Raw genomic sequence first — 288,358 nt, 5'->3', positions numbered from 1 at the left:
CTCGATCTTACGTGAGATATGTTGCAGAAAACTCTTTGTATATTACAAGCATTGTTTATATTCTGTTGCACTGAATCATAGATCAACTTTCAGGCCATGCATTTAGGCTGCGGCTGCATGATGCACGATTTAAAGAAGAAAAAATAAAAGTTTTAGCAATTCAGGGCAAGATTGGGCTCTTTAGAGCAAACTCCCGTATATTTTATACAATGAAAATATGAATTAAAAAACTTACATGCACAATCGATAAGAATCCATATCATTTAATCGACATTATAGCAGAAAAGATTTGTTCAAAACAGGCATTAAATCGAATCCAAATAACGTCTGGGTTAAACGTGACAGTAAATCTATACGAAACGAAACCCTAGTAGAAACAACGGAAGTTCAAAGGTTTGATCTTCATCAAATTTGAGAAAAACTTCAGAACTGAAACATAACATGTGCCGTTTGAAGGTCTAATGCTTACCATTTTGACGCAGTCGCGAGCTTCTGGATCAAAGGAAAAAGAACAGGACGAACAGGAACTATACGCCCTGTATTCTCACACACTCCAGCAGCAAAATGGCTTCTCTATAAGAAGAGTATTCGCTTAAAAAAACGCAACCATTGTGTTCCGCGGGTTCCAAACAAAACCCTAGAAACCCTACTTTTCAGGTCATGGTCACATGGGGTGAGTTGAGAGCTTCATTGACTTGGATAGCGATGGAATTGAAGTCCACTTGCCTAGTAGTGTGAACGAAATCTCAATGTCCAATAATTTATCTCTTAATTTAATAAATTTAATAAAGCGATAGGAAATTATTAATATAAACTTATTTTAAACCTAAATTTAATATTTTTTCTTAAATGAGTTAAAATTAAAGTAAAAACATTTTTTGATTATGTTGATTTTGATAGGTGTAAATTTAAAATTGAAGGATGAAAAGTTTTTGAACTAGATTAAAGGAGATAGGTTACCATTGTATAGTTTAAGTAATATGTGATTATTTTTGTTGGGAGATTTCCACACTTAATTATGTTGATAATATTTTATTTTTTTTTTAATTTTTTTTTGGAAGAGAATGGTGTATAATAGTTAATCATGTTGACAATATTTTTTTTTTTTCTAAAACGAATGGTATATAATAGTTCGTCTATAAAATAATTAGTTTGTCTAACATTTTAGGTAGAACTACATTAATTATTAGGAATTAGAAAGTTATTTGATGTATGATACACATTATTCTTCCATAGAAGAAAACTATTGTTAATATATGATTATTTAAAAGATTAAATGTATTGGAAAGTTATTATTCTTTTAACTTTAAAGAAAAAATGAATTATAAAGTTAATTAGAGAGGTGTTTATTGTATTGGTTGCAGGTATCTATCAAAGTGGTTAGATTACAACTTGTGGTAGGTTGGGTGGAGCATGGAATAACAATTTATGAATAAAAATGAATTATAAAATTAATAGCATAGGTGTTTATCATGTTGGTGGCATTATAGTTTGTGGTGAGTTTAATGGAGCGTGGGATTATAATTTGTGGCAAGTTGGGCAAAGTATGGGATTTGGAGTGGTGAGGTGATGTTAGAGGCAATGATAAACAAGATTAATAGTGACATGGTCATTCATTTTTTTAAGTTTATGGAAGAGAACAATAGTGAAAGAGGGTGTCATTCATTTGGCGTTAAATTCCCTCTTCAACTAACTCTTTTTTGTCTACTTAAAGAAAAAAATAGTGAATTGTTAACACCTTTAATCAAGAGAAGTGGCAATGGAGCAATGAACGGAAACTAGAGTGGTTAGAATTTACAAGTATTGTGGTTGCAATAGATAAGAATTTCTAAATGGCCTTACCATGTTGGAAACAAATTGTGTCGATGTCTTAATTTTCTTGAATCCCTCCCCATTTTGGTTATTGTGTTAAAATAGGGAATCTACAAGTATGTGGTTGCAGTAGATCAGAATGTTTAAATAGTCTTAACATGTTTGAAACCGCTTGTGTCATTAACATAATTTTATTGAAAACCCTTCCTATTTTTGGTTCCTTTATGTTAAATGATGGAAATCTTTGATTTGAATCCCCTTTCCTTATTGAGTTTTTGTATGATAAAATAAGGAAATAAGTACACTACCTACTAGGAGCAATATTACAAGTTCATCTAATAGTTGTTTTTGGGAGTGGTCCTCTACATACTCGATAGCGTAGAATTGGAATTTTATGAGGGTTTTAAAATCCTCCCACTTAGTGACTGAAGGATCCCTCTCCAACCTAAGGGTTTATGTGTGGCTTTCCCATTAAGTCAGGGCACGACCCTCTAATTTCAAATGTGTAAATGAAATGTTTTGTTCCTTATCTATGTGATGAACACTAAGATAAGCCTCTAACTATTGCAACCAATGATTTAATTTGAAAGCATTTATATCACCTTGATATGACTTGATATCAACATTTGCTTCCATCTTGAAGAGATTCTGCGAGTGGTTCACGTCACTCAAACTTAGTTATTATTTTTTGGGTTTCCTAGACTCCCAATTTAGTTATTCTTGATTCCTCTGATTTTCCCTTTGATTTGACCTATGATTGAACCCCCACCTTCTCCAATCAACATGGGCTTACTAGTTAGGGTCACTATGAGGAAGTTAACATTATGATTATATCTATGACTTGCACTTCTAACTACATAAACCTCTCCTTTTTCGTACATCAAGGGTTATCATAAACCAGTTCATCACCCATGATCGAGGTTTTATGACTTTCAGCTTAAATCAATATAATCCCCTACGGCGTCCCATAAAATACCTAAAGAAACCTACTCTAATACCAATATGATCTATAAGATACCCTAGATATTCCACTGAACAATTTGTGATCTGATTTAGAATATTAGATTTATGTGCTAAGATCCTCCTTAGATTAGAAACAAAATGCTTTCATTGTGGTTAAGGATTCATGAATTTTTGCAAGTGAAATGATGAGTTTTTATGTTAATTTTATGAGCAATTTAACATAAATAAGAGACTGAAAAACAGCATAAACATGTATAGAACATCATCAAAAACACATTACAGCAGGAACATGATAAAGGAGTTCACCCCTCCTAGGCTATGTCTCCTTGGTCTAGCTTCCAATGGCTTAGGCCTCTCTATTATGCTCAAAAGTGTAAAAATATGTGTTTCTAATGCGCAAATGCTTCTGCAACCTACTCCAATGAGTCCAGAATGTTCAAAAATGGTACCCTAGCCTCTTTTTCCTTCTCATTTGGTCAAAAACTGCCATAGTTATGACTTAAGGTAGTCTTTCCACAACTTCCTCCTCCAAATCTGGCTCACTGCTAGTTAAATGCATTATATGGTGTTAATTTTGGCAGTTTCGTCGAAATTGGCAGTCCTGCCAACTTCCCCGCTTATCTCGTGGTTAAGGCTGAGTGGTCACATGCAAGGTGGTTAGGTCTGGGGGTTAAGGCGGTGATTTGGGTAGCTCCATCGCAAATCGCAATAGGCAAGAACCGACGGGTCTTAGGGTTTGTGAACGCAGTGTGGGCGATGTGCGATTGCGATAAGTGGCGGACCCGATAGAACTATGAACTGCAGTATAATCTATATCGCATCCGGGATATATCGCAACCCGCGGAGCCAAGGTAATTCATATAACGGATCTTGCATTACACGATAAGCGATTGCGATATCACAAATGCAACCTGATCCTTTCAAGGTTGATTTTGTAACCTTTCCCAGTTGCAATGTGCGATTGCAATTGTCGCATTACACCCTGGCTTTGCTCTAGGGCCGATTCTTTAATCGTCGACTTGCCTGCAATATGTTAGTTAAGAAACAATGCGTAGGCGAAGTGGTTAGTCCTTTGGTTTGTTGTGTGGGAGGTCGCGGGGTCGAGCCCAACCTCCAACCTGTCTTGCCAATAAAATTTTGATTAACCATTAGGAGGACACGTGGCAGCCTCTGGCTTAGCCACGTGTCGCCTCCTTATTGGTCCAAACTCAAAACATGCGTACCAATGAAATTCTAACACTTGTCACATTCCAATTCGCCAGTTGTAAGGAATATTTTGAGGATATTCCAAGGAATATTATTTTTGTTAACTGGACTGTACGGATGCCCAGTCAGCATCCCTATCAGCTCCTACACCAAATTTGCTTGTTTGGGAAAACTAACAGTTCACGTTTCTTAGAGCATACAATGTCTGTTTCGCGCAAAACGAGTTGCGCCGATTCAGGATGACAAGCACTACATGGTCATTCAGGTTCCACACCATTCTGACAACTTTGATTTTTGAGCACCTGATCAATTTGTCAAAATAGATCTATAAAAATAAACTAAAATCTATGCTATGAATGGTTAATTCCCTTTAGTTCCCAAATTTGTTATTATTATTTTGTTGTTTATGCATGAAATAGATAATGTGCAAAATAGAGAGTAGGTAAACAAAATCACTCGCAAACCACAATCAACACCAAGATATGCTCTAGGAAAACCTTTTAGGAGAAAACCTAGTCAGAAGGTGAGATTGTTATCCTCTTTCTTTTCTGGAATGGAAATGATACAAGTACAACGGAGAAGGCACTCTCTATGCAGTTACCTGAGACATGTGGCAAGTAGGCTACTAAAAAACACAAACTCTCTCTCTCTCTCTTTCAACTACTTTGCTATACTATGGAACAACATGCATTCCAATAGAATGGAACCCCTTTTCCTCCTAGTGCAATGGGAAAGTAAATGTTGAAAAGTTGGATAATTAGGTTCGTCAAATTGAAGTCTATTGCAGGATTCAAAAGATGAATGGTGATGTTACCCATATCCAGCTTACTTCTCTTCATTTGGAAAGTGCAACCATCATCTGGTGGGAAGCTAGAACTCAAGAAGTTTTGAAGAAAAGTGGTAAAATTATCTCTTCTTGGAATGATTTTATAAGTGCATTAAGAAGACAATTTTATCCATTAGCTTATATGCAAAAAAAAATTATGGATTAGCAAAATTTTAGACAAGATAAAGGCCAGAGTGTCCAAAGTTACACAGAAGAATCTAGAAGAAGAGCTTTAATCTTAGGTGTTTATTTGTCTTCACAAGAAACTCTCCTTAAATACATAGGTGGATTATATAGTTATTTGAGACATACTCTACTTATGTTTAATCCCGCCAATCTAGATGAAGTATGTGTTCAGGCAACTCGTTTAGAACCAAGAGGCAAGAATGGTCCTCAAGAGACTAGCAAGAAGCCGTCCAAATCTAGAGACAAAGGAAAGGGGAAGTTTAAAGGCAAAGGAAAAAAGAATGATATAGTCAAGAAAGAGGGAGAGAAACTTACTGGTAAGCATTGTTCAAAAGAAGGCCATGATGAAGACCTTTATTGGAAAATACATCCAAAAATGAGACCAAAGAAGTTCAATAACAAGGGAAAACAAAACACTATTGCAACAACTCAACAAGATCCAGGATCTAATTCGGGCGATGAAACCAAAATCATAGCCATGGGAATGAAAGGTAAAGATTGTAATGCAAGTACTAATTCTTCTAGTAAGCTTATTGAGTCACAAAATGATAAAGAAACAAGTGAGCTTTTTCATATTAGGGTCATTACAAAACATACAATAGTTGATACATTGTTTGATAATGGATCCCAAGTCACTCTTATCTCTGAAGCAATTATCAAGAAACTAAATCTAGAAACCACACCTCATACTAAACCTTACCCCTTGGGTTGGGTATGTGATGATGCCAAAGTACAAGTGACAAGAAAGTGTAAACTCAAATTTGCCATCATTGCAAATTTTATAGATGAGGTAGAGCTTAATGTTGTACCACTTGACATATGTGGAATTGTTTTAGGGAGTCCATACTTGTATGACCGAAATCCATATTCTATCGTCATGAGAAAAAATATCATCTTTTTAAATATGGAGTAGAATATATTGTTAGAGAACATCGAAAGAAAATGAACTTATCTCTTGTATGTGTTGGCCAGATGAAAAGGTTTGTAAACGCTAGTAAGAATTTTGTGTTGTTGATGATTAAAGCTAAAGATATTGTTGAATATGAAGCTTTCAAAGGATGTGATTCTAAACTCAAGCATGAATTCATTGAATTTGTCAACACTTATGGCAAGATGTTTCATGAACTTAAAGGGTTTCCTCCTAAAAGAGGAATCCAACATGAGATTCGTTTCCAGCAGGATGCACCACTTCCAAATATTGGCATGTATAGAATGTCAGTTTTGGAGAATGCAAAAATCAAGAAGAAAAATCAAGAGATGCTTGACAAAGGGGTTATCAGGTGTAACACATCTCCTTGTGAGTCTCCTATTGTCTTGGTTACAAAGAAGGATGGTACACGACGGATGTGTGTGGATTTTAGAGCTTTGAACAAAATCACAATAAAGAATCGTTATCCTCTTCCTTGCATTGATGATTTGCTAGACCAATTAAAGGATGTTGTTTACTTTACTAAGTTATATTTGAGAAGTGGTTAACATCAAATAAGGATTGTTGAAGGTGATATTTGGAAATCTTCTTTTGAGAAGGTTTGTTTGAATGGTTAGTTATGTCATATGGGCTTTGCAATGCACTTGCAACATTCATGAGAGTTATTAATGATGTGTGGAACCATTCCTTAATCATTTTGTCTTAGGATACTTAGATGATATTCTGATTTTGAGCAGACTCGTGAAGAGCATGTCAAACAAGTTTTAGATGTCTTGAAAAAATAGAAGTTGTATTTGAAGATATCTAAGTGTGAATTTGGGAAAACCTCTTTGGTTTATATGGGTCATATTATAGGAGGGGGTGAATTAAAGATTGATCCCTCAAAAGTTGATGTCATTGTGAATTGGCCTAAACCCAACAATGTAATAGAAGTTAGGAGCATTTTGGGAGAAACCCAATACTAGAGAAAATTTATAGCTAACTTCTCACTCATTGCAGCACCATTACATGATTTGACAAGTGTGAAATAGGTCTTTCAGTGGGGAGGCAAGCAACATAAAGCTTTTGAAACTTTGAAAGAGAAAATCAGTACAACACTAGATCTAACACTTGTAGATCTCAAGAAGCCATTTGAGATTCAAACTAATGCAAGCAATTATGCTATGGGAGCAATTTTGATGTAGCATGGTAAGCCCATTTGTTATCCATTCTGAAACCTTTACCAATGCAGTAATTAACTATCCAACTTATGATCAAAAGTTGTCTTCTTTGGTACAACATGTGAAGAAATGGAAGCATTACTTGATGGTTAAAGAAATAATTATTCATATTGCCCATCAACCTTTGCAATATTTACAATCACAAACCAAGCTAGTCATTTCATTTGGTAACCAGGTACAAGAAAGGTATATACAACAAAGTTGTTGACATGTTATCAAGGCCTATTGTTAATGCATCTGTCATACTTAAGCATAACTCAATCATGCATGAAAGCTACATTGAACAACATGCTCAAGATGAAGAATTTATAGATGTTTATGCAACTTTGAGTCAAGACAATCATGTTGAAGAGTTGGATTATCATGTTCATAACAAGTTTTTGTATTATCTTGGAAAATTATGTGTTCCACAGGGTGAAAGGGAAGCCCACACTTCTCTTATTACTGGTCACTTTGGTGTAGACAAAACAATTGCTCAAATTCAGAGATATTGTTAATGGCCTTGCATGAATGAAATTGCTTCAGGATATGTAAAGGGGCATTCCATTTGTGCTACTAGCAAGCCTCGCAATAGGAAATTGGGTTTGTACACTCCTCTTCTTATTCCTTCTTATCTATGGGAAATTATTTTTATGGATTTTGTACAGGGAATACCAATGTCTAGAAAAGGTCATGATTATCTATATGTTGTTGTGGATCGTTTCAACAAAATGTGTGTGTTGATGCTGCCATGTAAGAAATAGGTTATAGTTGAAGAGACTACAAATATGTTCTTCTAAAATGTATGGGTTCACTTTGGGTTGCGCACTTCTATTATTTCTGATCGAGATTCTCGATTTGTCAGGAAGCTTTGGTCAAGTTTGTGGGAACTCATGGACACCAAGTTGAAGAAGAGCACCACATTTTGTCCACAAGCTAACAGCCAGACAGACGTAGTGAACAAAACAATAGTGCATCTCCTTCGTGGATATTGTGGTAAGCATCCTAAACTTTGGGATGAGCATTTGCATTTCATCTAACATGCCTACAATCATGCCAAGCACTCATCTATGCAATTACACTCATTTAAAGATTGTTTTGGTTATTTTCCAAAGTCTCCTTTAGATTTCATCTTTGATAAATATATTGCATTAGATGGAGATAGTGACGTGGACAGAGCCAAGCATTTCATTGAACAAATTCAGCTAGTGCATCAAAGAGTACAAGAGAAGCTAGAGAAAAGTAAAGACAAGTACAAAACAAGACATGATAAGTATTGGATTGATCATGATTTCCAAGAGGGAGATCAAGTTTGGTTGTATATTAGGAAGGAAAGACTTCAAGGTGAAGGTAAAAAGCTCAAGCCAATCAGACATGGTCCTTTCAATATATTGGAGAAGATTGGTAACAATGCTTTCCGATTAGATTTTCCACCTTACATGCAAATTTATTATGTGGTGAATGTGGAAAACTTAAGATTGTATGAGCCTACAATTATTGATGATCATGAATAGAATATTTAGATTCAATCTATAGAATATTTTTCTCCTGAATACTTAAATGAGTTGTAGGAAGACTCAATTCTTAACAGTAGAATCAGGACTTCACGCAAAGGCAATGTCGAGTATCTTTGAGTTGGGCTCAAAGGTACCAACCAAAGTAAATCAAGGTGGATTGAGATGATGAAATTGAGGGAGTTGTACCCTCACTTACTTGTTGACTAAAAACAGACTTTTGGTGGTCCAAAAGCTTCTAGTGGGGAGGAATGATCCAAAGGATTAAAAATATGCTCAAAAATAAAAATGCTCAAAATATTTCGAAACTAGTGGCAAATCGTAGATCTCGTCATTTTGATTCCAACGATGCTTGAATCGCCTCAATCTGACACCGTATGTGAAAGCTATCACGTTTTGAAGTTTTTGGTAAATAATAAAAGAGTCAACTTGCAGGATTGACTGGAATACTGACTGGGCAGGCCGTACAGTGATGTGGCGTTGGCATCAACAGGATGACTAGGTAGTATAGATGGTCGGATTTTTCAATCCCATGCTGACACGTGGTAGGACTGTACAGGTTAGGTTGGTGGATTTTGATTGGTTCGTGAAGATTAGTTAGACCAATTGAGAGGCACCATCTGGCCCAATGGGAGGGTGCCACTTGACCCTCAAAGTTTGTGAAAATTTTTGTTAGGGACTAACTGACCCCGAAGGGGTTCAACCCTGAGACCTCTGATGAGCAAACCGTTCAACTTAGCATTATACCACAACATGTCGCTTGTTATATGAAGTGGGATATTTATATTTATTGTTATGATGTTTGACGGTTTGGGGTGGTGCATGGGTGGGGTTTGGGGGGTGGGGGGGTTTCAAGTCTGCGGGCTCACTTGACCGGCCCTGGCCTAGGGTTATATGTTATACCACATGTCTGTCGCGGAAGCGGAGCGGGGTGCAAGGCCCTAGCCCCAGTCCCATTAACTTTCACGTAACCATCAGCAGGGCTTGCGGAGGAGAGCTGGCGCATGGCGCCGAGCCCACGGCCACATGGCACATCACATGCCCAAGAGTGTAGAGTCGACGGGTGTGTGGCCTCCGGCCCGTGCCCCTTGCCACATTACATGCCATATGATTGTTAAAAGGGGCGAAAGTTTAGGGTGCAGGAGTCAAGTTAACAACTCGACATTTTGCACCAATTTTGGCGGAATTTCCATCATTCCCGCGCCAAATTGTCGCTTGGTTGTTCCGCTAAAAGGAGATTCGTTGCCAGTTTTGCTAGTTTTGTCATTTTGTAAGACATATAACAAGGAAATGAACAAGGAGGCCTGCTTTGGCCATTTTTCAACATTTTTTACCCTAAGAAGAGCCTACACAAGGGTTTTTGGGTGTTCTGGACACAATGGCAACATTATTTTTGTGATTTGGGCATTGTGTGTAGATATAATTGACATTTTGAGCATATAATTTAAATGACCAACAACTGAAACTGGACCCATAGATGTAGCCCAGGAGGGGTGAACTCCGTCATCAAATTGTTGCTTTGTGATGCTGCATGTTGTCTCTTTTTCTTTGTTTAAATCCGCAAAACTTAACTAAATTTACTAAGTTTATGTGCTTTTACAATTCTGATCCATTTCCCACAAGACATAAACTAGCTTGCAAACTTTTTCAAGAAACCTTCAATTTTCAAATTTAGATCAATGGCATCCTTGGTAATGTCGTATTCCCTGAGGAGCTTCTGATTTTGAAGTTGTCGACCTTCATGAATGAGTCGAAAGCATTCATGAGGAATGTGCATCTTCTCTTGTAACTTTTTCACAAGTGAGAAAACAAGATCTGAGTATGAAACCTACAAGCAAAAAGATTTCCCTAAAATTAATTTCACCATAATCGAGAAACTCTCCATCTCTGAGCTCTTCATAACTACAAACCCCATATTTCCAAACTCTTTAACACCAACTATTCTTGAAACCCTAATAAAAATATTTATTTGAAAATAAAAATTAATTAATTAACAAATTATTTGTATTTTAATATTATATATATATTAAATTTAAAAACTAATACAACCTTATTTAAATATAAATTTAATTAATTATAAAATTACAATCCTTATACAATGTAATTTACTATATATTTTTGAAATAGTATTATTAATTTAAATAATTATAAAATTATCATCCTTATACAACTTAATATACTATATATTTTTGAAATAGGATAAATTTTAACAATACTATTTTACTATAATTGCATAATTCATAAATTGCATAGATATTTTACTTTTCTAGATAGTTACATGATTCATAACTGTGAAAAGATATATTTTGTGTTTGGTAGATATTCATTTTTTTAACATGTTTTCAAAATAAAATAAAATCATTTATTTTTTTAAAAGGTAAAAAATATATATATTTTTAAATAAAATTAATTAATTATATTTTTTTAATCTTAAAAAAAATCTTCAATAATTATCATAACTTTGTTTTAATATTTAATCTATTAATTATAACTTTCTCACATTTTTCTATAAATGTAAGAAAAAAAATTTGCGTACTTTATAGCTTTGCAATCGAATAGAGTTAGGAAGATTATTTTACTTTGCATCGCTGTAATGTTTTAATGGTTCTCATGCATTGCTTTAAAAGTTTATTTAAACACTTGTGATATTATGTATTAGTAAGTTACATTACAAATAACATATAAATTTTACAGAGTAGTCGTTGCGGGAAAAAGACACGGTAACTAAGTAATTGCATACATCAAAGTGATTATATATATATATATATATATATATTTTTAAGCAAGAGAGAGTAAGGTAAGATAGTACATACCAGTTGTGTAACATTTGAAACACAAACATAATGGAAGTAATGACAGAAAGCATAGTCAATGCACTAAAAATAATTGATGGATATGTTTATCGATATGATTAAAAGCAACATCATGATAGGTAGAGAAGCTAAAGTTTTTAGGAAAGGTAGGTGAGATGAATTGAAATAAAAAGATAGTATTTTTTATCACATTATAATTTTAGTTGGTATTATAAAGATATATGTTTTCTTTTTAATTGATGGTTAAATATTATGGTTAGTTTAGTGTTTAATGTCAATTTTTTTTTATGTCTATTTAATTTTAAAACAAAAGGGTTAAGATAAGTCATTTTTTATCATTTAACAATAGGAGGAGGGATCTTGAATGATTTAAAGGAGAGTTTTATTTTGATGCTTGAAAGCCCAACATTGTGAAAACCTTCTAGTCTTATGTTGCTCTTATATTTTTGCCCTTCCTGCTTTGGAAAATCAAATAAATTAATGCATATCTTGTTTCAACCCTTCCCCAAACACAACTCTTCATATGGAACACTAAAACGACCATCATTGAAACTTTTATTAACCAAACTCACATCTATGAGATTAAAATTCACCATTTGAGATTTTCAACCTTCTATATAATTGTGAAAACCCATAATCACTCTCATCTTGGCTAGTTGGTTGGTAAGTTAGCTCTCCCCCTCCTCGACCTTAACCTCAACCCAAGTCAACTCATCATCTACCAATATTTCTCACTATCCCAGCGAATAAAACATGATTCATGCTCATAGCTTTGTTCTCTTGTGTTATTTATATAAACTTCAAACATAACAGAGATGGAAATTTGTTAATTGGGTTTATCTTGGGCGGTTGGAAAGAATGATTGTTATCCTCCATACATAGGTTCAATTCCCATAAGTGGCATGTTGGGCTCATATTAAGTATATTATTATAATGGATTCGAGTCTTGTTATTGAATGGCCTTGAGCCTTGAAGAATATATTACCCTTGCCTATGAGTTGGAGAGTGAAATATTTGGTTACATGGAAAAAAATACTAGAAATACAAAATTGCAAATACATGCATGAATCTTCTCTCTTTCTTTTACATTAACCAATCATATGCAAGCACACATTTATTAGCTCAACAATTTGTACCTCCATTCAATCGACTTATTAAATATAAATCACTTTTTAGTCATAAAATCATATACCTTTAATGTAACAAAATCATTTTGCTTTTCATTCAAATAATATTAACCATATTCAAAACTTAATAAATTATGTACAATCTATTGTCTTCATAAATTTTATTTCACAATATCAAGAATATTTTAATATAAATTAAATAAACTTTATACTATAATATTAAAAATAATAATATAAACGGGACAGTGACGATATGCTTCACTATTTTCAGAAAAGAGAGCTTAGATGAAAATAAATCTTTTGTTATCAGGGCGATAGGGTTTCTGGCCCTGCTTCCGTCATTTGGGTTGTGGCGGCCGGGCCGCCCCTGGTCTGGCGACCCTTCCTTCGCTCTCGTTTTGACATCGTCGCCATACCCTTCTGCAGGTGCTGCTATCTGTTGGGGTTTTTGCGCGTTGAATCGTCTGTGGCGGCGCTTCAATCGGTACCTGCTCCCTCCTTTCGACTCTGTGGTACCTGTCTCGGCGGCCCACTGTCTTGTGCTCTGATCAGCTGTGATCCGGGGCCCTCCATCGCACCTATCGGGTGGCTGCGAAGCACCTTATAGGTTTCGGCGGTCCTTTTTTCCGGGCGGCTCTTCTGGGCGGATTTGCTCTGTTTCCTTTGGGCTCTTGACAGCGCGGCGGATCGGGGAAGATTTTTGGACTTGGGCGTTTCTTGAGCTGAGCCGCGGCGCGGGTGCGAGGGTTTTGTTGGGTTTTTCGATACTCTTCGTGGGGGCGAGGTGGCTGCCCTAGCCGCCTCTGCCCCCGGAATCGATCCGTCTCTGCTTTGTTGGGACCTGATGGGTTCCCTTGCTGAGGCTTTGGGTCCTTTTTTGGCAGCTTGCTGGTTTTCCTCTGCAGTTTATATGGAGCGTTGAGGGATCTGAGGTGTGGAGTCTGTCTCTGCATCGATTCGTGCCGCTTTCATCATGGCTGTACCTGGATGTTTTCTTCTGGTTTCTGAGGATGTATGGGTGGTATCTTCCCTTGGTTTCTTCGGTTTCAGGAGCAGAGTTTGAGGGGGTGGAGGAGGTCTCCTCCATTTCGTGCCTCTCCTCCTTATCATGGCGGCCATTTCGAATTTTCTGCTCATTACTCAGGAGCTTTTTTTTTTGGGATGGGTTGGGGTATCCTCCTGTTGGGGTTTACACACCCATTTACTTGCTGCCCTCTCTGAGGGCTCTTCTGCATACTTCTCTTGAAGTATTGCTTTTGTAAGTGGTTTACCCACACTACAGCATATGCGTTCAGCATCTACAACATGTAATTTTCTGATTTAATGAAAATTACGAATTCTCTTCTTCGGAAAAAAAAAAAAATAATATAAACGGGACAAATTTTATGCTACATTATTAAGAATATCCCATTGTAAATAAGAAAAAACTTAAACCTACACCATTAAGAGTATCTTAATGTAGGTAAGATAAACTTCATTAAAAATATTTTAATTATTAAAAATAAATATCTTAATTATTAAAAATATTTACTTTATTAAAATAAATATTTTAGTTATTAAAAATATTTTAGTTATTAAAAATAAATATCTTAGTTATTAAAAATATTTTGTATTCCTATTTAAAATACATTATTAAAACAAATAAACAAATGATTAAGTAGATTTGCCATGATTAATTAATCCAACCGCCATGGCACCACCAAACTTGGCCTCAAGTCTTGGTAAGTGTTTCACACTAGTAATTGTGTTAGTTATGCAAAAATTTCAAGGCTTCAATGTTAGACCTTAACTATAAATTAGTAAAAGAAGCGAAGGCTCTGGTTTTATAAGGTTCACAAGATGTTATATGAAATGATTTAGTCATAAGAAATTTGTCCATTGGATTGTGTTGATTATGTATATATTATAAGTTTTAATATTAGGGATAATATAAAATTTAGAATAAGAAATTTGTCCATTGGATTGTGTTGATTATGTATATATTATAAGTTTTAATATTAGGGATAAAAATAAAATTTAGAATAAAAAGTGTAATAGTTATTATTGTAAAAAATAAGAATATAAAATATTTTTGAAATTAAATATAATAATTTAGAAAACCTATTTTTATTCAAATATTTGGTTTATAGTAATAATAATAATTATTATTATTAATTTTTTTAAATAAAGGAAAATTAATGTGTTTTTGTTAAAAATTTAATGAAAATTATTTTTAATATTTATGGTATAATTTGTCTTTGTTGATGACCGTTTTTCAAAGAAATATTTCCCCATCTTGTTAATCAGAAATGTCATCACATGATAAGAAGCACAATGGACTACACTATACATAAGTCTGTCAACATTCATTACACCATTAAAGACAAAGAAGACTTTTGATGATTTAAAATTGTTACTCAAATCCACATAATAGGTAAAACATTGGAACCATTTGAAAATATGTTATATTACGGATACATTTAAATAAAACAATTGAAAGTGTTCGATTAACACTTCCACCAAGCAATATCAAATAGGTGTAATGCACCATGTCAATAACATACATAAATTTCAATAATTTTTAGCTTATATGCTTAAAATGCAATTTAGCAATAGAATATTTTGGATCAATACAAGGAACAATGCTATGTTTTGCCAAATGTCAAGCTAAACCCCCCTTCAAATATTCACATCGGTTAAGTGCAACATAACTAACACACAAAAGACAAAAGTACCTTGTTCACAATGGTTAAAGTGCAACATAACTAACACACAAGAGCCAAAAGTATCTTGTTCTATTAGAGATAAGCATCTTAAGAAAACTATTGTGAAATTGACGACCTTATCATATCAAAGATTACCTAAAAGACAAATTTGTTGTAATCTACTTTCTATGTAACTTTGTCATTCATGGAAAATTTATCCTTAATTAGGATATTATAATTGTTGATGTAGAGGGAAATGGCACTAATGAGATTTCCTTATTTAATTTTTACAGAAAAGAACTTCAACTAAAAAGTGTATGTTTCAAAACATCGTTGTATTAAATTCCTTCACAACTTCAATTTTGTAATTTGTTTTTGTTTTTGTTTTTGTGTTTTTTTGTTTTTTGTTTTTGTAAGTTATGCATACTTTCTATTACTTAGTAAGAGAAAACATTACATATCTATGGCCACTAGATTGCCCTCACGGAAATTAGACCAATAGCATAGGAATAAGTATGAAGTCATAAAAAATAACTTCATATGTTTGATAATATTGTTCTAGATAACTGAGTTTATACCTCTCTAGATAACTAAAGCAATAAACATGACATAGACTAATTGTGATCCGAATTTATGGAGGAACAAAATGAAATACAAAACTAAAAACAGAAACACAGAGATACAACGAAATTGTGCTTCAATTAATAAACAAAAATGTTGAAATTGTTTACATGCAGAAAGAAAGCACTAGCTCGAACGGTGGTAGCTTATCTCTAAGAAGAGATGTGATAGATACATGCCTTCTGAATTGTGTTACAATGAGGCTCTAAGGCCCTTTTATCATGAAGAAACAGTGAGAAGCCATAAACATCCAAAATCCTAACCTAGGAGATGATGGAACAAAATCTTATGGGCCTTAATGGGGTTAGTTGGAATGTCAACTTCCCAGGGCATAACTTTGGCATACGATCTCTGTTTGGTGCACATGATAGCTTGTTAGAAATGTCCATATGGGGACAAAAACTTTCAACTTAAAGTGTATCCTCTGATACACATTTTCTCATTTCCCCAAAAACACTATTTAGGGCCTCAAGGCAATTCCAAAAGTTTGGGACTCAAAAACTTCCAAAAATAGAAAACGTCTGAAATAGGAAACTGTGTTGAAAAATAGGAAACTAACAGGAAACAGTGTTGGTGGTCCAAGTGGAATAGGTAGGTGGCCACCAATATCTAACTAGATCAGACCTCTCCCCTTATAAGAAATGGTTCCCATTGCATTAGGTGCCTCCACGAGATGGGGAAACATTCGTTGAACTTGATCCAAGTTAACAACTTGCCTTGGTGCAGGAGTTGGATGAATTTCACAACATCATATAACTGGATCCTTCGTTGGAAAGTGTTCTTAATTTGTTTATCCATGATCCGATCAATTCTATTTTTTTCAATGCAATCTAGGTTGAGCTCGAGATGGTTTCAATTGATCGACAATGTCTGATGTGTCCAACAATGGTGGAAAGTATGGCCAAAGGCGGTCGAAATTGAATACTAGGTGGAATCCAAGAAATGGGGAGATATTTAGCTTGAAATCATTGTCACCCACAACCTTGGTGATAGTGTAAGGTCCATATTGGAGTAGTTAAAGATTTTGATGGCCTCCTATAAGGCGTTCCTTCTACAACTGTAACCAAACCTTATCGCCCACTTGAAACCTATGTGGCACCTGGTGCTAATCATGACATTGTTTGTACTTAGTATTGACCTTGTGCAGGATGTCATGAACCCATTGTTTGGTCTGCTGAATTTGTTCAATAAACTTGGTGGCTTTATCGACGTCTGATTGAACATGTGTAGATTCTGCTTAGGTAGTTGCAATGGGCAATGCAAGATCAATGGGACATAATGGTTGAAATCCCAAGCCCACCTAAAAGGGGTTGTGTCCAATTGAGCCATGTAGAGATCTTTTGTAGCTGTGTTGGACATAGGGGAGACTCTAATTCCATTTCATGGATGTTTGGAGGTGTACATCCATAATACGCACATGATCATCCTGTTGATGACCTTTGTTTGGTCATCAGTCTGGGGGTGGAAGGTAGTTGACTTGGTGAGCCTGGTGTCCAACAACAACTAGAGGCTCGAATAAAATACACTTAGGAATCTGTTACCATATATGATATTATTGTCTATGGAATCCCAAAATGTAACCACACTCGTTCAGAGAAGATATTCGCAGTGGCTTCTGTTGTGATACTCTTCTTATAGATAACCAAAATGGCTATCTTATAAAATATATCAACGACCACAAATACACAATAATTACCATGCTTGGTAGAAGGAAGGCCAAAGATATAGTTCATTGAAATGGATTCCAAAGGTCAGCCAGGAATAGGAAGAGGGGTGTACATACCTTGTTTCTTAGTGGTTGGTTAGACGATTGCATAGACAGTGCAGGATCTAATATACTTATCAACATCCTTTCGAATTTTTTGCCAATAAAAATACTTCTTCAATATTTCCATGATATTCTCCACACCAAAGTGTCCTACGACCCAACTATAATTCACCTCCTAAATCAACTTGGCATGCTCACTTGAAGGAACACAAATGTGTCCCATGTAACAAAATAAACGATCATTAAAGTGGAAGTCTGGAACTGGATTTATAGTCATCAACATCTTATAGGTGGTAGCAAATATCGAGTCATTCTCATATAGTCGTGACCATCCAGAGGTCTTGTGCCCACAAGATTCGAGAATTGTGTTTAGTGCCACAACCGGGGGTCGACTAAGGTAGTTTGTGACATGATTTGTCTTTCCTTTCTTGTATTTAATGTTCAAATGAAATCGTTGCAAGTATTTGGACCATTTCTAATGGTGATCATTTTTCAACTTCCCTTGCATCTACATAAATTGAAGAGATCGGTGATCCATGTGGATGATCATCTTCTTCCCCAGAATATAATGTTTCCATTGTCGGTAGGCCTAAATGATATACTACATCTCCTTATCATAGGTGGGATACTACAATATCAAAGAGTGTCTCACTGTGATAGACCACTAGATGCCCTTGTTACGTGAGGATTGCACCAATAACATAGTCGGAGGCATTTGTCTCAATATTAAATGGAAGTTGTGGGTCTGGCAAGGAGAGGACTAGTGCATAGCAAAGGTGTTGTTTCAATTCAATGAATGCCTTCTATTGTGACTTGGACAAAAAAAAATGGTGCTTTTTCTCTAGTCTTGGTAACTTCACCTAGGGGCCAAGTGATATGAGAGAACCCCAACATGAATCTTTAATATAAATTAGCAAGGCCCTAGAAGTTGCGAAGCTATATTAAAGTCATTGGGTCCAACCAATCCTGAATGACTTGGATGTTAGATAGATCCACTTGCACACCTTGTTCATCAATTATGTAGCCTAGATATTGGACCTGGTCCATGCCAAAGGAGCATTTCTCCAAGTTAAAACATAGCTTATGCTATCGTAAGGTGTGAAGGACTTGTTGAATATGTTCCGTGTGCTCTTCCTAACTCTTATTGAAGACGAGGATATCATCCATATATACAACCATGAACGAGTTGGTGAAAGGCTGCAAGATTTCATCCACCAACATCATAAAAGTTGTAAAGGAATTTTTCAAACCAAAGGGCATGACCAACCACTAAATGATACCCTCCTTAGACTTGAAGGCAGTCTTCCATACATCCATGGGTTCTATTGGAACTTGGTGATAGTCGAACTTTAAATTAATCGTGCTTAAGTACTTAGACCCCTTGAGTTGGTCGAGAAGGTCATCAATATATGGAATTAGGTATATGTTCCTGACTATGATTTTGTTTAGCACCCAATAATCAATGCAAAGTCTTTAGGTTCCATCCTTATTCTGTATGAGTACAATTTGTCTCCCATAGGGTGAGGACCTTGGTCAGATGTACCATTTCTGTAGCAACTCCTAGATCTTCCGATTGATTTATTTATTTCGCATAATAGAGTGGCAATAGATTGGCCCATTAGGTAGAGGAGTTATGGGTTCTAATCAATCGAATGCTTGACCTGACAGTACAAAGGTACCCCTGTGGGTGAGGAGAAGATGTCCGTGTACTCTTCCATGACCTCATCCAATTTCTTCTGTTGCGCTAAGGGGCCCTTTCTAAAGGCCATGGTTGTGGCCATGATCTTCCCCTTACTTTGAGAGTGACTAAGGAAGAAAACAAATTTCTCAGTCTGGGATATGATCTTACTGCATTGCTTAGAAAATATCAAAGAAATGGTGGTAGGCAGGGCTACCTCTTGTGTCCTATATATTTTTCTACCCAAAGTAATTATAATAGTACGATATTTGGAATCATACACAACAATGACGGTTCCATAAGTATGATTCACCTAATAAAACATTACAAACTTCAAGGGGAGAAATATCATACAATACCTCTTATGTGAAAGGCTTAATGTTGTAGGGCAGGAGACACTGTTGATTGATATACATATATTTCCCTCAGTAGAGCCACTCGATGGTGTATGGCTACATGTGTAGTGTTGTTGGCAAGCCCAACTGCTTAAGGACCTATATTGAGATAAGGTTATTTTGAATCCGACCATTTACGATGAACTGCAGCAGAACACCCTTCACCCACATTTGTGACTAGAAGAGACGCTTACCCTCCTCTGGATCTTCAAGCTCTCTTTGCTTAACCTTGGTGGTGGCAACGATGGCATTGGGTTCTACATCAATGATTTATCTCCCCTTTTCAGATTTTGGCTCAAATTCGGAACCTATATTTGACTCTAAAGCTTTCATCTCAGACATCACTGACTGCACAGCGCTACATTCATATTTCTTGTAGGTGGGGTTCTTGTGGAACTCACACCACTTTCTTATGTCTTTCATTGTATTTCTATTACTATTATTTTCCTGCGGCTTTGACGAGTTATCTTGGGGTGCTCCACCGGGCTCTGTCCTTTCTTCTGTAGTTTGGGGGGGGTGTGGGGGGGTTTGCCCTACTTTAGATTCACAGATCCAAAGTCTTGATTCTTTTGTTTAATTTGTTGCTCGATTTTGATAGCATATCAGTACATTATGCCAAATGATATGTCCAACAACTCCATTTTTTCTTGGATGTATTTGTACAAATAACCACGATACTTGAGCACCATATTTCACTCAGATTCCTTGATACCAAGATTCGTGCGTAGGGTATAAAGGATATTCATGAACTCTAGCACTTCTTGGTCCCTTTTCCGTCGTGGTGTGGTCAGTTTAATATACTTGTCTTCATATCTTCCAACAGGCTAATATTGTTCCTTAACAACATCTCAGAAATAGTCCCAAGAGAGTGCCACTAAAAATAGTGGGGATTCCTCCCTTACCCTTTGCTCTCAGTGGGTTTCCAACCAATCCTTGACATGGGGGGCGACCTTAACGAGTGCGAAAGTAACATTTTCCCTATAAGAAAAATTATGGACCGAAAAATATCATTCCAACAAATTTAACCATTTATATAGGGCATTTGCATATATATGGCCTTCAAATGTAGGAATGTCAAAGTTAACCTATACCTTATAGGGGGTGACACCTTCGAATTTACTGTTGAATGAAGATGTGTTTCCCATTAGTATTTGCTGCAAGATATTGGAAAAATTATCCATCATCTCGTTCCTTTATTGCTCAAGGGATTCTTTGAGCAATAATTTGATAAGATATCTTGCTCCATCGTCTTTCTTTTCTTCCACCATGGGACGCTGTCGAGGTCGACGAGGTCGGTCTTGCAAGGGCTCAAGTAGTTCGAGTCCCAACTCCTTATACCCCGAGCTCATTAGACAAGTGCAAAAAAACAAAGAAAGAACATATCACTTTGGTAGCACTTATTCGAATTTAAGCATGAATGAAATGAAATACAAATTTAAAAATATAAACACATAGATACAATGAAACTGTACTTCAATTAATAAATAGAAATGTTGAAATTGTGCTTCAATAAATTAGAGTAGAAATGTTGAAACTATTTACATGTAGAAAGAAAGCAAAGTAGCTCGAATGATGGTAGTTTATCTTTGAGAAGAAATGTGATGACTATATGTCTTCTGAACTGTGTTACAATGACGCTCTTAGGCATTTTTATCATGAAGAAATATTGAGAAACCCTAAACATCCAAAATCCTAACCATATGATATGAGGCACCAAAATATATGGGCCCTAATGGGGTTAGTTGGAATGTTAACTTCCAAAAGTCATAAATTTGGCATATGATCTCCATTTGGCATGCACAATAACCTGTTAGAAAGGTCTATTCGAGGAAAACAATGTTTGACTAAAAATGTAGTTTTTGACTAACATTTTCTTGTTTCCCTAAAAACCGTTATTTAGGGCCTCAAAACAACTCCAAAAGTTCAAGAACTGAAAATTATTGAAATAGGAAACTATGCTAAAAAATAGGAAACTGAAAGGAAATAGTGTTGGTCATCCAAATGGAATAGGTGGTGACCAAAAATATTCACATGGATCATATTGAGAATGAGGGAACCTACAAAAAAATTTAGAACATGAAGAAATTTAAAGTGAACCATCATTAGCCGCTTGGACCTAGTGTTTCCTGTGTCAGGGGTCCACTATCTGATGTTGACCACCACTTCTATTTCAGATAAGTTACAATGTAAACTATCAAACGAGAATTATACTAAGTACTCGTTTTTTTGAGGTAGCAGAAAATCATCCGATTTTGAAAATTGTTGATTCAGTATACACCTTCTTTTTGGAGCATATTTTTTACACTTTAAATTTTCTTATTTATCAAGTATGAATATATTTTTTTTAAATGTTAATGGTTTTCATGTTGATTTTGAAAACTGTTGATGCAACATCAACCCCTTCTTTTAGAGGGCTTATTTTTGACACTCTAAAATTTCTAATGTATTAAGTGTGGATAATTTTTTTTTAAATGTTGGTGATTTTCATGCGGATTTTGAAAAGCATCAACATTTTTTTAAGACAAATTTTGATACTTTAAATTTTCTTATGTCCTAAGTATGCACAATTTTTTTTTTAAATTTTGATTATTTAACTATTTTTCAAGTTGTCTTATTCATCTTCTTGTTTTTTGTCCTAACTTGTTTGTTTTTTAAGGGTTTTCCAAACGTGTTTTTTTTTTTCTTTGCAATGTTTTTTTAATAATGAATTTTATAATTTTTTTTCCAAAATTTAAACATAAAATAAAAGAATAACATTAATATTTTGAAGTTAGGATTTTTTTTTTTTTTTTTTTTTTAATATCATAAATCAATACTTCAATACATATAAAATAATTGTCTCTAAAAAATAATAATTTTAAACAATGGACAAAAAAATACATTTTGCATATAAATATAGTTAAAAAATGTGTATTTCACTAATCAGATCTCCCCATCGGGGGTCCAGTGGACCATAGTTTTTAATTTTAATTTTTTAATTTAAATGTTTTTTAAATTTAAATTTTTTAAGTTTAATTATTTTTTAAATGTTTTATTATAATTTTTTAACGGTTTTTTTTTTGTTTTTTTTGTTTTGTGTTTTTTTTTTTTTTTTTTTTCAGATTTTATATATATATATATATATATTTTATTTTGATTAATCTTTTAATTTCTTTTCTTAAAATTAATTTTTTTGGGATATATATATCTTATCTTTTATAAGTTAATTTTATTATTATTTTTGTCTTTTTTTTTTAATATTATTTTTGCCATGTTTTTTAATTTCTTTTTATGTTCTAATATATATTTTTATTTACTTCTTATTATTTTTTAGACTTTTGGTGTTTTTGTTTTCTTTTGTATTTTGTATTTGTTAGATGATCCAAAAATACAATCTTATCATAGGTTATAAAAATAATAATAAAATAATTATTAATTTAAGATATTAAATTAATAATTATTATTATTCTAGAATGTTTTAGAATTAGCATATTGTTGTAACTAGATATGACTCTCCAAATGTGTCGTATCTTAGGCTCTATTTTAGGAGATTTGTTAGCTAGTTGGTTTGAATAACATTTATTGTAAATGGACACTTGTTATTTAATAGGTGATCCATAATTAGAGGTAGTTAGGACATGAAGCTTATAAATAGCTCATTGCAAGAGTGTTTGGTTGTTCGGATGTAAACTCTTGCAAAATCAAGTTATGTAATTATTTTTTCTAATTAATAAAATTACATGTCTTAGGACACTTCTGCCATTATTGTGGTATCAGAGCTCCAGTAATGCTGTAGTGGATGTGAGGAGGAGATTCCAACTCTACAAGTTTTTGGAAACCTCCATTGAAGTGATCAACAAAATATTGAGACAAACTGTGACAGCGTGTTGTGCAGAGGCAGATGCAGATGAATGGAGTTAGAGCTAGGTTTATTGAAGCAGTGATTGATAAAGTCGATTTTGCAACGTTCAACAAGACCCGAATCAACGTTGAAGTAGTGGACCGATTTCATAAGGCTGAAAAGTACGATGACAATCATCGATTCCAATTTGTGTTAGTTCTGGAGTGTACGCAGGAATAAACTGTGTGTCAATGATTCTTACCGGTGCGTGTCTCATAAGAAAACTGTAAGTGTTTTCCCTGCGTGGAATCACTGATTGGTGTGAGTATGTTCAATGATTATACATTCGACATTTGGTGCGTATTTGAAAATAACACTGGTTAAAAAAAAATAAAAAAATCTGTGACCAATTTTGTTATAAGCTGAGTAGAATCGTTGTGCAAAAAGAAATTGATGTGAATGTGATGGCCATCGATTTTTTTTCCTGTGATAATCGATTGAAGTTTGGGTTCTTTTCTGTGCTAATCGATATGAATGTTAGAACATTGATTAATTGCCGTGATGGTTGATATAAATGTTGGGTGTTTGCTGTGATGGTCAATTGTTATAGCCATCAATTCTTAAATTCCAATGCAAGTATAAATTGCTGCGTATTTTTCATAATTCATTGCATTTTCAGTCTTTATCTGAACCAGCGTTTTAAAGGTGTTAAGAAGAGCGTTTTGAAATCTGCAAGATCGATTTTGAATAATCGATTATGAACCAGCGTTTTGAAATCTGCAAGATCGATTTTGAACGGATGTGGTGATAACAGCCTCAGCATTGAACGGATATGAACCAACTTTCCAGCGTTGAACGGATGTGGCATCAGATTTGATTGATTCCAGCGTTCCAGCTTTGAACGATTTGAGCCAGCATTCTGCACTTTGAACCAGTGTACTATGAACCTTGAAAGCGTTGAACCAATTTGAAATGAGATCCTTCATTGCACGGTGGTCATTGGTGCGTTTTAGTTAAAGACTGTTAGGCTCTCTGCTAAACTGAACCTTGGCACTACTATTCGATTTTATAAATTACATTGCGATTGGCTAAAGATAGCAAGAAAGAGGATCACGATGGAAGCGGCTGCCAACCTCCCGAAGGGCCTCTTTTGTGGGCGAACAATTGTGGATTTTTCAGTATAACTACAACGAATTTTTGCTCCAATAATTTTATGTAAAGTTTTATTATTGGAGTAATAAGGATTTTTGTAATATTTGTAGAGTAATAAGGTGATTTGTTCTTTTTGGAGCATTCAAGAGTTTTATTTGTAATTTTTATTTGGAGAGATAAGTGTGGCATTGTAATTCAAAGTAATTTTACTTTGAGGGGGGGTAACTTTTTTTTACCAAGTTTTGCAAGAGCATCATTGTAAAAGTAAAATTTTGAAAGTTACCCTGTAATTTTTGAGAAATTGACTAGAGCCAAGTGCAAAGCTCAGTCATTTTTCTCCTGCTTCAACGACTATACGAGGGTCAAGGCCAAGCCCCGATAGTTCTTTTTTTGCAAAGTGTGTTGCTGTTGTGTTGTGCATCTTGATTTTTTTGGAGCTTGATTCGTGGTGTGAAGTCTTAACACTACAATGTCTAAGTTGATTAATTTGTTTTCTGATTCCGACAAACTTGAATGCACAAAATCTTATAAAACATGACATCGTCTCATCGAAAGCACTCTCATTTACAATGAATTATGGCAGGGTATATGTGATGGAGATATTAAGCCGAATAAACCCACAAATGTAGCTGCACTAACAAAATGGGAAGTTAAGAATGCCAAAGCTTTAGCTCTTATTAAATCTTCTGTGAAAGATGAAATGTATGTCCATATAGAAAATGCTACAGATGCATGGTCTGCTTTGAAAACTTTTAAAGACCTCTTTGATACTCAGCCTGAATAAAAAAAAGTTGATCTACAATTAAAATTGTTACAACAAAAATTCATTGAAGGAGGTGATGTTCTTGAATATATCTCAAGACTTCAGAATATTAGGCAGGAAATCATTAATGCTGGTTTTCCTGCAATAGATTATAGTTTTATGGTAACAATTGTAATTGCTGGACTTCCTTCTTCCTACACGCATTTTTTGGACGATTTGAGCAAGCATTCTTGAAGTAAAAAAAGTTCTGTATGTTCCTTAAGAGCCTCTTCTAGAAGGGCTTTCGCTTCTTCTGTAAATGTACCAGTAGAACGTATAATTTCTCCGAACTGAGGTTTATTTTTTATCAAATAAAAACGTAACCCAAGGAGAAATTTTCTCACCTGTGCTATTTCGAATATATCCAGGTATCCGTTTGTTCCGGTATAAATAGTAGCTATTTGTTCTTCTACAGTCAAAGGAGCCGACTGAGATTGTTTGAGCAACTCACGTAATCGTTGACCCCTCGCCAATTGATCTTGAGTAGCTTTATCAAGATCGGAAGCAAATTGTGCAAAAGCTTCCAACTCTGCAAATTGAGCTAACTCTAATTTCAACTTTCCAGCTACCTTTTTCATAGCTTTTATCTGAGCCGCAGATCCTACTCTAGAGACGGAAATACCCACATTAATAGCAGGTCGGATCCCGGCATTGAATAGATCGGCCGATGAAAATATTTGTCCATCGGTAATGGAAATTGCATTAGTGGGAATATAAGCTGAAACATCTCCAGCTTGAGTCTCAACTATTGGTAGAGCAGTAACACTCCCCTCACCTAACTGGGAACTTAATTTAGCTGCTCTTTCCAAGAGACGGGAATGCAAATAGAAAACATCTCCCGGATAAGCTTCTCGGCCAGGTGGTCTTCTTAATAGAAGAGACATTTGTCGATAAGCTTGTGCCTGTTTGGAGAGATCATCATAAATGATTGATGTGTGTTGTTTTTTATACATGAAGTATTCAGCCAAAGTTGCTCCTGTATAAGGGGCGAGATATTGTAATGTAGCGGGAGAATCCGCAGTTTCCGCTACCACAATGGTATATGCCATTGCGCCACGTTCTCGGAATGTATTAACTACCTGAGCCACGGAAGAAGCTCTTTGACCAATTGCTACATAGACACAGATTACATTTTGACTCTTTTGATTAAGAATAGTATCTGTAGCTACTGCTGTCTTGCCGGTCTGTCTGTCCCCAATAATTAATTCTCGCTGACCACGCCCTATAGGAATCATAGAATCAATAGCAATAAGCCCCGTTTGAAGGGGTTCATATACGGAACGTCTTGATATAATACCTGGAGCGGGAGATTCAATCAGTCGAAATTCGGAAGCTGAAATTTTACCCTTACCATCAATGGGTTGGGCTAGAGCATTTACAACACGACCCAAATACGCATCACTTACTGGTATCTGAGCAATTTTTCCTGTTGCTCTCACGGAACTACCTTCTTGTATCATCAAGCCATCGCCCATTAATACAGCTCCAACATTATCCGATCCCAAATTTAGGGCAATGCCTACTGTACCATCTCCAAATTCCACTAATTCCCCTGCCATTACTTCATCAAGACCATGAATACGAGCAATGCCATCTCCTACTTGAAGTACGGTGCCAAGATTACCAACTCTTACTTCGTTGTTATATTGTTCGATCTGTTTCCGTATAATACTACTAATTTCGTCGAGTCTAATACTTCCCATTAGCACTTATTAATTATCTGTTCAGAAATAGGTCCTTAACCTTTTTAATTATCTATTGAGAAATAGGACCTATAACAACTAATCATTTGTGTTCATCATGGTTCTAAGCAGGCCAATATTGTGATCGATCGTACGTAAATGTAACTCAGTATTCAAACGACTATTCAAAGTTCCTATAGCTCTTCGTAAAGCTTGGCGAGAAACTTGTTGTCGGATCTGGTCAAATGCTCTTTGCTGTTCGGAGTAAATCGTCTCATTCTTGGGATCCTCTAATTGTTCCAAATTATCAGAAGCAGTATTGAGGAGATCCTCTTTCTCTCGTTCTATTTGGGAGTTTCCATTTACCTGGATTTCGTCCGCTATCATTTCCACGTTCCTTAAGCAAGCCCGAGCTTTCTCGAGCTGATCGATAGCTCCTTTACATAGTTCTTCCGAATTCCGAATAGTCTCCAATATTTTCTGTTTACGGTTATCTAATAGATTACTTAATGAAAGTAGATTATCTATTCACAAATTTCACGAATTCATAATCTCTTCCCAAACCGAACACGAATCTTTCGATTCATTCGGCTCTCCTGCTCAGTTCTTTTTTATTCCCCAGGAACGTATACGTTCCCTTCACACCAAGCTTGCCCTTTCCGTTCCGTTTACGGAAGATTAGAATCAATTTATAAAAGACCGAGATCTCCGAAGGGCTCTTCCAGCAAAAGGGATTTGCAATTATCAAGAAAGTTTTATGTTGTTTTTGTTTCCCCTTTTCTCTCCTCTTCTTCCCTCATGAAAATTGAATCGTTCCATTCAATCAATTAATTTGTGCCTCCTCCTTTTTGTTCTATCGAATAAATTCCCTTCTGTTTAGGTCGTCAGTTCAGCATTGGAACTAAAATTGGATGGGAGATTGGGACTATTTTTCAGTAAATAGATCAAATTATTCCATTGATATGAATGTTATATATCGGATCAATCTCCAACTATGCCTTTGAATCCATCTCATCTTGACACAGCGGTGGAAAGAATACCCAGTTAGTTGTGCTTAGACTTCAAACAGTTCAGCTTTAACCATTCTAGTGGTCCTCCCTCATTGGTTGTTATAAACTAAGAGTTCATTTCCCAATCAATTACGAAATGCTATAGTTCTTCGCTATTCCCCATTCGGAAGTAATTCGTTGAGATTATGCACTTTTCTATCTCCAAAGTGCAGCTGGTTGGGCCCAGCCATATTATTCGAATATACAACTCGCACACACTCCCTTTCCAAAATAGATCAGTACACTAAGCACCACACTTGAATTTATTATATTTGTTTCTAAAATATTGGTATTTGATCCGAAACCCCCAGCGGAAGGCCAATAACTCAAGGAAATGAAAGGATCAATTACATTTTTCATACGCTCTCCCCTCATAGATAAGGATATGTTCTACAGAATTTTGTTATTTTCTTATTTGATCCTATCTAGTTCTGGATAATAATATTTGGGATACTTAACTTAGTCCCAGGTCTTTTATAAGGATAAAAAGAATTTGCTTGCCCTATCCACTCCCTTCCCTGCCGCACGCGTCATGAATCTTTCCGACCGAAGTATAGTTATAGGAAGAATAATTCATTTGCTAATTATTCAGATCAGCCTCTCCTGCAGTTTAACAAGTAAATTATTGGAGAAATACTAATGTAATGACGAGGTGTAGGGATCTTTTTTTTCAGGATTAAACAAAGGGATTCGCAAATAGAAGCGCTAGGGCCACAACTAGTCCATAAATAGTTAAAGCTTCCATAAAAGCTAAACTTAGCAGTAAGGTACCTCGTATTTTACCTTCTGCTTCTGGTTGTCTCGCAATACCTTCTACAGCTTGGCCCGCAGCAGTGCCCTGGCCAACGCCAGGTCCAATGGAAGCAAGCCCTACAGATAATCCAGCAGCAATAACGGAAGCAGCAGAAATTAAGGGATCCATGGTAATCTCCTCTTACTAAGGTTGGGAAATAGTTGATAATACGACAGTTTCATCTATTGAGTGTTCACCAATGGTAAAATTATGGAACGATTTCTTCCGAACAACTAAGAACAAAAATATTTATTGATGATATCAAAGTGATAATATCAACGAATAGGGTATCCCTTATGCAAATATTTCATCATAAAAAGATTTATTCTTCATAATATTCAAAATAAAGATTCCATTTTATTGGGCATATGAATTCTTATAACGGAGAGAGAATAGACTGCGTAAGAGCCTATAAGTCATTATATATCACATCTATAGATGTGATATTAATCCATATAATCTATAAGGCTTATAATCAATATAAATGGATTAATATATGAAACGAACTATATACAAAGTAAACACGTTCGAAAAAATCCTCCCCTTAATGGGAACAAAAATTTAATCGTTCTACGCCGGTACATTCTTTACTCAAACAACTCCGATTAGTGAACCTGTTCGATCCTATTATCATATTTCTATACAAATGGACCAATCGGATCCACTCTATCTGGAGATCTAATGGACAGAAGTAGTTAACTGATCTTAAATCTTGTTACCAAGCTCTTTTTACTAAGAAATCTGATTTGCTTCTACCATACATATCAAGTCATGCGTTGGTACGATACTTAGAAAATATTCTGTCTGATTGGACAGTGATTTAATGATGACCCTCCATGGATTCACCTATATAAGCTGCAGCTAGAGTTGCAAAGATCAGAGCTTGAATACCGCTCGTAAATAATCCCAGGAACATTACAGGTATAGGAACTATTAAAGGTACCGGAGAAACAAGAACAGCAACTACCAATTCGTCAGCTAATATATTTCCAAAAAGTCGAAAACTAAGTGATAAAGGTTTTGTAAAATCTTCTAAGATGTTAATTGGTAAAAGTATTGGGGTTGGTTGAATATATTTACCAAAATAACCTAACCCCTTCTTTGTAAGACCTGCATAGAAATATGCTACTGACGTAAGTAAAGCTAGAGCAACCGTAGTATTAATATCATTTGTAGGTGCGGCTAACTCCCCCTGAGGTAATTTTAGAATTCCCCAAGGAAGAAGAGCACCTGACCAGTTAGAAACAAAGATAAATAGAAACATAGTTCCAATAAAGGGAACCCAGGGACCATATTCTTCCTCCCCAATCTGAGTTCTGGTCAAGTCCCGAAAAAATTCGAGAATATATTCAACAAAATTTTGACCACCGGTAGGAATGGTTTGTGGATCTCGAACAGCTATGGTAGCTGAACCTAATAAGACAGCAATTACAACCCAAGAAGTTAGAAGTACCTGTCCATGAACTTGAAACCCCCCTATTTGCCAATAAAAATGTTGACCCACCTCCACACCGGATATCTCATAGATATGATTCAGTGTGCTAATAGGAGATCGTACGATATCCATATCCATATTACCCCCTTGTAAAGATGAACTTAAAGAAGAAAATAAATTATTTTTGTCAAATGAGAGATTCCTCAATTATTTCACTCTCATCAGAATTTTTGATGTCACGAGATAATAAAAAGGGTATTCCATTAAGAATATTTTTCAATTTGGAGCAGCCAACCAAATCAATAAATGAAATTCCCTCTTACGAGATCTTGGATGGAATAGCAGCCAACTCAGTAAATCCTCAGGTCCTCCCCCCCCCCTTTTTTTTATTACTTTCTATTAGCCCTTCATATAGCTATAATGACCTTAATGCCCTTCCTTCGCAAATTGCTGACGTTAATCTGTTCAGGATCAATTGGATTGAAGCTATACCATCATCATTGGCTGGAATTGGGATATCCACGAGATCTGGATCACAATCTGTATCAACCAAGCAAATTGTCGGAATACCCAAAGTTCTACATTCCCCAAGAGCAATGGATTCTTCTCGTTGATTGGTAATTATAGCAATATCGGGTAAGCTTGTCATATATCTAATCCCACCTAGATATTTCTGCAATTGGTCTAATTGTCTCTTGAGCATAGCTGCTTCTTTTTTTGGAAGTTGATTGAATCGTCCCGTATCTTGTTCTTTTTTTAAATCCTTGAACTTCTGAAGTCTCGTCTCTGTAGTAGACCAATTAGTTAACATACCACCAAGCCATTTTCTATTTACATAATGACATCGAGCTTCTGTAGCAGCTGATGCTACTAAATCAGTTGCTTGATATTTCGTACCGACTATCAGGAATTGTTTTCCTCTACCTGCTATATCAAACAGCAAATCACAAGCTTCTGATAAAGAACGAGCAGTTTTAGCCAGATTTATAATATGAGTATCTTTACGCTCTGTAAAAATGTAAGGTGCCATCTTAGGGTTCCATTTCCTAGTTTTATGCCCTAAATGAACTCTTGCTTCCATCATCTCTTCCAAATCAATGTTCCAATATCTTCTGCTCATTCTCGTTCGCTTTCCTCCCCAAAATAGCGAAATAAAATGTATCGTAATATCTAATTATTCCAACGGAATCAATTACATCTCAAAGATTGCCTGTCTGTCTAGTACGTGATAGAAACGTTCTCACTCATAGAATATTTGATATTCTTCCTATTATAGAAGAGATATTCATGAACATAACAAGAAATCTATTTCTCAAGACTATTTTAATTGCTGTTTTAATATATTGTGATATTTGTAAGAATTGTCTTGAAAGGAAAAAAAATCTACTTTGTCATGATGAAATAAAATGTCCTTCACTTTGTTGCTAAATAGATTCCTATTCCCTATTCTTGGATCTATTCCGTTTCGTTTCCCTGAACGGTGAATATGTTGCCCAGTACCGGCAGGTATCATCCCCCCGAGAATAACATTTTCCTTCAAGCCTTTCAACCAATCGATGCGACCTTGTAGAGCAGCTTTAGCTAAGACCCGAGCAGTTTCTTGGAAACTCGCTTCGGATATAAAACTTTGAGTATTCAGAGATGCCCTTGTTATTCCTAATAACATGGTTTGATAGTAGATTGCCTCTTCCAGAGCACGATCCATTCTCTGTGCTCGTGATAATACAATGAGTTCCCCCGGTGAAAAAACATTAGCCGTTCCATCTTCTGAAATTAAGACTTTCGATGTCATTTGGCGTACAATAACCTCTATATGCTTATCACCAATTCGTACCCCTTGGGATCGGTAAACTTTTTGAATCTGATTGACCAAATGAATCTGACTTTGTTCCATAGTTATCCTAGCGCTTATGAATAACCCCCAAAGACTTCCAAGAAATCTTGTCATATCTTGACGAGTTATCTTGGGGTGCTCCACCGGGCTCTGTCCTTTCTTCTGTAGTTTGGGGGGGGGGGGTGTGGGGGGGTTTGCCCTACTTTAGATTCACAGATCCAAAGTCTTGCTTCTTTTGTTTAATTTGTTGCTCGATTTTGATAGCATATCAGTACATTATGCCAAATGATATGTCCAACAACTCCATTTTTTCTTGGATGTATTTGTACAAATAACCACGATACTTGAGCACCATATTTCACTCAGATTCCTTGATACCAAGATTCGTGCGTAGGGTATAAAGGATATTCATGAACTCTAGCACTTCTTGGTCCCTTTCCCGTCGTGGTGTGGTCAGTTTAATATACTTGTCTTCATATCTTCCAACAGGCTAATATTGTTCCTTAACAACATCTCAGAAATAGTCCCAAGAGAGTGCCACTAAAAATAGTGGGGATTCCTCCCTTACCCTTTGCTCTCAGTGGGTTTCCAACCAATCCTTGACATGGGGGGCGACCTTAACGAGTGCGAAAGTAACATTTTCCCTATAAGAAAAATTATGGACCGAAAAATATCATTCCAACAAATTTAACCATTTATATAGGGCATTTGCATATATATGGCCTTCAAATGTAGGAATGTCAAAGTTAACCTATACCTTATAGGGGGTGACACCTTCAAATTTACTGTTGAATGAAGATGTGTTTCCCATTAGTATTTGCTGCAAGATATTGGAAAAATTATCCATCATCTCGTTCCTTTATTGCTCAAGGGATTCTTTGAGCAATAATTTGATAAGATATCTTGCTCCATCGTCTTTCTTTTCTTCCACCATGGGAGGTTGTCGAGGTCGACGACGTCGGTCTTGCAAGGGCTCAAGTAGTTCGAGTCCCAACTCCTTATACCCCGAGCTCATTAGACACGTGCAAAAAAACAAAGAAAGAACATATCACTTTGGTAGCACTTATCCAAATTTAAGCATGAATGAAATGAAATACAAATTTAAAAATATAAACACATAGATACAATGAAACTGTACTTCAATTAATAAATAGAAATGTTGAAATTGTGCTTCAATAAATTAGAGTAGAAATGTTGAAACTATTTACATGTAGAAAGAAAGCAAAGTAGCTCGAATGATGGTAGTTTATCTTTGAGAAGAAATGTGATGACTATATGTCTTCTGAACTGTGTTACAATGACGCTCTTAGGCATTTTTATCATGAAGAAATATTGAGAAACCCTAAACATCCAAAATCCTAACCATATGATATGAGGCACCAAAATATATGGGCCCTGATGGAGTTAGTTGGAATGTTAACTTCCAAAAGTCATAAATTTGGCATATGATCTCCATTTGGCATGCACAATAACCTGTTAGAAAGGTCTATTCAAGGAAAACAATGTTTGACTAAATTTTTGACTAACATTTTCTTGTTTCCCTAAAAACCGTTATTTAGGGCCTCAAAACAACTCCAAAAGTTCAAGAACTGAAAATTATCGAAATAGGAAACTATGCTAAAAAATAGGAAACTGAAAGGAAATAGTGTTGGTCATCCAAATGTAATAGGTGGTGACCAAAAATATTCACATGGATCATATTGAGAATGAGGGAACCTACAAAAAAATTTAGAACATGAAGAAATTTAAAGTGAACCATCATTAGTCGCTTGGACCTAGTGTTTCTTGTGTCAGGGGTCCACTATCTGATGTTGACCACCACTTCTATTTCAGATAAGTAACAATGTAAACTATCAAACGAGAATTATACTAAGTACTCGTTTTTTTGAGGTAGCAGAAAATCATCCGATTTTGAAAATTGTTGATTCAGTATACACCTTCTTTTTGGAGCATATTTTTTACACTTTAAATTTTCTTATTTATCAAGTATGAATATATTTTTTTTAAATGTTAATGGTTTTCATGTTGATTTTGAAAAGTGTTGATGCAACATCAACCCTTTCTTTTAGAGGGCTTATTTTTGACACTCTAAAATTTCTAATGTATTAAGTGTGGATAATTTTTTTTTAAATGTTGGTGATTTTCATGCGGATTTTGAAAAGCATCAACATTTTTTTAAGACAAATTTTGATACTTTAAATTTTCTTATGTCCTAAGTATGCACAATTTTTTTTTAAATTTTGATTATTTAACTATTTTTCAAGTTGTCTTATTCATCTTCTTGTTTTTTGTCCTAACTTGTTTGTATGCACAATTTTTTTTTAAATTTTGATTATTTAACTATTTTTCAAGTTGTCTTATTCATCTTCTTGTTTTTTGTCCTAACTTGTTTGTTTTTTAAGGGTTTTCCAAACGTGTTTTTTTTTTTCTTTGCAATGTTTTTTTAATAATGAATTTTATAATTTTTTTTCCAAAATTTAAACATAAAATAAAAGAATAACATTAATATTTTGAAGTTAGGAATTTATTTATTTTATTTATTTTTTATTTTTATTTTTTTTTATATCATAAATCAATACTTCAATACATATAAAATAATTGTCTCTAAAAAATAATAATTTTAAACAATGGACAAAAAAATACATTTTGCATATAAATATAGTTAAAAAATGTGTATTTCACTAATCAGATCTCCCCATCGGGGGTCCAGTGGACCATAGTTTTTAATTTTAATTTTGTAATTTAAATGTTTTTTAAATTTAAATTTTTTAAGTTTAATTATTTTTTAAATGTTTTATTATAATTTTTTAACGGTTTTTTTTTTTTTTTTTTTTTTTTTTTTTTTTATATATATATATATATAAATTTTATTTTGATTAATCTTTTAATTTCTTTTCTTAAAATTAATTTTTTTGGGATATATATATATATATATATATTATCTTTTATAAGTTAATTTTATTATTATTTTTGTCTTTTTTTTTAATATTATTTTTGCCATGTTTTTTAATTTCTTTTTATGTTTTAATATATATTTTTATTTATTTCTTATTATTTTTTAGACTTTTGGTGTTTTTGTTTTCTTTTGTATTTTGTATTTGTTAGATGATCCAAAAATACAATCTTATCATAGGTTATAAAAATAATAATAAAATAATTATTAATTTAAGATATTAAATTAATAATTATTATTATTCTAGAATGTTTTAGAATTAGCATATTGTTGTAACTAGATATGACTCTCCAAATGTGTCGTATCTTAGGCTCTATTTTAGGAGATTTGTTAGCTAGTTGGTTTGAATAACATTTATTGTAAATGGACACTTGTTATTTAATAGGTGATCCATAATTAGAGGTAGTTAGGACATGAAGCTTATAAATAGCTCATTGCAAGAGTGTTTGGTTGTTCGGATGTAAACTCTTGCAAAATCAAGTTATGTAATTATTTTTTCTAATTAATAAAATTACGTGTCTGAGGACACTTCTGCCATTATTGTGGTATCAGAGCTCCAGTAATGCTGTAGTGGATGTGAGGAGGAGATTCCAGCTCTACAAGTTTTTGGAAACCTCCATTGAAGTGATCAACAAAATATTGAGACAAACTGTGACAGCGTGTTGTGCAGAGGCAGATGCGGATGAATGGAGTTAGAGCTAGGTTATTGAAGCAGTGATTGATAAAGTCGATTTTGCAACGTTCAGCAAGACCCGAATCAACGTTGAAGTAGTGGACCGATTTCATAAGGCTGAAAAGTACGATGACAGTCATCGATTCCAAGTTGCATTAGTTCTGGAGTGTATGCAGGAATAAACTGTGTGTCAACGATTCTTACCGGTGCGTGTCTCATAAGAAAACTGTAAGTGTTTTCCCTGCGTGGAATCACTGATTGGTGTGAGTATGTTCAATGATTATACATTCGACATTTGGCGCGTATCTGAAAATAACACTGGTTAAAAAAAAATAAAAAAATCTGTGACCAATTTTGTTATAAGCTGAGTAGAATCGTTGTGCAAAAATAAATTGATGTGAATGTGATGGCCATCGATTTTTTTTCCTGTGATAATCGATTGAAGTTTGGGTTCTTTTCTGTGCTAATCGATATGAATGTTAGAACATTGATTAATTGCCGTGATGGTTGATATAAATGTTGGGTGTTTGCTGTGATGGTCAATTGTTATAGCCATCAATTCTTAAATTCCAATGCAAGTATAAATTGCTGCGTATTTTTCATAATTCATTGCATTTTCAGTCTTTATCTGAACTAGCGTTTTAAAGGTGTTAAGAAGAGCGTTTTGAAATCTGCAAGATCGATTTTGAATAATCGATTATGAATCAGCGTTTTGAAATCTGCAAGATCGATTTTGAACGGATGTGGTGATAACAGCCTCAGCATTGAACGGATATGAACCAACTTTCCAGCGTTGAACGGATGTGGCATCAGATTTGATTGATTCCAGCGTTCCAGCGTTGAACGATTTGAGCCAGCATTCTGCACTTTGAACCAGCGTACTATGAACCTTGAAAGCGTTGAACCAATTTGAAATGAGATCCTTCATTGCACGGTAGTCACTGGTGCGTTTTAGTTAAAGACTGTTAGGCTCTCTGCTAAACTGAACCTTGGCACTACTATTCGATTTTATAAATTACATTGCGATTGGCTAAAGATAGCAAGAAAGAGGATCACGATGGAAGCGGCTGCCAACCTCCCGAAGGGCCTCTTTTGTGGGCGAACAACTGTGGATTTTTCAGTACAACTACAACGAATTTTTGCTCCAATAATTTTATGTAAAGTTTTATTATTGGAGTAATAAGGGTTTTTGTAATATTTGTAGAGTAATAAGGTGATTTGTTCTTTTTGGAGCATTCAGGAGTTTTATTTGTAATTTTTATTTGGAGAGATAAGTGTGGCATTGTAATTCAAAGTAATTTTACTTTGAGGGGGGGTAACTTTTTTTTACCAAGTTTTGCAAGAGCATCATTGTAAAAGTAAAATTTTGAAAGTTACCCTGTAATTTTTGAGAAATTGACTAGAGCCAAGTGCAAAGCTCAGTCATTTTTCTCCTGCTTCAACGACTATACGAGGGTCAAGGCCAAGCCCCGATAGTTCTTTTTTTGCAAAGTGTGTTGCTGTTGTGTTGTGCATCTTGATTTTTTTGGAGCTTGATTCGTGGTGTGAAGTCTTAACACTACAATGTCTAAGTTGATTAATTTGTTTTCTGATTCCGACAAACTTGAATGCACAAAATCTTATAAAACATGACATTGTCTCATCGAAAGCACTCTCATTTACAATGAATTATGGCAGGGTATATGTGATGGAGATATTAAGCCGAATAAACCCACAGATGTAGCTGCACTAACAAAATGGGAAGTTAAGAATGCCAAAGCTTTAGCTCTTATTAAATCTTCTGTGAAAGATGAAATGTATGTCCATATAGAAAATGCTACAGATGCATGGTCTGCTTTGAAAACTTTTAAAGACCTCTTTGATACTCAGCCTGAGTCAAAGAAAGTTGATCTACAATTAAAATTGTTACAACAAAAATTCATTGAAGGAGGTGATGTTCTTGAATATATCTCAAGACTTAAGAATATTAGGCAAGAAATCATTAATGCTGGTTTTCCTGCAATAGATTATAGTTTTATGGTAACAATTGTAATTGCTGGACTTCCTTCTTCCTACACGCATTTTTTGGATACTCTACAATTAACTGGGAAATTAGATAAACTAAAGTTTGATGAGCTTTGTAAAATGTTGACACAACATGATAAAACCTTTGGGAAGAAGACAATAGTTGGTGAAGATGTTTTTCTCACAGAGGCCAGCACTAGTAAATCATCAGCAGACAGTTCTCGAGGCAGAGGCAGAGGCAATCAAAATCAAGCAACACATAATGTACAAAGTCAAGGTCGAAGCCAGAGGAAACAACTTTAACATAGGCAACATCTCAGGAAGGAGTAATTTTCAAGGTAGATGAAACAACCAAGGAAGAGGTAATTTTCAAGGACAAGGAAATAATAATCAAGGTAGAGGACAATCTCAGCATAGAAGTCAAAGAAGAGGCAGAGGACAATCTTCAGGAAGAGGAAGAGACTTAAGTCAAATTGTGTGTCGAAGATGTAACAAAGTTGGCCATTATGCTGAAGATTGGTGAACTTCACTTAATAAAGTTCCCAAGTTTCAGCAGCATTCAGCGCAATTTGCAAATGATCAAGATGAAGATAACTCAGAATATGTTTTTACCTCCTCGCCAGCATCACAACTTTCATCCCACCTTAGAAGTGACTATGAAGATGCCTGGATCTTGGATTCAGGGGCAACTCAGCACATGACTTGTCGACGTGAATTTTTTTGGAACTTTCAAGATTGCCAACTTAATTCCATTTTTCTTGCTAATGATACAAAACATACTCCTTATGGAAAAGGAGCAGTTAAAGTTTTTCTCCCTGGCATTGGAGAAAAAATGATTTCTAATGTATGGTATGTACCAAGTTTTAAGAAAAATTTGCTCTCTTTAGTCATGATTCGACAAGCAGGACATCAGGTGATTATGGAAGATGGTTTAGTCAAGATTAATTCAGTCAAACAGAACTTGAAAATAGTCATGATAGGTTATGAAGATGGAAAACTGTTACGGATGAAAGGGACAATTATTCCAAGGCATTCTGATTTTGCAGGGGCAATGAGTACAGGTATTTCACTTGTAAGACTATGGCATGTAAGATATGGACATTTAAATTTTTAGAGTCTTTCTCAATTACAGAAACAAGGAATGGTTAAAGGACTTCCCACTTTCAAAAAGGAAAATGCAAAATGTGAAGCTTGGATTTATGGCAAACAAAGTCGAGAAAGTTTTCCAACAAGTTCATGGCGTGCAAATAGGCGGCTACAACTAGTTCACAGTGATGTTTGTGGTCCACTACAAAATTCATTTGGTGGTTGCAAATATTTCTTACTATTCATTGATGATTTCAGTAGAATGACTTGGTTTACTTTTTGAAGAACAAGTCAGAAGCATTTGAGAAGTTTAAAATTTTTCACCAACTTGTTGAAAATGAAGTCAAAGAAAAGATAGGTACTCTCAAGACAGATAATGGGGGAGAATTCACTTCAAATGAATTCAAAACTTATTGCAGTGAAAATGGCATAAGACAACATCTTACTAATGTTTACACTCCACAGCAAAATCGAGTAGTTGAAAGAATGAATCGCATTTTGTTAGGAATGGCGAGATCCATGTTAACTTTCAAGAGGTTAAGTCCAACATATTGGGCAGAAGCAATTCATACAACTATCTACTTAAGAAACAGACCTCCAACTGCTTCTTTAGACAGAATCACACCTTATGAAGCTTGGTTTGGTTTCAAACCTCGAGTTAAACATCTTAGAGTTTTTGGATCAGTATGTTATGCCTTAGTTCCGAAAGAAAAACGAACTAAGCTTGACTCAAGAAGTTTAAAATGCACAATGATTGGCTATTCTGATGAGAAGAAAGGGTATCGTCTATTGACCAATGGAAAATTTATTGTGAGCAGGGATGTCATTTTTGATGAAACTGAGAGTAAGAGTGCTGAAGAAATTGAAAATCTTCTTCACAAACTAGAAACTAAAGGAAGTAAAAGAAATGGAAAAATGCAAAGTCAACCAACTTCACCAAATTGGTATGAACTTGATTTTCCTTCCTCTGAAGATGAGTCATCCAATCCATCTATATCAACAACATCAACTAGGTCTACTAGTAGTTCATCCGCACCTCCAAGCAGCAGCAGTTCTTCTGACAGTGATTCTCCACACTCTTCACCTGAACAAACAACATCAGTTTATATTAATCCTCTTTACAATGATGGAGATTTTATAGAAGCACAAACAAGTGAGCACCAACTACCGAAATGGGCAGTTCAACTTTTGAAAGATGTAAAGCCTGATGAGCAGAATAAAACAGGCACCAGAAGGGCACATAGAAGTGAAGGCAATTTTGCCTTGATAGCAAATGATTTTACTGAACCTTCCACATACAAAGAAGCAGTAAAACATAAAGAATGGCAACAGGCTATGGTTGAAGAATATCAAGCAGTAATTGATAACAACACTTGGAAACTTGTTGATTGTCCAGCAAATGTTAAACCCATAGGATGCAAATGGGTTTACAGAATTAAGTATAATCAAAAGGGAGAACTTGAAAAGTATAAAGCACGACTTGTCGCAAAAGGTTTTGCGCAGCAGGAAGGCATTGATTATGAGGAAACTTTTGCTCCTACAGCTAAATGGAACACCATCCGATTAACACTTGCATTGGTCGCTCAGAAAGGATGGAAAGTTCATCAAATGGATGTGAAAAGTGCTTTTCTCAACGGGGATTTATAGGAGGAAGTGTATATGACCCAACCGCCCAATTTTGAAATTGAAGGACAAAAACATAAAGTCTGCAAATTGATCAAGGCTTTATATGGATTAAAACAAGCTCCCCGAGCTTGGTATGCAAAGATGGATGAATACCTTAAGAAAGTTGGTTTTCAATGAAGTGAATCTGATGATACTTTGTATGTGCAACAACAGGGAAAATATCTGGTAATTCTTGTTATGTATGTAGATGATTTGATCATTACTAGCAACCATGATGATCATATCGCACAGGTGAAAAAGGAGTTACATGCAGGTTTTAAGATGACAGATTTGGGATTACTTCACTACTATCTTGGAGTTGAAGTCTTCCAACGTCCACATCATATTTTCATTTCTCAGAGTAAGTATGCAACAAAGGTTCTTCAGCGATTTGGCATGTAGGATTGCAAGCTCGTTCTCACCCCCATGGAGCAAAACTTGAAACTTTCAAAATTTGAAGGGGGGGAAAGGTGGATAGTACAACTTACAGACATTTGATTGGCAGCTTGGTTTATTTGACAAATACTCATCCTGATCTATCTTATGCAGTCAGTATTCTTTCACGTTTTATGCAGGAACCACAAGACAGCCATTGGAATGCAGCCAAAAGAGTTCTTCGATATATCCAAGGAACAAAAGATTTTGGTCTTCTTTACACAAAAACTAAAAATTTTGTACTTGGTGGATATTCCGATGCCGACTTTGCTGGGAGTATTGATGATCGAGCATCAACATCAGGTTATTTAATGAACATGGGGTCAGCAACAATATCTTGGAGTTGTAAGAAACAAGCTACAGTGGCCACTTCTTCAGCAGAAGCAGAGTACATTTCAGCATGGGAAGCAGCATGTGAAATTGTTTGGTTGCGCTGAATTTTGCAGGACTTGGGCATTTCTCAGACAGAAGCTACATCATTATTCATTGACAGCCAGTTAGCCATCAAACTTGCTAAGAATCTATTTTTTCATTCAAAGACAAAGCATGTGAACACCAAGTATCATCATATTAGATCTCTCATTGCCAAAGATGTTCTCAAGCCAGTTTATTGTCCTTTCGAAGATCAGATCTCTGACATTTTCACGAAACCGCTTGGCAAAATAAAATTTACTAAGTTCAGGGATGAACTTGGTATCTGTTGTAATGTATCTTTGGATCATAGGGGGAATGTTAGATGATCCAAAAATACAATCTTATCATATGTTATAAAAATAAGAATAAAATAATTATTAATTTAAGATATTAAATTAATAATTATTATTCTAGAATGTTTTAGAATTAGCATATTGTTGTAACTAGATATGACTCTCCAAATGTGTCGTATCTTAGGCTCTATTTAAGGAGATTTGTTAGCTAGTTGGTTTGAATAACATTTATTGTAAATGGACACTTTTTATTTAATAAGTGATCCATAATTAGAGGTAGTTAGGACATGGAGCTTATAAATAGCTCATTGCAAGAGTGTTTGGTTGTTCGGGTGTAAACTCTTGCAAAATCAAATTATGTAATTTTTTTTTTTTCTGATTAATAAAATTACGTGTCTGAGGACACTTTTGCCATTAGTATTTTATCTATTTATTATTTTGTTTTATTTTATTTATTTTTCTTTGCAGGGTCCACGTTGATCCTCGACTAGCAACCCGATCGCGTTATGTGTCAATTTGATAGTTGATTTTAAAGTTTTTGTTATAATGGATCAAGTTTGCCCTGAGAATCTTTCAATTTCATGGTTGTCTTTAAGTTTCCATTACAATGGGTCGAATTCGCCTACACTCCGTGTCAATTTGATGGTTGATTTCTAATTTTTTGTTGCAATCTGTCAGGTTGTCTTAGGCTAAGATTTTAAAGTCGTTATAGTTTTAACATTTAAAAAATAAATTACTCTTGGTATAATGACTCTTTGATTCACGTGTTCATTTTAAAAGTTTTTTTAGTCATAAAATTTTTCCATAATGCCATGATTGAAATATGTTGAAAACTTGAAGTTTTTTTATAGTCGCGATCTTTGGTTTAAATTCCATGGTTGAAAATTTGTCAAAATTTTAAGGTTTTTCTGATCCATGATATTTTATCTTTAATGTTATGATTGAAAACAATTATAAGTATTTTATTTTTAACACCATAGTTGAGAATTGTTGGAATTTTAAGACTTTTGAGAGACGTGATATTTTTATCCTTAATGTCATGCCTAAAAATTGTTGGAATTTTAAGGTTTTTTGGAGTCATGATATTTTATCCTTAACGCCATTGCTAAAAAATGTTGAAAATTTACCTCGGAAAAATACGTTATTCCAACATTAACACTTTTTGTTTCGAGGGTATTTTTTGCACAAAAATCAATTTTTATTGCCATTTTTAAAAAATGTTGAAAATTTACCCCGAATATATATATATATATATATATATATATATATATATATATTAGCATCAACACTTTTCATTTTCAGGCTATTTTTCATATTTTTTTGGGGTTTTTTGGCTAGAGTTCTCTTTTTGAGTTTATAATTCCTGTTTGATAGTTTACATTAGTAAGTATTGATGCTTAACTTGAGTTTCACATTCCTACCAACTTAATTTCTTTTCAAGTAAATTGTTAAGTGAAACCCTAATAGTTGTAGGCAGAGGCTTCATCATTGGCCTAGGCCCTAATGCGAGATGTTTGGTCTCTACTAGAAGAGCATGTGGAAGATGGAGAGGATGAGAGCGGGAAGGGGAGGTAATGATAAGCTAACCAACAACGACGAACTACCTCAAAGTAGAGGGACATAGGAGCATTTCAGTGGTGTCAAGGAGCGAGACAACACCAAGAGGAGGGGAAACCAAGGCACTAAAGGAAAAGAGAAAAAGTGATAGGTACTTTGAAAAACAAAGGGAAAAAGTAAAGAGAAGAATGGAAATATCAAACCCAAACCAATAGAGAACCATAAATATAATTGGAAACACACCAAAATCATGCTCCTGGAGAAATGATTGCCTTTACTCGCACAATACCCACCACATGCATCACCATAATTGTTTAGTGGTCCACCTCTCTAGTGCTAAACTACACCTCCAACTGGCGAAATGATGTTGTATTACAATGATATCCATTACATAGAGTGGATAGAAGGTGAAATGATAGGCCTATACATTCCCCAACAACCAAGTAACAAACACCATTAACTATCCCTCTTTGTTTGATCATTGACACCTTGAATGGAGGATGGCACATGGTGTGAGGATTTGTCCAATATGTCATGCCTGATGGATACTCCTTGTGGGGATCAATATTGCAATTTGTTGGTTATGTTATGACACTCAATTTCACTGTAAATTACAACGATACCAAAAGTGGCATATGGATATAGAGTCACAAAAAAAGACAATATGTGACTATATTTTAGTAGCATATTTCTTATAAAACATTTAATACCAACACAAGAACATTAAAATATTGATATTTTCCCAATAAAATTATTTAGTCTACTTTTATTTAAAATTGTCTTTTGTACTTGAATTTTAATAGATGGTTAAATTTAACTTGACAACTCTACATATAGAACAACCTGTTGTGCAAGTTTTTCCTACTCTCATTTCTTACTTGTAGCTCAAATTCAAATGTAGAACTCTAGTGCTTAAAATGTTTAAGGTTCAATACCAACCTTATCAATATTTTCTGCTATCATTTTTTTTAGCTCCATGTCAATTTCTTCACTTTTTTAATATACGGAATGCATTCATTTACATCTCTTAAAGTTTCATTTAGTATTCTTTTACCTAAACTTGTCAAAATAAAGACATAGTTAGTAGTGAACATGTAGTATACCTAGGGGGGATATTATGGGGTACAAAGTGAGGTACCCAAAGTAATAATGAGATGTAAGGATAATAAAGAAGTGGGCCATAGTTAATAAATAAAGTGGTTCCCCTACATCATTTAAGAGATCACAAGTAGTTAGGAATAATGAGATAAGCACACTGTATTAGATGTATGATATTGAGAGACCCATGCTATTGTATGTATGAAACCTATATAGAGGCTAGAGACTCCCCATTGAGAGAGGTCAAAGATTATTGTATTGGCAAGCATATGGCTTGTGAAGTGTCCTCCTTCCTTAAGGAGTGATTGTATGGTGTTACCCTACCTCCAGGGTTTGATATTAGTAGAGATATGAAGTTTATCTATTTTGCTTTTGTATTGGATCTTGGGTTTAATTGCAGTATTGGGTATATTTTGCATTGTTATATATTTTCAGGTCAGATCTATTACAAGTGGTATCAGAGCACTTTCTTGGGCAAAGTGGAGAGATTTGTTTTTTTTGTTTTTTTTTGTAGGAATTTTTGGGGCGGCGAGTTTATAGATCAAGTCTGAAACTTCTGGTGTAAAATTTGCAAAAACGAATTGCGTATTTGGATTCTTTGCAAAAAAATACCCAAATTCAAAAAACAAATCAGCCGAATTAGAGTCCGGATGAGGGAGATATCGCTAATTTAAAAATCAACGGTGTTACATAAATTTTTCTAACAACAATTCGTGGACGACGGATCTCCAGTGAATTTTCGCAGTTTTTGTGGGGAATTTTGACAAAAAAATTGCAGATCTGAGATCCTCTTGAAAAATTACCCAACTTGAAAAAAAATTGGTCGAATTAGAGTCCAGATGAGGGAGATATTGCTGATTTAAATTTATTTATTTATTTATTTATTTTAACGGCGGGACAGTTGCAAAGCAAATCTGAATTTCCAAAGTGCCTAGATAAATATTTCTATCACATGGGAAGATGTAGAATGGTCATTCCATTTCTAAAAACATGTTATAATAAGGATTCTGAGCCATATTGACTGAGTTGTGTCCATTTTAAATTTTTGCCAAAGTAAGTGATTTTTTCAAAACCCTCTTCATGGCTTCTAGCAAGATGTTTTTTTACAGGAAAAGATGATGGGCCGACTATTGAAAAATTTATACAATCTCGTAAGAGTGATCGCCCATGGTGTTGGAAGGACTCCATAGGGTATTATTTGAAAGGCGAGGCTGTTATATGGTGGAAATCACTTGACAGTGAGATTCTGAAGTTATGTTGTCCTGAAGAAATTGGAAAACTCATTTTGACAAATGGTCTCATATTAGAAAGAAAGAAAACAATAAACCTAAAGGGTTATTTTCTGCTGGTATCGCCTTATTAGATGTTGATGGATGTATTCAAAAGGAGAAGATCATTGTGTCTATCAATCCTAGTTGCAAGTATAATTTAATCAATGTTAATATGGCAAAAAAAATACAAGTTTCATTTGTAGAAATTTTGAATAATATGACACTTATTCACAAAGATTATCCCGATTATACACTATTGTGAAATACATGCATAATACATAACCTCATCTACGTTGATCATCAATTTAGCAGTATTAAAATCAATGAAACATCAATCGCATGCACACATTAACACAGTATGTAACCCGGGGAAAGCTTACAGCTGAAAACCCCACACTATCTGTATATTAATGATTGAGAACATGTAACAATACATAGTACAATACTCCTCACAAGTACTCAACACTATCTCCACCTGTTACACACAATGCAACTCAGATCTGATCTCCAAATCTCCCTCGCTACTTTGTCTGCCTCCACTGCACAATCCTGTAAGAGAATGAATGAATCCAAACTCGTTCCAAGTTCTATTTACCTTGGAGAATCACTCACACTGGAAATCATGTGAGCACAGGCTATATCACTGGGCATATGCAATTCTCATGGGCATACTCAATCCTTTGATTGTGCAAAGTCTCATGCAAAACTATAGTCACAACTGATAGCAATCTCAACCTCTAACACCTTTCTCCACTGAACTGTACATGCATTGAGTTAACTGATGTATTCTTCAGTTGCATTATGAGTTAATAATTAGTGAATTAATTAATAACTAATTCACACAACTCATCACTTAGTCTATTGGCCAGTTAGACTAAATACAACTAGTTCAACTAAGTCAAACTGAACACAACTCCATTAACTGCTCATCCAACTCCACAGAACTCAACCACATGAGTTCTAACTGATGTCCTGCATGCAATAGCTCAACTGACTCATAAAGAAAGCGTATTTCCTTCTGACAGCTGCATGTGCCACATCTGTAGCTCAAACTGAAGTGCTCCAAAAGGATAAGATAAAATTTATAGTCTAAATATTATTATGAGACAATAATATTTGACTTTTCTATTTTTGACGAGCAGTCTAAAAATAGACTCTGATCACTCCTGCTGTGATCCAAAAATAGAAGTCCATCTATTTTTCCCAACATGACCAATCATCCATAAACAACAAACTGCAACTCATAGACCATGATCCATATGTCTAAAAATAGACATTGCACCAAAACTTGCCTGCGGGACCACTTAGTGAAGGCGACTCCTTTCCACTAAGCTCTATCATCTTGTTGCATTCTCAACAAGCATTTCTTGTTGCACACTTTTCAACATCATCAAAACATATTGCAAAGTCACAGGTTGATAATTAGGATGTTCAAATTTATAAATATTTGAACTTTCTATGGATAAGTATGTCTTGCATTGTGATTTTTATACTTTAGATATGGATAATATGGATGTTGTTTTGGGATATCCTTGGATGGAATCTATGGGTACTGTCAATATTAATGTGTAGAAGAAATTCATGAAGCTCTAGTATAAAAAGAAGAAAATTACATTGCAAGAGATTTCCATTAAGACCCAGGCAGAGATTATGGGGGCAGAAGCACAAAGCTCTAACGACACTGACACATCAGATGATGAGCCTATGATGGTCAACAACCAAACACAAACATCAAACCAGGTACTAGAAAAAGCACCAGACACCACTCAGGCACCAATAATAGAGAAATTAACGAAAGATATTCCATCAGTTGAAGCTTCAGCATATCACCACCCACATCACCCAGCGAGACAACAACCAACAAGGTGGCAACAAATTAGCAACAAGGACAACAACCCCAGGACGACTGATAGAGTGGTGCAACGATCCACCCACAACACATCAACACAGAGGAGCCGCCAGGTTCAACTTCCATCTCAAGCGAGCGAGGCACTAGCTAGATCGAGGGTTCACCTTTCTCTTGGATGGATAGATGCACGTGCATGGTACCAGTGGACTACTCTTTTGAGTAGATCATATTATATGTGTTCTTCTTATGTTTCGGGGACGAAACCTATTTAAAGGGGGTGAAATGTAGTATACCTAGGGGGATATTATGGGGTACAAAGGGAGGTACCCAAGGTAATAATGAGATGTAAGGATAATAAATAAATGGGTCATAGTTAATAAATAAAGTGGTTAACCCACATCATGTAAGGGACCACAAGTAGTTAGGAATAATGTGATAAGCCCATTATATTAGATATATGGTATTGAGAGACCCATGGTATTGTATGTATGAAGCCTATATAGAAGCTAGAGACTCCCCATTGAGAGAGGTCAAGGATTACTGTATTGATAAGCATATGGCTTGTGGAGCGTTCTCCTTTCTTAAGGAGTGATTGTATGGTGTTACCCTACCTCAAGGGTTTGATATCAGTAGAAATCTGAAGTTTATCTATTTTTCTCTTGTATCGGCTCTTGGGTTTAATTGCAGTATTGAGTATATTTTGCATTGTTATATATTTTCAGGTCAGATCTATTACAGAACAAGTTGATAAAATTGCAAATTTCTTTGAGTTTTTTCATGAGTTGTCTAGTTTTGTTCAAATTTTAACTTGCTTTTATTAAGATGTGTAAAACGATATTCCTATGCAAAATTTGAAACAATATTTTCTTCGTGTTTGCTTCTTTGTGAAGACTTTCCCAATTTATGTTTTAATGGGTTATAGCATTTTGGTTGTTGGTAATTAAGGATATAGGGATTTTACACAAAAATAGTTGAAATCCATTGAGTTCCTTGCACAATAGTTCATTGCTAAGTTTGACCACTATTGAGACACATTAAATTCCCTCGTAGACTATGCTATGCACAAAATTCATTTATGAGGAATCTTTTGATACATTAATAAGTTTATCTGGTTTTAGGTTATATACTGCATAAATATTCCAATTTTCATTTGCTTGTATTTCCATATTACCACTTGCTTGCAATTGCATAATTGAAAACAAAAATGCTTTCTATAGAAGCTTCAATTGAATTAGACAAAACCAATAAAATTTCTAGATACTAAAAAGTTGCAATAGATGGAATGACATGATTGGTTTCCAAGGAGAAAATAGACTAAGCTCAACTTGGAGTATTAATAAACCTCATATCATGATTAATTGGTAAAATGTTAATGTGCGATTATTTTTTTAAGCATGCAATAGCTAGAGAATGACATTATTACTTGATCAAATTCAAATAATTGTATCCAAGCTTATAGTAGTAGCACTAGAGAATTGCAATTTTTATTTTTAAGCACAAATTGTTCATAAAAAACACATTGGAAATTGTTGTAAATTGTAACTACAATCAAATGCATCCTTTTCAATGGATATCACACGCACAATAAGCCTGGAAGAGAAATTTCCTTTCATGACCTCTTCATGCATACCCACATCTATGAATGATGATGTTTATGCAAGATTTCATTTTGAAAATATTTAGAAATTGCATCTACTTAGAGTGTTGTTCTTTTCTCTAATTAATTATGTGCATTCACTCATATTAACTAACATATCATTTCTCTAGACATTTGGGAAATATTATTTTATTTAGCTCTAATAGGGTTTTTGAGTGAATGAGCTAGGGTTTTTTGTAGGGCCTAAATCTGTTGTTGTGAAAAATTAATTTCCTTCGCATTTTTGCCACGTTAGTCTAGTGCTTAACCCATCTAGTGAGGCATGAGAGAAACCATGGCAAGCGCCACTGGGTGAGGTGGGGGGGTGGTTGGTAGTGCAAACCTCTCCTTCAAGAATGTGGTCATAGGAGATAGAGGTTATCATTCAAGCCATCAAATGCAAGCACCCTATTAATTGGCTTTGGGCCCAAGTTGTGTGGAAAGAAACAAAGATGATCCTCACTGGGGTGAATTGGAAAAATCATATGCAAGAAATATGTCTCCCTAAGACAGCCAAGGATCCAAAATACAAATTAAAATCAGACAAAATTGAGAACTTATCTAGCATGGAAAGATAACTCCTTAATATGCAAGTTAATCATCTTTTGGCCAACAAAGATAACATTGGTTGGACGGTTCCAACAAAAATGGAAGCGGAAGGCACACATTGATCTTAAGCTAGGAGAAAAGGGTGCCTTTACAATGATTTTTGCAAATAGTGGCAAACAAGAATAGGGTATTGAAGAAAGATTCATATTTTTTCAATAATGGGGTTTATTCATGAAATTCTGGTAAGAAAGGCACAACCATAAAAGGAAAAATTTATGGTTGCCGCAATTTGGGTTCGCCTATTGTCTCTACCAAAAGAATTTTGGTAGGATAAAATCTTAGAAGGTATTGTAAACGTGATAAGAGATATTGTGAAAATATCTAAACTAACCAAGGGAGGACATTACACCTCATATATGAGGATATGTGTGTATATGAATATCTCCCAACCATTGTCGAAAGTAATCAAAATCTCCTACCATAATGAAGTTTGGAAACAACCTTTGGATTAAGAGCACATAACATTCAAATGTCCCAGGTGCCGTGAATACGACCATCTCTTCAAATATTGTCCCCCGAATCTCACGGAAGCAAAACTAGAAAATCAACAAAAACTAGATCATGAGGGTTTATAGAAATCCCAACCCTATCAGAAAAACCCTCGAGCACATATTGCAACAACACCAAATGGGCCTCGTTAGTCCAAAACCCATTATGAGGCATTAGCAAGAGAAGAGCAAGAAATGATAGATTAGGTATACCCTTAAGAAATAGATCAAGAGAAGGGAAACAAAAAAAACTAGAGGCAAAAGCTAATAAGAGAAAAGTGTTGAAGGAATCCACAAAGAAAACACAAATAGAGGAAATTGATATGCCAAACATACATGGAACACAGAATTTTGATGGGCCAGTGGACATGGATATGGATGAAATCAAACACTCAAACCTCATTGAAGAAAGGACAACTAAGGACTTAAGAAAGATACCATATTAGAAAATAATGGTGTTTAGACAAACATATTTATGACTAGAAAATAAAAAGAATACAACTTCGAAGGGAGCAAGCTCGTGGCCAACAAGTCTCTACATTCAAACATAAAACTTTAAAGATACTCCCAGGCATGCAAAGGAAGACAAAAGGAGAGGAAGGAAAAGTGAAAAAGAGTTAATACAGGAGATGGGGGATGCACTTGTCAATTATGGACAAGTGGATCTCTTAACAAAGTTGTTTTCCTTTGCGCAACATCCTTCACAATGAATTTACTTTCATGGAATATAAAAGGCCTTTCATGTGGAACTCCCTTCAATAATAATGTTACAGGAGACTAAATGTGATAGTGATAAAGTCAACTCAATAGCCTGTCATTGTCTAAGAGGATGTCAAACCATAGCGCTAGATATTGCAGGGAAATCAAGGGGACTAGCTATCCTATGGTATCCAAATAAAGTGAAATTTATAGATTGGATGACCACCCAAAGCATATTCTATAGTAGATTTCACTACTTAGGATCAAAAGAAACAAGATGCAGAACAATAGTTTATGGGCCAAATGAGGTGAAGAAAAGGTACTTTAGAAATGTGGCTAGAATAAGAGAGCTTCATCAAGATAAGCTATGGATTCTAGGTGGAAACTTCAACATGGTGACATCACTAGAGGATTTTTCGCTTGGACATAGATTCCCAACAATTCAAACAATAGACGCAACAATGAAGCTACTTGACGTGGAAGAAATTAATGGAGTATTCACCTTGAACAATTGTCATGATGAGAAAAACCAAATAGCCTTGTGCTTTGAAAGATTTTTAGCGTCAAAATCTCTCATAGAAGTGGATGTCTTCCTAGAAGAGTCTATTCTTCTTTGTACAAGTTCGGATCACTGGCCAATCTGTTGGAAATAGATATCAAAGTTGCCCCTAAAAATAATTCTTTCATATTTGAGTGTTTATAGCTTAAGGATCCATGCTTCCTTGAGAAGTCGAAGGTGTGGTGGGAAGATATTCAAGAATAGGGTACCTCCAATGTGACCAATTTTCAACAAAATCTCAAAATTCTCAAGTCAAAAATAAAAAAATGGAACAAAGATGATTTTGAAAATATATTCCAAGAAAAACAAGAGTTGGAGGTACATATGCAAGAGGTTCAAAAAAATATAATTCTAGAGGGAAGAAATGAGGATAGAGCTACAAAAGAAGGAGATATGCTCACAAAAATAGAGGACAAAAGACAACAGGAGGAAATATTATGGAGGAAAAAGTCAAGATTCCACTGGTTTCGAGAAGGGGGGAAGAATACAAATTGTTTTCATAAATCGATGATCAAACACCAACATCATGATTCATAATAGGATCTTTTCGCCCAAAGATGAAGTAGAAAAACAACTCACAAATCACAAAGAGATGGAGCAAGACTTGGTTAGATATTATGGATTGATTTTAGTTGAACCAAATCAAATTCGACATAGAATAATTCATAAGATCACAAAAATATCCCAACACTAATTCAACTATATCATAATGTTACCTTAATCCAAGATATATCCTATATCAAAGTCAAAGAGGAAGTAATTTCCATGCCAAAAAACAAAGCACTAAGTCTGGATGAGTTCACCAGAGATTTTTTCCAAGCTTGTTGGCACTTCCTTGATGAAGTAATCCATGACTTGGTGGAGGATTCTTGTAGTATGTGCTCTTTATTTCTAGCCTTGAATGCCACACTATTAACACTATCACCCAAGTTTAACAAGGCCCAAGATCTAGTAACTTTAGACCAATAACTTTATGTAATGTGATGTATAATATTATTTCGAAATTTGTTGCAAATCTAATCTCAATGGAGAACATTGAATATGTGGAGGGAAAAAGGCCTTGGATGGAATAATAATATCCCATGAGCTCCTCCATTCATTGAAATCTAAAAAGTTGGGAATGCTAATAAATATTGATCTATTTAAGGACATCGATAAAGTCAGTTTGTCTTATCTCTTTAATGCTCTCATAACCTTTGGATTGTCAAATAGTTGGATTAACTGGGTAGGAGCTCTGATTGCAACCCCTTTCTTCTTGGTGATTCTTAATGAATCTCTTTACTCAACATTCAGCAAGGAAACCCTCTCTCACCATTCTTATTTATTCTTGTTGTAGAAGGGTTGGGATGCATCATAAAGACAACAATATTTTTATTTTTTTTGTTGTTGGGGGTGGTTCACGGACACTGGGTGGCCGTTACATCCACGGAAATATTTGGGCTGATCAACCCTGAAGAGAATCAAGCCCCACAGCCAATAGCTAGGCCTAACCCCAAGGGTGTCGAGGAGAATTGATCCTCTGACCTCCCGATCGACGAGGTACTTAACAATGGGGATTCGACCGGTTGAGCTAACCCTTGGGGCTTATAAAGGCAACAATAATACAAGGAAAGATAAAAGTATTAATACTTCATGGCTATGATCTTCTCATCTCTAATTAGTAGTTATTTGATGATATGATTCTAATGAGAGTTCCTACAGTAAGAAAAGGTAGAGCTTTAAAAACAATCTTGGAGGACTTCATGGAGTCCTCAAGTACATTCGTTAACATAGGTAAATCTCAAATTCATTTATTTAATACTAAATTAGCGGTGCAAGGGAACCTAGCCATATTGTTTGGTTTTTAGAGTAACTCTTTCTCTACTAAATATTTAGGGGTGCCTTTGGTAGTCATTTCCTTTAGAATTATCCACTATAAGTAATTAGTCTAGAAAATATTCAAAAAACTAGATTGTTGGACCTTCATATCTCTAAATTTTGCTCGTAGATTAGTCTTATTAAAATTAGTATTGCAAGCCCTTCCGCTGAGTCTTCTCTTTGAATTGGTAGTGGCCAAAGGAATCCTCTCCATTAAAATCATATACATATCCTTTCTCTAGGGATTGGCTATGCGAGAAGGAAATTGGGCTCTTGTAGCTTGGGATAAATTACGTCTTCCCATAATGGCAAGAGGTCTTGATCTTCATGATCTAGATTTTCTAGATAATGTTTTGGGGGAAAAATTATAGTGGAGGTGGATCCAAGGTGGCCAGGAGTTATGAAGGAAACTTTGGAGTAGGAAATACAACCCCTCTCAATCATGGTAAAACCAATTGAGAGCTTAAAACCTTGTTCAAGGATCTTCAGTATGGAACTTAGCCAACACTAATATATTTATCGTACAATGACATTGTTTTTGGGAAGTACGAGAGGGAAAGGATGCTTTGTTTTGGGCGAACTCATGGCAACAATATCCAAAGCTTGGTAGGGCATAATTTCTTGCTATAAAAAAACTTATGAAATCTAGAGGTCTCTTGACAGTAGAATATTATTGGCACTAAACAACGGAGTGCATCTCATGGAGAGAATGGTAAAATAAGGAAACATGACCTCCAACTCTTAATCAAGTCAATCTGGACACATTAATGGAAGAACTTCACAAACAAAAGATACCACTCTTTGAGGGATAGGACAAACTCCAATGTGGCTATAACCAAAAGGGTATGTTCACAATCAAAGATGAATCTCAACTAGTTTCAAGTCACACTAATCTTCCTCATTAGACAATCTGGAAATAGGTTTGGCATTAGAACTTATGGTCCATACTTGCCTCTTTAGTTTTTAGTTCATAAATATACCTTTCATGGAATAAAATCGTTCACATAGGATTTGAAGGCCCTTCCCTTTGTTTCATGTGTAGATTGGATGTAGAGGAAATAGAGCACTTGATCAAAACATGTGATTTTTCTAAAACTTTATGGTCTCAACTCTTGATCTTATTTTACCAATCAAATATGAATAAAAGTGACATTATAGAAATGAGTGAAGGTTGGAGATCCTCCATAAACAATCCTATTGTAAATTGATCTTGGGCCCTCATTCTAGGGTTTTTGCTATGGAACACATGGAAGGACAGGAACAATCACATATTTAATAACCGATCACCAGAATTGGAAGTAATATGGGAAAAAGCATTCCAAAGTGTCCATGAAACAATACTACTCCACCCTTGGTCATTGTTAGATTGAGAATTTGAAGGTTTGGATGCCACAATTTTGTGGAATCTCTAGTTGTTTCTGCCTCCTTATATCGATCATTTGATTCCAAAAATCCTATCTCCTAATTCTTTAGCATCTTATAGCGCTCCTCCCCCTAGACTCCTTAAACTTAATTTAGACAAGGCATCTAAAGGAAATCCATGATCTATTGGTCTTGAAGGAATATTTTGTGAAAACTATGAACAACCAATGTTTCTATTAAAAAATAATATGGGACATTCAAGTAACAACGTAGCCGAATTTGTAGATATAGAGACTAGGCTTGTTATTGCATCATTGAAAGGCTTCTCCAGAATTTCATTTTTGCCACAGTTGAATGTTGGAAAAATATATCACACATATTAACCATCTAATCCATATGATTCTAGTCATAAATCCCTCTCATTTTAGGAGAATACGCAATAAGGTAGTGGATATTCAAGCCAACTTAGGATGTAATGAAATTCACCTTCATCTTTTCACAAGATGTAACAATTAGTTATGGGATTATCGCTCTCATAAACAGAGATCTAGAAACCTTGCCAGTGGTGGAAGAACATGAAGAACTATCTATCATTGAGGACTAGCTCTACAACAAACTGAATCCTACACTTCTAATCAATCCAACCATTCCAGACACTATTAATGGCAGAAGTGTCCTCAGACACACAATTTTATTAATCAGAAAAGAAATTACATAATAATTTTGCAAGAGTTTACGCACACACTCCAACTCAATTGCAATCAGGAGAATGAGCTATATATAAGATTAATTTCCTAACCTATTCTAGTTATGGACTACTTATTAAATTAACAAGTGTCCATTTACAATAAATGCAATTCTAACCAATTTACTAACTCTACTCCTAAATTGGAGCCTAAGATACGATATTATTCTAGAAGTCATACCTTTTACAACAATATTTTATATCTAAGTGTCTCCAATATTTAATTAAATATTCTAAATAAATAAATATTCTATCCTAACTTTGTGAACTATGAATTTTGAATTTTGGATCATCTAACATTCCCCCGTATGATCTAAAGATAGATTACAATAGATACTAAGTTCATCTCTGAACTTAGTAAATTTGATCATGCTAAGTGGTTTTGTGAAAATATTGGAGACCCGATCTTCTAAAGGACAATAAATTGGCTTGATGACGTCCTTGGCAATGAGCGACTTAATGTGATGATACTTGGTGTCCACATGTTTTGTTTTGGAATGAAAAACTGGATTCTTGGCAAGATTTATGGCTGACTGGCTGTCGATGAATAATGATGTAGCTTCTGTTTGAGGAATTCCCAAATCCTACAAAACTCTGCGCAACCAAACAATTTCACATGACGCTTCCCATGCTGATATGTATTCTTCTTCGGCTGAAGAACTGGCCACTGTAGCTTGTTTCTTGCAACTCCAAGATACTGCAGCTGACCCCATGTTCATTAAATAACCAGAGGTTGATGCTCGATCATCAATACTGCAGGCAAAGTCAGCATTGAAAATCCCCCAAGTACAAAGTTTTTTGTCTTTTTGTAAAGAAGACCAAAACCTTTTGTTCCTTGGATATATCGTAGAACCCTTTTGGCTGCATTCCAGTGGCTGTCTCATGGTTCTTTCATAAAACGTGAAGGAATACTAACTGCATAAGATAGATCTGGTCAAGTCATTGTAAGATAAATCAGGCTGCCAATCAAGTGTCTATAAGTAGTGCTGTCCACCTTCCCCCCCCCTTCAAATTTTGAAAGTTTCAAGTTTTGTTCCATGGGGGTAAGAACGGGCTTGCAATCCTGCATTCCAAATCACTGAAGAACTTCTGCTGCATACTTACTCTGAGAAATGAAAATATGATGTGGACGTTGGAATACTTCAACTCCAATATAATAGTGAAGTAGTCCCAAATCTGTCATCTTAAATCCTGCATGTAAATCCTTTTTCACATGTACAATATGATCATCATTGTTTCCAGTAATGATCAAATCATCTACATACATAACAAGAATCACCATATGTTCACCCTGTTGACGTACATACAAAGTATCATCAGATTCACTTCATTGAAATCCAACTTTCTGAAGGTATTCATCCATTTTGGCATACCAAGCTCGTGGAGGTTGTTTTAACCCATATAAAGCCTTAATCAATTTACAAACTTTATGTTCTTTCCCTTCAATTTCAAAACCTGGCGATTGTGTCATATATACATCTCCTTGTAAATCTCCATTGAGGAAGGCACTCTCTACATCCATTTGATGAACTTTCCATCCTTTTTGTGCTGCTAATTCAAGTGTTAAACGGATGGTGTTCCATTTTGTTGTAGGAGCAAAAGTCTCCTCATAATCAATGCCTTCATGTCGTGAAAAACCTTTAGCCACAAGTCTAGCTTTGTGCTTGTCGATTTCTCCATTTTGGTTGTACTTAATTCTGTAAATCCATTTGCATCTGATGGGTTTAACACTTTGAGGACAATCAACAAGTTTCCAAGTGTTGTTGTCTTGAACTGCCTTGCATTCTTCAACCATAGCTTGTTGCCATTCTTTATATTTTACTACTTCTTTGTACGTGGAGGGTTCAATAAAAGCATTCATGATTAAGGCAAAATTTCCTTCATTCCTGGTGGACCCCCTTGTTCCTGTTTTATTTGTCTCATCGGGCCTTACATCTTTCAAAAGTTGAACAACCCATTTTGGCAATCGATGTTCACTTGTTTGAGATTATGAAAAGTCACCATCATTATAAAGAGGATTAATGTAAATAGAGGTACGTTGATCAACTGCATATTCTGGGGGCGGAGAATCATTGTCAGAAGAACTACTGCTACTAGGAGATTCTGATGAACTGCCAGATGACCCAAACTGTGAAGTAGATGGACCAAATGAATCACCTTCAGAGGAAGGAAAATCAAGTTGATACCAATTTTGTGAATTTGGTTGACTTTTAATGTTTCCTTTCCTTTTATCTCCTTTTGTTTCCAATTTTTGAAGAAGATGTTCTATTTCTTCAGCACTCTTACTCTCAGTTTCATCAAAAAATTACATCTTTGCTGATAATAAATTTCACACTTGACAGAAGCCTGTACCCTTTCTTCTCATCCGAATATCCAATCATTGTGCATTTCAAACTTCGTGACTCAAGCTTGGTTCATTTTTCTTTTGGAACTAAGGAATAACACACGGAACCAAAAACTCTAAGGTGTTTAACTTTAGGTGTAAAACCAAACCATGCTTCATAAGGTGTGATTCCATCCAAAGAAGCAGTGGACAACCTGTTCCTTAAATAAACAGCTGTATGGATTGCTTCTGCCCAATAAATAGGACTTAACTTTTTAAAAGTTAACATAGATCTCGTCATTTCTAACAAAGTGCGATTCATTCTTTCTACTACTCAATTTTGCTATGGAGTGTAGGCATTTGTAAGATGTCGTTTGATCCCAGTGTCTCTGCAATAACTTTGAAATTCATTCGAAGTGAAATCTCCTCCATTGTCAATTCTAAGAGTGCCAATCTTTTCTTTGACTTCATTTTCAACAAGTTGACGAAAAGTTTTAAACTTTTCAAATGCATGTTTGCTCGTCATGAGCTTGTCGAGAAAGGTTCTCGACTTTGTTTTCCATAAATGCAAGCTTCACATCTTGCATTTTCTTTCTTGAAGGTAGGAAGTCTCTTAACCATTCCTTGTTTTTGCAGTTGAGAGAGAGTACCAAAGTTTAGATGTACATATCTCACATGCCATAATCTAATAGGTGAAATGTTTGTGCTAGCTGCCCCTACAAAGTCAGAATTCCTTGGAATAATTGTTCCTTTCATTCGTAGTAGTTTTCCATCTTCATATCCTGTTATCACTGTTTCCATGTTCTGTTTGATTGAATTAATTTTAACTAGGCCATCCTCCAAAACCGCCTGATGTCTAGCTTGTCGAATCGAGACTAAAGACAACAAATTCTTTTTAAAGGTGGGTACATACCATATATTTGAAATCAATCTTTCTCCAATGTTAGGAAGATAAACTTTAACGACACCTTTTCCATAAAGAGTATGATTTGTATCATCAGCAAGAAAGATTGAACTAAGGTGGCATGGTTGGTAGTTCCAAAAGAAGTCTTGTCAAAAGGTCATGTGTTGAGTTGCTCCTGTATCTAAAATCCATGCATCTTCATAATCACTTTGAAAAAAAGGTGGAAACTAACACTACTGATTTTGATCTTTGACTTGATGTGAAGACATATTTTGAACCATCATTATCTTGATCAGTGGCAAATTAAGCTGTGTTTTGTTGGAGCTTTAGAATTTTATCAATGGAAGTTCTACAATCTTCTGCAAAATGGCCCACTTTGTTACATCTTTTGTAGACAATTTTATTCAAGTCTCCGCCTCTTCCTTGATATTGTCCTTTGCCTCTGCTTTGACCTCTGTTTTGAGTTGGCCCTCTGCCTTGACTTTGACCTCTTCCTTGACTATTTCCTCTGTCTTGAAAGTTGCCTCTATTTTGAAAGTTTCCTCTGCCTTGACTATTTCCTCTTCCTTGAAAGTTTCCTCTATTTTGGCTTCTTCCACAACCTTGTCTACTATGTGTTGCTGGATGTGGATTGAAATGTCCTCTTCCTCTAGAATTGTCAGTTGATGATTTACTTGTGCTGGCTTCTGTGAAGAAGACATCTTCCCCTTGTTTCCTCTTCCCAAAAGTTTTGTCGTGTTGAGCTAACATCTCACTTAGCTCATCAAACTTTAATTTATCTAACTTTCCAGTCACTTGTAGACTTTCCAAAAAATGCGTGTAAGAAGAAGGCAGTCCAGCAATTAGAATTGTGGTCATGAAACTGTCATCTACTGGTGGAAGTCTGGCTTTTACTCTTTATTGCTTAATATTTTTAAGCCTGGAGATATACTTAAGGACATCTCCTCCTTCAATTAGTTTTTGTTGAAGCAACTTAAGTTGTAGATCAACCTTTTTTTATTCAGGTTGTGTATCAAATAGATCTTTGAAAGTATGCAAAGCAGACCATGCATCTGAGGCGTTTTCAATATGAATATACATCTCATCATTAACTGAAGACTTTATAAGAGCTAGTGCCTTGACATTTTTAACTTCCCATTTTGCAAGTGAAGCTACATCTGTGGGTTTATTTGGCTTAATGTCTCCATCACATATGTCTTGCCACAATTCATTATATATTAGAGTGCTTTCAATGAGACGTTTCCATGTTTTGTATGATTTTACCCCTTCAAGCTTATCAGAATCAGAGAACATATTAATTAACTTCAACATTGTAGTTTTGAAGCTTTGCACCAAAAAGAATCAAGCACAAGAAAAAGATGAGCAACATGTCACACAAAACACACCACGCAAAAACGATCTATCGGGGCTTGGCCTTGACCCTCGTATAGTCGTTGAAGGAGAAAAATGACTAAGCTTTGCACTTGGCTCTAGTTAATTTCTCTTAAGAATTTACAATGAAAACTTTCAAAAGTTTGACTGATTTACAATCCCCTTGCAAAATTGTGTGCAAGAAATATTTTAACCCCCCCTCAAAGTAAAAAATTACTTTGAGTTACAATGTTACTCTTATCTCTCCAAAATAAAAAATGAAAATTTACCAAAGATAGAATCTCCTTATTACTCCAAGAATTACAAAATTTTACCACTTCACAAAACTTACAAATGATCTTTTCACACCTTATCACAATACGTTCCTCCAACCATGGTACCATAGCAAAAATTACCATTACATGCGAGTTCAATTTGAATCAAATTGTAGATATGCCAGAAACAAGATATATAAAAAAAAATGCATTTAATGTAAAAAGGCCACGCTATCCAAGTATTGCGTTTCGCTCAGCACTGCATCCTTCTCCTAGAAATGTGTGTTGCCTCTCACAAAAAATTCCCTTTTTCTGGTTACGCAATGCTACCAAGCTCCCACTCCCCCAGAAATAATGCCATTGCTTCATGCTAGCTTCTGTTGCGTGCTTCACGCTGGCTTCTGCTGCGTGTATCATGCTAGCTTCTGCTGCGTGCTTCACGCTGGCTTTTGTTGTGTGCTTTACGCTGGCTATGGATAGCTCGACAGGCGCCTATTGCTTCTGCTCCTTGACTTCTCTGATCTATCTACGTTGCTCCTAGTCTTCTCTCACTGATCGGTGCTTCTCCTCGAGGGTTCAGAACAATCTAGATGAAATACTATTGCAGTGGCAACACAACACTTCAATCGTCGAGCATCCCTTCAAATCAAGATTGAAGTGCTTATACAAGCCTGCGTCTGGTGATTTACAGTCGGAGAAGAAGTGAACAAAATTTACAAGTTTGTTGTTGATTCCTTGGAGAACGTGATGCATGGAGAATAGGGAGAAGTCTTGTAGCGTGAATTAGCAGCAGCCATCATTAAGCACTTTCGTCTTCTACCTACAACAATATAGCACTAATCCTCTGATCCCCAAGTGTAGTCCAGAGATCTTGCGATGCCTTTAGAGCTATTATATATCAGATGCCATTGATGCCAAGAGTTGTCTAGGTGGAAGCCGATCCAAACGGATCCTCTTCAGCAACGATGGAGACTACCAGTGGCACCAATGAATTCCTTTGCATGCCTTCAACAACCATTCATTGAGGCCGCAGTGTAGAAGTTTGGCAGAAGTTGAAGCAGAGCAAATAACAAAAATTCAAGACGCACAACAAATTTTGATAATAGAAATTCAAGACACACATAAATTTTTGATAATAATACAAAAATTATTTTCAGATTTAAAAATCTAAAATCAATAAGATAATAAAATTTCTTTTCTTTTTTATTTTTTTTCTTTTTGAACAAAAATTGGACAATTTTCATACCAATCATCTGCTGATCAATTCAATGGAGTTTTCCAAAAACTTGTAGAGATGGAATCTCCTCCTCACATCAGTTGCATTATTGAAGCTCTAATACCAAAATAATGGCAAAAGTGTCCTCAGGCACACAATGCTATTAATCAGAAAAGAAATTACATAATAATTTTGCAAGACTTTACACACACACTCCAACTCAATTGCAATCAGGAGAATGAACTACATATAAGCTTAATTTCCTAACCTATTCTAGTTATGGACTACTTATTAAATTAACAAGTGTCCATTTACAATAAATGCAATTCTAACCAATCTACTAACTCTACTCCTAAATTAGAGCCTAAGATACGATATTATTCTAGAAGTCATATGTTTTACAACAATATTCTATTTCTAAGTGTCTCCAATATTTAATTAAATATTCTATCCTAACTTTGTGAACTATGAATTTTGTATTTTGGATCATCTAACAACTATTGATATTTCCACGTCATCTTGGTGGTTTCAGTTAACTTGTGGTTTCTCTACTTCACTTGGAATTTACTAGTATTATGGCATAATATATTGCATAATGAAGTCATGGTCAACAAATCTTTTTGTATGTGTGTGATTAGTATATGGACATTTGGGATAAAAGACTTAAACTTTTGTCTTCGGTTTGGTTTCTAATCTAGCAAACCAAAACGAAATGATTTTGATATTATGTAATCTAGTGTTAGTTTAATAGAGAAAATCTTATTTACAACAACAAAAAAACACATCATTTCACGAGTTGACTGTAAATTTTTCCATGAAGCATATCCCAATAATTCCCAATAATAAGTAGACATCACCTCATTAAATATGTTCTTAGGTGGATGACCCTAATGTGATGACATTATATATTTGAGCTTCATGCTTTAATGTATTAATTCTATGGTTGGCTAGATGACATCAATTTTGATGATATCATATCTTTGAGATGTATGTCTCAAAGTCTAACTAAAGATGTTGCTATCTTTATGAAACAAAACTTTTCTGACCTTCCAAACTATGAAGTATGGGTCAATTTGTATTATGATAATACGCAAGCCCTTTTACAAAGTTTGTAACTTATTCTTAATGATTTTGTTTAATATACATTTTTCTATAATAGTCTCCCAAATAAACTACATTTCATTGCACATTAGATTTCCTCTATGCAACTTATGATATAATAAATAAATTAATAATAATAATCTAGTTTTTTTTTTCCTATGTGGTTCACGAACCTTAGAAATATGATCTGTAAGCTTCCATGGATATTCCACTTGACAGTTTGTCAAAAGAAATTTGATAAAATTATATTCAAAATCTAATATTCTACATTATTGCAGTTCTATTTCTTTTTAAATTTCTAGATTTGTATAATATTGTTAATAGTGTGTGCATGTGAATTAAAAAATTATGTAGGAAATAGAGAACAATGACATAGTATCTCACACACACATTTGACATGAGATATGACCTGGGAAACCCTTTTGAGAGAAAATCCCAATTGGAAGGCGAGGTCGCTCTATTCTCTTTATTTGAATGGAAATATGGTTGTGAGTACAAAGAAGTATGGTTTGTGTCTCCTGGGCTACTACAATGCACAAATCCTCTCTGTGTGCCCTATCTTCTATCCCTCTTCGCTATATTTACTCATCTATGGAACCAATGCACTCGAAAGAATGGAACCCCTTTTCCTCTTAGTGGCTTGGTTATAACACAACCTGATAGCCTACTGATTGTTAGGTTTGAATACCTCAACTCTTAATCAAAGTTATAACATAGACTCTTTTAGATTCTTCTACATCATAATCACATGGCTAGCCCCCTTTTCATGAATAATTGGGACTGACATGACATCCTCTCGAATTATGGTGGGGAAAACAGGAAGGTCAACTTCTGAGTGGCATAACTTTTGCATATGAACTTTGTGATTGTTGTGCCATTGCAAAGGTCTATGTGTGTAGAATAGAAAAAAAGGTGTTGCAGTAAAGTGACAAAGTCTTGCCCCTAAAAAACGTCATTTGATGCCTCAAAATGCTCTCGGAAAGTTTCAGACTCTAATTTTCCAAACTGGGTCCTACCATAAAAATGGTCATGAGAGTTGATTCCTCCACCTTTTCACTCTGAAAGTATCGAGATGGATGACAAACAATATAATGATCCAATCTGGATTGCACCTCCCCATTTTGGGAGGCTTTTGGTCCCCAAAAGCTTCTTCTGAATGAAGTAAGGAAATCTTTCCTCCACCTTATGTTTGATGTGCCATTTAGCTTTGCCTGCAAGGTGTACTTTCAACCCAATCTACCAAAGGCCATATTTCCCTTGTATATAGTTCTAGACCTCTTCTACAAAAATATATCTTCTGTCATCTCTGCTTGAGCATCTGGTGCCAAATCCTCTTCCTCATCTAGCATGGATGGCTCATAGGGTTTCATATTCTCTACATTCACAACTGAGTAAATGCACGTATATGGTGGAAAACTAAGTCGATAGGCATTATCACCCACTTTTCCCAATATCTCAAAGGGACCATGCCTCAAATCCTTGATTTTCTTACTAGGCCCCTATAGCCTCTCCTTGTTCAACTGTAGCCATACTCTATCTCCCACCTTGAACGATTTTTTTTCTATGTTGATCATGCATGGCCCTATATTTCTCCTGTGACTTCTACAATGTCTCTTGTACCTGTGTATGGATCTACTTGATCTTCTCTATAATTTTTTCAACCCTTAAGGCTTCTCCTGTAAGATCTTCCCTCACTCTTCCTTGCTGCCCATATGCAATGTCCAAAGGTGAAGGCAAAAAATATCCAAATCAAGTTTCAAAATGGGACTTTCATGTAGAAGTGTGGACTGCTCTATTGTAAGAATGTTGTATATATACTTGATTTTCATCTCATGTCTTCAGATGCTTCTGGTTGTATCCCCTTAGAAGTTGCACCAAAGTCTTGTTGACTACTTATGTCTACCCATCTGTCTTTGGATGGAAAGTTGTAGATCTCTTCAACTTTGTGTCCATCATCTCCCACAATGTAGTCCAAAATTCACTGAGAAATATTGTGTCCTTGTATGATACGACGCTCCTTGGTATCCCAAAGTGCACCCAAATCTGTACAAAGAAAACAAATATTGTTGAACCTGTCAACTACAGCAAACAAGTAGTCATGTCCCTTCATGTTTGTTAGTAAACCTCCCACAAAGTCCATGGAAATGTTTTCCTAAGGAAAAGTGCGTATAGGTGAGGGATGATATAGACACTATTTCCTACTGCTAGGCTTACTGGTACAACAAAGCATTAATCATCTTCTAAACTTAGCTACCTGCTCTTTCATCTTGGGCCAATACACATACCTTTGCAAGTTGGCTACAATCTTCCCTACACTAAAGTGCCTTGCAACCTTGGAGGTGTGAGCCTCTTTAATTAGCCGCAATCACTCACCTTTGAGAACACTTAAGTTATCCAGCCTATAGAGTAACCCATCCTAGAGATGGTAGTCAACAATGATGTTTCCATCATGCACATGACTCTAACTCTACTACTATTGAAACACCTCCTTGAAGTCCTCATCCTTTGAATTTCCCTCTCTATATGCATCATGGGTGAATGGCTCCATATGCATAAGAGTCCCCAAAGTTTTGATCTTTGATGTGGGTGGCCTTTAGAGAATTTTTGGCCAACTTGTTTGTGTTTCCCTTCTTTTACTTGGTCACCAAAAAAACTTTTTAGAAACCCCATCCACTTGTAATATATGGTTTGTTGTAGCTTATTTTGGGTCTGTAGGTACTATAGTGGTTGATGATCTATGTGAATCACTATCTCCTTTCCCATCATATAGTGCTTCCACTTCTTCATAGTTTGCACCAGAGCATAGAGCTCCTTATTGTAGGTAGGGTAGTTAAGACCTTCCCCATGAAATAATTTAGAATGGTAGCATACATGCCTTCCTCCTTGCATCGACACCACTCCCATAACATATCCATTAACATACGTTTCCACTTCAAAGGGTTGTTGCAAGTTTGGTAATGCCAAAAATGGTGCTTGATTGGTCTTCTTCTTTAGTGATCCAGGTGGATATTAATGGCTGCCCATTCCACTTAGACCCCCACAATTGTACCATTATTTCTTTCAGTTTCCGTAATTGTAGCATAATTTACTATTTTTGGCAGTTTTTTGGGTCCTGAACTTCTGAAGCCATTTTGAGGCCCTAAAAGACGTTTTTTTTGGAAAACGGGCAAACATGAGTATTCAACTTATGTTTGTAGTCGAAAGTTATAGTCCTCAGATAGATTTTTCTAACAAGATATCGTGTGCGTCAAACGAAGATCGTATGCCAAAGTTACAACCCAAGGAAGTTGATGTACCAATTTACCCCAATGGGGTCCATAGTTTTGGCACTTCATCTCCTAGGGTTAGGTTTTTGGATGTTTAGGGTTTTCCATTATTTCTCAATAATAAATAGGCCCTTGAGCCTCATTGTAACACAGTTCAGATGCATGTAGCTTCCACATCTCTTCTCAGAGATAAGCTATCATCGCCCGAGCTAGTTTATTTCCATTTTGTATGTAAGCATATTTCATTTCTTTGGTATTAATGAAATGAAGTTTTATTTATGTTTCATATTTGTGTTTATGTTTATATATGTATTCTATTGCGTTCCTGCATAAGTCTAGATCATTGGTATCAGAGCAGGTATTCTCTTTCTTTGTTTTTATTTGCATGTCCACAACGAAGTCAAGGTATAAGGAGTTAGGGCTCGAACTAGTTTAGTCTTTACAAGACCAGCCTCACAAACCCCAACGACCTCCATGGCAGAAGAAAAGAAAGACGAGGGAATAAGAGATCCCTTCAAAATATTGCTCGAGGAAGCCCTCGAGCGATAAAGGAATGAGATGATGGATAACTTTGCCCAGATCCTTCGGTAGAGACCTATAGGCGACACATCTTCATCTGACATCCACTCTGGAGGCACCACTCCCTTCAAGGTATGAGTCGACTTTGACATTCCCATATTTGAAGACCAGATAGATGCAGACGCCATCGATAGATGGTTAAATCTGTTGGAAGTGTATTTTTCGGTTCATGATTTTTCCAATAGGGAAAAGATTACTTTTTCACTCCTCAAATCCGCCCCCCACGTCAAGGACTGGTGGAAACCTACTGTGTGCAGAAGGATGAGAGGGAACCCTCAATGTTTTTAGTTGCACCCACTAGGAACTCTTTCTGAGACACCACCAAGAAGCATTATTACCCTGTCAGGAGCTATGAAGATAAGTACATAAATTGGACCACACTACGCCAGGGAAGGGGACCAAGACGTGTCGTAGTTCACAAGTATTTTTCATACCCTTTGCACAAATTTGGGTATCAAGGATTTTGAGCAGCATTTAGTACTCAAGTATTGTGGTTGTCTACACAAATACATCTAGGACGAGATGGAGTTCCTAGACATCTCGCTTGGTGCTAGCTACCAATACGTTGTCAAGATCGAGCAAAAGTTTAAACAGAAGAAGTGAGACTTTGTATCTGCGAATCTAAAGCAAGGGAAAGGTTCCCCCAAACCGCAAAACAAAGGACAAAGCCAAGAGGAGGTGGTCCAGGAAAACCCATCAAAGCCACAACCAAAGAACAACACCATGAAGATAAAGGACACATGAAAGTGGTGTGAGTTCCATAAGATCCCCACTCACAACACAAGTGAGTGTCGAGCCAAGCAGTCACTAGTGCCTAAGATGAAGGCTTTAGAATCAGATGCATGTTCTGACTTTGAGTCAGAACCAGACAAGGGGAATGACAAAGGGAAACAAATTATTGATGCAGAGCCCAACGCCATTGTTGCCACAACCAAGATCCATAAGATTGAGCCCGAAGATCCAAAGGAGGGGGAGTGTCTCTTCCACTCACATATGTGGGTGAAGGGTTCGCCACTGCAATTTATTATCGACAGCGAGATCCAAACGAACATCATTTTAGTAGAGGTCGTGAAGCGGTTGGGCCTACCAACCACACCACACCCACAATATTACACCATCGGGTGGCTTCACCGAGGACAAGATCTCTGCGTCATCCAACAGTGTCGTCTTCCATACATCATCAAGCCCTTCACAGATGAGGTATTGTGTGATGTTGCTCCTCTTGAAGTGTGGGATGTATTATTAGGCCAACCATAGTTGTGGAAGCGTCATGTTGTGTATGAGTCGAGGCCTCGCATTGTTATTATTTATTTGGGTAATAAGTTATACAGGATACCGAAGGTAGCCTCGCCTACCACCATATCTTTGATCTCTACTAAAAAATGTAGTAAGATCATCTCCCAGATTGGGAATTTTTTTCATTCTGATTCGTTCTCAAAGTAAGGGGAAGATCGTGGCCACATCCATGTCCCCTGGGAAGGGTTCCTCCACGTAGTAGAAGCGGGTGGATAAGGTTATGGAAGAATACAGGGACATTTTCTCCTCACCCACAAAGGTACCCTTTCATTGTGAGGTCAAGCATTCAATTGATCTGACTCCCGGACCACCTCTACTCAACGGTCCAATATATCGCCGCTCCATTCTAGAAAATGAAGAGATCAAGTGGAAAATCCAGGAGTTGCTGCAAAAAGGGCAAATCTAACCAAGTTCCTCGCCTTGGGGGAGCCTAATTGTACTTGTACAAAAGAAGGATGGGACCTGGAGGCTTTACATTGATTATCAGACATTAAAAAAAATCATTGTCAGGAACAGGTATCCAATCCCACAGATTGATGACCTTCTAGACCAACTCAAGGGAGCCAAGTATTTCAACAAGATTGATCTGAAGTTTGGCTATCACCAGGTTCCAATAAAGCCCACAGATCTATGGAGGTCCACTTTCAAATCCAAGGAAGGCGTTTTTGAATGGTTGGTTATTCCCTTCGGGTTAACAAATGCCCCTGCTACTTTTATGAGACTAATGGATGACATCTTGCGGCCCTTCACCAACTCATTCATAGATGTTTATCTGGACGACATCCTCATCTTCAGCAAGAGTTGGGAAGAACATTTGCAACATATGTTGGACATTGGATAAACCAATGCTCCTTGTGTGTTTTGTGACATGGACTAACCGCCTCTCGTGGGTCCTTATCTATGGCGATACAATCATTGACTAACACGTGCGGGTTTTGGTCTAATGATAATCGTGATTCCCAACGAGTGGTATCAGAGCGTAGGTCATGAGTTTGATACACAACCAACGCTCCTTGTGTGTTTTGTGACATGGATTAACCGCCTCTCGTGGATCCTTATCTCTGGCAATGTGATCTTTGACTAACACCTGTGGGTTTTGGTTTAACGAAAATTGTGATTCCAACAACATATTCGGCAGGTCCTACAAACCCCATGGAAACACAAACTATGTTCCAACTTGGAGAAATGCACCTTTCGCATGAGCCAAGTCCAATATCTGGGTTACATCATAGATGAGCGAGGTGAGCAAGTGGATTCGACTGAGATCCAAGTCATTCAAGATTGGCCAGCCCCAACCACTCTAACAGAGCTTCACATATTTTTAAGCCTTGCAAATTTGTATCGAAGGTTAGTGTTAGGATTCTCTCATATCACTTGGCCTTTGAGTCAAATTACCAAGGGCAAAGCAAAAGAAATTTTGCCTGGTCCGAGTCCCAACAGAGTGCATTCATTGAGTTGAAGCGTCGCCTCTGCTCTGCACCAATACTCACATTGCCATACCTGCAACAGCCATTTGAAATTGAGACAAACTCCTCTCACTATGCCATTGGTGTAGTCCTCACCCAACACGAGCATCCAGTTACCTATCATAGTGAGACACTTTCCGCTACAATTCAGAAGTACCCCACCTATGATAAAGAGATGTATTCCATCGTGTAGGTTTCTCGACAATGGAAGCAATACATTCTTTGGAAGGAGACAATCATTCACACCAATCACCAACCTCTTCAGTTTATACATACATAAGGGAAGTTGAAAAACAATTGCCATCAGAAGTGGTCTACATATCTGCAACAATTCCACAAACATTAAATACAAAAGGGGCAGCACCAATCATGTTACAGATTGCCTCAGCCGACCCCCAGTTGCAGTGCTAACTACTATTCTCAACTCTTGTGACCACGAGACCTCTGGATGGTATACAAAATTGATCTAGATTTCTCCTCCACATACCAGATGCTAGTAAATGGAAAGCAAGTTCCTTATTTCCACCTTTAGGATGCATTATTATGCTACCTGGGCCACCTTTTTGTTCCTTCAAGTGAGCGTGCCAAGATGATTTGGGAGGCACACTACAGTCGAGTCGCATAACACTTTGGTGTGGATAAAATTGTGGTTGTACTATTATTAGCCAAAACTCTGACAGGATGTTGGGAAATATATTAGATCTTGCACTGCCTACGCCATCGCCAAGCCAATCATCAAGAAGCAAGGCATGTATACTCCTCTGCCTACTCCCAGCCAACCTTGGGAATCCATCTCCATGGAATATCTGTATGGCCTCCCTTCTACAAGACATGGTAATGACTGTGTATTTGTGGTCGTGGACAGATTTTCTAATATGGCTATATTAATGGCTTGCATGAAGAGTATCACAGTAGAGGACACTACCAAACTCTTCTTTGAACGAGTGTGGGTACATTTTGGGATCTCGTGGACCATTATATCAAATCGGGATAGCAGGTTCCTGAGCACATTCTGGTCAAGCCTCTAGACACTATTGGACACCAAGCTCACCAAGTCAACTACATTCCATCCCCATACTGATGGTCAGACAGAGGTCGTCAACAAGATGATAGTGCACATGCTCTGAATGTACAACTCCAAGCATCCATGAACCTGGGATGAGAGCCTTCCCTATGTGCAACATAGTTATAACAGAGCTCTTCATAGCTCTATTAGTCGCAACCCCTTTCAAGTGGGTCTAGGATTTCAACCGTTGTGTCTGATTGATGTTGTCATGCCTCATGTGACTGCATAGACAGAATCCACACATGTATTGTCTAAGGCCGATAAAGCAACCAGATTTATTGAACGCATCCATCACATTTGCCAACAAGTTCACGACATCTTAGAGAAGTCCAATGCCAAGTACAAGCAACAACATGATCAACATCGAGTGCCACACAAGTTTTAGGTGGGTGACAAAGTTTGGTTTAATTTGTAGAAAGAACGCCTTACCGGAGCCCATCGGAAACTTAGCCCACCCTGATATGGGCCTTGCACCATTACCAAGGTTGTGGGAGACGATTATTTTGAGCTCAACATTCCCCCATTCCTTGGTCTGCACCTAGTGTTCAATGTGGACCACATTCGACCATGCTTTCCTCCATTACTAGACACACCAGACATTGCAGAACAACTCACACCAATAGAGCTAAACCCTGACTGCATGGAGCAGGCCGCAACTAATAGGATCATGGATATGCAAATCAAGAACACTCGGCAACAGAAGATCCAACTGTATCGGGTTGTCAAAGTTGGCCATCCCCTGCACCAAGGCAAGTGGCTCACCAGGGACCAAGTTTTCCCATCTCATGGAGGCACTCTATGCAATCGGGCCCATTGCTTCCTAAGGGGGGAGGACTGATCCGGATGGATATTGATGGCCACACATTCCACTTGGACCCCCACTATTGTATCATTATTTCTTTTAGTTTCTGTAATCGTAGCACAACTAATTTTGGAAGTTTTTTCGGGTCTTGAAGTTCCTGAGTCGTTTTGAGGCCCTAAACGATGTTTTTTTGGAAAACGGGTAAAAGTGATTCACTTGCTAATGATTACATTCGAAATTTATATTCCTCGGATAGATATTTCTAACGAGGTATCATGCGCATCAAACGAAGACCGTATGCCAAAGTTACGACCCCGGGAAGTTGATGTACAAATTTACCCTAACGAGGCCCATAGTTTCAGCGCTTCATCTCCTAGGGTAGGTTTCTGGATCTGGATGTTTAGGGTTTTTCATTGTTTCTTAATAATAAATAGGCCCCCGAGTCTCATTATAACATAGTTCAGATGCATGTAGCCGCATCTCTTTTCAGATAAGCTACCATCGCTCGAGCTATTTTATTTCCATTTTGTATGTAAGCATATTTCAGTTCTTTGATATTAATGAAATGCAGTTTTATCTGTGTTGCATCTTTGTGTTTATGTTTATATCTATATTTTGTTTCATTCATGGATAAGTCAGGATCATTTAACTCCTCAAAGCCCTCTGCTGACCCTTTCCCCACTAGAAACTCTTGCCACTTTTTGTTATGGCATGGAGTGGTGCTACTACCGCTAAAAATGAGGTTATGAAATTCCTTAGGTACTGTGTTGTCCCAATGAAACTCCTGACTTTAGAAACACTGGTAGGCACCCAACATTTCATGATGGCCTCCATCTTAGCAAAATCTATCTTCAGTTCTCATCCACCTATCACATACCCTAAATACACCAAAGGTTGTTGTGCAAACTCACACTTCTTGAGATTTGCTACAAACTAGTGCTTCTTTCATGTCTCCAACACTTGCGTCAAATGTGAGATGTGCTCCTCCTAGGTAGCACTATATACCAGTATATCATCCAAATAGACAATAACAAATGAATCTATAAAAAGCTGAAGTACATCATTCATTAATCTCATGAACGTAACTAGTGCATTACATACGCAAAATGGCATGACTAACCACTCATACAAACCTTATCTGGTTTTGAAGGCGTGCTTCTAGGTATTTTCTTCTTTAACAAGAACCTAGTGATATCCAGACCTTAAGTCTATCTCGGTAAAGTACTTTGATTGTTGCAACTGATTCAATAGATCATCTATCTTGGGTAGGGGGTACTTGTTCTTGAGCATGATTTTGTTCAACACCCTATACTCTTAAACATATGCCAAGTCTCATCCTTCTCTGGCACAATGATGGTGGGTGACCCACATGGTGATGTACTTGTTCGAATGACACCCTATTCCAATAGTTGTTGCAACTGTTTCTTCACCTCACTTGCTTTTATAATAGACTGCCTGTACAACACAATGTTTATTTATGAGGAGTCCAACAATAGCTAGAACTTGTGTTCCATTTCCCTCTTAGGCGGTAACCCTTTAGGCTTCTAGAACACATTCCTATATGCCTGTAGCAACCGTTTTAGTTGTTGTTTCTATTTATTAGTACGCCACTATAGGGATGTCTTGCCTCTTACTGACTCTTCTAGAGATTAATTTTCTCTTAAAACAATAAAACATACTTCTTGCTAGAACTAATTAATATCTTGGCTTGGTTGGCACTTACCAACGAATTTTTTTACTTTTCTTTATGCACATTGATGGCGAACGATTTTCAATGACAAGATGATACTGGTTGGCTCTTTGCATGAATATTGCATCTTGCATGTACATGTAGGGACTGCCAAACACGACTCCACATACATCAAGGGGAACCACATCTAGTTTTACTTCATCAATAATCAACACTTGGAATGGAAAATCTAATTTTGCACAATTTTGTTACCTTCAATTCTGCAGCCTTATTTACCCATCCTAGTGGATATGACCTTGGATGATCACAAACTTCGAATCCCAATTTCTTGACCAGCTCTGCTGCAATGAGATTTGTTTGCAATCATGAGTCGAACAAAGCATCAATCTTGATCTTCTTGACATGTATCTTTATATGGAATAGTTTAGTCATTTCTTTCTCTTCCTATTGTTGAAGGCTACTCAGATTGGCCTCCTTTTGCACTGACATACAAACAATCTTCTCATCCATGTCCAAGCTAATTTCAACTTCGTTACTTGAATCAATGGCCATGAGATTTTTCTTCTTATTGTCTTTCTTCTTGTTCTTTGGGTTAAGCTCTGGATGCAATTTCCAACACTTCTCCTCTGTATGGTCATCAATGTTGTACTGGTTGTTGGGATCTTTGCATTGGTGTGTTTTGGTTGTTGTCTTTTTATCTTTTCCCCCTTTTGTTTCTTCTTCCTTTCCTTATAAGCGTCTTGTTGCTCCTTCTGCTTCAATCCACTTAATTGTGATTTCTTCAAGCCTATGTTCTCTAGGTATTATGCTTGTACACAAGCCTCCTCCATTGATTTAGGTTTAAACAACATCACTTGCTCCCGCAGATGGTTATGTAGACCCCCTAGATGCCTAGCATTATGGCCATCTTTATGAACTCTATAGTATACTCTTACAAGCTTTGCCCTGGCTTTTTTCTGAATTAGTGCCATCGGATCCATTAGTTCTCTACATGTCCAATAGGGTAAAACTGTGAATTTATGAGGGTTTTAAAGTCCTCCCCTTAATCACTAGAGGTTCTCCCCCCAACCTTAAGGTTTCCACGTGGCTTTCCCACCAAGTTAGGGCATGGCTTTATAATTTCCGTTGTGCAAATGAAATCTTTTGTTCTTCCTCAATTTGATGGAGTCCACTGAAATACACTTCTAGTTGTTGTAACTAGTGATTTAGCTTGAAAGCATCGATCTCACCATGGTACAGATTGATATGACCTTTACTTCCCTTTTAAACAGGGGTTGTGATTGATTTACAACACTCTAATTGGGTTGATCTTTTTTAGGTTATTTCTTTGCTTGGTTCTCCATTTCTTTCTGATCTCCTGATCCCCCTTCTGACTTGTCCTCTGCATTTGAACTCCCATCTTCTCTGAATTTTTTGAGCTTATTGCTTAGGGTTGTCATAAGGAGATTTACATTATGATTTATATTTGTGACTTGTTCCATCCGCGAAAACCTCTCCTCTATAAGATCACAAGGGTTATTCACAGATCCGTTGACCATGATTAGGGTTTGACAACTTTTGGCCCAGACAATCTAGATCTCATGTGAATCTCCACAATATACCCAATGAAACCTACTTTGATACAATATGATCCATAAACTACCATGGATATTCCACTGGACAGTTCCTCTCAACAAATCTAATTAAATTATATTCAAAATATGAAATTCTACACTATTACAATTCTATTTCTTTTTAGATTTCTAGATTTGTAGAATACTTTGATAGTGTATGCATATGAATTAAAAAATTATGCAAAAAATAGAGAAAAATGAAATAAAATCTCATGCACACATTTGGCACAAGATATGACCCAGGAAACCCTTCTGAGAGAAAAACCCAATTGGAAGGTGAGGTCGCTCCACTCTCTTTCTTTGAATGGAAATATGGCAGCGAGTACAAAGAAGTATGGCCTATGGTTCATGGGCTACTACAATGCACAAATCCTCTGTGTGCCCTATCTCTTATCTCTCTTGGTTATTTTTGCTTAGTTATGGAAAAAATGCACTCGAAAGAATCGAACCCCTTTTCCTCCTAGTGGCCCGATTATATAACACCCTGATAGCCTTCTAATGGTTAGGTTTGAATACCTCAACTATTAACTAGAGTTACAAGATAGAATCTTCTACATCATAATCATGTGGCTAGCCCCTTTTCATGAATAATAAGGGTTGATGTGGCATCCCCTTAAATTATAGTGGTGAAAACAAGAAGGCCAAATTCTGAGTAGCATAACTTTCACATATGGACTCTAATTGACGTGACTCGTGTCATTGGAAAAGTCTTTGTGTGTAGAATAAGAAAAAAAGTGTCGCTGAAGGTGCAAAGTTTTACCCCCAAAAAACATTGCTTGATGTCTTAAAACACTCCTGGAAGGTTTCAGACCCCAATTTGCCAAATTAGATCACACCAGCAAAAATGGTCTTGAGAGCTGATTCCTCCACTTTTTCCACTTTGAAAGCATCAAGATGTATGACAAATAATATAATGATCCAATCTGGATCAAAATCGATGATCGCTACATCCACAAAATATGTGTACCCACCTGAAGGGATCACTTCCTACTCAACCATGAAGCTTGACCTTGAGGGTATCGAAAGAATTGAACCCATGACCTCTCAATAGCAAAGGTGCTTTAACGACGAGGACTCGACCAATTAAGTTAAACCCTTAGGACTAATAAAATCTAGTTTTAGGGTTACGACCAAGCCAAACACCAAATTGGTGTAAGAGACCTCATTGTTTATGGAACGAGGGATCCTACTTCTGCATAAGGATTTGACTGCTAAAGTCTACAAAGGTTTACATACTCTAATCCCCTTTGGATTTGAAATTGTGACATATTAGGAGGAAACAAATGCTCTTAATCATTATTCCCTAGGCTCTGAGAATATTTAAGACCATTGTCGTTAACAATAGGGTGTGCAATTATGTTTCAAAAAATATCGTCATAGCACATTGATCATTGTATTAAAAGGTTAACTAAAAGCATTTTCTGGTTGATGCATATTTAAAGAATATTCTTCAACAATAATTACAATTATTTTTTCCACCTTCCAGCTAATCTATCTTTAATTGTTTAGTTAGAAATTAATAACCTATAAAATCTTAATTTGAATTGCCATTTCTAGCATTTAATTCATCTTTAAAACTAAGTTGCATATGAAAATAATACTTTAATAATTTACTTTTCATATATCATTACCATTTTTATTTCTATTTACAATGATTTAAACTTTGATTTTTTAACTAGTCATTCCTAAGCTTTTTCTTACATTTATGCTAAGAAAATGTTACAAACAAGAAAAGTTCTTTCAAAATTTCTCTCATCATTTTAGAGCCTCCAGAGACTAGTGGTCTAAATGTAACTTTTGTGATTAATTTTTATATTAATTTGAAATTACTTTTACTAAGAAAATACACTTTATATTAACCAGACCATTAACGTTATTTATAATTCCAAATTATCTTAAATTTTTATTTAATTAAATAATTCCTAAATTATCTTAATTTTTTATTTAAGAAAAATCGCTCTAGTGTCTTAGAGCTTAGCCAAATTAGATACCAAGTAGGAACAAGATCTTGGGAACAATATCATAGTGAGAATTTCTCATATCTGAAGCTTTTGTGTACTAATGTCCTACTATTGGGAAGTATATTAATGCAAGAGAGCAATTTTGGCCATAGCTCAACCCTTTCATCAACATATCTTTAATTCCTAAAATAATTATACACATGAGAGGTCATTGCCCTCTAATAAAGAAAGCAGTTCCTTGCGCCTTCTCATAATTTGAAAGAATTGTTGATCATATTTCTTCTTCCTTATCTTGCACCGCTTCTTCAACCATCTTTGATAATTTCTTCCCTTCTTGCACACAATGAAATCATTAAGGTCCTTGAAATTTTCCCTACATGTACCTTGAACCTTGATCACACTCTCTATATATGAATTTTGCATGCAAGTGTTCTCAGATTTTGCAGATAAATCGAGCTCGTCTTCCTCATCAATTAAGTCCTCCACGATATATCTGTCAGTGCAGTTAAAATAAACATAAGCATTAGTGAATTGAAACAAAATCTTAAAAATAAAGACAAAGAAAACACCATTTCCCCACCAAAAGAAAACTTTTAAGAACTAACATGAAATGAAATTTGTCTTTCAATATCCAATGTGTAATCAAATTGCTTATCATTCAAAGTTTGTGTTACATGGATTTGATTGTACCGAGGTGATCTACAACCTAGTAAGGGAGAGATGTTCACGTTATATTTAAAATTAAATTTAAAAAATTTAATGTCAATTCAATTAAAAGTAAAAAAAGATATAAGATATATTTAATGTCGACTCAATTAATAAATTTAATTAATAAACATATAGTTTGAAATAAAAATATTTCTATAGCTATAAATTAAAATCCACTTTACCATAAAAATTAAAATAACGATTCATATTTGTAACCATTATATTTCAGAACTTTATATTTCAATTTAATCAAGAAGCATATAAAAACATAATACTTCCAATAAACTATATATAATATATATTAAAAAATTAAAATTGAAATTCATATTAAAAAATCTATATTCATATATTTAAATTAAAAAAATATAAAAATACATGAAAGAAAAATGTCGAGCATATATATGTAATTATATGTATAAGCAAGAATTTATTTTATTTTATTTTAACAATAATAATGAGAATATTTGTATTGATGTCAAAATTTGTGCCTAGTTCACAGCGTTACATAGGGGGTTACAATTTGATTATTTCATATACTTATCCCTTGTTGAGGAACGCTAAACTCACAAAGTAAGGGTCTTTGGAGGAGAGAACCTTCCAAAAAAACTCCAAAACTACAAAACATCCCACCTATTTTAGGATAGAATCCTTCGTTACATTGTACTTGCCCAGATCTTAGAAATGAAGCCTAAGGAACAAAGGATGTCCTTAATTGGCTACCCTCCCTTAATCCACCAAACTTCAAGATGCAATCTTCATTGGCACATTCATTTACTTCTTAATTTTTATCTCGTAAGCCATAAAAATAGTTAATTGACGGTATTTCTTTTGCAATCTTTCTCGTGTGATTTAATAAGTTTTCCAATATCTTGTTCCTTAGAGAGAATCCTTTTCCCATGTGTTGAACATTTAGAATGGAATCCCGCAACATAGTAAGAGAAGGGACATTATTTTCTTTAGCTATAAGGAGGCCTTGCAAAAGACCATAGGCTTCTTTGCCTGATTATTTATCATATTTTATAATCACCGTGAATACTTCAATATTATAGTTCCATTGGGACCATAGAGTACCGCTCCCCCTCTTACCACCCCTTGTATCATCAGGATTTTAATAAAATTAAAAGTAAAAAGTACTTCTATATATAAAGATGTGAAATTTATATAATTATAAATAAAATTAATAACTAGCATAGATCCATCTCAACTACAGATCTATCAAGCACCAAGAGGAATCAAATCCCTAAAAGTGCAAACATTTCCTCACGTTTTGCACTCAAAAAGAAATTTGCAACTTGAGAGGTTCGATCCTTCTCAATGCTTGGTAGATCCGGAGTTAAGATGGATCTATCCTAGTTTATACTCATATCAACAAATAATATGAACAAATGTAGTTATAAAACACAAATGCATTGTTCTAAATTCTGTTAAAATATAAAAATAGATAGTATGGACAAAAATGTACTTATTGGAATTTATTTGTTAGACAATCAAACATAGACTTCAGCCGACAGTGTACAATAAGAAATCAAAAACTCAAATGAGAAGTGCAAATTCAAAGCCCCAACAAGAAGTTTAATTCTTCTCATTTTCATTATTACCGAAATTCCAAATGCATTGATTGACATCTCACTTATTAAAACCGACAAAAGTAGGTCTTTAACTCTCAGTGAACCTGTTGTTTACTTTACAGCGCAATATCCGACCACAAGATATCACATTCAGGAATATGAACATTTCCCGAGTATGTCCTCGCTACCAAGATGCTCACTTTACAATATTATGCATTTCTATTCTTCATTATTCCCGCCAGTAGTTGCAATAATCATTTTTTTGTTTCTTTTTTTTTTCCTAAAAAAAAATGTCACTTTATTAATTATAATAGAACGACATTTCGCAAATATATGTGTATACATTCACTTAATATCTAGTGATCTTGCTAAAATCGACATATAACCTTACATAAAAAATGCCAAAAAAAATATCATGTTGTCTAATATATGCTATAAGTGTTGTCATGACATGTGCATATGATATTTGTAATATAATATGTTGATTCGTAAACTTTCGTGGATATTCCACTAAACGGTTCGTCAAAACATATATGATAATAATATATTTAAATTATGAAGTTTTACACTATTACAGTTTTACTAAACTTCTAGATCTGTAAATTTTAACTGTAATTAGTGCATGCATGCGAATGTAAATTATGTAGAAAAGTAGGGAATGACAAAATAAGCTCACACACACACATAAGACACAAGATAGGCTCTGGGAAACCCTTTCAGGAGAAAACCCAGATAGAAGGTGATGTTGCTTTGCTCCTTTTCTCTGTCTGGAAAATAAGGTTACAAGTACAAAGAAGTAATGTTTGTGGCCCGTGGGTTACTACAGTGCATAGATCCTCTTTGTGTGCTCTACTTCCTATCTTCTTGGCTATCTTTGCTCAACTATAGAACAAAATGTTCGTGAAAGAATAGAATGCCTCTTTCTCCTAATGGCCCTATTATAACATAGCCCGATAGCCTACTAATGGTTAAGTTGACGACATCAACTTTTAACTAGAGTTACAACATAAACTCTTATAGAGTATTTTATATCAAAAACATGTGGCTATCCCATTTTCCATGAATAATGGGGGTTGACGCGCCATCCTCCCAAATTATAGGTGTAGAACTAAGTCTAGTTGGATATAATCGATTGACGCACTTCTTGCGTCGTTGGAAAGACCCCTGTGTGTAGAACAAAATGAAAAGGTGTTGTGCTAAAGCAACAAATTTTTACCCCAAAAAACATTGTTTTATGCCTCAAAACGCTCCCAGAAGGTTTTGAATCTTGTTTTGCTAAATTAGGTTCGACTGGTAAAAACGGTCCCATGAGTTGATTCCTCCATTTTGTTTCCACTCCAAATGCATCGAGATAGATGACAAACAATATGTAAGGGCTATTTAATATTTTAATATAAGGCTTGTACAAAATTTTATAGACATTGCAGAAAACAATAAAGGCTTCTAAAATTAAACATCATGAACCTATGATAAAATTTCCCGAATTTTATAAATTTAACTAACAGAACTGATGAGAGTACTTACCTGTAATCCTACGGTTGATGATGCCTCAAACTACTCCTGCTTTGGTTACAAAAGACCAAAACCACCCAGTCAAACTGAGCAGAACCTCACTTACTCAGTCCAGTAAGCTTCTCAGTTGAAGCACACTGTTCCCTCGTGCCCGAAAACTTCAGAACAAGTAAAGCTCAATCATTCCTCATGAACTCTGTGTATCAATTTTCCTCCTCGGGTCGTTACATACACTCCCCCTTCAGAAAACTTCGTCTTGAAGTTAGAGCTTTTATCATATATGAATATTTATGATAGCGCTTAGTACATTCTCCTTAGAATTGTGTATTGAGGTTAAATTCTTACTTAATGTAAGGGCACTATAAAATTGGTATTATGCATACTTTAGGTTTATAACTTTAATGATCATGTTTTACTTCATCAGGTTTCCCAGCTATTACAAAATCATCATATCCTTCCTAATCTCTTCCGCTCCCATCCTATCCGTCCTCTACTGGAGTATGCCATGGTGTCAGTTATACTGGCCTAACCATTTATAAACTCCAAGGATGACAGCGTCGGCTATACCGACCCGATCCCTAGTAGGCATCTAGCAGTCATCATCACACGTCTAGGGGAGTGTGACTCGCACAGTCCTCCCATGACTCTAGGATTCAGAGGATAAATGGCGGGCAACACCTCCACCCTTCCCTGTAGAATTAGGGTTAATACCCTATCATGGAATATCTTTGAGCTTTTAATTCTTCTGAAGTTTCCGTCATCACGTGGTCATTTTGGTAACGGATATTATTTGCAATGATGACACTCTTTCCTTCACACTTGGGTAGACCTATGATAAAATCCATTGAAACCTCCTCCCAACGTTGACTTGGAATGGATAAAGGTTGTAACAGACTCGGGGTCTTAATTGTCTCAACTTTATTTTGTTGGAAAACTAAACATTCCGCCACAAACTTTTGAATATCAGATTTAAGGACATCCCAAAAAAATTCCTTCTTAACTTTTGGTAAGTTTTTAGAAATCTTGAGTGCCCTCCTAATGGAGAGGTGTGGAATTTGAAAAGAATATTTTGTACCATAACGAATCATTTTTCCAGCTAAATGGATAAGATCTACTGGGATCTTGCTGCAACTTTTGAATGAGTGCCCACACTTCTTCGTTATTCTTCCATTCAACCCTTGCTTCGTTTATTCAATTTGGTTGGATAATAGAAATGGCACAAAACAATGCTTCCACATCCTCATCCTTTCTTAAGAGTGCATTTGAAACAACATTTTGCTTCCATTTTTTGTAGATGATTTCAAAGTCATAACCCAACATCTTTGTGACCCATTTTTGTTGTTTTTCTGAAGATAATCATTGTTCTAAAAGTATTTAAAACCATCATGATCCGTTTTTACCTTGAAGTGTCTTCCCATTAGGTAAGGTCACCATTTTTTAAGTGCATGTAATATTGCCAAAATTTCCTTCTCATAAATAGCTTTGTGTAAATAATTTCTTTTGATTGGCCGACTTTCAAAAGCAATGGGTTTTCCTTCTTGCATTAAAACAACACCAATTCCATTTCCTAAGGCATCACATTCCATAATAAAGGTTTTTGTGATGTATGGCGTAGCTAATACTGGTGCTTGCCACATTGCCTCTTTAAGATGTTCAAAGGCCATCGTTGCTTCTGGAGTCCAAAAAAATGCATCTTTCTTCAATAATGTTGTTAGAGGCGTTGCTATTTTCCCATAATTCTTAACAAACTTGCAATAATGCCCTGTCGACCCGATAAATCCTCGCAAATGCTTTATGGATGTGGGATTTTTCCATTCCTAAATGGCTCTAATTTTGCTAGGATCTACCTTAACACCTTCATGAGATTCAATATGACCCAGATATTCCAAGTCCTGTACTCCAAAGAAACATTTGGAGGCTTTTGCATATAATTGTTTCTCCTCCAATAGCTTGAGCACTCTGTCAACATGTTGAACATGATCCTTCCAGGGTTTGTTGTAGATTACTATATCATCAAAAAATACCAACACAAATTTTCTAAGGGATTGAAAATGGAATTCATCAAACCTTGAAATGTAGAAGGTGCATTGGTAAGGCCAAAAGGCATGACGAAGAATTCATAATGACCCTCACGAGTTCTAAATGTTGTTTTCGAAATGTCTTCAGTCTTCATTCCGACACATGTGGGAGGCCTTTGGGAGTCTCAAATACCTTCGAATGATTGCCCAAGACATTTTGGAATGTTTGAGATTTATCAATTGACTAAAGAAGGTGTTGCTCTTTATATCCTCATAATGTGCTATCATTTCCTCTGTAAAAAATGACCAAGTGACAATTTTTTTACGAGGGCAAAGCCATCGATACCATAAAAACTAATTGGGTTCCAAATATAATGTTGCAATGCGTACCTTTTGTGTGTTTTGCACATTATTGAGATCGAAATATTTCTCCATCTGTAGTATCCATGTTATGAGATCCTTGACATCAAACTTCCTCATATCGATCTTTAGAACATGGTGGGTTTTCGATCCAATGCTAAAGTCTATTAAATCATGATTAACATTTCATTTGTTCTCATCATGAGTTTCATCTAAATACATTTTCACTATTAGGAAGCATTTCTTGTAGCAACCTTGTCAAACCTTCCTTGAAACCTTCCATGTCTGTGTTTAAACCATTCTTAAAATCTTCCATATTATCTTTCATGTCAACCATATTAGCTTTCATGTCATCCATATTAGCTTTCATGCCATTCTTCAATCCTTCCATGTCTGATTTTAAGCTATTCTTCAAACCATCCATCTTAGCTTCCATTTCATTTTTGGTTACTCTTTGTGAGAGCGAAAATTGTTGCACTTGGTCTTGTAATTTTGATATATCATGTTGCATTTCTTCTTCTTCTTTATGCGTCATAGTAGAAATTTCGGGTTGCTTACTAGGTGTTTCCATTTTCTTTCTTCGGGGCATCAATTAATGAGTATTATGGTTCACTATGCCCTTTGAATCACTTCAAATTATTTTTTCAAACAAAACTTATGCAAATTTAAATAAAATACACACCTTTTTTTTCTTTGTAGGAGATCAATATTGAATATCTATTGTATCTCTGTAATGGCGGATCTCCAAGGTTTGAAATTTTGTCCTGAATCTCCCACAATGACTTGATTATAGACTAGTTCAATGCGAACTAGTACGAAGTCCCACGTGTCACTGTTTCGAGCTTCAAACCTCAAAACGATACTCCAAAACTACAGTTCGTCCTCTTTCTGTCACGTATTACAAAATTCGAATGCGATGCACAGATCTCCAATAAATGAGTGTACTCCACATTCCCTCGTTTTGAAGTTCTTATCTTTCTGTCAAGGATAATATCATGTTGAAATTCTTCAAGAAATTCTGGAGAGGAATATTCTATTGAAGGAATTTGAACATGCTCTCCTTGATCATCAATCAAAGGAGGTTCATATAATCTCAAATTCTCAACATTGACAACTGCATACATTTTCACATAAGGAGGCAAATCCAAATAGAAGACATTATTACCAATCTTTTCTAGAATCTTAAAAGGTCCATATCTTATTATTTTCAGCTCTTTACATTCTCCTCTAAGCCTCTCTTTGCTGATGTAAAGCTAAACTTCGTCTCCAACCTGAAAATTGTGGTCAACACGATGCTTATCATGCCTTGTCTTATACTTGGCTTGGCTCTTTTCCAAATGTTCTTGAACCATTAGATGCACCAATTAAACTTGTTCAACGAATCTCTTGGCCTTATCAATGTCACTGTGACCTTCAATAGAAACATCCTTCCCAAATATAAAATCTAAAGGAGATTTTGGTAAGTAACAAAAGCATGCCTCAAATGGAGATGTGTGAGTCGATGAATGCTTTGCCCGATTATAGGCATGTTGAATGTAGTGTAAGTATTCATCCCAAAGCTTAGGATGTTTGATGCAATAACCACGAAGAAGATGTACTACCATTTTGTTCACCACTTCTGTCTGACCATTGATTTATGAATGGAATGTTGTGCTCTTTTTCAACTTAGTGTCCATGAGTCCCCATAAGCTTAACCAAAAGTTCCCGACAAATCGAGAATCTCGATTAGAAATAACAGATTTGGGCAACCCAAAATGTACCCATACATGTTGAAAGAACATTTGTGCAGCCTATTCAGTTGTAACATGTTTCTTATAAGGCATCATAATACACATTTTTCTTAAACGATCCACCACAACATAAAGATAATCATGATCATTTTTAGACATAGGCATTCCTCCTACAAAGTCCATAGAAACACTTTCCCAAAGACGAGAAGGGACTGGAAGTGGAGTATACAATCCTAACTTTCTATTGCTAGGCTTACTTGTAGCACATAAAGAACATCCTCTTACATATCATGACACACTTTCATTCATTCTAGGCCAATAACAATATCTTTGTAATTGTGCCATCGTCTTGCCTACACCAAAATGGCCAACAATAAGAGAACTATGCACTTCCCTTATGATGTTCACTCTTTCACCCTGTGGAATGCATAACTTGCCAAGATGATACAAAATTTTATCATGCACATGGTAATCCAATTCCTCTACTTGGTTTCCTTAACACAAAGTTGCATATACATCTTTAAACTCATCATCTAAAGGATATTGTTCAACATAGCTCTCATGCATGATATAATTTTGCTTAAGAACAATTGAAGCACTAACAATTGGTCTAAAAGAATGTCCACAAGCTTGTTATAGATATATTTCTTATACCTTATCACCAAGTGAAATTTCTGCAAGAAAGCCATCCATGTGAAGTGCCTCGCTTGTTGTAGCCTAGTTTGTGATTGGAAGTATTGCAATAGTTGATGATAAGTCTGAATGATAGTTTTCTTTCCCATCAAATAATGTTTCCACTTTTTTATAATTTGCACCAATGCATACAGTTCCTTGTCATATGTAAGATACTTAACCATTGCACCATTAAGATTTCCAGAATGGTAACATATGGGCTTACCATATTGCATCAAGACCACTCCCATGGCATAGTCACTTGCATCTGTTTGTATCTCAAATGGCTGTCTTAAATTAGGAAGTGCAAGAGCTGGAGTTTTATTGATTCTCTCATTTAATGCATCAAAATATTTATGTTTCTTGCCTCCCCATTGAAAAACTTGTTTCACACTTGTCAAGGAATGTAATGGAGTTGCAATTAAAGAAAAGTTAGAAGTGAACTTTCTCCAATATTGGGTTGTTCCCAAAAAGCTTCTAACCTCAGTTATATTATTAGGCTTGGGCAAGTTTATAATGACTTTGAACTTTGAGGGATCTATTTTCAATTCACCCCCTCCAACAATATGTCCCAAATACACTAATGAGGTCTTTCCAAACTCACATTTAGACATCTTTAAAAACAACTTTTCTTTCTTCAAGACATTTAAGACTTGCCTAACATGCCTGACATATTCTTCACGGGTTTTCCTAAATATCAATATGTCATCTAAGTAGACAATCACAAAATCATCAAGAAAAGGCCTTAAGACATCATTCATAACTCTCATGAATGTTGTAGGAGCATTGCAAAGCCCAAAGGGCATAACTAACCATTCAAACAAACCTTGCTTTGTTTTGAAGGTTGTCCTCCATATGTCTCCATCAATCCAAATTTGATGATAGCCACTTCTCAAGTCCAACTTAGTGAAATACACAACATCTTTCAACTGATCAAGCAAATCATGAATTCGAGGAAGATGATAACAATTCTTTACCGCAATATTGTTCAAGGCTCTAAAATCTACACACATGGCCCATGTACCATCTTTCTTTGTTAGCAAAACAATTGGTGACCCACATGATGATGTGCTTGGTCTGATGACCCCTTTGTCAAACAATTCTTGAATTTGTCTTTTGATTTTTGGATTCTCCATCACTGACTTCCTGTACATGCCAATGTTTGGAAGAGGACAATCTTGCTGCAATTGGATCTCGTGTTGGATTCCTCTTTTAGGAGGCAATTCTTTGGGTTCCTGAAACATCTCATCATAGGTGTTAACAACCTCATATAAATCAGATTTTAACCTTGCATCACATCCTTGGAAAGCATCATTTTCAACATTCTCTTTGGGTTTGATCATCAAAAGCACAAAGTTCTAACTAGCATTGACTAACCTCTTCATTTGTGCAGCATTCACAAGTGACAACTTCAACTTCTTGTTATGTGCTCTAACAATGTACTCAACTTCATTTTTAAACAAATAATATTTATTCTCATGGCGATGAAAGATGGCTCTCCTGTCATATAGATATGGGCTTCCCAAAACAATACGACAAATGTCAAGTGGAATACCGTCAAGTTCTACTTCATCTATAAATTTATTTGCAGTGGTGACAAATCTCAATTTACATATTTTTGTCACATGCAATTTTGCATTTTCACATATACATCCTAAAGGATAAGGTTTAGGATGTGGAGCGTTTTCCAAATTCAATTTCTTAACAATGTCTTCAGAAAAAGGTTTTCTTGTGATCCACTATTAAATAATTTATCTATCTTGGTATGTTTTGAAACGACTCTAATGTGGAAAAACTTTATTCTCTCTTTTTCATGTTGAGTTTCATTGATGCTACTTGAAGAAATAGTACTTGCAATAGAGTCCTTACCTTTGAATCCCATGGTTGTGATCTTTGTTTCATCCCTAGAGACGGATCCTAAATCATGTTGTGTAGTTGCATAAGTCTTTTGTTTCCATTTGTTGTTAAACTTTGTGAGTCTCATTTTGGGATGAAGTTTCCAACAATGGTCTTCATCATAGCCTTCTTTTGAACAATGTTTACATGTGAGTTTTTCTCCCTCTTTCTTGACTGAAGCATTCTTCTTTCCTTTCCTTTTGAATTTCCCCTTTCCTTTGTCTCCACTCTTAAATGGCTTTTTACTACCCTCTTGAGGAACATTCTTCCCTCTTGCTTCTAAATGAGTTGCATGTACACAAACTTCATCTAGTTTTGTAGGGTTAAACATGAGAATTGTGTGTTTCAAATAACTATGCAATCCTCAAATGTACTCGAGTAGAGTGTCTCGAGAGGATTAATCTATACCCAAAATCAAAACCTTTTATCTAAATTCTTGAGTATAGCTTTGCACATTTTGACCTTTAGATTGCCTAAAGATTTTCCAATCCATAATAGTTTTTTGCATGTATGCTAATGGATAAATTGCCTTCTTATTGCAACAAAAAAATCATTCCAAGAGGATAAAATCTTACTATGTTTCTTCATGTCCTCTTGAGTTTTGGCTTGCCACCAAATAAGGGTTGCACCTTCCAATCTAAGAGAAGCAAGCTGAATTTTGGTCTCATCATCCTTGATTCTTTGTATCTTGCAATACACTTCAATCTGACGAACCCAATTATCCAATTTCTCAGCATTTACCTCCCCATTGTACATAGGCAATTCAAACTTTATATCAAGCTTAAGAAAAGGAGTTTTACAATGTCCCTTTGGAGAATTTGGAGGTGTTTGTGAAAGGGTAGAAGAAGTAGAAGATGAGGATGAGGATGGAGGTGAAGGTGGTGGCTTGTCACCATTCCCTGCATTTCCTTTTGGAGGTTTTGATCTCTCTCCATATAACCTTGAATTCCTCTCTTCATAAAGAACCTTTACCATTTTAGACATCTCAAAGAAATCTTTTCTAAAAGTTCTTTCATCCTCAGACATCCCTTCAGGACATTGTTCATGTGCCATGACTATTGAAGATTGGGGTGTGTTTGTTCTCCTTGAAACAATTTGAGATCTTGTCTCAATAAGTTCTCATTCTCCTCTTTTAATATTCAACCTTGTAAGCATCAGAAAAACACTTGCAAACAAAATCAAATATTCACAATAAACTGATGCTCTGATACCAAAATGATAAGAAACTTGAAGGTGATATACAAATTGCAAGTGAAAATTTATGTATTTTGGGTAATGGATCAAGTTACAAAACACATAAAAAAATGATTTTTAAACTTAGCTAACATAAAAAACAGAGACAATACCATATCAAAAACACATAACAACAAACATGATAAAAGAGTTCACCCCTCTCTTGGGCTACATCTCTTGGTCCAACTTCCAATGTAGGGCCTCTTTCATTAAATGCTCAACTTTGTGTTTACAATGCTCAAAATGTAAAAATGATGTCTCCAATGAATCTAGAACTGTAAAAAACCCACATTTGGTTTCTTTATGCACCTAATTTGGCAAAAAACTGAGAAAGTTATGCATGTTACAACTTTTTTCCAATTTCCATAATTAACCATCCTCCAATTTGACCTAAACCTGGCTTGAGCACCCCAATCGCAAACCTGCGCAAACCTGGCCTGCAACCCAGCCCGCTGAGTGAAATTGTCGGACAATTAACTTGTCCACTAACATCTAGTTTTTGAAATTTGAGGTCATATGGTGGCAAAGAACCTAATGGCCGAGGCTAGCCGGTCGAGCCCCCAACACCTCGCATCATGGTCATATTAGTGTAGATGTGACCGCATCAGGTGACGAATATTGTGGGTGCACGCCAATTGTCAAGGGTTGTGGATATGTGACAGGTGATAGGCCCTAGGGCTGGCCCCTAATCCACACCCTAGGGGTTGGCCCCTTTTCGATTTACATGTGCACTTTTCTCCACGGCCTGTAGTTACTGTAAAAAACTATTCATGCTCTCTTTTTTCTTTTTCTTTTTTTAATTAAAAAATACATTGCTTATTAATGCACATAGAGTGATATAGGTGAGTGTAGTATGAGGCAGAAATATCCGGTCTCAAACAATAAGTTGCGCATGTATTTGGAGTGACAGAGATGACAGTGTGAACTGCCACTTGCTATTGTAGACTTGGTGAAATGTGGTTTGTTTTAGAGAATCAGATGTACCTTTTTCGAAGAGGTTTCATCATAATTTGGCGAGCCAAAATTTGCAAAAAACTTGAAAATTGTTGAAAAATGGACGCTTGCGATTATTATGTTTTGATCTCATTATAGATTAGAATTACAGAAGGGTGAGAAGCATTATAGTTTTTAGAATATTGATCATCACCGTGCGACATTAATATTTATTTATTATTTAGCACCATTCAAGATGGAGAGCAGAGTGTTATAAGATTTAAACCTTAAATCTCCATTGCTTACTATTATAAATCAGTGAACATGAATAGAGGGGTCATTATGAAAGAAAATACCATGCTATTTTTAGCTGCGAATGAACTTTAAAACACCAAATGAATTTCCCTTATCCAAGGTGATTTTTTTTCCAAAACAGAGTTCCTACATATGAAAATGTTTACTGTAGATGAGGTGAATCACACAAATAGCTTTAGCATGTAACCATCCCAAGACCACTATGACTTGCGTGTCTTGAAAAGCATACCCTACATTGACACTTTTCAATGGCCAAATAAAAAACTTCACAATCTCATCAGATGCTTCTGTTCCTGCAATCTACCCTTTTCAAACTCAAATTACACCTCTTTTCCTTGTGAGGATAATGCATCTTCTATATCATTTATGCTCCCGAAAGTTACATAATGCAGTGACGTGGCTTTCTTCTCTCCCATAAAAATGAAAACCGAAGGGCCTCAATGATTAAGAGATTTCCCCACCTAGTGCAACCCACTCACTGCAAGGTGTGTAGTCCTGTTAGTGCCTTTAATAACAGAGAACAGGGGATCATGACAGATACAGTTGTGTTTCGCCACCAAAACCTATTTGTTATCAAAGAAATGCTATCAATATTGTTCGTCGAAGATACCTTCATCCTACAATAGGCTTAAGATCGTAGAAAAATCACACTCGTGTCTCGGAGCTTAGCCAAAATAGATACCAAGCAGGAAAAAGAACTTGGGAACAAGCTCATAGTGATAATTTCTCATATCTGAAGCTTTTGTGTACACATTCTTTTCCTTGCGAGGAAAATGCATCTTCTACATCATTTATGCTCGCCAAAGTTATGCAGTGATGTGGCTTTCTTCCCTCCCCTCAAAAATGAAAACCAAAGGGCCTCAATGATTAAGAGATTTCCCCACCCGGTACAACCCAATGGAAGGTGTGTAGTCCTGTTAGTGCCTCTAGTAACAGAGAACAAGTGATCTTGCTAGATACAGTTGTGTTTCTCCACCAAAACGTATTTGTTACCAAAGCATTGCTACCAATATTGTTCCTCGAAGATACCTTCATCCTACAATAAGCTTAAGCTCGAAGAAAAATTACTCCAGTGTCTCAAAGCTTAAGCCAAAATAGATACAAAGTAGGAACAAGATCTTGGGAATGAGATCATAGTGAGAATTTCTCATATCTGAAGCTTTTGTGTACACATATTTTTTCCTTGCGAGGAAAATGCATCTTCTACATCATTTATGCTCCCAAAAGTTATGCAGTGACGTGGCTTTCTTCTCTCCCCTCAAAAATGAAAACCGAAGGGCCTCAATGATTAAGAGATTTCCCCACCTGGTACAACCCACTGGAAGGTGTGTAGTCCAATTAGTGCCTTTAATAGTAGAGAACATGTGATATTGCCACATACAGTTATGTTTCGCTACCAAAACTTGTTTGTTATCAAAGCAATGCTATCAATATTGTTCCTTGAAGATACCTTCATCCTACAATAGGCTTATGCTCGAAGAAAAATCACTCTAGTTTCTTAGAGCTTGGCCAAAATAGATACCAAGCAGGAACAAGATCATAGTGAGAATTTCTCATATCTGAAGCTTTTATGTACACATATTTTTTCCTTGTGAGGAAAATGCATCTTCTGTGTCATTTATGCTAAACATTATGCTCCCGAAAGTTACATTACGCAGTGATGTGGCTTTCTTCTCTCCCCTTCAAAATGAAAATCGAAGTGCCTCAATGATTAACAGATTTCCCCACCTAGTACAGCCAACAGGAAGGTGTGTAATCCTGTCAGTGCCTTTAATAATAGAACAGGTGATCTTGCCTGACAGAGTTGTGTTTCACCACCAAAACCTATTTGTTATCAAAGCGAGGCTATCAATATTGTTCCTCGAAGATACCTTCATCTAGGCTTAAGCTCGAAGAAAAATCGCTCTAGTATCATAAAGCTTAGCCAAAATAAAATACCAAGCAGGAACAAGATCCTGGCAACAAGATCATAGTGAGAATTTCTCATATTTGAAGCTTTTGTGTACTAATCCCTTGCCTTTTGGGAAGTATATTAATGCAAGTGAATAATTTTGGCCATAGCTCAACCCTTTCACCAACATATCTTTAATTTCTGAAATAATTTAATGGCCCACTAATAAAGAAATCAGTTCCTTACGCCTTCTCATAATTTCAAAGAATTGTTGATCATATTTCTTCTTCCTTATCTTGCACCGCTTCTTCAGCCATCTTTGATAATTTCTTCCCTTCTTGCACACAATGAAATCATTAAGATCGTCGAAATTTTCCCTAGATGTCCCTTGAACCTTGATCATACTCTCTATATATGAATTTTGCATGCAAGCGTTCTCAGATTTTGCAGATAAATTGAGCTTGTCTTCCTCGTCAATTATGTCCTCCACGATATATATGCCAGTGCAGTGAAAATAAACATAGGCATTAGTGAACTGAAACAAAATCTTAAAAATAAATACAAAGAAAACACCATTTCCCCACGAAAAGAAACCTTTTAAGAACTAACATGAAATGAAAGTCGTCTTTCAATATCCAAGGTGTAATCAAATTGCTTTATCATTCAAAGTTTGTGCTACATGGTTCTGATTGTACCCAGATGCTCTACAATGCAGTAAAGTTTGTGCTACGTGGTTTTGATTGTACCGAGGTGCTCTACAGCGCAGTAAAAGGAGATGTTCTACAGCCCAGTAAGGGGAGATGTTCAAGTTAGATTTAAAATTAAATAAAAAAATAATAATGTCAACTCAATTAAAATTAAAAAGACATATAAGATATATTTAATGTTGGCTCAGTTAATAAATTTAATTAATAAACATATAGTTTGAATAAAAATATTTATATATATATAGAGATGTGAAATATATATATATATATATATATATAAAATATAAATAGTAGTTCTAAATTAAGATCCATTTTACGGTAAAAATTAAAATAATGATTCATGTTCATAACCATTATATTTATATTTAAATTTCATCAAGAAGCATATAAAAACATAATACTTCCAATAAACTATATATAATATATATATTAAAAAAATTATGACTGAAATTCATATTAAAAAAATTAAAAAATCTATATTCATATATTTAAATTAAAAAAATATAAAAACATGTGAAATAAAAATGCCAAGCGTATATATATATATATATATATGTAATTATATGTATTATCAAGAATTTTTTAATTTTATTTTAACAATAATGAGAATATTTGTATTGATGTCAAAATTTGTGCCCAGTTCACAGCGTTACATAAGGGGTTACAATGCAATTTTTTCATATGCTTATCCTTTGTTGAGGAACACTAAACTAACAAAGTAAGCGTCTTTGGAGGTAAGAATCTTCCAAAAGAACTCCAAAACTGCAAAACATCCCACCTATTTTAGGATAGAATCCTTCATTACAGCGTACTGGCATAGATCTTAGAAATATTTTAAGATAAAATCCTTCATTACATTATACTTGCCCAGATCATAGAAATGAAGTCTAAGGAACAAAGGATGTCCTTAATTGGCCACCCACCTTTAATCCACCAAACTTCAAGATGCAATCTTCATTGGCACATTCATTTGCTTCTTTACTTTTATCCCATAAGCCATAGAAATAGTTAATTGAACGTATTCCTTTTGCAATTTTTCTCGTGTGATTTAATAAGTTTCCTAATATCTTATCCCTCAAAGAGAATCATTTTCTCAAGTTTTCTAAATATTCAACAAAGGATAAGCATATGAAAAAATTGCATTGTAACCCCCCATGTAACGCTGTGAACTGGGCACAAATTTTGACATCAATACAAATATTCTCATTATTGTTAAAATAAAATAAAAAAATTCTTGATAATACATATAATTATATATATATGCTTGGCATTTTTCTTTCACATGTTTTTATATTTTTTTAATTTAAATATATGAATATAGGTTTTTTAATATGAATTTCAGTCGGAATTTTTTTAATATATATATTATATATAGTTTATTGGAAATATTATGTTTTTATATGCTTCTTGATTAAATTTAAATATAAAGTTCTGAAATATAATGGTTACGAACATGAATCATTATTTTAATTTTTACCGTAAAATAGATCTTAATTTATAGCTACTATTTATATATATATATATATATATTTCACATCTCTTTATATATATAAATATTTTTATTTCAAACTATATGTTTATTAATTAAATTTATTCATTGAGCCAACATTAAATATATCTTATATGTCTTTCTAATTTTAATTGAGTTGACATTAATTTTTTTTTATTTAATTTTAAATCTAACTTGAACATCTCCCCTTACTGGGCTGTAGAACATCTCCTTTCACTGGGCTGTAGAGCACCTCTGTACAATCAAAACCATGTAGCACAAACTTTACTAGGCTGTAGAGCACCTAGGTACAATCAAAACCATGTAGCACAAACTTTGAATGATAAAGCAATTTGATTACACCCTGATATTGAAAGACGACTTTCATTTCATGTTAGTTCTTAAAAGGTTTCTTTTCGTGGGGAAATGGTGTTTTCTTTGTCTTTATTTTTAAGATTTTGTTTCAGTTCACTAATGCCTATGTTTATTTTAACTGCACTGGCAGATATATCGTGGAGGACATAATTGACGAGAAAGACAAGCTCAATTTATCTGCAAAATCTGAGAACGCTTGCATGCAAAATCCATATATAGAGAGTGTGATCAAGATTCAAGGGACATCTAGGGAAAATTTCAACAACCTAATGATTTCATTGTGTGCAAGAAGGGAAGAAATTATCAAAGATGGTTAAAGAAGCAGTGCAAGATAAGGAAGAAGAAATATGATCAACAATTCTTTCAAATTATGAGAAGGCGCAAGGAACTGATTTCTTTATTAGAGGGCCATTAAATTATTTCAGAAATTAAAGATATGTTGGTGAAAGGGTTGAGCTATGGCCAAAATTGCTCTCTTGCATTGATATACTTCCCAAATAGCAGAAGATTAGTACACAAAAGCTTCAGATATGAGAAATTCTCACTATGATCTCGTTCCCAGGATCTTGTTCCTGCTTGGTATTTTATTTTAGCTAAGCTCTATGATACTGGAGTGATTTTTCTTCGAGCTTAACCCTAGATGAAGGTATCTTCGAGGAACAATATTGATAGCCTCGCTTTGATAACAAATAGGTTTTGGTGACGAAACACAACTCTGTCTGGCAAGATCACCTATTATATTATTAAAGGCACTAACAAGACTACACGCCTTCCAGTTGGCTGTACCAGGGGGGCAAATCTTCTAATCATTAAGGCACTTCGATTTTCATTTTGGAGGGGAGAGAAGAAAGCCACATCACTGCGTAATGTAACTTCCGAGAGCATAATGTTTAGCATAAATGATACAGAAGATGCATTTTCCTCACAAGGGAAAAATATGTGTACACAAAAGCTTCAGATATGAGAAATTCTCTTTATGATCTCATTCCCAAGATCTTGTTCTTGTTTGGTATCTATTTTAGCCAAGCTCTAAGAAACTAGAGTGATTTTTCTTCGAGCATAAGCCTATTGTAGGATGAAGGTATCTTCGAGGAACAATATTGATAGCATTGCTTTGATAACAAACAGGTTTTGGTAGCGAAACATAACTATATGTGGCAATATCATTTGTTCTCTACTATTAAAGGCACTAACTAGACTACACACCTTCCAATGGGCTGTACCAGGTGGGGAAATCTCTTAATCACTAAGGCCCTTTGGTTTTCATTTTTGAGGGGAGAGAAGAAAGCCACGTCACTGCATAACTTTCGAGAGCATAAATGATGTAGAAGATGCATTTTTCTCACAAGGAAAAAATATGTGTACACAAAAGCTTCAGATATGAGAAATTCTCACTATGATCTCATTCCCAAGATCTTGTTCCTGCTTTGTATCTATTTTGGCTTAAGCTTTCAGACACTAGAGTAATTTTTCTTCGAGCTTAAGCTTATTGTAGGATGAAGGTATCTTCAAGGAAGAATATTGACAGAAATGCTTTGATAACAAATACGTTTTGGTGGAAAAACACAGCTGTATCTGGAGAGATCACCCGTTCTCTGTAATTAAAGGCACTAAAAGGACTACACACCTTCCATTAGGCTGTACCAGGTGGGGAAATCTCTTAATCATTGAGGCCCTTCGGTTTTCATTTTTGCAGGGAGAGAAGAAAGCCACATCACTGCAAAACTTTGGGGAGCATAAATGATGTAGAAGATGCATTTTCCTGGCAAGGAAAAGAATGTGTACACAAAAAATTCAGATATGAGAAATTAACACTATGAGCTCATTCCCAAGATCTTGTCCCTGCTTGGTATCTATTTTGGCTAAACTCCGAGACACGAGTGTGATTTTTCTTCAATCTTAAGCCTATTGTAGGAGGAAGGTATCTTTGACAAACAATATTGATAACATTGCTTTGATAACAAATAGGTTTTGGTGGCGAAACACAACTGTATATGTCATGATCACATGTTCTCTGTTATTAAAGGTACTAACACGACTACACACCTTACAGTGAGTGGGCAGCACCAGGTGGGGAAATCTCTTAATCATTGAGGCCCTTCGGTTTTCATTTTTACAGGAGAGAAGAAAGCCAAGTCACTGCATTATGTAACTTTTGGGAGCATAAATGATATAGAAGATGCATTATCCTCACAAGGAAAAGAGGTGTAATTTGACTTTGGAAAGGGTAGATTGCAGGAACAGAAGCATTCGATGAGATTGTGAAGTTTTTTATTTGGTCATTGAAAAGTGTCAAAGTAGGGTATGCTTTTCAAGACACGCAAGTCATAGTGCTCTTGGGATGGTTACATGCTGAAGCTATTTGTGTGATTCACCTCATCTACAGTAAACATTTTCATATGTAGGAACTCTGTTTTGGAAAAAAAATTCACTTTGGATAAGGGAAATCCATTTAGTGTTTTAAAGTTCATTCGCAACTAAAAATAGCATGGTATTTTCTTTCATAATGATCCATCTATTCATGTTCACTGATCTATAATAGTAAGCAGTGGAGATTTAAGGTTTAAATCTTATAACACTTTGCTCTCATCTTGAATGGTGCCAACTAATAAATAAATATTTTAAAAACTATAATGCTTCTCACCCTTCTGTGATTCTAATCTATAATGAGATCAAAACATAATAATCCCAAGCATCCATTTTTCAACAATTTTCAAGTATTTTGCAAATTTTGGCTCGCCAAATTCTGATGAAACCTCTTCGAAAAAGCTACATTTGATTCTCTAAAACAAGCCACATTTCACCAAGTCTACAATAGCAGATGGCATTTCACACTATCATCTCTGTCACTCCAAATACATGCGCAACTTACTGTTTGAGACCAGATAATTCTGCCTCATACAATACTCGCCAATATCACTCTCCGTGCGTTAATAAGCAATGTCTTTTTTAATTTAAAAAGAAAAAGAAAAAAGAGAGCAGGAATAGTTTTTTACAGTAAATACAAGCCGTGGACAAAAGTGCACATGTAAATCTGAATCCGTTTCCGTGTGCTGCCGACCTCTCCTACTTAGCACAACTTAGATTAGACTACGGTGCACATATAGGGTTAGTATTTTCTATTAGACATCTAGAATGTGACTGCATAATAGTTAATGATTTTTACTTCAAAATTTTAATTTAATTTACTATTTTATTTTTAAGTAACATTCTTAATAAATATTATAAATTAATTTAATGTATAAAATTTTAACAATAAACAAGTGAGATTAATAGAGCATCGCTCTTTACATGTGGCTTAAAAATATAATTTTAAATCTAAATATAGAAAACGTTATAATAGTTTAAAAAGAATTCAAAACATAATTTTTAAGAATTTTAATAAAAAATTAAGATAATTTATAAATTATATAATTAAATAAAATTTAAGATAATTTGGAAATATAAATAATGTTAATAGTTTGGTTAATATAAAGTTTATTTTATTAGTAGTAAAACTAATTTCAAATTAATATAAAAATTTATCACTAAAGTTACATTTAGGTTACTAGTCTCCGAGGACTCCAAATTTAATGGAGAAATTTTGAAAGAACTTTTTTCGTTTGTAATTTTTTTTAAGTATAAATGTAAGAAAGAGTTTAGGAATGATTAGTTTAAAACAATGTGAATAGAAATAACATAAAATTAGTAATGATACATGAAAAATAAATTATTAATAAATTATTTAAGTATTATTTCTATATGTAACTTAGTTTTAAAGAAGAATTAAGGGTTAGACATGGGAATTCAAATTAAGATTTTATAGGTTATTAATTTGTTATTAAACAATTAAATATAAATGTAAGAAAATTTTTAGGAATGACTAGTTAAAAAAATAAAGTTTAAATCAATGTAAATAGAAATAAAAATGGTAATGACATATGAAAAATAAATTATTTAAGTATTATTGTATATGTAACTTAGTTTTAAAGAAGAATTAAGTGTTAGAAATGGGAATTTAAATTAAGATTTTATAGGTTATTAATTTGTTACTAAACAATTAAAGGTAGATTAGCTAGAAGGTGGAAAAAATAATTGCAATTAATGTTGAAGCATATTCTTCAAATATGCATCAATCAGAAAATGATTTTAATTAACTTTTTAATACAATGATCAATGTGCTATGAGGATATTTTTTGAAACATAATTGCAAAACCTATCATTATCTACAATGGTTTTAAATATTATGAGAGCTTAGGGCATAATGATTAAGAGCATGTGTTTCCTCCTAATAGGTCACAAGTTTAAATCCAAAGGGGATTAGAGTATGCAAACATTTGTAGACTTTAGCAGTGACATCCTTATGTAGAGGTGGGATCCATCGTTCCATTAAAAAAGAGGTCTCTTACAACAATTTGGTGTTTGGCTTGGTCATGACATTAAAACTAGATTATTATTAGCCCGAAGGTTTAACTCAATTGGTTGAGTCCCTGTCATTAAAGCACATTTGCTATTGAGAGGTCACAGGTTCAATTCTTTCAATACCCTCAAGGTCAAGCTCATGGTTGACTAGTAGGAAGTGATCCCTTTAGGTGGATCTGCCTGGTACAAATATTTTGTGGATGGAGTGATCATCTATTTTGATTCAGATTGGATCATTTAAATTATTTGTCATCCATCTTGATGCTTTCAGAGTGGAAAAAGTAGAGGAATCAACTCTTAAGATGATTTTTACTAGTGGGACCTAATTTGGCAAATTGGGGTCTGAAACCTTACAGGAGTGTTTTGAGGCATCAAAAACTGTTTTTGGGGGTAAAACTTTGCCACTTAAGCGCCACACTTTTTTTTCCCTATTCTACATAAATACTTTTCCAACGACATAAGAATTGCGTCAATCAAAGTCCATATGCGAAAGTTATGCCACTCAGAATTTGGCATTCTTGTTTTCACCACCATAATTTGAAAGGATGCCACGCCAACCCCTATTATTCATGAAAATGGGGCTAACCACATGATTATAACGTAGAAGACTCTAGAAGAGTATATCTTGTAATTCTGGCAAAGAGTTGAGGTATTCAAAGCTAACCATTAATAGGCTATCGAGATGTGCTATAATTGGGCCATTAGGAGGGAAATGGGTTCCATTCTTTCAAGTGCATTTCTTCGATAACTAAGCAAAAATAACAAAGAGAGATAGGAGATAGGGCACATAAAGGATTTGTGCACTGTAGTAGCCCACAAACCACAAGCTATATTTCTTTGTACTCCGTGCCATATTTCCATTCAAAGAAAGAGAGCTAAGAAACCTCACCTTTCAGCTGGATTTTGTTAAATTTCAACAATCTTGCGTCTAGGTTAGAATCTTAACATATCTGACGCTACCAAACCAAGAATCTCAACAAGAGCTACTTTTCACAATGGAAAATATAAAGCGGTAAATCACCTATGGATTAGTATACAGAATTTTTAACAAATATTGTACAATAATGTACAACACAATCTTCGTTATATTAAATCAATCTGAATAATACAACAATCTATGGCATACAATATACAATGACAATCTTCGCTGCAACTTATATGTCATATCTTAACTTGCCGGTCCTTCACTTTCAAACTGCGCTCTAGCTACGCCTTAGTCTTTCAAAGGAAAACACATAGAGATTCTAGGAGGGTTGCCACCTAACATTGTTGCAAGTCACTTATGTTGCATGTACATGGGTTGATCCAATCTACTCTCTAAGCTGGCCAATACCTGAGCTCCAATATGCCAACCTAGCAATCACTTTTGTCCATCAAAGTGCTACACATTAGGCACCAAACTTCACCCAACCTTCAGCTCTTTTTGTCACTTCAAGATTGCTTGTCTAGGGCTAGTTTGGGTAGCCAACACGCTGCCCTCCACTAGACCAATGGCACCCAACACTTCACAATAAGTTCTGCTCCTAGTTGAGGTCTTCCACTGCCCAATTTCACCTCAACACATGGCACTTATACGTTGCTCATAAAACGATCCAAAACTAATCCATAACAAGGATCCAACACCTAGAAACCATAGAGAAAAAACATACCTTTATCTCATGGACTGTTGTGACTGTTGCAATTCTGGTTAGGGCATACACAGTCCACGTCAGCCCTAAAAACACCCTCAATAGTCCTTCAAATGTTGCGGCTTACCCTCCTTTGTTTGTTGCCTATCCACGCTGCCTTGTTCCACACTTCCAACTGTATAAACAAGCCTTACGACCCTCTTTAATCACCTTAACAGGGTTGTGTTGTTCCTATCAATACTACAAGGTTGCAACGTACAAATTTCAGGTGGGAATCACCCTATGACATCCTCCCAACAGCCCATACTTCTCCCTTTTTGTAAACGCACCTTCAAACAATCATGGACATTCTCCAAGGAACCCTCTTTCTCTATTGAAGTAGCCCTGCTTCTGCAGCCCAAAATAGAGATACCTCTTCCACTCCAATGAGTTCCTATCTCTTCTTCTACATTGCCCTTATGTTACACAAATGGATGAGTAAATGAGCTCACAATCACGTCCTATTTATACACAATAAAAGAGCTTCTCAAAACGTCCTCCATGGGCTTGTCCAGCTGTCAAGAGGCTTACTAAACTTAAACTGACCTTAACTCATTTGGTGCAAATCCACTTCATAACTTAAAAAATTCATAACTCCATTTCTTCGACTCAGAATTGGGTGATCTTCATTGCGTTAGATTCGTCTCGACGAGAGATGTCATCCTCATCCATCACATGTCAAAATGTGTTCATGGTTTTGGCCCAAATCATGATGGGTGAAAAACCTCAACCTTGGGTTCTAAGCCCACAAGTGACTCTTATCGCACTTTGCCCTCCAAACCTTGAACCGTAGGGCTTATAGTACCTCCCAAGCTACTCAAAGATCAATAGTTTTTCTCTCGAAAGGGTTTCCCAGGTCATATCTTGTGTCAAATGTGTGTGTGTGAGCTTTCATTTCGTTGTTCTCTATTTTTGCATAACTTTTTAATTCACATGCATGCATTATCAACAATATTCTACAAATCTACAAATCTAAAAAGAAATAGAATTGTAATAGTGTAGAATTTTATATTTTGAATATAATTTAATAAGATTTATTATGATGAACTGTCAAGTGGAATATCCACAGTAGTTTACAAATCATATTGTATTAGAGTAGGCTTCTTTGTGTATATTATGGAGATTCACAGGAGATCTAGATCTTCTAGGCCAAACGTCATAAAACCCTAATCATGGTCAACGAATCTGTGAATAACCCTTGTGATCCTGTAGAGGAGAGGTTTTCACGGTTGGAACAACAAGTCACAGATATAAATCATAATGTAAATCTCCTCATGGCATCCCTAAGCAATAAGCTCGAAATATTCAGAGATGATGGGGGTTCAAATGCAAAGGGCAAATCAAAAGGGGATCAAGAGATTAGAAAGAAATGGAGAACCAACCGAAGAAAGAACCTGGAAAATATCAACCTAATTTGAGTGTTGTGAATCAATCACAACCCCTGTTTAAAAAGGAAGCAAAGCTCGATATCAATCTGTACCACAATGACATCGATGCTCTCAAGCTAAATCACCAGTTACAACAACTAGAAGTGTATTTACGTGGACTCCATCAAATTGAGGAAGAATAAAAGATTTCATTTGCGCAACTGAAATTATAAGGCCATGCCCTGATTTGGTGGGAAAACCATGTGGAAACCTTAAGGTTGGAGGGAGAACCTCCAGTGATTAAGTGGAAGGACTTTAAAACCCTCATAAAGTCACAATTTTACCCTATTGGGTATGTAGAGGACTAGTGGATTTGATGGCACTACTTCAGGCAAAATCCAGGGCAAAGTGTGCAAGAGTATACTATAAAGTTCATAAAGATGGCCATAATGTTAGGTATATTTTCAAAGAACCCAAATGTATTCCTCAAGTATCTGGGGTGTCTACACAACCATTTGTGGGAGCAAGTGATGTTGTTTAAGCCCAAATCAGTGTATGAAGCTTGTGTACAGACATAATACCTAGAGAACATAGGCTTGAAGAAAGCACAATCAAGTGGATCGAAACAGAATGAGCAATATAATGCTTCTAAGGAGGGGAAGGAAAAGCAGAAAGGGGAAAAGATAAAAATACATCAACCACAACCCACTAGTGCAAAGATCCCAATAACCACTACAACATAAACACCATACAGAGAAGAAGTGTAGGGAGTTGCATCCAGAGCTTAACCCGAAGAACAAAAAGAAAGACAATAATAAGAAGAATCTCATGGCCATTGATTCAAGCAACCAAGTTGAAATTAGCTCCAACGTGAATGAGAAGATCATTTGTATGTCAGTGCAAAAGGAGGTCAATCTGTGTAGCCTTTAACAACAGGAACGTAAATAAATGATTAAACTCTTTCATATAAAGGTACAGGTCAAGAAGACCAAGATTGATTCTTTGTTCGACTTAGGATTGCACGTGAATCTCATTGCAACAAAACTAGTCAAGAAACTGGGATTGCAAGTTCGTGAATATCCAAGCCGATATCCACTGGGATGGGAAAATAAGGCTACAAAACTGAAGTTAAGGAAACCATGCGAAATTAGATTTGTCATTAGTGTTGATTTTATTGTTGTAGTGAATCTAGATGTGGTTTCCCTTAATGTATGTGGAGTCGTGTTTGGGAGTCCCTAAATGTACATGCAAGATGTAATTTTCATGCGAAGAGCCAACCAACATCCTTTTTTCATGGAAAATCGTTCACCATCAATGAACCTAAGGGAAAGTCAAAAATTTCTCTAGTAAGTGCTAACCAAGCCAAGATATTGATCAATTCTAACAAGAAGTATGGTTTATTGTTTTTAAGAGAAAATTGGTTTATAGAAGAGTCAGTAAGAGGTAAGGCATCCCTTGAGGGGTGTACTAAGAAATAGAAACAACAACTAGAAGAATTGGTACATGCATATAGGGATGTGTTCCAAAAGCCTAAAGGGTTACCACCTAAGAGGGAAGTGAAGCACAAGATCTAACTATTGTCGGACTCCCCATTAACAAACATTGGGTTGTACATGTAGTCTATTATAAAAGTAAGTGAGGTGAAGAGACAATTGCAACAACTACTGGAATAGGGTGTCATTCGAACAAGTACATCACCATGTGGGTCACCCATTATTATTGTGCCAAAGAAAGACGTGACTTGGCAAATGCTTAACATTACAGGGTGTTGAACAAAATCACGCTCAAGGACAAGTACCCCTTGCCTAGGATATATGACATTAGGGGATTTTTGAGGTCTAAAATGGACCTCCTAAGGAAATGATAAAATAATAGTGGAAATAACAAAATAATATTAAGATTACATTATCAAATTTTAGAGGTTTATATATATATATATATATATATATATATATATAACTCGTATTTTCAACTTATCTCCCTATTGGTTTACTGAAATTTCGAGCGGAAACGCTCGTTGGATGCAAAATTTGATTCCTCATCCAATGAGTACCCATGTTGCACACTTTCAATGGACCCTACTACATGAAAAATGTGATTGCAAATAAAAATACATGAAAAATGTCATTGCAATCACATTTTTTCATGTATTTCTCATTTTTCGTGTAGCTGGATCCATCGAAAGTGTGCAACATGGGTACTCCTTGGATGAGGAAATAAATTTTGCATCTAACGATTACTCCCGCTCGAAATTTGAGTAAAACCTTAGGGAGATAAGTTAAAAATACAAGTTGAAAAAGTAGTTTCATTATTTTATTTTCTTTTAATCCTTTTACTTTTTTACTCCAAAAATGGTGAATCATCCCCCATGGTTGACATCATCATCTTTAATCTTATTGGTTTTTATAAATTCGATTTTGGTTGTACATTTTTCTTAGGAGGCCCATTTTAGACCTCAAAATTCCCCTAATCTTTGTTGGATCAATTGCAACAAACAAAGTACTTTACCGAGATGGACTTAAAGTTTGAATATCACCAAGTCCGTGTTAAAGAATAAAATACGTAGAAGACCGCCTTCAAAACAGAACAAGGTTTTTTTGAGTGGTTGGTCATTTCATCTAACCTATGCAATGCAATAGCTACGTTTATGAGATTAATGAATGATGTACTGCGCCTTTTTGTAGATTCATTTATTATTGCCTATTTGGATAATATAGCGATATATAATGCTACTTAAGAGGAGCACATCTCACATTTGACGCAAGTGTTGGAGACATGAAAGAAGCACTAGAAACTAGAAAATCTCAAGGAGTGTGAGTTTGCACAACAACCTTTGGTGTATTTGGGGTATGTGAAAGGTGGAGGAGAACTGAAGAGAGATCCTACCAAGATGGAGGCCATCATGAAATGGTCGGTTCCTAATGTTTATAAAGTCAGGGGTTTCATTGGGATAACACAGTACCTAAGGAAATTCATAGCATCTTTTTCGTGATAGCAACATCACTCCACGACATAACAGAAAGTGGCAAGAGTTTCCAGCAGGGAAAGGGTCAGCAGAGGGCTTTTGAGGAGCTAAAGAGGAAGACAATTCAAGCACTAATTTTGGCATTACCAAACTTGCAATAACCCTTTGAAGTGGAATATATGTTAGTGGGCATGTTATGGGAGCAATGTTGATGTAGGGAGGAAGGCCTGTATTCTAACATTATGAAGTATTTCATGGGTCAATTATTAACTACCCTACCTACAATAAGGAGATCAATGCCCTGATGCAAGCTATGAAGAAGTGGAAGCACTATCTGATGGGAAAGGAGATAGTGATGCACACATATCATTAGCCACTATAGTACCTATAGGCCCAGAGTAAGCTACAATAGACTAGGCATTATAAGTGGATGGTGTTTCTACAACATATTCATTTAGTGACTAAGTACAAGAAGGGAAACACAAACATGTTGGTTGCCATGCTCTAAAGGCTACCCACATCAAAGATCACAGCCTTGGGGGCTCTTATGCACATGGAGCCATTCACCTATGATGCATATAGGGAGGCAAATTCAGAGGATGAGGACTTCAAGGACTTACAAGGTTGAATATTAAAAGAGGAGGAGAACTTATTGAGACAAGATCTCAAATTATTTCAAGGAGAACAAACACACCTCAATCTTCAATAGTCATGGCACATGAACAAGGTCCTAAAAGGATATCTGAGGATGAAAGAACTTTCAGAAAAGATTTCTTTGAGATGTCTAAAATGGTAAAGGTTCTTTATGAAGAGAGGAATTCAAGGTTATATGGAGAGAGATCAAAACCTCCAAAAGGGAATGCAGGGAATGGTGACAAACCACCACCTTCACCTCCATCCTCATCCTCATCTTCTACTTCTTCTACCCTTTCACAAACACCTCCAAATTCTCCAAAGGGACATGGTAAAACTCATTTTCTTAAGCTTGATATAAATTTTGAATTGCCTATGTACAATGGGGAGGTAAATGCTGAGAAATTGGATAATTGGGTTTGTCAGATTGAAGTGTATTGCAGGATACAAAGAATCAAGGATGATGAGACCAAAATTCAGCTTGCTTCTCTTAGATTGGAAGGTGCAACACTTATTTGGTGGGAAGCCAAAACTCAAGAGGACATGAAGAAACATGGTAAGGTTTTATCCTCTTGGAATGATTTTGTTGTTGCAATAAGAAGGCAATTTATCCATTAACATACATGCAAAAAACTATTATGGATTGGAAAAACTTTAGGCAATCTAAAGGTCAAAATGTGCAAAGCTATACTCAAGAATTTAGAAAAAGGGTTTTGATTTTGGGTATAGATTAATCCTCTCGAAACACTCTACTCGAGTACATTTGAGGATTGCATAGTTATTTGAGACACACAATTCTCATGTTTAACCCTACAAAACTAAATGAAGTTTGTGTACATGCAACTCATTTAGAAGCAAGAGGGAAGAATGTTCCTCAAGAGGACAGTAAAAGCCATTTAAGAGTGGAGACAAAGGAAAGGGGAAATTCAAAGGGAAAGGAAAGAAGAATGCTTCAGTCAAGAAAGAGGGAGAAAAACTCACATGTAAACATTGTTCAAAGAACTTAGAAAAAGGGTTTTGATTTTGGGTATAGATTAATCCTCTCGAGACACTCTACTCGAGTACATTTGAGGATTGCATAGTTATTTGAGACACACAATTCTCATGTTTAACCCTACAAAACTAAATGAAGTTTGTGTACATGCAACTAATTTAGAAGCAAGAGGGAAGAATGTTCCTCAAGAGGACAGTAAAAAGCCATTTAAGAGTGGAGACAAAGGAAAGGGGAAATTCAAAGGGAAAGGAAAGAATAATGCTTTAGTCAAGAAAGAGGGAGAAAAACTCACATGTAAACATTGTTCAAAAGAAGGCTATGATGAAGACCATTGTTGGAAACTTCATCCCGAAATGAGACTCACAAAGTTTAACAACAAAGGGAAACAAAAGACTTATGCGACTACACAACATGATTTAGGATCCGTCTCTAGGGATGAAAAAAAGATCACTGCAAATAAATTTATAGATGAAGTAGAACTTGATCGCATTCCACTTGACATTTGTCGTATTGTTTTGGGAAGCCCATATCTATATGACAAGAAAGCCATCTTTCATCGCCATGAGAATAAAAATTATTTGTTTAAAAATAAAGTTGAGTACATTGTTAGAGCACATAACAAGAAGTTGAAGTTGTCACTTGTGAATGCTGCACAAATGAAGAGGTTAGTCAATGCTAGTTAGAACTTTGTACTTTTGATGATCAAACCCAAAGAGAATGTTGAAAATGATGCTTTCCAATGATGTGATGCAAGGTTAAAATCTGATTTATGTGAGGTTGTTAACACCTATGATGAGATGTTCAGGAACCCAAAGGATTGCCTCCTAAAAGAGGAATCCAACACAAGATCCAATTGCAGCAAGATTGTCCTCTTCCAAACATTGGCATGTACAGGAAGTTAGTCATGGAGAATCCAAAAATCAAAAGACAAATCCAAGAATTGTTTGACAAATGGGTCATCAAACCAAGCACATCGTCATGTGAGTCACCAATTGTTTTGCTACCAAAGAAAGATGGTACATAGGGCATGTGTGTAGATTTTAGAGCCTTGAACAATCTTACGGTAAAGAATTGTTATCATCTTCCTCGAATTCATGATTTGCTTGATCGGTTGAAAGATGTTGTGTATTTCACTAAGTTGGACTTGAGAAGTGGCTATCATCAAATTTGGATTGATGGAGACATATGGAGGACAACCTTCAAAACAAAGCAAGGTTTGTTTGAATGGTTAGTTATGCCCTTTGGGCTTTGCAATGCTCCTGCAACATTCATGAGAGTTATGAATGATGTCTTAAGGCCTTTTCTTGATGATTTTGTGATTGTCTACTTAGATGACATATTGATATTTAGTAAAACCCATGAAGAACATGTCAGGCATGTTAGGCAAGTCTTAGATGTCTTGAAGAAAGAAAAGTTGTTTTTAAAGATGTCTAAATGTGAGTTTGGAAAGACCTCATTAGTGTATTTGGGACATATTGTTGGAGGGGGTGAATTGAAGATAGATCCCTCAAAGTTCAAAGTCATTATAGACTGGCCAAAGCCTAATAATGTAATTTAAGTTAGAAGCTTTTTGGGAGTAACCCAATATTGGAGAAAGTTCATTTCTAACTTTTCTTTAATTGCAGCTCCATTACATGCCTTGACAAGTGTGAAACAAGTCTTTCAATGGGGAGGCAAGAAACATAAATATTTTGATGCATTAAATGAGAGAATCAATAAAACTCCAGCTCTTGCACTTCCTGATTTAAGACAGCCATTTGAGATACAAACAGATGCAAGTGACTATGCCATGGGAGTGGTCTTGATGCAATATGGTAAGCCCATATGTTACCGTTCTGGAACTTTTAATGGTGCAATAGTTAAGTATCTTACATATGACAAGGAATTGTATGCATTGGTGCAAATTATGAAAAAGTGGAAACACTATTTGATGGGAAAGAAAACTATCATTCACACTTATCATCAACCATTGCAAAACTTCCAATCACAAACTAGGCTACAACAAGTGAGGCACTTCACATGGATGGCTTTCTTGCAGAAATTTCACTTGGTGATAAGGTATAAGAAATATATCTATAACAAGGTTGCCATGTGCATGATAAAATTTTGTATCATCTTGGCAAGTTATGCATTCCACAGGGTGAAGAGTGAACATCATAAGGGAAGTGCATAGTTCTCTTATTGTTGGCCATTTTGGTGTAGGCAAGACGGTGGCACAATTACAAAGATATTGTTATTGGCCTAGAATGAATGAAAGTGTGTCGGGATATGTAAGAGGATGTTCTTTATGTGCTACAAGTAAGCCTAGCAATAGAAAGTTAGGATTGTATACTCCACTTCGAGTCCCTTCTCGTCTTTGGGAAAGTGTTTCTATGGACTTTGTAGGAAGAATGCCTATGTCTAAAAAAGATCATGATTATCTTTATGTTGTGGTGGATCGTTTAAGAAAAATGTGTGTTGTGATGCCTTATAAGAAGCATGTTACAACTAAATAGGCTGCACAAATGTTCTTTCAACGTGTATGGGTACATTTTGGGTTGCCCAAATCCGTTATTTCTAATCGAGATTCTCGATTTGTCGGGAACTTTTGGTTAAGCTTATGGGGACTCATGGGCACTAAGTTGAAAAAGAGCACAACATTCCATTCATAAATCGATGGTCAGGTAGAAGTGGTGAACAAAGTGGTAGTACATCTTCTTCGTGGTTATTGCATCAAACATCCTAAGCTTTGGGATGAATACTTACACTACATTCAACATGCTTAAAATCGGGCAAAGTATTCATCGACTCACACATCTCCATTTGAGGCATGCTTTGGTTACTTACCAAAATCTCCTTTAGATTTTATATTTGGGAAGGATGTTTCTATTGAAGGTCACAATGACATTGATAAGGCCAAGAGATTCATTGAACAAGTTTAGTTGGTGCATCAAATGGTTCAAGAACAGTTGGAAAAGAACCAAGCCAAGTACAAGACAAGGTATGATAAACATCGTGTTAACCACAATTTTCAGGTTCGAGACGAAGTTTAGCTTTACATTAGCAAAGAGAGGCTTAGAGGAGAAGGTAAAAAGCTGAAAATAATAAGGTATGGACCTTTTAAGATTCTAGAAAAGATTGGTAATAATGTCTTCTATTTGGATTTGCCTCCTTATGTGAAAATGTATGCAGTTGTTAATGTTGAGAATTTGAGATTATATGAACCTCCTTTGATTGATGATCAAGGAGAGCATGTTCAAATTCCTTCAATAGAATATTCCTCTCCAGAATTTCTTTAAGAATTTCAACATGATATTATCCTTGACAGAAAGATAAGAACTTCAAAATGAGGGAATGTGGAGTACCCTCGTTTATTGGAGTTTTGCGCATCGCATTCGAATTTTGTAATACGTGACAGAAAGAGGATGAATTGTAGTTTGTGGAGTATCGTTTTGAGGTCTGAAGCTCGAGACAGTGACACGTGAGACTTCGTACAAGTTCGCACTGAACTAGTCTATAATCAAGTCATTGTGGGAGATTCAGGACAAAATTTCAGACCTTGGAGATCCGCCATTACAGAGATACAACATATATTCAAAATTGAGCTCCTACAAAGAAAAAAAAGGTGTGTTTTATTTAAATTTGCATAAGTTTTGTTTGAAAAAATAATTTGAAGTGATTCAAAGGGCATATTGAACCATAATACTCATTAATTGATGCCCCGAAGAAAGAAAATGGAAACACTTAGTAAGCAACCCGAAACGTCTACTATGACGCACAAAGAAGAAGAAGAAATGCAACATGATATATCAAAATTACAAGACCAAGTGCAACAGTTTTCGCTCTCCCAAAGAGTAACCAAAAATGAAATGGAAGCTAAGATGGATGGTTTGAAGAATAGCTTAAAATCAGACATGGAAGCATTGAAGAATGGCATGAAAGCTAATATGGATGACATGAAAGCTAATATGGTTGACATGAAAGATAATATGGAAGATTTTAAGAATGGTTTAAACACATACATGGAAGCTTTCAAGGAAGGTTTGACAAGGTTGCTACAAGAAATGCTTCCTAATGGCGAAAATGTATTAGATGATGAGAACAAAAGAAATCTTAATCATGATTTAATAGACTTTAGCATTGGATCGAAAACCCACCATGTTCCAAAGATTGATATGAGGAAGTTTGATGTCAAGGATCCCATAACATGGATACTACAAATGGAGAAATATTTCGATCTCAATAATGTGCAAAACACACAAAAGGTACGCATTGCAATGTTATATTTGGAACCCAATTAGTTTGTATGGTATCGATGTCTTTGCCCTCATAAAAAAATTGTCACTTGGTCATTTTTTACAAAGGAAATGATAGCACATTATGAGGATATAAAGAGCAACACCTTCTTTAGTCAATTGATAAATCTCAAACATTCCAAAATGTCTTGGGCAATCATTCGAAGGTATTTGAGACTCCCAAAGGCCTCCCACCTATTCGTGATCATGACCATGCTATTCATTGTATTCCAAGAAGTGTTCCTCCAAACATCAGGCCTTACAAATATCCCTATGCCCAAAAGAGTGGAATTGAACATATGGTTGCAGAAATGTTAGAGGCTGGTATAACTCAACCTAGTCAAAGTTCTTTCTTTGCTCCAGTAGTATTGGTGCACAAGAAGGATGGATTACATGGAGCAAATTACTTCACCAAGTTGAGTCTTCATTCAGGATATCATCAAATCGGAATGAAGACTGAATACATGTCGAAAACAACATTTAGAACTCGTGAGGGTCATTATGAATTCTTGGTCATGCCTTTTGGCCTTACCAATGCACCTTCTACATTTTAAGGTTTGGTGAATTTCATTTTCAACCCCTTCCTTAGAAAATTTGTGTTGGTATTTTTTGATGATATACTAATACAACAAGTCTTGGAAGGATCATGTTCAACATGTTGACAGGGTGCTCAAACTATTGGAGGAGAAACAATTATATGCAAAAACCTCCAAATGTTTCTTTGGGGTACAGGACGTGGAATATCTAGGTGATATTGAATCTCATGAAGGTGTTAAGGTAGACCCTAGCAATATTAGAGCCATTAAGGAATGGAAAAACTCCACATCCACAAAGCATTTGTGAGGATTTCTCGGGTCGACAGGGCATTATTGCAAGTTTGTTAAGAATTATAGGAAAATAGCAGCGCCTCTAACAACATTACTGAAACCTTTATTAGCTACGCCATACATCACAAAAACCTTTATTGTGGAATGTGATGCCTTAGGAAATGGAATTGGTGTTGTTTTAATGCAAGAAGAAAAATCCATTGCTCCTGAAAGTAGTTCAATCAAACGAAATTATTTACACAAAGCTATTTATGAGAAGGAAATGTTGGCAATACTACATGCACTTAAAAAATGGTGACCTTACCTAATGGGAAGACACTTCAAGGTGAAAACGGATCATGATAGTTTTAAATACTTTTTAGAACAATGATTATCTTCAGAAGCGCAACAAAAATGGGTCACAAAGATGTTGGGTTATGACTTTGAAATCATCTACAAAAAATGGAAGCAAAATGTTGTTGCAGATGCACTCTTAAGAAAGGATGAGGATGTGGAAGCATTGTTTTGTGCCATTTCTATTATCCAACCAAATTGGATAAACGAAGCAAGGGATGAATGGAAGAATGACGAAGAAGTGTGGGCACTCATTCAAAAGTTGCAGCAAGATCCCAGTGGATCTTATACATTTAGCTGGAAAAATGATTTGTTATGGTACAAAATATTCTTCTCAAATTGCACACCTCTCCATTCGGAGGGCACTCAAGATTTTAAAAAACTTACCACAGGGTTAAGAAGGAATTTTTTGGGATGGCCTTAAATCTGATATTCAAAAGTTTGTGGCAGAATGTTTAGTTTTCCAACAAAATAAAGTTGAGACAATTAAGACCCCGGGTCTGTTACAACCTTTATCCATTCCAAGTCAATGTTGGGAGGAGGTTTCAATGGATTTTATCACAGGTCTACCCAAGTCTAAAGGAAAGAGTGTCATCATGGTGGTAGTTGATAGACTTACCAAGTATGCACACTTTTGTGCATTATCTCATCCATTTAAAGCAAGTGCAGTTTCTACTTGTTAATTTTAGGTATGTTCTATGCTTAGAGCAATTTATTTCAATTTTCACAATTAGCTCCATACCTTTTCCAGATTAGCAATCACATCAGCATTAAAGTAAACTGCAGATAGAACATAAACATAAATCGCAGAAGACAAGCCAAGACAAGAGGACACAAGATGTGGCGCTAGCCAAGGACAAACCCCAATGTGGGGAAACACTTGATCAATTCTTCTTATATGTTCTCCAATAGTTCAAGAGAGAGAGAGAGAGAGTACGTTTACAACAGAAGTCAACACTTTGACTTATAAGTTATCTAGATAAGAGCATAGATCATCTCTAAGAAGATGATACATGAGATCATTTGAAGACATGCTGCTTCAACTAATTCTCCAAGGTGACTCCTTCACCTATCGTTGTGCTGCATTTTGTCATCATGCTGCACCTCACCGTGCTACACCCATCATCACTATGTTGCATCTCATCACGCTTCATTAATCATGATTGTACCCATCACGGTATTGCATTATGCACCATGTTGCCATCCTGACCTATGTGTTGGCTGCACCTTACTCGTTGTCCCTTGCTTGCTTGTTGTCCCTAGCATGCTTGTTGTTGCATGCTATTTGTCCCTTGCATGTTAGTTGTAACATTGCATGCTTGGTGTATTTGCTGCTAAGTACCATACAACTGTCCCAACGTTAGTTAGTTGTCCCTTGCATGCTGCTTTCCTTCGGAGACAGATGCTCCGGCTGTTTTGGTAGTTCCCGGCAGTTCTGGCAGTTCCAACAGTTCCAGCAGTTCCAGCTTTTCCAGCAGTTCCGACAGTTCCGACTCTTCCAACTTTTTCGGTTGTTTCGGCTTTTCTGGTAGTTCCAGCTTTTTCGGCCTTTTCGGCTTTTCTGGCAGTTCCGGCAATTACAGCTTTTCCGATAGTTCCGACTTTTCTGGCTTTTCCGACAATTCCGGCTTTCTGCCTTCTGGATCAGGGCAACGTTATTCCTTAGGATCTCTCCTCCTACTAAAACCCAAAGACAAGTAGAAAGAGGAAGAGATCCCAAGTGTGTTGAAATGACTTGAAGGCCACCTCTATTTATACTAAAACGTTGAGCACATGTGGGGTTTATTCGCTTGTTGGCCAACCTTGACGAATTGTCTTATAACACAAATAAATTCATAACTCCATGAATATTTATCAGAATCGGATGATCTTTAGATCAATCCTACACCTCTCGATGAGAGGGATCCAAGAAAAATAGCAGCGACAATAAATAAGATGACCCACATGGAGCTTGGCCCTAGTTGCCAATTTTAACACTCCCTCTCAAGTAGGGAGAACTCCATCCATTGATCCATATGTCCGATTGTACTATCTCTGCCATCAGTGCCCTGCACTGCTCTGCTCTGTTGAACCATGAAGAAGAAGAATTGACCGAGAATATCTCATACCATTCTCTACAGACCCAAAGTCAGTTTCATTTGAAGAGAGTGTGTCACATCACTCTTACTGACCCGAAGTCAGTTTTGTTGACCCCATATCAATATCACAGGAGAGTGTCTCAAACCACTCACACTGATCCCAGATCAATTTCATTGATCCTAGATCAATGTCACAAGAGAGTGTCTCAAACCACTCATACTGATCCCAGATCAATGTCAAAAGAGAGTGTCTCAAACCACTCATAATGATCCCACATCAATGGAGGTCATCCTAGCATAGGGAGTGCGGTAGATACAACGATGCGTCCATTGATAGTACTACTATGGTCCCTATCCTCATTTCCCTGTTCATTGATCAGATGAGACGTACTTCCCATGAGTCCCAGACTGCATGGGTAGGATGCCTCGACGGGAGAACTAATCATCCTGTTCGTAGGAGAATAGATCATTCTGTCAGTGGATGCCACAGAGAACTAATCATTCTGGCCCATAAGAGAACTAATCATCCTGTTCCACAATCACCACGGAGAACAAATCATCCTGGCCCACAGGAGAACTAATCACCCTGTTCCATAGTCGCCGCGGAGAACAAATCATCATGGCCCACAGGAGAACTAATCATCTTGTTCCACAGTTGCCACAGGAGAACTAAACATCATGTTCCACAGTTGCCATGGGAGAACTAATCATCCCGGCCCACAAGAGAACTGGCCCATAAGAGAACTAATCATCTTGTTCCACAATCACCACGGAGAACAAATCATCCTGGCCCACAGGAGAACTAATCATCCTGTTCCATAGTCGCCGCGGAGAACAAATCATCATGGCCTACAGGAGAACTAATCATCCTGTTCCACAGTTGCCACAGGAGAACTAATCATCCCGGCCCATAGGAGAACTAAACATCCTGTTCCACAGTTGCCACGGGAGAACTAATAATCCCGGCCCACAAGAGAACTAATCATCCTGTTCCACTGTTGCCACGGGAGAACTAATCATCCCAGCCCACAGGAGAACTAATCATCCTGTTCCATAGTTGCCACGGGGTATCACAGGGGAAGGTTGAACCTGTCATCTTGTACATAGCACACCACCTGGGGAAGGTGAGTCGCCCTGTGGCCGTATGTTGCTCCAATAAGTACCCCAAGCCCCCCAGAGCTCCCACAGCTCAATGCATGCAACATGCAAGACCCTTATAAGAAGGTCTCTCAACGACTTCAAGTCGTTCGGGAAAGTCACAGATTTGACCTTTCCCCAGAGCTTTGACAAAATGTCTGCGACCTATATATCAGTCTCAAGGCGATGGAGCCTCCTCGCTCGTCGACTTACCATATCCCAGATAAGGCAGTATCTGATGTCTATCTGCTGGAGCAATCATCAAATATGGGATTCCTCAATAATCAAATCCCCCCTCTGGTTGTCACAGAGAATCACAGTGGTATTCATCATGTGTACAAACAACTCACTTAAGAGCTTCTGCAACCATGCAGCGTCACACGAGATCATACTCGTAGCTATGTATTCGGTCTCGACGGTGCTTATAGCAACCGACTTCTGCTTCCTGCTCATCGATGTTATCGAAGCAGAATCCAAAGAGAACCAGCACTGAGAAGTGCTCTAGTGATCCTCCACACCGCCTGCCCAGTCAACATTCGAATAATCACGCAGTTTCAAATTTCTGGCAGTGTATCTCAATCCATGAGAGATTGTGCCCGAAGATATCTCAGAAGATTCTTGGCACCAATCCAGTGAGGCTCAACCAAATATGAGCTCACCATGCTAACTGCAAAACATATGTCCGGACAGAAGTTCAACAAGAACATCAACGCGAATGAGTTTATGAAACTCAGAGGCATTTCCGAAATCTAGTCCGACATCACTACCATATAACTTCTGAAAGTTAAGATCCTCAAGGTATTCACAGGCTTGCAGTTTATCATTCCACATCCGAAATCAACTCCTACTTCTGCAAATGAGAGGGTCTGCACCTGTCAAAAATAGGTCGTCCTCATAAGGTGTCGATATGAGAGGTCTATCATCCACAACCTTCGGGTAATGGTTTGGATCGGTTTCTCTCCTTGTTAATCTCAACTTCATCAGACAACTATTAATCCTCTCATATTACGCCCGGGGTGTTTTGCTTCAAGCCATAGAGGGCCTTCTTCCACGTGTATACATGAGATTCCCGATCATGAATCTCAAAATCCTCGGGTTGTTCCAAGCCTGTGGACCTATTGCATGAGGGGAATGGTCCCCTTATAAGATTTTCCTTCGGTACATCTCAGACATGCACCTTCATGCTCTACTGAATTCAAACATCCCTATCACCATTTGACTCACATCAGGTAGGGCCCCATAGGTAGACCTCCGGTGTTATAGATGCGATATGTTAATTGACATGATCCCCAACGGACCATCCTGCAACTTGATACAAATTGCCAACCCTGAACCCATGAGAAAAAGCATCTTTGAAAATTATATTTTTTAACTCGTACTTTTTCATCGATGAATGCCACCCTGAAACCTTTGACTTCCATTTCCGAGATGGACACGTAGTTCTTCTGGCGATCAGGTACATAAAAGAGATTCTGTAAATGAATTGAGTTACCGTTATTCAATTGAAAGTTAATATTCCCTACACCCTTTCTACGATAGGTGGCATCGGCTCCAAGTATAATCCCATGATTGTTTCCATCTCTACCAAATTAGAGAGTGCACCCATCTATTCGATGAAGTGCCTTGAAGCACTACAATCTATAAACCAGATTCCCAAAAGAATCTAAAGGAGAGGGCCAATACAAGATAATGCTTCTTTATCTTATCAGAAACAACATTTGATTCTTCATACCAGGGGCTCCTTGCTTTCTATGAAGAGTCAGTCATTTCCTTGATGACCTGCATTACCTGTCATTCCTTTGATCATTGAAGTTGTCCCTGGAATGATTGTTATCATCATCAAGTGATGTGTCCCTGCCATTGGGACACTCCTTCACATAATGGCCGAACTAGTTATCTGCCTTTCCTTCCACTTTGAGATCCGATCTTCCAATGAAGTGATCTTTAGGTAGACCATATTCCGTTGCGCCATTCTGATAATATTCTCTGCTTCGACTTCACCCTAGGTGAATTTGAAGAGGGATGAGGAATCCACTGACCCTAGATTAGCAATCACATCAGCATTAAAGTAAACTACAGATAGAACACAAACATATATCGCAGAAGACAAGCCAAGAGAAGAGGACACAAGATCTGGCGCTAGCCAAGGACAAACCCCAATGTGGGGAAACCCTTGATCAATTCTTCTTCTATGTTCTTCAATAGTTCAGCAGAGAGAGAGAGAGATAATACGTTTACAACAAAAGTCAACACTTTGACTTATCGAGATAAGAGCATAGATCATCTCTAAGAAGATGATACATGAAATCAGTTGAAGACATGTTGCTTCAACTAATTCTACAAGGTGACTCCTTCACCTATCATTGTGTTGCATTTCGTCATCATGCTGCACCTCACCACACTCCACCATGCTGCACCCATCATCACTATGGTGCATCTCATCATGCTTCATTAATCATGACTGTACCCATCACTGTACTGCATTATGCACCATTTTGCCATCCTAACCTATGTGTTGGTTGCACCTTGCTTGATTGTTGTCCCTTGCTTGCTTGTTGTCCCTAGCATGCTTGTTGTCCTTAGCATGCTTGTTGTTGCATACTAGTTGTCCCTTGCATGCTAGCAGTAACATTGCATCCTTGGTGTATTTGTTGCTACGTACCATACAACTGTCCCAATGTTAGTTAGTTATCGCTTGCATGCTGCTCTCCTTCGAAGACAGATGCTTTGACTGTTTCGGTAGTTCCCAACAGTTCCGGTTGTTCCCGACAGTTCCGGCATTTTTGACTTTTCTAGCAGTTTCGACATTTCCGACTTTTCCGGTAGTTCCAACTTTTCTGGTTTTTCTGGCTTTTCCGACAGTTCCTCTTTTCTTGCAATTCCGACTTTTCCGACAGTTCCAGCTTTTCCGACTTTTCCGGCAGTTCCGGCTTTCTGCCCTCTTGATCAAGGCAACGTTATTCCTTACGATCTTTCCTCCTACTAAAACCCAAAGACAAGTAGAGTGAGGAAGAGACCCCAAGTGTGTTGAAATGACTTGAAGGCCACCTCTATTTATACTAAAACGTTGAGCACATGTGAGGTTTATTTGGTTGCTAGCCAACCTTGACGAATTGTCTTATAAAGTAAATAAATTCATAACTCCGTGAATATGTTGACCTAGATTGTCATTGATGTCAATATGACAATATTCTAGGATACTAAATGATGATATGAAGCCAAGGAGCAAAGCCATCAAGGAAAACCATGAGCAAGAAGACATGAGGAGAAACCAGAGGAAAGCCAAGACAATCAAGCCATTGGAGAGAATATTGGAAGTCATAGGAGCTATCAGAGAAAAGTTATCAAAGCAGAGAAGAGGTTGTTGGAAGCCATGAGAAACAAAGAGAAACACATATCGGAGGAGCATAAACAGTGTTAGCGGAGGAGCCACATTGGGAGTATCGCATGAAATATATGCCAAAGAAGAACTATCGGAATCAAAAGGAGTTAACAGAGAAGCCAAATCAGAGCAGAGGAGTATATAATATCGGCAAAAATCATATCGGCGGGTTCTATTATGTCCCACTACCCAAAACCCCCAACTGCGATATTATTATGGACCCGTTACACCATTACAACATGAATTAAAGTTATATCGCATCCGCATTGGAGGATCGCTTAATATCATATCATAAGTTATAAAGGGATGGCACCTTAAATATGCGATTGATATATATATATATATATATATATATATATATATATATATATAGATATGCGGACCCGTTGCACCATTATAAACTACGCTATTGTTATATCGCGTCCGCCTCATCAGAATTATCATATCATAAGTCTTAACGAGATGCCACATTGAAAGCGTCGATTGCGATATATATATATATATATATATATATATATATATATATATATATATATGGACCCACGGGACCATTATAATATGATGTAATATAATATCGCGTTCGTTGCAATATCGCAAGCCTCTTTAAAGCCTTGCCACATTAAAATGTCGATTGCGATATAGTTGCAGACCTAACTACACCATTTTAGCATGGCTTAATCAAATGTCACATCCGCGGTAATCACAATGTACAAAGGGATGTCAAACCGCCGATTGCGATAAGGTTGTGGACCCGACGATATATATGTCCAAGTGTATAAATATTTGAAGTCTGGCTAAGTGTTTCGGAGAGGGGTTTTCCATGTATTCCATGTATATCCTTGTATTCCGATATGTTGTGTGGTACCAGGTTTAAAGGCTTAAGGCCTTGTCATATTAAAGCTCCGATTGCGATTGCGATTGTGACGTGGCATGTGGGACCTCCCTACTGATGCAATCTCTCCAATGAAATCCTCCATAAATAATGAAATCTACTGGTACATTTCTTTGTATTTCAGCCTCTCTTCCGCCTGAACGTGTCCTGTGAGTATTGGAACGCTCGAATAGACAGAGAAAGCCATGGATCAAGAAGTCAAAGTGTCAAGCGAGCATAGAAGGTCAAGTGAGCGTTGAGGAATCCGAAGCTCAAGCGAGCGAAAGGGAAGCCAAAGGTCAGGCGTATCAAGATAAGAAAACAAAGAATTGTCTTTATGCAGTTGTTGTTGGCAAACTGGAAGAAACAGAGGCAGCAGTAGGTCCAACAGGACAAGAGGAAGCCGAAGGTCCAGCAGGACAGGGGGAAACTGACGGACGAGCAACTACGTTGATCGGGCTAACCTGTGAAAGGCTCAGACCAACGATGAATTAATTAGGCACATAACACAACCTGGAGAACAATTCTGTGGAAAGATAAATAAAGTTTCATTTGATGTCGCTTGAAGGGAACAGCAGACAGCACCAGTATTGAAGCAGTCACGCCTGAAGCATTTACTGTGACTGTTAGAACATAGGCTTGAAACAAAGAGTTAGTTCTTGTGCAGAGCTTAGTGCAGCTAATAGTAGACTCACTAAAGTTGTGTGGAGACATTATCAGAGATCATGATGGCTATTGCAGACTCTGTGCGGATAGTATGAAGAGCTGTATAAAATTCTTCATATGAAGACTGATTGCCATTGATGTTGTAGCATGGAAACTACAGTGAAGTTGTAAATAGACAGAACTCAATAAAGAAGATCTCTGAGAGCAAAACATTACTATCAAACATGCCTTGACAATATTGGGTCGGAGCCCTTGAGGTTGGTGCCTGAGAAGTTTGAAGGATTGGAGTCCTTGGAGTTGGTGTTCCTATATCCAAGGTTGGTGCCTTGACAAAACAGATCCAGACAGCTTGCAGAAGAGGGTTGGAGTCCCTGAGGTTGGTGCCTCAGAACTGGAAGGATTGGTGTCCTGGGAGTTGGTGCTCCTAAGTCCAAGGTTGGTGCATTGACAAAACAGAGTTGGTGCTCTGGAGGTTGGAGCCTCACGAAAGTCCAAGTTGGTGCTTCGCAACAAATTGGATTCATATATATATATATATATATATATATATATATATATATATATATATATATATATATATATATATATTGTATCTCTTTTATTGCAAAGATTATATTAATAAAAGCATTTATTCATGTTGTTCTTCTTGTGTTTTGAATATAAATGTTTTAACTGGTAAAATAACAGTTGAAAACAAACATTGATCCACCCCCCCTCCTCAATATTTCCAACAGAATACTTATCAGAATCAGATGATCTTTAGATCAATCCTACACCTCTCGATGAGAGGGATCCAAGAAAAATATCAGCTGCCATAAATAAGATGACCCACATGGAGTTTGGCCTTAGTTGCCAATTTTAACACTACCGCACTTATGGAAACAATACAAAAGCTACATGGAAACCCAAAGATTATTGTAAGCGACAAAGATCCCATTTTCATTGGAAATTTTTGGACGGAATTATTTCCTTGTTTGGATACTCAGATAGCTCATAGCTCCTCAATCTGATGGGCAAACTAAGAGATATCTTCGTTTCTTTGTAACTGATAAACATACACAATGGGTCAAGTGGTTGCCTCTGAATGGTGGTATAACACTTCCTTCCATACTGGAACAAGAATGACCCCATTTATGGTACTTTATGGATATCATCCACCGTCCATCACAACATCTTTAAGAGAAAATTCAAAGGTTCAAGTAATGGAAGATCACATCAAATATCAACAATAAGTTCTTCAACTCTTAAAGGATAACGTCACTTTGGCGCAGAATAGAATGAAACAACAGGTAGATTAGCATCGTAGCAAAAAAAGTTTTGATGTAGGTGACTAGGTATTTCTACGACTACAACCATACAAACAAATGTCCCTCAAGCAACCTAAGAAGGATAATAAATTATCCCCAAAGTATTATGGTCCGTACAAGATGTTGCAAAAGATTGGTACTATTGCATACAAATTGGAGCTTCCTGCATCTTCCCGAGTGCACCCAGTTTTCCATGTTTCATGCTTAAAGAAGGTTATAGGTGACAAGCTCTCAGTTCAAACAATATTGCTAGAACTTGACGAGGAAAGAAAAATCATATTGGAACCTACAGGAGTCACAGAAACAAGAACTCGACAACTACGAAATCGATCAATTTCACTCATCAAGTGGAAGAACTTACCCGCTGAAGATTCCACATGGGAGGATGAGAATTTTATACATAAGCATCCAGAACTACTCAAGCGTTGAGGACAACACTTTTTTGAAGGAGAGGGGCATGTTAGATCCCTATAATACTAGTGTATTCCCCCATTATTATTGTCATTGTAACCCTTATTGTTATTGTTGTGCCCATGTTGTCAGCATATTGTTATTATTGTGCCCCATAGAAGCCCACTATTATTGTTTTTGTGCACTTACATTATTATTATTATGTCTGCTCAGATTATATTGTGACCCCTTAGACTTCTATATATAGAAAGGAGGTTTTGTCATTTGTATCATCCAAGAATTGTTCATTTGTGTAATGTAAAGGAGGTTGCCCTCTCGAAGAGGCTGATTTTGAAGTCATTGATCTATCTTTTTGTGACCTGGTTGCATAACATAAAGAATGATATAGGCCATGTTTCTTGTTGCTAGGCTTGCTACTACAACAAAGAATGCATCCTCTTATGAACCTAGCTACTTGCTCTTGCATCTTGGGCCAATACACATACCTTTGCAAGTTAGCCACAGCCTTCCCTACACCAAAGTTCCTTGCAACCTTATAAATGTGAGCCTATCTAATCAATTGCAATCGCTCACCTTTAGGAACACATAGCTTATCCAGCCTGTAGAGTAACCCATCCTGGAGATGGCAATCAACGGTGTTGTCTTTATCGTGCACATGACTCTGACTCTGCAAATGTTGATACACCACATTGAAGTCGTCATCTTCTGAATATGCCACTGTATGCATCATGGGTGAATGGGTCTATGTGCATAAGAGTCCCCAAAGTTGTGATCTTTAATGTAGGTGGCCTTGAAAGCATGTTGGCCCACTTGTTTGTGTTCCCCTTCTTATACTTGATCACCAAATGAAATTGTTGTAAAAACTCTATACACTTGTAATGTCTGGTCTGTTGTAGCTTACTCCGGGCTTGCAACCACTGTAACAGCTGGTGATGTCTGTGGATTATTGTCTCCCTTCCCATCAAATAGTGTTTCCACTTCTTCACAGCTTGCACCATGGCATAGAGCTCCTTGTCATAGGTAGGGTAGTTAAGAACTGCCCCATGAAATTCTTCAGAATTGTAGCATACAAGCCTTCCTCCTTGCATCAAGACAATTCCCATAACATACCCACTCGCATATGTCTCCACTTCAAACCGTCCTTGCAAGTCTGGTAATACCATAAATGGTGCTTGACTGATCTTCTGCTTTAGCTCCTCTAAAGCTTTCTACTGGCCTTTCCCCCAATAGAAACTCTTGCCATTTGTTGTTATGGCGTGGAGTGGTGTTGCTACCACTGAAAATGAGGATATGAATTTCCTCAGGTACTATGTTGCCCCAACGAAACTCCTAACCTCGGAAACATTAGTAGGCACTAACCATTTCATGATGGCCTCCATCTTGGAAAGATCTATCTTCAGTTCTCCACCGATCACATACCCCAAATACACCAAGAACTGCTGCGCAAACTCGCACTTCTTGAGATTTGCTAGTAGTTGGTGCTTCTTCAATGTTTCCAGCACCTCTGTCAAATGTGAAATATGCTCCTCCCAAGTAGCACTATATACTAGTTTATTATCCAAATAGACAATAACATATAAATTGATAAAAGGGCGCAGTACATTATTCATTAATCTCATAAATGTAGCTGGTGGATTACATAGGCCAAATGGCATAACTAACCACTCATACATACCTTGCTTCGTTTTGAAGGTGATCTTCCATGTATCTTCTTCTTTGACTCAAACCTGGTGATACCCAGACTTCGACTCTAGCTTGGCGAAGTACTTTGTTTGGTGCAACTGATCTAGCAAATCATCTATCATCTAGCAAGTCAAATCCTTCTTTGGCACAATGATGATGGGTGACCTACATGGAGATGTACTTGGTCGAATGACACCATGTTCCAACAGTTGTTGCAACTGTTTCTTCACCTTGCTTGCTTCTATAATAGATTGTCTGTACAACCCAATATTTGGCAATGGGGAGTGTGGCAATAGCGGGATCTCATGTTCCACTTCTCTCTTAGGTGGTAACCCTTTGGGCTCTCAGAACACATCCGTGTATGCTTGTAATAGTTCCTCCAATTGTTGTTTTTGTTTCTTAGTACACCCCTCCAGGGATGCCTTGCCTCTTATTGACTCTTCTTCACATTGACTCTCTTAAAAACAATAAAACATACTTCTTGCTGGAACTAATCAATTTCTTGGCTTGGTTGGCACTTACCACTGAAATTTTCAACTTGCCTTTGTGCGCATTAATGATAAACGATTTTCCATCCTTGCCAAGCCGGTAATGATTGGCTCTCCTCATGAATATTGCATCTCGCATGTACATGTATGGACTCCCAAACATGACTCCACATACATCAATGGGAACCACATCTAGATCTACTTCAATAATAAAATTATCACTGATAGAAAATCTAATTTTACACTATTTTGTTACCTTCAACTCTGCATATTTATTTACCCATCGCATTGGATATAGGTTTGGATGATCACGAACTTCTAGCCCAACTTCTTGACCAGCTCTGCTACAAAGAAATTCACCTACGATCCTGAGTCAAATAGAGCATCAATCTTTGTCTTCTTGACCTGTACCTTTATATGGAAGAATTTGGTCATTTCTTTCTTTTCGTGTTGTTGAAGGCTACTCACATTCACCTCCTTCTGCACTGACGTACAGACGATCTTCTCTACCACATCCAAGCTACTTTCAAATTGGTTGCTCGAATCTATGGCCATGAGATTCTTCTTCTTGTTATCTTTCTTCTTGTTCTTCGATTTTAGCTCTGGATGCAACTTCCAACACTTCTCCTCTGTATGGTCACCAATGTTGCAGTGGTTGCAGTGGTTACTAGGATCTTTGCACTAGTGTGTTGTGGCTATAATATTTTTATTTGTTCCCCCTTTTTGCTTCTTCTTCCCCTCCTTAGAACGTTCTTATTTCTCCTTCTGCTTTGATCCACTTGATTGCGCTCATTTTAAGCCTATGTTCTCCAGGTACTGTACCTATACAAAAGCCTCATCCACAAATTTGGGCTTGAACAACATCACTTGCTCACGTAGATGGTGGTGCAGACCCATCAAATACTTGAGGAGTACATCTGGGTTCTTTGGAGAGATACCCAAAATTATAGCCATCTTCCCGAATTTTGTGGTGTACTCTTGCACACTTTGGCCTGGCTTTTGCTTGAAGTAATACCACCGGATCCACTCGTCCTCCACGTACCCAATGGGATAAAATCGTGACTTAATGATGCTTTTGAAGTCTTCCCACTTAGTCAGTGGAAGTTCTCCTTCCAACCTCAAGGATTTTGTGTGGTTCTCCCACCAAGTCAGTGCATGGCCCTCCAATTTCAGCGGCGCAAATGAGATTTTTTGTCCTTCTTCAATTTGATGGACGCTAAAATAAACTTCCAGTTATTGCAACCAATGGTTTAGCTTCAAAGTGTCGCTCTCACTATGATATGGCTTGATATCGAATTTTGCTTCCATTTTAAACAGGGACCGTGATTGGTTCACGACACTCGAAATGGGTTGATCTTTTTCAGGTTCTTTCTTCGATTGGTTCTTTGTTTCTCCACGATCTTCTAATCCCCATTCTAAATTTTGCTCTACATTTGAACCCCCATCTTCTCCAAATATCCCCAACTTGTTATTCAAGGCCACCATGAAGAAATTTACATTGCAGTTGATATCTGCGACTTGTTGTTCCAGCCATGTAAACCTCACCTCTATAGGATCACGAGGTTCGTTTACAAATTCCTCAACCATGATTAGGGTTTTACAATTTCCGGCCTTGCCAATCTAGATCCCTGCAATCTCCACAAAATACCCAAAGAAATTTGGGTATGATACCAAATGATCTGTAAACTATCGTGGATATTCCACTGGACAATTCGTCACAACATATCTGATAATAATATATTAAAATTATGAAGTTTTTACTATTACAGTTTTATTAAACTTCTAGGTCTGTAAATTTAAAAATAATTAGTGCATGCATATGAATGGAAATTATGTAGAAAAGTAAGGAATGACAAAATAATCTCACCCACACATAAGACACATGACATGCTCTAGTAAACCCCTTTCGGGAGAAAACCCAACTGGAAGGTGAGGTCACTTCGCTCTCTTTCTCTGTCTAGAAAATAAGGCCGCAAGTATAAAGAAGTAATGTCTGTGGCTCGTGGGCCGCTACAGTGCACAGATGTTCTTCGTGTGCTCTACCTCCTATCTCTCTTGGCTATCTTTGTTCAACTATGAAACAAAATGCTCGCAAAAGAATGGAATGCCTCTTCCTCCTAATGGCCCGGCTATAACACAGCCTAATAGCCTACTAGTGGTTAAGTTTGACTACATCAACTCTTAACTAGAGTTACAATATAGACTCTTCTAGAGTCTTTTAGATCAAAAACATGTGGCTAGCCCTTTTCCATGAATAATGGGGGTTGACGTGACATCCTCCCGAACTATATGTGTGAAAACAGGAAGGTCAACTTCTTAGTGGCATAACTTTTGCATACGGACTCTGATTGATGTGCTTCTTGTTGAGAAATCAATGCTAGTAGAAACAGGGTTAGATTTCTCTTTCTTCATAATTTATGAATTATGTTGCCTTCTTTTACTTATTTGTTATATTATCTTTCATCAAGCAATTACCAAATTATGTGTGTATGAAGATCATAAAGACACAAGACACAAGATGTAGGCACTCTGCCAGGGAAAAACCCCTATCTAGGGGAAAACTCAGTCAAAATCTCTTCCTTCAATAGTTTTCTTGAGACTCTTCAACCTAGACACAAACCTCCTCCAACCACCAAGTCAGCCTCCTCTTCCAACAACTTCAACCCAGAATTTCGACCTTGAAGCAACAACACTTCGACCCAGCAGATGGCAACAGTAATAGCTTCGACTAGACAAGAAAAACTTCGATCTCCCAGAGGAACCCAAACGAGAGAGAGAGAGAGATAGCCCAAAACTTCGATTTTCTCTTTTCCTTCCTCTTTCTCCAACTTCGCACTTCTTTCAGCCTCCTTTTCTTCTTCGCACTTTTCCAACTCTTTCTTCTGGATATCAAACTTATGAGTGAGTGAGAGAGTGATTCAAATGAATTCAATCTCCTTGTATATATAGGCTTTAGGTGAGGTCGAATTACCCTATTTGAGGCCAACTTGATCTCCTTGAGGCCGACTTGTGTGGAGATGTCAAATACCGAATTTGACTCAATAATAAATCTTTAAATGAACAATGACTATAATGACTCAAAATAAATCCTAGAAGTCCTCAATGGGGACTTTGACCTAAAACATGATGACCTAAACATGAAACCCATGCTTTAATAAGTCATTGTGTTAATAATAAAAAAATTCTTTTTCATTATTTTGACAAGTACATTACATAATGACTCAAGCACATTTATGAAGATTGAACCTAGTTAGATTTTTCAACACTCCCTCTTAACTAGGGAGATATTCATATATACAAGTACAAGATCTCAAACCATATGTACTATGAAGAGTTTAGGCACCGCAATGCCATGGACTAGATTCCTGATCAAGGCAATCTATCAGAGTGGGACTAAGATGGACTAAAGCTTTCAACCTCTCTAAGTACCATCAAGCTTACTTGCTAACCATCAACCCAGGGATCTAGGTGCGTATCCAAAGTCATAGCGCCATGACCAACGCCATCCTCCTTACTTTGGGATCCAAACATCAACACATAGTGTCAGCCAATTGTCCTCCTAGGCAATGTGTTTCACACACAAAACCTCAACATATCTCTTCCAAATTTTTATCATCATCAACAAGATCAACAATATCAACTAAACCAAGCATGCTTCTAAGATATTCAAACTTCTTATTAGGAAGAAACTTCGTTAGTATATCAGCGACCTGATCGTCTGTCAGGACATACTGTAGCTTCTCGAACAAATCTGTCAGAAGCTTCCTCAAATACAACCTCCTTTCCTACTCTGCTTCAGCACTACTGAAAGCAATAAGATCTTGCTTTCTACTCATCCATGAGATCATGGCAAATCCCAAACTAAAGCATCCACCTGTTGTGATTCTTCCATTGGTCTCACTGCCACCCTAATCAGAATTTGTGAAGCCAATCATATTGACTTCCTTACTATCGTACTTTAGGCAGTGATGTATAGTGCCAAGAATATATCTCAATATATGATTGGAAGCTATCCAGTGATCATGACGAGGCTCCCATTGAAATTGACTAAGAATGTCCACAACAAAGCATATAAACCTAGTATTTCCCAAATACATCAAAGAATCAACCAACTTACAATAGGAGGTAGGATCTACGAGACTTGAGTTAGAGCTCCTCAACTTCTTCAGATTGGTGATCATAGGAGTAGTCATGGGATTGGAATCTATCATCCCAAATTTCAGCAACAACTTGATGATATACTTTCCTTGCCCCAAATATATCTCCCCGGGTTTTTTCCATACTTCTAGACCTAAGTAATAGTGCAATAGTCCTATGTCATTCATCTCAAATTCGACTGCCAACATCTTCTTTCATTCTTGTTTCCTTCGCTCCACACTTGTAATGAATAGATCATTCACGTATAGTAGAATAATGACTGGCTCATTGTTCACAACCTTGATGTAGAGATTTGGGTTAACAAAACTCTTCACGAACCCAATTCTTAGAAGGTATGCATCCATTCTTGCATACCATGCCCTAGGAGCTTGCTTCAAACCATATAGGGCCTTCTTGAGTCTACAAACATGAGTATCTTTGCTATTTACTTCAAAGCCTTTGAGTTGCTCAATGTATACTTCCTCATCGATGGTCCCATTCAGAAATGTTGTCTTCACATCCATTTGATGGATATTCCATCCCATTGTAGCATCCAATTAAACCAAAGATCTAGTGGTAGTATACCTTGCAGTGGGTGCAAACGTTTCTTCATAATCTTTCCCTTCCTTTTGAGAGGAACCCCTTGCAACAAATCTAGCTTTATATTTGTTTATACTTCCATCAACAGCGTGCTTGATCTTGTAGATCCATTTGGAGGTGACAAACAATTTGTCACTAGGTCTAGGAACGATTTCCCAAATCCCATTCTTCATGATGGATTGATATTGATATTTTTCCTACATTACCTTCTCCCCTACTTCTTGATGAGCAGCTTTTTCAAATGTAGATGGTTCAACTTCAATCAGTTTTGTCATATATGCAGCATATCCAGAATATATTTTCGGCCTTTTACTTTCTCTAAAGGTTCCTTTCATAGCTCCATGTCCTTCAGCAACTTCAAGAGTAGCTTTTAACCAATTTTGCCTCTTCCTTGTGTTCGGTATGATCACAGGATGAATAGGCTCACTTGGTGATCCAGATGGATGTCGGTGGCCACCCGCCTATCCCACTTGGAACCCCACAACTATCTCTTTCAGTTTTTCTGTTTCCTTAATTGTAGCACAGTTTACTATTTTTAGCAGTTTTTCGAGTCATAAACTTCTTGAGCCGTTTTGAGGCCCTAAACGACATTTTTTTTGCAATCTGCCGCCAACGATTTTTTGTTAAAATCGTCTTTTCTGTCGTAGCCCTTGGAGAGATCTTTCCAACAGGGTATCATGCGCATCAAACGGAGATGATATGACCAAGTCACAACCCCAGGAAGTTGGTTGTCAAACTAACCCCAATGGGGCCCATAAACTCTTGGTGTTACAACTCCTCGTGTTAGGGTTTTGGTTGTTTGGTGTTTGCTCTTATTGTTCAATAATAAAACGGCCCTTGAGCCTCATTGTAACGCAGTTCAAAGGCATGTAGCCACCACATCTCTTCTCAGGGATGAGCTATCATCGCCAAACTAGTCTCATTTCCATATTATTTGTAAGCATATTTCATTATTTGATATTAATCAAAGGAAGTGTTATTTTTGCTACATTTCTATATTTATGGTTATATCTGTAACTTGTTGTGTTCATGTTTGAATTCGGATCACTTGGTCCTTCTTCTTCTCCTTGAATTGTAGATGGATTTTCGTGTTGTACTTCTTCAAAAATAGGTAGATCTTCGTCATCAGAATCAATAGGAATGTCCTTGGATTTTTTGTAGGCATGATTTTCATCAAATATAACGTCCCTGCTTACTTCAATATGTCTTACTTCCTTGATGTAGATTCTATATGCCTTTGAGGAGAGACTATAGCCAATGAAGATCGCTTTGATGCTTGTAGAATCTAACTTATTTCGTTTGTCCTTTGGAATATGGATATAGGCAGGACTCCCAAAGATTCGGAGATGGTCCACACTTGGCTTCTTCCCTGTGAATGCTTCCTCATGTGTGATATTTTCAAGAATTCTATGAGGACTTCTATTTTGAATATATATCATTGTCATTGTTGCTTCTCCCCATAGAAATTTTGGTAAGTCTTGATCAAGGAGCATTGTTCATATACCTTCTTCAATTGTCCTATTCTTTCTTTCGGCCACTCCATTTTGTTCAGGATAGTAGGGAACAATAAGCTCCCTCTTAATTCATGCTTCTTTACAATATGCAATCAATTCTTTAGAAGTATATTCCCCACCATTGTCGAATCTCAAAGTCTTTATTTTTCTTTCGGTTAGGGTTTCCACTTCATATCTAAACTCCTCGAATTTTTCAAATACTTCATCCTTTTCTTGAGAAGGTAGAGCCATGTCTTTCTAGAGTGATCATCAATTAATGTCACATAGTAAAGATGACCTCCAAGTGATTTGTCAGACATAGGGTCACACACATCAAAATGAATGAGGTCTAATATTTCTTTAGACCTTGTTTCACTATTTGAAAAAGGTTTTCTTGTATGTTTACCCAAAGAGCATCCCTTGCAAACTCTTTCACGATCTTATTTGATATCAGGGACGCCATGAACTAGTTGATTAAGAGTGGGAATGACCTTGTAGTGAAGATGACCATATGTTCTATGTCATAGCTCAATGGGATTGATTTCCATATGAACTAGGGCTTGAGGAGGTGGTGTAATGACTCTATATAAGCTTCCTTCACGAACTCCAATAACCCTAGCTTTATCAATACTTGAATCTTTTCCCCAAACCAAGACCTTTCCATCAACAAAAGCAACTCTATCCCCTTTATCTTCTAAGCAAGAAATTGAAAGCAAATTCTTTTTCAAACCTGGAACATATAGTATGTTGTTGAGATGTAGTTTAGCTCCATTCTCCAGCTTCAAAGATGTTGATCTCAAGCCTCTAACAGCATAGCTCTTGTTATCTCCCAATTCCACTACATGAGAAGATGGTTCCTTTGTTAGAGTTTGAAGTTGTTTACTTTCCCCTGTCATATTCCTTAATGCTCCATTGTCAATGATCCATGCATTATCATCATTAAGTGAACCTGTAAGTGCAACTAAGAACCCTTGACTTTTGACCTTGTTGAATAAGTAGTAGATCTTCTTGATCCAGGTTCCTACAGTATTGAATCCCATTCTTATCATAGAGGGAGTAATCATTTCCTTCAAGCCAACGAAGTGATCTTCAATCTTCTTTGACTTATTTGTTATATTATCTTTCATCAAGCAATTACCAAATTATGTGTGTATGAAGATCACAAAGACACAAGACATAAAATGTAGGCACTCTGCCAAGGCAAAACCCCTATCTAGGGGAAAACCCAGTCAAAATCTCTTCCTTCAATAGTTTTCTTGAGACTCTTGAACCTAGACACAGACCACCTCCAACCACCAAGTCAACCTCCTCTTCCAACAACTTCGACCCAAAATTTCAACCTTGAAGCAGCGACACCTCGACTAGACAAGAAAAACTTCGATCTCCCAGAGGAAACCAAACAAGAGAGAGAGAGAGAGATAACCCAAAACTTTAATTTTCTCTTTTCCTTCCTTTTCCTCCAACTTTGCACTTCTTTTAGCCTCCTTTCCTTCTTCACACTTTTCCAGCTCTTTCTTTTAGATATCGAACTTATGAGTGAGTGAGAGAGTCCTCTAAATGAATTTGATATCCTTGTGTATATGGGCTTGAGGTGAGGTCGGATTGCCCTGTTTGAGGCTTACTTGTTGTGGAGGTGTCAAATACCTAATTTGACTAAATAATAAATATTTTTACATGATTCAAAAGCCCAAGAAGGTTCTCTTTAAATGGACAATGACTCTAATGACTCAGAATAAATCCTACAAGTCCTCAATGGTTACTTTGACCCAAAACATGATGACCCAAACATGAAACCAATGTTTTAATAAGTCAATGTGATAATAATAAAAAAAATCATTTTCATTCTTTTGACAATTATATTACATAATGACTCAAATACATTTATGAAGACCAAACCTAGTTACATTTTTCAACACTTATTGCATCGTTGGAAAGATCTTTGTGTAGAACAACATGAAAAGGTGTTGCACTAAAGCGACAAAGTTTTACCCCCAATAAATGTCGTTTGATACCTCAAAAGGGTCCAAGAAGGTTTCAGACCTCGTTTTGCCAAACTAGGTCCGCCAGTAAAAACAGTCACATGATCTAATTCCTCCACTTTTTTTTCCACCTCGAATGCATCGAGATGGATGACAAATAATATAATGATCCAATCTGGATCATACGCTGTAAAAGTCAAAAAATATATGCTGAGTATATATGCAAAAATATATCCAAAATCCAATAATCAAATATGTGCATGTGGTTAACCAATATAAGAGAATCTGGTTGTTTAAAATTTTCTTACTCCAAAAGAATTGCATGCTTTGTTAAGGGTTATAAATTCACTAGTGTTCCCCCACCCCTAGGGGTCTAGTTTCCTAGTTCCCCCACGCTCCGGGGACTTGGGGACGAGAAGGGGTCGTTTCCCCACGCTCTCAAAAAACAGGGTACGCAGGGGGACGTTTCCTTGTGTTGAGGGGTCATTTTCGAAAAGAGGGTCATGAGGGGTCGTGGGGGGTCGTGGGGTGTGGAGGGGGCGGGGTCGAGGGGGGACGTGGGGGGTCAAGGGGCCCGACTTTATTAAATAAACTTTTGTTTATAATTAAAATTTAACATTAGTTTTAATACTTTAGGGTTTCAATTTGTCTTTTTATAAATTTAGTTCATTATTCGCCCTGGCCCCTCACTCCATTCGCAAGACGCCCCTAGTTCCTCTGCAACAGAGAGGAATTGGTCCACATATAGCTTCATCCACTCTATCAAGAGGAACAAGCTTACCTCCAAAAGAGCGGAGAAGTTAGTTGTTGTGCATAGTGTCGTATGTCTTGAGCATTATAAAGACACCTGAGTATTTGAAGGGACCAGCAACACGATGGGATGTTGATCCAAAGGATGATGCACAAGTAGATATGGAGGAGAGACTTGATGAGAGACAGATGGGGTTGGTTGGTGTGCCACTTAGCATGTTTGAGAATGCTAGTGATTCAGATTCAGATGGTGATATGGTTGATACTTATTTATTCATGCAGTAGCTAGATGCAGAGACTAGCGGGGCATTACCTTGAGGCTTGAGCAAAATTATGCTCGTTTATCTTTCGATATGTTGATGTTCTTATGTTATTCTAACTCTATAAAATTTTGATTCTTGATGTATCAGGCTTGGCTTTTATAATTTTATGTCAATACTCATTGTTCAGTATCCAATGTTCATAGTAGGAAGTGGAACATCAATATGGTTTAAACTTTAATCATAATGTATGATGTATGATTATAAATTAGAATTTTAAATTTATATGATATTAGATAATGATATTCATATCAATGATCATGCTTTGCAATTTTTCAATTCAAACCCAATTGTCATAGTGGACTCAATTTATAAATTATATTTTATATTTATAAGCTTTTAAGACCTTGACGTCCCCCCACGTTTCCTAAAAATTGGCGGGGAGCTTTTGCATAGGCTGCTCCCGCATATCCTCGCTCCCTCGCCCCCTCGTCCCGGAACCTTGGTGGAACATTGAAATTCACATGAACCATAAAATTATATGGTTTCAATTCTATTGAATTGATACAATCTCCTATGCCATCTTGACATAGTGGCACTAAAAATTTTCCCTAAAAATAGTTGCACTAAAACGAATGCATAAATGGATACAAGTTTTCTAAATTTCCATTACCGTGAATTTCAAATTTGGAAATACCATGAGGAAAACACTGAGTCTCTAAATGGCCATTACAGTCCAAATATCAACATTCCTCAATCAAAACACTGGTGTTTTCACATGTATGTGGGTCATGTCATGTATGAGGTATGGTCAACTAGCTTTCATTTGCAGAAATGTTGACACTCGAAATGCTGAAAAGTTGCTAGCTACACTGAAAGCTGAAAACCACCTCAAATTCTACCTACTACATGTGTGAGGGACCAGGGCTAGTGGGGCTGATTCCACCACCAAACATCATCAAATAGGGGTCCCACTTTTACTTTGAATGTTCAAATTTAAGGGAAATCAAAGTATGATATAAGTTAAGGGAAAAATCAACAGCTGGAAACATGGGCTCAGATACCACACTGAAATGTTTTTATGGTGTATTCAGGACATATCCCCTGCCTCCAACTCCAAAAAGCCAAATGCTGTTTCAGGCCATCCTTCCAGGAGTTTCTTGTAACAAAGTTTTGAACTTAATGACAACTTTAAGATCCTCCAAAATCCTGATTTTCTGACTATGGGGCTAAATAGCTGTTTGGCATAATTTGCAATTTCAAATAAAATTTTACATGGTATTTTCAGCTGCTCCTCTATGTGAAGATTTAAAAGTCACCAAGCTATGTATAAAAAGAACAGACTAACAACATTTCTTGGTCTGATTCCCTTGCATTCCAACAAAACCAGTTTATACTTCATTAATAAGCTCTCAACACACAATCCAGCCAGATGGGGCACATGTCAAACTTTCAACCAATGCAGCTTTTGTAGGAGGAAGTTTACCTTTTATTTTGGATGCCAGATAATGAAAGTTGTCGCTTTTTCTTTAAGAAGTTTTCAATCAAAGGCACCAACCGAGGTTGAATATTCAAAGTCATTGGTGATGTTATCAACGTTGAGACCTGCATGGAGAAGTCATCTCAGTAAAATAGTAAATAACAATGAAAACAAGATTGTTTGCTTTCAATAGTTCAAAAGATCACCTGACTTTTTGTTGTTTCAGCAGTTGAATCAAAAGTGTCCACTGTTAATTCTAGAGTTTCCATTAATATCCTTAACACATCACTGCCACCATTCTCCAAAACCAAAAGTCTCATCAATGACTTCATAACATAAATGTATCCCTTACATAACAACTCCGATCCCATTTGGAACTTCAAATATAGTTCACCCGCAAAATAGCTTAGCACGGATCCCAAACTCTGTTGATGTATCTCAAGCAGTTTAGCTGTTATCTTGTTCAACCCAGTTCCAATTGGCTGCACGTGAGGACATTGTTGAACACAATTTAAAATCAAATCAGTTGTGTAATTGTAACATGCTGGAAGCAGATATTGGTCCAAGGATGATGAATGGCGAGAATCTCCATTTTCCTTAACTATGCGTCCAATTTGTGCCAAAGAAGAACCCATTAGTTGCAAAATAGCAGCAAGCAAATAAGTACCTGAATAAGCATTTCCTTGTGCACCACATGGACAATCACTTTTTCTTACTCCAGAAAAGGCATCCATTACTATGAAATGCAAGATACTAGTGATTTCTTTCCTGAATAAATCATCTCGAGAAGCTTCACATCCTTCGACGTATGTGTGCAATGATTTTTGTAGCCTATATGAATGTCCTTCAGAACGTCTACTGGAAGAGTTTTGACGGGAACCACAGCGATTATCTTGGTGTATGCAATCATTTTCATTCCACATAAGACTGATCAAAGATTCTGAAATTGCATTTAATTCATTTTGTATATTCCTATGCTTGATCAAACAAGATTCTAATGCACGGTTCTCTAGTCCTTCATTGTTGTTATCAACATCTGTAAGGGAATAATGCTTTATGTAAAGCTTAACAGCAGCCTCAAGTACTGATATATGCTCGCCTATTGCCAACTCCATTGGCAACTTACCATAAGCAGGTATAGAATCAAAGGAAACAGCTTCACAAACCAAAGTCAAAGCATGTGCTTGGAATATCTTTGGAGCCCTAATCAAAAGCAATGTGTCCAGCAAGACAACAGCCACAGGAAGGCTTATTCGTATGTCTTGCGTATTTCTAGTATGAAGATCAAACAGCCTACAGGTGAAAGTGTCTGAAAGTTCACCTTGAGACGATAAAAGAAGACATTGAACAAATACTGCCTCTAACGAATAATCAAGATGCTCCCCACATATTGATGGCATTTTTAATTTCAGAAATAACCCAGTCGATTCGGTGTCCTCATTCGAAAAGCTTTTGCCTAGATTTGGATGGAGAATAAATTCGTCCACGAAAACCTGACATGCCAAAATTAGAGTAAAAAATGCCAAATTAGGTTAGTGTGCAATAGAAATGTGATGGTCAACCACATCATTACCAATGACAAATCATCCCAAAAGTAAAACAAGCAGCATTTACAATGATTATTCTAGATAGAGAACTATTTTCCATGCAATTTGTTCTTCGTTACATTAAGGACTTTTCTAAATTTCAAGTGACATAGAAATCAAAAGTCAATATCCAGTAATCCCATCAGGGTAAACTGAGTGGTTGGGATCGATTATGTTAATGCAGCCCCGCCTTAGTTCAAATCTTGTTTAACTTCAGTGGATGATTGCAGGCTTTGCATGTAAAAAATTGGGTTTGTGGTGGCACCTCAAAGGTTTCGACCCTGTTTTTTGTGGGTGAAGCTCTGCCCAGGTACTGACTTCACCAGTCCAATTGATATAAAAATGGAAAATAAAAGGTCAATATCCAGTATGGGAAAGCCACAAACCGCAACTATATAAAGATATGCACTCCATTTCCGTCGCATGTACACAAGAATTGTTAAAGACGTAATATATAGGGCAATAAAAGGCAACATTCATTAACTTGGAATTCAGCAGTCAAGAAAAATGTACAGGTGTTTTGAGAAAAGCAAAAGTAATCCCATGGCAGGCTCCACAAAATACCATGGGTGTACATGATTCAAGACACTAATGGAAACAGAAACCAGCATCCACCCTAACATCCCATAAAATTAATACAGCTCATATCTATAATAAAATGTGTGAATTCTATATATGCAACATCTAGTATATACAAATAGAAAGTTTCATAAAACAACTTCATAGTAACAAGAAGTGAATCTACACATGCTATGATATCCTTACAAATAGTATGGTAGCAGAGAACCAGTGACCAGTCAGAGGTAAATGGAACAATATTCTTAGATAAAATCCTACATACTAAACAATAGATGCTAACATCTCTTCCATCCCAGGGCTATAATATGGGAGCAAACCACCAATTACAGCTAAGCACAGCTTGCCTTCCCTCAAGCAAGGATATTTGAATAAACAGCAAAACCTATCAAAGTTTACTTCAAGATCAAAAGTCCTTGTCACAGCAAGGATGGGGCATATACCATGCACTTATTATCCAAGCTTTACTACTGTAAGTGAGAAAGAAACTAATGAAGAATGGCATTCCACACTTCCAAAGTATGACAAAATCAGGTATTTTACGCAATTTGAGTAAAATTTCTCATTGGCTGTCTGATGAGCTTCTTTCTAACTTTGTGGATGATGATTGTGTCTATGACAAGAGTGCAAAACATATGTTCTATAAACCAGGATAAACCACAAAGCATTATATCACTGCTGAAAACAAATTGTAACAAAGTCAGGTAAATACTTTTGAAAGGCAATGTTTTTCTTCATATCATTTTAAAAGGGAACTTACAATCCCCTTGTAAATTCTATCAATCAGGTCCGACTCAGAGTTCACTGCATGCAAATGTATATATTTCCTGCCACTTGGCTGATTATATTTCCTTTCCTGGGGTCCAGGTAAATTCTTCTGAAAAGCTTTATATTTCTTGATATCATTTTAAAACGGGACTTGCAATCCCCTTGCAAACTCTATCAGTTGGCTCCAACTCAGAGTTTGCTAGTTGCAATTGCATATATTTCCTGCCACTTGGCAGATTAGATTTCCTATTCTGGGGTCCATCTACCTTTGTAAGATATAATTCCGCGGGCCAAGTAGTGAGCCCAAATTCCACCGATATGCAACATAGTTATGTCTACAACATATATTTTTATTTTACTACATACTATCTTGAGTCGTTTGAGCCATGGATCAAGTCCAAATTCCATTGTTATGGAAAATAGATATGTTTATGACATATTTGTATTTCTTCGAGAAAAGAATAGTAAGCCTAAAATATGTCATTTTCTATAATGAACAAGTGAGAAATTGTATTCAACATGTTACTGCTAATTTAGTCTTTCAACTTCTTGTTTCCCCTCTTTTAATGGGTTTACCCCTTGTTACCCAAAGCTAAGTCCTTGGAATGCAGTAGTGTCCCCAACACTTCCCATGTTATGGGGAATATAACAGACTTTGGTAGCAAATGTTCCTGACATACCTGGTACAATAAATAGACAGAACAGTGTCCCCTGGACAACCAAATATCCCGGTGCAGCAAAATACTTTTTAATTCTTTACATTAAAGATGAAAAAGGTTTCTGTACAACTACAAACTTTTCTTTTATTAACCTTTTTTTTCTTTCCATTTCTACTTAGAGGGCCACAATGACTAGGTCCTCTTGGTTGACATGGTTAGAAGACAATATCTTCAGATTCTCTTCAATGTATGCTCCCAGTAACTCAGTTTGTAGGATCCAGCGTTGAAATTCAATGTCATAAATTATAATCACTCCCTACAGCTGAATGGGTACCAATAGTGAGATTCGAACATGGATGAATGGGATAGTCAGCATATTAGGGTGGGAAGCGATCCTTGGGATCACAATACTGCAGGCAAGACAAAAAGAGACGAAATGACCCCTCCCACAATTTTTTTATTTTTATTTTTCATATATAAGATTGCCATCATCATCCCTCTAGCCCTCCTCCCCATACCAAACCCAAGCCCCATGTTTCATGGACACACCTAGCTGCTGCACCTTGGCATAACAAGGATTCTACCCCATGCCAAGCACAAAGACAAATATGATATAAAATAATTACATGTATCAAAATCATGCTTGAAAGTTAAAATCAATACAGAGTACAAAATAGCTCCAAGCATACCTCAAGCATTGCTGACAAGCAATGCACTAGATTTTTGATGGTTATTTGGCCATGTGATTCTGATACTCCAGATTTGGAACAGTCTCTTACAATTTCAATCGTCTCTTTACTGCTGGCAAAAGATCTGGCAGATCCATCTGTCCAGCAGGAAAATTCAGAATTCATAAAAAATCTGATTTCTCTGAGATTTGTTTTCTTGTAACGAAAAACTGTTTGAACGAGAGTTGGCGAACACAGCTTATGGAACAGAGATACCAGCCTTGTAGTTGCAACCTGACTGAGACTGGTATCAAAGTCTAATAATGGTAAGATTCGAATATAACAGCGCAATAGTAAAACAATATCACTATGTTCTATATTGCAAGGATAGGAATTGTCGCTTGACTGATTGACAGCAGCTAATATCATTTGAAGTTGCTTCAAGAGTTCCTTGAAAAGTAGATTTTGAAGTAACTTTATGTCATCAAATTTGACACCAATCTGAATGTCCATAATGCAGATAGAAATTGAATATATATCTGGGCAATGAAACTTATTCGATGATACTGCTGAAGATAAGCATAGCAACAGGCAAGAAAGTGGCTCTAGAATATGAGTCCTTGAGACCTGCAAATTACAGACAACCAAAGTTCGATACATTAAGTATAATTCTATGGCATTTAAACAAAACGCGTAGCAAAATCATGACAGCTACAGATCCTTTAAAAAAAAGCAAGAACTTAATCAAGGCTAACAGCTAGTTCACTGGATTACAAAGAAGAACACTATAGTCAATACAATAGCCTTATTAACCGGATGATTGAAACATCTTATTCAAAGCTCAAAACACAGATATATCATGAATGTTTCAAACAGAAACCTTTGAATACAAGCTTACCTAGACACTGGATTTATCATGTTTTCTAGGACTAGCGTTTGCATTCCCACTTTGTATCACCAGTTCACATAGCAGTCCCATTAACCTATTTATGGTCATTTGTTGGGCATTAATAAAATTATCTTGCCTTATCTAGCATATATCCCAAAAGGTATCTTAGAGAAAATCAAGAGTGTAAGTTTTAATTCTTCTGGTCAGAAAACAGGGAGAATGATGGTTACCCTCAATCAAATGGTAAGCAATAGCAAGGGCAGAGGATTTGGGGTGATGGGGCCTTAAAAATATTTCAGTTTGGAAAATCTCTTGCAGCCAAAACTATGTGAAGATTGGTATTCAAAGATGGACTGTAGAATCAAATATCAGTTTAGAAATGCATAAACCTAAATTCTATACAAAGATGGATTAGAAGCCCAACCACCAATGTTCCATACGGACGCATCCCCCAAGTTGGCGCGCATGCTCCCCGCATTTCCTACACTCTCAAGACAAAGGAACACATGGGGAAATGTTTCCCTAATGTGGGGGATGTGTTTCCCCAAAAGGGGTGCGTGTGGGTGTCCCCTCTGAATTTTTTCCTGAAAGCAATAATTTATGAGTGGGGAAGCACTCAATCCTAGGACCCTACTAATGCTATGTAATTAATGGTAATGTCAAATTCTTAAAGTGACATCCTCCTTTTACTGGATTTTTAACATTACCAATAATTGTTTTGGGATGTTTGAGAGTGGTTCCAACCTCGTTGGATTTCATATGGAAAAAGTAGAATTTTAGATCCCACTCAAAATCCAACAAACTTAAAAGTTTCAAAGATTTTAGGACTGGAGGGATTGCAATGTTTCCATTGAATTCTATCATTTATGAGGGCATGGAACTAACATTTAATCAAAAACACCAACAAGTCTATTTGACATGTTAGGCCTTTTCTATCTTATTTTAACGCTTAGAGGGTAATATTGATGATAAGAATCCCAATATAAACAATGACTTTGATGATATGTAGGTATTTGTTGTGACATGATTATTTTGAACTATAGAAGCCATGTAGAGCCTCCTTTTTAATATATTTTTGGTTGAAAGATCAATTGCATGTTCGAATTCACAATTATATTGTGAGGGGGAGGGTGAATCAATATAATGACAATTTTCACTTATTTGAAGCTAGTCAAACATCATAAAACAACAAAATCATAAATTGAACAGGGAACACAAGATATACATGGAAACTTTTATGGGAGAAAACTACAGAACTTCTTTATATGAAAGATATTGTAAGCACCAACCTATTGTTACATCAATCCCTTCTTCTACTTTGTAGGACCAATCCTCTTTGTTGCTTTGCAAGGACCAACCTACAGGAGACACAAATCACCTCTGTTACCCTGTAGGCACCAACCTACAAGAGACACCAATCCCTTCTACTACTTTGTAAGCACCAACCTACAGGAGATATCAATACCCTCTACCGCTTTGTAAGCACCAACCTACAGGGGAAACCAATCCCATCTACTATAAATACTTGTAGGCATCAAACCACTTGTTTGCTTCTTCGTAATGTCTATTAGTTACTTTTGCTTTCACCAAGTCTGCTTGTTGCTTCTGTCTTCACCATTTTTGTTAGTTGCTTTTGCCTTCACCAAGTCTACTTGTTGCTTCTTCCTTCACCAATCCTACTTCTCCTGAAACTTGTTGCTTTCGGCTCCTTCTCAAGAATGAATTTGCACAACATGCCACGTATCCAAATTTGCAAATCTTGTTTTGAAATTTTTACCACATGTACCTAGAGAACTATTCTCTATCTCATCCAAATTTCACAAAACATCTCAAAAAGAAAATTATAGCAAAAATGACAAGCTCACCTATTTGACGAAAAATTCAGGAACGTTCAAGAAGCCTAACTTCCTTAGAGCATATCTCCAAAATTATACAAAACCAAGGTCTGTAACTTGAACCACAAATACATGATGACCTTCTTTCTTTATCCTCCAAGTTTCACGATCTAAAACATCCTAAAACAAAAGTTATAGCAAATATTCCCAGCTGACTTGTTTGAATAAGATTTCGGGAGCATTCGGAAAGCCTAACTTCCTTTGGCCATATCTCTAAAAGTATAGTGAATCAAGGTCTGAAACTTGAATCACAAGTACATGAAGATCTTCTATTTGTATCTTCTATTTGTATCTTCTATTTGACATGTTAGGCCTTTTCTATCTTATTTTAACGCTTAGAGGGTAATATTGATGATAAGAATCCCAATATAAACAATGACTTTGATGATATGTAGGTATTTGTTGTGACATGATTATTTTGAACTATAGAAGCCATGTAGAGCCTCCTTTTTAATATATTTTTGGTTGAAAGATCAATTGCATGTTCGAATTCACAATTATATTGTGAGGGGGAGGGTGAATCAATATAATGACAATTTTCACTTATTTGAAGCTAGTCAAACATCATAAAACAACAAAATCATAAATTGAACAGGGAACACAAGATATACATGGAAACTTTTATGGGAGAAAACTACAAAACTTCTTTATATGAAAGATATTGTAAGCACCAACCTATTGTTACATCAATCCCTTCTTCTACTTTGTAGGACCAATCCTCTTTGTTGCTTTGCAAGGACCAACCTACAAGAGACACAAATCACCTCTGTTACCCTGTAGGCACCAACCTACAAGAGACACCAATCCCTTCTACTACTTTGTAAGCACCAACCCACAGGAGATATCAATACCCTCTACCGCTTTGTAAGCACCAACCTACAGGGGAAACCAATCCCATCTACTATAAATACTTGTAGGCATCAAACCACTTGTTTGCTTCTTCGTAATGTCTATTAGTTGCTTTTGCTTTCACCAAGTCTGCTTGTTGCTTCTGTCTTCACCATTTTTGTTAGTTGCTTTTGCCTTCACCAAGTCTACTTGTTGCTTCTTCCTTCACCAATCCTACTTCTCCTGAAACTTGTTGCTTTCGGCTCCTTCTCAAGAATGAATTTGCACAACATGCCACGTATCCAAATTTGCAAATCTTGTTTTGAAATTTTTACCACATGTACCTAGAGAACTATTCTCTATCTCATCCAAATTTCACAAAACATCTCAAAAAGAAAATTATAGCAAAAATGACAAGCTCACCTATTTGACGAAAAATTCAGGAACGTTCAAGAAGCCTAACTTCCTTAGAGCATATCTCCAAAATTATACAAAACCAAGGTCTGTAACTTGAACCACAAATACATGATGACCTTCTTTCTTTATCCTCCAAGTTTCACGATCTAAAACATCCTAAAACAAAAGTTATAGCAAATATTCCCAGCTGACTTGTTTGAATAAGATTTCGGGAGCATTCGGAAAGCCTAACTTCCTTTGGCCATATCTCTAAAAGTATAGTGAATCAAGGTCTGAAACTTGAATCACAAGTACATGAAGATCTTCTATTTGTATCCTCCAAGTTTCATAGTTTCAAACATCCGAGAACAAAATTTATAGTGAAAATGCCTAGTTGGCCTGTTTGAAAATTATTTCAGGAGCATTCAATTAGCCTAACTTCCTTCAGCCATATCTCCAAAATTACAGTGAATCAGAGTTTGAAAATTGAACCACAAATATATGGAGATTTATTTGTATTCTCCAAGTTTCATAGTATGAAACATCCGAGAACAAAAGTTATAGTGAAAATGCCTAGCTGACCTCTTTGAAAATGATTTCAGGAGCATTCAAGAAGCCTAACTATTGATTTGGGGTAGCATTGGATGTGCTCTAGCCATGAAAATTGGTGGAGAGGCTAAAGCACATGAAATCTCCAAGACCCAGAAATGGTTTGGGCAGATTCTAACCAGTTTGGGAGATATTAAAATAATTAATATTTTTAATGGAGTTCCTAAGTCTAAACTTCGGAAAATAAAATATTAATTGGTATTAATATAAAACTGGGTTAGAAGGTTCAAAAAGACATGAATCAAGCCAAATCTAATCTTAGCCGTTGATTAGAGATGTAATCTCAGCCGTTGAAGGACCAATAGGAAAAGTATAAGAAGCAGCTTGACAGTAAGTGGGAGAACGCACCAGAGTGATTAGTCATTCGATTTACTAGAGCAGGGTTTGCTAAGTAAAGTCCAATCAATGATCAGCAGCGAGAGGCAGTGAGTGAGGCAGAGATAGTGCCGAGAGACCAACGCAGAGGCAAAGAGGCAGACGCAGAAGCCAGAGCATGCCACGCAGATCCCAACAGAGACAGTGCAAAGCCAGAAGGGTTGGCGTCATCCACACAGTGGGCAGCAGGAGTGACGCAAAAGATTGTAGAGGTTGCACAGTGCCTCAGAGGGCTGGCCCAGAGGGGTTTGAGGCTGACGTAGAGGCTAGGGGGGCTGACGCAGTGCTTCAGTGGGGCAGATTTCCTAAATATCTGCTTCCGAATAGAGAGGTATTACTATCGGTTATTTTTCTGTCAGGTGAGCCAGTTTGGCACCCAGTTGTACTCAAGGATAGACTGCATAATAAAATAAACCCTCAGAATTGTTGCACCGGCTTTCCCAAGTTGTTTTTCCGGGGACAGTTGTCCAAATATAACGGTGTCACTTATGTGTTTGTTATTTCTTTCAACTGTTGATCTGTAGATGGTTGAGACTGTACTATGTTTATTTCAATGTTTAAATAACTTTTTCATAATTAACAAGTAGGAGAAATAAACCAGAAGAATACATATAAAATTTCTAACGGATAGACTTAGAAATTCCAACATGGTATCAGAGCGTCGTTGCAGATCAAAAGAGAGTTGAAGGCATCAGTTGAAGCAGAGCATTTGCAGCAGAAACAACTGCCCCGAGTGACAGAAGTTGTTCCTTGCAGAAAGCAACGGAAGAATGGTTGATGTAGATGGACTACGTCATCACTCTGGGCCAGAAAGAGGCCGGTGCAGAGGCTGAGGAGGGCAAAAAAGGCTCACGCGGAGGCCAAGAGGGTTGACGCAGTTGGTTGAGGGAGCATTTTAGCCAGTGCTAGGATTGCGCAGAGCTTAGAGGCTCAGTTCTTTAGTTGCTAGAGCATAGGAAGTTGTGGGCAGTTTGCGGGCAGTGAAGTTGGTGGGGTGTTGTGGACAGAACAGTACCAAATGGGGCAAACCCAAGGTAGAGGGAGTCACTACTAAGGTGGATTTATAGCCAAGGAATTCGGATCAGTGTTGCAGGTGCACAAAAGATCAGAGAGGTGCAACTTGACGAGTGGCAGAGGAATTTCCAGAAGGGAAATCGAGACTCAGACGGAGTCTAGCAAAGAACTTCCAAGCGGAAAGTAGATAGACTTAACGGGAGTCGAAGAGAGAACTTCCGGAGGGAAGTAGAGACTCGGAGGAGTCGACAAGAAGAGCAAAGAAATGGCCATGAATGGGCTGAGCAATCAGGACAGGTTGGACGGGGCTTCCAACTTTGTGGCTTGGAAGACCAAGATCCTGTCCATTCTAGATAGACATCGCATCAAGGCCTTCGCCTTGAGAACAATGGTTATCCCAGTTGACCCGACTGATAATGAGAAGTACGAGGAGGCAATGGCCAAGGCGAAATGTATCATCCTTGATGGGGTCAAGGATCATGTGGTCCAACACATTGCCGAGAAGGAAACGACAAAGGAAATGTGGGACGCCTTGAAGACATTGTACCAGCATACTTCCATGCAGAGGAAGGTGTTACTTGAGAATCAACTGCGGTCATACCAGATGCAGAAGGGAGAGCAGATAGATCACTTCCTCGGGAGATTGAAGGAAATCCGGGACCAACTAACTTCCATAGGGGCAAAACCGGATCAGGAGTTGATGGCGACGACTGCTCTAAATGCAGTCTCCAAGGATTGGGAGACATTTGTCCAGAGCATTCTAGGCAAGGCGAATCTTCTAGATTGGGAAGAATTGTGGGCGGCTTTTCACCAAGAAGAGATCAGACGGCTAAGCAAGAGAAGTAGCAACAAAGGAGTCTGGATCAAGAAGGAGGAGGAAGGGGATGCAGTTCTGGCATCTGCAGGGAAGCAGCAGACGAAGAATAAAAAGGACCTCTCCAATGTTAAGTGCTTCAATTGTGGGGAACTAGGTCATTATGCGAACCAATGTCCGAGGAAGAAGAACAAGGGAGAGGCATTTGACTCCAAACAGCGCCAGCGAAGGCAGAAAAGGAGGTAGAGGAGGATGATGTTATGCCATGAGTGCTCATGTACCTCTAGAGAAGAGGTGGGGAGACATCGAGCTATAGACAGGAGGACTACAGGCTTTGAGGGGCAAGATCCTTGAGGTACCCAAACTATTGGATCAGATCCTTGCTACGAGAACCCCGAAGTGAGAAGTAGTAGGACTGGCAGATGTCAGTAGAAACAGATGCGAATGAAGCGACAGAGAGTGCTACAGTGCAGTAGTCGTGGGCAACGCAGAGCTAACAGGTTGCAGCAGTGCAAGAGGCACAAAGGAAGTTGAAACAATGCAGGATGGCACAGAGAGGTTTGCAACAGTGTGAGAGGCAGGGAGTTGTTGCAAAAGCGCAAAGGGAGCACTTGATAGCGACAGAGAGAGCTTCAGCATCAGGATTGTTTCTAGCCTAACAAGGATGTCAATAGTTGGGTGGATCAATCACTTACTTCTCAACAACTGAGTTGCAGTGCAGTAGCAGTTAACAGTAGCACGATGCAGCATGATGAGAGCAGGTTGTAGTGCAGATGCAGTGTTGGGAGAAAGGACCAGCAGTAGCACAAATGCAGAGGGAGCCATTGTATGGATGCAGCAGTGGCAGTGGCAAGGCCATAGGCGGCAGTGCAGGATGCAGCAGTGCAGAGGATGTTGAGTGGGGAGGCCTAGCATTAGCACAGGTATCGGTGCCTTATAATCAGAGTGATGCTCAGTGTGGATATTACTAGAGCACAATCCTCGCTAAGAGGAAGTGCTGATTTGAGGTAGCATCGGATGTGCTCTAGCCATGAAAATTGGTGGAGAGGCTAAGGCACATGAGATCTCCAAGACCCATAAATGGTTTGGGCAGATTCTAACCGGTTTGGGAGATATTAAAATAATTAATATTTTTAATGGAGTTCCTAAGTCTAAACTTATGAAAAATAAAATATTAACACGTATTAATAAAATTGGGTTAGAAGGTTCCAAAAGACATGGATCAAGCCAAATCTAATCTTAGTTGTTGATTATAGATGTAACCTCAGTCGTTGAAGGACCAACGGTAAAAGTATAAGAAGGGGCTTGAGGGTCAGTTGGAGAACACACTAGAGGTATCAGTCATTCGGTTTACTAGAGCGGGGTTTGCTAAGTAAAGTTGAATCAATGATCAGCAGCGAGGGGCAGTGAGTACTGGGCAGAGAGGCAGACACAGAATCCAGAGCAGGCCACGTAGAGCCCAACAGAGACAGCGCAGAGCCAGAAGGCCCTACGTCATCCACGCAGAGGGCAGCAGGAGTGATGCAAAAGGTCGTAAAGGTTGCGTAGTGCCTCAGAGAGTTGACGCAGAAGGGTTTGAGGCTGACGCAGAGGGGTTTGAGGCTGATGCAGAGGCTAGGAAGGCTGATGCAGTGCTTCAATGGTGAGGGAGAGGTTTTTGTGGGGCAGATTTTTGAATATCTGCTTCCAAATAGAAAGGTATTACTGTCGATTATTTTTCTCTGTCGGGTGAGCCAGTTTGGCACCCCAGTTTTACTCAAGGATAGACTGCATAATAAAATAAACCCTCAAAATTGTTGCACCGTTTTCCCAAGTTGGTTTTTTTCGAGTATGGTTGTCCAAAAATAACGGTGTCACTTGTGTGTTTGTTATTTCTTTTAGTTGTTGATCTATAGATGGTTGAGACTGTATTGTGTTTATTTCAATGTTTATATGTTTAAATAACTTGTTCATAATTAACAAGTAGGAGAAATAAACCATAAGAATACAGATAAAATTTCTAATGGATAGACTTAGAATTTATAGAGAAAATGCCTAGTTGACCTGTTTGAAAATGATTTCAGGAGCATTCAATTAACCTAACTTCCTTCAACAATATCTCCAAAATTATAGTGAATCAGGGTCTGAAACTTGAACCACAAGCATATGGAGATTTATTTGTATTGTCCAAGTTTCATAGTCTGAACATCCGATAACAAAAGTTTTAGTGAAAATGCCTAGCTGACCTGTTTGAAAATGGTTTCAGGAGCATTCAAGAAGCCTAACTTCCTTCAACCATATCTCCAAAATGATAGTGAATCAGGGTCTGAAACTTGAACCAAAAGTACATGGAGATCTATTTGTATCCTCCAAGTTTCATGATCTAAAACATCCTAGAACAAAAGTTATAGTGAAAATGCCCAGTTGACCTGTTTGAAGAAGATTTCAAGAGCATTCAGGAGGCCATATCCACGAAATTATAGCAAATCGAAGTTTGAAACTTGAACCTCATGTACACAAAGATCTTCTCTACAGCTCCTCCAAGTTTAAACGTCTAAAACATCACAAACGAAAATATATAGCAAAAATGTCGAGATGGCTCATTCACTCCATAAATCATTTTTTTGCTTCCACCTTTAAACTCCAAGAATCACCTCAAAAGTTACTCCTCAGCTCCTCTTGTGAACTCACATCTATTCTTCAATCAATTAATGTTAAAATGAACTCATATTCCCTTTATTTATAGTGTTTGTTAGTTCACTTATGTGGCTGACTTCTAAAATGGTTGGGTCAGGTTGTCTGTACTTTGGATGGGTCATCTTGACGAAATATTTCATTTCTCCTCATTCTTATGGAGTTCAGAGGGAATGCCATATAGAAAGGTCTCATAATAGCTTTTCAACCATATACATTATGCTCCCATTTGAGCTAGCTAATTGCAGTAAAAATGCATTCCAAGATAGGGTATCCAAATGGGGCATCAAAAATCTGAAAACAATATTTCCAACACTATCCATTTTCAAATCTTTATAACGGTCATAATTTGGCTACCCCTGTCTTTGACATATCACTTAGTGCTATGTTGGTTATATGCACTAATGCGGATCCGGGATGCAATTAATCCCAAATTTGATCTGGCTTGAAAGCCCCTTGAATAAGACCCGAATTGTTAATATTGATCTTCAGAATTCATTGCGTTAACAAGCCTGAATCTAATTTGAATATTAAACTTGTGACTGTGTCGATAGTCTCTTAATTCATTACTTAGCGTATTTTATGATCATAATTGCAAAATTAACATGCATAATAGATCAATCACATAAGAAAAGAGATCACCGAGTTGGTAACAAAGTTCACCTAGTGTGGGATACGTCTCCAAGCTTCGCTCAACTGCTTAGCCTAGTTGTTCTCCTTCAATAAGGCACTTCTTTGTTAATGCAAAAGAACTCTCACTTCATGTGGCAATGTGGCCCTTTCAATGTCACAACATCTCGATTTGCGTGCACATGCTCAAACAAAGAGATCCCTTTTAGTTCCACAACATCTCAGTTTGCATGTATGGGCTCAAACAAAGAGTTCTTTGTAATGATTTAGATCTTGTTGCCTTGCTACAATATACAAAGACCATACAAAATCAGCAAGTATATATTCTCTTCTAAGAGGGAGAATCAGCAATAAATGAACCTTACATTTGTTTTTGTGCAAAAACTCTCAATTGGATGCTCAAAACTTAGCAATCAAAACACTAGTAGGCTCGTCTCGTCATTCTACAACTTTTGAGTTTAAACACGACTAGCTTCTGAAAAGTGCATCTCTATCTCGAAATTCGTGCCAAGCTAAGTAACGTGACAAGGGGATTCGGGATTCGTAGGATACGGGGATTCGAGTGTCGGATTCAGACACGTTGACCACCCGGAACAGGACACATAAGATTCGTTATATATTATTTTATTAAATATATATATATATATATATATATATATATATTAAAAATTAGATATTTCTTACACAAATTCTCATTAATGATACAAATTCATTGATTTCAAACATAGATCTTCATCTAGATGTTAGTTTTACTGTTTACAAAGTAAGTTAGTAACATTATAGCATCCTTGAATTTATAGGTTCCTTTTCGCCGGATTCGAATCTGGTTTTAGAATTTAGAATTTATGATTCATTGATTTATGCCAGTTGGGTGTGACACCGATGATTATCAAAGAAGGATTTATTACCAGCATATCAATCAAAATACCTTGGAAAGCACTGGCAGCTGAAAAGTGTGAGATTAATGTGGAGGACTTTGAGCTGGTTCTTGTTCCACGAACTGAGTTCAAAACATCCAGTAGTTCTGAAGAATGTTCTACTTCAGAAGTGTACCCCAGTGTGTCTCCTTCTCAGCGGAATTCAGAGCAGGTAGAGGGTTGTGGTATCCATGTAAATGGGGGTTCCACCTATCTTGGTGTTCAAGATGGGGTTAAGATGATTGCCAAGATGGTGGAAAGGCTGCTGCTTGGTCTCCATGTTAAAATAAAAAAACTTATTGTTGCATTTGAGCAGGCAACAGAGACTTGTAGTACAAACTTGGGGGTTGAAAGCAGTTGTCAGTCTCAAAGCATTCTTGTCCTTCGAGTGCTCCAAACAAAATATGGAACAGATGTGTCTGGAGATGCTTGTGAAACTGCTGGCCTTCATTCAGATGATATAACAAGACTTGTTATGTTGACAAAAGTTATAAACTTTAATGGTGTAAGTGTTGATCTCTATGATGTGATAGGCAAGGACGCAGAACCAGGATGTTTGATAATCACCAGTGTCACACCCAACTTGAATTTATAGGTTCCTTTTCGCCGGATTCGAATCCGGTTTTCGGGACACGTTGTGCCATAACAGGACACGACCCGAATTCGAGCGTGTCCAGAATTTAGGATTCAAATTAGGTCAAATCGTGTCCGATTCGTAGGATTCGGACACTTGAGGAAAATCCAACAAATTCGGTTTCATAGGTGCCAAGCATTAATGGCATGTGAGCTTAAACAGTGAGCCCTTAAAACCTTTGCTCAAAACACAACAAACACAACGCCAGCAAGTCCATCACGTCATTCTGCAACTTTTGACTGTAAACACGCCTAGCTTCTGAAAAGTTAATCTTTGTCTCAAAATTCATGCCAAGCATTAATGACACATGTGGGCTTCTGCAATGAGCCCTCAGATTTGCTACTCAAATGCAAACTCTAACTACACCAATGGACTCGTCTCAAAAAATCGTGAAAATGACCATAAATTTCATATGGTTACGTCACCTTCTACTCTATAACTCTATGAGAATCTCAACATTGAAAAACATGCCATAGCATCAAAACATACTAGGAATATGTTGGAAGAATATTTTCTAGAAAAACATGCCCATACTTGGCCATGGGCCACCTCCACCTGGGTTCATACACAGGGTTGTCCCACTGCCATCTTGCTCCTTCGCTTGGCACTCTCCATTAGCGGATGAATAAACTGGGTTTAAATAATGTTTGTTGCGAGGACATAAAAATGGCATATTTAATATTTTTGTTACAACCATATTATTTATGGTGTGCGTCCAAACCATATGTTTTAATAACAATATGTTGTATGGTCGTTCAAACCAACGATATGACATTATATAGGGGAAAGTTATAACAAGCACGCTTTTTTTATAACATGGTCCACGTGATATGGTATGTGCATTGGTTGCTTGGGCTCGAACGGGGGTCCCAAGGTCAAACCTGTGGGCCCCATATTTTTAAATGTTATGTCATTTAACAATTTTTAAAATATGGCTCAACCCCCACTATATTTAACAGACAACGAACTGGAGCAACAATGTGTCACTAGGGCGAAACTTTGGGTGAGTAAAGAGTTGTAACACAATGGTGGACCTACAAAACAGGAGTCCTCACAAGGCAATGGAGAAGAAGACTCCTAAGGAGGCACTTGCAGGAGTGAGACCAAAAGTGAGCCATCTTTGCATCTTTAGTATCTCAATGTATGTACACATTGCATCAAATAAAAGGACTAAGTCAGAGCCCTCATCTGAGGTAGGGATTTTTATCGGAGATAGTAAGATGTCAAAGGTCTACAAGGTCTACATCAATGTTATCAAAATTAGACCAATAGACACCTCGAACCCAAAATCGATCACAACCAAACCCAAATCGGTCAAAAAATGAGACCAAAAAACTAGTAGACCAAAAACACATAAAATATTTAAATTGTAAATAAAAACATATATATTCATATGCATCCATATAAATCCAAACCATCAATACACAAATAAGCAAAAAATTTCAATTATAAAACATGTAAGGGAGCACATAACCAAATTAGCACCAAGTGCAATCCATCTCTAAACCAAAGATACATCAACAAATAGGCCCTACATCGCCTCTAGCACCAAAAAAGTCATGCTACAACAAATACCTACCAATGTTATCAGAACCGAGCAAGTGATCAAACCAAAAAACCTTCTAGATCGGGAACCGATAAAAAAACGGAAACAAAAAAAATATTGATTTACCAAAAACACATAGAATATTCATATTTTCAAGGAAAACATATATATTCAGGTGCATCCATGTGAATCCAAACCATTTATACACAAAGATGAAAAAGCTTTCATTTATATAGCAAGTAATAGTGCATATAACCAAAATAGCACTTAGTGCAAAACATCGTTGAACCAAAAAACGTTAAGAAGCAAAATATAAAAGGCCTTTATAGTCCAAAATAACATGATACTATGATACTACAATACTACAGCTGCAACCTACAAGTGCTAATTGTCAATGTCATCATCAGAATCATCATCATGATCATCCTCCTCATCCTCATTTGAAGAATGAGGAGCATCAAAATCTGCAATAATTGCCTACATTAGGATCTTCGTCATCAATATAACCCTCTAAGCATTAAAATAAGATAGAAAAATTGTAGCATGTCAAGTCAAGATTTTGTATGAGTGATGGGTACATTTTTTGTAGGGTCATGATAGAGGAGTTCGACAACCATCGCCACTAACATCGAAGTAAATAGAGGGATTGGTGCTCTTTATTAAATACTAGTTCCTTACCCTTGTACATGACAAAATCCAATGGAAATGTTGCAATCCTCGCAATTGTGATATCCTGAAAAATTGTTAAGTCTGTTGGATTTTGAGTGAAATCTAAAATTCTACTTTCTCTGTATGAAATCCAATGAGGTTGGAACCACTCCCAAACATCCTGAGTCATTTCATGGTAATCTTAAAAATTTAAGTAAAAGGATGGAAATGAAAGATTAAGGAGAATGTCGGATCAACCGGTTCCACCAGTTTTGGTCCGGTTCTGATAAAATTGATACATACATGTCATCAAAATCCTTGCTTATGTTGGGGTATCAATATCACCCTCTACGAATTAAAATAAGTTAGAAAATGCTTAACATGTCAAGTCAAGATTTTGTTTCAGTGATGGGTACATTTTTAGAGGAATCGTTATAGAGGAGTTCAACAATCAATGCCACTAACAGCAAGGTACATACAGGGGTTGGTGTTCTTAATTAAATGTTAATTCCATACTCTTGTACATGATAAAATCTAATGGAAACATTACAATCCCCCCAATCATGAAATCCTAAAAAACAATTAAGTCTGTTGGATTTTGAGTGGGATATAATATTCTATTTTCTCCATAATAAATCCAAAGAGTTTGGAACCACTCTCAAACATCCTAAGTCAATTAATGGTAATGTTAAAAATTTAAGTAAAATAGTAGGTTTCCCCAGTCATAAATCAGTACTTTAAAAAGATTACATTCAAAGGGTCCTTTGTAGCATTGTACAATATCGATTGGTTCAGAACCCAAACCGATTGGTTCAACGAAAAAAGGCCAATTCAGTACTAAACCGATCAAAAATGATCTAGTTCACCAGTCAAAACCAATTTTATCCTCCAATCAGTGACATCGGCCAGTTCTTGACCAGTGCAATCTGGTTCTTATAACATTGGTCTACATTCCACAACTAAGGAAGATAATAGTTAACCAATATCTATTATTTGAGGAGGGTAGGACCTTTAACAGGTCGCATGAGACAGGTCTAGCTATGGCAGAGGATTGGGAGCAAAAGTCTCTAAAGGTTGAGCAAGGACTAGCAATAGGATCACGGCCTTTTAATCAAGAGGAGCGAGATGTTCCTTCGAGCTCTACCAGAGGGAGGTCGATATGGGCCAAGCAAAGTTTGACGGATGGAGAGGAGCATGAGGAGGCTCCTAGCAAGACCTTTAGGAAGAGTAGACCACCAACCAAATTTTCCAATTTTTTGGCCTTAATGAGCAACATCATGATGAACGATGTGTTGGAGATAGTACTGAGGGTTGAGAGGAAGTCAATGGTCACTTCTGGATGGATCTACAAGATCAAGCATTCCGCGAATGAGTCTGAGCCTTCTACCTTTGATGAGACAACAGACCAACAAGTTTGGACGGACGCCATGGTCGCGTAGCAAGGGCAATTCATAGGATGAGGCCAGCGACCAACAATAGCAATTGAGTACAATTGGGGAGAGTTCATGGCAATGTAAGTCAACCTTAAACCACAACCACAAATTGGGCGTAAAAGATCACAGAAAAGAAAAGTTACAATAGTAATCGCTAACATACTATCCGCATAGGTGAATGGGGTAGAGTCACGTTGCGGAATCCAAGTGTTAAGGTGATAAACTGGCCAATAGCTACAAACGTGTCAGCAAATTAATTTAGCTGGGTGCATGAAGGACCAACTAGATTTTATTCAATTAAGTGTGCTTGACGACACTTAGCACATATCTCTGACAAGATCTAGTGGATGACTACAATGGGACTTTGGTTTAAACAGAAGCTAGATTAAGTTTCACATTTCTTACCTAGGAAGTCTAGGGTCACCTTGATTCTCAAAGAAAATGAGTTCTAAGACATTGTTAAGAAGGTGATCCCAAAGCCAACAGATGTGAAGCACAAGGATGCTCTGGAAAAGAGGGAGATAAGGGATAAAAGGGTACTCTTGGATGCAATGAAGAACCATTTGATCCCTAACTTGTCTGAGAAGAAGTTAGCCAAGGAAATATTCAATGCTTTGGTGGGTCTATACCAAAGCAAGACCTTTAACAAAAAAATGGAGTTGAGGGACAAACTCTTGTCTACACAAATGACCAGATCTAACTCAATGACAGGTTACCTAATGAAAATCACTCAGATTTGTGATCAACTTGCAACAGCATGTGAAAAGGTGGATGACATAGAGTTAGTGAATGTGGTGTTGAATGACTTCGCAAAGACGTGGGATCCATTCGCCAAAGTAATATGTGCTCGAGGAACCAAACCTCACTTGACAGGCTATGGGATGACTACATCCTGGTAGAGATGAGGGAGCAGTCAAAGGCCAAGGCCAATAACCAAAAAGGTGACAAGGGCCTGGCCCTTGTTGGGGATGTTAATTTTTCATGGGCCCTAGATCTAGTCTATGACTAATCTAGTACATAAACACACTAGAAAACTTAGCACAACGGAATCAAACAACAAAGAAATCAATAGCAATGCACAAAAAACCAATCATCTTATTGATCCATTAACAAGAAAACACTAGGGCACTCGTACCAAGGATCATGCTCCTTAGATCTTTAATACAAAAACAATATTCATTCTATCCTTTGACTAGAAATACAGGGCATGAGATCTAATCCTTTAGATCTTCAATCTGCCTAATGAGACAAATGCATACTTGAGCTGGTCCTTCAACTCACAGTCCTTGGATTGTTTGCAATCCTTCGCACCAGTCCTTCTATACTCACTATTACAGCCTCTCAGTCTACTAGATTTGCTCCTCTACATACTTTTGTGGCCATATCTCCTCAACCCTCTTCTACAGAACCTTAGTTCCTCGGATCTAACCCTTCTAGGCCTATGGCCTAGCCTCAAACACCTTCCCTCAGCTATGGCCCTCCTTTTTCTACCTCGGTCGGCTTTCTCAAGGTCATGTGCCTATCTATTTTGCAATGAAAGGGTTCATGGCCTCCTTCAGCACTCATATCTTAGGCTAAAATGGACATATCGACCATTTCTAAGGTTATGAACTCCTTAACTCAGAGTAGAACCCTTCTTCCTTACTGCAGGATGTCTGTACACAAATTAACCCTTTGATCTACCAAATATGGGCCTTCTCTCTTCAGCTACAACTATCCCTCCTTGAATCACAGTTAGACCAGCGACCCAACTCCTAGATCAACCTCTAATCTCAACCAAGTACTTCATTCAGATTTCGCAAGACATATGGGATTTGATTAAGATTTAAACGATTGGTACCAGTGCCTTATGGAGTCAACAATCTTGCTAGGAAATTTAGGAACAAGTAATTGATTAGCAACTGTTGCTTGGATGAATAACTAGCTTATATGAAATGCAGATCCTAAAACTAATGTGAGATGCAGGAATCTTGGTCAATTTTAGTTAAATGTCTATCTAAGTTTTAACCCTTCAATCCTTTATATATTGAGCCTGATTTCGTAGTAATTAACAGAGAGAAGATAAAGTGAAGCACACTAAGGTGTGATTAACGATACCTCTCCTGAAAATCTAACATACCCAGTGCCTCTGGCGCTGCAAAGAGTTGTGGCTCTGACAACTGCTAGGTCATCGTTTTAAGTACTATTAAAAGTAGGCTTCTTAAGCAAATATGGATGGGTACCTATCTCTCTATTGACCAAGTTTATGCTTCGAATTAAATTTTAGTTATGCAAAATTAACTTAATATGCAAATGCACGAGATGATTAGGAGATGATATGAAGTTAGATTCGAGGATTAGAAGTGCTTATGTCACGATCTATCAAAGCTCTTAATCACCAAAATGAAAAATTCACTTCACTAGACAAAGATTGAAAAATAAAATCTTAGCCATATCAAAATTAAACCACAAGCTTACTTCAAATCTCTTTAATAAAATTATAGCTCAAAGAGAACAAAAGCTTCTTCACAATTTAATATCAATGCCAATAGATGCTCAAAAAATCAGTTTAGAAAACCAAAGATATGCAATTTATCACAATTCCATGACAGAGTAATTTAATAATTACTCGAAATATTCACAAAATATTTAACATGCAATAAATATCAAATAATTCAAGTAATTAAATCACGCTTAGAGCTACTTTAAAGGACGAGCAATCTAAAACTTTTCAAAAAACCCTTAGCATGCAAAGCCTTGAACAATTAAATTTCGAAAATTAAATACCATGAAGAACTATGAAATTTAAATGCTAAACACTTAACAATTCCAGAATTAAAATGATTTTTCTTAGGTGACCCAATCCAAAAAAAAAATCTTGCTTTCCTATAGTCAATCTTTAGAGACGATTTAAAAAATTATTTAAACATGTTTTGACTAGAGAAATTAAAAAAATTTAACTCCACAAAAATTTTCCCTTTAAAATTTTAAAGTCCTAAACCCCTCGCACAAATACCACAAGAAGGAACTTCATATTAAAAATTTAATTATTCCTTAGGCAAATTTAATGTGGAAAATGATTAATTTAATTTTTTTAATGTGGCAAATGTAAAAAACCCAAAAGACTTAATGAATTAAATTTTTAATGGGTCAAAGACTACATAAAAATTTAAAATTTTAATGTGAGAGCACAAAGTTCTCTTTTGATTTAATTCTTTAGAAATATCAAAGTCACATTAAAAAAATGGAAATGGAAATTTTTTAAATTTTTGTTTTTATCACATTTTAAAATTTAAAAAAAAAAAATATATATATATATATATATATATATATATATTAATTTTAAACAAAAATTCAAAAACAAAAATAAAATGAAAGGCAACTAATAAAAAAATCAGATTTGTGTATTATGAAAAGCCTAACCCTAACTGTTAAAATTGGCAACTAGGGCCAAACTCCGCATGGGTCATCTTATTTATGACAGTTGATATTTTTCTTGGATTCCTATCTCTGAGAGGTGTAGGTTTGATCTAAAGATCTTTTGATTCTGACATGTACAAATGAAGTTATGAATTTATTTTGATTATGGTCAAATTGTCAAGGTTGGCCAACAAACTTATGTAGGCTCAAAAGCCCAACAGTCATGTCTATTCATTCTCAACATTGCATATAAATAGAAGGTAACTTAGTCTCATTTGGACACACTCGTCTTCACACTTCTCTTTCTCTCCCCATTGATTGGGTACGGATTTCTCGGCCTCTCTCTCTGCACACGTCCGAAATTTCAAGAGAGCAAAATTTCAACAGGCCAAAATTCAACAGAGCGAAATTTTAGGAGGCCGAAATTTCAAGAGACTGAATTTCTGGACAGTTTGACCTAGCGTTGACTGAAGCTAGGGCTGACCGCAAGTGGGTTGTTTGACCAGATTTTGACTGGGTTGAATTTGACTGTTTGGAGGGTTGTTTTATCTTGTTGTTTGGAGGCCGAAGTTGACCAATTCGTTGAGGGTCAAATCTACCTTGTTGACCAGCATTGACTTTTCTAGTTAGGGCTCTTTTGTTGTTGTTATGAATTATCAGATTTTGTTGACACCTAATCATGGGGATTGGGTGAACAGTTGTAAATAGTGTAAATAATAAATAATGGAAAAGGAAGAGTCATCGGGACATGAAACCCAAGAGTCACTCCCTCATGTATATAACTATGAGCAATCTAACTGAATAAATAGATTTCATTTTGAGGAGTTACTCTTGGCGTGACATGGTATCAGAGCCAGCTCCATTTTTTAGCTTTTCTTCCCTTGTGACTCCCTCCCGTTCTTCCTATTTTGCAAAACTATGACCTTCTTTGCATTCTATACACCTGTGTTGTCGTTTCTCACAATGTTATATACCTGCATTATTGGTCTCTGCCTGCATTGGTGGCTCCGGTCCACTATGGTATACGTTATACCCATTGAACATTGCCATATACAGTTTGTTTAGCACCACACCGCCTCTCTACACCCATCCTACATACTACGCTCTGGTTCAGCGAAGTCATTTTTTCATACAACAATCACCAATTCAGCGGCATCAACTCCCATGGTATGTTGCTATACGTGACACCCCTCTCCACTACATTGTGACAGATTTCAAGCTGGCCTCAGCCTCTACGTCTTCGTCGGTGGGGAATGCATGTGGGTTGCATTATCACGTTGTCCACGACCTTGCTGTAGCAGAGGTATTACCGCACTAGAGCAGAAACATTTGGTGTGCCCTTCCCCATATCAAAGGAAGTGTGGTGCCATTGTTCGGTATCGGTGCAGCGGAAGCAGAAGTGTGGTGCCATCGTGGTGTTGTGGGCCAGACACAATTTTCGTGGCTCTGAGTTAACTCCACACTGCTCCATATGGTTATTTTATGTGTCGTGGTTGTTTATGTATGTCGTGGCTGTGATTTTAATGTTGTCTTCTGGTGCATGAACAAGGTCGCCCAAGTCTCAGCCTTCTCTCCTCTAGCGACTTCGCTAGCAGCACTCTGTGTTACACATTCCACTACATAGTCCTTCGTGTTACAGATTCCACTCCATTGTCCATACATTTAATGTTGTCCAGTTTTGTGTATGGATACCTTATTTCATATGTCGGTTTTGTGTATGCATATTCCATACTCCTGATATTGATATTTGATATTTGAACCAGCGTATTGATATTTTGAATTTGTTGTGGTATTTGAACTCCATATATATCACTGTTTTCAATATATAAAGTCTCCCGACAATCATAACCGTGGGGCCTCCCTCATATAATCCCTCCCCCATATAAACCTCCTCCCTCATATAAGCCCTCCCCCATTTAACCCTCTCCCCATATAAACCTCCCTCACATAATACCTTTGTTTTCATATATCAGAATCAATTTTTTTTACCATTAGGAGTAAAATTTTGCAGCAGAAGTATTTTTTTTCCCACAATACAAATTTTATAATGCATTCATTAATATCTATTGTGGGAGTGGTTCTCAACGGGAAGGAGAACTATACAGAATGGTTGCGGAAAATCAAACACACTCTCATTTTTAATGAGTTGTGGAAAGGAGTGTGTGTTGGAGAAGGAGACAAAGAACGAAAAAAGCCTACTTCAGACGAGGAATTTTCCATTTGGGAAAATAACAACAACAAGGCTTATCCCTTGATTGCAGTATCAATAAATGAAGAGGTGAGTCGCCATATTTCGCCATTTTCAAATGCTTCGAAGCCTTACAAAAACTGAAGGAACTCTATGACTCACACTCTCCACTTGAAGTTGTTCAACTCATGATTAAATTGTTCAGCCTTGAATTACAAAATGATGATCCTCTTGCTCTTGAATCAGAAGTAAAATCTATTATGCATGATATCAAAGTCACCAATGTTGAACTGGACATTCCTCTGATAGCTTTTGTCCCACTTACTCAAATTACCTTGAGTCATTGCAAGCAAATGAAAACCGCAAAGAAATTACCTTTGACTCCCTTGTGAATAAATTTGCTGAAAGAGGGAAAGATTTTGGGAAGAAGACAGCTCCTCAGTCTTCTCAAGAGGCTGCGTGTCTTGCACATAGAGAGAAGAATCTTGCTCAGGATTCTTCCAGAGGAAGAGGAAGAAGAAATTTCAAAGGGAGGAGGGCCAGACACTCTCAACGAGAAAAGTCAAATTTGCATTACATAGGTTGCAATAGACATGGATCACATGATGCATCCACATGCAAGTTGCCTTGGGACAAAATTGAGCAGGAAAGAAATCAACCCAAAGGTAAAACTAATGACAAAGAGAAATGTAAAGCACCTGAATCCACTCACTATGTTGTGGCACATTGTAATATTGGAGTAAATGAAGACTTATTTAATGCTTCACTTGCTTCTTGTTAAAGTAATTAGTTGCTTGATTCAGGAGCAACTTGTCACGTGACTTTTAGAAGATATTTTTTTGAAGAATTTACTGACAATGTTGATGGAGCAGTATACTTTGTAGACAAATCAAAACTCAAGCCATCAGAGCTTGGCACAATCAGGCTTAAATTGCCTGATCTTCCAGACTTTCTTTTACAAGATGTTTTATATCTCCCACAACTGAGCAGAAACATGTTGTCCTTGGTCCACATCCACCAGCAAGGACACTCCATTCATATGTTTGATGGCAAGGTTGAGGTGAGAAAAGCATTAGATCACTCACTTATCATGACGAGGATAGAAAAAAAAGGCTTATCAAGCTGTAAGGTACCTCTGCTCGTGCACATAATTTCTCATACAATTCTCATTATGATGAAGGTACATTTCCATCAAGTTTATTATGGCATGCTAGATGGAGAAGGAAGAACGCTCGGATGCAGGAGAGGAGCAGCGCGTCGAGGGAAGGAGGAACAGCAAGGAAAAGAGGATGACAGAGCATAAATGAATGCGATTGCAGAAAGAGGACTGGTCAACGGAGAGTCGAAGCTCGAGGTTAGAGAAAGGCGCAGTAACAAGAAGAAAGGACGCAGCAGTCAGCAACGAAGAGCAAAGGAATGCAAGCAGGAAAACCCACGCACAGGCAGCAAAAATAAATAAATGGAAAGGCAGCAGTGAAGGGAGAAAAACACAAAGAAAACAAAGCAGAAAAATGAGGGCAAAGAAACAAGGAGAAAAATGCAGCAACGGGAGAAAAGAAAAAATCGAATTTTTTCAAAGAGACGAGAAAAACGCAGCAAAAAATGGTAGCCCAAGAATCCTAGAAATTTATATAATAAAAAAAACTAAAAATTAAAAATTACCCAGGATTTTGAATTTTAAGCCAACATCTGATCTGGATTTAAACAGCAACGCAATAAATTACAGAGATAACCATATACATAAAGATGCAACGGAAATAATACTTCATTTCATTAATGTAAAATACTAAAATATGTTTACAAACATAAATGGAAATAAACCAGCTAGGGCGATGGTAGCTTATCTCTGAGAAAAGATGTGGCGGCTACACGCCTCTGAACTGTGTTACAATGAGGCTCGAAGGCCTATTTATTGTTGAGAAATAATGGAAAACCCTTAACATCCCAAAACCTAACCCTAGAAGATGAAACGCCAAATTGTGGGCCCCATTTGGGTAAATTGGTACATCAATTTCCCAGGGTCGTAACTTTGGCACCCGATCTTCGTTTAACGCGTACAATAGCTAGTTAGAAAGATCTATCCGAGAACTATAACTTTGGGAAGAGCAACATTGGTCTATGGACCAAAACGTCGTTTAGGGCCTCAAAACGGCTCCAGAAGTTCAGGACCCGAAAAACTGCTAAAAATAGTAAATTGTGCTTCAATTACGGAAATTGAAAGACTGACAGAGACAGTCGTGGGGGTCCAAATGGGATAGGTGGGTGGCCACCAACATCCACCTGGATCACTCCTCCCCCCTTAGGAAGCAATGGTCCCCATTGCGTTGAGTTCCTCCATTTGCTGAAATTGGTCCCTGGTGAGCTGTTCTACAATCTCGGATGTGTCTAGTAATGGTGGGAAGCATAGTCGAGGGCGGTACACATTGAACACTTAGTGTAGGCAAAGGAATGGGGGAATGCTATGCTTCAAAGCATTGTTTCCCGTAGCCTTGGTACTGGAGTAAGGACCATGTTGGAGTGGTTTGAGTTTCTGATGGGCTCTTGTAAGGCGTTCTTTCTGCAGATGCAACCAGACTTTGTTGCCCACCTGAAGCTTGTGTGGTAACCTTGTGGGTGAGGAGAAGTTGTTCCTGTGTTCTATCATGACCGTATCCCTTTGCTATTGCTGCTACGTGGAGGAACCCTTCACGGGGATCATGGATGTGGTGACAATCTTCCCCTTACTGGAGCAAACCAGACAGAAAATGAATTTCCTAGTCTAGGAGATGAGCTTGCTACCTTTCTTAGTAGATATCAAAGAGATGGTGGTAGGTGGGGCTACCTCTAGTATCCTGTATAATGAATTATCCAAAGAAATAATGACAGCACGAGGCCTTGACTCATACACAGCATGTCACCTCCACAAGTATGGCTGGCCTAATAATACATCACAAACATCCAGAGGCGTAACATCACACAATACCTCGTTTGTGAAGGGCTTGATGCTATAGGGAAGGCGGCACTGCTGGCGAACTTTGGGATCTCGTCATTCATGAAGCCACCCGATACTATACGGCTGCGGGTGTGATGTAGTCAGTAGGCCCAACCGCTTCACGACCTCTGCTGAAATGAGGTTCTTTTGGCTGCCACTGTCGACAATGAATTGCAGCGGTGAACCCTTCACCCACATCTGTGAGTGGAAAAGATGCTCCCCCTCCTCTGGGTCTTCGGGCTCATTCTTCTGGATCTTGGCAATGGCAACAGTGACGCTGGGCTCCGCATCAATGATTTGCTTCCCTTTGCCATTCCCCTTGTCGAGTTCTGACTTAGGTTCGAAACATGTATCTGATTCTGAAGCCTTCAACTCGGCCACCAGTGACTGCTTGGTCTAACACTCACTTCTGTTATGAGTGGCACTCTTGTGGAACTCACACCACTTTCCTGTACCCTTCGACTTCTGGGTGTTGTTCTTTTCTTGTGGCTTCGACGGGTTGTCTTGGGTCACCCCGCCTTGGCTTTGTCCTTTGGTCGATTTGGATAGTGTATCGGTACGTCGTGCCAAGCGAGGAGATGTTCAGGAACTCCATCTCTTCCTGGATGTATCTATGTAGGCAACCGCAGTACTTGAGTACCAAATGTAGCTCGGAGTCCTTGATACCCAACTATGTGCGAAGGGTATGAAAAATGTTTGTGAACTCCGTCACATCATGGTCCCTTCCCTGCCGCAGTGTGGTCCATTTGATGTATTTGTCCTCATAGCTTTTGACAAGGTAGTACTGCTCCTTGATGGCATCCCGGAATGAATCCCATGTGAGTGCAATCGAAAATAGTGATCCCGTACTTTCATTCTTCAACTCGCAGTACGTTTCCCACCAGTTCTTGACGTGGGGGCTGCTTTGACAAGAGCGAAAACAATCTTTTCCAGACTCGAAAATTCATGAATAGAAAAATACCCATCTAGCAGATTTAACCATTTATCTACAGCATCTGCATCTATCTGACCCTCGAATATGGGGATTTATAAATTAACTTGTACCTTAAAGGGCGTGGCGTTTCCAGAGTAGCTGCTGGAAGCCGGTGCGTCGCCTCTGAGTAGCCGCTGAAGGATCTGCACAAAGCTATCCATCATCGTGTTCCTTTGTCGCTCGAGGGCTTCTTCGAGCAAGATTTTGGTAGCATCTCCCGGCCCCTCGTCTTTCTTCTCATTCGCCATGGGAGGCCGTCGAGATTTGCGAGGCTGGTCTTGCAAAGGTTCGACCAGTTCAAGCCCTAACTCCTTATATTCCAACCTCATTGGGGACATGCAAACAAAAACAAAGAAAAAGCAAACCACTCTGATGTGATCCGGATTTAAACAGGAACACAATAAATTACAGAGATAACCATATACACAGATGCAGCGGAAATAATACTTCATTTCATTAATGCAAAATACTGAAATATGCTTACAAACAGAAATGGAAATAAACCAGCTAGGGCGATGGTAGCTTATCTCTAAAAGAAGATGTGGCGATTACAAGCCTCTGAACTGTGTTACAATGAGGCTCGAAGGCCTATTTATTGTTGAGAAACAATTGAAAACTCTTAACATCCCAAAACCTAACCCTAGAAGATGAAACACCAAATTTTGGGCCCCGTTTTGGTAAATTGGTACATCAATTTCCCGGGGTCATAACTTTGGCACCCAATCTCCGTTTGACGCGTACAATAGCTCGTTAGAAAGATCTATCTGAGAACTATAACTTTGGGAAGAGCAACATCGTACCATGGACCCATGTTGTTCCCAGAATTCCCAAAAAATGTCGTTTAGGGCCTCAAAACGGCTCCGAAAGTTCAAAACACGAAAAACAGCTGAAAATAGTAAATTGTGCTTCAATTACGGAAACTAAAAAACTGAAAGAGATAGTTGTGGGGGTCCAAATGAGATAGGTGGGTGGCCACCAACATCCACATGGATCAACATCTTTCTACTCTCAAGTTTGCTCTCAGAAAACTTCAGATCTAAGTTTGAAACCCTCACACTGAACATAATTTTGATAATTTGTCCCTACAAAATGGTATTGAGGATAGATCTTGCCCTCCAGGGTCTAGATCCAACTTCAAATTAAACTTCTCTTTCAGTTCTGCACCTTGTTGACCACTACGTGTCAACGACCCATAGCAGTACACGCCCTTTTTTTGCAAAGGGGTTAGCGCCTGATTGATGTGTATCTGTCGTTCAGTTATCATCATCAGCCTGATTTCCAAGATGTTATCATGTAAACCCATTCTGCATGTATATGACATAAATAATCTCAACAGATCCGTGTCATGTATGTAATGGCCTAGGTAAACCTACTTTTCTGGTGACGATCTACATTCTGGGAGGTTTTTTGTCTCACTGATCCATTCTTAGATGGTTGGCAAAGTTTTCCTTCAGCCTTACTCCAAAGCTGAAATGGATTTTGCCACAAAGATCTTAGGCGAGTCCTAGTGTTCTAAATCGAGCCTATGTAAAAGTGATTTGGGAATAATCCTAACTATTTGGTTAGGTTATTTTATTACAAATAGATTGGTCTACTAGATAATATTTGTGTCGCAGAAATGGGTAGTCTGTGAGGGTCTATTACAAATGGGTTTTCCCCCTTATGATGTAAAAAATATGAAAATCGTGATGTAAAGTGCCATGAGGGTTAAAAAAATAATTTATCCCCTCATAGGCTAGTTAATTAAATTTTGTGGCCAAAAATTAATTAAAATCCTAAGCCATAAATTTAATTAATTCTAAGTCCTAGGTAAATTTAAATTCTCCAAAGGCAAAATTCGTCGGTCAATAAAAATTAAATTTTAGGAAGTCCAAAGAATAAAGTAAATTAATTATTTTGATAAATTTTAAACTTTTGATCCCTGGGGTTAAGTCAAAGTCAAAATTTTGGAGAAATTAACTCAAAAATTTAGTTTTTGAGTTAATTAAAATATATTTTATTGAAAATTTTGAATTTCCTCAAGAATTAAATATTTCGACAAATGAGATTAAAAGAAATTTTAATCTTCATCAACGGTCGAGATTGTTTTGATGAGGATCACTCGAACTAGCCGTTGGAGGATTTATCTTTAAATAAGAAGTCATTTGTCAGTCGATCGAGCCGATCTCTGAGTCGTGTGCTAAGCAAAAAGCTCATGTAATTTTTTGGTTAATAAAGAAAGACTTTGGGGTTATATTTCGTTGGTGTTACTCTTCATGGGAATACTACGAAATGTGTTGTTTTCATCCATAATTTTTTTTAAACCATCGATGATAGCTTCTAAAGAGTGATTTGAATATAGGTATCTTGCTCAGTTGTTGGGGTTTAAATGATAATTTAAATTTTGAATATAATAACAACTATCTTTATTTATCTTAATTTTATTATCATTTTCTCGCTCTATTTTGATAGCTGGATTGAGTTTTGCAGGAAAAATTTGATTTTTAGATCCTCCAGCGTTAGGGGAAGTTTTCAGACCAGCCAACTCTCGATCTGTGTTTTTGAGGAGCCCAGCTAAATTAGCTTTGAGCTTATCATAAGATTTTATGTGTGATACGAAGGGTTTTGAGCTAATCACCTCCTTTAAAATTTAAAAATTTATTTTTTTGTGTGGAAATTGAAAGATCTGATTGTTGAGAGCCTTAGATTATCAGATCTGGGAGCAAAGTTGGACTCATACTCCTCAGATCTGATAGGTCTACCATTCTTCTGCATAGATCTGTAATTTTTTTGGTTTTCTGACTTGGGTTTCTGGAATTTTATTTATTTTTATTTTTTTTGTATATCACGGTTATGGGTGTTTCTGTTTTCAAGAACAAGTTGCAGATCTGAAAGAGAAGTTTGATTTGAAGCCAGATCTAGGCCCTTGAGGGTAAGATCTGACCTCAAAACCATTTTGCAGGTGTATTATTTTGCAGTCCAAGGGTTTGAAATTTCTTTTTAATCTGGAAATTTTCACAGTGGTTTCACTGATAAATCTGAAGCAAAAGCATAACATTTTAATCGAAATTTCTGGAAATTTTTCTTAGGTTCTTTGGCTACCATTTTTTTTGTCTACTGCAATATTAAGCCTCCATTTTTCGCTGTGTTTTTCCCCTCTGGAACATTTCGAAATTTTTCTTTTCATTGTCTATGTTTTCGGGTTTTTTGGAAAATTTCGGCTTTCTATTTTTCCTCTGTCGAAACCCTTCTCTACGGCTCCCTCTTCCCTGTGTTTTCTGCAAACCCTCCATATTCACGACCCTCAAACGTTGCCACCTTCTGCATGTCCCTCTCTGCAATCCTACTCCATCCCTCAGACGCTGTCCGTCAGCCTTCTACCCTCATCCCTCTCTGCAACTCCTTCCTCCTCTCGTCAGCCTGCGGCTCCCTCCTCCCTATCTCTTTGTTGCCTATCTGCAACCCTCCTCTCCATCTGTGTGCTGCCTCAACCCTTCACTGCTTTCTGCTACGTCATTCCACAAACTGTACCTCCTTAGCTCCCTTCCACGCAAACCTGCAAACAAGCTCTTTGTCATCGAATTTCCTCCTATTCTTATCGCTCCTTCATCAAACCTGAGCTTTCCTCTTCTCCTGCCATCGTCACTCCATCAAACCAAGCTTTCCTCTTCTCCTACCGCCGTCAAACTCTCGACCTACATATTCAACAATCATTCACACGACTTCTCCTTTGCTTGTATTAATGTTTTATTAGGGTTAGGTTTAATATAAGGTTGATTTTTGGGTTGGCTCTCTTTAATTCTTTTCAACTTTTCAAAGTTTTGTTTTACATTTTTTATTTAATTTATTTTTCTTGATTTTATTTTGACTTTTTTTTTTAATTTAAAAAATTATAAAAAGAATTTAAATTTTGGTGACTTTAGAATTGAGAATGAAATAAATTAAAGGAGGACTTGCGCTTTCACATTAAAAATTTTAATGTGGCCTATGGCCCATTAAAAAAAATACCCTTTGATTTGTTTTACTTTTGTCACATAGAAAAAAATTTGATTCTTCATTTACCACATTCGATTAATTGCTTAAGGAATAAGTAAATCATTAAACTAAAGTTCCTTGGCGTCCTTTCGTGGTAGTGATTTCTCTATTGTCAAGTGAGATAAATGTTTTAAAAAAACATATTGACTATTAGAGAAAGATAAATTTTGCTAGATTATCCTGCATGCTAAAGTTTTGAACATTTTACATATAAATTGTTCATGATCGTCACTTTGCCACATTATAAATTGCTCTAGGTAACTTGTTTTTATTTCGTCTTTGGTTAATTGAACATAAGGGACTGGTCTAAAATCATTTTTATATTGTGGTTATGTCTTATTTTATTAGATCTATCCATCTCAATTAACCATGAATCGTTTACGCTCATCAAGTTGTCCATCTTTAAGTCTCCTAGAGCCTATGTTTCACAAGCTATTCTCATTCATTCACCTTAGGGACTACCCCCTTTGACTTGTCTAGGAGAGAGTCTAAACGGAGTGAGTAAGGATGAGAGTGACAACCCTTACTCTGAGCGTTGTCACAGTGCCTAGACACTTTGTGCAACAACATTTCTTGGTGTCGTTGCCGGGAACAGAGTTTTCTATCCTCGGTCCTCTCAATCTCTTTTCATCTTTTCATCTTTCATCTTCATCTCATTTGCATCATATCATCTTCTGTGTCCAAGTTAGATTTTTGTCCAGGTGGCAACTCCACTTCCATCATCTTCTATAGTGGTGTGTACAAGGAGGAACCCAAGTAGCTTGGCTAATCCAGCTCTGAATCCTGAAAGGGCTCTCAGAGCTAGATTACACAAGCTCTCTTCTCGTACACTCCTTGTCAATCTCGGCCAGGAAGCTCTCTGTGACATCCATTCACTCTTCTTGAATCCTCCCGTTCCAGACATCATGGATATCTATGGGCCTCTTAACTTTGCTAACATCTAGGGTTATCCCCATAACCTTCCTAATAATGGTCTAGACAAGCTACCCGCTTTCCAAGGAAATAATGCAATCACTATTAAAAATCATTTATATGCTTTCTAGACTTGGTGGGCTAAATTCGCTCAGGCTCAAAATTATGAGGATGTGCAAATGAAATGCTTCGTCTTGACCCTTGAGCAGGATGCTATGGATTGGTTTAGGGATAGGCCTGATCATAGCATTGATTCATATGATTCCCTCCTTAATGCTTTTAGAGAGAAATTTGGTGATAAGAAAGAAGATCGATTTCTAGCAAAAGCCATTAGTGTCATTAAAAAGAAAGAAAATGAGACGTGTGAAGAATTTAATAGAAGGTTTAATGGTATGCTTAAAGAAATATCTATTGATTACAAACCAACTGAGAAAATGCTTCTAGAATACTATCTCGATGCTTTCAATCCTGACACTTCTTATGAACTAAGAAGGTCCAAGCCTGGTGACTACAAGGCTTGTCAAATCACAGCTGAAGAGCTGGAAAAAGATAAGAAGGCTTTTGGCAAATCTAAAATTCCTGGGTTTGATAGATCTGTTGTTAAATTAAAAGAACCTAAAGGAAAAGAAAAGGAATCTAAAGAAGAACCTATGCAAAATTTGTTAAGAAGTTAGAAACTATGGAGTTAAATCAAGCTAGGATGATTGTTGATCATGCTAAGGAGATAACTACATTACCGTCGAGGTTGATTCAAATGGAACGAGCTCAAATACATCAACCTAGGGGTTAGAATAATAATAATAATAATAATCGAAATAATTGGCAGAAGAAAGGTCAGTCTACTGAGCAGAGGCCTCCTCACCCTCTTGAAACGAATAATCTTGTGGGGGAGACCACGCCTTGTTGTAGAACCTGTGATGAGCTTCATGAAGAAGCCACTTGTCCTATTATCAAGAGAATCATGCATCATGAGATGCTTGGGACAAGCAACTAGATAAATGTCGTTGGTAAAGAATATATTTTGTCGCGGGAAAATTAGGAAGAGGTCAAGGGAAATAGTCAATCCATCAAACCTTTTACATCTTCATATAGTATCAATAATTTTGGTCATGAAACTGATGTCTTAGTTAAACTCTTTGGTGAGAAACCTTCGCCTGAACGAGTCCTTGAAATCGCTAAGGACAAGGGGTTAACTTATCAAAGGAGAAATCAAAATGATAATCCGGTTAATTCCTGAAGTCTTAATTTTGGATCAACATCTGCAATGAATATTGATTTGGGAGGTTGGTTTAATAACTCTAAAGTTTTGGTCCCTGTCACCGAAATAGAAAAGATTCCCTCCCAAAGGACTAAGTTATTGAATGATATTAGTAGCACCCAGGTTAATGCAACTTAGGAGTAAGCTCCTGAGGCTTTCTATCAGGATGCTCCCATATACTTGCAGAGTATGGGTTCTGATAATAAAGAGCACTCTCTGTTTTTCATTACTTTGCTTGTGAACAATTATCGCTTATATACTACATGCTTGACTCTGGTGCTTTTGCTTGTGTGATGACTAAAAGAGTCATGGAGCAGCTTAACTTAAGGATATATAGGCCATACTATAACATATGTGCCATAGATTCGAATAAAATTGAAGTTCATGGGTTGATTAAAGACTTACAAGTCCATTTGTATGTCTACCCTGATATTATGATTGTCATGGACATAGTTGTGATTGATGTGCCTGATGCTTGGGTATGTTGTTATCTAGGAAATGAGCCCTTGATTTAGGAGGAAGCATACAAATGAACTGGTCATATGCTATGATTCTTCCCCTAATGGTCAAAGATATCTTAAGTTAAACAGAGAGCCTAAAAGGAGATTCCATGTGGAAGATCCTAAAAGTCCCCACAATGAAATCACAAGTGAACAAACTAGTCTAGGGAATCATGCTATCCTATCTAATTCTATCATTCCATTGGAGGCCAAGATTGAAGAAAAAGTGGGTAATTTAAAAGATAAGGTTTGGTATTTATACTTTGATGGTGCAGCATCTAAGCATGGTAAAGGTGCGAGGAGTGTCTTAAAATTTCTCCTTGGTCATATTTTCAAATTTGCCTATTGGATAGAATTTGAAGCGACCAACAATGTGGCCAAATATGAAGCCTTGTTGTTGGGTATTGAATTGGCAAAAGCTTTAAAAGTTAAATTGATAAGTATCAAGGGTGATTCAAATTTAGTTATCATGCAAATTAAAAATAAATTCACATATAAAAATCAGAGATTAAAAAATTAAAAGAATGTTGTGTGAGATACCATGGAGTATTTTGATGCCATCCCAAGGGAGCAAAATAGTTTGGTCGATGAGTTAGTTGTTGCCGCTTCCACCGTGAAATTATCTGATAATTTAATTGAAGATAAAATTAAGATGGAAATTGTTTTTCGACCTTCTGTCCCAGATAATTCTGAGCATTGGCAAGGTCTTTGACGATGAAAAACAGATTATTCACTCCTTAGACAATTTGGATGAGTTTCAAGGTTTTCAAGTAAATTATAAGGAGGATGGACCTGATATCGATGCAGATATTTTAAATCCTACTCCTCAGAATGTTGTTGCTCTTGAGCAACACTTTGATCGACGTGATATTGTTAAGAAGAAAGAAAGAGGAAAATAAAATTGATCCTATAGAGTTTGTTGAAGTAAACATTGGTACATCTAAGGATCCTAGAATTATTAAAATTGGTAAGGGTACTAATGAAGATGAAAGAAAGAAATTAATAAATTTACTTCACGAGTATAAGGATGCTTTAGCTTTTTCTTACGATGAATTAAAAGGCTATAGTGAAGATGTTATGGAACATACTATTCCCTTAAAGGATGAAAATGCTAAGCCATTTCGTCAAAAACTTAGACAAATAAATCCTAAATTGGCCCCCTTAGTCCAAAAGGAGATCACAAAGATGTTGGTTGTTGGCATTCTTGCTCAAACTAGGCATTCTACATGGTGCTCAAATTTGGCGATCGTTAGGAAAAAGAATGCTACAATCAGAATGTGTGTCGATTTCAGAAACCTTAATTTATCTTGTAAAATGGATAATTATCGTTTGCCTAATATGGAGACCATGTTGCAAAGATTGACAGGATCCGGGATGATGTCATTGTTAGATGGATTTTCCACATATAATCAAGTTTGGGTAAAAAAGGAGGATCGACATAAAACAAATTTCACCACACCATGGGGAACATTTGAATACATAAGAATGCCTTTCAGTTTAACGAATGCTAGGGCTACTTTCCAAAGGGCCATGGATTATGCTTTTAAAGGTTTAATTGTAAAATTCATTGAAATATATCAAGATAACCTTACTGTTTTTTCTAAGAATTGTATTGATCACATAAGTCATCTTAGGCAAGTTTTTGACAAATGTAGGGAGTTTGGCATTTCCTTAAATCCTGCCAAATCTATCTTTGGGGTAACTGAAGGGAAGGGGTAAAGGATGGGATCAAGATTGACCCTGAAAGGGTTGAGGCAATTCAAAAGATTCCTCTGCCCCATAATCTAAAATCCCTCCAGCCCTTCTTTGGAAAAATAAATTTCCTTAGAAGATTTATTCTGAATTACGCAAAATTAGCAAAGCCTATTCAAAGTCTTTTGAAAAAAGACGCAAATTTTCTTTGGAAGGAAGACAGTAGAAAGGCTTTTCAATAAATAAAGAATGCTATACCCAAAGCTCTTGTTTTAATCAGTCCCGATTACTCCAAGGATTTCATCATTTTCTCTTTTGCCTCAGAGGATACCATTGTTGGTCTCTTACTCAAAAAAATAAGGATGGGCAAGAACTACCTATTGCTTTCATGAGTAAAGCACTCCAAAATTTTGAGTTTAATAACAATACCATGGAAAAGCAAGCTTATGCCTTAGTCAACTCTATTAAGCATTTCAGGACATATTTGGGATATTCCAATGTCATAGCTTATGTCCCACATTCTGTTGTCAAAGATATATTAACTCAAACTGATTACTTAAGGACCTGTGCTAGGTGGGTAACGAAAATTCAAGAATATGATTTAGAAATTAAACCCACTAAGTTGGTCAAGGGGTCAGGGTTTAGCAGAGATGTTAACTAAAAATAACGAGAAAGTTCTTGGTTTGATTTGTCTTAATGATTCATCTTCACCTGAGCTACAAAAGTTAGGATAGCATGAATGGTATAAGGATATTATATATTACATATTGAATCTTACATGTCCTAGCCATTTAGTTGCTCATAAAATAAATGTTCTTAGATTAAAGGCTTCTATTTATTGCCTCATGAAGGATGGCCTAGGGTGGCAAAATCCAGAGGGCATTATACTTAGATGTGTCGATGAAATTGAGTCTAAAAAGTTGATTTATGAGTTCCACTCTGGATTTTGTGGAGGGCATCATGTCGCTAGAACAAACGCCCACAAAATCCTTAGAGCTGGATATTACATGTTGCTAATCCTATCAACTATTCACTGGGAAATAGAAGCTAGCTGCCCTACCCCTTCAACCTGTGGTTGTTGAGGCTCCTTTTCAGCATTGGGGTCTAGATTTCATAGGGAAATTTCATGAAAATTCTAGCAATGGCTACTCATGGATTTTGACCGCAACTAATTATTTTACAAAATGGATAGAAGCCATTCTAGCAAACAATGCAACTTAAAGGTTATTATGGACTCTCTTGAAATTCAAATAATTACTAGATTTGGTGTCCTTATCAAGATCACTATTGAAAATTCGAAGGCTTTTAGTTCTATGGAACTTTCATCATTCTGTTTTAAGTACGGCATTGTGTTATCTCATTCATCTAACTATTATCCTCAAGGTAATGGCCTGGCTGAATCAAGTAATAAAAATTTTATAGCCATTATTAACAAACTAGTGGGAGATAACAAGCTATCTTGGGACAATAAACTCAAGTATGCTTTGTGGGCAGATAGGATAACAAAAAAGAAAGCTACTGGTAAAATTCCCTTTGAATTAGTTTATGGCTTGGATGCAACTTTGCCAATGCACCTTAAATTGCCAGCATACCAACTCCTTCAACACTTTACTAACAATAAAACTATTGTCCAGAATAGAATTGATCAGCTTGTAGAGTTGGATGAAACTCATAGGAAGGATTTTGATAATATGTATAAGAATCAATCTAAAATCAAGAAAAGCTTTGACAAAAAATCCATCCTAGATTTTTGCAGGTTGGAGATATGGTCTTATTATGGGATCGAAAAAATGAAAAACCAGGAAAGCATAACAAATTTGACAGTTTGTGGCTGGGACCATACATCATTCGAGGCAACTAGACCCAACTCATTCTATTTGAGCACACTGGAAGGTGAACCACTGGATTTACCGGCGAATGGCCAAATGCTCAAATTGTACTTCAGAGAGGACATTTGATGCCACTAGGCATCCTTTGTATTATATTCCTACCCCTACACCCTTTCATTTCAACATTTCATTTTGTAGTTATGTCAAATTTATGTTTTTCATGTTATTAAGATAGTTAATAAATGAACAACTTGTATCTTTCTTGTGCTTAATATTATATGATGATTTTTGGATGGATGCTACTTATGTTATTTTGTGTGTTGCGTGGATGTAAATTCTAAATTCTCACATTCCTCAGGTGCAGCAACGTGTCCCCAAGTAGAGCCAAATGTAAACCACTACATGTCAACGACCCATAGCAGTACACCCCCTTTTTTTCGCAAAACGGATTAGCGCTTGATCGATGTGTCTATGTCGTTCAGCGATCATCATCAGCCTGATTTCCAAGATGTTATCATGTAAACCCATTCTGGATGTATATGATGTAAATAACCTCAGCAGATCTGTGTCATATATGTAATGGCCTAGGTAAACCTGCTTTTCTGGTGACAACCTACATTTTGGGAGGTTTTTGTCTCACCGATCCATTCTCAAATGGTTTTCCTTATGTCTTACCCCAAAGCCGAAATGGATTTTACCACAGGGATCTTAGGTGAGTCCTACTGTTCTAGACCGAGTATATGTAAAAGTGATTTGGGAATAGTCCTAACTATTTGGTTAGGTTATTTTATTACAAATTGTTTGATCTGCTGGATTATATTTGTGTCGCAAAAATGGATACTCTGTGAGGGTCGATTACAAATGGGTTTTCCCCCTTATGATGTAAAAAATATCAAAATCATGATGTAAAGTGCCTTGATGATTGGAAAAATAATTTATCCCCTCATAGGTTAATTCATTAAAATCCTAAGCCAGAAATTTAATTAATTCTAGGTCCTAGGTAAATTTAAATTCTCCAAAGGCAAAATTCTTCGGTCCTTAAAAATACATTAATTTTTGAGTTAATTAAAGTACATTTAATAGAAAAATTCGAATTCACTCAAGAATTAAATATTTCGACAAATGAGATTAAAAGAAATTTTAATCTTCATCAACGGTCGAGATTGTTTGGACGACGATCACTCGAACTAGCCGTTGGAGGATTTATCTTTAAATAGAAAGTCATTAGTCAGTTGATCGAGCTAATCTTTGAGTCGTCCGCTAAGCAAAAAGCTTTTGTGTAATTTTTTGGATAATAAAGAAAGGCATTAGGGTTAAATTTCGCTAGTGTTACTCTTCATGGGAATACTGCAAGATGTGTTGTTTTCATGCGTAATTTTTTTAAGCCATTGATGATAGCCTCTAAAGAGTGATTTGAATACAGGTATCTTGCTCAGTCGCTGGGATTTAAATGATAATTTAAATTTTGAATGTAATAGCAAGTATCTCTATTTATCTTAATTTTATTATCATTTTCTCGCTCTATTTTGATAGCTGGATTGAGTTTTACAAGAAAAATTTGATTTTTAGATCCTCAGGCATTAGGGGAAGTTTTCAGTTGAATCAGCCAACTCCTGATTTGTGTTTTCTGAAGAGCCCAACTAAATTAGTTCTAAGCTTACCATAAGATTTTATGTGTGATATACGAAGGGTTTTGAGCAATGTGGAAAAAGTCGAAGTCGGGATTAATTCGGCAAGGGTCCAAAAGTTGAAAAACTCGGCAAAGTCGGGAGTTTTTCGAAAAAGTCGGCAAAAAGTCGGCAAAATTAAAAAAATACAAAAATATTCATTTTTAAAAAAATCCGGACTTTTTCAATAAAATCCCGACTTTTTCAATAAAATCCCGATTTTTTCAATAAAATCCCGATTTTTTCAAAGAAAAAAAAATCATTAAAGAAACTACCACGATTTTTTGGAAAAAGTCCCGATTTAATCCCGACTTTTTCGATTTAATCCCGATTTTTTCGTTTCTTAAAAAATCGGCAAAAAATCGGCCGATTTAATCCTTTTCTTGAAAAAATCGCGTTTTGGGGAATAAATCCCGATTTTATCGGGACTTTTTCCACACTGGTTTTGAGTTAAGCACCTCCTTTAAAATTTAAAAATTTATTTTTTTGTGTGGGAAATTGATAGATCTGGTTGTTGAGATACTTAGATTATCAGATATGGGAGCGGAGTTGGACTCATACTCCCCATATCTGATAGATCTACCATTCTTGTGCATAGATCTGTAATTTTTTTAATTTTTTGACTTGGGTTTCTGATGTTTTATTTATATATTTATTTATTTTGTATATTTGGGTTCTGGGTGTTTTTGTTTTCAAGTACAAGTTGCAAATCTGAAAGATAAGTTTGATTTGAAGCCAGACCTAGGCCCTGGAGGGTAAGATCTGGCCTCAATACCATTTTGCAGGGGCATTATTTTGTAGTCCAAGGGTTTGAAATTTTGTTTTAATTTGGAAATTTTCTTAAGGGTTTCACTGATAAATCTGAAGCAAAAGTATAACATTTTAATCGAAATTTCTTGAAATTTTTCTTGGGTTCTTTGGCTACCATTTTTTCTATCTGCTGTAGTATTGAGCCTCCGTTTTTTGCTGTGTTTTTCAACTCCGAAAAATTTCAATCTTTTTTTGTTGTTTGCGTTTTTGGGTTTTCTGGAAAATTTTGGATTTATTTTTCTCCTCTGCTGAAACCCTTCTCTAGGGCTCCCTTTTCCCTGCATTTTCTGCAAATCCTCCATATCTGCGGCCCTCAAACGCTGCCACCTTTTGCGCGTCCCTCTCTGCAATCCTACTCCATCCCTCAAACGTTGTCCATTAGCTTTCTACCCTCATCACACTCTGCATCTCCCTCCTCCTCTGGTTTGCCTACGGCTCCCTCCTCCCTATATCTTCACTACCTGTCCACAGCCCTCCTCTCCATCTGTGTGCTGCCTCAACCCCTCGCAGCTTTCTGCTGTGTCATTCCACAAACTCGTCGCTCCTCAGCTCCCTTCCATGCAAACCTACAAAACAAGCTCTCTGTCGTCGTCGCTCCTTCATCAAACCCAAGCTTTCCTCTTCTCCTGCTGCCATCAAACTCTCGACCTGCATATTCAAGACTCATTCATACGATTTCTCCTTTGCTTGTATTAATGTTTTATTAGGGTTAGGTTTCATATAAAGTCAATTTTTGGGTTGGCTTTTCTGTATAATTTTTTTAACTCTTCATATTTTATATTGTTTCATTAAAAAACGAAAACTCCTAAAATTTTATCTTTTACTTTTGACTTTTCAATTTGTTTTATTTTGATTTTAACTTTTTCTTCTTTTTTTGGTTTTGTTTTACATTTTTTATTTAATTTCTTTTTCTTTTTCTTGATTTCATTTTGACCTTTTTTGAATTTAAAAAATTCTAAAAAAAAAATAAATTTTGGTGAGTTTAGACTTGATGGGCTAAATTCGCTCAGGCTCAAAATTATGAGGATGCAATCACTGTTAAAAATCATTTATGTGCTTTCCACTTGGTGGGCTAAATTTGCTCAGGCTCAAAATTATGAGGATGCAATCACTGTAAAAAAATCATTTATATGCTTTCCAGACTTGGTGGGCTAAATTCGCTCAAGCTCAAAATTATGAGGATGTGCAAATGAAATGCTTCATCTTGACCCTTGAGCAAGATGTTATGGATTGGTATAGGGATAGGCCTGATCATAGCATTGATTCATATGATTCCCTCCTTAATGCTTTTAGAGAGAAATTTGGTGATAAGAAAGAAGATCGATTTCTAGCCAAAGCCATTAGCATCATTAAAAAGAAAGAAAATGAGACATGTGAAGAATTTAATAGAAGGTTTAATGGTATGCTTAAAGAAATATCCAATGATTATAAACCAACTGAGAAAATGCTTCTAGAATACTATCTCGATGCTTTCGATCATGACACTTCTTATGAACTAAGAAGGTCCAAGCCTAGTGACTACAAGGCTTGTCAAATCACAGTTGAAAAGATGGAAAAAGATAAGAAGGCTTGTGGCAAATCTGAAATTCTTGGGTTTGATAGATCTGTTGTTAAATTAAAAGAACCTAAAGGAAAAGAAAAAGAATCTGAAGAAAAACCTATGAAAAAATTGCTTAAGAAGTTAGAAAAGATGGAGTTAAATCAAGCTAGGATTATTGTTGATTATGCTAAGGATACAACTACACTACAGTCTAGGTTAATTCAAATGGAGCAAGCTCAAATGCATCAACCTAGGGGTCAAAATAATAATAATAATAATTGAAATAATTGGCAAAAGAAAGGTCAATCTAGTGAGCAGAGCCCTCCTCACCCTCTTGAAACGAATAATCTTGTGGAGGAAACCCCGCCTTATTGTAAAGCCTATGATGAGCTTCATGAAGAAGCCACTTGTCCTATCATCAAGAGAATCATGCATCATGAGATGCTTGGGACAAGCAACTAGATAAATGTGGTTGGTAAATAATATATTTTGTCGCAGGAAAATTGGGAAGAGGTCAAGGAAAATAGTCAACCCGTCAGACCTTTTACATCTTCATATAGTATCAATAATTTTGGTCATGAAACTAATGTCTTAGTTAAACTCTTTGGTGAGAAACCTCCGCCTAAGCGAGTCCTTGAAATTGCTAAGGACAAGGGGTTAACTTATCAAAGGAGAATATTGAAGTCTTAATTTTGGATCAGCATCTGGAATGAATATTGATTTGGGAGGTTGGTTTAATAACCCTAAAGTTTTGGTCCCTATCACCGAAATAGTAAAGATTCCCTCCCAAAGGACTAAGCTATTGAATGTTATTAGTAGCACCCAGGTTAATGCAACTCAGGAGGGACCTCTTGAGGCTTTCTATCAAGATGCTCCCTTATACTTGCAGATTATGGATTCTGATAATAAAGAGCTTATATGAGGTAGGCACTTCAGAAAATATATGCTGAGAGTTGGTTGGTCCAACCGAGGACTATCCCCAAAGGCTCAACAAAAACCATAGAGATCTCCTGCAATCATTATATCAACCATCGGACCAAGTAGAGAAATGGAACAACAATGAAATTATGAAGAAATAGAGATAATTGCTACTTCGATAAAGATTAAAAATGTTATCCTAGATCCAACAAACTGAATAAGGTACCTATATTCACATTATTCTAAGAGAGCTATTGATTGATAGTTTTCACATAACATTAAGCAAGAATTAAAACAATGTTACCATAAACTCATGAAGAGGAATACCACTGCACATTGAAACCCGAAAGATTTTTGCATTAAGTTGAAAAAAGTATACAAGAGAGCTTGAAAGCTTAGTACACGATTAAAAGATTGGATGAAAAGACAGACTGGCACTGACGTCTAATTTATAGGTAAAATCTCCAACGGCTAGTTGGCTTGACCTCAATCAAATTAATCTCAGTTGTTCATAAAGATTTAATTAATCTTTAATCATCACCTTCAAAATTATTTATTTTTTGAGGAAAAATCGAATTTATCATTTAATTGATTTGTAACTAACTCAAAATTAATTAGTTTGAGTTAGGTTCCTCAAAAAATTGACTTTGACTTAACCACCAAGGCTCAAGGGTCCAAAATTTCTTGATTTCCTCAATATTCCCTTGGTCGGAGACCTCCAAAAATTAACTTCTTTAAAACACATGAATTTCACAAATTGAGAATTTAATTTTACCTATGACACAAAATTAATTAAATTTATGGCTTAGGATTTTAATTTAATTTTGCTAGAAAAAATTAATTAATTAAATGATGAGGGGTTTAATAATTTTTCCAAACCTCTAATATTTAGCCATGGTGTCTAACTATGAAGGACCATGCATTAAATATTTTTTACATGAAGATTTTATAATTTTAATACATGAACAGAGAAACCCCACTTGTTATAGACCCTCAAAAAATACCCATTTCTACGACACAAAATATAATCCAGTAGACCAAGTGACCTGTAATTAAATAATCTAGCTAGTTAGCTAGAATTATTCCCAAATCACTTTTACATAGACTCGATCTAAAACACTAGGACTCGCCTAAGATCTCAGTTACAAAATCCACCCTAGCTTTAGGGTGAGGGTGGAGGGAAAAACTTTGTCAATCATTTGTGTCTAGAGACACAGATGAATCAGTGACACATAAACCTCCAAGAATGGAGATCATCACCAAAACCATAGGTTTACCTAGGTTGTTACATACAGACATAGTCATACTAGGATTATTTACATTATACATATGCATAATGGGTTGACATCTTTACAAAACAGCCAACTGATGATGAAATCTGAAAGGCGTGAATGTTCGAACATGATACTTCCCTTTTGCGGAAAAGGGGTGGACTGTTATGGGGTCGTTGACACAAAGTGGTCAACAGGTCGCATTTAGGCCCTGATTGTAGTCAAAGTAATGTGATCTGTGAGAAATCATGGTCACAAACCTCGGACTATCTTCCAATCACAAATTTTGTGGATCTCATCAAATTAATAACTCCTAGAGTTTGGTCTGATCTGTTGGATTTGGGGAATTGCATGGATTGGAGTTTTGGAGCATTTGTTTTCAAGGAGGCTCTCAACTCCATCTTCTACCAATATTTGCTAAAACTCTCTTAGGCTCCCAATTTACCCTCGAATCTACCGGTCGACCCCAACATGTGGACAAATTTGGGATGCCAATCCCCAAATCTGCTTGAAGGGGTTCCGATCCAAATTTTTATTAAAACGCTGAGAGGGAAATCAGTGTGTATGATGGTCTAGCTCTGGGATTAGGTACAAGCTCTTAACCAAAATATTCAAGAACAGTTGGGTATTCTAGCAACATTCCAAATTTTGATTTATGCAGGAAAATCATTACAAGAGGACTACAAGTTGCAGGACTATGGCATTATACTAGATTCAACCATCATCCTAAACCTGCAACTTCTTGGAGTTTGTCTTGGATCTAGTTCCAAAGGCCCAGTTTCCTTCAAGGATGCAATTAAATCGAAGACGGATCCACAAAAAAATGCAGAACAATCGCCCAATCTTCCTAGTCCCTTTATTGTGGCGGAGATGAACTAGGTGTCGGTATTGACAATCAACTTGAGCGAGGTAAATGAACTCTGCTCTGTTTTCCATGCAAGAGCAGTTATACGCAAATTCAATGGATTTTGTCCCAAATCAGAGAATTTACATCAATGGATTTTCTCTACTTAGACAGAAAATTGTGATATTCACCTATGTTCTAGGGGTTTTTTTATTGTAAAGTTTGACACAACAAAAGATCTGGATTATGTATTAAACAAGGGACCATTGTTTTGGGGTAATGCGGGTCTATTCATGATACCTTAGTTTCCAATATTTTATGCAAATGCCATAGTAGTCTCCAAAATGCCAGTGTGGGTCAGGGTACATAACCTACCCCTGCATTTTTGGCATCACAAAGTATTAGAATAGAGAATTCTTCGGGGAAGTTCCTAAAAGTGGATGCAGATAGAGTCTCAAAAGGCATTTTCACTTTTGCCGGAATTTATGTAGACGTAGACCTTAAAAAGGTTTACCTGATAGGATTACTCTGATTCGCAACAATCTGCAGTGGTCCCAGCCTCTTGATTATGAGAATACGGCTTTTCGTTGTCGTATATGTTTACAAACCAACCATCTTCAAAATGCATGTCCTCAAGCAAAAAGAGACCCTAAAAGCAAAAACCGACAAGCTCCAAAGCCAAAAGGTTGGCAATTTTCAGAATCTCAGGAAGTCAAAGCAAAGGATGCAGAAATCCCATAAAACACCCCCAACAATAATGACCAGAAATCCCAGGAAACCATGCAGAAGAGCGATGTCGAGCATAATTCTTCAATAGTTCCAATGCCTTTCGTTCAACAGCAACAGATTGAGAAAATCCCATCTGAAAAAGAAGTCAGTGGTACCAAACGAATTCATGCATCAGAAAGTTCAAATTCTGATAAAGAAATCCATGTAAATGTAAAAGAGACTCAAATGACTATTGTATCTTCCACTCCCAACTCTAGTGATTGGCAGAAAGTGGAAAAAAAGAAAGGTAGAAAAGAGTAGACATGTGTTAACTCCTTGATGAGTTGTTATTGATTTTGGATACCACGATCTGTTGTTTTACACATATGCTTTCTAGCATCTACACTATGTAATTTTGTTCATTATGAATAAAAATGTGATTTTTCTTGGGAAAAGAGAGCTTGTCATTTAATTTTGTCAATATTGTACCATTTGTAAATGTTTCATAAATTATTTTTTCCAAACCTTGTTATTTTGCAGCACTTGGGTATTCAAGGTTTTAAAATTTTGTATATTTATTTCAGGTTTGGAATGCTTTTATTCATTTGTGCAAGGGATAACTCAAGGGTTTGAAGCAATAAATTTTTTTGGGCTATTCATCCAAGCAAGGAAGGTTGATCTAGGCCCATGAGGGTAAGATCTAGCCTCCCCGACTTCCAGAAACTCACTGTCCAACGAAATAAGGAAAGTCGTCCAACATTTTAAAGTGATCATTGGCATTTTTGTGCAATTGCAGGGTTTTCGAATTTTTTTTTTGGCCTCTTAGGCCTAGCCATCTGCCCTTCCTGCCTAGTTGTAATCGCTAAAAGGCCTTTTAGGTCGTCGTCCCCCTTTTTCTCCTTGGTCGCAAGCCCTTTATGGCTGGTCGTGGCCTTTAGAGGCATTTTTCCCTTAGGTTGCAGCCCCTTTTTTCCCTTGGGCCACTAGCCTTTTAAGCTTAGCAGCAGCCCTTCTTAGGGTCCTTGGCCCCCTCTCTGCCCTTGCCGCAACCTTTAGAGGGTTGTTCCCTCTAGCCGCAAGCCTCTAAGGCCTTGTCGTGGTCCTAAGAGGGCCTCTAACCCTCTCAAACCCTTTCATTGGCCTCTTTCTCCTTGGACGGAAGCCCTATTGGGCTTGTTTCCCCTTATTGTGGCCTCTTCTAGCCTCTCTTGGCCTATCATTGGCCTTTTTTGGACTTTCTAGCCCCATACAAGATACACAAGTTAAACAGAATACAAAAACTACACAACAAATGTTAATGAATCAAGACAAAACCACACTATCAAAAGATTATACACAACTTTGAAAGATGAGCAACTAAAAGCAAAAATAGAACTTGCAAGTGAACAAAGCTTGTACTTGAAATCAAAATTGCAAAAATATGATATAATGACATCAGAAGAAACGTAATATGAGCATGTAAATTAAATGCACAAGTACAAGAACATAAGTGAAAATCTTGCAAGTAAAAGTAGATGCTTACTATCCAACTTGTATGTATTTGAGCAAGAGCTTTGAATGATAACCAATTATATACAAGATGAACCCAAGTTGTAAGTGAGTGTGTGAAGCAAAGTGATCTTGGTAAATTATATTAATGCCTAGTCTAATGTGCTACTTCCCTTCAATTCCTCTAACTTGGTAAGGACTCGAGGTGGTTGTAAGAAGGATAGACTGAGCAAGCTAAGGCTTCGTTAACAATACCCACCTAATTTTTCAAGGCAACTCAGATGCCTTCGTTCCTACAAGGGACCTAGCCACGTAAGAGAACTGCGAGGTCATGCATTTTACCTTTCCTCCAAACTCAAATTTTGGGAAATTGAATGAAAGTAGAGGAAGATTTTCCTAAAAGTCTATCAACCAAGTTCATGCTTAAAGGTAAATTTTAAATAAGTAAAAATGCAAATTGCAAGTTATATGTAGAGTTAATACAAGTGATTAATGACAGGATCGCTTATGAATTAATAATGCCAATTATAGTTCAATAAAGCATTACACGCATAAAATTGAAAGATGTTGATTGTAAACAAATTAGATCATGAAATGCACAATGAAATAAGCAATATACGAGTTCATATCAACAGTGAATAAATCAGATCTAAGCTAGTAAATCAGCTATGGAAATTAGTGAACTTCAATGTGCTAAATAAATAGCTCTAGGAAATATATGAGTTAGAGATTAGATCTAGTTATTACATGAGCAATTAGATGATGAAATGAGCAAGAAACTAAACTAACAAAACGAAAGAAACAAGTTAGTCACCAATCACCCAAAGTTCCTCCTTCCAAATGAGGAGATCCGGATGCCAAGGGGAAAATCCCCAACCTCCCTCAAAAGGAAAAATTCTTTTATTATTATTTAAAATGTTATCTTATAGAGAAGTGAGGAACTTAGATCTTGATGAGGGTTTACAACAAGGAACTTCAATGAGAAAATACCATTCTCAAAATACAACATGAGAAACGAGAAAAATATTTACAATGCCTATTTACAAAATTACAATGGAGAGTTCCTCAAGTGAGGGAACTTGCTTTTCCTCCAATAGATTTAACTTGGAAGGCTCAATTAGTCTTCAGGAGGAATATTTGCGCACAAGATAGAGAGATAGAGAGTTTTATCCACAGATCAAGCTAGGAGATGTCTCAAATATGTAGATCTCTTGATTTTCAAGCCTCCACCTATGGATCCCTAGAAAACGTCTTTCAAAGAAAACCCAATCCTCAAGCTTCGATGAGAAATTGCACAAGCATCAAGAGGACGATCGGATTTGATGCAAGAAAAAATAATCCACAAAATAGAGAGAATATATAGTTAAAAATACAAATTGTGAGCCACAAGAGGATGAGGACACCTCTGCTTTTAGGCAAAGAAGAAGTGATTAACCCTCTAATATTGATCTAAATGGGATAATTAGTTTTTTGTACTAAATTCCTTTTCAGAATATGTTAAAAGTGCTTAAGGATTCATGAAGTTAATTGCAAATTTAAACATGAATTTTTTAGTGTTTTTATGTAAATTTTATGTACAAATTAACATAAACAAATGAGTAAACAGCAGCGTATAACAAACATGAACACCAAAAACAGTATCACAGCAACACATGATGAAGGAGTTCACCCCGCTTGGTCTACCTCTCCTTGGTCTAGTTTCCAATGGCTTGGCCCTCTCTATTATGCTCAAAAGTCTAAATACATCAGTTTACAATGCTCAGATAGCTCTAAAACATGTTCCAATGGCTCCAAAATGCCCAAAAATGCTTGTGTAGCCTCTTTTTGCTCCTGATTTGGTCAAAAACTAAAGAAGTTATAACTTCCACAAGCTTTTCTACTAATCGCACCACAAATTCCCCAAAATTCGGCACCATCCTACAATTTCGCCTATATTTCAGCTAACCAAGCGCCATTTCCACCGATTTCAGGGCGAAATTGTCAGACACTTTAAATGTCCTCTAACACCTAAAATCCGCAAATTACAGCCACATGAGGGCCACGTCCCCGTGGCTGGCCCTTTCCCCAAATGCGAAAAACAATATATTTAAATATATGTCAAACACATGGTTTATTAAGAACCATTCATGTGGCGCATTGGTAGGAGGCTTTGGTCTGTCGCTTGGAGGTCGGGAGTTCGACCCCCGTTGTTGCTGCCTAGACCTTACACAAACTTTTGGTGGCCCTCGGGCTGCCGATGTCTGTGAAGATGAAGATGAAAAAGATGGTGGAGAGGGTGGAGGCTTACCTCCATTTCCATTACCTCCTCCTCCTGAAGAACCCTCTCCTTTTGGAGGCTTGGAGCTTTCACCCTGCAGTCTGGTATTCCTCTCTTCATAGAGGAACTTCACCATCTTTGTCATGTCAAAGAAAGCCTTCCTAAAGACCTTCTCATCCTCTGTCATGTTTGTAGGCTTTTCTTCATGTGACATGCTCACTAAAGCTTCAACTGCAACTTGAGGAAGAATTGGTGTTGGTCTCCTTGACCCAACTTCAAGACTCCAACCAGCTTCCCTTCTCCTCTCTTGAGCTTCAACCTTGTAAGCATGACATTCACTTGCAAATAGTTGAATCCTTCTTGCACTAAGAAAACCAAGTGCTCTGATACCAAACTTGATCTAAATGGGATAATTAGTTTGTTGTACTAAATTTCCTTTCAAAATATGTTAAAAGTGCTTAAGGATTCACAAGGTTAATTGCAAATTTAAACATGAGTTTTTGAGTGTTTTTATGTAAATTTTATGTACAAATTAACATAAACAAATGACTAAACAGCAACATCTAACAGACATGAACATCACCAAAAACAGTATCACAGCAACACATGATGAAGGAGTTCACCCCGCCTGAGCTACGTTTCCTTGGTCCAGCTTCCAATGGCTTGACTCTCTCTATTATGCTCAAAATTGTGAATACATTAGGTTACAATGTTCAGATAGCTCTGAAACCTATTCCAATGGCTCCAGAATGCCCAAAAATGCTTGTGTAGCCTCTTTCTGCTCCTGATTTGGTCAAAAATTGAAGAAGTTATGGCTTCCCCAAGTCTTTCTGCTAATCACACCGCAAATTTCCCAAAATCCAGCACCATCCTACAATTTCGCCCGGATTTCCGCTAACCGGGCGCCATTTCCGTTGATTTCAAGGCGAAATTGTCGAACACTTTAAATGTCCTCTAACGCTTAAAATCCGCAAATTATGTCCACATGGGGGCCATGTGCCCAACGCTAAGGCCAACGGCCCACCCCCCTGGCCGAGACCCCACTTTGCTCTATCGTGGTCCCATGGGTGACGCGTGCCAAAGGGTTGCTGTCGTGCCTGGCCCTTTTCCCCAAATGCGAAAAAACATTCTATTTAAATATATGCTGAACACATGCTTTATGAAGGACCATTCATGTGGCACATTGGTGGGAGGCTTTGTTCTGTTGCTTGGAGGTCGCGGGTTCGATGCCCGCTGTTGCTGGCTGGGCCACGTGTCAGCCTATGGTTGGCCACCAACCATCCAATCAAAAACCGCCAAATGCACCTAATGAGATCGTGCCACTTGACACCACATGATTCGTTGAAGGCTCGTTGACCAATCAACCCTGCCACCTCAACCTACACAGTCAACGCCACGTCACCAGTACGGACTACTGACTACGTTGTCACATTTTGCAAAAATTTCCCTGTTTGGGAAAACAAACAGAACATGATCATGGGAGCATATGATGTCTGTTTCACACAAAACGAGTTGTGTCAGATTCAGGATGACAAGTACTACACGGTCGTTCAAGTTCCACACCGATCTGACAACTTTCAATTTTGAGCTATTTTTTGAGCACCTGATAAAATATGCTCTTGAAAGCTAGATCTATCAATGAAAGTGCATAAAATAAGTAGATCTGGACTTAGATTTAAAAATAAAATGTTTTCAGAAAGCTAGTTTAGAGACTCCCTTCAATTTTTAGATCAAAGTTTGAGAAAAGTAGATCAATGTGGGTTCTTGCTCTTTTCGACTTGAGACTGGGTTCATTCAACCAAAAACTTACCCCACGCTTAAGATTTGCTTCAGAAAACAAAGATCTTCTACACACTTGACAAAAAATTATTAGATCCACAAGGAACTAGACCACACAATGAAAAATATGGCTACGAGTTCAACCAAAAACCCTCTAGTTGATCCAAGTGGATATTGGTGGCCACTTGCCTATTCCACTTGGACCCCCACCATTGTTTCTTTCAGTCTTTTAGTTTCCTTAATTGTAGCACAATTTACTATTTTTGGCAATTTTTCGGGTCCTGAACTTCCAGAATCGTTTTGAGGCCCTAAATGGCGTTTTTTGGGAAACATGGGATCGACATAGGTCGTTGACCGATGTTGGTCATTCAAAAGTTGTAGTCCTCGAATAGATATTTCTAATGAGGTATTGTGCGCGTCAAATGGAGATCATATGCCAAAGTTACAACCCCGAGAAGTTGATGTACCAATTTACCCAAACAGGGCCCATAGTTTAGCGCTTCATCTCCTAGGGTTGGATGTTTAGGGTTTTCCATTGTTTCTCAATAATAAATAGGCCTTTGAGCCTCATTGTAACACAATTTAGAGGCATGTAGCCGCCACATCTCTTCTCAGAGATAAGCTACCATCGCCCGAGCTAGTCTTATTTCCATTCTATTTGTAAGCATATTTCAATATTTGATATTAATGAAATGAAGTGTTATTTCCACTACATCTTTATATTTATGGTTATATCTATAATTTGTTCTGTTCTTGTTTAAATCTGGATCAGTGGTATCAGAGCGATCTGCTCTTTCTCTGTTTTTCTTTACATGTCCCCAATGAGGTCGAGATATAAGGAGTTAGGGCTCAATCTGGTTGAACCTTTGCAAGATCAGCCTCGCAAACCCCGACGGCCGCCCATGGGGGAAGAAAAGAAAGACGAGGGGGCAGGAGATCCTATCAAAATATTGCTCGAGGAGGCCCTCGAGAAATAAAGGAACGCAATGATGGATAACTTTGCCTAGATCCTTCAACGGTTTCCCACCAGCGGTGCATCCACATCCAACAGCCACTTTGGAGGCTCCACTCCTTTTAAGGTACAAGTAAACTTTGACATTCCCATATTTGAGGGCCAAATAGATGCAGACGTTGTAGATAAATGGTTAAATCTGCTAGAAGGATATTTTTTTGTTCATGATTTTTCCAGCCGAGAAAAGATTACTTTTGGTCTTCTCGAAGCCGCCCCCACGTCAAGGACTGGTGGGAAACGTACTGTGAGCAGAAGGATGAAAGTCCAACCTCACTGTTTTCACTGCCATCAAGGAGCAGTACTACCCTATCGAGAGTTATGAAGATAAATACATAAAGTGGACAATGCTGCGACTTGGAAGGGACCAAGATAAGCCAGAGTTTACCAATATTTTTCATACCCTTCACACGAAGTTGGGTATCAAGGATTTTGAGAAACATTTGGTACTCAAGTACCGCGGCTGCATACACAATTTCATCTAGGACGAGATGGAGTTCCTAGACATCTCCTCGCTCGGCACGGCATACCGATATGTCGTCAAGATCGAGGAGAAGTTTAAACAAAAGAAGCGAGACTTTGGATCTGCAAATCCGAAGCAAGGGAAAGGTGCTCCCAAACCGCAGAACAAAGGACAAAGCCAAGGCGGGGCGGCCCAGGACAACCCACCAAAGCCATAAGCGAGGAACAACACCGTGAAGCCGAAGAAGGACACGGGAAAGTGGTGTGAGTTCCATAAAAGCTCCACTCACAACACAAGTGAGTGTCGGGCCAAGCAGTCACTAGTGGCCGAGCTGAAGGCTTCTAAATCAGATGCATGTTCTGACTCTGAGTCAGAACCCGACAAGGGGAATGACAAAGAGAAGCAGATTATCGATGCGGAGCCCAACGCCACTATTACCACCACGAAGGTCCAGAAGGAGGAACCCGAAGATCGAGAGGAAGAGAAGCGCCTCTTCCACTCCCAGATGTAGGTAAACGGTTCCCCACTACAATTCATTGTCAACAATGGGAGCCAAAAGAACCTCATTTCAACAAAAGTCGTGAAGCGACTGGGCTTACCAACCACAGCACACCCACAACTGTACACCATCGGGCGGCTTCACCAAGAACGAGAACTTCGCGTGAGCCAGCAATGTCGCCTTCCATACAGCATCAAGCCCTTCATAGATGAAGTATTATGTGAGGTTGCTCCCCTCGATGTTTGTGATGTATTATTAGGCCAACCATACTTGTGGAAGCGACATGTTGCGTATGAGTCAAGGCCTCGTGTTGTTATTGTTACTTTGGGAAATAAGTTGTATAGGATACCGGAGATAGCAACGCCTACCGCCATCTCTTTGGTTACTGCAAAACAATGCAGTAAGCTCATTTCCAAAACCAAGGGAATTTGTTTCCCTGATGATACGCCCTCATGAAAAGAAGAAGACAGTGGCCATGAGCTCTAGACACGGCCCCTCCGCACAACAACAAATGGACAAGGTCATGGAGTACGAGGACATTTTCACCTCCGTCGCAGGGGTGCCTCTACACTGTTAGGTCAAGCACTCCATTGATTTGACCCCAAGTCCGTCGTTTCCCATTGGACCAATCTATCCACGCTCCGTTCCAGAGAACGACAAAATCAAGAGGCAGATTAAGGAGCTGTTGCAGAAAGGTCACATCCAGCCGAGTTCATCCTCCTGTGGGAGCCCGATCGAGTTGGTACAGAAGAAGGATGGGACTTCGAGACTCTGTATTGATTTTTGAGCGTCGAACAAGATCACTGTCCGGAATAGGTACCCGATCCCACGGATTGATGACCTTCTGGACCAACTCAAGGAGGCAAAATATTTCAGTAAGATCGACTTGAAGTCTGGATATCACCAGGTACCAATCGAACCCTCTGATGTGTGAAAGACTGCCTTCAAAGCCAAGGAGGTCTTTTCAAATGGTTGGTTATGCCTTTCGAGTTGACGAATGCTCCTACAACCTTCATGAGGCCGATGGATGACATCTTGCGGCCATTCACCAACTCATTTGTAGCGGTATACTTGGATGAGATCCTGATCTTCAACTAGAGTTGGGAAGAGCACCTCCACCACATCCAACAGGTTCTCCAAACCCTGCGACAACACAAGCTATGTGCCAATTTAGAGAAATGCACTTTTGGCATGACCCAAGTTCAGTATCTGGGATACATTATTGATGAACGGGGGGTGCATGTGGATCCATCCAAGATCCAAGTCATTCGGGATTGGCCAGCTTCAACCACTCTGATAGAGCTCCACAGCGTTATGGGTCTTGCCAATTTCTACCGCAGGTTCGTGTTGGGATTCTCTCATATCACTTGGCCCTTGAGTCAAGTCACCAAGGGAGGAGCGAAAGCTTCGTTCTTTTGGTCTGAATCTCAATAGAAGGCTTTCACAAAGTTGAAACATCATGTCTGCTCTGCACCAGTGCTCACATTACCAGACTTGCAACAGCTATTTGAGATCGAGACAAATGCCTTTAACTATGCTATTGGGGCAAACCTTACTCAACAAGGGCATCCACTGGCATATCACAGTGAGACTTTCATACACAGTCCGGAAGTATCCCACTTATGACAAAGCGATGTATTCCATTGTGCAGGCATGCCGACAATGGAAGCATTACATTTTGGGGAAGGAAACAATCATCCACACAGACCACCGACCCCTGCAATTCATACAGACGCAAGGGAAGTCGCAGAATGATCGTCATCAAAAGTGGTCCACATACCTACAACAGTTCCATTTGAATATCAAGTGTTATCACAAAATATGATCTTGATATGCTGCTAATCAAGTAGACTCTGAGTAACTCTTTCAAACCAATCTTTTAGCTAAGGCTTAGCCTCCTCAGCCTGAGAGGGCTCTCTCAAGGGTTAATGATATTGATTAATGATAATATAGATGGCTAACTCTATCTTGGTTTTGTGTGTTTGTAGGTTGAAAAGATGAAGGCTTGCTACCATTAGGCTATGGAGTCAACAAGTCAATAAATTCAATGGCAAGGTTTCTTGATATGAAAGCTGAGACAAATAAGGTTCTTAAACAAAGACAATTCACTCAATAACATAGGTCAAAAGAGTCATTCCATTACTAAAGGAAGTCAGAGCATAGGGTTATGAATTATGAGTAATAGTAATGAAATCTACTGCTGATAGTTCAAAAGTGGTTTACTCACAAGATTCAGAAAAAACACAATCATCTCATTACTAAAGGAAGTCAGAGCATAAGATTATGAATTCTGAGTAATAGCAATGAGATCTACTGCTCAACACAATCATTCCATTACTAAAAGAAATCAGAGCACATGGTTGTGAATTCTGAATAATAGCAATGTAATCTAGTGCTGGTGGTTCAAAGATAAAACACAGTCATCTTATTGTTAAAGGAAGTCAGAGCATTAGATTATGAATTCTGAGTATTAACAATAAGATCTATTGCAAGTAATTAAAATAACATATAGATCAAGAAAGGATTAAACTCTATCTAAACTCAGTTTTGTTCAAGAAAACCTCTCTGCATTACTAATTGTATTCCTTCACATAAAGCAGCAGCTGGGCCAAAAAGTCTCCAACCCCTTCCTAATTCGACCTCTTGCTTCATATATAGCTTTTACAATATGGATTCCCTGATCCTTCATCAAGAGAATTCGAATTTCTATGATTGACACCTATTCTAACCATAAAACAGATCCTTAAATGCATTTGACAGTTAACTGTCTCTTCTAGAGTCCTAATACAATTAGGAGAAAAACTCCTTATTATGACTAAAACAACCTTATCTAGGAATTAAACATTCTCTTTGACACCTATAACTCCATGAATTCGAATTTGATGAAGCCTTTAACCTTGTTGTTAGATTCTGTTGACTCATCCCTTATCTATCCTGAAAACCAGGAACCAATTTCCTGCATTTAAGTTTTAACCTTCATTGATGCTTTTCGAATCCATTTGCTAATCAAATTGACCTTTTGAGACAAATTATATGTGTTATCACTTCCATAGAACTTTGTTCTTCCACCTGTATGAAAATCAAGTCCTTGGAGTATAATGAAAGCTGATCTGGCTATGCTACGAAACTGTTTGTTGTTTTCGTAGCGCAGAATCTTATCATTGTAAACATCTTCTTAAACCTTTAATTTCTTCTGCCTTAACCCTTGGATCTTCATTTGTGAACTTTTTACATCCTCCAGTAACATTAACATTCAGAAATCAACTGTTGTCACCTCTTGAAAGCCTTGCAAAATGTCAAAACTGCACCTACAACAGTTTTGTAGCACGCTACGAAACTGTTGTGTATGTCTTTTACACAGCTCTTTTCAAAAATTTCAGTCTTCAAAACTTCTTTCACTTTTTCCATGATATCTACAGGCTTTAATAATCAACATAGATCATCTTTGAAATACTTTCAAGAAATAAAATCCTTCTCCTCAACAAAACTGCATCAAGAAATTGTAACTTATTGTTCTGTTCTAGCTGAAAAATAGGTGTTGGGACAGAGCTTTTGTCTCCTCATCAAAAATGTATTTTGCAAAACTGAAGGAGGCTTTTGGAGACCACTCTGTGCTGAACAAAAACCTCTCTTGGTTTTTTTCAATACCTCTCCTACTGCCCAAAAACTGTCTTTGAATATCAGGTGTAAACTGGAAAATTCTGATTTCTGAAAATATGGCTTCAAAGAAAGCCTTGTATCTCCCAACTGGTAACACTTATGAAAAAAGTGAGATAGGTTATTGTAGCTGGAGATTTTATGAAGAGAAACCTCCTTCAGAATTCCAAAATACTTTTGCATGTAGCCAGAAACAGATCTTGAAAAAGACTACTAAAACCAGAAAGCAGAATGTTTCTCTCAATGACTTTCAGCCATTTCATAGCGCAAGTTGAGTCATCAATTTCTCCCACCTCATAATGAATTTGAAGAAACTAAAAGAGGTTTTTGTAGATAGGTATGTTAGGAAGAAGAACCTCTTTCAGTTTTCCAAAATATGCTTTCAGTTGCTCAAGAAACCCCTTGGAAGTTGACTACTTAAAACAGAAAACAGAGTTTTTTCTGCTGAAAAAGGCTGCTTCAGCCATTTCGTAGCTAATTTCAAAGTTTTTTCAAAATGACTTGAGATATGACTTCTAAACACAAGGTGAGACTTCTAAGACATGGAATAAGGTTGTCAAACTTTGTTTGGAAATGAAATATGACCTTAAAGACTTCTAACCCTATGACCTAACCCTTTAAGCATGAAATGACCTAGAGACCCTTTAACACCATGACTAGAAGCGTTTGGAAATGAGAATGACACTATTGAGACTTTAATCCTATCACTTATCCCTTTAAGCATGCAATGACTCAAAACTTATTATAAAACCATGACTAGAAACAAGGCAAACTTTCCAAAGTTTAAAAAAAAAAATTGCAGCACCAATAATGTTGCAGATTGCCTCAACAGACCATTGATCATGGCGTTAACCACCGTGCTCAACTTTAGTGGGCACGAGACATCTGATTGGCTACTTCTCTACAAAAGCGACCCAAAATTCGGCCACACATACCAGACGCTCTTGGAGGGTTAGCAAGTTCCAGATTTTCACCTCCAGGATGCCTTGTTATGCCACTTGGGACACCTTTATGTTCCTTCAAGCGAGCGTGCCAAGATGATTTGGGAAACGCACTACAATCGGGTCGTTGGGCATTTTGGGGTCATGAAAACGATGGCAATACTCAAAAAGCATTTCTATTGGCCGAATCTTTGACAGGACGTCATGAAGTACATCAGATCCTACACTGCCTACGCCATTGCCAAAACGACCATCAAGAAGCAAGGCCTCTATACTTCGTTGCCTACCCCTAGTCGACCTTAGAAATCCATCTCCATGGATTACATGTCGAGCCTTCCTTCTACTAAGCATGGAAATGACTCTATTTTTGTGGTCATCGACAAATTCTCGAAGATGGCCATTATGGCGCCCTGCAAGAAGAATATCACAGCAAAAGCCATTGCTAAACTCTTCTTTGAACGAGTGTGGGTACACTTCGGGATCCCACAGTCTGTCATCTCAAATCAGGACAGCAGGTTCCTCAGTACATTTTGGTCCAATCTCTGGTCAATGTTGGACACCAAGCTCACTAAGTCCACAGCTTTCCATCCCCAAACTGATGGCCAGACAAAGGTCGTCAACAAGATGATCGTACACATTTTACGCATATATAACTCAAAGCATCCACACACGAGATGAGAGCCTACCCTATGTCCAGCACAGCTATAACCGAGCTCTCCACAGCTCGGCTAGACATAGCCCTTTTCAGGTGGGCTTGGGATTCTAGCCACTATGTCCCATTGATGTGGCCATACCATTTGCAGCTACTCAAGCAAATTCGGCCCATGTCCAGTCCGAAGTTGATAAGGCAAACAGCTTCATTGAGCACATCCAACATATCCACCAATAGGTCCATGACATTCTGGAGAAATCAAATGCCAAGTATAAGCAACGACATGATCAGGTGGGAGACAAAGTCTGGTTGCATTTGCAAAAGAAACGCCTTACCAAAGCCTATTAGAAACTTAAACCACTCTGATATAGTCCCTACACCATTACCAAGGTTGTGGGAAACAATGCATTTGAGCTCGACATTCCCGATTCCTTGGCTTGCACTTAGTATTCAATGTGGACCATCTTCGACCATAATTCCCACCATTGCTAGACACATCAGACATTGCAAAACAACTCACACCTACAGAGTTAAATCCAGACTTGCATGGAACAAGCCAGCACTGATCGAATGATGGACACGCAGATCAAGAACACCTGACAGCAAAGGATCCAACTATATCGAGTTGTCAAAGCAGACCAACTCCTTCAATAGGCAAGTGACTCACCAAGGACCAAGTTCTGCAGAAGTTTCCTCATCTCATGGAGGAACTCAAGGCAATGAGGACCATTGCTTCCTAAGGGGGTAGGAATGACCCAGGTGGATATTGGTGGCCAACCCGCCTATTCCACTTGGACCCCCACCATTGTTTGTTTCAGTTTTTTAGTTTCCTTATTTGTAGCACAATTTACTATTTTTGGCAATTTTTCAGGTCTTGAACTTTCACAGCCATTTTGAGGCCCTAAATGACGTTTTTTGGGAAACTAGTACCAAAATGAGTTTTAGATTGATGTTGGTCATTCAAAAGTTGTAGTCCTCGGATAGATCTTTCTATCGAGGTATTGTGCGCGTCAAACAGAGATCGTATGCCAAAGTTACGACCCCAGGAAGTTGATGTACCAATTTACCCAAACGGGGCCCATAGTTTGGCGCTTCATCTCCTAGGGTCAGGTTTTTGGATGTTTAGGGTTTTCCATTGTTTCTCAATAATAAATAGGCCTTTGAGCCTCATTGTAACACAGTTCAAAGGCATGTAGCCGCCACATCTCTTCTCAGAGATAAGCTACCATCGCCCGGGCTAGTCATATTTCCATTTTGTTTGTAAGCATATTTCAGTATTTGATATTAATGAAATGAAGTGTTATTTCTACCGCATCTTTGTATTTATAGTTATATCTGTAATTTGTTGCGTTCCTGTTTAAATCCAAATCACTAGTGCTTCTCCTTCTAGAGTGGTCCTCTAGCTCAAAAATTAATACAAGATAGCTTACATAAATTAATCCAATAACCTGGCAAATGGAAATAATAAATCAATTAGCACATGTAAAGTATTAAGCACAAACTGAAGCAATTATACCTCAAAAGTAAAAGAATACACCATATGAATAAACCCCAAAGTCTTTGTTTTATTAGATTTGGAAAAATAGAGTACAAATTTGCAAAGTCGCTAGCCTAGTAGCTTGATTTTCTAATTTATCAAACGAGGAGCTCAAAGCTCAATTTATAGAGAAAATGGGAGCAAATCCCAATGATAGATCTCATCTCTAATTGATCCCAAGGCAAAACATCTTGATCCAAAGGAAAAATGTCTAGATTCAATCAATAAATTCAAACCTGTTCTAGAGCTACTCTGTAATCCTCAAGGAGAGATAGTCGTTTTGCACATATGGTAAATGGTTGGAGTGGCAATTGAATGTTGGAGTAATGGGAGACCCCTTTCAAATTTATCCCAAGTCAAAGCTTGACTGAAATCCCCATCAACCTTGGAACTCGAATTATCTTCCTCAAAAAATGCAATTTTGTGGGACATTCATTGTGGTTGCGGGCCATCAATTTTTTTCTTGGGTCATCTTCCTTGGTAAATGGAATCCACATCACTTTTTTTTACTTAATTTCTACCCTTCGTGAATTTTCCACTTTAATTTTGAGCATTTTCAACTTGGAGAGAATTTTCATTCTCTCAATTATTAATTTATGTCTAAATTATTTATTAGTTTTTCTCAAAACTTAGGAAAAATTGGTTTTGAGGGATAAATAATCACTTTTCGACCCACAAAGTGTGCCTTAATAGAAATTTGAGGTGTAGAGGTCTAATTTTGAGTACTCACACCCCCTACGACTTCTCTAGACAACAATTATGACACTTTACATCAAAATTTATTGGAAATCCCACTCTACAAGAAGTTTTTAACAATTATAAAATGACACCTAGACTTAACCAAATTCAGTAAAACTTTAGAGATGATCTAGTATGGTAATATACATTGACTCTAGACACCAGTCTCGCTCTCAAGGCCATATATGTATCCATCAGATAACATGGGGCCTTCGTTGTTGGGTTCCGATTCTTACAATTCCTCTACTAATTACAGCAACCATCACTTTGGCAGTAGACTGCCTGCCCCTCCTCCAGCTTATCAGTCTTCTTTTATACATTAGGTAGGTACGGTGCTTATCTTACCGTGGTCAAGCAAGTTCTGATCTTATCAGGCCCCATAAAACCTTTCTATTGGATGTGGCTGGTAGTAAGCACTTTGAAGAGGTTTTTTGACTTTGTTTCTGTAAATCTAAAAGATTGGCAAAGTTCATTTGGCAGCTTTTCACAATTTTCAGTGGTGTTTTCTTCTATTAAGGAATCTTCTATTAAGGAATTTTATTTTTGTATAGTATTGAGTGCTTCATCACTTTCCCAGGTTACTATATACTGTAGTGTTTACAGTTCAAAGATGATTCTATGCATAATTTTGGTATTTTTTTATTTGTTTGACAAATCAGAGAGGATCAATCTGTCTCTTTGTGGAAGATTAAAATTTGGTGAATAATATATCATTTGTGATCTTGTTCGGAGCTCTTAACACAAGACTTTCAATTGCATTGTATGTCGAGGGCTGGTCTGTGCTGAATATGATTTAATTGTCCACTTGCACGTTACCTCATTGGTACCTGTTTACTCTACGCCTATGAAGCGAATCAGATTTTATTTTGATTAGTCCAATTGTAAGGCTATTTTTGAAACTGGACCCTGCCCCTCTTAAGCTGGACCCTGCCCCTCTTAAGCTGCTGCATGATTTAAATCCCCCTTTTTGAGCAGAAATGATTTGTAGTGCTAGTGGTATAGTTGTTATACCCTGCATTAATATTTTTGTGTTCTCTGTAACGAGGACAAAGCACATTGGAGTTATATGTCCCATCTAGAACTAGCAATTGTCTCAAAAGGTACAAAGAGAGGCCGATAGGATTATTAAATTAGAATTGTTGAATTTCTCTAGAAGAGATGTTGGTTCAAGCCTACAAGGAGCAAAGAGATTTGATGTTTGGAGTTCTATGCTTTTTAGACACCATATTTCTTTAAATACATCTTAATTTTAGAAATGGCCTAAATTTTGAAATGGCCTTGCCTAAATTTTGAAATTTACAAGAGATTAAGATTCTGAACCAAGACAAAGAAACCAAAAGAATCCAAAATTATCAAATACAAAACAAGCAAGGACACTAGAGCCCTACCCACATAACCAAGCTTTCTTGGCCTTTAGGATTCTTGTCATTGATTGGTTTTCTTCCAGTTATTAGCTCTAGAAGAACTACTCCAAAGGAATACACGTCCATCTTCTCATTAACCTTGCCATACATGAAATATTCTGGAGCCAGATACCTGAAATATGATAGCAGCTAGTTTTATGAAGGCTTGATTATAAATGACATTTATTTTCCTAAAGAAAGAGCTGTTGTAAAGAAAGAAATGGATATTTACCCAAATGTACCTACAACATCACTACCTATTGTTGTTTCTCACCCCCTCGAGAATAGATTCACTAATGGATTCCCACAGTCTGAAATAGAATCCAAGGCATAAAAAGGTAAACCTAGGATACCCACTTATTCAAGACATGTTCTCTAGAGACTGTCACTTTGCATTTAAGTAATTTCATTCATCCTCTTATGCAAATCTCAACAAGTTTCCTTCAACCGATCATCTTGGGTACCTGCTTGAGGTACTGGAGAATAACGAAGATGAGCCTAAGCGGGACAATGATGATCAAGAAAAGTAGAGACCATCATCCACAGTCTGCAGTTCTGTAAAATAAAGAACATGACAAAGATTTACTTAGAAAACAAGCTGTCAATAATGGGTTCCTGGAAGTAGTTGAATAGAAGCTACTTTGTTTTGTTTTGGTGATTATTATAAAAAGGTAATGATCAGTGGGTTTCTTTCCTTGCAACAGCTATGGGCATAACCTTCCAGAGAGTCCATTTTCAAATCTTAATGGATCCAATGGTATTAAAACAGTATTATATACTACAGAGAAAACAATGGGGAACATGCCCACTATTTCCGAAGTTTTAACACAAGCATCATCAAAATCTGCTATCGATAAGGAACTTACTTGTTCTATATGCCTGGGTACTTAGAATATTCGTTTTTTTACATTGTTATTTCAATGATTTATCTGTATTCTAACAACAGACAACAAAATCTGAAACTTCTACCCATAAATCTATGTGCAGATGTCGTTGTGGAGCCGAAGCAATTAGCATGTAGCCACTTATTTTTTTTCAAATGTGTGCCAAAGGTGAGATAAACCAAGCACTCATTTGCATTATTAAATCCATATATTTTTGAAAGAACATATATAACTGATTCAGGCTGCCATTTCTGTGAATTCTGTAGTTGTTTCTCACCCCCTCGAGAATAGATTCACTAATGGATTCCCACAGTCTGAAATAGAATCCAAGGCATCAAAAGGTAAACCTAGGATACCCACTTATTCAAGACATATTCTCTAGAGACTGTCACTTTGCATTTAAGTAATTTCATTCATCCTCTTATGCAGATCTCAACAAGTTTCCTTCAACCGATCATCTTGGGTACCTGCTTGAGGTACTGGAGAATAACGAAGATGAACCTAAGCGAGACAATGATGATCAAGAAAAGTAGAAACCATCATCCACAGTCTGCAGTTCTGTAAAATAAAGAACATGACAAAGATTTACTTAGAAAACAAGCTGTCAATAATGGGTTCCTGGAAGTAGTTGAATAGAAGCTACTTTGTTTTGTTTTGGTGATTATTATAAAAAGGTAATGATCAGTGAGTTTCTTTCCTTGCAAAAGCTATGGACATAACCTTCCAGAGAGTCCATTTTCAAATCTTAATGGATCCAATGGTATTAAAACAGTATTATATAATACAGAGAAAACAATGGGGAACATGCCCATTATTTCCAAAGTTTTAACACAAGCATCATCAAAATTTGCTATCGATAAGGAACTTACTTGTTCTATATGCCTGGGTACTTAGAATATTCGTTTTTTTTACATTGTTATTTCAATGATTTTTCTGTATTCTAACAACAGGCAACAAAATCTGAAACTTCTACCCATAAATCTATGTGCAGATGCCGTTGTGGAGCCAAAGCAATTAGCATGTAGCCACTTATTTTGTTTCAAATGTGTGCCAAAGGTGAGATAAACCAAGCACTCATTTGCATTATTAAATCCATAAAATTTTGAAAGAACATATATAACTGATTCAGGCTGCCATTTCTGTGAATTTTGTTGGTGCAGGTAATTAAATTGTCTGAGGAGTGCCCTATCTGTGTGCAACACAAGGGAAACCAGGGCTTTAAACTTTCTGCAAGGAGAGATTTACAATTTGATTATTACCCTTGGGAAAGAGAGCCAGTCCCACACCAAATGTGTCGTAGTTATACAAAATATACATCATGATACTCAGCTTGGTCCATTTCTCAGATGGCACCGGGTCTAAAATATAAAACAATTTGAAAATGGTGCAAATGCAATCCTTTGTACCTATATGAAGATACAGATAATGTACACAGTGCCCCGAGATACATCAAGGATTTTATCAGTATACTTGGTTGTGGCATCTGTCACCTTTAATACCCTTCCAAGGCCCTATTACCGATTACAGTATGGTGCCCATTCTCAAGCTGTCAAATGAATGAAATAGTAAAAACCTACTGGTTGAAATTGTTCCATGCTTGCAGGCTGACTATTTTGTCAGTCTACTCTTCATTCTTAGCACTTGTGCTGATGCATAACAGATTTCACTCAGATAGGAATCCAAAGTTGATAAACAATTTCTCGTGGCTCTCAATTAAGAGTGGAGATACTCACAGGGAACAGTAATCCGGGAGCCTATAAACATGGCGCTGAAGCATTATACTCAATAAGCACTCTGTTTCGTCTGGGAAGCAATCATACAGGAGAAGGCGCCCTGGAAATATTATGAACACTATCAATTTCATCAAAATTATAACTAAATGAAATTCACCAAAATTCTAACGTGAGGAAAAAGATAAGATTTGATAATTTTATTAATCTAAAACCAATGAACATAAAAGCAGGTAAATCGGACTTTAAAAGCACATCAGTATAAAAACAAGTAGGATGCCAAAGCAGATCCTATACCTAGGCTATCAAACCCAAAAAAACAAAATAAGTATGTAGAAGAAAGAGGCACAAAAATGTGGCATCAAAACAAATGTATTCTAGACACAGATGAACAGAACTTACCGCAACCAATAACAGCCGCAAGCTGAAGGGTAGGTGTTGGAGCATACAGGAAGGGGGAAATAAAATGGAAGACGGTTTGTAAACGAATAGTTGAATGGTGGATAAAGATCAAATCCATCAGACATGCCAGCACGTATTCACGCATGGAACAATCCTCATGATAGAGTGTCGTCTCAAATATAGGTAGAAGCCTAAAAAAAATGAGTCTGGAATTGAAGCAGCAGGAGCATGCCAATTTAAGTGCCAACAACCTGGTCTCTGAATCTTTAGATTGCAATCCATTTCCAAGATAAATTGCTAGTCTAGACTTCATCAAAGCTTCCTCCTCCTCCTTTGCCTCTTTCTCCAGCACATACTAAAAATCACCAAAATGAAATAACCATTAACCTCTGAACATAAACGTTAAACGCTAAACCCTAAACCCCCATTTTTAATAATAAATCCTAAACGTTAACACTCGGCTACCTTCGAATTATAAAATCTAAAACCTGCACTCTAGAACAGAGCCGTTTGCTGTTGGCATTCTCAAGTCTAAACCCTAGACTCCTAAGTCAGATATGCAGTTTAAAATACATCATTTATACTCTAAACACAATGTTAATGGATCCTTAAAACCGAAATCATGAACCCCAACCTATCGTTGCAGTTTAAATTCTAAGATATGAATCACGAACCTGGTCGATCTCTACTGAACTTTAAAATTCAATCCTGAACCTTAAATGAGGTAAATTAAATACCTCTAAAAGACGATCTTGATCGAAAATGGAGCTGCAAATCTTCTCCTCCACAACATAAAGCATCTTCTCATTCGAGGATTTGCCAAACCCTAATTCGAACATTGCTTCCCTGAGGGCATGAAAACTGAAATCTACAATGCATTTGGCGTAATCCACCAAACTCTGGGCCTCGACAACGGAATTGGCGTTAAGGGCTCGGCGGAGCAGCTGAGAGCAAAGTTGTTTGCGGGTACTGAATGGCAAAACAAAACCCTCAGATTTGAGGGAATCCAAAATTCCGCTCAGGGCCCGCAGATCTTTGCACTCGGACAGAAAATTGAAGCGGTCTATCCGCACTGAATTGGGATTTTCAAACTGAGCAGGCAGCCAGGAAATTTGTCTACAGATAACTATAGAAAATTCAAAAGATGCCGAGGAAATCGAAACTCCAGCGAAGCCATCACTACTGTCTGCGAAGGGTTTCGAGCGGGTAATCTCTCCAGCATGAGATAAACAGGGAGTTCAACCAGCGCTGATTAAAATTCCAACTATAATGATCTGATCCAACGGCACAATCTCTTTTAATCGTCTAACACATCAGATCAATGGTCAAAAATAGGACACGGTGGCATATAAGGGAGTTCTTCCCAGAGGGAAACGCCTTACGGCGTAATTAGACTTGGTACGGCAAATGAATAACAACAATATCAATTCATGGTCGTCCACCTCCAAGGAGAAAATGTGGTACCACCAAGACTTCTTATCCATATTTCAGAGTTTTCACATTCCATGCTCATAAACAAGTTACATCTCTTCACTAACTAACCAAATTTTTTTAAAGAAAAATACCTCCTTGAATGCCTTGTTCGACAAGATTGATGCAAAAGCTTTGGAATTAAGTGGGATAAGGTTATGTAACCACCCAATACTCCACTCACATGTCAATCATGTCATACAAGGAAATTCCAAGTTCTTGTCCACTTTCATCTGTAAACTCGATTCTCCTAAAACCCAAACATTTCAAACAAACAAATGGAGAAAAAGTTCAGAGTTGCTGTCCAACTTCCCTTCAATTTCAACTCCACATTATTGGTCGATGTGAAGTGGTTGTTCATGGGAAAAGTCCAAGGAATCTCTTTGCACAAGAAGCAAAACATAACAGAAAAGGTCACTAACAATAGGGGAAATTTTAATTTTGAGGGTTCAACATCAAGGATTGAAAATTAAATTTGATGTGGCACACACGGCACGTTACCATTATCGTTCACCCAACCCAAAACCAGATGTCGAATCAAAGTAGATGGATGAATTCTGGATCTGCCCAAGCATTTAATAAAAATAATTATATACTAATATATAGTTTTCTTAATTTCAAGTCCATGGACGTGAAGCATTTGTTTTGCAGTCGTCTGCCTGGCTGCTGCAACTGTAATGCACTCAGAGCAATTTTTTGCCTAGGAATGTGTGACGACTGCTGTAAAGACGAAGCAGCAGAAAGATATTTTATCCTTGTTACCATCTTCATACTTATTGTTCTTATCAGATTGAATTTGTGTTGAGAGGCCCATCTCAGTTTATCAGATTGAATTTGTGTTGAGAAGCTGATCTTGGTAAATTCTTTGTATTGAGATAATCATACTAGTAATTTTATCATCTTTGTATTGTGATAATGACATTGATTTTTATCAATCAGTTCTATTGTTGGGTATATACATATAGCATAGCTTTGAGTTTTTTTAAAGTATATACACAAAACAGAGCTTTAACTTTTCTTGTTTTGTTTGTTTTGTTTTGAAGATACACAAAATGCCAATCTGTGGGATTAATCTTGTGGAGATACAGAAGCCACTGCTGACCAGAGTTTTGAAATGGGCAGGAGTGGAGTCCAAGTTGATTGAGATTGAAGAAGGAACAACAATTCATTGTTGGGTGCCCACAAAAATTACAAAGCCACCATTGGTTTTGATCCATGGCTTTGCTGCAGAGGGAGGTGTGACATGGCAATTTCAGGTTGGAGCACTTAGTAAGCATTATGCTGTATATGTTCCTGACATGTTATTTTTTGGGAAGTCTACCACTGTGAGGAAGGAAAGGTCTGAGAACTTTCAGGCAGAGTGCCTGATGAAAATGCTGAGTAAACTCAGGGTAGATAGTTGTGCCATGGTGGGGTTTAGCTATGGAGGAATGGTGGCATTTAAGATGGCAGAATTTTATCCAGAGCTTGTGAATTGTCTGGTCATCAGTGGGTCCGTGATTGCCATGACTGATTCTATTAGCCAGGCTTCACTCAACAGACTTGGGTTCTCTTCTTCAGCTGAGCTGCTGCTTCCCACATCAGTTAGAGGGCTCAAGGCATTGTTTTCTGTGGCATGTTACAAGAAAATATGGTTCCCAGATTTCCTTTACAATGACTTTCTAGAGGTACAAAAAGATATGAAATAATTGCTCAACTACAAATATATAGATTTATAATTGCCATAAACTACAAATACCTGGATTTATAAATAGACTGTTATTCCATCCATGTTTTACAGTTTGTGATCAAATTGAAAATGAATGATTGCAGGTTATGTTCAACAACAGGGAGGAGAGAGGGGAGCTATTAACAGCTTTGGTTGAAAGTAACAAAGAAGCCCAAGTTCCAAGCCTTAGTCAGGTGATCAAGAACCATGACAGATTTAATATATGGATTGTTTGTTTTTAATTTTCTGCAAAGCTCTAAGTACTCTGAAAACCATTGTCATTTCCATGGGCAAGTTCCAACTGGAAGTATCACAGACTTTAAAAGCACATCAGTATAAAAACAAGTAGGATGCCAAAGCAGATCCTATACCTAGGCTATCAAACCCAAAAAAACAAAATAAGTATGTAGAAGAAAGAGGCACAAAAATGTGGCATCAAAACAAATGTATTCTAGACACAGATGAACAGAACTTACCGCAACCAATAACAGCCGCAAGCTGAAGGGTAGGTGTTGGAGCATACAGGAAGGGGGAAATAAAATGGAAGACAGTTTGTAAACGAATAGTTGAATGGTGGATAAAGATCAAATTCATCAGACATGCCAGCACGTATTCACGCATGGAACAATCCTCATGATAGAGTGCCGTCTCAAATATAGGTAGAAGCCTAAAAAAAATGAGTCTGGAATTGAAGCAGCAGGAGCATGCCAATTTAAGTGCCAACAACCTGGTCTCTGAATCTTTAGATTGCAATCCATTTCCAAGATAAATTGCTAATCTAGACTTCATCAAAGCTTCCTCCTCCTCCTTTGCCTCTTTCTCCAGCACATACTAAAAATCACCAAAATGAAATAACCATTAACTTCTGAACATAAACGTTAAACGCTAAACCCTAAACCCCCATTTTTAATAATAAATCCTAAACGTTAACACTCGGCTACCTTCGAATTATAAAATCTAAAACCTGCACTCTAGAACAGAGCCGTTTGTTGTTGGCGTTCTCAAGTCTAAACCCTAGACTCCTAAGTCAGATATGCAGTTTAAAATACATCATTTATACTCTAAACACAATGTTAATGGATCCTTAAAACCGAAATCATGAACCCCAACCTATCGTTGCAGTTTAAATTCTAAGATATGAATCACGAACTTGGTCGATCTCTACTGAACTTTAAAATTCAATCCTGAACCTTAAATGAGGTAAATTAAATACCTCTAAAAGACGATCTTGATCAAAAATGGAGCTGCAAATCTTCTCCTCCACAACATAAAGCATCTTCTCATTCGAGGATTTGCCAAACCCTAATTCGAACATTGCTTCCCTGAGGGCATGAAAACTGAAATCTACAATGCATTTGGCGTAATCCACCAAACAGCTGAGAGCAAAGTTGTTTGCGGGTACTGAATGGCAAAACAAAACCCTCAGATTTGAGGGAATCCAAAATTCCGCTCAGGGCCCGCAGATCTTTGCACTCGGACAGAAAATTGAAGCGGTCTATCCGCACTGAATTGGGATTTTCAAACTGAGCAGGCAGCGAGGAAATTTGTCTACAGATAACTATAGAAAATTCAGAAGATGCCGAGGAAATCGAAACTCCAGCGAAGCCATCACTACTGTCTGCGAAGGGTTTCAAGCGGGTAATCTCTCCAGCATGAGATAAACAGGGAGTTCAACCAGCGCTGATTAAAATTCCAACTATAATGATCTGATCCAACGGCACAATCTCTTTTAATCGTCTAACACATTAAATCAATGGTCGAAAATAGGACACGGTGGCAAATAAAGGAGTTCTTCCCAGAGGGAAACGCCTTACAGCGTAATAATGTAATTCTATTTATTATGATATAAATATAATTACAATTTATTCCCATGGAATCAAAAAATACCAAAATGACTCCAAAAAAAAATAAAACAAAAAAGCAAAAAAAAAATCGTTTAAAATGTTCCTATGAACCCTAAATAACAAAAAGGCAAATAAATGATGGAAATAGTGTAGCAAAAAGGCTAATAAATGATGGAAATAGTGTAGGGGTACCTCCAAGAGTAAAAGGAAACTAAAATAGGCCTGTAGCAGTTACTTGCTGATAAAACCTTGAAAACCCCTGCTCTTTTTTATGCCTTAGATGTCCAGCAGCGTTAGTGGATGACCCACAATTGTAAGTGGGTGCTCTATATGGGTTATTTTGTCCTCCTGTAGCTCTGTCACTTGCAGTCAACCAGCGGTGATGCATTTAGCTGAAACAGACTGAAAAGATGACTGAAATCGCACTGTGAAATGAATTTTAAAGTCATCCTGCGGACTCGGACGAGTCAAACTCGGTCAACACCGAGGTTAACTCATTCAAGTGAGAAAAAATCGTCTGCCTACTGATCCTCTCAGAACTCACGATCAGGAGGTTTAAATCGAAATTCATGTGGGTTGAAATAAATCTTTCTTATCTTTGATGAACTAAAATAAACCATGTGGGTTGTAAAAATAAATCCCAGTGTAGCATTTGTCACAAGCGAGTCGCATGTTCAATTCCCTGTGAGTCATGAACTACATAAACCCTATAGCTACCTGATATTACATGAGCAGTCAAAGCCTGGTAGTCACCGATAAGCAATTACCCCTAGCTAGATTTTATAAATTCTTGAGAAGAAATATGCACTAATTAATCAAAGCGAAGAAGATATAAGTTCCTGCGAAGAAGTATGCATTAACTAATCAAACCGAAACATATAATAATTTGGGAGCTTCGAGAATGAAAAAAAAAAAACCTGGGTTTCGCATATAAGCGCATTGTAGTAAGAGGAGAGATCCTTCCAGTGATCTGGGAGTTCATGACTGCCATTAGTATTCTGGTGAGAGAGAGCTCCATTCAGTAGGTTATTTAAGGGCACCCATGATAACCACGATACACAACCACCACCATTATTTTCTGTCATTTTACCCCCAACGGGAGGACAAGATTCGGCCATGAGCATGAGAATTTTGATTGTCCCTGGGATCAGAAGCTGTCTGCCGAGCTCGAGGGAACGAATGAGAATTTTGATTGTCCCTGGGAGCAGAAGCTGTCTGCCAAGCTCGAGAGAACGAATGAGAATTTTGATTGTCCCTGGAATCAGAAGCTGTCTGCCGAGCTCGACAGTACGAATGAAAATTGGGCGGCATTACAGTTTGAAATCATGTGATATCTGTTTCAAACGGCCACATGCGTATATAAGAATTTCTTTAATCTCTTAGCTTTATATATACATAGCACTCAAAACAATTTAATCTAACATGGTTTAGTGGCATTCAATGATGGAATTTGATGGGCAATTTGCCTGTCACGAGCTATTTTACCCGTATTTAACGTTTGAAAAATTGAAGTGACCGTCTTTTGTGACGTGCGTTAAAGTTTATAAAACGTTGTTTTGACGGTTTGTTTTTTACCCAAAACGTTCTTAAGACTTTATCTTAAGCTGTTGAATAATTAGATATACGGTTTATGCTTAAGCTTTTTTCAATTTTAGTAATAATTAAGTGAAACATATGATTGTATTAGAAATTTACTTATAAGCTTTATTCAATTTTACTAATAATTAATTTGAAATATATGATATTTACTTATAAGCTTTATTCAATTTTATTAATAATTAATTTGAAATATATGATTTTTTTAGAAATTTACTTATAGTTTAAAAAGTGAAAGTTTGTGTTTTATCCAATTTTGTTAATAATTAGCAAGTGATATCTATTTTTTTTTAATTTATTTTATAGTTAAAAAATTGAAAATTTGTTTATAGTTTAAACAACCAATTTTGTTATCTAATTTTTCATTGTTATTCAATTTTGCCAATAATCAATTCTAGATTTATGATTTACTCATAGTTCAAAATTGGCTTATAACTAGCATAGACCCATTTTAACTCCTGATCACCAAGAACTGAGGTGGTTCAAATCTCTCAAAATGCAAGTGTAAAACTTGAGGAAAGATTTTCACTTCAAAGAGATTTGATTCCTCTAGGTTCTCGGTAGATCTTGAATTAAAATGGATCTATCTATCACACTATTAATTCAAAGTCACTAACATCACACCAAAACTAAATGCAGATTACTGAAATAGAAGTAAGGAGCAAATTAGCAATACGACATGGATATTAATAGATGAAAGTTGAAATTTCTTCATTTGTTTTGAATTTGCTACCTAAGTTGTACCCCTGCGACCCACCAAAACCAAGATGAGCTAGAGAAAGGCTCATTGGTGCACCACAGACTAAGCGATGGGGCTTAAATGAGAAGGAGAATGCAAAGCCATGCACACCATAGCTACCAAAAGTGAAGATCCTCGAGTTTCCAAATGCGAAGGTACAAAATGTCGATGAAGATGTTTTCCAAGAGGTGAACTATAAGCCCATGGAAATTTTCGTAAACCTTATGTTGTGGAACGCCACACTTACTATGTGGGGGTGGGAGCATGGTGATGCTGGTTCATTTCCTCTAGGAGATCAAGGGCGAGATGGTAGTTCTCCAGTTGTCGTTGTAGAGCTGAACCTGGTGGTCCCAACCATGAAGTGCAATAGGCCATCAATACTCTACAAGACCAAGTGAATAGACATTGTTCCTCGACACCTCAACTAATAGAAGGTGCGTGCACAGTGCAAGGGAAATCTGAACCCTTCACATCAAAAAGGTTTTGGGTAATTCGACCCTTTAATCTTCTAACCCTCATGGGTACCACCAAATGTGAAATGGGCTCGACAAACTCTGATATCTTCAAGGGACAAGCGTAGAGAGAGGACCAATCATTTGGAAAGAAGCCAAAGGAACCATCACTAACCTTCTTATCTACAATAGGTAGCGACATGCATTTCTCAATATACATTAGAGAATAAGTGTGGTGGTAGTGGGAGCAGGAGGATGTAGTGGCATAGTCCCTCAAGTGATGGGGGTCACATGATGGGAGTTGTTGAGAAGAGGCTACTAGATTTAATTTATGTAAATACCCTTTGTTCATCATAGGTATATATACTGATTACCTTTGTTCATTATATGTAATGTTTAGATCTATTCTGGAAAATTCACATTTTCTTATCTTCTTCCATTTTGTATACTGCTAATCCCTTCTCCATTTAAACATAGCAGAGTAGAAAGGAACATTATTATAGAGCAAGGCATAGAGGGTCGTCGGTTGTTGAGTTGAGTTCAATTCCATTGTACATTATTGATTTGTCTTTCCTTTTCTTATTATGCTTCTTTCTTTCATTGATGCTTTTGCTATGTCAATGGTTATTTCTCTGTTCTTGTTCTTGCTTGTATGTTTTTGTGGAGTTTGGGGTTTTTGTTTTACTTTGATATTGGTGTTTTTTTAAGTTTTTTTATTGTTTACATTTGGTATCGTATGAGAGGGGAGGTGATAATTTCACTAGTTAAATCCTATAGTGGTGGTTTTTGTACATTCCACATTATGTGCAGTAGGTAAAAGATGTATGCATTGTTACTTTTGGGTTTTATTTTAATAAATAATTATGTTTGTGTTTATTTTAGTTCATTTGTTTAATAATATTTTATGCATATGCAGGGGTAGAAAAATTGTGTAGCAGCTCCTCTAAAGACGTTGGATTGTGATAAGGAAAAAACCTATTGAGTCATTAAAATTACTTTCCTATGATTCAGACTCCGCTTAATGTAGAGTCCTCAAGTTCAAGTGGTGAAATAAGTTATATTATGTTGTATTAAAAGGTAGAATATTTATTATGGAAACCTAATTGAATAAAATGAAATCCAACAACTTTACTTTATTTGATCTTCTCCTTGAAGGGTCTTGCCATTGGATAGTTATATCATTCTTAACCAAATCTTAAGTCACCTCCCCCGCTCTTAACCAAGTTTTAAATCTCCTTTCCTCAGGTCTTGACTGTCCTCTGTAGGGGCCACTACTTAACATGAACCTCTCTCTCTTTATTTTCCACAAATAAGTTACATTCCATGGAGATGATGAGGATATTCCTTTGATGGATTGATATTTCCCAATAGTGATGGCTAGAGTTGGTTTGTAAATAAAATATGGTTGGGAGGTGTATTGATTTTTTTTGGGTGAAATTCTGGGTAAACAACCATTGAAAAAAAAATGTGCATGGAAATATAAACACATGGATGAGAGTAATACTAATATTGTTGTTGTACTAACAAACACATACAAACAATTTGATTTATGGGTTATGAAGATTTTGTTGTGAGTTTTCTCAGGATTCAATAAGTCATTTCTATGTTAGGGTCATTTTGTTATTATGATAAATATGTAAAAAAAATAACATCATTGTGTTATTGAAGGGTAATTTTTTAATCAAACTTTATTGGTGAAGGGTTAATTTATTATTAAAACATCATTCTCGAAGTGTAAAATTTTAAACATAACATTTTTTGACAGGAAGTATAAAGACCCAAAACGTAAAAAAAAAAATTGTGTGACAGGTACAAAAGAATCCAAATTCCAACCCTGGTGGCATTGGAGGATGACTTGCCACCGATGGATTCGGATCGAATTAAATGTCTAACTATGTTAAAAGTGAATTTGAATGTGCCTAGTAGGTGGAGTGTATATTCAAAACGGCAAGTTTTTTTTTTAAATACACGATTTAATAACAAAAATTTACACATTATAAATTAAAAGTAGTTCCACAATTATAGACAAAAATTTGTGCCCATTAAAATTGACTTCATTTTAACTAAGTTATTATTATTGATTAAAATCTGTAAGCTTAATCTATTAGATAACAATTATGTAGTCTTCAACCAGAACTTTATTATGCAACCCTTGAAATCCTAAATAGAACCCTTGTTCATAACTCATAATGGTCAACTCAGAGGGAGCTCCTCTAATGATAGCCTAGCCACTTTGAGACAGCAAAGCTATCACTTTACATAATTCACATGCGTGGACCTGTGGGTTATGGGCCCACGTATATATCGAAAGCGTTCTAATTGGCGGAAACACAATGAAACCCAACCAATCATCGTCGGTCCTTCTTTGAACGCATATAGCCGAAACCCAAAAGGAGATAAACACTAGTTCATAACATATCGGGTTCGTCATAAATGTTAACCCATGCGCACATTCGAGCGTGATTATCGTCTGATCATTCAACCAACGAATGGTCCGGATGGCTAGGTCTCAACGAGGTTTAATCTCGTTTTATAAAACCTTATCGTGTCCGTTTTCGGAATTAAGGTCCGCGCTTGTTGGCACGCGATATGTGTCCGATCGCCTTTCAATGGCCAGTCCGATCACCCTCAGACTTTAACCTCATTTTAATGATTTTCTCAGGTCCGCTAGCCGAGGTAACTTGCTTGCAAGTTTCCACGCGATCACTGTGGATCTCCTCCCATCGGACAGCTATGATGTTTCCTCTGCCATTCCTCTTCCATCGTTATTATCCGTCAATCTGGCCAGTCCAATGGTTCCCATTCTTTGCCATTTTAATTCTTTCTACGTCGTCGATCTTCCATTTTCAACGATGCAACTTAATCTCCACCGTTCTTTCGCCCTTCCTCCATCGTTCTTTCGCCCTTCACTGTCTCTTTACAATCCTTTAGGAAATTGAGAAAAAGCCTACGTCCTCCACTATAGAAGATAATTCTCAATCTTCCTCTATACTGTGAAAACTAATTGTGCTCACTTCCGGTTGATCCCTCTGTCCATTCAAAAGGGAAATCTCGATTTCTATGTGCCTATACACAGGTTTTATTAGACAATTAAATAATAATCCCGTAAAGGAAATCTCGTCAATCATTCATGCTATTAAACACAAAATTCCACAGCATTTCTCAAATTCACAATCAATGCACCATAAGGCTATTAAGACACGTATAGACACAAATTCCCACACATGACATATACAAATCCACATTGTTTTGGTATTTTTATAGAATATTTACAAGGAAAACAGTCACACTCGACTGTTTCAGTTCTTTTCTGTAAAATCCATCCATTGATCTTCCTAACTCCTCACTCTTGCTCTTACTACCCTTTAGTTCTCTAACCCCTAGCTAGCCTCTAGCTAACCTTTGGCTAACCTCTCGAATTATTCAGAAGATCATAATTTATACATAAATGGATTCATGAACCAATTTAGTTCATATCCAACAATCTCTCACTCTCTCTTAAAGTATCTTTCTAGCTCCACTCTTTTCTCAAACAGAAACCCAAATTAATCATTTAAATCCCTCAAATCTTCACTCTTCCTAGGATTACTCATTCATTTCTAAGATCTCTACAACTAACGAGATATTCCCTATTAATCAAATTACATTCCAATCTCTTCAAAACTCAAAATAACTTGGGAAAATAAAAAATAATTAAGGGAACCCACTCCCTTTAGTAAATATGTGATAAGACTCTGAGGTCTTATAAACCTTGAAGAATGCTCCTGCATCATCCTCCCCCTTTACTAGACAAGGCATCGACCTTTCAAGCCCTTGTAGCATCTCTATCCAAAAAACCTCAAACGAAAGAAGCACAGAACAAATTTGTGAAGAAGGCAGAAATTATTTTGTTTGTTGCATTGCCTCGAGTTTCATCGAACTTCTCTGGCTTTTACTAACCAAGCTTTAGTAGGGAAATTCATGGGCATGTGGTCGTCCCCTAGATCCATGGAACAATGGCTTGAAAAAACATGGAAGTCATTGATGAATGGGAATATCGGTTTATACACGTGCCGAAATGGTTTATTTGCTTTCATGTTTGAATACAAAGAAGACAAAGATGTAATATTTAGAAATAGGTCGTATTTCTTTGGAGAGTAGGAAATGTCCTGAACAAATGGTCACTAGATTTCAATCCAAATGACGATATCCCAATTGCAGTACTTGTCTGGGTTAAACTTCCCATAATTCCTCTATCATGTTGGAGCGATGGTTGGCTAAGGGCGAGTGGAAATGGTTTGGGGAAATAATTGGACAGAATTGAGCCTAAGGGCTCATAGTTTGTCTATGCAAAAATCTGTGTGGAAGTGGAATTGGAGAAAGGCCTACCCTCACAGATTAACCTCACACAAAGATAGTGGAGTCATCGCCAAACACTAGACTACGAACCATTGTCTTTCAAATGACGAATATGTCATGAATATGGCCACTTTGCAAGAGATAGCAAGAATGTGCATCCAAGCAAGGGTGAAGAAACAATAGTGATGCAAGAGGAGCAATAACAAGCATAAAAGAAGGGGGGAAACAAAGGAAAAGTAGTGGCAAGCAAAACTCAATCAACCTAAGGTAAAAATGCAGCTTCGACCTCAACAAGACCCTTTGGGGTTTTGCAATCTCAAGATAAAACGAAAAAGAACCAACAAACATTAACAAAAGGAGAAAACTTATTGAAGAAGAAGTCGTAAATGTAGAATAGGGGGATGGGGAGATTCGAGAGTCAGAGAAAGAAGAAGAAGTGATGGAGGGGAATAATCAAAACGCTAATCTAACTCATGAAGAAGGCAATACTCCATCAGTCTAGGAAGTGGTAGAAAGCCTTACAGCGAAACCAAAAGATATGAAAAATAATACTCCAAAGAAATTGAAGGAGACAATGGGGGAAACAAGGAAGATTTGACAAGGAACATGGCCCATAAAACCAGTTGGGTCGATGAGGAAAGTAGCTAAGAAACAAAAAGTAACAAAAAAAAAGATGGGAAGACACTCTAAGAAAGTAGCGAAAGAAAATGAAATAGAGCAAAACAAAAAATTGGGAAGATAACCTCAAATCACTAAATTCATAAATCAATACCACTAAAGGAATCAAAAGGGATTGCATATTGAGGGAGTAAGTCTCACAACCCCTCAAGAAAATAATGAAAGTTCTTTCATGGAATATTAGGGGCATGGGAGGTCCAGCAAAATCCCAGTTTGTAAAATATTTAATAAAACAAGAGAAGCCTTGAATCTTGCTTCTTTGGGAAACCAAATTAGAAGAGAAGGAGCTAATGAGTTGTGTTGGATCTTCCTGGCGAGACTATGCAAGAATAACACACATTTCTCGCGAAGCTTCGAGTGGATTGGGGACATTTGCAGCTAGATTCAATCTTCACAGTGAAAGATTGTGTTAAAACGAAGCACTAGAAAGCAATTTTGTTAGAAAGGAAGGATACAAAGGAATGAATAACAGTCATCAATGTCTATGTGCCAATATCCTATGGATAAAAAATTGAATTATGGGACTCCTTGGTATCCCTGGAGGAGGATCAATGGTCTCAAAACAGTATAGTTGGAGGAACTTTAATACAATTTTATTCTCTACAGAAAAGTGAGGAGGTAGTATAGTCTGAGACATCTTTAGAGAGAGACTGGAGGATATAATAAATGAATAAGACCTATTAGACATAAATTCTAAGAAAAGGTAAATACACTTGGAATAATAGACAAAGCGGTGTTGGGCACATTGCAGCAAGACTAGACCACTTCTTGCTTCACAACAATTGGATACTTCAAGGAATGGATTGTGCCTCCTCTATTTTGGTGCAAAGGGAGTGAGATCACCGACCTATTTCTTTGGAGGTGGACAAAATGGAAGACTTGGTTCCTATGCCATTTCGTTTCAACCCATGTTGATTATAGGAAGAAGGGTTTCTAGAGCTAATTAGGCGAGCTTAGATTACTCCTATAATAGGATCTTTGGATTTTGTATAGGAATCCAAATTGAAAGTGGTCAAACAAGCATTATGAGTATGGGCAGGAGAGGAATATACACCCATAGGACACAAAAAGGCTTAGTTAGTCAAAGAGATAGAACAACATCATTGTCGATGGAAAGTGACGTTGTGGATGAATGGCACATATAAAAGGAAAAGGAGCTAAGTAGGAATATTTACTAATTGAGTCGGCGAGAGGAGGATTATTAGAGATTGAAATCTTGAAGTACATGGTTAAAAGTGGGAGACCATAATACAACCCTTTTTCCATAAGCAAACCAAAGTTACAAGAGAAATGAAAAATTGAGTAAGATAAATTGCTCCGGAAGGTAAACCTAAACTAACAACCTTCTTTGAAATAAAACAAGAGGCATTTAACTATTTTCAATCACTCCACATAGAAGACAAAGAGCTCAAGCTAAATAAAGCTAAGAATTTCTTATCATGTGTTCAACCAACTATCACAGAGTATGACAATCAACATCTAGTCAAAGAAAATGAAGAATCTGAGGTGATTGATGCTATTTGGTCAATGGAGTCGAATAAAGCCCAAGGGCTTAATGGATTTCCTATTAGTTTTTATTAAGCTTTTTGGGCATTGATTAAAAAAGACCTGTTGAGGATGTTAAATTTGACAAAAAATAAGGAAATTTTTTGAGGGTGTACCAATTCCTCCTTCCTCGCTTTGATTCCTAAGGAATCTAATCTGGTCAATTTTGCTCACTTCGGGCCTATCTCACTATGCAATGCGACATACGAGATATTAACCAAAAAATTGGCGGATAGACTAAAGGAAACTTTGCCGATTTTTTTTTTTGAAAGTCAAGGGGGATCTATGTAGCACATACACATTTTGGATAATATAGTACTTGTTCAAGAAGTCATTCAATCAAGTAAGGAAAGGGGGGAACCAGGTTTTGTGATAAAGCTGGACATGGCCAACGCTTTTGATCGGGTAAGACACTCCTTTTTGTTTTTAAACCTAGAGAAGTTGAGTTTCAATAGTAAATTCATTTGCTGGATATGAGCATGTATATAATCTCCATGGATTGCACCTCTAATTATTGGAATACTTACTTCTCTTTTCAAAGCTTATAGGGGACTTCGACAAGGTTTCCCTTTTTCCCCTTTATTGTATATTGTTGTGGTTGAAAGTTTGAGCAGGAACCTTGAGCAAGTAAGATTGGAGGGCCAATTGTTGGGATTGAGTATATCTCGTAATGTAAAATATGTTAATTATTCATAATTCACGGATGATGCTCTCTTGCTAGGAGGAGCTTCCAAAATAATTGCAGAGATATTCAAGTCCATCCTAGAGGTATACCTTGATCTCTCATGAGGGTTGGTAAATAAAAGAATTATCTGAATGGAAATTGGCATCGACCCATGGTATTTATCCAATCCCGGTTTTATAAAGTGGCATCCACCCATGGTATTCATCCATCCAAGGTATTTATCTACCCATGGAATTTACCCATGGTATTGTAAGTGAGATCCACCCATGGTATCTACCCACCCATGGAATTTACTTGTGGTATTGTAACTAAAAAAAGACTATAAGTAACAAGTCGTGTTTTGTAAAATGACATATTGTCTACCACATTGTAGCTTTTACAGTTATTCTCTATTTTAATAAAAAGTTTCTTGGTGGTTTTGTTTAATGTGTGTTATCCTATTTTCTTATGTCATTTCAATTTTTCATATCTTAGGGGCCTCCCCCCAAGATCCATTTCTATTTTTAGGTCTTGGGGGCCTCTCCCCAACGCCGGATCAGTGGTATCAGATTCAGGTTATGACTCCATGGGAATGAGGGTTTGACCCATATTTAGTTTCAAAGTTTTGCAACAATATTCAACAAACTTCATGCACATGCTACGATCTCCACATAACACTTTCTTGGGCAAAGCGAGAAATTTTATTTTATTTAATTTATTTTTTTTGTAATAATTTTTTGAGAGGCGAGTTTGCAAATCAGATCTGAAATTTTTGGTGCAAAATTTACAAAAAAAAAATACATATCTGGATTCCTTCCAAAAAAATACCCAAATTCAAAAAAAAAAAAAAATTGGCCAAATTGGAGTTCGAATAAGGGAAATATCGCTAACTTAAAATCAGTTGTGTTGCAAAAAAAAATTATGATGGCAATTCGTGGAGGATGAATCTCTTATCATTTTTTGCATTTTTCGTGCAGAATTTCAAAAAAAAAATGATTGTAGATCTTAGCTCCTCTTAAAAATTCACCAATTAAAAAAATAAAAATAAAAATGGTCAAACAAAAATTTGGATGAGGGAGATATCGTTGATCTAAAATCAACTATTTTTTCAGAACTTTTGTGACGGCGAGACAGTTGCAGTGTGAATCTAAGTTTCCACAGTGTCTAGATAGGGATTTCAATCACATGGGAAGATGCAAAATGGCCATTCTATTTCTAAAATCATGTTATAATGAAGATTATGATTTATATTGACCGAGTTATGCCCATTTTAAATCAGTTTTTATATCTGGAGCAACATTCAGAGTGGGTTCCCTTTGTAGACGTGCCCTCCCACCCCGCTTTAGTAGGCACCTCCTTCACATTCAACATAGCAGCATCCATCTTGGGTTCTTTGGAGACGTGCCCTCCCACCCCAGGCTATGTAGGCACCTTCTACTTCATCAATAGTCAACGTCACGTTATAAATCAACTGCACAAAATCCTTGTCATCAAAGTCCATTTGCTAGGCCACACACAATTAGTATCATAGTTGGTCATAAGAATTACAGGGTATCTCTATCCTCGGATCTTCATTTTTCATGTTTATGGGTCATCCACAAACCCACACTTCATCGAAGTCCATTTGCTAGGCCACACATTGTCAGTATCACAGTTGGTCACAAGCATTACAGGGTATCTCTATCATCAGACCTTCATTCATCATGGTTATGGGTTAACCACACAAAACCCTTATCTTAAGTGCCTCTTCATATTCAACAAAGACTTTTTAGGAGGGAAATTCACGTAATGGGGACCATTGCTCCTTAAGGAGGGAGGAATGATCCGAATGGAAATTGGCATCCACCCATGGTATTCATTGGCCCATGGTATTTATCCACTCATGGAATATACCCATGGTATTGTAAGTGGCATTCACCATGGTATTGTAAGTGAGATCTACCCATGGTATTCAATCACCCATGACATCTACCCACCCATGGAATTTACCTATGGTATATAACTAAAAAAAGACTATAAGTAACAAGTCACATTTTATAAAAGGACATATTGTCCACCACAATGTAGTTTTTACAATTATTCTCTATTTTAATATAAAAGTTTCTTGGTGGTTTTGTTTAATGTTTGTTCTCCTATTTTCTTCTAGCATTTCAATTTTACAAATCTTAGGGTCCTCCCCCCCAAGATCCATTTCAATCTTTAGATTGGGGGCCTCCCCCCAAGATCTGGATCATGGCCAACACTTTTGAATAGGTAAGACACTCATTTTTGTTTTTAAGCCGAGAGAAGTTGAGTTTCAATAGTAAATTCACTTGCTGGATATGAGCATGTATAGAATCTCCATGGATTGCACCTCTAATCAATATAATACCCACCTCTTTTTTCAAAGCTTATAGGGTGCTTCGACAAGGTTTCCTTTTTCCCCTTTATTGTATATTATTTTCGTTGAAATTTTGAGCGGGAACCTTGAGCAAGTAAGATTGGAGGGCCAATTGTTGGGATTACGCATAACTCGTAATGTAAAAGATGTTAATGATTCACAATTTGTGGATGATACTCTCTTGCTAGGAGGAGCTTCCAAAATAATTGCAAAAATATTCAAGTCCATCCCAAAGGTATACCTTGATCTCTCGGGAGGGCTGGTAAATAAAAGAAAGAGTCAGCTTTATGGTTGGAACTGCTTAGATGTATTATTAAAAGAGATCTCCTTGGTTTTGGATTTCTTCGTGGCAATAGGTTGGAAACGATTCAAATACCTTGGTGTTCTAATCTCAATGGGAGTCTCAAGTTTGGAAGAATGGGAAGAAATTATTCAGAAATTCAAGAAAAACATCCAAGGATTGGTAGCGCATTTGTTTAACGTAGCTAAGAAAGTTGTCCTAATCAAGTCAGTTTTATCCTCCTTGTTGATTTATTTGTGCTTTAGCCTTCAACCCCCAAGAGTGTAATCCACCAAATTGTAGGGTTGATAAAAAAAATCTTTGGCAAGGAGGAATAAGCAATGAGAAGAGGTTTCATTTGATTAACAAGAATATAGTTTGTCTCCCCAAAGTATATGGTGGCTTCAAAATAAAAGACCCTCAGTTCATGAACCTAGAATTAGGGGCTAAAATTATTTGGAGACTTCTCTCTGATACAAAGGAATGGTGGAAAAACCTTTTTGAAAAAATATTTTAATAAGAACAGACTCCTCAGGGTTGAAAATGTTGAGTGGACAAGTACCGACTCGAAGATTTGGAAATTATGCAAGACAACTACGCCATTTATACTTGAACATCTGAGCCGAAAAACTAGTAATGGAACCAACATAAATATGTTGAAAGATAATATCATCTCGATTGAAATATTGGGAAAGCAAGCAATGAATAATGATCTAGCTAATTGGTTAGGAGGAGAAGGATTCATAAGAGTGAGGGACATCTCTCAATGGGACGATATGGTTGTCTGAAGGGGTTGGGTACACCCGGGACTTTCGACACCCCTTTAACTGAAATGGGAAACATTGATATAGTCATTGAAAGGTTATTCTCCCATTGATGCCTAGTCTAGAGATCAACACACATGGAAGATGGGCCCTTATAGTTCAATATTCAATCAAAGCTTGGTATGTTCTATTGGTGCGTAGTTTCCCTCATCTAGATCCCTCGAAGGTATGGAATAAAACACGGCATAAATATTGGATTCCCAAGGTCAATACTTTTTTTGGATGCTAGTTCATGGAAAAATATTAACATCTGAGAATTTAAAGAAGCATAACATACATGGACCGTCAAGGTGTGTTCTTTGCAAGATAGAGGAAGAGGATATTCCTCATCTTTTTCATAAATGTTCCTTCTCCTTGGTTGTTTGGCATAAAGCATTCGTAAAAATCAACAATGTTGATAACATTCATGGAAGCTGGAAGGAAATGTTTGAATTATGGAAAAACATGATCCCTTGGTTGTGAAAAACTTCATCATTGACCATGCGTTGTTGTGTGTATCTCCCAAAATACCTGTGTTGGGTGATATGGTTGGATCGAAACAATGTAATCTTCAAAAGAGATCACCCAAAATGAACTCTAGTTGCAAACAAAGCCTTGAATCTCCTGTTTGAGGCAATTTTAGATCGTAGTTTTAAATCTTCGGATATGGGGGACTTAACTCCAATTGAAAAAAAATGGATTGATGTTGGTTAAGTACAATATCAGGCTCATAGCTTCAATTTTCGTATAGTTGCAAATAAACTTTCTTGCATAAGATTGGACCTTGTTGATTTTCATAATTGGCATCGAAGTCAAGATCTCCCATTATTGTTTTTTGAAGGGGCCTTGAAAGGTAATCCCGAGTTGGAAGGAGCCGGAGGGCTACTACTTCACCTCAATGATCAAAGGGAGATTCATTTTTCTTGGGGCCTAGGCATCTCAACAAACAACCAAGTTGAATACCCAACACTATGGAAAGGGTTAGATTTATCCATCGTTAAAGGAATATAGTGATTGATGGTCTTTGGAAACTCAATGCTCGTGATAAAGCAAGTCAATAAATTCAAAGAAGGTATAAACAATATCAACCTCTCCATTCTTCAAAGGATTATGTTGCAAATAAGATATTTTGAAATGATTGAATTTCACCACATATATATAAATCTAAATTTAGAAGTAAATGTGCTTGCAATTAAGGGAGTCACTTTGAAACAAGGTGAGATGGAAACCAATCGTTTCCAAATTTCATATATATTGTTGCGAGGATTTGTAAACAAAGAACATGTCGAATCGGGCACGCGAGCAGGATGGGAAAAGGACGAATCCAACCGCCGGAAAAACATTGGGATCACCAAAACCCACAATTATTTATGTCACCTCATATTACCTTTGCTTGCTCCAAGGTATAATGAAATGGTGAGTGGCCAAGACACATCAAGAATAAATTAATGGAGTACTCGGGTTTTATTATCGATTACCTTAAGAAAAATCCTCAAATTTATTCGACATGCAAGATGGTGGAGGATAGGGATATCATGGAGAGTAGCGGAGATGGAACAAGGTATAAAATTGAATAGATCACATGGGACCTCAAGGCATCACAAAATTGAATTAAATATGATAGTCAATTACTAGATTATGCATCAGAGAAGATTGCAATGATGGATCACTCTTGTGGCGTCTTGGTTCATTTTGGGTCGACATTAATAGCCATCTCTTGGTAATATGATATAAATCAAGACCTTCTAATAGGCCAAGCAACATTATGGATTTGGCATCCTACAGGTAATATCTTCGGAGTGCTACTAAATAAGTTAGCTTCAATGGCAACTTCCCACTCACAACCTCTCGATCAGGACCAAGAGAGGATGAATCAAAGTTGCTAGAGAAGTTGAAAGAGAAAGTGATGACGATGTGGGATTTAATGAAACATCAAAGCGACTTGGGAAATTAGGAGAAGAAGGCGCGCTTGGATCTCATGGATCATAAAATTTAATGCTTGTAGAAGAAAGTGGAGAAGATATATGTGATTATGAAAGCAGAGGTAGCAGTTTTGAACATCAGATTATCCAGAAGGAAGTAAAGACCAATAAGGTTGCTAGGATCAATCAATAGGACTTGGAAAACAAATAATCTCAACCATGGAAAAAGATTCGCACAACAACAAAGCAAGATCTATCAACATACATTGTTGTTGAAGAACTTGAGAAGATAACTTCTAAAGTTGGGTCATTGTGATCAAGATAACTCCCCCAGACTCTGTCGATGCTTTATGTGTTTGTCTTGTTTTTAGGTGTTTGTTAGAAAGTGTATCGAAGGTTTTAGTTTATAATAGTGGCTAGAAGATCTCATAGAGGTAGGAGAATTTTTTTTTGGATGTTAATGAACAGTGAAGCAATAGAGAAATCAGAAAAATGTAAATATTTTGGATTGGTAACTAAATTATCTTCTATTATAAAAACCACACCCATTTCATTTAAAAAATAAAATAAAATTGTATGCTTAGCACATATTAAAGTTAATTTCACTTTAATGAGTGAATTAACTACTAATCAATCTTTAACATGATACCTAAGCCACTTATTAGGGTTTATCTTTAAACAATGTGCTTACTAGTTTGGTCTTTACATTCCTCATTTGTTTTTGTTTGTTTTTATTTAATACCATGGTGAATAAGTACTTTGTTGGAGTAATATGGGAAAGGCCTAGGATCAAACCTTTCAGTTGCCACTATAACAAAAAGAATATATCCAACAACCCACAAGCTAGATATACCATTAACTTATGGCTTAGCAAGGATCGAGACGTCCCAAATATACCATAGTAGAATCTATCCCAAGGGTTGTCAATGTCACACCAAGAGTATATCCAATAGCTCACAAGCTAGATATACCATTAACTTATAACTTAGAAAGAGTCGAAACATCCCAACCCAGTGGAGTGGAATCTATCCCAAGGGTTGTTGCTATAACACCAAGAGTAGATCCAATAGCCTGCAAGCCATATGTACCATTAACTTATGATTTCGCAAGAGCCAAATTGGAATCTATCCCAAGGGTTGTTATTATAATACTAAGAGTATATCCAATAGCCCACAAGCCAAATATATCATTAACTTATGACTTAGCAAATGCCAAGGCATTGCCCACTCTTCAAGCCTTATCACCGGCCTTGATCCATCTTAACTCCAAATCTAACAAGCGTCGAGAGGGAGCAAATCTCTTGAGGTGAAAACCTCTTTTAGAGTGAAAAGAGATTTAATCCCTCTCGTCATTTGGTAGATTTGAAGTTAAGATGGATCTAGGCTGGTGTCTAATTTATTTATCAGTATTAATATAAATGATTTTTTCGTATGTTTCTATGTATGTATTAAATTGAATTTTATAAAACAAATAAAATTAAAATATGATAAAATATACATAATATATTTTAAAGTAATTCAAACTATAATGTCAATCTTTAATATTTTTATAATTCTAAAAATTAGTTATAAAATATATTTATTAACATATTTAAAAGATCTATCTAGATCTACCAAGTGCCAAGAGTGATCAAACCTCTCAAGATGCAAGCTTATTTTTTAGTGCAAAATTTGAGGAAATGTTTGCATCTCGAGACGTTTGATTCTTCTCATTGCTTGGTAGATCCTTAGTTAAAATGTATCTATGATGGTTCTTAATAATATTATTGCTCTAAGAGGCATGCTGCAACCCTATATGGGGGGATGTTGTAGTGGTGTAAATGCTTATTTGTAAATTTTACATGTCAGCTTAACTAAAAGATAATAAAAGATTAAAAGTAATGTAGGGCCCGATATGGGGGAGATTTTGTAGCAGCATAAATGTTTATTTGTAAACATTTACATGATGACTCAATTAAAAAATAACCAGTCTAGATCCATCTTAATTTTAGATCTACCAAGCGCTAAGAGGGATCAAATCTCTTTTCCCTCTAAAAGAGGTTTGCATCTCAAGAAATTTGATCCTCTCAGCGCTTGGTAGATTTAGAGTTAAGATAGATCTAGGATGGTTTAATTTCTCATTTAAATAGGCCATATTCCACATGAATACCATGGTTTCTCGTAAACCTGGAGCTCAAAAACCATTGGTAACTTAACCAAGTCAAGTTTACCTTATTATTTTAGTTTGAAGTTATTTTTATTTTAAAGTGGGGTTATTTTTATTTTTATTTTCTTTTGATCGAGTAAAAATGTTTACGGGAATTACATGACATTACGTTACATCTCTACCATACTAGAACTTGGAGAGCACCTCTTGACGCAATGAAAGGTTAAAAGTAATAAAGAGTCCAGTATGGGGGAGATGTTGTAGTGTTCTTAAACGAGCGTAAACATTTAAATGTTGGCTCAATTAATAATAAAAAGTCAAAAGTAATAAAAATAATAAAATTCAATTTGTTGTATTGTAATTTTGTTTTTATTAATGAAATTACAAACATTTTTTTAGGTAAAAGAAAATCATAATATACATATCACATGAAAATATATAACATATGGCCCATAGGGTGTAGAATAGATGATAATAGGGTGTTTTGTTAAGACACTCTGCAGCGAAAACGTCATTGGTTCGGAACTCTATGGGCAATAATTTAGTCATGTTAAGGGTTGGTGTGGCTTAGGTCAGGTGCGGTCATTAGTGATTTTAACGACTTAGATGCACCTAGGTCATGATTACTCAAGCCACATGTTAAGCGTGCCAGCCATCTCATGACTCACATTACCTAACTAGTATATATATATATATATATATATATATATATATATATATATATATATATATATATATATATATATATTATATTTATAAACCATATTAAATTTAATTAATAAGCATATAAAAACTCAATATAAAAAGATTCTTAATCATTGATATTCACCCCACTTTACTATGGATATTATTAACTTGTAAATAGGCTTTGTTACATTACAATGACCAATACCATGGCTTATTAATACCGCATGCCCAAAAACCATAAGACATCTCACAATCAAAATATTTTATAAATATTTTCATTTAATTTATTTTAATAACAATTTTTAATTAAATTTAAAAGAAAAAGGGTTATAATTACTTTTGAAAAATATCTAAATCTGCTCTCCTCACTACTACTAAAAGTATTATGTGGATATTCCATAGAGATTAAATCAAGGTTTTAATAAAATAAAAAATGAGAATCGTTTTATATATAGAGAAGTGGATTTTATATCATAAAAATAATATTATTAAGAGCCAGTTAGCCTTGAGGGTTAGTTCAATTGGTCAAGTCTTCATTGTTAAGGCACATTTGCTATTGGGAGGCCACAGGTTCAATTTTGTCGACACTCTTGGAGTCACGCTCTGTGGTTGAGCCGACAAGAAGTGATCCCTTTAGGTGGATATGCCTGGTACAAATATTTTGTGGACATAGCGGTCCTCAATCTTTGGGGTCCTTGAACCACATAGAAAAAACAAAGTATTGACTTTTTATATGTTTTTTAATTAAATTTAAATATATTTTTTGTTTGTCAAGTTGTCTGTGTCCTCTAGAGATGACTACAGACTTAACCTTTGGCTCGAGAAACCGCGACCCAGGGACATCTAAGCCGCCAAAATCGCTCAGGGTTTGCACTCGGCTTGGACCACACCAACTCTTAACATGACTCAATTTTTGCCCATGGAATTTCAAACCAGTGACCTTCACATCACATAGTGACTTATTAAATTTAAATATGATTACAAAATCATTGTCTTAATTTATATGATAAAATGGAACTTAATTTATAGCTATTATTTATATTTTATATAAATAATGTAAACTATCAAACGAGAACTATACTGAGTACCCATTTTTTTGAGGTGGCAAAAAATCATCCGATTTTGTAAAGTGTTGATTAATAATACACATTTTTTTTAGCATACTTTTGACACTTTAAATTTTCTTATGTATCAAATAAGAACATTTTTTCTAAATGCTAGTGATTTTCATGGTGATTTTGAAAAGTGTTGATGTAGCATCTACATTTTTTTAGAGGGCTTATTTTTTACACTTTTAATTTTATAATGTATTGAGTGTGGATTTTTTTTTTTTTTTTCAAATGTTGGTAATTTTCATGCGGATTTTGAAAAACATCATCATTTTTTTAAGGCATATTTTTGACACTTCAAAATTTTCTCATGTCCTAAGTATGCACAGTTCTTTTAAATGTTGATTATTTAACCATTTTTCACGTTGTCTTATTCTTTTTCTTGTTTTTTGTCCTTAGATGTTTGTTTTGAAAGGATTTTCCAAACATGTGTTTTTTGTTTTTCTTTGCAATATATATATATATATATATATATATTATTGAAATTTTAAAATATTTTTCCAAAAAAAAAATAACATTAATATTTTGAGATTATGAATTTTTATATATTTATATATCGTTAATTAATACTTCAACACATGTGGGTGGTAGGAGGGGGAGGGATTCTTATTAATCCCGGGGGAATAACCGTAGTTAATTTCGCTTGGGTGCTTGGTTTTCATTCAAACAACCAGGCTGAAATGTACAAACTTCTCCAAGGTTTGTTTATTGACAAGAAGATTAAAGTGGATGATATTATTATATTATGGGACTCTCAGGTCACGATTCAATTTGTAGTTAATGGTTCTTGTCCGTAAGACAATCTTCTCGCTAGCGTTTTGGATCAGATCCAGAGTTCCAGAGCTGGATTCCAATGTGTGGCTTTCTTCCACATTCTCAGGAGAAATAACTTGGAGGTGGATAAGATGGCTAACTTTGCTTATAACCTAGTTGAATATGACTTGGTCATTAATGATGACACCCTTAAATGTATAATTCCCTGAGGGTGAAAGTATGATTAATGTGAGCCTTATAATAATTAATGATACATACATGATTCAAAATTTCGCTTGGATCATGGTTGCGAAATTATCAACAACCTTGAGGCTTGCAAGTAGGGTAATTAAGGGTGAATTGATGGTCACTGGGAGTATGGGTGCCAGGCTTGTGGTTTTACTTGTGGTAATGTACCATTTCAATGGCCATGCACACTTGCTGGTGTCGTTCTCATATGACTTAACTTTCAAATATTTGGTCTGGCACTTTGCATCACACTGGTTCATGATGGAATTTGTGGTTTTCTCCTTTAGGAAATTTAATGCAGGCCTGAGTGCATATGTATGGTAAATCTTAGCTCATGATGACTTTAGGTGGGAATATCTCCATAAATTCAACTCTGTTGTTACCCTCATGATGAGTGATTGCTTCAGTATCAACCTTCTGGTGTGGGGCTTGGATAAGGAATTGGTCTCGTTGGGTGTCTTGTTGAAGCCTGGGCGTCATAGGACAGACAACCAATGTTGTCTCGGTGTTGCTCTAAGAAAGAAGGTTGTTGATTTTGGAAGGGTGTTGGGCCAACTATTTTAGATGTTGTTAGTTTGGTTGGGTTGGGTAAACTTTCTTTGTGTGCATCTCGGTTTCAAATTGGTTGGAATAGATCCAAAGCATATGGATTGATTGCAGGATGGTGTAGGCTCTGGGGCTTGGAATGCAACTGTGGGTGTTGGTGTAATTTATGTCGAGGGGCTCCAATTATGTCTGGGAGGCTCGACGAATTGTTCGCGGGTTCTCCCTCTAAGTTGTGTGGGCTCTAAGGAAGTATGCGCTCTTATCCGGTCGTTCTAATCTCTGCAAATTTGATGTCTGGTGGATTCTATCACTAATTGGTAAGGCCCTGTCTGTGGGGTTAGGGAGTGTTCAAATTTCTTATCTCTTTCGTGCCTTACAATGTTTGGATAGAGCAATGCACAACACAATGTTGAAGGATAGTCTCGTTGACGACTTTGCGCATGTTTCAAAGGGTAGTGTTCATGACTCCATGGATACTAATTTAGATTTTAGTTATGCCTTGGATGATAGCGTGTGCTCTCATTGTAGGTAATCCCATGAGGCTTTGCAGCATGTTGATTACCTCTTGCATGTATAGGTTCTATAGTTGTCTCATTCTCAAATTGAACTCTCTGATAAATTAATGGCCCTTCAAACTCAATTTGCGAGGGTAATGGATGAGATATTTTCTCTCTGGAGCATGATTCTAGACATCAAATTTGTCTTGGAGGCTCAGTCAGGCATGCTAGATGACTTATTAGTGGAGGGAAGAATGGAAATTGATTTAAGCTAGCCTATTACAGGCTTCGCATAGGTCCTTTGTTCATCGTTGTGTAGAATCTGTTCATCAAGTGCATTGTATAGAGGGTTTGTATAGGTGCTTGTTATCTTAAGATGTTTGTTGTATGTCTCAGTGTCCTTAGTCCCTAACAACTATATAGTGTCTAGCAGTGTTTATCATGTAATGTTGAAGTATTTAGCATTAGTCGCTCTGAAATATGAAGATGTATCCCCTATGTACTTGGCTGCGACTGGGCGTAGATTTTTCAATACAATATACTCATTTTTTGTTGATTTGGCATAGGTCGAGTGTGAACCCTTGTGATTTTAATGGCTTATATATATATATATATATATATATATATATATCCATTTTACTATATAAATTAAATAAATGACTTTGTAACCATATTTAAATTTAATTAATAAGCATATAAAAACTCAATATAACAAGATTCTTGATCATTGACTATTCTCTATGATATACTGAAAGGTCCTGCCATTAACTATTTCGATTATGGATGTTGAAATTTTGAGGTTGCAGTAAACCTTGAAAAGACTCGTTCTTATATATATAGTGGTGGTGTGAAGGATAATATGAACACCAAAACTTATAGGATTGAGTTGTTGTGGGTTAATGAATGTTTTACATGTTTTGTATATTATTGTTGGCTTTATATTTTTATCTGTTGTTTTGACTGTTGATTTTGAGCATGACCATGCTACCTTGTGTTGTTATTATGTGTTGTGAGCTTTTTATTGTTCCTTATTTCTTCTTTATTCTTGTCATTTGTGTTCTAGTCTTGGTGGTTATTGCGCACGGGGAGAGTAAAAAAAAGGAGCTCTGGAGAAGAGTTAAAGTAGAATCCAACTAGAGGTGCAAGACAGGATAAACCTTGTGTATAAAAATAAAATGGTAGTGAGGGGATAGAAGAAGATGCCAGAACAACCAAGAGGACTAGCTGAGTCCATATGAATAAAATGGACAGTAACATGACAACCATGAAAATGGCACAAAAAGGGAGGTTTCATAAATTTTGAGACAACATGGCTAATATATACATATGCATTATTTAGATTATGATGCAATGAAGGTACAATGATGTTGTTTGATCCAAAATTCCATAGTTGAGAACCATCGTAGGAATAAGATAAGCAATTAATATATGAAAATATGCTCACTCTATGAATGGCATGAAAACACAACAATGCTATTTAATGGGTTCCAGGTTGCATGAAACACCATTAGGCAAGCCATTGCTAATAAGTATGCTATGTGTATGCTCTTGGTAATTTTAGTGGCCATGGATGAAAATGGACAAAGGATGGAAACCGATAGCATATGAACAACATTGATGAGGCATGTTGATTTAAATAAACTACCAAATATTGCACCAACAAAAATATCAGTTGGTAGCATTGGTGATGGCAACAAGGTAAAAAGGGTAAAAGGGACTTGGGTGAAAAAAAAAATCCTTTGGTTAAGTGTGGAAGCTGCTATTTCAAATTAGTGCATACTCTGCATGGGTACCATGAAGTTTTCTAACCTTAACATTGTCTGCCATGTGAATGTGTTATATTTCATGAACATGTTAATGACGAAATGAATGCATGTAATGCCATTTCATTTGACAAGCTATTATCGAGAATCATTATTGTGGAAGGATGATCGATTAACGAGTGATGAATATAGGAATGACATATTTCAAATAACATAATGAGGTTATCCAATGATATTCTATATCATGTAAGGGTTCCACTGAACAAGAGTTAGTTATTGTTGTTATTCATTATTATGATAATGTTATTATGACATTTACGTGCCCATGTTTCTGTTAAGTTCGTAGCAAGGAAATTTTGAATGTTGTATCAATGGATATACTAAATATTAATTAGATTCCTTGGTCAAGTCATGAGGCACATATGCCATTGAGTGTTTACCTTGTGGCTGAGAAACACTCAATGCATGACAGTTCTACTAGTACCACCACTAAAGTGCTACTTAGCCACTTATACACTTTTTGAACAATCACACCTACCTTGTGGGAGGTGTGATGATATTGGAGGACAGGGAGACTACTCATAATGGGGGTTTCCTGAGCCTAGGAGATTGTGAAGGGAGGTGTGGTATTGAAATGGTGGTAAATAATATTTCCATCAATAAAAGACTACCTAGATGGTAGTGCCCACACTCGTTGGAAGGTGAGTGGGGGGGGTGACTTATTTGGACCTCTATGAAAAGATTATGCAGAGAAATGTGAGAACCATTAAGTGCTTGCCTTAGGTTTGAGAAACACTTAATGAAATGGAGTGTTACACAGTAATTTGTCACCATCCATGTTACCCCTTTCCCGCACTTTGGAGGACTCATTCCGGGACCTGTGAGAAGTGACATAACTTGAAAACACTTGCATTATGTTCCCCTAAGTATGGACTTCATATGCCTTGAAGACATCTCCTGCAGAATATCCTTAAAAAGTCCCCTTTTTCCATTAGCGCGGATCCACAGTGTATCACTCGCGCCAATGGGGTAAATTCTCCAAAGAGGGCACGCCAGTTGGCGCTCTGTCTCAGAGTCTTACCCGCGCCAACCAAGTTTGGGAAAGCTTTTTAACAAATGCACGCCCGAAAGTTTTTTCCTTTTGACTCATGAAGCTTTTCAAGGATAATGCCAATCTCATGGATGTCGAGATTCATCGTATCTCTATCCATAATAGCTTTTCGAGGATAATGCTAATCCCATGGATGTCTAGATTCATTGTATCTCTTCCTCCTCCTCCATCTATAAAAGCTTGTTCTGGTGCATTTGACAAGCTAGTTTTTGAGCATAGGGAGAATTATACTGTCAGAAGTCTGGGAGATTGCTTTAAGAGTCTTCTTTGCATTCATAACCAAAGAGAGAGAGGCTTGTTCCCAATCCCGACAAGCTTTGCAAGACATATGTAGCTGATCACCCAGCCAAAGGAGGATTTGACGTCAGAACTATGGTTGTATACTCCTTTGTTGATTATCAATAATAGATGACTATCATTATGGTTCCATTCTTGTTGTTCATTGTGATGATGTTCGAGTTATATATTTTTTCTGACCGATATATAATTGCATCTATTGGATTCTATGCTTGTATTCGTGTCGTTCTTTGCATGTGCAGGTGTCCATTCACGGAGATCGTGAGGATCGTGACCAGCCAGAGCAAAGGAACGGGAGTGTCAACTCTTCTACAACACTAGTGTTGGAATCCAAGTAGGTTCTCATAATCCACCTTTAATTTGCAATTAGGAACTTGTGTGATAGCATTGTTTGATGCTAGACCCATTTTGGACTAGTGGGGATCGCCTCTGTCCGCAGAGGGGATTTACCTCTCCAACAATTTGGCGACTCCACTGGGGATGCTATTTGTTTTTTGATTCGTAAACTTTGGACAGAGCCCGAAGTACGGCCAGGTAGCCTTCGAAACGCTATTTCTCTGCATTAGCGAAGTAGATCAACGCCACTTCAGTCAATCTCCCGTTTGGTTTACGAACCGAACAGCTTGGAGTTTGTCTTGCACTTTGGTTTTCTTTTGTTTTGCTTGCTTACATAAGTTTTATGGGTTGAATTTTTAAGTTATTTCTTGCTGCCTTGTCTGTTTGGATACTGTTGATCAAGCCCCGGATTGCTTGTTTTTATTTTTAAGCTAGCAAACTTGATTAGCGCGATTTTTCCCTGACAGTCGCGCTAGTGGGCGCATGTTGCACAAAAGCAACTCGCGCCAATCCCTTAAAAGCGCGAGTTACAGCCTGACAGTCGCGCCAGGCTTGTGAACTTTTCCAATTTGCTTGTTTGGAAGTCTGCTGAGCTTGGATTTCTGTCTGGTCACATCTTTTTCAACTACTGGAGTGTGTCAGAGCTGTGTTTGACTGGTTTTTGACCTTCATCCTTCGGGTGTTTGCCTCTTTCCATCGATTTCATATTCCAACCCTAGAGCATCTAGTGGCTTTGTGCATCGAGCCTTCCATGGGAGTTTTTGGTTCTTTGATTGTCCAGTCGACTTCTTGGCTACCTTTTGCACTTGTCTAGTAGTTGTCAAAACTTTTTATTGTTTTCTTCAAACAATTTTACCTCTTTTTCGTTTCGATTTCGCTTGGCTTCGTTTGGGCTTAGATTACATAGCTCATTGAGGTCTTTGTGGTTTTTCTTGATTTGAAAGATTGTCTTAGTGTTTCAGACTTGATTATGTTTTCATTGAGTGAAATTTGTCTTTTTACTCTTTGTTATTATCTCTCAAAATTTGTTTAGTGCATTTTGCTATCGAAAAGAAAACAAACAATCTCTTTTGCATTGCATTAGTTAATGGAAATTAGAGTTTTTCATTGTTATTAGCGATTAGTCACTTTAAAAAAAAAAGTTTTGTTTATTGCCATTAACTGCATTACAGTCATTGTTGATTGTTTGATGATCATTTTGTTTGATTGAAAGATCTCAACTCTTCCGTAGTTAGCATTCATCGAATGGAATGATATATTTTGGCATATAGTTTGCATTTAGGAAATTGTGAGAGATTACATACGGTAGGACCTGGAAACTGAAACCTAATCAAAGATCAACTGTAAAATGAACTGAATGAATCTAAAAACACATTGGAACTTAACGCATACATCTAGAGGTCTAGGCTAGAGACATGTTCCGGCGTCGTTAAACCTAGTCACTGTTGTTTCACATTATGGTTGGGTGATTCCTCCTTTTGTGACTCGATAGTGTTCTAGCACGGATTTGTGCTCCCACGTACCATCGAGTATGTGTGGAGACCCCACTAGGTTATCATCCTTTATCCACAGGAAGCCGTGTCTGCCGCCTTACAAGCCGTAACGCACTGAACACAACATTCGGGAAGATTGACTACCGTACGGAAAGTCCTTGGTTTTCATATGATTGCCAAGGTGTATATGCAGTTTTACGGATTGTCTGGTAAACCCTTTGCCTAGTTCTCCAGAGTAGTCACTTTTGATCCTTTTCAGACTCCCTGAAAGAAAAGGCTCGACTGAGCATTTTGTCACTTTGGGCTCATTAAACATTCGAAGGAGACTAGAGTCATCTTTTTGTCCTTTTCTTGACTCTTAAAAAGTGAAAAGGTCAAGTTCGGTTCCTTTGTCTTAAAATTTATTCGGCCGCGATTCACATTTACCCGGTTAGATCTTGTTTGCGTTAGCTTGAGTAGGCTTCTTTTTCGATGGCAACCTTTCCAGGGTTCACCAACCCAGGGATCCCCTCTGACGGAAACCCTGGTCATTTCGCTCCTTTTGGGAATGTTGGTGCTCCTTACATGGCAACGTTGTCCCTCCCAGGGTTAACTGTTGGGTTGCCTGTTTGGTTGTTCCCAACCTCTTTGGTCCCTACCGTCTCAACTTCTGGTCAATCAGTCCCTCCACCTGAGCAACATCATGTTGATTCTAAGGTGGACCTCTCCCCTTCTTCGCCTGCTTCTATGTCCTCATCTTCTACTTCGCCTGGTGAAAGTCTCGATTCGAGTAACCAGGTGGCTAAGAAGAAGAAGAAGAAGACGAAGAAGAAGAAGTCTCCTAAGGGAGAGGCTAAAAGTGCAGCTACTCCCTCGAGTACACCTCCAACCGGGCCACCTTCTGCTCCTCCGCGGAAGGTCAAATTTCCTTGTAGATTATGCAAGGAGGACCATCTTCTTCGCGATTGTCCTGGCATTCCCAGGGTCTTAGAAGTATGGTCTTGTGATCCGGCCCACCCCTCATCGTCCTCTGGAGATCACGACGATGCTACCCTATCAGCTGGAAATGGTAAGGGAAAAGGGAATATTCGAATCCCCTGTAGACTTTGTGAAGGCAATCATCCCCTTCACCTTTGTCCACTCATGGATAAAGCCTCCATTGTCTTGGAAAGTCTCACAGCTCCTTCACCCCAACTCCCAGATGGTTATCAACGTCTCTCTGCAACTGCAGATCGTCCCCCTGTTGACAAAGAGATTGACTTAGATTCTTCTCTTGTCCACGATCCTCTTCCTGAACCTGGCTCTGCCAAGCCTGTTCCAGACCAACCATTGATCGGAAAGAGTGTCGACTCGAGTTCACCACCTGTCGACCACTCTGTTTCGGAAGAGCATCATTCCCATGTTCTTCTCGTCTCCTCAGATTCTCCTGCGTCCGGAAATGATTCTCCTATCCCAGCTGCTCTCGAGAATCCTTCTTCAGTCCCTTTAGAGCAGGGGGGCAATCATACGATTCCCCCACCAAGTAGTTCAGTCGTTTCCTTCGACTGGAGTCGTTTGACCACCTCCTGCCTTCCATCCCATGTGCCTTTCTGGGTCACGGTACATGCCTATAATAGGGCAATACCTAGCACTATTTGGGATGAGGGTGCATCTGTCAGTCTTATGCCTGCCACTACTTGGTAAGCTTTGGGTTCCCCACAGCTTGTGCCAATCGCGTCGAATCTGACGGCTTTTGACGGAGGAACTAGTCAACCATTAGGGATCCTTCCAAAGTTCCCTATTACTTTGGGAGGCAAAACCGTCTATATAGACGTATCGGTTACCCAAGGTGATTTAGATTTCAGTCTTCTCCTTCGCCGTGATTATGTTTATGCCATGGGGGCCCTGGTCTCTTCACTTTTCCGTGTGGTTTGCTTTCCACACGATGGAAGAATCATGACTATAGATCAATTATCATTCGTTCGTCCCCGGGTCCCTCCTACGCAGTCGTCATCCCCTCCTGGTTTTCATCCACCAGTTGCATCTGCCCCACCACAGATCAACTACGTGGCCACTTATTCCATGCCTGTATCCAGTGATGCCGCCGTTGTGCATAGTGTCTTGGGGGCATTGGGTCCTGACTTCCAAGATGTTGCCCTTCCACCGGGAGTGGCACTCTTGGAAGCCCCGACTTCTTGTTCATTATGATGAGGCTTGGGCGGAGCATAGTTTGTTTTCCTGTGTCAAGCTCCTTAAAAAAATGAAACTAGGTGTCCAAGGATAGTTTTTATCTTGTGGCGACCTCGTTAAAAAATGAAACAAGAATTATGAGGATAGTTCTTTTACTACGTCAATCTCATTAAAAAATGAAACATCTCCTCCTTTCCAAATCGAGTCTTTGATTAAGATCTCGTAAAATACAAGTCGAGTCTTTCCTAGATCTCGAGAGTGAACCTTCATTCCATCCACTTTGTTGAATGCAATGAAGCTTGGGGGGCATGTACCTCGATTTGCGTTATTATGCTGGGGGCATGCGAACTGATAACAAGCAGAGTTCTCCATGGTTCAAGCTTGTGTAAAAATGAACCCATACCTGATTTACATCTCGTGATTGCCTTTTATCTGCTAAATTCTGTTAAATGAGCCTTGGTTGTTTCATTCCATTGCTACCATCTCTTTGGCTGATCATATGCTTTCACTTGGTTGTTTATCCTTTCCTAAGGAACCGCAGCGATGAGTGGTTTTATTAGCCAGCCTCTTGACCATTACATGTTTTGAGTAGTTCCACCATTGCGGAACTAGTTTCTACCCTTTATACCACTCGTTCCTCTAGGACGAGTCTCCTTTAAGCTCTTTTTCAGACTCGTAAAAGATGAAAAGATTACTGAGTACTTTTCCCTTTTTGACTCGTTAAAGAGAATAAAAATGGAGGTCTACTTTCAGCTCTTTTCCGACCGTTTAAAGATGAAAATATTGCCGAGCTACCCCTCTTGACTCGTTAAATGTAAATAAGAGGCGGTCGTCTTTAAACTCTTTTCTGACCGTATAAAAACGAAAAGATCATCGGACCCTTGTCGTTTCAGGTTCGTTAATGGTTACGAAGCGACGTGGTTTCAATCGCTTTTTTACTTTTTCAGGTCGAAATCACTACACATGAAAAGTACTCCTCAATCGTAATGGTCGGGCGATTCTTTCGAGCATTGTTTTATAATTTTTCGGGCTCGAGAGACACAACTTTACGAAAAAGGAAACCCTTGGAGTTTTCTTTTCTGCTTTCTTTTCAAACTCTCTAAACATGAAAAGACGTCGAGTTCTTCCTCTGTCAGACTCGTTAAAACTTGATGACATTGGAGTCCGTCGAGATGATGTTACAAGCATATTCTATCCCCGTCAAGCTTGTTAATAAAAATAACTGGGGTACTCGCCAGAAATGGTGGGCGAAAATGGAACCATAATTATTGTCGTGTTGGCAGTATGTCGCTCTTGAACATGGCACTTGTCTACTTTCGTGTCTGGGTGGGGACATCTCATCTCGTTTTTCACTTGCCTCCGTGGATTTGGGTAATCCTGTTTGACCTCTCATCTGCTCATTGCCTCGTCACCATGACCTTTGATCCATTGATGTCAAATGCTGCCAAGTCAACTGTCGTGCCGCCGATATGTTCAAGAGAAGTTTACCTCTGCAGAATAACAACCTCCCTCTGATAGCTCGCATAATTCTGATTTACCACAACATTCTTCCTATGTCTCATGTCGATGATGTGGGAAACACTATGGCCCACCTTCGATCAAGGTCACCTCCTGTCGACTTCAGCTCATTATCTAGGAAGTTGATCTAGAGACTCCCCTTCCGGTGCCTTGGAGCCTGCATGCCTCAATGGAAGGTTCTTCGTGTTCGACGTGAGGTTTTCATCATTGGCCTCTGATCGAATGATTCTATGGGTGTTCGATGCCAACTCACTGATTCACACGCCGTAGATTGTACCTATAGTACCTTGAGGGCCATTGTCATTATTGGTGGTACCTCTCGCGTCTGTTAACAGTTTTCATTATTGACTGGTAATCAGATGATGTTCATGCATGTTTGACTTCAACTCATGTATTCACATGCTTCAACTTGTGCTTTTGTTCGGGTGAGATGGAGCGCAAGACCCTGGATTTTGTCTGTTGGAATCCAGGCTGCGATTTTGTGGATTATTGTTACATGACTCATTCACTGGATGGCTGCGACCATGCCTGAGTCTGTTCATCAATCCTCACCGGATGGCTGCGCCCATACCATGGATCTAGATTATTATGTACTCTGTTATGGATGGCTACGCCCATACCACATATATCATGTACTTGAGCTATCAGTTGTATCTCTCTATGCAGATTCTTCGGCGGCAGCTGCATGTGTTCTTGTAAAGCATTTCACCCCTCTCTCTCTCTCGGGCCTCATGCTTTAAGGGGCATCTATTACACAGTAATTTGTCACCATTTGTCACCGTCTCTGTTACCCCTTTCCCGCACTTTGGAGGACTCATTCCGGGACCTGTGAGAAGTGACATAACTTGAAAACACTTGCATTATGTTCCCCTAAGTATGGACTTCATATGCCTTGAAGACATCTCCTGCAGAATATCCTTAAAAAGTCCCCTTTTCCATTAGCGTGGATCCACATGTATCACCCACGCCAATGGGGGAAATTCTCCAAAGAGAGCGCGCCAGTTGGCGCTCTGTCTCAGAGTCTTACCCATGCCAACCAAGTTTGGGAAAGCTTTTTAACAAACGCACGCCCAAAAGTTTTTTCCTTTCGACTCATGAAGCTTTTCAAGGATAATGCCAATCTCATGGATGTCGAGATTCATCGTATCTCTATCCATAATAGCTTTTCGAGGATAATGTTAATCCCATGGATGTGTGGATTCATTATATCTCTTCTCCTCCTCCATCTATAAAAGCTTGTTCTGGTGCATTTGACAAGCTAGTTTTTGAGCATAGGGAGAATTATACTGTCAGAAGTCTGAGAGATTGTTGTAAGAGTCTTCTTTGCATTCATAATCAAAGAGAGAGAGGCTTGTTCCCAATCCCGACAAGATTTGCAAGACATATGTAGCTGATCACCCAGCCAAAGGAGGATTTGACGTCAGAACTATGGTTGTATACTCCTTTGTTGATTATCAATAATAGATGACTATCATTATGGTTCCATTCTTGTTGTTCATTGTGATGATGTTCGAGTTATATCTTTTCTGACCGATATATAATTGCATCTATTGAATTTTATGCTTGTATTCGTGTCGTTCTTTGCATGTGCAGGTGTCCATTCACGGAGATTGTGAGGATCGTGACTGGCCGGAGCAAAGGAACGGGAGTGTCAACTCTTCTACAATTTGGAGAGGTAAATCCCCTCTACGGACAGAGGCGATCCCAACTAGCCCAAAATGGGTCTAGCAACAATCAAACAATGCTATAACGCAAGTTCCTAATTGAAAATTAAAGGTGGATTATGAGAACCTACTAGAGTTGACACTCCCGTTCCTTTGCTCCGGCCGGTCATGATCCTCATGATCTCCGTGAATGGACACCTGCACATGCAAAGAACAACACAAATACAAGCATAAAATCCAATAGATGCAATTATATATCGGTCAGAAAAGATATAACTCGAACAACATCACAATGAACAACAAGAATGGAACCATAATGATAGTCATCTATTATTGATAATCAACAAAGGAGTATACAACCATAGTTGTGACGTCAAATCCTCCTTTGGCTGGGTGATCAACTACATATGTCTTGCAAAGCTTATCGGGATTGAGAACAAGCCTCTCTCTCTTTGATTATGAATGCAAAGAAGACTCTTACAGCAATGTATCAGACTTCTGACAGTATAATTATCCCTATGCTCAAAAACTAGCTTGTCAAATGCACCAGAACAAGCTTTTATAGATGGAGGAGGAGGAAGAGATAAAATGAATCCACACATCCATGGGATTAGCATTATCCTCGAAAAGCTATTATGGATAGAGATACGATGAATCTCAACATCCATGAGATTGGCATTATCCTTGAAAAGCTTCATGAGTCGAAAGGAAAAAACTTTCGGGCGTGCATTTGTTAAAAAGCTTTCCCAAACTTGGTTGGCGCAGGTAAGACTCTGAGACAGAGCACCAACTCGCGCGCCCTCTTTGGAGAATTTCCCCCATTGGTGCGGGTGATACACTGTGGATCCGCGCTAATGGAAAAAGGGGACTTTTTAAGGATATTCTGCAGGAGATGTCTTCAAGGCATATGAAGTCCATACTTAGGGGAACATAATGCAAGTGTTTTCAAGTTATGTCACTTCTCACAGGTTCCGGAATGAGTCCTACAAAGTGCGGGAAAGGGGTAACAGGGACCGTGACAAATGGTGACAAATTACTGTGTAACATGGAGTTAAGCTAAAGATCGCATCAAGCTATGGAGCAATATAAATACAACTGAGTGCTTGCCTTGGGGTTGAGAAACACTCAAAGTGTTGGGCTTAAAGATGAAGCTAAAGATCACATGGAGTGTATACACCATTAGATACTTGCCCAGGCCGATAAACCTTTTAATGCATGTGAGTGAAGAAGTAAAGAGAAACCAAAGATAAGTATCAACTATTCAATTTAATGAAATTTATAATTGAGACCATGATTTAATTTGGTTTAAAGATCTGATTTGCAGTGACTTGAATTATGATTATGTTGTGACCTGGATTGAATTAAAAGTTTAGGGTTAACCTCATGAATAGATCTGCTAATGGAGGTATGTTTTAAATTGGTTTGGAATATCCTTATGATTAAATCATGAAACTCATGGTGACATTGGAACCCATTGATATGTATTGATTTCAATTAGGTATGCCATGAATGATAAGATTGTGTTAAGGCAGGGAGATGCCTTGGTTATGAATACTCTTCCTCTGTGAGGAAGCCTTACTAAGGGACGGATCACCCAAGGGATCGGGAAGTAGAAAATGGGATGAATAAACTTGGAAGGTCACTAACTGCATAAAAGAGGAACCATATAACCCAATGGATTGAGGAAGCAAAGAAGGGGATGCAAAAACTTGAAAATAAATTGGTTTTAAAGAGTCATGAGCATGTTGATTGGGATCAAAGGTACATTGGGTGTGTCTCAGAAAGAATTGAGCTAAAATTTATCCCTGAAGTAGATCTAATCACAATGGAAAACATGGCTAGACATTGGAGGCAGACAACACCACAACAATCAAGTAATGAAGTAGGATAAAGTGCATTGAAAGCACTATGAACTATATGTAGTCGCTTGAGAAAATAATTGATTTAATAGGGCTATTTTACCCATTTTTTCTTGTTGAGTAAGCAATTGTAAAAGTAAATTTAAATGATTTGGGTATATATAAATCTTGTTGTTAAATTTGTGTTCATATATAGAACACCGAGGACGATGTTACTCTAAGGGGGTGAGGACTACAACAACCCCTTTGCTAATGCTTCTTGTAAATATTATGAATTGTAAATTCATATCAATAATGTAGAAATGTAACACAATGATTGGCTAAGGAAAGGACATGGATTCAAATATTGAGTGGATAATTCACTTGGGAATTGCTTGGGAAATGACCAAGATAAGATGTGCATTTAAGATGTTACCTATCTTCTTGTAGGAATTGAAGGAAAGTACTCCATAGGCATTTCAATGTTGTATGGGAACATGTGCACAAGGACAGGGGTTGTCTAGCTCTTGGGGGATGTGTTGGTGAGGTCAACATGAAAAAGAAGCATAGAAGACAAAAAAATAAAAGGAAGAGCAAGTTACAAACAGAGGGGAGAAAGAATGTTGGGGGCATCGAAAGAGACATAACATAATCATTAGTGTTCTCCATGATTTGAGGGGAGTGATGTAGGGATTCATTGCATGAAAAATAAAGTGTAACTCAAGGAGACACAAAGGCGTTGGATTGAAGGAATTTCAGTGGCATGATTGAAGAAACGAAGGGAATGAGTTGTTGTTTAGTAGGAGTTACAGTGGTTCATAAAAGTCCTCCTAGGGTCACAGGTGGAATCACCATGGGATCCATGGAGTCCTATATGGTTGTGGATTGGATGGAGCATATTCCCTTGAGAACTTCATTACTTAGGGTTGGTTATCTTCAAGAAATATTATAGTGCATCATAAAGTTAATTAGATAAGTGCTTATCCTTGTAAATACTTGTATCGTGAATGGCTACTGGGCAACCTTGATGTTCATGGAAGAATGTTTGAATTATTATCATCTAAACTTGTGTGATTTGTTGTTTATGAATTGTTTGATTGGTGTGGATGAGGCTTTCTTAGCCATTGCGTGATTTTTGTTTAATGTATCCAAGCAAAAATTCAAACATTTTTTTTCTATTATTTTGAAAACTTCTCTTTGACACCTTTCTACAAACAATTATCATGAAAATTCTAGAAAACACCTTTAGCAAAGATAAATCTGAATTTCATCAAATATTTAATGAACAAATACGATAAATAATACTAGCCAAAAATCTAAGACAAAATTTGAACTTTATTGAGATTGTTCTTCAATGATTACAAGGGCAAAATGAGATCAACACCTGGAACTTGCTTCAACTAATAAGAAGTCAAAGATTCCTCAATCCACTGATATAGAAATTCTTTAAATATTTTGACACACATTGAACTAACTCGACCTTATGGAGAATTCACCATGGCTCTCAAATATAATATTTCTACAACACTTAGTTCTACTTCAGGAATGTTTGATATGCCAAAAGGAAATTCCCGACCAATGTAAATATTTTATCTCAAAAAATTTGCTCAAGAATTGGTGATTCTGGCCCACTGATTTAATGGTGGAAACAATAGAAAACTCATAGCCACAAATAGTTATAAACCTTCAAGGAACTTGGTATATAGTTTTAATTGGATTCGACCCTTTGATTGTAAGGAGAAATTCGACCCATGACATACTTGTGTAAGTGCCAAACTCTAAAGTTGCCAAGCTCGTTCTCCTGTTGGAATGAAGATACATAATTCATATGTATTTGGTGATATATCCCCAAGAGAATGGATCTAATTGCTGAAGATTCCTCTATGTACATGATGAGTATATCCTACAAAATTTGACCCTTATATTTATCAATGATTTGTCTCCAAATGATAATAAACTTCAGAAGGATTCAACCCTATCACCTGTGTGAGAAGCCTGGAATTCACTGTATCTTGTCAAGCTAAGAAAAGGCTCTGGAAAACCCCAACTCAGCCTCTACAAATTGCTTAAAATTTCCAACAAAATTCCACCCCCTTGGCTCTTGGAATTTGACCCTCGAAATGGCTAATGTTATGTTTAGATTTCAGCCTACTTAAGAATAATTTTCGACACCCTTGGTAGCAATTAAATTGACCCTCTTGAAGGATGTATAAGCCTGAAATAATTCAACCTCTAGGGTGCTTAAGAATTTATATCCTTCTTACAAATAACAATGGTACACCTAGATCTTAGGTTTCTCTTGCAACCAAACTTAGTTATATCTTCAAATAAACCCTGAAAAATAATCCAACCAATATGGAAAAGATCGTCCACCGAAATTGGAGAGGAACTAGCTAGGGTGGCAAGGAGATCCATCGAAACTAGCGTGAATATTTTACTTAAAACCCTCAATCTGAAACTTTTGTTGAGCTTCTATTCAATGACAATGAGAAATGATGAGATAGAAATGAACAGAAAATGAGCTCCACCCTCCTTTAATAATTTTTCATTGAGTTTTCTCCAAGCTTCTAGATCTTATTTTAATATTATTTTATTAAAGAAGTCACTTTTTCCTCCTAAGTGACTTTTTGTCTCCTTCTAATAAAAATGCTTTACGCCTTTATTTAATAATTTCAAATTTGGGTAAATTTCTTTGGGTCTTCTAGATAAATTTTCCTTCTCACTAGCCTGAAGGAGACAATTAGATAAGCGGAAACCATGGCCCCAACTAAATAGATAGGGGAAATTACAATCCTCCCCACCCAAAATTGTTTTTCCTCAAGAAATCTGAGTCCTAGATGTTGCAATATCTGTTCTACCTCCCATGTAGCATCTTCTGAAGGCAAGTCCTCTAATTATTCTTCCCCTTATCCTTCTCTCTCTCACCTCCAAAATCTCCTCATGAATTAATACCAAATGTCTCTCCTCATCCAAGTGAGGTAACTCACATGAAGTAATAATCTCCTGCCCAACTACCTTCTTCAAGCAAGACACATGGAATACATTGTGTATCTTGCTCCCTTCTGGAAACTCCAACTCACAAGACACTTCTCCGACTCTCTTGATAATCTGGTAAGGTCCATAAAACTGTGGCTTAAGCTTCTTTATGCCCTTCTGCTTGAGGAAAGGTTTCCTATATGGTTGCAAGTACAGGTACGTTGTGTCTCCCACCTCAAATTTCCTCTTTATTCGGTGTCTATTTGCATACAATTTCTAGCAGTTCCGAGCTATGAAAATGTTGTCCTTGAGTGCCTTAAGGATGTCCTAACACTCCTGGACCTGATCTCTAGCCATTAGGGCTTTGCTATCACCAAACACCATTTCAACAAAGGATAATGCATCACAACCATACAAAGATCTAAATGGAAACATCCCAATTGAAACATGGTTTGAAGTGTTGTAGTAATACTCGCCCAAATGTAGCCACTTCACCCATTCTCTCTGTTATCTCGATACATAATTCCTCAGGTATCCCTCGTGCCATTTATTTATTATCTTTTTTTTTCCATATGTCTGTGGGTGATAAATCATAATAGGGGTGATTTCTATGCCCACCAATCAAAATAACTTGTGCAAGAATACTCCAATAAATTTTTTGTCCCTATAACTGATTATGGTCTTGGGTAGACCATGTAGCCTAAATATCCCTTGGAAAAATAACTCTGCTACCTAGGACATTGATCTCTTAGAGGGGATCGCAAAGAAATGAGTGTACTTAGTCAATAGATCCACCGCCACATATATGCAATCTTGTGACGAAGTTCATAGAGATGCTCTCCCACTTCCATTCTTGGATGGGAAGTGGTTGCAATAGGCATTAGAGAAGGTCGGAGAGATTATAAGAGTATGTCAAAGGGTTTGGAGAAGGCATTGAAATAAGATTGAGTACCAATTGAGCAGTTCGACTACCCAATTGCAATGATTTACCAAGGCCACAGTTGAAGCTAGGGAAGCATCAAAGGTAGGGGTTTTAGTAGAGATTTTAAAGCAAGAGTCCATAAGATATTTCCTTAGTATTTTCTAGTGTTGGGGTGATAGGAAGAGGAGGGTGAATTCGTTTGTAGAGGAGGCCACATAAACTAGTGTGAGTAGCTGAATTTCACAGTGCAAGTTACCAGAGGAAACCATGTTTCAGTTGTTAGAGGCCAAATATATTTTTCAGAGGTAGAGTGAGTGGATTCCAAAGGCTGAGGGAGAAGGAAGAGTTTTTGGAAAGATTTCCTAATGGCTGATAGAATTTCTGGAGGCAACAATACACATTTCCCAGAGGTAGTGCAAATAGCCTATGAGAGTGCAAGTTGTTGGGAAAGGGACATATTGAGTAGTAGAGGGTGACAATTAGTCTCTATATTATTTTTCTAGTGAAGATCAATATTTTTTGAAGCTTTGCTAGAAAGGAAAGCAACTGTAATTTCTCAAATTGTTGAAGATAATAATAAAACCCTCATCTACTACATTGGTTTTCCCTTCAGGTTTTTTCTAGGGACAATTATAAAAAATAATAGTGTCATATTTTTATGTGTGTTTTCATATTTCTCAATTTTGTATTTTATCTTTCACAACATTTTATTTGTGAAGATTACAATTGTAAATATTCACTATTTGTCGTAATATTAATTTACAGAAGATAAATAAACTGCACAAGTTAGGAGAATAATATCTAGTAGTTGCAATCATGGATTTTCACATGGTATCAAAGAAGATCAAATCAAAGAGCCTCTAGAACAAAGTGAGCGACGATTGTGCAACTCAGAGGGAGATCTAAAGCACAAAATACTAGATCTACATAGGCCCAACTAGGTAGTGTGAATTGAAGGGGCAGGAATTTGATTTCCAATCTAGGAAGGTGATCTAGAGGAAAATCGATTTGTTTCAGTTGCAGTAGCAGACAGTGAGGTTACTAGAAAGGGTTTTTGGTGAGAAGATCAAAGGTTCATAGACCAGACCTAGCACAAAGATTTGCAACATAAGAGTTTTGTAGCGCCATATTAGCACAAAGCAAGGAAGAGAAAGCACATGAGGGTTTAATTTCTCTAGTATTCTTAGAGCCAGAGAAAGACCAATTTATATCTATAAAAGAGGGCCAAAGCAAGCATATCAAATAACAATTTTACCTAGTTTACAAATCTAAAGCAATAATTTCAATTCTAGTTACTAGATATGTTTTCCAGAGGAAGTGCGAGTAGCTTCAGAGGACAGAGGGAGGCAACATATTCACTAGAAATAATTTCTTGAAGCATTTCTCAGTTGCCGGGTCTAGTTGTAGGATCTAGTGCGATTTCTAGAGGCAGAGGGTGCAAATCTAAGCAGAAGGTTGAGTTAGTTTATGTAGAGGAAACTTAGTGTTTCCAGAGTGATTTTCTAGTTGGGGGAGTGAGGTAAATTTCTCCAATTTATTGAGTTTCGCAAATATTCTCAGAAATGGCCACAATAGGACTAAGAGATTAGTACGGGTTGGATGGAGCCTCCAACTTTGGCATCTGGAAGGCCATAATGCTATTCCTGTTGGATGAGCACCACCTGAAGGAGTTTGTGACAATTTTTTTTGTTATACCGGTAGTTCCTATCCTATTACATGATTATAATAAGGACATGGTCAAGGCTAAGAGGATGGTCCTCGATGGGGTATGGGATCATATCGTCCCACATATTGCAACAAGTACTACAGTGAAGGATATGTGAGACACCATAGCCAATTTGTAGTAGGATCCTTCCGAGATTCGAAATATTATACTCAAGGAGAAGCTAAGGACAATCAAGATGAACAAGGGAGAGAACATAACATCCTATCTTACCAGGATTCATTCAGTCAAAGATGAACTTGCAATAATTGGAGAGAAGCCAACAAAGGACAAGCTAGTGCGTAGAGTTCTAAACAGGTTTACCAATGGATGGTGTATGTTTATTCAGGGTATTACTGGATAAGATAAACTACTAGATTGGGAATTCCTATGGAGTGACTTCCCTCAAGGAGCTAAGGCTTAGTCTTGTAGATGGTACTACCAACAAAAGTAGAAAGGGATTGAAGGTAGAGAAGGAGGAGGAGAACATGGCTCTTGTAGGAAAAGGAAAAGCAAAGAAGGGTCCCAACTAGGGACAATAATGTAAATAAGAAAAGAAGAAGGACTTGTCAAAGGTCAAATGCTTTAGACGTAGTGAACTTGGTCACTACATCATCCAGTGTCCAAAGAGGAAGAAGGATAAAAAGGGGAAGTAGATAATAGCTTCGACAGACATTGAGGATTTGTCACCAGGTTGGAGGATGAATTTGTTATGTTTGCAGGATTATCCTCAAGAGGAGGAGGAGTATGACACTCTAGTATGCTAGATTAGGCAGGATCAATGGGAGGAGTAGTAAGGAGCTCTAGATCTAGCCAAGGAGGGCTTGGTTAGTAGATAAAATCTAGTTGTTTTATGTTCCTCTGATGGATCATTACATTTGCTAAGAGATACTAATAATCAATGGTAGTGGGAGGATTGAAAGGTTAGCAAGGGCACAATCATTTATTTGAGAGACGGTGCAGAGCCAGCTAAGCATAGTAAGACACTTGAGAGACAACTGCAGAGCCAATTGCAGTGACTCAATATATCATTGAGAGATTAATACAAACAAGTGCAGAGATGACAACAACATAAAGGTAGGAGGAAGGCAATGTGGATTGTCCATTTGCAGTGGGAAAGTTTCAGTTCTAGCTAGAGGGACTCCAGTGTAGTGGCATCAACAATGTGAAATTAGAGTAACATTGTAATAACACATGATGGTTTAGTTAGAACATGCAATAGGTGAATCAAGTATTTTGTGCAACATGGATCAATTTAGCTACAACATATTCCCACAAACCAACAAGTGGTTGATATACTCATGAAGGCCTTGGGGAGGGAAAAGTTTGTCTACTTCAGAGAGTAGATGGGTATAGTGGAGAACACCTTCCACGCTAAGAGGAAGTGTTATATTTTGGTAGTAAAAGATATATGTTCTAGTCTTTGTGATTTCTAAGAGGCTAAGGAACACGAGATTTCTGAAACTCGAAAAAGCTTTCGTGAGAAAAGACTTGGAGACACCTCAATTAAATTGATTAGCCAATAAGTAAATACTTCCTAAGTCTAACTTAGGAAAATTGGTTAATTAAAGTGAATTAATTGGAAAAGTTTGATTTTTCTCTAGAGACTTACAGAAAAGTTAATTGACGGAGTTAAGATTATCTTAACCATTGGTTGAGATGTGATCGTGACAATTGAGAGTCCAACGAGAGATTATAAGAGAAGATCGAAGGGTTCAGAGAAGGCATTGACATTAGATCGAGTATCATTTCAGCAGTTTGACTATTGAGTTGCACTGATTCAACAAGGGTGTAATTGAAGTTAGGGAAGCATCAAAGGCAAGGGTTTCAACAGAGATTTTAGAGCAGGAGTCTGTAGGAGATTTCCTCGGTATTTTATAGTGTCAGGGGTATAGGAAGGGGAGGTTGAATTCATATGTAGAGGAGATTGCATCAACTAGTATGAGTAAACAAATTTCCCAGTGTAATTTGCTGAAGGAGACCACGTTTCAATTGCTAGAGGTTGGATCTATTTTTCAGAGGCATAGCGAGTGGAATCCAGAGGTAGAGGGAGGCATGGAGACTTTTGGGAAGAGTTCCCAATGGCTGATTGAATTTATGGAGGCAACAATACACATTTCTCAGAGGTAGTGTGAATAGCTGAGGAGAGTATGAGTTGCGGGAGAGGGCCAGGTCGAGTAGTAGAGGGAGACTATTAGTCTCCAGATTATTTTTCTAGTGAAGATCAATATTTACTAGAAAGGCAAGCAATTTTAATTTCTCAAATCATTGAAGATAAAAATTAAACCATCATCTACTGCATTGGTTTTCCCTTCAGGGTTTTTCTAGGGAAAATTGTCCAAAAATAATGATGTCATATTTTTATGTGTGTGCACATATTTCTTAGTTTCGTATTTTATCTTCCACAATGTTTTATTCGTGAAGGTTGCAATTGTGAATTATTCACTATTTGTCATAATATTAAGTTATATAAGACAAATAAACTTCACAAATTAGAAGAATAATATCTAATATTGCAATCATGGAAATTTAACACTTGCGCCCCTTCTCCACCAATAACGTGTCTAAAATAGAGCATCTCGGCAATACCAAACTTGCACTTGGATAACTTAGCATAGACTTGTTGCTCTTATAATATCCTCAATTCTTCCTCCAAGTGCTGCAAATTCTCCTCCCATGTACGACTGTATATTAGAATGTCATTGATGAAAACTAGCACATACTTGCGCAACTTCTTGTTGTAGACATGGTTCACAAAATACTAGAAAGTAGCGGGTGCGTTGGTCAACCCAAAAGGCATAACCAAAAACTCGTAATGACCTTAGTGACATCTCAAAGTTGTTTTTGGAATATCCTAAGCCCTAACTCTAATCTGGTGGTAGCCTGAGTGGAGATCATTCTTGGAAAAATATATAGATCCCATCAATTCATCCATTAATTCATCAATTCTAGGAATGGACTATTGATTTTTGATGGTATTCTTATTAAATTCTCTATAATCAATACACATCCTCAGGGATCCATCCTTTTTCTTGACTAGCACCACTGACGAGGCAAACGGGATAAAACTGGGGCATATGTGGCCTAGTGTGAGCAACTCCTAAATAATATTCTTAATCTCATCTTTATATGCACTGGGGTGCCTATATGGAGTGGTGATGATGCATGGAATCCCTCCTCTAATTGAGTGATATGCTCGAAGCCCCTGTCAAGTGGCCTCCCTAGTGGAATATCCACAAACACCTTATGATATTTTTGTAATAAAGATGCAATGTTCGTCAGATGTTGTTGATGTTGATCTACAGACTTATTTTCCAACACACTGCACTCTACTGCCCACTCAATGTCTCCATGCCAGAAAATTTCCTCCATCTTGTTTGATGTTACACTCTCGGGGGGTAGGTCTGCATGACCCGTAGCACCACTTTCTTTCTATCCTATATAGAATCCATATCCATTTGCTTGTAATATGTGGTGTAGCGCCCAATAGTGACGAGCCACTTAATTCCCAAAACTACACTACTATCGTGAATAATACTAACAAAAAAGTCATCTATAACAGTGTAGTTCCCCATTGTCAAGCTCATTTTGGGGACCATCCTATTGCACCTCATGAATTTGTTTCTTGGTATAGCTATGGATAATCTCTCAAACTCTGTGGTGGCTATCCCTATCCTAGATGCATAAGAAACATCGATAAAAATTTTGGTGGCCCCACTATCAACCACAAGTGTTTTCCTTTCCCCTTGTATAGTCCCTCGAATCCTAAGAGTAATATATCGAGGAATGGCTATAAGTGTAGAAATGATACTACTCTTTTCTACCACCTGATGCTACTCACTCTCAATTTCTTTAAGTTCCTCTTGCGACTGATCCTAATCATCCTCCTCATCCTCACTGTCAAAGAACACATCGATGCAGTGAGATCTCCCCTTTGTGGTACATTGATGCCCTAGTGCCCAAGGTTCTTGGCATGTGAATCACAATATACTTCTCCTAAGATATTTTTTGGTCTCCTCATCAAGTTGGTTTCTCCCAAACCACTCCTTTAGAGGAGGTTTAATATCTTTCCCCCTAGGTAGGAAGGTAGGTTTAGTGGGATCTCTAGTCTTTGGAATTGCATCCTACAAATCCCTTGTCTTGCTGACTACATTCTACAAATAAGTAGGCTTGTAAGACCTCACTAACCCCCATAGAGGTTTAATCAATCCCTAAAAAAACATGATTCTCCTAGCCTCTGAAAATTTTGGTACGATGACCGACAACCTCAAAAATTCTGATATGTAATTCTCTACACTAAAGGTCCACTGAAGTTTTGTGAGCTACCTGAAATACAACTCTATATCCTTCTAATCATCGTAAGGTTGCCATAAGTGGATCTGTTGGAATGCCCCAAGGTGGTTAAGACATGGTACCGCAAATCGTGCACTTCTCCCTCTAACTTCAAGGTGGACAACTTAATGGCATTTCTTTAGTTACTTGGTTCAATTGAAAATAAGTTTCTAGTTTTTGGATCCATGCCCTTGATGTACATCTAGTAGAACCATCAAAATTTGGAAGGGTCAACTTCCCCGAGGTTTGTTGCAATTCTATGTTTTGTGTGATTGATCTTCGAGCCCTTTTTCTCTTGTTACGACTTTATAAGGGACAAAAATCCTTGAAAGTGACTGCATTTTGGAAGCCATCTCCCATGGAATAATATTTTTGAAAGTAATCCCCCAATGGAATGTCCTCTTGATATGCTGGTTCTACTAGACTGGAGGGTAGAAATTTAAGTTTAGTGGGTCAAGATGCTCCACTATAAATTTGAGGGTGGCTTTGGGGATTGGTTATTGCAATATCATGAGATGTACCTACTCCTTCTCCAGAATATGAGTCCCCATTACTGCCTTTGTTCTAATTTTTTTCCTCATTTCTTCAACCATTTTCTTATACCTTTTTTCCAATTCATTTAGAGATTTCAAAAGCATTTGAAATTATGCTTCCTCTTTACTTAATGGGGCACTTGAATCTCCCATATGGACCACCTTTGATACAGTGACAACTTTTTTTGTTGTAAAGGTGACTTTGGCTCTGGATCTATTTCCAACTCTCTTTCTTTGCTCCTGTACCTATGCCTCCTATAGGTCACGTTCTAACAATACTATGAGGTCATATGTGTTAATATTATAGCTGGCCAAGACCATGCTCTGATACCACTGTAATGTACCTAAGGAAAAATTCAAGCAATTTTTTTCCATTATTTTGAAAGCTTCTCTTTGACACCTTTCTACAAACAGTTAGCATGCAAACTTTGGAAAACACCATCAACAAAGATGACTTATACTTTCGTCAAACATTTCATGAAAAAATAAGAAAAATAATAATAGGCAAAAATATGACGCAAAATCTGAACTTTATTGAGATTCTTCTTCATTGATTACAAATGCAAAGTGAGAGCAACACTTGGAACTTTCTTCGACTAGTATGAAGGCAAGGATTCCTCAACCCACAATTATACAAATGCTTGGAAGATTTAAAAACATATTGAACCAATTAGCCCTATGGATAATGCACATTGGCTTTCAAATGTAAGAGTGCTACAACACTTAGATCTGCTTTAGGAAGGTATGATATGCCAACAAAAAATTCCTAGCCAATGTAAACATTTGATCTCAAAAAATCTGCTCCAGAATTGATGATTTAAGTCCACTAATTTAATGGTGGAAGCAATTGCAAACTCACAACCCCAATTAGTGTTCAACCTTCAAGGAACTCGACCTATAGTTTTAATTGGATTCAACCCTTTGGTTGTAAGGAGAAATTTATCCCATGAGATACTTTTGTAAGTTCCAAACTCTGGTGTTTCCAAACTCGTTCTCCTCTTGGAATGAAGCTACTGACTTCAAATGTATTTGGTGATCTATCCCCAAGAGAATGGCTATAATATCTGAAGATTTCTCTGCATATAGGATGAGTAAATTTTGCAGAATTTGACCCCGATTTTTATCAATGATTTTGCTCCAAATGATAATAAACTTTAGAAAGATTCAACCTTTTCACTTGTGCAAGAAGTTTTGAATTAATTGCATCTTGTCAAGCTGAGTGAAGGCTCTAGAAAACCCCAACTTAGTCTCTGCAATTTTCTTGAAACTTCTAGCAAAATTTCGTCCCCTTGGCACTTGGAATTCAACCCTGGAAATGGCTAATGTTATCTTCATATTTCATCATGCTTGAGGAGAATTTTTAGCACCCTTGGTAGAAATTAAATTGACACTCTTGAAGGAAGAATAAGCCTGGAATAATTCAACCTCTAAGGTGCTTAAGAATTTCGATCCTTCTTATAAATAACAATAGTACACTTGGATCTAAAGTTTCTCTTGTAGCCAAAATTAGTTAGATCTTCAAATAAACCCAAAAAATTATTCCAACTAGGATGGAAAAGATCATCCATCGAAATTGGAGAGGAACTAGCTAGGGTGACAATGAGATCTAGTAAAACTAGTGTGAGGATTTCGCTTGAAACCCTCAATTTGAAAATCACTTGAGCTTCTCTTCAATGACAATGAGAAATGATGAGATAAAACTGAATAGCAAATGAGCTGCACCTACATTTTATAATTTTTCATTGAGCCTTCTCCAAGCTTCTAGATCATTTTTTAATATTATTTTATTGAATAAGTCACTTTTCCTCCTAAGTGACTTTTTGACCCCATTTTTTATTAATTATAATTTACCCTTTTATTTAATAATATCAAAATCAGGTAAATTTCTCCGGGTCTCCATAAGTTTTCCTTCTCACTAGCCTATAAGAGACAATTAGGCAAGCATAAACCATGTCTCCAACTCAAGGGATAGGGGACATTACATGTTGATAAGTACTTGAATGGTGATCCAAAGTCACTAGGACTAACTGTGATGTTTTAAATATCAACTATCTTTACGCCTTGTATGTCTGGGTAGTTCACTATTGTGTCCTTGTTGTAGGTGTTTTCATTAGTAGTGTGATTTATATGTTGTGTGTATGAGAGAGATCTAGCTCAGAAGGTTATGGAGATATTTGTATAATTATAGTGAGTGTTTTACCTTATGTGCATTCAAGGTCATGATGAGGATTATGATCGATGGGATACTAATATTTTAATGACTACAAAATTATATGCATGGTTGCTTCACATGAGCAAGTACTGTTGATAAGTATTATATGTTCCCGCGTGCTTGTGACGAGATATTTACATGCTCGCTCTCATGATACGAGGGATTTCAGACTCCTTGCAATGCTAGTATAGTCATAGTAATTGCATGACTCAGATGGATGTTTAAAGAATCCATACATGTTGTTGTGGAGTGTGAATTCCGTGGCCTGTGTTTGGAATAACAAAGGATTTATGTGATGAGAGTTGTGTTTAATATTTTTACTATGCTTGTTGTGGCTTGTCTTGGAACTGTATAAAGAATATTGTGATATGTGTCAATGGACCAATAAGAGTTGGCATTGTTGTGGTTGACTCCAGAAAGTGTTGTTAGCCATCAACTAGCATGTAATTTCGTAGTCAATCTGGGCCGTTCATTAGGCAGAGATCTGACAGTAGAAGTTATGTTTAATTTAGGGTTTTTTCCCTAGAAGGCAACCCCTCGCTATATATGAGGGAATTGTATTGCATGTATGTATATCTGTATTCTGAGTGAGGAAGAGAGAGGAGATTGAGAGCAAAGAGGGAACTACAATGGATCTACTATAGTTTGTATCTCTTCAATTTGCTGGATAATATAAAAGGAATGACTAGCTGTTTCTCTATGGACGTAGCGCAAACTGGGTGAACCACGTATATCCGTGTCTCTCTTGTTTTATGCGTTTATATTTATGGAATATTTTATGTGTTCCATTGATCAGTAATGTATAATTTTATAACAAAGAGTCTAGGGAACATATGTTTTCAGGAAGGAGATTTTCCTAGAAGAGCATGGATGGAGCAGAAAGAAATGTAGAGAGGATTTTGGTAGCTATCGTGGGTTTTCCTAGAAAAATCGATTTCTCTCTACCCCGTGATTTATGCTTGTGCTTGTGGATGGATTCCCTGTGTTGTTGCAAAGGTCATGTTTGTGCTTGTATGATGCTCTACTGAGGCCTGTGCATGTTCCTGTGTGTAGTTTCTAGAGAGAGTCTAGTCTAGTTGTGATACTGAGGTGCTTGATAGGTTGATAAAATATGGGAGGGATTGCTGACTAACAAACCACTTGAGTAGTGGATTTCCTCAGGGATGATAAACCACTAGGAAATTTTTTGGGTTGAGAAAATACTGGTTAGGCATCCCAATATTAGTGGGACTAATAAATACCAAATGTAACCTTCGAGATGATAACACTAGTGCTAGTAAACTCTAATAAACTAATTGATAGGTGTGCTTTTGCACCTACAATAGCTAATCTAGTTGATAAACCTCTCATTGTTCATACACATCCTTCTCCATAAATAATTTGAGACTATTTTTGCTCTGCTTGAACCCTTGTGGTTGGTTGAGAGTCATTTTGGTGTCACAACTGGGACTTGTTGGTAAATCACCTGAGAAATGGATTCTGTCACTTATCATTGGTTGAATGGTTGACAATTCTTGAGAAATTTACCTCCTCAACTTTTGAATCCAGCTCGAAGGTGGTTTATCATAAGAAATAATAATAGTGTAGTCATCCTACAATTGGGTGGATATTTAATGTCCCTTCCCCAGTTACAATAATCAAGTTATTAAGACAAGTGGTAACTTGTATTTTCATACTTATTTGTGCAATGGAATGTTATTTCTATCATTAACTAACATGTATTGATGGTGAGGAATGTATGATTTATGTGTATTTTAGTGAATGGTATGAAAGCTTATTCTCATGACATAGGGGTTTGAGGATGCCCACTTAATTGTTATATTCTTAGTGATTCCATGACTTGTTTATTGTTCAAGAGTCCAGGTGTGTTGCTATGGTGGATGAAATTTCATGGCTTGAAGATTATGACTTAGAAAAGAATATGAAGGTTGAGAAGGCCTGATGATAATACAAGAGAATTGGTTTAACGTCCCCATTGAGACTAGTTGGGTTTGATTCTCATGAGTAGAAGGAATGGAGGAGTGAAATCCATGTAGGGAACCAACAAGATTCTTATTGTTGTTAAATTAGTGAGTTAGACGTAGACAAAGAAGAGTCACTAAGTTTTGGGGGTTTGGGAAGGCGGGGACATAATGGAGTATTTCCCTTCGTCTAATGCACTTATTCTTATCGTGCTGCATGCCTAAGAGGTGTGGTAGGTCGTAGTAAGTGGCACAATAATAAAGGTTGTGAGACAAACTTTCCTTCGTTAGTTGACGAGTCGTTTTATGTCACATCACACCCCATGGTGAGGTGGGGACTCTTTGTTGTAGGCCTACTAATGGGAGGCACAATATGGAGAGTTATTCGTCAGTTGACAATAAGGTTCCTGTCGCATCGCGATCTTGTAGAGTGGTGACCTTACCCTGCTTTAGTGGGAAGTCAGGGCAAGATGACGTGGAAAAGTCGTAGGAGGGCTCCATGGTGGATTCTATGGAAAGTGTTGTAACAATGAAGTGTTGCATTGCATGAGGGTCTGGGCTCATGTGGGATCCAAGATAGAGTCTACATGGTAGAGAAACGTGGACGAAATGATGACATGACATGTTCTAGGTGTGACACATGTCATGTGGGAAACTCATTTTTGGACAATCATGTGGCCCATAAATGGAAGACACGTGGCACCTTTCTAGGATTCCACGTGGCATCATGCTTTCATTGTTAGCCAAAAACCCTGGGATGTTAAAAGTGTTCATTTTACTAGTCAAGTAGCAGTTGACAAAAGGTGCCGGATGGAAATAATCCAAAAATTTTCATCGTGCCATGGGGGTTCCACGTTGTGGCAATGGTTAAAGTTAAGGTGACTGTGGTTAATGGAGGCTATGGGACATAACACCCACTTGACAACTGATGGAGAAAAGGTTGTTGCATCGCAGTAGGAGGGAAGCATAAACCTTTATTAACTGCAGAGGTCATGGACGCATAGAGGCACATCGACTTGGAGGAAGCCACAGTGGGGGCCGCAAGTAACATGGAAGAGCCACATAGGCTAATCAAGGGGTTCCATGTGGTGGTACTTGATGACGTGGCGAGGGTTATCGACCAACCTTTAAATGGCCATAAATTTTTATTTGAGTGTTAGATTTCGATAAAATTTATATCATTAGAAAGATCTTGCCAAGCTGAACTCCGATGCTATTGTCCAAAATTAATTTTGCAAACTATGGAAAGGAAGGAATTTTGTAACCCCATTTCCATAACAAGATCTTGAAAGTTAGGTTAGGATAATGTAATACCTCCCATTCAACTTGGAGAGTCAAAGGGGATGGTAGGGTAGCATTATAAAGTGGTATCAAAGCCGAAGGTTCAACACTGGACCTCTCGAGGAAAATTTGGGGTCTCTAATGCAGTACGATGGTAGTGTTAGAATATGTTATAGTGTAATGCAATTAAGATCATGGCTCAACATTCGGATGGATGAGGCCTAGAAAGGTGGTTCTGGAACTCTGTTACAAAGTGTAAAAGATACATTGATTAATGTTGTGTGTTGTTTGTAGCATGTGATTGTGGGTTGCATGTGGTATATGATTATTATTTTTCTAACTCATGAGATGAATTTAGGTGTGAAGCTTCATATGGATATACACCAATAGGATTATTGCAATTGATTCAAGGTGATGGTCAATGTGATTATTTATATTTTGATTGGATGACAATGGTATGTGTGTGACAACATGATGAGTGTCGGTATTGCAACAAGAATGTTGCAACTCCTAAGGCTACCAACTTTAATTATGAACCTTAGGTTCGTACAAACTTAAGAGGTATCGACACTATATGTGCAACATACAATGTGTCCTTCCTTCACTATCATGATGTAAAGGAGTGCATGTAACGAAATCAAATCATAAACTAATTGCAAAAAATGAAATACTCGAAATGGAAACCTTAACATATTGCAAGAACGAAAAATACAAGGAAAGAAACCTATTCTAATTGCATAAAGTAAAAATCATGAATTAAATGTCAACCATTACATTTCAAAGAGTTTAGATCCATTAAAAAAGTTCATTGGATGTGGAAATCATCATTGTATTATCCATTTCATAAATCTGTCCATCAACCCAAATCGCTGAAATATTTTGCATGGCTAAAGAGGCAAGTCCTAAGCGGTCTTTAGTATTCCCTAATAATTGATTTAGAGCCTAGGGGTCTTGATTCAACCACAAGGGATCATAACCAAGCTTCTTGAGCAAATTTGGGCAAGTATTTACACGCTGGAAGGCTGCTACAGGATTTCCTATAGTTTACTACACGAAACAACAAATTGTGGGAGTTATAATTCACTGAATGACAAACCTAATCAAATCAAATTGGATGGGACATTTTTTTTATTGACTAGGATGTCTTAGGTCTCCATTTCAAGTGGAATCACTGAAAATTACCTCTATTAATCCATGCTAAAAAATGGCAGAAAATTATTAGTCTATAGTCTAGAAATTCGAGAACTAGTAAGCTAGTAAATCTATCAAATGCCTAACCTAATCAAGTGCAAATGTAATGGGGTAGTTTTGTTAATAAATAGAATGTTTTTGTGATCTAATGCAAGTGGAATTAACTTGATTTAAGCTCATTAACATGCTCTAAAAAATAGCAGAAATTTACTGTTATTTGCCACAAAAGACTTCCAGAAATCTAGATTTGGGAATAAGCAAGCTAATCCAAGTAGCTCAAGGATTACTATGATCTTCCAAAGTTGTTCTAATGATGACATGATGCTTTTGATCCTACAAAATAACTTACTTCAACCATTTAACCCAATCATACAACAAGAAATCATTAATACTAAATGCGGAAATAGAAAAAAACAAGAACAAGAGATGCATGTGAATAAGAAGTGAAACGAAGAAAAGTAAATGATACAAAAGGGCTCTGAGGCTCCTAGGATGGACAAGCCCAAGGAAAATCAGAGTCCTATGGAGGAGACCAAGTTTTGGAAGCTGAACATGGCAACAATCTTCATTATTTCCATCAATACAATTACATCCCTACAAGAAATAACAATGGAGTTGAAAAAATATGAGTTCTCTCCACAAGAAGACTAATAAAAAATCAACCCCTAGAGGAAAATTGGACTTGGTACTTATAAAAATTATTAGGAATCATTCACCATGAAAAGAGGAAGCTTTCCCCACCAAAATCCCTTGATTAGTGGATTTGGTTCCCAATACTAGGAATCTGCATTAAATGGCAGGGAACACATTCCTAGATTTTTTCAATCATTGGAGCTCCACAATCTATGCCATACTTCTGGAATATCTTGTTGATATATTATTTAATATTAATCCTCCTGTAGTAGGGAGCAGGTCCCTAGATTATCTCCTCTTTCAAATCTCCATAATCTATCCAATATTCTCACAATATTCCACAAAAATAAATAATATTAGGCACAAATACGAAATTATCCATAAACCTTCCTAATGAGCACATTAAAGTTAAAAATACATTATCTAATGCAAAAAGAAAATTTTAATGTCTTGAAGAATGGTCAAATGAGCCTTAATTTATGTCTAATTTAGAGGTATGGGCCTTTATTTATGTCTAATTTAGAGGCCCATCATACCACCCTGCTGAAAGTGTTGCTCATCCTCTAAGCATCTTATTGACCTCATTGTGCCTCATTCATTGCCCTGGTGTCCTCTTTATTGTGCATTCCTCAGTCCTTTTTCTTAAGAATCTTGGTTGTAAGTTCTGCAAGGACAAGCACAAAAATGTAGTTTTTTTTCATGATTGTTTAACAGTCTTTCAAACAAACAAAAAAAAACATAACTTTCCTCTTTACAAGTGAACTCTGTTGGCTTGTAGATTCATTTCATTCATATACCCTCCCTTGAAACCTTCATTCCATGTTCACTCATTTTTCCAAAACTGTTGGTGCATAGAAAAAACTCACAATGTTTCTTGAGACCATTAGCTTGCCTTCTTCCTCTTATTCAAGATCGGTTCTTGAATATTTTTCAGTTTGGCAGGGTCTTCCACATCCTTTTCCAACATTTTGATATCTTTTTCCACCATTTGGACACCTCTGAAACCTTCAAAATGCCTTTAGATTAGAACTAGGACTCCTGTAGTAATTTTTGTACTAACTACAGGAAAACCTGTAGCGGTTCCTATAATACTATAGGAAAGCCTGTAGAAGTTCCTGTAGTACTACATGAAACCATGTTTAAACCTGTTTCGAGGAGAAATGATAGTTTGAGCCTAGGGTAGGCCCTCAACTTGACTTCCATGCCTTTATCCCATTTCTATAACATCTTTTAGGCCTTGGACAAAAGCTAGAAAGAGATTAGAGACCTCTTGAAAAACCTCTTTTCATCACTGCAGTTTGAGTTCTATTTTGATGGTGAATGCCTTCTTGCCTTTTGTTGCCTTCTTCTTCTCTTTTTTGGCCTAGATGATTGCCTAATGGTCTTGGAGTTCTCTGTTTTGATTAGGTCTTTCTTAGACACCACCATTTTGGGTTTTAGCACATTTGTTCCTTTCTTCCTTCTTGTAGCAGTCATTCCTTCTCTTTCAGGGTCTTTTAACTGTATGGGAATGATGAGAAATGATGTAGAGCAGTTGGAAGATGATTCTAGGGCTTAGAGGGAGTAATGTAGGTTTGTGAAAATGGAAAGGATGTGATTTGTGTGCTTTTTCAAGAAATTTTAAGGGTGAGACAGAGTGCAGGGTTTGTTCTTAACAAATATTAATTTTTTCTTATGAAATGGGATGGATGAATGATGGATAGATAGTGGATATGAAGTGGATGGAGGGCTTGGAGTATTTTGGTGACTTGGCCTTTTCACAAATTTCCTCTTTTAATTGTTGTCCCCATTCCTCGAAATCATCACTCTTCTTAATTTGGCTTTTCTACATTGCATGAGTGAAGGAGTGAGCTGCATTTAACTAGTTGAAGGTGACCGAGACTGCTGACCCATCCTTAGCTTATAAAACCTCATCTCTCGTGCATTGAAAACAAATTTCTAACTATAATATGCTCAAAAGAAGAGGTCAAAAATATTGCATACCTGTACCTACCTAACGGTTGTTGGAGAGGCATGCATGTTGCTGCTGAGTTAATGATTGATCCATGGTCCTTTGGAGTTGATAATTTCCTTTGTTTTCTTCTGCACAAGTTTTCATAGCTTGGTGATTCTAAACTTCTTTCTTCCAGTTACCATGAGAAAACTATCTTAGTCAAATCCAACCTTCTTAGAGTGTTGGGCTTGGACATGGGTGATGTTCCCCCTCCCTATACTTTATTCCACCATTAGACACCTTTCCCACACTTTATTTCACCTTTTGTGCCTTCTTATAGCTTTCAACTTGTTTCTTGTAGTAAACTACGACATAGTACTATATGAAACCATCTAGCAACCTTGTTTTGTTCGTATCTCCCAAATGGTGGGATGGATTGACCTGAATTTTTTTGAGCATGTTTCCATCATTCTTATGCACCTCCCCATAAAAAAATTGGCCAATGGATGCACGAATCTCAAGAAAAATTAAAAATGGATGAAGTTGATGGATGTCAATTTATTAGAAATTGTGCACTAGAATTTGCTAACATTTATTGGGCATGTTACCATCATCTAGATGCATCTCCCCATGAAACAACTTTGCAAATGGATGCACGAATATCGCGAAAATTCAAAAATGGTTGTAGGTGATGGAGGTCGATTTCTTGAAAATTGTTTACTAGAGTTTGTTGAAATTTCTTGAGCATGTTACTATCATCCATATGCATCTCCACCTGAAACAAATTTGCAAATGGATGCATGGTTTTCAAGATATGACAAAAATAATTTTCTGCTCTATGTATTTCTGTTTCCTGTAGTAAAACAAAGCATTCTTGTAGTATTTTAGGACAACAAGGAAAATGAATGGGAAAATATTGGGAATGATGGGTGAATGGTGGAAATAGATGAGGGTGATGGATTGGCATGACCTTGGCCCTTCTCGAGCATCTAAGCAAAGGAGGAGAAATTCCAAGTTTGAATTCCTTTGACAATAATTTTGACCAATTTTTTCTTTTTTTGGTACCAACTTGTTTTTGTTGCTTGCAGATGTTGGAGAGCACTCGCATTCATCAAAGAGATACATGGAGCATTTTTCTTTTATTGTTTCCTCTCTTTTTTTCTCCTAGGCCTACTAGGCGCCTTAATGAGGTTTTCAACTAGTAGGTCTGCCTAGGTGCCTCAAAGGAGGTTTTCACTTGCGATTTTTATTTTTTTCTCTTATTTTTCATTTTTCATTTCTTTTTCTATCCTACTCTACTTGAAAAAAAAAAACAAAATCATTTTCAAGTGTAGGAATACTTCCAATGGAGCCATGTGCACATCAAGATGATAGATAAATTGATGTGTAGGCTTACAATATATGATTTGACATGTACCTGGATTTAAGATACCAAATGCTTTGACTTTAAAAATATCAAGCACAATTGAAGAAGAGAGTGATGCTCCATCTTATTGATTTTATGGAACCAAACCTCAATATAACTTTGATGCCCTTGGTTTGCTTTCTTATCTGGATCATTCTTCATGTCTTCTTCTACCATGACTTTCAAATCTTCCTCTTTTTGTTGATTGTTCTCTTGAATACGTGGAGGATTTGGTGGTAACAATGAGAGAGATTTTTCAATCTTTGATTTTGATATATGCTCTTCATCAAGTGCAACCCATGATTCTTTGGTCTTCTCTTTTGAAGTTTCTTTTACTGCATGTTGTCCTTCAATGGCATCAAGAGAATGTCTTTTTTGTAATGTTCTTCCTGAGCTAAGATGAATACCATTGAGATCAAGAGGAGATATTTGGAAGTGTTGTACCTCAACATTGTAAGTGGGTTGAGCTACTTCATTGTGTGGGTTTGGAAATGGTGGTACAAGTAGTTGAGTGGGAGTGGATGGTAGGGATAACATGGAGTTGAGTATGCAGGATATTGTGGAATATATTGAGGATTTTGTGAATGGCTCCCATAAGTTCCTTGCCAACCTTGTTGCCAAGATTGGTTTTGGGGTTGAGATGGCCAATGTTTCCAAGGAAAGGGTATGTTCCAATTACTTTGATGTGGATATGCATAACCTTGAAATTGTGAATTAGGCTCTTGCATCATACTAGGTTGACTAGGCTGCCATGGTCCTCTTGGAGCTACATAACATAGCTGCATTGGCAATTGATTTGCTCCATTGTCCTCTTGGTAAACTTCCTTCAACCTTTGTAATGAGGGGAAATATTTAACATCATGTGATTCTGCATGGACAACACAAATATCAACATCTCTTTTTTCTCATTTTTTATCCTTTGTGCACTTAGATTGCTAAGAATTTTTGTTTTAAAGTTATCAAACAAATTTCCAAGTTTAGCTTGACTTACCGATCTTGATGCTGATTTACTTACTCTTGATATGTGTTTGTAGTTTCACAAATTTCTTCAAATGGTAATTGGTAAACATCTCCTCTACTCATGGGATCAAGGAGATCAACCCACTCATCCCTAATTGTTCTAAGTAAGAGGGTTTTTAGTGTTTCGGATCCTAAATGATGTAGTTTTTCCTCTTAACATTATACATGAACCTCTCTATTAGATCCTCTAGACTCTCATCTTCTTTTTGATTCATTCTAAAGATTTCTTCTTTAAGATCATGATTTTTATATTTTTCTAGAAATATCTTTTGCATATCATTCCATGATATTATTGAATTAGTCCCTAAACTCATGGGCCATTTAATAGCTTTATCCTTCAATGTTACCAGAAAAAATCTCAATTTTTGAGTGTTTAATAAGTAACCATAAGATCTACAAGCAATTTCAAATTCAAAGAGAAAGGTTTCGAGATCCTCTGACCTTAGACCATGAAAGTTTGGAAGAAAAGATGAAGGGATGATTTTCATGTGCACACTAACATCAGTATCTTGGTTAGTGGATCTGGTTCCCAATACTAGGAATCTGCATTAAATGGCAGGGAACACATTCCTAGATTTTGTCAATCATTGGAGCTCCACAATCTGTTCCATAATTCTAGAATATCTTGTTGATCTATTATTTAATATTAATCATCCTATAGTAGGGAGCAGGTCCCTAGATTATCTCCTCTTTCAAATCTCCATAAAAAATACATTATCTAATGTAAAAAGAGAGGTTTAATGTGTTGAAGGATGGCCAGATGGGCCTTAATTTATGTCTGATTTAGAGGCATGGGCCTTAATTTATGTCTGATATAGAGGCCCATCACAACACATACGAATACACTAAGGAATCACTCAAAAAGACATATGTTAACCCATGCTAAAAAATGACAGAAAATTACTAGTCTAAAATCTAGAAATTTGAGAACTAGTGAGCTAGTAAATCTATCAAATGACTAACCTAATCAAGTGCAAATGAAATGGGGTAATTTTTTTTATTAACTATTTTTTTTTTGTGATCTAATGCAAGTGGAATCAAGTTGATTTAAGCTCGTTAGCATGCTCTAAAAATGGCAGAAATTCACTGTCATTTGCCACAAAGGACTTCTAGAAATCTAGATTTGGGAATAAGCAAGCTAATCCAAGTTGCTCAATGATTACTATGACCTTCCAAAACTATTCCAATGATGACATGATGCTTGTGATCTTGCAAAATAACGTACTTCAACCATTTAACCCAATCCTATAACAAGAAATCATTAATACTAAATGCAGAAATAGAAAAAAATAAGAATAAGAGATGCATGTGAATAAGAAGCGAAAAGAAAAAAAGTAAATGATACAAAAGGGCTCTCAGGCTACTGGGATGGCCAATCCCAAGGAAAATCAGAGTCCTATGGAGGAGACCAAGATTTAGAAGTTGAACATGGCGCCAATCTTCATTATTTCCATCGATACAATTACATCCCTGCAAGAAATGACAGTGGAGCTGCAAAAATATGAGTTCTCTCCACAAAAAGACTAATAAAAAAACAACCCTTAGAGGAAAATTCGACTTGGTACTTATAAAAATGATTAGGAATCATTCCCCATGAAAGGAGGAAGCTTTTCCCACCAAAATCCCTTGATTAGTGGATTTGGTTCCTAATACTATGAATATGCATTAAATGGCAGGGAACAAATTCCTAGATTTTCTCAATCACTGGAGCTCCATAATCTGTGCCATAATACTGGAATATCTTGTTGATCTATTATTTAATATTAATCATCCTATAGTAGGGAGCAAGTCCCTAGATTATCTCCTCCTCCAAATCTCCATAATTAGCCCAATTTTCTCACAACATTCCACAAAAATAAATAATATTAGGAACAGATATGCGATTATCCATAAACCTTCTTAATGAACACATTAAAGTTAAAATATACATTATCTAATGCAAAAAGAGAGGTTTAATGTGTTGAAGGATGGTTATATGGGCCTTATTTGATGTCGAATTTAGAGGCATGAGCCTTAATTTATGTCTGGTTTAGAGGCCCATCACAACACATACGCAGACACTAAGGAACAAGGGATGCACATCAGAATGGTGTAGTATAGCACTGAAAAATTTCATCATGGACATGGAGAGGAATCAATGGATAAAATAAGGGAGGAAGGTTCCATTGACTAAATGGATACTCTTAGAAGTATAAGAGTCGAATTAAGAAGCTACAAGGTTGGCAATGAGAAACTTGTCAAGGTCTAGGAAAGGTAGGTTGAAAAGAACATAGTCATACTGCAAAGTATGTCAGACCTGTAGAGACAAAAGCAACTTGAATTAGGTTCCAACTATAAGTTTAAGTAGATTTCATCTGGACTTGGAAGGCAAGAGCTGAAGATTAATGGTGTAGGAGATAGCATTACCAAAAAGAGACATAGACAAGGAAGTGAAGACAGAGTAAGGGTGTTGGGTATGTGTTATATTCTTTTTATGATTAGCTGTAGGTTTTGTTACATTGCGGCAAGCATAACATGGTCGTAATTTTTTTTTGGGCGGACCCAAGGATCAGGGTGGAGCCACACATACTTTTGCGCATGGTTTTACACGTGATGGTTTTTCCCATGATATTTTGTATATCTAGTCAAGGGAACTACAATTATGTTCTTATATGGGGTTAAGATTGGTGGTTTATGAATGCTTTTGCATATATATAATGTATTGTAAGATTGAAAGGAATACAATGAAAAATCAATATGCTTTTCATGGTTTTGGGTTCTAGGAGAAAAATATCCTCATATATTTTATGTTCTTGCCATTGTATATTTCTATTTTTTAAGAATTCATTTGCAGGTAATTTCTTTACAGGGTTAAAACCTTGAAATGGGTGGAATTCCTCTGAGTACTCCAGAAAAGAGGACATAGAGTCTTAAGTAGCTGCATAATGCTACAACAAAAAGACATAGTGAAGAAGGAAGGGAAACGACTTCATGGTGGTAAAATTCAAAAAGTCAAAGGCTTCTCCATTTGACAAAGAAGTGAAGAAGGCCGAGGAACTAGAGGCATGGTTACTTGGAACAAATTTTTTTTTTCAAGGTCCATATTTGAAGAATGTTAAGGACATTTAAAAGGAAGGATTGTCCTAGAGAATATTTCAGAGATATTTTCGGGAGAAGTGCCTATTTAAGAGGAACTATGACAACAAGGCCAAGGAGTTTTATGAACTCAATATGGGACAACTATCAATTATTGAATATACAACCAATTTTTTGGAATTGTTAAAGTATGTGCCCTACCTCAAGGATGAGAAAACAAAGATCCAAAGGTATCATAGTGGGTTGCCACAAGCGTTGAGGGACAAAATAGAGTTTGACAAGCCATGGACTCTAGAAGATACTACTAGGAAATTGAAGTACTGCTACAAGCAATATAAGTACAAACATGAGTATAAGGTTTATTGAAAAACTCAAGGTAAGCCCAAATTTAAGGGAAAGAGGTAGAAAATTGCAAGATGCTAACATGGTGGAAGTGCGATGATCATCACTACTAGTAATGGCCAACCCATTAAACCTGTTAGAGTCGGTCTGGTCATCCCTCCATCAGAGATCAAAACTCTTTTTGCATTTCATTTTTAGGTGTCTCGCTCAATTCACTCAGTTGCATTCCGCTAGGAGCATGCCATAATCTGACGGAAGGGCTTTGTCATTCATTCCCCTCATGTCTTGTACCTGCTAACTAAGGTATTTTCATCAATGTTTATTAAAGTCCATGACAGTCAATGCTTGATCTTTTAATGGGCAAAGAGTCACGTCAATCATAGGTCTAGGGTTTCAAAAATTGAGTCGTTAAAGTGTTCAAATGCCAGCAGGCCAGAGGGAGGTTCTACACATGTTTTCTATTTCGCGAATTTCATCATCATATTGATGGATTATGACTGTTCTTCAAAACTCTGATTTGAAGAAAAGTCAACATTTTGTCCTTTGTAATAATTTTCAAAGTTTTCAGTTTTTGAAATCTTCAAGCGCAACCGTGGTCTCCTTTGCCAAATTCCATGTCAGCTATCCTGCTAAAATTTGCCAAGAATTTCATTATTTCAGTCAAAAAATCAAAAAGGAAATTAAAAAACAGAGTTGTATTAAAATAGAAAAAGTGCCAATGCCAAAACATTACAAAGATGGGTCTTGGAGAGTCAAAAATTAAATCCATGCCTTTATAAAGACATTTTCATGAAGATCAATGTTATTTGCATGCCAAGACCAAGGAGAAAGCCACTCAAAGAAAATTGGTTGAGTTCGTGAGCGATTTGGGTGAAGTTGGAGGAAATTTGGCCGGTGCAACGCACAAAGCAGGTGGCGCGGCGCACTAGGAGAAAATTTCCAGTGTAAATCTGAACGGGCGCAGTGCACTGGCACGGCGTGGCGCGTTGGGTATGCAGCGCGACGCATACACCTGAAAGCCCGAAAACGTTTCAAATTTCTCCAAATTTCCATTTATTTGCGTGGATTCGCCAGGTAGGGTCGACATCTCAATGTTTCATCCATTTTTGTGATAAGGGATGGTGGTTTATGGATGTTAATGTTTGAAACAAAAATCCAAACCCTACTTCAAACGTGCCTCAAAGGAAATTGCTGTGGTTTCCACAATTCACTGTTTTGCTACCAAAGTCACTTCTCCATCATTCCCTTCTCCCTTATTCCATTTCTCCTAGATTTCATTCTTCCCTATCCCCAAAAGTTACTAAACCCCTATCCTAAAATTCCCTTTCCCAAAACTTTCAAATGTGAAAAACCCTAAAACCCTATTCCCACACCTAAATCCTAAACCCCCTCCCATATTTCCCAAACAAATCTCTCCCAATAATTCCTAATCCCTTGATATTATCTCCCTTTCCTAACAGTCCCTGTTTCATTGGTTTTCCCCTTTGGTGGCAGAGTTGGCACACATTACTAAAAGAGCAATCTAAACAATTTTCATACACCAGCATCTTTATCTTCAAGGCAGTTTGAAAAACAACAGTCATGGCATATGAGCATTCATCGAACTATGAAGTGGAAACCCAAAGTGACTCACCCTTGGAAGAACAGGCACCCCGGAGGCCTCATAAAAGTGGCAGACATGTTAGAGAAGAACCGACCACCCTTACAGAATTGCAGGCCTGCCCTCTTGCTATGTTGTGTTTCCAGCATCAGTCATGCTATGAGTTTTGTCAAAAGGTGGCTAGTGTTCAATTTCATCATGAGCTGGCTCGTCTATTCGTGTTGCACTTACATGGAGATCAAGCTATCTTAGCTGGTGTCCCCTTCACACTTACACTAGAATCTGTCTCATTAGCGACCGACATACCGAACATTGGAGGACCATGGAACAAGAAGTAGAAGATTGACCGACAACATTATGAGCCATACATTAAAACCGGTTTCTTGAGGTAGCTCAAGAGAGTGTTCCCATTCTGATATCTGAAAGATGAATATGCTCCACTAATGAAATTGATCATGAAATATTTCAGCTGTGGGGGACGGTTCTCTCGTCTCTATGCTTATCACATCAGGTTGCTCATGCATTTCACCAGGGTATGGATGATGAACATTCCATATTTTATTTGCCGAAACATAGAGAGGATGACCACACTTGTGCAACATAAAACCCCTCAGCAGCAACTTAACAATGTCTATCATTTTGCTCTTATTAAGATTTTGGTGGTTCATCAGCTTGAATTACAGGGCATCACTTGGGATGATTTCATCTCTCATGACTTCTTTAGAGCTTCATAGGGATTATCAGAGGTTAAGCATGAAGGTGGACCTTCTCATAAGTATGAGCGCCATGAGACCGCTAGTGTGCCGGTATTCATCACATATCAGAGTGGCACCAGACATTTGTTTGCAGCGGCAAAGCGAGTGTTATCTCCACCCGGGGTGGAAGGGGCCTCATTTCCTCCATCAGCATCACAGGTATAGGACAAATGCAAGAGGCCAATGCAAGATGAGGAGCCTTCAGGTTAAAGAGAGACCGACTTCATTCTCATTCATGATGATGATACAGATACGGGCCCACAAAGTGCCAAACTTAGGGAGATCATCCAAGAGCAGCAAACAGAGATCCAAGCCTTATCCATTGACTTGGAGAGAGCTAAGTGGAACATGAAATATTTGGAGCAGAGGAACAAATAGCTTGAAGATCAGCAAGTAATCATGGAGTTACAGAACATCCGCGAGAATCGCCAGGCTGCACAAAGGAGAAGAATTGAGCTCACGTCATTGGAGCAAGAGATTAATGAGGATCGAGAGTCTAATCTTGAGAGAGTTAACATGCACTTAGAGAGGCTATTGGACAAGGCCGACAAGGACCATGCATTGTTGAGACACATGGCTTTCCACTACATGGCACGGAAAAAGGTCTGCAAGGCACAAATCAAGAATTTAAAGGCAAAATTGAGGAAGGCAATAAGGAAGCAAAAGAGGCAAAGGGAGCTTGATCACCTTCAGATATTGGCCGAAGCTTCTTTAGCCCAGCATAACACTTAATGAAGAAGCTCCAGCCCAACTTTCAAGAAATTTGGGGCATTTTTGGCATTTTGGCAAATTTTGGTACAAAAAACAGGGTTTTTCTCCCTGTGCGCCGCGCCACCTGGCACGCGCTTTTTCTAGAGAGCTCAAAATTGAAAAAAGTTTACATTTTTGGATTTGGCATGAAAAATCATGACTGCTGGTGCATGGCCAAGAATTTTGGGCAAGTTTTGAGTCCCCAGGAGGTCAAAAAAACTCAAAAAATGACCTCACTACCCCTATTTTGACACACAGGAAGCAGTCTTGGGAGATTGAAGTTTTGGAGGGGAAAATGACATCCAAATTCAAAAATTCCACTTGGGTTGGAAAGTAGATAGTTAGGGATTTCCAAAAAGAACACTTGGGCTCAATTTGGACTTCAGAAAGTGACTCAAAATCAGCTCAAAAGTGGAGTGACGCATACAGATTTTGGCGCGACGCATAGAGGATTTTTGCTCAATTTTTCACCTTCCAGCTCAGAAATTCGGTCAGTTTGACTAGTTTTACTTTGTGATGTAATTTTTGATCTATATTGATGTAATTGGATAAACATGATGTAATTTTGGCACTTATTTACTTGTTCTAGAGGATTCATTCACTAAAAAGTGAAAATTTAATGAATGAATCAGTTTCCTACCTTATAGAGGCAAGTTATTTTGATTGCCTAGATTTTAGTGCTTTGTTTAGAATTGGTTGAAACAACTCCTAGAATGATGAGTTCGACCCCTAGAGGCAAGGGAATGGGTTGGGCTAGTCTATATCATGTAATTCCTAAGTCATTTTCAGGGTTGGACACTTGGGATTGCTTTGGCATATCATTGTACATTCTATCTCTGCATTTTTGGCTAAGGAAAGACCAGGGTTTTGCAGCACTGTTTGGGATCCATGTGGCTTTATGTTTTGATGGTGTGCTTCTCTAAGTAATTGTAAGTTCATTAGTGTTATGTGTATCATTTTCCTCTCTTTTCTTCTGAATTTGAACAAATGAGTGATTAAGGTGGAATCCATTAACTGTTATGCTATGCCTTTGAATTTGTTTAAATTTCCATGTTTTCATCTATTTAAGGAGAATTCTTGAGACTCTCTTGCTCTCCTTAGCTCCTCACCAGTCCGATCTATCCATTCACTCAATTTAAAGCATCAAAACGATTGCCTTCCTTGCCCCAATCAGAACTCTGCAGAAACTGTGCCTCATCCCCGAGCCCAATTTTCCTTTCCCTGTTTCCAACACAAAACCCCCAAAAACTCACAACAAACCCTTGTACTTCATATCTAGCCTAAAATTAGCTTTTCTTTCAGTCATCTCGACCCCATCGCTTGTCTTTTGCCGAGATCGACCCGGAGAGAGCCCTCTCATATCCTCGTAGGGCTAGTTACGAGGCTAAGTGTGGTTTGATGTGGACCTAGAACCTTGTATTTTCAGCCTGAGGCAAATCTAGGATCTAACAAAACCTATTGGAAAAGAAGTGGTGGGTCTGCGGGAATTAGTGTGTAGATTCAAAACTACTCATGAGTTTTATTAGATCACAAGACTTGAAGCTACTCTACTCATCTGCGGAAAGAAATTCACGATCAAGAACACAAATAATTAACATGCATCAAGATTCAACACATATACAAAAAAATTTATCTAGGGGAAAGCAACTGCTCAAAACCCCTTACTATTTGTATTTCATTAATCAAAGAATACAAAAGAAATACAATGCTTGCTCAAGCCTGAGCATCCCCTGCTCCTGTATAACATATCTCACTACCTCACACACTTACTATGGCCAATAATTAGCCAATTTTTCTTCCGAGCAAGCTCCTATTTCTTTGTGTTGTTTGATGAGGAATTAGCCCCTATTAATTAGGGAAAATTGCTTATTGAGAATTGCGCAATTCTTTTAGGCCCTTCTTTGACTACATGCACCATCTATACAACTTGGAAAATTCTACAATTGATAGTACATTTTCCTTGAACTCCAAGCTCAACTGGGTAACTCGAATTCTCTACATGCAACAATTATTTTGGGATTGATCAGTTAACTAGATCATCACTCAATGTGAAAAAAGTTAGGCACCCTTAACTAGACCTCCACTAGTTCTACTAGCGGTGAGAACTAGTTAAACTGATAATAACTCAAATTAACTTAAATAGATTGCTACATATTAGCAATCAATCATGTATAAATGAACTCAAGTGTCTCCAACTCAAATTTACTGATTTAACTGAGTGACAAGACCCATGTCACCTCGGTTAACTACCTCCAAGTATTCTACTGAAATTGAATTTCGAATTTATCCTAATTTAATCAAGGCAAAATTAAATTAGGAATTTATTGCTGCATTTTCGACAATCCCTCTCAGAAATAAAGGGATTCACGTCTACCCTGATCCAACACCTTTGGGATGTACTGCATGCAACAATTCTATCTATTGTTGCTGCTACTGCAACTTCTGCAACTAAGAAGCATCCAAAAAAGAGATTGAATCAACTGTGTCTGCAACTGTCTACTAGGAAAACTGTGTTGCTGCTGAATATGCTATTAATCCTCTTGCTATGCTGTCGACAATCCTCTGCACTCCTCAGTATCTAACTGACATTGATCCTCCTGTTATTGAATATTGTGGGCCTCTGTAACAAGGTAATGATCCATGATATAAACACACTCAATCGACCCTACCCAAATTTTTGCAACTTTTGGACTATGGCTTCACATCACCCCACCTCACACTTGGAGGTATGGATGCATGTGATCCCTCTGTCCACTTGGATCGAACTCTCTCCCTGCTGGAGTTATCTGCTTGAGTGGATGTCTCCACTATGCCTCCTATCTGCTTCTCCATTTGTGGTTGCTTTACAACTTCCTGAGGCTTCTTTAGAGGCTGCATGTTGAGAGGTATAACATGCTCCCTCTCAACCATCAAATCTATAGTCGTAACCTTTCTCTCCAAGGATTTGCATGCATCTTCTACCTCAATTTCATATAGGTTCTTGACTCAAATCCCGATCTACTTCACCTTTCCTATGGCTATGTGTCTCAGGAAAGCATTCCCTTTGTTGAATATCACATCGTAGCTACTTTCTTCCAACACAGCTATGAAGACAAGATTCTTCTTTAGACACGAAACAAACATCACATCCTTGAGTCTGAGAGGGGAGCTTGACTCCCTCTAAAAATTAACTGTACCAATACCAATTGTGTTATACCTTCCATTGTCTCCAAAGTCAATTTTCCTCTAGAGATATTTCTCCTCCGAGTCACTAAAGAATTCTCTATTCCCCGTCATGTGGAACGAGGCACCAATATCTAGATACCACACACTCCCCATCATGTTGCTGACCATGCATGAAATGAGAGTCAAATCAAGATCGAACTGTGAAGCCAAAGTTTCACCTGTTGTTGCTATTGCAGGCTCCTTCTTGCTTTCCTTCTTCTGTGGACACTTCGTGGCATAATGCTCGAATTCATGATAGTGAAAGCACTTGATTTTGGACAAGTCTTTATGCTTGCCCTCTTGGATGAAATGAGTGTCACCTTGGGAATTATTACCCTTGGGACTTCTTCCCCTTGGCCTTCTTTCCCTTGCTGACTAATTCAAATTCCTCTTCCTCTTCATTGGATGAGGTCCCATCTCTGTTTCTTTGCCTTATTTCTTCTTGCACTAGATCATACCATAACCGCTCCCAGCTTGGTAGTTTATCTCTACCATTTACTGAATCTTGATTACTATTCCAACTCTTGGGAGGCCCAATATGCCTAGAGATACCAAATATTCTTTAAGGACAATAACATTGACCCCGCTAAGTTCATCACAACACAATGTAAACCTACTCAGGTACCATGAAATTGTTTCAATCCACCACATTTTAATACTTTGAAGCTTGTCCTTGAATGCCAACTTCCTGTGGTCACTATTGTTCTCAAAAAATAAGTTAGTGTTTTCCACATTGCAGACGTAGTCTCTTTACCATGGAGATTCGAGACAATATGATCCTGAACTCCCTCCAATATGATCCTCCTCGCTTTAGCCACATCCTTCTTCCACTAAGCAAGATCATGGGCATCAAATGCTAGTGGTTTTGCTACATCTATCTTGATGTATTCTAGCAACCGATTATCATCCAATATTGACTCCATGTGGATCTTCCATGCCACAAAATTTGTGGTTCCTTCCAAAGCATACTCGAGCCTGCGTCCATTGAAAGCCATCTTCTCATTCTTGGAGAAAACTTGTAATATTGATCTTCAAATTCAAACCTCCTGCACAGGAAACTTCAAAATCTCTTCTCTACTGTGAATCTAGCTCTGATACCATGTAGAAATTAATGTGTAGATTCAAAACTGCTCATGAAATTTAATAGATCACAAGACTTGAAGCTACTCCACTCATATGTGGAAAGAAATTCATGATCGAGAACACAAATCATTAACATGCATCAAGATTCAACACATATACACAAAGATTTATCTAGGGGAAAGTAATTTCTCAAAAACCCTTACTATATGTATTGATTTAATCAAATAATAGAGAAGAAATACAATGGTTTCTTAAGCTTGGGAAACCCCTACAACTGTATAATCTATCTCACTGCCTCACAGATTGATTATGGCCAATACTTGGCCAATTTTCCTGTTTGCCAAACTCTTATTTCCTTGCATTGTTTGATGAGGAATTAGCCCCTATTAATTAGGGAAAACTTCTCATTGAGAATTTCTCAGTTCCTTTAGGCCCTTCTTTGACTGTATGCACCATCTGTACAACTTGGAAAATTCTACAACTAATAGTACACTGCCCTTGAACTCCAATCTCAACTGGGTAACTTAAATTCTCTACATGAAACAATTATTTTGGGTTGATTGACCGGTTATTTGGATGATCACTCAATGTGAAAAAAATTACACACCCTCAACTAGACCTCCACTAGTTCTACTGACAGTGAGAACTAGTTACACTAATAATAACTCAAATTAACTGAAATATATTGCTACAAATTAGCAATAAATCATGTAGAACTGAACTCAAGTGTCTCCAAATCGAATTTACTGAATTAACTGAGTGACAAGACCCATGTCACCTCAGTTAACTACCTCCAAGTATTCTGCTGAAATTGAAATTCGAATTTCTCCTAATTTAATCAAGGCAAAATTAAATTAGGAATTTCTTGTTGCATTTTCAACCATGTAGAAATTCGTTCTTTGCCTTGGTAACTAATGGAGTTCTAGTTTAGGGTGTGTAACCTTTTTCACATTGAGTGATGATCCAGTTAATTGATTAATCAACCCAAAATAATTGTTGCATGTCGATAATTTGAGTTACCCAGTTGAGATTGGAGTTCAACGATAGTGTACTATCAGTTGTAGAATTTTCCAAGTTGTATAGATGGTTCATCCAGTTAAAGAAGAGCCTAAAGGAATTGTACAATTCTCAATGAGAAAATTTCCCTATTTAATAGGGGTTAATTCTTCATCAAACAGTGCAAGGAAATAAGAGCTTGGCATGTGGGAAAATTGGATAAGTATTGGCCATAGTCAGTTTATGATGCAATGAGATAGATTATACAAGTAGAATTTCTTTACCTTTCCAGCCAAGGCACAATTCTCCTCATCCTCACCCTTGGATGAAGTCTTGTCTCTAGTGCTCCACCTTATCTCCTCCTGTACCAAATTAGACCAAAGGCGTTTCCAATTTGGTAGCTTCTCCCTCATGTTCAAAGAATCTTGATAGTTGTGCCAACTCTTGGGAAGTCCTAGAAGGGCTAAGCTCACCAAATCATCCTCTGCTATAATAACACCAACTTGATCAAGTTCATCAAGAAACCGTGCGAACCTGTTCAGGTACCGTGGAATGGTCTCATTCCTGTGCATCTTGATATTTTGAAGCTTTTCCTTGAGTGCCAATTTCCTGTGGTCACTACTATTCTGGAACAAATCTATCAATTCTTGCCACATTACATACATAGTCACTTTCCCATGGAGATTGAAGACAATATGGTTTCGTACTCCCTCCAATATGATTCTCCTCACCTTGGCAACACACCTCTTCCAATATGCTAGATTCTAAGCATCATTTGTTGTTGGTTTCGAAATATAATTATCAACAAATTCCTTCAACCCATTATCCTCTAGTATTTCCCCCATCCAGTCCTTCCATGCAACATAATTTGAGCTTCCCTAAAGGGCATACTTGAGCCTTAGTCTATTGAAAGCCATCTTCTTAGTCTTGAAGAAAACCCACAACCTGATCTGCAACCTCAAACCTCCTACAATGACAACTTCAAAATCTCTTCTCTACAACGATTCTAGCTCTAATACCATGTTTTGGAAGTGTTCCCAAGACCAGCATACAAATCAGTGGTTGGTTCGAGATGACTTTACAAGGTAAAGCATGCAACAAACGAGAGCATAGATAAACATAAGGCCAAATTTTTGGCCAAGGGGTTCTCTTAGGTGGATGGAATTAACTATGAGGAGACCTTTTCTCCAGTAGCAAGGAGCTCATCCATCAAGTCAATTATATTATTGTTAGCACAAATGGGGTGGAAGATCCACCAAATGGATGTGAAGAAAACATTCCTCAATGAAGTTGTTGAGGCTGAGGTGTATATTGAGAAATAGTAGGGGTTTGAGACCTTTGACAAAGAGTCACATGTGTGCAAACTCAAGCAAGCGTTGTATGGACTCAAGCAAGGACCCGGTGCTTAGTATACCAGGATCGATAACTATCTCACCAGTTTGGGCTTCACCAAAAGTGAAGCATATGCAAACCTTTATCACATTGTGGTAGAAGGTAAATTATTGATTATTATGTTATATGTTAATGACTTGATCCTTACTGGTGATGAGTAGTTGATTAGATATTGTAAGGAGGACCTTGCAAGAGATTTCGAGATGAAGGACATGGGCCTCATGCACTCCCTTGGATTGGAAGTTGTAAGACAACAATTGGAAACCAAATTTAAACGCATATTAGATATTGATCTCAAAGAATGATGTACACAATGTACATATAAATACATAAAGAAACCCTTGATTCAGTTTCCAGGTCTTCTTGGACTATAATAACCACTCACCATAACACAAACTAAACCACCCTTAATCCTAAGGATTCGCTGTCTAACATTGCCCCCTTAATTCGAAGGGATATATCAAAGTCTGAGAATGAGAGCTCATAATGCAAAAATTCATCTCAAGCAAGAGATGAATGTCTCTCAGAAATGATTTTCACGGATAACCATAGACCAAGGATGGTGGTTTTTAAGAGAAAACCACAAACAATACCCACTTCTAGAACCTTCATAACACTTCTCAGATCAATAAAAAACAACATGCTAAAATCATGCAATCATGCTCATTCTCATAGATCATAAATCAAAAACTTTGTCTACAATTTTGAATTTGAACTCAAAATCTAGACTGTTGTAGAAAACTATGATCTCTGTCTCAGGTTCGCTTGACAAATATTCAAAGCTGTAGTAGACTATCAATTTCATCATTTCCCCCCTTGCCATATATAGGGTGAAAATATGAAGTACTCCCCATCGCTGCAAGGTTGGTCAATACTCTCGAACATATCATGTGGTATGACCTATAAATCTTCTTGGTTGTTCTGGAACAATCCCAAGAAGCAATCCATCCAAAATTTAGTTTATGCAATAGTATTCTTTCTGGAACATCTATTTGAATGGTGATTGCACTTTCCACAATGCTCACACAGGTGAAGATCAAAACGCTGATCTTTCACATGTCCAACTCTGTCACAATTTTGGCACCGATCAATTTGTTTTGGAACAACACCATCCAAAAATCCAACGCTATGAAATTGTATAGGTTTAGAAAATCATGAATATGAAAAGACACATCCAAGACATCCTTGTTATATCCCAAACCAGTTCGGTCTCCAATGCATCATGTAAATAGACTATATTATCAACAAGAATTACTTTGTTGATATTTGCAATTTCATTAGCAGTGGAACTAATGAGATTGCTTAAAATTTCCAATGCATTTTTAATTTAAGCCATTTTTGTCAATCTCGGGTTTCAGGTTCGACCAAAAATTCACCAGATAACAAATAGTTCCATGCTCAGATAAAAGTGGAATTGTTGTAATCAAAATGTGATCTTCTCGCTGCCCAACCACTGTAGCCAATATCACAAACTTCCTTTTTGTTTTGTAAAAATACATTATCAAGCACATGGATTTGAACTTGTGACCTTTAATATACCATATAACTATATAAGTTTTGCTAACCACAATGTCTTCTTTACAAGTTCAATTTCATCATGCATTTATGCATCCAAAATACTCTAATTCTTTGGCCATAAATAGTCAAACCATTTCTTCTGAGCAATCATTCAACTTCAGAGTCACAAAACCATTTCTTCTGAGCAGTCATTCAACTTCAGAGTCACAAAACATATTGACCATTCTTTATTTAAAAAACTCCCTTAATGGCAGGAAAAGTCAACTATTCTGCAAACTTTAAATTTCTCCAATTTTTTTAGTGTCAATTCTCTACCAATTTTAACACACAACATCTACTTACTAAGGTTGGACTGCGTATTCAACAATATATTTGAAGGGTAATATATTTCACCAATTCAGGTTTTTTTTATTTTTTTATTTTTTTATTTTTATGATACGCTTCACTTAAATTTCACTCAAACTTGAAATTTTTGTACTTAATTCTTTCACGAGGAACATTTACTTTTCTTATTGCACTTCAGGAACTTTAATGTTTTACCACCAAACATTATACGTAGTATCCAATCAACCACCAATAAATAAATAAATGTTATAAACTTTTACTCTTGCTTGATTGTTTCATTCACCTTGAGTGATTAACTTCCTCCAACGTTGTTTGTTTTCAATGATAACACAACAACAATATTATATTATATTTAATTCTTTAATTTTCATACCTCCACGCTCTATGTATAGCCATCAAGTTGAATTTTGATGAACCTTGAAGTAATAATAAAAATCAAAGAAATATATTCCTTGATTTAAAATTCTTGAAAATACCTCGTATAAAATTTTAAAATTCCGTGAATTTTATTTTACTGCTTTTACCCTTTCATAAATATTTGCCACATTTTCATCACCAATTCCAGCATGCCAAATATCTTTAAAATATTACTTTAAAATATCCTTTTAACCTCCAATGTCCAGAACATTTAAAAAAATATTTCTTGAAAGGGTCTTCCCACTCTTCGACTACACTTTCTTTATCACAATGCCTCTATGCCACACTTCCTTTTTAGTTGAAGATTAATAAAAAAATCATTCGATTAAAATAAGAATTCATACCTTTTCTTTATGCTACAACACTATTTCTCCATTACAAACTTCTCCAAGTAACTGGTTCTTCTTGCTTCAACATAGATTCCACTTGTCTATTTCCCCTTTTAATTCAAAGATGCACCAAGATCTCTACATGTTATCAGTCATCTATCTTTTTCACAATGCCATAGAAGGACTTCTCGAAAGGAGTTCAAAGTATGTGAAAAGAGGGGTGCCGAGGAAGGCCACAAAAGAAGTAGCTCAACCAAATGAAAAAAACAGATAAACCTCCGGTCTGATACCAGTGTAAGACAACAATTGGAAACCAAATTCAAACGTATATTAAATATTTATCTCAAAGAATGATGTACACAATGTACATATAAATACATAAAGAAACCATTGATTCAATTTCTGGGTCTTCTTGGACTCTAATAACCACTCACCATAACACAAACTAACCCAACCTTAATCCTGAGGATTATCTATCTAACAAAAGTATGGTAAGGAGATGGGGAACTGTTTGTCTCTCAAGGCAAGTATGCCAACAAGATACTTCAGAGATTCCACATGGACATGTGCAAACCCATGGAGACTCCTCTAGCAGGAAACTGGAGGAAGGAGGATGCTACTTCAGGTGAAGTAGTGGAGGCTACCATTTATAGGCAACTTGTGGGTTCACTCATGTATTTGATGAACACACAACTAAAAATGTGTTACACAGTTAACCAACTTAGTCAAGCAATGCTTAAGCCAAACAAATTGTATTGGAAGGCATCAAAGCATGTGTTGAGATACCTCAAAGGAAATACTCAGTTTGGTCTTTAGTACAAACAAACAAATGTAGTGAAGTTGCAGAGCTTCACAAATGTAGATTGTGCAGGGATTCCATTAGACATGAAGAGAAATTCAGGAGGAATTTTCAGTGTTGTGTCAACAACAGTTTCTTGGTACAACAAGAAGCAGATATCTGTGGCATTCAACTCAGCAGAAGCAGAGTACATGGCTGCAAGTCAAGCAACATGTAAGGCTATCTGGATGAGAACAATTCTTTTTAGGTTATTTGGTGAGAATATGGATCCTATTGTGATTTACTATGAGAATCAGAGTTGTATCAAACTCTCTAAGAATCCAATATTCCATGATCGATATAAGCATATCGACATCCATTATCACCATCAACGAGATTGTGTGCAAAGGCAGATTATGTTGTTGTAGTACATTCGAGTTGGAGACACTTGAGTTTAGTTCTACATGATTGATTGGTAATTTGTAGTAATCTATTTCAGTTAATTTGAGTTATTGTCAATTTAACTAGTTCTAGCTGTCAGAAGAACTAGTGGAGGTCAAGTTGTGGGTGTGGAATTTTTTCCACACTAAGTGATCAACTAGTTAACTAATCAATCAACCAAAAATAATTTTTCCATGTAGAGAATTCAGGTTACCCAGTGGAGATTAGAGTTCAAGGGTAGTGTACTATCAGTTGTAAAATAATCCAAGTTGTATAAGTGGTGCATGTAGTCAGAGGATTGGCCTATGGTAATTGCGTAATTCCTTGGTGTGAAATTCCTAAATAATAGGGGAAATTTCCAAAGGGAACAACACAAGGAAATAGGAGCTTAGGAAGGCTTGAAATTGGCTAAGTGTCAGGCCAGGTTTAGTCAGTCAGGCAGAGAGATAGACTATACTAGTGCATGGTGTGCTTAGGCTCAAGAAAACATTGTATTTCTTCTCTATTCTTTGATTAATGCAAACACATAGTAAGGGGTTTTGAGTAGTTTCTTCCCCCTAGATAAATCTCTGTGTATATGTGTTGAATCTTGATGCATGTTAATGATTTGTATTCTCAGCTCTTGATCGTGAATTTTCTTCCACAAATCAGTAGAGTAACTTCTAGTCTTGTGATTTAGAAAATTTCATGATCAATTTAGAATATACACATTAATTTCATGAGCCAAATGGGAAGAGGGAGCACATGCAGCCATACCTCCAGGTGTGAGGTGGGGCGATGTGAAGCCATAGTCCAAAAGTTGTAGAAATTTGGGCAGGGTCCATTAAGGTGTGTTTGTCTCATGGATCATTACCTTGCTATGGGGGCACACAATATTCAATAGTAGGAGGATCAATGTCACTCAGATACTGAGGAGTGCAAAGGAGTGTTGATAGAAGGGCAGGAGGCTCAGTAGCAGAGTCAACAACAACACAATTTTCCCAGTAGACAGTTGTAGACACAATTGATTCAATTTTTTGGATGCTTCTCAATTGCAGATGTTGTAGTAACAACAACAACAAAGAGAAGTGTTGCATGTAGTACATTTCAAAGGTGATGGATCGGGGTAGATGTGAATCCCTTTCTTGTTGAGAGGGAGTGTTGAAAATGCAACAAGAAATTCCTAATTTAATTTTGCCTTGATTAAATTAGGAGAAATTTCAATTTCAATTTTAGCATAATACTTTAAGGTATTTAACTGATGTGACATGGGTCTTGTCACTTAGTTAACTCAGTAAATTTGAGTTGGAGACACTTGAGTTTAGTTCTACATGATTGATTACTAATTTATAGCAATCTATTTCAATCAATTTGAGTTATTGTCAGTTTAACTAGTTCTCGTTGTCAGTAGAACTAGTGGAGGTCAAGATGAGGGTGTGTAACTTTTTTCACACCGAGTGATCATCCAATTGACTAATCAATCAGCCTAAAATAATTGTTTCATGCAGAGAATTCGAGTTACCTAGTTAAGGTTGGATTTCAAGGGTAGTGTACTATTGGAAGCTGAATTTTTCAAGTTGTACAGGTGGTGCATGCAGTCAAAGAAGAGTCTAAAGGAATTGTGTAATTCTCAATGAGAAATTTCCCTAATTAATAGGGGCTAATTACTCATCAAACATCACAAGGAAATAGGAGCTTGGCAGGCTGATAAATTGGCTAAGTATTGGCCAGAGTTATTCAGTGAAGCGGTGAGATATATTATACAGGTGCAGGGGTTTCTCAGGCTTTAGAAAGTATTATTTCTTATCTATTCTTTGATTAATGAAGTGCATATGGTAAGGGTTTTAAGAAGTTGCTTTCCCTTAGATAAATATTTGTGTATACATGTTGAATCTTGATGCATGTTAATGATTTGTGTTCTTGATCGTGAATTGATTTCCGCAAATGAGTAGAGTAGCTTCAAGTATTGTGATCTAGTAAATTTCATGAGCAGTTTTGAATCTTTGTGTATATGTCTTGTTGAAAATGCTACAAGAAATTCCTATTTATTTTTTCCCTTATTAAATTAGGAGAAATTCGAATTTCAATTTCGGCAGAATACTTAGAGGTAGTTAATTGAGGTGACATGGGTCTTGTCACTCAGTTAAATTAGTAAATTCGAGTTGGAGACACTTGAGTTTAATTCTTCATGATTGATTGCTAATTTGTAGCAATCTATTTCAATTAGTTGGAGTTATTGTCAATTTAACTAGTTCTCACTGTCAGTAGCTTCAAGTCTTGTGATATAGTAAATTGCATGAGCAATTTTGAATCTACACATTAATTAAATCAGGAATTGAGTTTTGAATCTAAAAATTAAATTAGGAATTTCTTGTTTCATTATCAACTCTCTCTCTAAACAAGAAAGGGATTCACATCTACCCTGATCCAACACCTTTGGAATGTACTGCATGCAACACTTTTATCTATTGTTGTTGCTACTGCAACATCTACAACTAAGAGGCATAAAAAAAAACTGAATCAACTATGTTTGCAACTGTCTACTAGGAAAACTGTGTTGTTGTTGACTCTGCTACTGAGCCTCCTGCTCCGCTGTCAACACTCCTCTACACTCCTTAGTATATGACTGGCATTGATCCTCCTACTACTGAATATTGTGGGCCCCTGTAGCAAGGTAATGATCCACGAGACAAACACGCCTCAATGGACCCTTCCCAAATTTCTGCAACTTTTGGACTATGGCTTCACATTGCCCCACCTCACACCTGGAGGTATGACTGCATGTGCTCTCTCTTCCCACTTGGCTCAAACTCTCTCCCTATTATAGGGCTCTACTTGAGTGGATGTCTCCACTCTGCTTCCTTTCTGATTCTCCATTTGTGACTACCTCAAGCGCATATAGGTTCTTGACTCAAACCCCAACCTGCTTCACCTGTCCCGTGCTATGCGTCTTAGGAAAGCCTTCCCTTTGCTCAATATCACATCGTAGCCACGATCTTCCAACACAGCTATAGAGATTGGATTCTTCTTTAGACCCCAAAAAACATCACATCCTTGATTCTGAGAGGGGATCCTGACTAGCTCTGAAAATTAATTGTACCAATACCGGTTGCACTGTACCTTCCATCGTTTCCAAACTTAATGTTCCTCTTGAGATATTTCTCCTCCAAGTCATTAAAGAATTCTCTATTCCTCGTCAAATGGAACGAGGCACCACTATCTAGATACCACACACTCTTGATCATGTTGCTGACCATGCATGCAATGAGAGTAAATAAATCTTGAATTGTGAAGGCAATTCTTCACCTGCTGCTACTACTACAAGCTCCTTCTTGCTTTCCTTATTCTATGGACACTTCGTGGCATAGTGCCCGAATTCATGACAGTGAAAGAACTTGATTTTGGACAAGTCTTTCTGTTTTCCCTCTTGGCTAGAATAAGCCTCACGTTGGGACTTATTCCCCTTGGCCTTATTTCCCTTGTCGACTAATGCAAATTCCTCTTCCTGTTCTTTGGATGAGGTCCCATCTTTTTTGATCCGACTTATTTCTTCCTGCACTAGATCAAACCATAACCGCTCCCAGCTTGGTAGTTTCTCTCTACCATTTACTAAATCTTGATGTAACAACCCTGGTTAAAAATCCATGTAAAAATATATAAGACCACGATCATGGGACACATTTTCCAAGATGAATGGTGGTTGAAACATTCTAGTGGGTGTCACTTCAGTTTATGGTGAGTGAAACATTCTAATGGGTGTCACTTTTGCATGTGAGGAGGAAATGAAAGAAAATAATGGAAAATGAAGATAATAGAAGCCTCATTGATAAAAAGGCTTCTAGGGACCAGTTGGAAATATTTTGCTCAAGCTTTTTGCCTAGGCTTGGTCAGCACAACCTTTTGTCAGTTTAGTTTTGGAGCTCTCTCATTATTCTCTCTCTTTCTCACTCTTGGACACTTAGAGTTTTCTTGGAGAACTGGCATTGGATCAAGAAATGAAAGAAGGAAAGAGGAAGGAAGGAGCAAGCAAGGAAGAGCAGGGTCAAGCATCTACAATAGGATTCTTTGTAGGTATCAATTTTCATGTGTGTTTTCCTTGCTAGATTTGGCATGCATGGTATTTCATGTGGTTCTTTTCTATTATGGCATGGGTTTTGCCAGGTGTGACAATGTTTTAAGCCTAGCCTTTCCATTTTCGGATAGCCATGGTGTGATGGGGTTCTCATGTTTTGGCTAAGATCGATTTTGGGATGGATTCGAAGCTGAGTGAGGTGAATCTCAGAAAGGAAGAACACATTGGCTAGTGATCCCAGAACTAGATTGTGGATTGTGGTAAAGCCACTGACCTAGTGACCTTGAACTAGACTGTGGGTTGCGGTAAAGACAGGTATTATGTGCCTTGGTGGGCCTAGGAATCCTCTACCGGTTAATGGCGGGATATACGGTAAAGCCTAGAGGTGGTTGCCCTTGATTAGGCCTAGGAATTATTGTCAGTGAATGGTGGGATATACAGTAAATCCTAGAGGGTGGGTTCTCGGTTTAGGGCCCAATGATATGGTGTGGATTGCAGTAAAGCTTGAGAGACTAGGAGACATGAAAATTCCTCATGGTGTAGGTGGAGAAATCTAGTAGCATCCATGCTTGCTTTGGCCTAGTGATTTTGTGGAGATCATGGTAAATCTTGTTATTACATGTTTTTTGTTTTTTCCTAGTGATCCAATGTGGATTGCGGTAAAGCCTGGTTTCTATTAATGAGGGCGAGGTGGTTTAGTATCGGGATGCCCTGGTTGGTTCTTTTGGATTGAGTCCCACATTCATGCTTGGAATATGGCACAAGGGTGATTGGCTAAAGGGAGATTTGGCTCAACCAATCTATGGTCGGGTGGAACGTGGTAATACCATGCTAGGTTGGCTTTTGCATTCCTTAATAAGAGGTTCTTTCCTTGGTATATTATGTGTAAATGTACTGGTTTATATGTGGATTATATGACTGGTGCATCCTTTCTATTTTTTTTGTTATTATGTTGGTTATAAGCATGTATTATGACAATGATGATGTATGGCTCTCCTCATGTTTTGTTTTGTAAATGAATGAACAATGTATCTATGACCTAATAGATGATAATGGAGCTAATGATATAAGGGAACACTGCTTCTTAGTGATTCTTAGATAAGTATGAGACCCCTATGCTCAGTTCTGCTGTTAATACCTGTAGCTTTCATGTTTGTGACATGTTTGACAAAATGCCTGTCATGGCTAGTAGGGGTCCAATCTATACCTTGTCAATGTTTTTGAAAATGTATCATTGTTCTGTTATCTAAATTCATCTATGAAGATGTCATTGATTTATGGGCAGTGACCTAGGCTTTAAGCCTGAAAAAGTGGCACAAATAAAGGAGTCATAGGTACAACAATGGGAAAAAAAATTCCCAGACACTCACCTACCCTTGTTGTGGGAGCATCTAGAGCCTCCAAGACGCACCCTTGTCCATACCAAGGGAGCGTCCATGGGTTACCTGAGTTGTTGGGATGGGTCATGGGATTTATATTATTGATGTGGAAGGTCTGTGTGGTGTGTTTCCATCGATTCCACTTCCTTAGGGTCACCTAAGAGGTTGAATCCCATTATAGTGGCCTCCCGTCACATATTTACCTCAGTTGGCCGGTTACTTGTGTAGATGTGGGATGAGGGTGTTACAGGGCGGTATCAGAGAGGGTTTCGTTCTCTTTGGGTGATGTCTGGTTTCCATTCTCTTTGGGTGATATCTAATACCACAGAGTGGTATCAAAGCATGGTTCAACCCTTCGAATGGATGGGCGGAATGTGTTTGTCATGCATGCATGTCAGTTGCATACGTGTTCTTTATGTTTGTGGACTATATGCTTATTGTGTATGCATGGTAGTGGTCATTGTTGTCGTTGTGTCACCATGTGGAATTTGATGATGTTGTTGTTGGGACACATTAGTCAAGAATGCATGTCGGTTGTATACGCATTTTTTATGCATGTAAGTGTCTATATGTTGTTATGCATACATTTTCATGGTTATTGTTATGCATGTATGGTAGGTCAGACATGCATTGTGAGGTCATTGTATGCAATTAGGTCACCATGATGCTATTGGTATGTTACGATGCTAATGTGTTGAATGAGGTAAAGAAGGAAATGCAGGCTATTAGAGCGAGGTTGCGGCACTAGACTTTGGGGTAAGGGCAGATTGTCCAAGTTTGTATGTTTGGCATGTAGGTATGTGATTCATGGTTCTTGTAAGCATTAGGGTTACTTATATATTTGTCGTTCTATTATTATTATGGCTACATGTATAATAAATGCTAGTTGATCAATGTAGTCATATACACATGCGGCAGATGGTCATGAATGATAGTAACATGTGGTTGTATGTATTGTTGTTGTTGTTTTATGTTAGTTAACTTGATGATTATGTTATATTTCATTGATGAATATGCTATATGTTAACTTGTAGTTAGCTCGATGATTATGTTATATGTTGTTGATGAGCATGTTATATGTTAACTTATTGTTGGTATCTGAGTGAGGTTGAAAGTATTTCCGCTTTCTTCCTGTTGTTAGAAAGTATTGGTTATGGATAATTTTTCTCCAAAACGAAGTTCTCTTCATGAGTTTAGTGATAAAAGTTTTGATGAAATTCTTAGAGAAGAAGAAGAAAGAGACTGTAATGAAAAAATACAATATGGTTTTCACATTGTCATCCATGATAAATCTATTACATTATTAAATTAATAGAGTAAGTCCGGTTCTTGGTCTTTACCAAAAATAGACCCAAAAGATGTCTATACAAATCTGGGATTATTAGACACTACACAATACTGGAGATATAAGGTTAAAGAGGAAATTCTACGAACCTCCAATAATAATCGTTTGCTTCAAACAATGAACATTTAAGCAGATGTCTTGAGCGATTAATCAGACCTGGTATTTATTATGAACTAATACTCTTGTTGGCATTCGTATTCAAATATACTCAAAAACAGATTCGTGATGCTAGATTGCGCATCTGTTTTTGAATATATTTGAATACGAATGCCAACAAGAGTATTAGTTCATAATAAATACCAGGTCTGCTTAATCGCTCCAATATCTGACAATTCTTCTAAACAATATCCTCGTGTCGAAACACGAACTCTGTCCCAACGGTCTACTTCTGCATCTTTGCGACTTCTTCAACCTTAACAAGGCTCATACAAGTTCGAGAATAGAATCCAAAACAATCTACAAAGGAGACACAAATTTACAGAAATTGAGGAATCTTTATTGATGAACTTCAAAACTCAAGTATTACAAAGTTACTGTAACAACCCAAAATAAATATCTAATTAACTTATTAACATTAAATTTAAATCAGAGTGGCCTTTACTTAGCCAAACAATCATGTAATTAATTAACTAAATTCAAACTATGAATAGTGCTTACCTGTGGTAGAAGTAGGCCTACCGCAACCAGGTTTTGGGGATGACTCTGCACCCAACCGTAGGCTCAATTGTGCAAGGATTTGCTACAACTGGCCACCCCTGAGCCCTCAATCAACGTACTACTGCCAGTGACTCCTATGTCTTAGAACACCATTCTCCCAAGAGAATGAAAGATAGAATCTTGGAAAGATGGAATGCCTCCCATCCTCCTCACCATCTAATAAATAGAGCAAACATTGGATGGGAACCACATGCACACACTCCATGTGTCTACATGCGACTTTGATTTTTAGCTTTCTTGTTTTATTTTCTTCTTTTTGATAACTTTACTGATTTTTTTTATCGTTTTCTTTGTTTTATTTCTATTTATTCTTATTTAGAGCTTTAGTATAGTTATTACTATTTTTATTATTTTTATTTATTTCCTTTTAAATATCATTTATTATTTTTATTATTTATTATTTATATTATTATTATTTATTTGTATTATTTATTATTTATTATTTATTATTAAGGGGAGGGATATTACATACTCTCCCCCTTTAAGGAACTTCGTCCCGAAGTTATGTTGAATTACGTATTACGTATTATTTTTATTATTTATTATTTATTATTTTATTTACTTCCTGTTGCCAACACCCTCTGCTGAACTAGTATAACCAGCAGGCATCGAAAGTCCCCAACACCCCGAGAAATCTCAAGGAATCTCTGTCCTTTTTCCCACTTTTGGCACCAGGCTAAGCCTGACCCGGTCTGTATCCTAGTCCAAGGCTGGCCCCAAGGCTCGCACCTGACTCAGACCTCATCTGCCCCAAGGCAGGCATCCGGTCCGGTACTCAATGACCCCGGGCATCTTGCAAGGCTGGCCCACTCCCTCCAAAACTACTAAGGTGCACAGCCCCAGGCACCGAAGTCCTTTACATCCCTTCCAGACTTCGGCATCCCAATCCATTAACAGGCACCTAGCCTAGAACATTAGGCACTTGGCCTCCTCAAGATGGTCCCATAGATCTTCTAGAGCTATCCAGCAAGAGCAATACACAAAACAAAGGAACCACTGGCATATGTAGTGTTGATTGAGTTTTGTCCCTAGCCCATATGGTGTTACTTATTTTCTCTCATGCGCATGGGCTCGCACGAGATCATCAAATAAACCGGCCCTCATGGCCCAATGTGGAGTCCTGTCAATCATTATAGCTCAACATGCAACAATGCATTCGCTATACCATCATAGTATCATAGAAAATAATCCACATGCCAAGTCTTGCATGTCATCATGAGAATATTCATCATTGTTAATCACAAAATAACAAATTGTGTGCTCACGCATCTCCTTTGTACTATTACATGCTTCACCATTTTAAATTATGATATGAACATATTGCATCAAAGATATATCATGACTTTACATAATAGATGAACCACATGTCTATAAACCTCATATTGTAGCATCATAAATCCTATGCAAATCATAAGGATACATTATCACTATAAGAACCACATGTGCATCATTATCCTCCTACCATGATATCATGAAACATCATCCATATGTTTTCATCAAGTTGTCAATTACTTTTCAGTAATTATTTCCACTTCTTTCTACTAGGTAGTTGATCATTTACACCAACGGTATAATCATATAAGTACATTGTTAAATTTCACATGAGCCTCATCATCTTGGGCCTTAATCTCTTGTTATATATTCTTCCTTCCCCAAGGAAATTATGGTGAAATTCATTGTTTAAGATATTTACTAGTTATTCCATCATCATCTATTTCAAAATTAAAATTCCTTAATTTACATCCATTTACCCTTTGGCCTGCTGATTCTAATACCGCTATATGCAATACCATTTTATTGCTTTATCATAAAAGATTCTTATTTTAGATTTTGAAACAGTGGGAAACACGACTACCATCATTGTCCATGAAAAATTTAAATGTGAGGTGTTGTGTGGAAACAACCTCTTTTAACTTTATGGAAAGTCCTACTCATGAAACAATGAGTGAAAGTCAATACAACCTCTATTAATTGACTTTTACTTCTTTGTCACTATGTACACAATCCTTCTCATGGTATCCTTATAAAATTTCTAGCAACATTCCTTCCTATACCTCATTTATCATTACTTGGTCATCATGCAACTTCATACATTACTCTTTCCCAACTTGGGTAATACCTGAAAAATAAATTCATTAAGATAGCTAGCTACCAAATGTAATCCGTTTATCAACATAATAAAATTACCTGATCATACGTCATTCATATAGTTAGTTACCTATGGAAACTTTACAATGTGGCTCTCCCATTAGAGGGAAAATTGTTATATATGTTGTTACACACACCACTTATCTTCTCCAATCATTCTATGTTATCATACCATCCAAGTTACGTAAAAATGTCCTTCATTACTACCATAATTATTGAACTTCATTGGTTGATTGCCAATATTTTCTTCTTTATGTGCCTCATCCTTAGATAGACATTATAGTGATACCTTTAGAGTACCAAGTTATGTTTATACCAAACTCTTCCATTATGTTCCAAAATAGGTTGTCTCTTCTTACTGATTTCTTACTCTTGTTGTGATACTTCTCTCTACCACCTTAATCATCTGATCCAAGTTGGCCATAATCACATGAACTATCATTAGTTATCATCCTTAAAGAAATTGCAAGTTTCTCCTTTCCATTTCTCC

The 288,358-nt window shown here is 37.1% G+C and overlaps 4 protein-coding genes across 4 annotated transcripts in view; 1 reads left to right on the top strand and 3 right to left on the bottom strand.

Moving 5' to 3' along the window:
* Positions 1 to 587, bottom strand: part of LOC149159262 (small ribosomal subunit protein uS11y-like) — a 19,413-nt gene extending 18,826 nt beyond the window's left edge. The window contains exon 1 of the mRNA XM_089436434.1: positions 470 to 587. Within this exon, the coding sequence (XP_089292560.1) occupies positions 470 to 472 (3 nt within the window). The 5' untranslated portion in view covers positions 473 to 587. The remainder of the gene's footprint in view (positions 1 to 469) is intronic.
* A 75,855-nt stretch (positions 588 to 76,442) lies between these two features.
* On the bottom strand, positions 76,443 to 206,991 carry LOC149159259 (2-isopropylmalate synthase). The gene is made up of 5 exons (XM_089433458.1): positions 206,469 to 206,991; positions 138,317 to 138,922; positions 134,245 to 135,531; positions 134,045 to 134,163; positions 76,443 to 76,941 (listed from the first exon to the last, which is right to left on the bottom strand). Exons 1-5 carry the CDS (start codon positions 206,673 to 206,675, stop codon positions 76,641 to 76,643), a joined length of 2,520 nt encoding a protein of 839 aa, XP_089289584.1. The 5' UTR covers positions 206,676 to 206,991; the 3' UTR covers positions 76,443 to 76,640.
* On the bottom strand, positions 199,821 to 202,764 carry LOC149159261 (uncharacterized). Its single transcript, XM_089437595.1, has 6 exons — positions 202,631 to 202,764; positions 202,184 to 202,249; positions 201,267 to 201,645; positions 200,530 to 200,884; positions 200,131 to 200,230; positions 199,821 to 200,043 (listed from the first exon to the last, which is right to left on the bottom strand). Exons 1-6 carry the CDS (start codon positions 202,762 to 202,764, stop codon positions 200,019 to 200,021), a joined length of 1,059 nt encoding a protein of 352 aa, XP_089293721.1. The 3' UTR covers positions 199,821 to 200,018.
* Positions 202,508 to 203,975, top strand: LOC149159260 (uncharacterized). The gene is made up of 3 exons (XM_089433457.1): positions 202,508 to 202,855; positions 203,043 to 203,666; positions 203,812 to 203,975. The coding sequence occupies exons 2-3, from the start codon at positions 203,052 to 203,054 to the stop codon at positions 203,947 to 203,949; spliced, it is 753 nt and encodes a 250-aa protein (XP_089289583.1). The 5' UTR covers positions 202,508 to 202,855; positions 203,043 to 203,051; the 3' UTR covers positions 203,950 to 203,975.
* Positions 206,992 to 288,358: the final 81,367 nt, after the last annotated feature.

Source organism: Pinus tabuliformis, chromosome 5_2 (assembly GCF_031772625.1).
Source record: "Pinus tabuliformis cultivar Carrire ecotype Pingquan chromosome 5_2, CPIR1, whole genome shotgun sequence".
NCBI classification, from domain to species: domain Eukaryota; kingdom Viridiplantae; phylum Streptophyta; class Pinopsida; order Pinales; family Pinaceae; genus Pinus; species Pinus tabuliformis.
This window is presented reverse-complemented; position numbering and strand designations above follow the sequence as displayed.

Excerpts from the sequence above, each read along its gene's own strand:
- LOC149159261 (XM_089437595.1), bottom strand. The coding sequence starts at position 202,764 with ATGGTAACAAGGATAAAATATCTTTCTGCTGCTTCGTCTTTACAGCAG. Across the intron at positions 202,250-202,630 it reads CTGCAAAACAAATGCTTCAC|GAGAATCGAGTTTACAGATG; the intron begins GTCCATGGACTT and ends TTTGGGTTTTAG. Across the intron at positions 201,646-202,183 it reads TTGTATGACATGATTGACAT|ACAAATTTCCTGGCTGCCTG; the intron begins GTGAGTGGAGTA and ends AGTTATCTGTAG.
- LOC149159260 (XM_089433457.1), top strand. The coding sequence starts at position 203,052 with ATGCCAATCTGTGGGATTAATCTTGTGGAGATACAGAAGCCACTGCTG. Across the intron at positions 203,667-203,811 it reads TTTACAATGACTTTCTAGAG|GTTATGTTCAACAACAGGGA; the intron begins GTACAAAAAGAT and ends GAATGATTGCAG.
- LOC149159259 (XM_089433458.1), bottom strand. The coding sequence starts at position 206,675 with ATGCTCATGGCCGAATCTTGTCCTCCCGTTGGGGGTAAAATGACAGAA. Across the intron at positions 138,923-206,468 it reads CGCTTATATGCGAAACCCAG|GTCTCAAGGACTCATATTCT; the intron begins GTTTTTTTTTTT and ends TGTAATTTGCAG. Across the intron at positions 134,164-134,244 it reads CTGAAACAACAAAAAGTCAG|GTCTCAACGTTGATAACATC; the intron begins GTGATCTTTTGA and ends TTCTCCATGCAG.